The sequence below is a fragment of the Panicum virgatum genome, chromosome 7K (genome assembly GCF_016808335.1).
Source record: "Panicum virgatum strain AP13 chromosome 7K, P.virgatum_v5, whole genome shotgun sequence".
Taxonomy (NCBI): Eukaryota; Viridiplantae; Streptophyta; class Magnoliopsida; order Poales; family Poaceae; genus Panicum; species Panicum virgatum.
In genome coordinates, this window is record NC_053142.1 from 51831096 (window position 1) to 52103200 (window position 272105).

At 45.5% G+C, this 272105-nt stretch overlaps 26 protein-coding genes, 3 long non-coding RNA genes and 2 pseudogenes across 58 annotated transcripts; 11 read left to right on the forward strand and 20 right to left on the reverse strand.

Moving 5' to 3' along the window:
• Nucleotides 1-24797: 24797 nt before the first annotated feature.
• Nucleotides 24798-27587, forward strand: LOC120642133 (E3 ubiquitin-protein ligase AIRP2-like). Its single transcript, XM_039918546.1, has 6 exons — nt 24798-25185; nt 25534-25684; nt 25794-25860; nt 25958-26195; nt 27005-27206; nt 27290-27587. The coding sequence occupies exons 1-6, from the start codon at nt 25103-25105 to the stop codon at nt 27317-27319; spliced, it is 771 nt and encodes a 256-aa protein (XP_039774480.1). The 5' UTR covers nt 24798-25102; the 3' UTR covers nt 27320-27587.
• Nucleotides 27588-28103: 516 nt separating this feature from the next.
• On the reverse strand, nt 28104-31472 carry LOC120642134 (tetraspanin-19-like). The gene is made up of 6 exons (XM_039918547.1): nt 31029-31472; nt 29923-30022; nt 29409-29489; nt 29217-29321; nt 28551-28745; nt 28104-28456 (listed from the first exon to the last, which is right to left on the reverse strand). The coding sequence occupies exons 1-6, from the start codon at nt 31187-31189 to the stop codon at nt 28445-28447; spliced, it is 654 nt and encodes a 217-aa protein (XP_039774481.1). The 5' UTR covers nt 31190-31472; the 3' UTR covers nt 28104-28444.
• A 552-nt stretch (nt 31473-32024) lies between these two features.
• Nucleotides 32025-36504, reverse strand: LOC120642136 (atherin-like). 18 transcript variants are annotated; one of them, XR_005662512.1, is made up of 7 exons: nt 35973-36476; nt 35738-35814; nt 33538-35651; nt 33249-33302; nt 33066-33165; nt 32413-32513; nt 32025-32315 (listed from the first exon to the last, which is right to left on the reverse strand). XR_005662512.1 is itself a non-coding variant. In XM_039918548.1 (2 exons), exons 1-2 carry the CDS (start codon nt 36487-36489, stop codon nt 35741-35743), a joined length of 591 nt encoding a protein of 196 aa, XP_039774482.1. In that variant the 5' UTR covers nt 36490-36504; the 3' UTR covers nt 33355-35740. The 18 variants fall into 18 exon arrangements, 1 of the variants encoding a protein (XP_039774482.1); XR_005662510.1 differs by having other exon boundaries at nt 33066-33162; nt 35973-36475; XR_005662503.1 differs by having other exon boundaries at nt 33066-33302.
• A 14146-nt stretch (nt 36505-50650) lies between these two features.
• LOC120642138 (general transcription and DNA repair factor IIH subunit TFB2-like) lies at nt 50651-57848 on the forward strand. Of its 2 annotated transcripts, XR_005662518.1 has the most exons (17): nt 51015-51071; nt 51573-51696; nt 51773-51940; nt 52895-52963; nt 53411-53504; nt 53854-53954; nt 54448-54493; nt 54577-54636; nt 54731-54799; nt 55151-55234; nt 55309-55392; nt 55540-55625; nt 56489-56579; nt 56697-56730; nt 56974-57054; nt 57146-57220; nt 57329-57848. XR_005662518.1 is itself a non-coding variant. In XM_039918552.1 (16 exons), the coding sequence occupies exons 2-16, from the start codon at nt 51584-51586 to the stop codon at nt 57461-57463; spliced, it is 1356 nt and encodes a 451-aa protein (XP_039774486.1). In that variant the 5' UTR covers nt 50651-51071; nt 51573-51583; the 3' UTR covers nt 57464-57848. The 2 variants fall into 2 exon arrangements, 1 of the variants encoding a protein (XP_039774486.1); XM_039918552.1 differs by lacking the exon at nt 56697-56730 and having other exon boundaries at nt 50651-51071.
• Nucleotides 57849-58116: 268 nt separating this feature from the next.
• Nucleotides 58117-61897, forward strand: LOC120642137 (bystin-like). 2 transcript variants are annotated; one of them, XM_039918551.1, is made up of 10 exons: nt 58117-58600; nt 58698-58824; nt 59016-59067; nt 59149-59476; nt 59851-59930; nt 60023-60070; nt 60666-60812; nt 61233-61305; nt 61402-61474; nt 61659-61897. In XM_039918551.1, exons 1-10 carry the CDS (start codon nt 58223-58225, stop codon nt 61736-61738), a joined length of 1386 nt encoding a protein of 461 aa, XP_039774485.1. In that variant the 5' UTR covers nt 58117-58222; the 3' UTR covers nt 61739-61897. The 2 variants fall into 2 exon arrangements, with proteins under 2 accessions (XP_039774485.1, XP_039774484.1); XM_039918550.1 differs by having other exon boundaries at nt 58130-58600; nt 59016-59476.
• A 5621-nt stretch (nt 61898-67518) lies between these two features.
• On the reverse strand, nt 67519-69673 carry LOC120642141. Its single transcript, XM_039918554.1, has 5 exons — nt 69378-69673; nt 69192-69245; nt 68344-68447; nt 68033-68071; nt 67519-67901 (listed from the first exon to the last, which is right to left on the reverse strand). The coding sequence occupies exons 1-5, from the start codon at nt 69451-69453 to the stop codon at nt 67764-67766; spliced, it is 411 nt and encodes a 136-aa protein (XP_039774488.1). The 5' UTR covers nt 69454-69673; the 3' UTR covers nt 67519-67763.
• Nucleotides 69674-79418: 9745 nt separating this feature from the next.
• LOC120640392 (endonuclease MutS2-like) lies at nt 79419-87961 on the forward strand. Its single transcript, XM_039916221.1, has 20 exons — nt 79419-79578; nt 79686-79782; nt 79968-80085; nt 80264-80337; nt 80504-80580; nt 80692-80728; nt 80907-80992; nt 81270-81329; nt 81430-81575; nt 81697-81823; nt 82057-82212; nt 82297-82407; nt 82615-82725; nt 82888-82986; nt 83082-83207; nt 83719-84392; nt 84568-85450; nt 85534-86058; nt 86171-86629; nt 87266-87961. The coding sequence occupies exons 1-20, from the start codon at nt 79486-79488 to the stop codon at nt 87581-87583; spliced, it is 4377 nt and encodes a 1458-aa protein (XP_039772155.1). The 5' UTR covers nt 79419-79485; the 3' UTR covers nt 87584-87961.
• Nucleotides 87962-88975: 1014 nt separating this feature from the next.
• LOC120642143 (MLO-like protein 14) lies at nt 88976-94517 on the forward strand. The gene is made up of 15 exons (XM_039918556.1): nt 88976-89853; nt 90640-90697; nt 90792-91039; nt 91156-91272; nt 91588-91648; nt 92003-92097; nt 92222-92296; nt 92518-92603; nt 92725-92774; nt 92856-92896; nt 92988-93152; nt 93237-93272; nt 93376-93443; nt 93566-93626; nt 93797-94517. The coding sequence occupies exons 1-15, from the start codon at nt 89698-89700 to the stop codon at nt 94304-94306; spliced, it is 1827 nt and encodes a 608-aa protein (XP_039774490.1). The 5' UTR covers nt 88976-89697; the 3' UTR covers nt 94307-94517.
• A 287-nt stretch (nt 94518-94804) lies between these two features.
• On the reverse strand, nt 94805-99620 carry LOC120642142 (choline transporter protein 1-like). The gene is made up of 10 exons (XM_039918555.1): nt 99275-99620; nt 97951-98309; nt 97676-97821; nt 97166-97349; nt 96970-97043; nt 96780-96893; nt 96335-96691; nt 95944-96204; nt 95378-95605; nt 94805-95260 (listed from the first exon to the last, which is right to left on the reverse strand). Exons 1-10 carry the CDS (start codon nt 99484-99486, stop codon nt 95063-95065), a joined length of 2133 nt encoding a protein of 710 aa, XP_039774489.1. The 5' UTR covers nt 99487-99620; the 3' UTR covers nt 94805-95062.
• Nucleotides 99621-105998: 6378 nt separating this feature from the next.
• On the reverse strand, nt 105999-108756 carry LOC120642144 (acyl-CoA-binding domain-containing protein 4-like). The gene is made up of 6 exons (XM_039918558.1): nt 108190-108756; nt 107633-107738; nt 107436-107539; nt 107219-107310; nt 107028-107125; nt 105999-106554 (listed from the first exon to the last, which is right to left on the reverse strand). The coding sequence occupies exons 1-6, from the start codon at nt 108636-108638 to the stop codon at nt 106387-106389; spliced, it is 1017 nt and encodes a 338-aa protein (XP_039774492.1). The 5' UTR covers nt 108639-108756; the 3' UTR covers nt 105999-106386.
• A 936-nt stretch (nt 108757-109692) lies between these two features.
• LOC120642146 (glucan endo-1,3-beta-glucosidase-like) lies at nt 109693-112021 on the reverse strand. Its single transcript, XM_039918560.1, has 4 exons — nt 111579-112021; nt 110486-111468; nt 110108-110393; nt 109693-109915 (listed from the first exon to the last, which is right to left on the reverse strand). The coding sequence occupies exons 1-4, from the start codon at nt 111646-111648 to the stop codon at nt 109890-109892; spliced, it is 1365 nt and encodes a 454-aa protein (XP_039774494.1). The 5' UTR covers nt 111649-112021; the 3' UTR covers nt 109693-109889.
• A 273-nt stretch (nt 112022-112294) lies between these two features.
• On the reverse strand, nt 112295-116451 carry LOC120642145 (cysteine protease ATG4B-like). Its single transcript, XM_039918559.1, has 9 exons — nt 116244-116451; nt 115313-115797; nt 115143-115228; nt 114986-115036; nt 114442-114827; nt 113924-114062; nt 113000-113055; nt 112819-112889; nt 112295-112742 (listed from the first exon to the last, which is right to left on the reverse strand). Exons 2-9 carry the CDS (start codon nt 115764-115766, stop codon nt 112537-112539), a joined length of 1449 nt encoding a protein of 482 aa, XP_039774493.1. The 5' UTR covers nt 115767-115797; nt 116244-116451; the 3' UTR covers nt 112295-112536.
• A 1191-nt stretch (nt 116452-117642) lies between these two features.
• Nucleotides 117643-119248, forward strand: LOC120642147 (16 kDa phloem protein 2-like). Its single transcript, XM_039918561.1, has 5 exons — nt 117643-117819; nt 118290-118355; nt 118503-118626; nt 118818-118935; nt 119050-119248. The coding sequence occupies exons 1-5, from the start codon at nt 117753-117755 to the stop codon at nt 119098-119100; spliced, it is 426 nt and encodes a 141-aa protein (XP_039774495.1). The 5' UTR covers nt 117643-117752; the 3' UTR covers nt 119101-119248.
• Nucleotides 119249-126666: 7418 nt separating this feature from the next.
• Nucleotides 126667-128104, reverse strand: LOC120640393. Its single transcript, XM_039916222.1, has 4 exons — nt 128063-128104; nt 127615-127743; nt 127418-127501; nt 126667-126822 (listed from the first exon to the last, which is right to left on the reverse strand). The coding sequence occupies exons 1-4, from the start codon at nt 128102-128104 to the stop codon at nt 126667-126669; spliced, it is 411 nt and encodes a 136-aa protein (XP_039772156.1).
• Nucleotides 128105-133763: 5659 nt separating this feature from the next.
• On the forward strand, nt 133764-136638 carry LOC120642148 (phosphomannomutase-like). The gene is made up of 11 exons (XM_039918562.1): nt 133764-134173; nt 134277-134321; nt 134410-134476; nt 134593-134669; nt 134867-134902; nt 134986-135041; nt 135151-135250; nt 135344-135439; nt 135524-135613; nt 135859-135910; nt 136340-136638. The coding sequence occupies exons 1-11, from the start codon at nt 134099-134101 to the stop codon at nt 136393-136395; spliced, it is 750 nt and encodes a 249-aa protein (XP_039774496.1). The 5' UTR covers nt 133764-134098; the 3' UTR covers nt 136396-136638.
• Nucleotides 136639-137265: 627 nt separating this feature from the next.
• Nucleotides 137266-141633, reverse strand: LOC120642149 (polyadenylate-binding protein 4-like). Of its 2 annotated transcripts, none has more exons than XM_039918563.1 (2): nt 141371-141633; nt 137266-140481 (listed from the first exon to the last, which is right to left on the reverse strand). In XM_039918563.1, exon 2 carries the CDS (start codon nt 140472-140474, stop codon nt 137571-137573), a length of 2904 nt encoding a protein of 967 aa, XP_039774497.1. In that variant the 5' UTR covers nt 140475-140481; nt 141371-141633; the 3' UTR covers nt 137266-137570. The 2 variants fall into 2 exon arrangements, with proteins under 2 accessions (XP_039774497.1, XP_039774498.1); XM_039918564.1 differs by having other exon boundaries at nt 137266-140516.
• A 2010-nt stretch (nt 141634-143643) lies between these two features.
• LOC120642151 (putative threonine aspartase) lies at nt 143644-146924 on the forward strand. 2 transcript variants are annotated; one of them, XR_005662519.1, is made up of 8 exons: nt 143644-143907; nt 144328-144378; nt 144637-144757; nt 144890-144974; nt 145365-145446; nt 145525-146107; nt 146380-146534; nt 146758-146924. XR_005662519.1 is itself a non-coding variant. In XM_039918566.1 (8 exons), the coding sequence occupies exons 1-8, from the start codon at nt 143710-143712 to the stop codon at nt 146878-146880; spliced, it is 945 nt and encodes a 314-aa protein (XP_039774500.1). In that variant the 5' UTR covers nt 143646-143709; the 3' UTR covers nt 146881-146924. The 2 variants fall into 2 exon arrangements, 1 of the variants encoding a protein (XP_039774500.1); XM_039918566.1 differs by having other exon boundaries at nt 143646-143907; nt 145525-145654.
• Nucleotides 146925-147466: 542 nt separating this feature from the next.
• LOC120642150 lies at nt 147467-150110 on the reverse strand (annotated as a pseudogene).
• A 6419-nt stretch (nt 150111-156529) lies between these two features.
• Nucleotides 156530-166944, reverse strand: LOC120642152 (K(+) efflux antiporter 2, chloroplastic-like). Its single transcript, XM_039918567.1, has 22 exons — nt 166712-166944; nt 165146-166606; nt 164781-164943; nt 164561-164651; nt 164223-164359; nt 164091-164150; nt 163895-164014; nt 163185-163253; nt 162822-162887; nt 162221-162310; nt 161870-161974; nt 161664-161792; nt 160794-161003; nt 160429-160578; nt 159426-159453; nt 159158-159183; nt 159013-159071; nt 158462-158528; nt 158211-158387; nt 157642-157698; nt 157488-157562; nt 156530-156918 (listed from the first exon to the last, which is right to left on the reverse strand). Exons 2-22 carry the CDS (start codon nt 166597-166599, stop codon nt 156796-156798), a joined length of 3456 nt encoding a protein of 1151 aa, XP_039774501.1. The 5' UTR covers nt 166600-166606; nt 166712-166944; the 3' UTR covers nt 156530-156795.
• Nucleotides 166945-167693: 749 nt separating this feature from the next.
• Nucleotides 167694-175756, reverse strand: LOC120642153 (DNA mismatch repair protein MSH3-like). Of its 3 annotated transcripts, none has more exons than XR_005662520.1 (13): nt 174770-175756; nt 173701-173895; nt 173395-173559; nt 173079-173177; nt 172693-172941; nt 172290-172541; nt 172045-172176; nt 171668-171928; nt 171510-171581; nt 170285-170434; nt 169325-169819; nt 168538-168902; nt 167694-167977 (listed from the first exon to the last, which is right to left on the reverse strand). XR_005662520.1 is itself a non-coding variant. In XM_039918568.1 (12 exons), the coding sequence occupies exons 1-12, from the start codon at nt 175709-175711 to the stop codon at nt 168597-168599; spliced, it is 3318 nt and encodes a 1105-aa protein (XP_039774502.1). In that variant the 5' UTR covers nt 175712-175756; the 3' UTR covers nt 168291-168596. The 3 variants fall into 3 exon arrangements, 1 of the variants encoding a protein (XP_039774502.1); XR_005662521.1 differs by having other exon boundaries at nt 167694-168082; XM_039918568.1 differs by lacking the exon at nt 167694-167977 and having other exon boundaries at nt 168291-168902.
• Nucleotides 175757-176773: 1017 nt separating this feature from the next.
• LOC120642154 (pre-mRNA cleavage factor Im 25 kDa subunit 2) lies at nt 176774-180622 on the reverse strand. The gene is made up of 7 exons (XM_039918569.1): nt 180274-180622; nt 179208-179253; nt 178951-179044; nt 178781-178854; nt 177993-178079; nt 177804-177914; nt 176774-177363 (listed from the first exon to the last, which is right to left on the reverse strand). The coding sequence occupies exons 1-7, from the start codon at nt 180396-180398 to the stop codon at nt 177292-177294; spliced, it is 609 nt and encodes a 202-aa protein (XP_039774503.1). The 5' UTR covers nt 180399-180622; the 3' UTR covers nt 176774-177291.
• Nucleotides 180623-181709: 1087 nt separating this feature from the next.
• On the reverse strand, nt 181710-183017 carry LOC120640394 (pentatricopeptide repeat-containing protein At3g29230-like). The gene has a single exon (XM_039916223.1). The coding sequence runs from the start codon at nt 183015-183017 to the stop codon at nt 181710-181712; it is 1308 nt and encodes a 435-aa protein (XP_039772157.1).
• Nucleotides 183018-183923: 906 nt separating this feature from the next.
• Nucleotides 183924-184701, reverse strand: LOC120643163 (nuclear transcription factor Y subunit C-2-like). The gene has a single exon (XM_039919681.1). The coding sequence runs from the start codon at nt 184529-184531 to the stop codon at nt 184145-184147; it is 387 nt and encodes a 128-aa protein (XP_039775615.1). The 5' UTR covers nt 184532-184701; the 3' UTR covers nt 183924-184144.
• Nucleotides 184702-197768: 13067 nt separating this feature from the next.
• LOC120642155 (probable LRR receptor-like serine/threonine-protein kinase At1g63430) lies at nt 197769-203253 on the forward strand. 3 transcript variants are annotated; one of them, XR_005662522.1, is made up of 14 exons: nt 197770-198324; nt 198788-198926; nt 199344-199415; nt 199502-199645; nt 199744-199893; nt 200181-200285; nt 200364-200434; nt 200811-201050; nt 201134-201339; nt 201407-201539; nt 201636-201793; nt 201998-202213; nt 202509-203002; nt 203064-203253. XR_005662522.1 is itself a non-coding variant. In XM_039918572.1 (13 exons), the coding sequence occupies exons 1-13, from the start codon at nt 198201-198203 to the stop codon at nt 202752-202754; spliced, it is 1998 nt and encodes a 665-aa protein (XP_039774506.1). In that variant the 5' UTR covers nt 197769-198200; the 3' UTR covers nt 202755-203253. The 3 variants fall into 3 exon arrangements, 2 of the variants coding, with proteins under 2 accessions (XP_039774506.1, XP_039774504.1); XM_039918572.1 differs by having other exon boundaries at nt 197769-198324; nt 200364-200428; nt 202509-203253; XM_039918570.1 differs by having other exon boundaries at nt 202509-203253.
• A 2968-nt stretch (nt 203254-206221) lies between these two features.
• Nucleotides 206222-208179, reverse strand: LOC120642156 (oxalate--CoA ligase-like). The gene is made up of 2 exons (XM_039918573.1): nt 207828-208179; nt 206222-207728 (listed from the first exon to the last, which is right to left on the reverse strand). Exons 1-2 carry the CDS (start codon nt 208044-208046, stop codon nt 206352-206354), a joined length of 1596 nt encoding a protein of 531 aa, XP_039774507.1. The 5' UTR covers nt 208047-208179; the 3' UTR covers nt 206222-206351.
• A 10634-nt stretch (nt 208180-218813) lies between these two features.
• LOC120642157 (FT-interacting protein 3-like) lies at nt 218814-223829 on the forward strand. 2 transcript variants are annotated; one of them, XM_039918574.1, is made up of 4 exons: nt 218814-219043; nt 219334-219425; nt 219957-220103; nt 220583-223829. In XM_039918574.1, the coding sequence occupies exon 4, from the start codon at nt 220617-220619 to the stop codon at nt 223653-223655; it is 3039 nt and encodes a 1012-aa protein (XP_039774508.1). In that variant the 5' UTR covers nt 218814-219043; nt 219334-219425; nt 219957-220103; nt 220583-220616; the 3' UTR covers nt 223656-223829. The 2 variants fall into 2 exon arrangements, with proteins under 2 accessions (XP_039774508.1, XP_039774509.1); XM_039918575.1 differs by having other exon boundaries at nt 220588-223829.
• A 515-nt stretch (nt 223830-224344) lies between these two features.
• LOC120642159 lies at nt 224345-226230 on the forward strand (annotated as a pseudogene).
• Nucleotides 226231-226365: 135 nt separating this feature from the next.
• Nucleotides 226366-229191, reverse strand: LOC120642158 (AT-hook motif nuclear-localized protein 9-like). The gene is made up of 5 exons (XM_039918576.1): nt 228189-229191; nt 227608-227675; nt 227312-227479; nt 226984-227148; nt 226366-226797 (listed from the first exon to the last, which is right to left on the reverse strand). Exons 1-5 carry the CDS (start codon nt 228751-228753, stop codon nt 226561-226563), a joined length of 1203 nt encoding a protein of 400 aa, XP_039774510.1. The 5' UTR covers nt 228754-229191; the 3' UTR covers nt 226366-226560.
• A 7004-nt stretch (nt 229192-236195) lies between these two features.
• Nucleotides 236196-238189, reverse strand: LOC120642160. The gene is made up of 2 exons (XR_005662523.1): nt 237593-238189; nt 236196-236407 (listed from the first exon to the last, which is right to left on the reverse strand). It is a non-coding gene; the product is annotated as an uncharacterized LOC120642160 (long non-coding RNA).
• A 5270-nt stretch (nt 238190-243459) lies between these two features.
• On the reverse strand, nt 243460-245448 carry LOC120642161. The gene is made up of 2 exons (XR_005662524.1): nt 244857-245448; nt 243460-243671 (listed from the first exon to the last, which is right to left on the reverse strand). It is a non-coding gene; the product is annotated as an uncharacterized LOC120642161 (long non-coding RNA).
• Nucleotides 245449-264824: 19376 nt separating this feature from the next.
• Nucleotides 264825-268619, reverse strand: LOC120642163. 4 transcript variants are annotated; one of them, XR_005662525.1, is made up of 6 exons: nt 268293-268619; nt 267838-268207; nt 267637-267701; nt 266442-266683; nt 266232-266361; nt 264825-265322 (listed from the first exon to the last, which is right to left on the reverse strand). It is a non-coding gene; the product is annotated as an uncharacterized LOC120642163 (long non-coding RNA). The 4 variants fall into 4 exon arrangements; XR_005662528.1 differs by having other exon boundaries at nt 264826-265319; XR_005662526.1 differs by lacking the exon at nt 267637-267701 and having other exon boundaries at nt 266442-266741.
• Between the last annotated feature and the right edge of the window lie 3486 nt (nt 268620-272105).

Here is a 272105-nt window from a genome sequence, read left to right on the forward strand (position 1 = left end):
AACTGGGGTTTTCTTCGTTGCCAGCTTGTAATTTTTGGTAAGTGCCGCAATGGCCATGGCAGACCTTGACAGTCGCTGAATAGTCTCTCCATGAACCAATTGTCGACGTTCCCACCATATGTACCAAGCAGCTGTAATAACAAGCTCAACAAAGCCCACATCTAGATTCTGAATTTGCTCCTCCCTTGTAATAATTTCCTCAAGAATCACTAAGCCCGATCTATCAGTCAACGTTAGGCTCTGTATCTTCTCTTCAATTCCCAACGATCGCCACACTTTCTTTGCTCGTTCACATGTAAAAATCATATGTGTAATATCCTCGGCTCCACTCTGACAAACTGGGCAGCCACCAGAATCGCCAACATGCCTGTTTGCAAGGATAGCACAACATGGAAGGAGGCCTTTGAGTGCCCGTCAACCAAATATCTTAATCTTTGCAGGGACCTTCAATTTCCATAAACTCTTCCAAAGCCGACTTCTTGATGCAGTACTCGGCTGCACTTGAATACTTCTTACCCCATATTTGTATTCCCATTGGCAGTGATATGCAAATTTGACTAAAAAAATACCACTTCTATTATACTGCCAGGCCACCAAGTCTTCCCTACCCGAGCGGATAGGGATTTGCATAATTCGGTAGACATCAGTCGGCCAAAATATAGTCTTCAGCAACTCTTCATCCCAAGTAGAATTTATAGGATTGATCAATTCATCAACAGTAGTCACCAAATTATTCCCCCTAACTGTTTGTATTTTCAGGTTATGACTTCCCGGGATCCAATTATCTTCCCAAATCTTTATCTGTGTCCCATCACCTACTCTCCAAATATATCCTTGCTTGAAACATTGCAACCCTGCTAAGATACTCTGCCAGGTATATGAGCTCCCACTCTTTACTCTGGCATTTAACAATTTACCATCCGGATAGTACCGAGCTCGGAGCACTCTAGCACATAAAGAATCTGGATCACATAACAACCTCCAAACCTGCTTTGCAAGCAAAGCCAGGTTGAAAGACTGTAAATCCCTGAAGCCCATGCCACCCTTATCCTTTGGCATACACATCTTCCACCATTCTTGCCAATGGATTCTCTTATGATCATTATCATCCCCCCACCAGTACTGCGAGATGGCACTTGTAATTCCTTTGCAGATTTTCCCGGAATTTTAAACACCATCATGGCATATACTGGGATGGCCTGAGCTATAGATTTAATAAGAGTCTCCTTCCCTCCCATGCTGAGGGTTTTTTCCTTCCAACCATCTATTCGGGTCACCACCCTATCCACCAAATGACGGAAACAATCACTACGGTCAGCTCCTACCAGAGCAGGAAGACCAAGATATTTGTCACTTAGTGATTCTGTCATAATGTCGGTACCCCAGAACCGGGGTACCCCCTCTCTTGCTGCGTCTAGGCAAGAGTCTCGTAGTTATCCTTAACTACGCCCTGACGGCCGAGCAGCCGGACCCCGCTTGGGAGGGTCCGGTGAGGCCACGTGTCCCGAAGGAGGTAGCCCTCAGCCAAAACAGTTGGGGGGCCCAGACCTCCCGCGGAGTCCCGGACCCCCATATACTATCCTGACCCCTCAGCGGGGTGGAACCGACACCCCGCCTGGGGCTGGTCCGGAGCCGCCACGTGTCCGTGGGTGCGGGCACGCGTGCGGGGCCGCGTGGCTTCCACTGGAAGACTCGCCTACCTACCTGTAACACCCCTGTGTTAATTTTACGCTAATCCCGTGTTTAATTGCTAATCGTGCTCTAACCGCGTCATTAGTGTTAATCGTGTTCGCAAAGTAATCATTGTTTTAGCCGTGTTCGTCTACGTTTTTCTCCTTGATCCGAGCTTCGAATCAGTTTTCGCCCAAAACAAAAGTTGTAGATCTTCTTTTCCTCTACAACTTTTATTTTAGTCAAATTCGAGTCAAAATCGTTCAAACGAAGAAACAGTGGTTCTCCTGTGCTCAACACGGTGTAGCTCGCCGGCCATACCGGTGACTGTGATCGTCGGCGCCTCCTCCACGCGTCGGCCATCGACGATCCTCGCACGCTGCGCTGCACGTCCTTATCCGGTCGCGGTGCCGTCTCCGTTTTCCCCCCTTCCATCGTCTTCTCCTTCCTCGGAGCACGTCGTGCCGACGCGAGCAGAGCTCGTCGCGCCAGCCACTCCTCGCCGCCACAGCTCGATTCATCGCGCCCTAACCTACCTAGCCTCGCCCCGGACCTCCTCCACCCCTCCACGAGCTCGGCCAAGCCCCAACCCCGGTCGAATCGGCCCTACGTCGCCCCGGCCGCCATTGCCGTTCACCGGAGCTCCGCCCCGCTCGACGACCTCCTACCTCCGGCCCTTCTTCGCGCAAAACAAGCCCTCGGTGAGCTTCCCCATGCCACGCTCCTACTTTCCGACCACTTCCCCACTCGATTCCGTGGCCACCTTCGCCGATTTGCCGCCGTGCCGCCGTGACTACGTGCCGCCCCACTACGCGCGCCGCGGGCCGCCCTGCGCGGGGCTCGCCAGCCGCTGCCGCGCGCCTAGCAGTCGCCGGCCTCTGCAGCTCGCGCTCCCGCCGCCTGGCTCGCGCCTCCACCACCGGCCTGGCCGGAACGCCGCCGCCGACACGTGCGCCGCCGCCGACGCCGCGCGCCCCGGCACCCCGGCCGCCCTGGGCCGCGGCTCGGCCCAGCCGCGCCGCCGGCCGGCCACCGCCGGCGGGGAGCGCCGCCTCGGGCTGCGCCGGCCGCGCTTGCGGGCGCAAAGCAGAGGAGGGGGCGGGCTGGGCTCCCTGGCGGGTGGGGCCCGGCTGTCAGCCCCCCTTTTATCTTTTGTGATTTTATTTCTTTAATTCGGCTGATAATTCATAATTGCATAGTAAATCGCAGGAAAATCCTAAAAATACAAACCCAATTTTGTTAGGTTTCTAAAATCAAAAGCTTTTGAGGAAAAATACTTGTGCCTGTGAATTGTCACTTTTGCCCCTGATGAAAATTCAGTTTGTGTTTAAGCTAGTTTAATTATTACCGGTTGTTCTATTGCTCTAAAAATTATGAAAAATTTGCAGTGGCTTAACTCTTGCATGTGTAGTTCACTGAAAAAGTTTCAGGTGCATGGTCTATGTGCAAGTGTGTGGATCTATTGTTGTTTAATTTCTTTTCTAGGATTAAAATGAATACTCTCGATCGTTGATAAATGTTGGAAAAATTTGGGTGGCATGCTTTACTGCTTTCACGTTGAGCTGATTAATTTTGTTGCTAGATCATGTATGCAAGTTAGGGTTTTGCTTATAATTTTATCCCTAGCTATGCTCTTTTCTTTATTTATTGTTGTTAGTTATTTTGTTTCATACCTGTGTAACCTCAACAAAACAAGCGTCTGTCTTAATCCATGCTACCCTAAGCTAGTTTAGTAGTTGTTGTTTTGAAGGAAACACTTCAGGCTAAAACAAGTTGAACTTCTGAACCGTATTGCATTACATCGTTTTGAAATGCATTGCATCATAAGCACTCATGTGTCGCACTGTGTCCTAACGGTTGCATGGCATTCTTTTTCATACGTGTAGACACCGCAAACGAAGCTGTCTACGAGCTAGTTGCTGAGCCGGTCCAGGAGCCACGAGCAGAAGAGCAGCAGGAGGACGCCGTTGAGCACGCTCCAGAAGACCTCGTTAACCCCGCTGACCTGCAAGGCAAGCCCCGGAGCATAACCATAATTTAATTATTCAATGTCTATTTAAGTATTTGTGCATTTAAGTTTTAGGAGTTGTATGAAACCCTAGTATGCATGTTCTCCCTAGGTACCTGTGAGTCCATACTAGTGTGCAGGTATCATTAGCAATGCTTTGCTAAGTAGGATCTCGGTAAAAGTCGAGTGATTACTGTCACTCGCGAGTTTTAGGATCTTGATTCCTTAGCTATGGCTTTGAAGTGAGTTGTTGAGTAAAGAGAAATGGAGACCGGGCGGAAATGAGTTGGATTATTGGTATGGAATGGATGAAAGGAAATCTCCGCCTGTGTCGATTGAGGACCGTGCCGTTGTTGGCAGTGTTGATCGAGGTTTGAACAGTACTAACCACATACCGGAAGTAGGAGGTAGTCGAAACCGGTAAGCTGTGTACCGCTTTACAACGGTAATTTGAATTCCGTCCTTCTACGCTGGGCGCGGAAGTTGGCGGGTGTTGGATAGGATGCCGCCTCCGGGTTCTCCGGGAGTTCGCCGCGAGGGGCCCATCACCTGGGTTTTAGCAGGCGTGGTTCAGATGTCGTGGTAATGATGGAAACAGTTGACGCGCGTGGCCCGACGGGGCTTACATGCGTCGTGTGAGTTAGGTCCACCTTGCAAGGTTAAATCGGATCGATTCGCCGTGACTCGCGGATATGAGAGCCTTGGTCACTTTGTCACATCGTAGTAAGAAAGTGGAATGAAAACGGATTGGAAAAGGTTGGTTTGTGAGTTACTGAAGAATAATCTGCTCCACCATGTGTGCTCTAGATGTTTAGGCGAATTTAGTTAATACTCGCTGTACTAAACGGAGCTAAAATATTGAAAGTAAGGATTTACTTCTAGCAGCCTTTTAGCAAAAGAACTCCAGAGCCAAAAAGCTTTGCATGTCTAGATAATGGGCTAAGTATACCCAAAGTCGGGTAAGCCTTGCTGAGTATTAGTATACTCAGGGTTGTTGTTGAACCCTTCTGAGCAGGTTGTGTTCCCGCTGACTTCGAGGAGGTCTGCGCGTCCTGGATTGGACAGCCGCTTCCTCCTGGGTGGACCGTCGAGTGGGCCCCGTCTTCCCCGTGAAGATCGGGCAGGTTGGCGTCACATCGGTGGGCAGGATGTGGAGCTCACCTTATATCATCGTCGTTGTTACCGTATTGTATTTCGAACTCGATTTTTAAACTTCCGCTGTGCTTTTGAACTCTGTCGTTTGTACTTAAAGCTTTTATGTAAAACCTGTGTTTTAAATTAATTTGAAGATTTCCGTATGCTTGTATCACCTGTGCACGTCTTCGTACGGGTCTACTAGTGCAATTGTGATCATCGAGTACAGTAGTTTAATCGGGATTTACCCGACAGCCTGTCAGATTACACTGTTTTAAGTGCACAGTAACTTGATTAAGTATTAAGATGATGGTTAGTGCATTTAAGCCAGTTTAATTTGGGCGGTGCTGCTACACTACCGCATTCAATGCGGTAGGCGAAAGTGCGCTCTGCCACAGCAGAGCCCAAAGCGGCTTTTGCCAGGTTGCACTGATTAGTCGCGTGTTACCAAGGTGCACAGTGCAGTCGCTGGCGCCGCCCATGCCGCATAGGTCAGTCCACTATGCCAGTTGGACACGACGGCTCGGCTTCGCCCATTATGACGCCTACACGGTAGCCTCGATAGACTACGCCGCAAGCTACATTGCCCCAATGGGCGCCTCGCCGATGGGACAAATAAAGACTTCCCTCGGTCAGAGAGTCTACAGGGCGATGAAGCGTATCCGAGAAGAGATTCTCAACCGCTGTAGCTCCATAAAAGCTTTCTGCGCAGTATACTATACGTCCACGTTAGACCCACCTTTCGGGGTCTGAACGCCTGTGTACGCGTCCCCTTGGTCTATAAAAGGGAGACGCTCGCTAGAGGAAGGGGAGGCCCCGGCTGGGCAGAGGATAGACTCATTCATACGAAGAGCAATACATCTCACAGTGGACGTAGGGTATTATGCTTCGACGGCCCGAACCACTCTAAACCCGAGTGTTCTTGCGTTCATGTTCCCAAGCTAGATCAGCCTAGTCGCTTAGCACCTTCCCGAGTACTCCCCCTCTGGGATTAGGCGGGTGCGTTCCGCCACCCGGCTGTGGGTACCCTAAAAAGCCCACGACACATAATATTCAAAGTTTGGAATACTTCAGTCTTTATCTCAACCTCTGTATTGCTGGAAAAATAAATACTTGATTTAGCTTCGCTTAACTTTTGTCCAGAATTAGCACAATAGCTATTTAATATATTAGCTAAACAATCTGCATTCTTCTTATCAGCTGCATTAAGATGAGTGAGTCATCTGCAAAGAGGAGATGAGAAACTGTCGGTGCTCCTCTGCAAACTTTCACTCCATCCAATTCTCCTCTTCCTTCTGCTTTCTTTATCATACACGACAAGCCTTCAACTACCATCAGAAACAAATAAGGGGATAGCGAATCCCCTTGACGCAGCCCTCTAGTAGGTGTAAAGATATCTGTTTCAAAATTATTGAAACGAGCATTATATCTGACCGAAGTAACACATGCCATCACAAGCTTAATCCACCGTTGGTCAAAACCAATTTTAGCCATAATCTTTTCCAGAAACCCCCACTCAACTCTATCATAAGCTTTATGCATATCCAGCTTGATTGCACATAAGCCCTTACTTCCTTTCTTCCTCTTCATTGTGTGTATGCACTCATAAGCTAATAATATATTATCTGTTATCAATCTCCCCGTAACAAAAGCACTCTGATGGTCACTGATAATCTCGGGTAATATTGCTTTCAGTCTAAAGGATAACATCTTGGATATAATCTTATACACAACATTGCATAAAGATATAGGACGAAATTGAGTCACCTTGTCAGGACTGCCGATCTTAGGAATCATGACAATGGTTGTATCATTCCATCCCGTCGGTATACTGTTGCATTCTGGATTGCTCCTAGCACCTCCCCCACAAGCTCATCCTCCAGCAGATTGTAGAATCTTTTGAAAAATATTGCATGAAGACCATCCGGCCCCGGAGCTTTCAAATCACCAATGCTAAATAGAGCTCTTTTCACCTCCTCTCTGGTAAACGGTGCCAGGAGGAGTTGGTTCATCTCAGCTGATACTTTCCTATCCACATCAGCTAAGATTCCTTCATCAATTTCCACTACTTCCCTTGTAAATAAATTTTCAAAATATTCCTTCACCATTGCACCCATGGTTTGCATATCTTCGTGGCGTACCCCTTGTTCATCCACCAACCCCTTCACTAGTTTTTTTTTTCTTACGGCTGGATGCAAAATTATGAAAAAAAACTAGTATTTCTATCACCGTGCTTAAGCCACTTAGCACGTGCTCGTTGTACCCAAAAAAACTCCTCTTGTTCTAACAGCAGCTCTAGTTGGAGAAGAATTTCCTTTTGAGCTGCTATTGACTCATCCGTCATCGGACCTCTTTTTAATTTTTCCAATTCCTTTCTCAACTTCTTTATACGATGGACAGGTTTCTTTAAAACTTCCTTGTCCCACACATGCAGGTCTGAATGGAGTTGATTGACCCGCATCATCAATGGCGTTCCCTGTCCTTGGGCCAAGGCCCTCTTCCAGGCTGTCTGCACCACCTCCTGAACTGTATCTTCTTTTAGCCATCTAGCTTCAAAATGCCTCGGTATGCAATCAGCATTAACCTGTTGTGCACCAGTCGGTTCGGTAATAACACATATAGGCCTATGATCTGATTTCAAAAATTCGCCGTTTACCAATTCAGCATCAGGAAACAAATTCCTCCGTTGGGCATTAGCAACACCTCTGTCCAGTCGTTCACGAATTTTCCCTCTATGCCAGGTGTAGATGTCACCTATATAGCCAATATCAGTTAGCTCACAATCATCTAAAGCGTCATGAAAAGCTTGGAGATGCCTCTGTAATCTTGCCCTTCGTCCTTCCTTCTCATGGTGATACAAAATCTCATTAAAATCCCCTACTGCCAACCAGGGTAAAGAATTTGTATCCCTAGACAAGATAAGCACGCGACTGAATTTCTTCTTTTCGTTTTAGCAGCGCGATTGAATTTCTTTTGTTCGAGGACGACAGCAAAACGGTCACTGCTAGTTTCGACGCACTTATAAATTGGGCTGCACGAGTTAGATGAGCTGCAAGCCGCGTGTCGGCCGAAAATACGAATTGTATGTGCTTCTGCTGGGTGTAGCTTGGTTTCCTCCATTTTATAATTAAGCCCAGCCAAACAGATGCTCTGGCTGGCCCGCGAGAATTTAGGTTGGGTGCTGGGAATTTTTTCTTTTTTATATTTAAAAAAAATTAAAATTTCAAAAATATATGTCCGTTTTGGAAAATTTCAAAAATATACCCCGGTCGCCCTATGGGGGGCGACAGGGATCAAATGTAATTTTTTTTCTTCAAATTTGCAAAGAAGTCCCTGGAGAAAAAAAAAGAGAGGGGCCTGTCGCCCCCCCAACAGGCGACAGGCCCCTGTCGCCCACCCCAAGGGCGACCAGCCGGTGGGCCTAGCGTACAGGCGCCAGGGGGGCCGGTCGCCCCTCCTGCGGGCGACAGGGGGGCCTGTGCCCCCCCCCCACGGGCAACCGGGTCAGGCCGCCTATATAAGGCCTCCCCCTCATTCTCTCCTCTCATTTGACCTCAAAAAATCCAAAAAAATCCAGAAAAAAGAGAGGGGTGAGAAGAAGGGAAGCGGCGAAGCTCTGCCGAATTCCGCACTTGTGATCTACCGGTAACTTCCGTATAAATTCGTTGATATTGTATAACAATTTAATTTAATTAGCAGATTAGCTGAATTAGATTTGGTGCTTTAGAACACTGGTTTAGTATTACAATTTGAGTACTATTACAGACTTTTTCAAAAAAAATAATTATACATTAGAATAGAATTATTATAGTATCTTATTAATATTGCAGTATAAGACAATAGAATTATAACAGTACCTATATTTTCACGCATCGATTTGGTATACGATATGTGCATTGCTTAAATTATTGTTTGTTATTTGGCGCACCACACTATAGCGCCAATGTCTTCGTCAGGATCAACCTACATTCCGTGGAGCAAGTGTAAAGCCACCGTACCCAAAGGAATTGATGTGCCAATGTGCTTCTGCGGTTCGTTATGCAAGTTCATGCAATCTGAGGTTTTATGAGATGACTACGGCATGAGGTTCTTTATGTGTGAGAACTATGAATATGATCCACCTAAACGATATGGCAAAGACCGGGCCAAGGTAGCAGGACAACATACGCTATTTTTCTATATGACCTAACATTGAGTTATGATTCTAACTTGTGTTGGACAAAGTCTCCTCCGCCTCTTTGTGATTTTATGCAGTGGTTCGACACCGTGCAGTCGCAGCAGGCAAAGGACATTGTAGAACAAAAAGCAAGATGGACTGCAGAACGTTGGCGCCGAATGAAGCACGAGGAACAGCAAGAGGAGAAGCACAACAAAGAGCAAGAAGAGATCCGCAAGAGGATGGAGGAGGTGGATCGTAAGGCGGCGGCCGAACGTGAAGCTGGCAGGGAGAGAAAGCGAGAGAGGGCACGCCGTGCTAAGGAAGCCGGGCCCGATGCAATTAGGAAGGGCAAATATCCTAGGTGCACTCAGTAGAGTAGTACCATACAATCCCGGCATTTTACATTCCATAAGACATGGTAGGTTTAGATGCAACAAGAAATTATCTTGTCGCGTGCACATGCCACTGCAATTAGTTGTTTATGTTTTAAGTTGAGAGCTTAACTCTGTGTGTTGTAGCCTTTACCATTAATTTGCAGTTGTAGCCGGGAGTCTATGAAATCTTTGAACTTTTTCTTAATATTTTCGGAGCTTTTCATGTCACTAGAATACTAAAAAACACACATTAATATAACGATAAGAATTAAGAACTAAGAAATACATCAGGGTCTGCTGCTAAAAAGCTCGAATAGCTCAAAATAGGAACCATAGTGTATCTAGCTGCGAGTACGAGATCACAGGTTGCCACTGCTCAGCACGGTGATCACGAGTTTCCCAAATGTCGCATTATTTGCCCAGACATACGTGACAAAAAATGACAACCCAATAGCAGTGCTCTTCCAACATTTCAAAAAGATGTGACAAGACGGCAACCACAGCAGCTCACCTTCAAAACAGTCTCTCTGGCGAGGACGACGGACCTGTCATTCTACAGCGAAGGTCTGTGGCGTGTAGTGGGGAAGGCGGCATCTTGGCGCGATTGACCGAGCGGCAGTAATGCAGTGCTGTGAGTCTGCATGCACAGAGATGCATCGAGTAGTCATTTCGAGAATCGAATCTAGCCTTTTCAGTGTTAGGTCAGCTAGCCTCTTCACTGTGTTGTCATATAGGTTTTTTAGGTGCATTTACACTCCACACTCCGGGTATCAGACCTTTGTATGCCTATATATACTCCCAAGTTTGTGAACTCCCAGCACAACTCAAACATCAAACCTCATTGTATACCCAATGTCTGGAGATGGGTCTAGCGGGAAGAATTACTATGGTTTTGGGAAAGGAAAAGGGGGAAGAAAAGGAGACCCCATAATATGGGAGGGGCCCCTTGGACCTGATTCCTTTCCGGAACCAGTGTTTGAGTTTCGGCCACAGCACAAGAGTGAATTTACCAATGAAACCCCTCTTCGACAATACGATAACCGTAGAGAACCGTGGCCAAAATGCAGACATGGTGAGGACTGCTTAGTGCAGATGTGCACCGACGGGATGGATGGCGGTCGGCGTTTCTTTAAATGTCCACACGCATGGGTAATACTCGGTTGTTTCATTTCTTTATCTTCAATGAGACACCTTACATGGAATTTGTTTTGCAGTCTTCCGATGCTCCAGAAAACTGTGGTTTTACTAGGTGGGTAGATCCTGCACCAATTGATTCTGTTCAGGAGTTCATCGAGTACCTCCAGATAAAGATCTTTGATCTGGAATGTAAGGTGAACCATTATGAGGAAGTGAGCGAGGGTAACAAAGACGACGAAGTTGATGATACCAGCAATGCAGCCGGTTCACAGGATGAACCATGCACTATTCCTTACTGTAATTGCCCTTGTCACAAGAAGAAGGGCCATGCGCCTCCGGCACCACCGCGTGCACCACCTGCAATGGGTGGATACTGCGGAGAAGGCTCAACGCAGTTTGCTACGTGGGGGTACGGCTACTAGGACTACCCTAGTGCTAGTGACATGCTGCATCATTGTGTTTGTTCTGTTTTTTTTTAAATTACCTAAGGCATGTTAGGTTAGTCCGGAATCTGTTTACCGTAGTTTGCAACGGGTTCTGACATGCCACTGCATGTGTGATGTGTGTTTCATTATCATTGTATTATGATGTAAAATTTGGTGGTTCACATTACGTAATGCATTTCTTAGTTCTTATTTCTTATCGTTATATTAATTACATGTGTGCTTTTTAATATTCTAGTGACATTAAAAGCTCCGAGGGCCATGTCCGTGCCCAGCAGAGGCCTAAGAGGGTCCGACGCCATAGGGGTGGTTAGACATATCTGATGTTTGTATCTCTGATGTTTATTTGTAATGAGATAGCTGTAGACCGCTTATTTATACACTTCAACGTTCGCCTCTGATCACTCTCGTATTTTCCATTACAATCAATAGATGGTATGTTTATACTTCGATGCTCCATTACGACTAAGTACGATTCAAACTCGACATTATGTACATGTCCAGTGAATGCAAGTTTGGTACGAGACATACATACAAGCATAATACAACATTAACAATACTAAATGCGAATACATCTTAAACCGATGAACATCATATGTTATAGATCATGGCATGAAATCATTTAGGTCGTCATCCCAGTTGACAGATGGTGGTGCTTCAGATGGTGTAGTATGGCTCGACGAACCTCTTGGCTTTCCCTTTCTCTCTTTTCTGATTCTAGGTTCATGTACAGGGGGATGAACATCATGTGTTGGAGGCCATGGTTTGGGGGGCATGAAGTCATCCATGTCATCATCCCAGTTAACACAAGTTTGTGCTGCAAGTGGTGCAACATAACTTGACCAACCTCTTGCCTTTCCCTTTGTCTCCTTTCTGATTCTAGGTTCATGTACAGGGGGAGGAACATCATGTGTTGGAGGCCATGGTTTGGGGGGCATGAAGTCATCCATGTTATCATCCCAGTTAACACAAGTTTGTGCTGCAGGTGATGCAACATGACTTGACGAACTTCCGGGCATCTGTTCTTGCGCAGGCCAAGTACTATCACCCGAAGATCTTATCTGCCTCCTTCGTCTAGTTTGCGGCATAAGTCCACCACCGAAGATACATACCAATTTATGGAAATTTGGTATCGTTTTGTTAATCAACTCCGTATCCTCGGGGTAATCCTAGCATATAATTAAAAAACAATGTTACTATTTCATAAATATGGATTCGAAATGACGGACGGGATTACAACTGAATGAGAGTTACCTTAATATGCATCTCATACACCTCTGGCCGCATCCATATCATACAAGAACTTTGTAAGAATCCAATGATATTAGGATGATTCGCTAGTTCACATACTCTCATGTATATCTTTCGACGTTCTATCAGGTGTCCCTTTACATCTTGCGTCGTAATACCTCGAAATAATGTGAAATCTTTAAACTCTACTACTTTGGACAACACTATCTCTATCGTACCATCCGCTAACGGATCCAACTTCTTACTGATAACAAGATGGGTCATGATATCAAGTATTATACAAGATTTTTCTTCGGTCCATGAAAATCCTCCACAATTTGAGGCAGCCATTGCCTTATGCTGCAATATCAATAAGGCACTTTCATAATTCTATTCTAATTCATAATTAATTTTTTAAAAAAAGTCTGTAATAGTACTGAAATTGTAATACTAAACGAGTGTTCTAAAGCACCAAATCTAATACAGCTAATCCACTAATTAAATTAACTTGTTATATAATATCAATGGATTCATACGGAAGTTACCTGTAGATCAGGAGTACGCAATTCGGCAGAGCTTCGCCGCTTTTCTTCTCCTCACCCCTCTCTTTTTTCTGAATTTTTAGGCTCAAATGACAAAGGGAATGGCGGCGAATGGTGGCCAGGGGGTTAAAATAGGGGAGAGGGAGCCTGTCGCCCCCCCCCAACGGGCGACAGGCCCCTGTCACCCCCCCAACGGGCGACAGGCCCCTGTCGCCCATTGGGGGGGGGGGGGGCGACAGCCCCCCCCTCTTTTTTTTCTCCAAGGACTTCTTTGCAAATTTGAAGAAAAAAAATTACATTTGAGCCCTGTCGCCCCCCATAGGGCGACCGGGGTATATTTTTGAAATTTTCTAAAACAGACATATATTTTTGAAATTTTAATTTTTTTTAAAATATAAAAAAGAAAAAATCGCTGGGTGCTGGGTCACGCGTGTAGTATTACTTCTCCACGAGAGAATAAGCAGAGCATTCACAAAAGCCAACAAGCCCAGCCAAACTTGCCAGCAAGACGAACGAGAAGAGACGGACCAGGCTGGAGTGTTTGGGCCTCTGTGGTCTCTGAATCGGAATGGTTAAAATCTACTGCTCTGCGCTGTGCTCCCCGCAACCCCCGTGCGGAATGGGACGCGTGTCGTGCAGCGCTTCAACCTTACCCCCGCTCCGCGAGCGCCCATCCAGCGCTGGCTCTCTGCCCGGTGGGACTGCATCTGTCGTGGGCCCGTGGTGTCAGCAAGAGGAGGAGATTCTCTCTCCCTCCCCGCCCCCAAACCCGAACCCTCCTCGTCCCCGCCGCCACCTCCCCTCCCCATGTCCCGCCCCTCCGGCTCTCTCTCTTTCGTAGATCCCGGTTGTGGGCAGAGGCGACGGCGGGCCAAGAAACAGCCGGCCCCGGTGCTAGGGCGGCACGGCAGCCCAGCCACGGCGCGGCACTAGCCAAGCGCAGGCCGCTGTGGCCTCAACGGCGGCCGACCCAGCGCGTCGTGATGGACGTCCCGGCTGGTGGCTAGGGGGCGGTGCGACAAGGCGCACCCGCCCGGCCACGGAGTGACGACTCCAACGCAGGGAACAGCCCGCTCCCGCAGGATACAAATGGTCCGACGCGGGGCGCCGAGGAGGGAGAAGAGGCATTTTTTTGCGAGACCCGCGATGGCTCAGAAGACGTGCGCCGTCTACGAGCTCGAGGACGGCGGCCTCGTGCTGGAGCTCGATGAGATGCGGTTCGACTTCGGGACCTGCTACGAGCTCCGCGGGGACGACCGCGCTAACACCGGCGCCGCCGAGATCTTCGCGGGCACCGCGCCACAGGCCGAGCGTTGCCTCCAGGCCCGCGCCGCCAACGCCGGGGACGAGGCCGCCTCCCTCCGCGCGCACCTCACCGACACCACTCCTAGCACCATCTGCATATGCTTCCCGACTTTCTTTGGCTAGCGCTCGGTCGCTGCCCTGGATTCGATATCGAGATAAGTGCCCTCTCCTAGCACCATCTGCATATGCTTCCCCACTTTCTTCTTCCTCTTGTCCCGGTTATGAACCCTTTTGATTCCCCATCTCCCTTCCTCCTCCCGTTTCCCTGTGGCAAACCCCTTTCGTGCAGATCTGTGAGCTCCAGCTCTTTGCACACTCCTCTTCAGACCTGATCCGCCAGCTGTTGCTCTTCCGGTGTAGGTGCAAAGGTAGCCATCGATTCGGTGACCTATGTCTACGAACGCCCATTGTAGTAAGGTAGCCCAACTAATTTTGATTTGGATCCTTCCTTTGCTTCATCTCATGCCGTGGATATTGAGTGCACATCTAATTCTCTTATCTGTGCCTGCAGTGAGTTTGTTGAATTGCGTCAGCAGGAACTCAGGGTGAGTTTCAGCCTTCTCTAGGCCTTTTCGATTGCTTATGTTCACTGTATGTTGTGCTTTGCATCAGTAGAAAGGCATAGTGATTACATCTTGTGTTTTTTCTTATGCCTGCAGCATCCTTCTTGGGTTTGAGCAACAGCATAACAGGATGAGCTGGTCCCTCCTCTTTTTCTTGCCATGTGTTATTGTACATCTGATGAGAGAACAAATTTCATTCAAGTTCTTGCTTTAGTATCCAGTAAGTAGGGATTGTATTGCTCATTTAGTCTGTAGCAAAGATTGCATAGAATTCTAACCAGTTGCTGATATTGTGTAGTGTGTAGAGATGTAGGTAAGTAGTTCAGAGCATGGCATCAAACTAATTTAGATTTTTTTTCTCAGTTTCTAAAAGCTTTATAGGTGCAAATTTCTGCTGTAGATTAGCAACATCTATGCATATATTATGAATAGGCAAGCCTGAAATTGATATACTCCCATTGTACCAAGTTGGTCAATATACACTGCTTAAAAATATCAAGTTCGTGAAAAATGTCAAATCCCATGAAATTAGCTAGATTGGATAGATAAATCTGAAATTCTGTAGCATTGAATCAGAGGTACCTTTCTTATGCATTGAAGCTAATAACAGTTTCAGAGATGAAAGAGTAACTATTTTCCCAAAGATATGTCAAAATAGCCCACAGGTTGTTGGTTTAGTCTTTGGCTAAATTAACTGATCCATACTACATGTTTGCTTAGGAATATAATTATGTACTCCTGGTTTGCTCAGCATGTTTGTTTTCCTGGCATGGCCATCTAAATGACCTCGCTATGAGAAACTAAGAAAGAACTTTCCTTTTTGATTGCCTTTGAAGAGGTTTGATCCATGTGATGTTTTTGAGTAAAGGCATATGATTTACTTTTCAGAGATTGGTGAATAGCAAGAGAAAATGTTATCTTATCTGATTCATGTCAATTTGTGGCTGTGATTTATATCTTTAGGACCATTTCAATATTGAGTAGAATACATAGCTGCATTGTATTTTTTTCCTTTCCTATTTAGCATGGTCAGAATTAAGTATCTGTACTTATGCAGAAGCAAACAATCTAACAAATGCAGACTTGTATATTTTACAGTGCTAATTGACTAAAAGAGATAATTTTGTTTCAAGATAGAATAATTTTGTATTGAAAGCTTCATCTTTGATTGCTGAATCATGGAAGTTTTTTTGCAGTGATTTGTATCTTTAGGACCATTTAATATTGAGTAAAACACAAAACTGCACTGTGTTATCCCCTTTCCTGTTTAGCTTAACCAGAATTAAGTATCTGTACTTATGCAGAGGCAAACAAACTAGAAAATGCAGGCTTGTATATTTAGAGTGCTTATACACTTTTTGAGCTTTTCTTGTGAATGCCATCAGTTGCCTATTCGGTGTGTCTTACATCTTGTGCTTTTTCTTGTGCCTGGAGCAATCTTCCCTCTGTTTGAGCAGCAGGTTCTTAGGGTAAGCTTGCCCCTTTACTGGTTTTTTCTATGTTTGCACGGCTTCTTTCTGTTTGCCGACTGCATTTGCTTTCGAGCATGATAATCAAGTTTGTTGTTTGTTGCTGGATCGTCTCCTGCCGAAAAGACGAAGGTTCGTGCACGGTTGCTGCTGCTTTCAGCTGTGTGTGCTCCAAGGACTTGCAGAGGTCAGTTTGCTCTTGCTGCTTGTTTCCTTTCCATGCATTGATTTTCCTCTGATTTGGTGTCCAATGTCTGATCTGCATAGAAAGGGTCTTGGCTGCTCCACGGGCACGGTTGCTCCTGGCGCAGGAAGGCGAGAGGCGTGTGGCGCGGATGACGCCACACCCTCCGTCATCTCCACGTCATCGTCGTGGTGGGAGTGCTCAACCACCCGAACCATGGAGATGGGCAAGAGATGAGCTAAAACTAGCTAAAGCGACCCCTACCTGGCGCGCCAAATGTCGTGGTGTGCTGACCCACAGCCGGGTGGCGTAGTGCACCCGCTTAAACCTAGAGGGCGAGTACTCGGGGGTAGCTAGGATTAGCCCAATCTAGATGCAAGAACACGATGAACACGGCATGTTTAGAGTGGTTCGGGCCGCCGGAGCGTAATACCCTACGTTCACTGTGTGTTGTATTGCTCGTGCTCTCAAGAGGTTGAGAACGTGATTGTTCGGAGTGAATCCGAGCTTGTGTTTTGAGAGTGTCGAGAGAGTCTCCAGAGAGACTTCTGTGTGCAGCGAGCGCCTCCCCTTTATATCTCAAGGTAGCCGCGTACATGGTCGTTGAGTCCCGGACAGGTGGGCCCAACGATGTTGTATTTAATACGAATGGCCTAGCGCTATTATGGTGCTACGCTTGGGAAAGATCTTATTCCGGGATTTCCTTGCTTTTCCCGTGGGAATCTTCTGTCCGGCATAGCCATGCCCTGTCTTGTCGAAACGGCGCCAGGGCGTAGCTTGCGGCGTAGCCTGCCGCGTAGCTGAACATGCCGTGTAGCTTGCGGCGTAGGCGGTATGATGAAAGGGTGTCGTGCTGTCGTATCCATTTAATGCGGCAGACGGGCTCTGCGCGGATGCGGCGCATGCGGCTGCACTGTGTACCTCGGTAATATGCGTCTACAGTGAGGCCTGACAGAAGCTGCCCCGCGTACCGCGGCGGCAGAGCACGCCTCAACCACCCGCATTGAATGCGGTGGGTGGGCGAGTCTTCCAGCGGAAGACTTGCGCCCGCGCCTGCGCCTGCGGGACACATGGTGCTCCCGGACCCCGCTTCGGCGGTATATTGGTTCTACGCGCGTGGGAGGTCCAGGCGGACGCGGGGAGGTCCAGGGCCCATATGACAGGTCCGGGCCCTCGGCTTTTTTCGTGGAGTTTCCCCTCCTCAGGGACACGTGGCGCCACCGGACCCGTCCCAGAGCCCGGTGAGGTAAGAGCCTGACCCCTGGGGCCCGGCTGCTCCGCCCCTTAGTGCGTAGTTATGGATGACCACGCGAGTCCTGCCTTGCTGCAGTAGGAGTAGGTATCCCTGTTACAGGGTACCGACAGGGACAAAAGCCTCCATTGGTCCCGGGTCTAACGGCGGCCAGGACAAATGTGGGGATGAAAGGCTTGTTCTGTAGTAGTGAGAGTGGCCGGCGGGGAGGTCACCTCCACTGACTTGGAGGGGGCAGTGGTCCTCAGCGCGGTACGCTTCGCATCGCCACTCTTGGAAACCGGCCCGCCACCACTCATGGCGCATCGGCGAAGGGGAGGAGAGCTCGATGCGGAGAGGGGCAGAGGGGATCGGGAGAGGAAGAGGCGACGGGACGGTGAGCGGTAAGTGCAGTAGATAGGGTTCTGAGGAAGAGGCGCACGGTGCCTTTTAATTGGGCCGAATGGGTAACCATACCGGAACAGGCGCACGATGCTCACACCAGGCCCAATTCATACAACCAAACAGGCCCAGGTTGCACTAAGCAATGCAGGCCACCTCAACATGCAGGTATCCAAACAAAAACTTAGCCGGGCCAAATGTTCTAATGCACACCCAACCAAACGCAGGGACAAATGCTTGCAATAGTCTGGTTTGGGGTGGCCATGCTTACAACTTGCGTCTTTGTTATTTTTGCATTTTTCAAAAAAAATTTTACAGAAATATATTTTTGGTTTTAGGTTTTACAGTTCTACACCCCTACCGCCTGGCAGGGGGGCGGCAGGGGGCCTACCGCCCTGCAGGTGGGCGGTAGGGACCTATATGTAAATAATTTTTTTTTGCGTAGAGGTCTGTGGAGGGAGCCTGCTGCCCCCCTGCCGGGCGGCAGGCCCCCTGCCGCCAACTGGTGGGGCGGCAGGGGGCCTGCCGCCCGGCAGGGGGGCGGCAGGCTCCCTCCACTAATATAAAACTCCGCCTCTTCCCCCTGCGCCCTCATTTTCTGCCCACGAGATCCAGAGAGGGGAGAGGGAGGGTGAGTGAGATAATTCCACCGGCGAAGCCCTGCCGGATTTTGGATCCGAACCGCAGGTAACCAATATTTCTCAACTTTGTCATTCCAGATATTTTTTATATTTAATTTTATGATTAGTATTTTTTATTATTGTAAGCACTTAGGGTTCGGATTAGTGGTTATAATTGAAGGCATAGTATTTTTGTAGATATTAGATTAATTAAAATTAAGTCTTTGCATGGCCAGATATGTCGAGCAAAGTGGCATTTCAAGTTCATTACGGTGACTTCTATAGAATTACTCATAATTCCTATGGAGTAAATCTATCAGCATTGGAAAGAAGACAGTGCAGTCTAGAGAAACCCCTAGAGAGGAGTTTTGAGTCCATACGGAAATGTCTTCACAAGATGTTCAATGTGAATTCAAAGACCCATTTGCTTACGGTTCATACCTTGACTTCCTGGGAAGCTAATGGGGATTTCTGGGAGTTGACGCATATAAGTAGTACGGAAGAATGACAACATTACATGCACGCAGCTCTTGAAAGTGGTTGGCCTCTCGCAATGGTAATTCAGATTCACCAGAAGACCGGTGATTTAGGTGAAGGGTCAACACACACAACATCTGACTGCAATGATGAGATGGAAGAGGATAAAGAAGAAGAGAACGTGCAAGCTCCAGAACCAGAACCAGAACCACAAGGTTTAGTAGATGAAGGCGAGCGGATACCTGGAATTGTGGAGGACATGGAGAAAGAAGACCAGGATGCACAAATAATAGAGCAATGTGGGGACTCATCGGACGATGAGGATGATGAGCGCTTCCCAGTGCTAGGTGAATGGCGTAAAGAGGGTTTTGGTAATCCAGTGGTACAAGATATTAGATGTCCGGAGTTTGAATACAGAGTGAATGAGGTCATACAAGGGGCAAAGTATCGTACCATTGAGGATGTGAAGGATGTTGTGAAGCTCTGGGCTGTATCTCTGAGGAAGGAATTCAGAGTACTGAAGTCTAGCAGCAAAGAATACGAGGTGAGGTGTGCAGATAGAGACTGTACATGGCGAGTGCATGCATACAAGGGAAAGTTCAAGACACACTGGGAATGTTCAATTGTTACACCACATACTTGTAGATTGACAGGTGTAGTGGGACATCATCGTAATATCACATCAACTTTCGTGGCTAAGAAGATGTATGGGGTGATTCTTGACAAAATGGATTATGAGCCTGCATTGATAATTAGGGACATTGAACAGAATTTCCAGTATGTGATCAGCTATGCAAAGGCTTGGAGGGCTAAACAAAAAGTATTTGAGATGAGGTTTGGCACTTATGAAGCATCATATGACAACCTACCTCGTATGCTTGAAGCAATTGTGCAAAGAAATCCTGGAAGTGCTTTTGATACATACAGTGTACCGAGCTTGTCAGGGGGGCCAAGCATTCTGCTGCGAGCTTTCTTCTGCATTGGAGCATGTGTGAGGGCATTCATTTACTGCCTTCCTGTTCTGTGTATTGATGGCACTTTCCTGACAGGGAAATATAAGGGAACAATATTGACGGCAATCGGAATTGATTGTAACAAGCAGATAGTTCCGATCGGCTTTGCCTTTGTTGAGAATGAGAACACAGAAAGCTGGTACTGGTTTTTTGAACGTCTGAAGATTCACATTGTTGCTGGAAGGCCTAATGTTTGCCTTATCAATGATAGTCATGCAGGTCTACTTGCAGCTATAAGGCAACTCCAAGAAGGTAGTCAATTTTCACCTCCTATATGGCCAGATGTTGTCAATAGGTGGTGTGTGATGCATATGGCTGCTAACTTTTATGAGCGGTTCAAGAATAAGGATCTGATGAATCTATTCAAGCGATTGTGCACTCAGAATCAGCAGAGCAAGTTTGATACTTTGTGGGGTATAATTGATGACATGAGTGCTGAATTGCTTAAGAGCCAGGCCTCATCATCCAGCAGGAGACGTTCTACAGATTCATTAGTTGGACATGCTAAGCCATTTTCACAGTGGATTGATGGTGCGCCTAAAGAGAAGTGGTCACTTCTGTATGACACAGATGGGAGACGTTATGGGATCGAGACGACCAACCATGCTGAATGTTACAATATGGTAATGCGTCGTGTTCGTGGATTTCCTCTTGTTGGCATTGTTGAGTTCATCATGTATGGATGCATAAGGTATTTTCGGGAGCGATACGCATCAGCCGCTCTCTTACTTAATGATCCAGGAGTGCATTTTTGCAGAAGGGTCAATGAGTACATGGAGAAAAAAATTGAAAAGGCTAAATTTCACTCAGTCATATCGATGGGCACAAAGGAGCAAAGATTTGAGGTATCATGCAGGGACAGGACCGGACAGGGTGTCCGCAGACAAAGGGTAATTCAAGAAGTTTTGATAACCATTGACGGGAGGGTGTTCTGCCGATGTCAGAAGCCAAAGGTGCATCACTTACCATGCTCCCATGTCATCGCGGCTTGTTCTGTATCTAGGTTAGATGCTGCGTCATATGTTTCTCAATATTTCACAAAAGAAGCCGCAGCACAGACTTGGTGTCATGAGATATACGGCATCGGTATTCTAGGCCCATTCACTCAAAAAAATCCCCATCCAATTCTCATCCCTGATGCAGCTACGAAGCGGGGCATAGGCCGACGGCAGACACGTCGTATCCGGAACGGAATGGACGAGGCCGAGGCTGGAAAGAAGAAAAAACATTGCAACTTGTGTGGAGCGGACGGTCACACTTACAAGAAGTGCCCACAGCTTTCAGTACCCAATGCTGCTGCCGAGGCTGGACCTTCCGGGAATCCGACAGATGGATCGGCTCCACCTACAAGAATTCGCCGCATCTAGTTGTGCATTTATTTGTGTGTACGAAATTAAGTATATTGTGTATGTACTATGCCTAAATGTCTTGTTTAACTAGTTGGCAGTGCGTATTTCTATAGAATTTGGTTGTAATGAACGTAACCTTTAATGTAATATCTTATGTGGTATCTTGTTTAACGTTATATTTATATTTTGTTCATTGTATCAAATTGGTTAGCCCCAAATGCTTGGACACATGGTTTGTCGCCACCTATAGCACAAGCCACCACATAATGTGACACATAGAAGATAGCTAAATGAGTACACATCCATGATACTGAAGAATCCAAATTATTTCAGTACAATTTGCTTCACAATCTAGACCGATGAACAATATATGTTACACATTATTTCATGAAATCATCTAGGTAGTCACGCACAGGGGGAGGAACATCATCTCTTGGAGGCCATGGTTTGGGGGGCATGAAGTCATGTAAGTTGTGACCCCAGTTAACAGAACTTGGTGCTGGAGGTGGTGCAGTTTGACTTGACGAACCTCTTGACTTTCCCTCTCTCTTTTATGGTTCTACTTTCATGTACAGGGGGAGGAACATCAGGTGTTCGAGGCCATGATTTGGGGGGCATGAAGTCATCCATATCGTCATCCCAGTTAACACAACTAGGTGCTCGAGGTGGTGCAGCACGACTTGACGAACCTCCGGTCACGTGTTCTTGCGGAGGCCGAGAACTATGACCCGAAGATCTTTTCCACCTCCTTCGTCTAGTTTGCGGCATAACTCCACCGAAGATACATACCAATTTTTTGAAATTTGGTATCGATTTGTTAATCAACTCTGTGTCCTCGGGGTAATCCTACCATATAATTACACAATAATTTTACTATTTCATAAATATGGATTACAAATAACGGACGTGATTAGAACTGAATAAGAGTTACCTTAATGTGCATCTCATACATCTCTGGCCGCATCCATATCTTACAAGTAGTTTGTAAGAATCCAATAACATGTTGATGATTCGCTAGTTCACATACCCTCATGTATATCTTCCTACGTTCTAGCAGGTATTCCTTTAAATCTTGCATTGTAATACCTCGAAACAATGTCAAATATTTAAACTCAACTAATTTGGACAACACCATCTCTATCGTACCATCCGCTAATGGATCCAACTTCTTACTGATTACAAGACGTGTCATGATCTCAAGAAATATACTGGATTTTTCTTCGGTCCATGAAAATCCAACAGAATTGGAGGCAGACATTGCCTTATGCTGCAATAACAGTAAGGTACTGTCATTCTAAGTTTACTATTCTATATTTCACTATCCAAAAACTAAATCTATTCTAATTCATGATTATTTTAGAAACAAGTCTATAATAGTTGAGAAATATTGGTTACCTGCGGTTCGGATCCAAAATCCGGCAGGGCTTCGCCGGTGGAATTACCTCACTCACCCTCCCTCTCCCCTCTCTGGATCTCGTGGGCAGAAAATGAGGGCGCAGGGGGAAGAGGCGGAGTTTTATATTAGTGGTGGGATCCTGCCGCCCCTTGCCGCCAACTGGTGGGGCGGCAGGCTCCCTCCACGGACCTCTACGCAAATTTTTTTTATTTACATATAGGTCCCTACCGCCCACCTGCAGGGCGGTAGGGGTGTAGAACTGTAAAACCTAAAACCAAAAATATATTTCTGTAAATTTTTTTTTTGAAAAATGCAAAAATAAAAAAGACGCCTTACAACTTGGCCAGGCTTGGACTAGTCCAATCAACCAATCACCCCCTATGTAAACAATAATTTGCTACACAACAATCCTAGCTATCTGCTTTAGTAAAAAACATTGCGCAAGTAGCAATTGCTGAAAAGGGAACACCATGCTTAAGTAAGTTGCACTTGCACATTATTACACGCTAATTAGATGATGGCAGGACCATGGACATGGGATGGGACTACCTAATAAAATATTCCTCGCTCAAAGGGGAAAAAAGGAGAAGGGAGGAAAACGAAAGCAAAATCTAGCTAATGTATCAAACATTCAAACAGACCGCGCCTGGATGGTTCCAGGAACAGCAAAGAATACGACAGCCAGTTTAAGTTTCTAGTAGTATTGTTAGATGCATGATGGCATGCAGCAGGTACACAATACACCCCCGGCCCTTCATAATTTTTTTTTAACTCTGGATGTTCTCTCACAGCCTCAAGAGGTGCCCAATTAACCCTGAAAATTGAAGGACAGTCAGGCCTGGGCGGGGCGACCATACTGATTGAGAGCCAGCGGCTAGCTAGTTCTCTTCTTTAGCAGGCAAAAAGGTGGCTGCTAAAGAAGAGAACAGGTACGTACGTACGTGTAATCCTTGAGAGAGGCACTTGCTTGTTTCTATTATGATGGCATGCCGATTCGTGCATATCCAATCTGCTCTAGTGGCAAGAGATTCGATAGCCATACGTCAGGACCTGTTTGGGACCGCGTACCAAAAAAGCGTGGCGCGCATAAACGTTAAGCGGCACGGAGCTTGTTTCTCGTGATTTTGAGGCTGGACGTTGTAACTCTCGTTTATTCGGTTGCCGGCGGCTGAGCAACACGCGACAAACGCAAGCAGTTTGGCGGGATTAAACTGCTTATTTGGCTCAGAATCCAAGCAAACGCAGAAACAAACAGGCCCTCTGTCTGGTACAAGTCTCCCAACAGATGCTGGGCATTGCAAGCACGGTAGCGAAACGCTAAGCAAAGGAGAAATGTAAGCAAGCAGACGTGAGTACGTGAGCCGGTAATAACGGAAACGGAGCAGCGGCGTATGGGCCTCTGCTGGCCCGAGAAGCCCAGCGATCTAAGCCCACCAAGGCTGCACAAGATTAGAGCAACGGGAAGCTGCACAAGAAATAGTCCTTATTTGCAATTACACGAGACTAACCAAGTGTTTTTCATCAGCAAAGAAAAAGACTAATCACCCCAAGAACAAACAGGCCCTTAACTACCGTAGCGCAACGCGTGCGTGACGGCAGCACCGCACCAAACCCATTCGGCGCCTATTCTCGTGCGCCCGGTCCAGGAGGATGCCAGGGCCCAGGAGCCCACTACTGACTGCACACTGGAGTACTCCTATTTAGTGGATTATTATTACTCCAGGATGGCATTTTATTAGTGGCAGCGCCGGCTTTACTGTATTTTGAAAAGGATTTATGTCCGCCCGCCGCCCTTTGAAATTCATTCAAAAGCCGGCGTGGACGCTGCCTGGGCGGGTGGGCCCTGGCCGGCGACCGATGACTCCGCCGCTCGCGGTGCATGGACCAGGCCTACAGTACGGGAGCGCCGCCCGCCTCGAGCGTCCGCCTCCTGCCGCGAGGCCCACATGTCCACCTCCACCGACGCCCCGCATCCTGCTGTCCCACATGTCATCCTGTCTTCTTGTGGGCCCCGCGTATCAGTCGGAGCTCCCGCCCGTGGCGGCTCTGGCTCTCTCGCAGCGGGCCGGGGAGAGACGCGTAACCGTGTTCTGCTCGAAAAAGCTCCACGCAACGAATAGAAACAGAAGCAAGCGAGCGGAAAGCCGAGGCGAGAGTGGAGCCAAAAAGCGGGCGGCACCGCCCGCCACCACCGCAGGAGGAGCCGAGCCTTTCGGTGTGGGGGTGGGGGTGGGGGTGGTGGAGCCTTGTCGCGGTCCAGCGGCTAGCCGGCTAGGGGTGGGGTTCCTCCGCGCCTGCTCGCTACTACTTCATTCCATGGCGGCCGGGCCGGCTGAACCCTGACAGCGGCGGCGGGCGGTGTGGAGGCGCGAGAACAAGCCACGGCGAGGCGGAGATGGTGGTGTGCTCCATGCGCAAGTCGTCGTTCAAGGACTCGCTCAAGGTGCTCGAGGCCGACATCCACCACGCCAACACCCTGTGAGTTTTTTTTTTTTTTTTGATACTTACACCCTGTGAGTTTAGTACCAACATGTCATCACCCCTCGATTTCACGCTTCCGGTTGCTGCTTCGCGCCGCGCTTCACAATGGCCCCGATTTCTGGGTGAAATTGGGGTGAATACGAGTTCTGTTTGTTCGGTGGATGCATGCTTGCTACAGTGCTGGCGGTTGATTGATTTTCTTTTTTTAAGAAGCAAGTTCAATAGTTCATGCTGCGCGCATGACTGAGTGCCGGTGGTTGCCGACGTGTGTCATGGGAATGGGATGGGACTGACCGACTGCTGACGCGCGCGTGCCATTGGGTTGTGTTTGCCTCAATTCCACAGGGCAGCTGATTTCTCCAGGGACTACGATGGGGCCTGCCTCCAGATGCGGATGTCCTACAGCCCCGCCGCGCACTTCTTCCTCTTCCTCGTGCAGTGGACCGATTGCAGCCTCGCCGGCGCGCTCGGGCTGCTCAGGATCCTAATCTACAAGGTTTCTTTCTGACTTTCTCTTTCTGCGGGGTGTGCTGTCAGGATTTGATGCCATGAATGACATGGTGGTTTCGTTTTAATTCACTGTGCCTCAAGGATCTGCTGTGCAGGTTTATGTGGATGGGAGTACCACTATGTCCACACATGAGAGGAAAGCAAGCATCAGAGAATTTTATGGCAAGTGCTCTATGCTACAACTAACAAGACCATCGTCGGTGAAGCATCTGTTCTCACTTAGCTTCCAATATATATTGACACACATTGCTTCTTGCAGCTGTTATATTTCCATCCCTCATGCAACTGCCCAAGGGGATCAGCGACCTCGATGACCGGAGGCAGAAGGCGGTCTGCACAGAGAGATACAGGAGGAGAGACCAGGACGAGAGCAAGAGGCCAGTTTCTGAGATTGATGTCGAGAGGGAGGAGGAATGTGGCATTTGCATGGAGATGAACAGCAAGGTGGTGCTGCCCACCTGCAGCCATGCTATGTGCATCAAGTGCTACCGCCAATGGTGAGAACCCGGAACTGAACCCTGTCATATTCAATCCGCTTTTGCTGTTATGTTGAAAGATGGTGGCTTGTGCATCTCTTTGATCAAGATGACGTATGTGTTGCTAACACGTTCGGTTGACAAAAGTGCTGCATTTTTGCTTTCTTAACTGTCACCATTGGGCCTTTGTGCTCAAATGTCGATTTCCTGTAATAAAAAAAACGCTAGCATACAACCTCGCTTGTACTTCGTACCTGATGTTTACATCAGTGCACATTAACTTGCAACAGCCCCTGCATTTGGCCTGATCATTCAGATACTTGTCTGGCGTTTCATATAGTTATCTTTGTGTGATGTTGTGCTAGCTGTCAATTCGATCCATTTATTTCTGCTAGATCTGGCATTACATAGGAGAGTGGTCCCTAATCCTGATGAGAGAAGCAGGACATGCATAGCATTTGGTTATCTCAATGGTAGCCATCTAGTTTCCTTAACAAAAAAAGATGGCAGCCATCTAAAAGCTGTGCTGTCAAGCATATGCACCTTAATCGTGCAGTACTCCTGCCTTTCTTTTGAGGAAGAATGGCCAAGTACCTTGCATGAAATTAACAAGGAAGAAATTACTGTCTACTTTCAATTGCATGTTCCTACCCAGTAAGGCCCTAAACAGCCAATTATTGAGCAGCCTCATTGCTTGAGCTTTAAGACACCTTTCTCTGCTGAATGCTGTATGATATGAAGTGTGAATACATGCATTCACTGAACTATCTGCTGCAAAGATATAGTAGCTGTATTGATTGAATCATGTGCTATTTATCCTGGTTTTGCAGGCGCTCCAGATCCCAGTCCTGCCCCTTCTGTCGTGACAGCCTCAAGCGAGTAAATTCCGGTGACCTGTGGATGTTCACTGACTGCCGAGACGTAGTTGACATGGCTACGGTGAGCAGAGAGAACATCAGGCGCCTGTTTATGTACATCGAGAAGCTGCCTCTGGTCATGCCGGAAAACATCTTCTACGCCTATGATTCTCATGTAAAATAGCTCGAGCTGCACATGATGACTTGCTCACCATTGTTTTCTGAGAGTGATGACGCATGGCTTATTGATTCATGCAGAGGATGTTCCTCGTCCTAGGATGTGGCTAATCTTGGAGCAGCCTGTGGACTCTGACAAGAGACCTTGAGAGCTCTGACTGGGTGTAGAGTCTTGTTCAGGTTTTTGTAAATGTGCTGTACATATTTATGGTGCAATGAAAAATCTTTAGGGAAAAAGCGTTGTGTTCCAAGTAGGGAAGCTCTGGCTGAGATACACTTGGTGCATGTATTGGGTTCGATTTTAAGCTTGAAATGCTCTGTAGTTTAAACTGGATATATTTGTGTTTCGACCCTTTTGCTTGCTGTCGGTGCAAAGCTATGATGCTGAAATCTTTTTGTTTAGAATGGTTAGTTTCGGTGATAGAATTCCCTACCGGTCTGGCTTAAAATTCACTGCAAGGGCTACAGGCAAGGGCTCAACGGTGTCGGTTGAGACATCATGTACAGCGAGGCTGCCTACAAGCCTACAACTACTCCATGAAGGAATACTCCGTACACGACATAAGAACAGGCCATTAAATGATTAAATAGCATGGAGGCCAACACACTCTACCGTGTGGAGCTCCCGGAATATTTATGGACCAAGCATCGCGGCAGGCGATAGCAACCGCTGGCTATAAATTAGGCGCACCGTACATGCCATACCATAACAACCAAACAACTGGACGCTGATTCTCTTTCATTTTGAATTTTCAGGGGAAAAACTTTCATTTTTTCCCTGTAAAAAATGTCGGTATATGCAGGCTGTATTATGTGCAAAATAGGCAAACCTCGTATTTCATCTTTTGGCATCGAGTGGCGATGCAAACTAGTATACCAAGAACAGACAATCAGATAGAAATAAGTGGATGAACCAGCTGATGGAAAATGAAAAACAAATCAAATATTTCTGTGTTTGGTCAGTGAAGGCACCAGTCATGCCCTCATCTCTTTCTGAAATATTTCAGTGCAACATTCTTCCCCGGGTTTATATGGGTCAGTCACATGCTACTCAAATATCTGTGCAAGTTGAAAGGCATTTAAAAGTAGCCATTCAAAACTATTCTACCACTGCTGCTGCTACTCCATCATAAGGATCATCTCTCCAGAAGAAAAAAGGTATAATCTTATCATCCTTCCAATACCCTTGGATCAAAATTCTGTCCTAAGGGTTCGTCATATGAGATCAGTAAAATCTTAGTTGTTGACCTGAAATGAAAAAGGTTGCAAGGCTTTACTAATGGTGAACACACTCAGAACATTGGAAGCTGCAAATGAAAGCACTTGTCTAGAAACATCTCACCTTGTCTAAAATCCGCAGTTTCCATGAATCACTCCTACGAGATGTGTTAGGTTCAGCATAGTCTGGACCATGTTGGGACTGGTTTCTTAGTAGAGGCAGCCTTGCAGGCACGGTGGTGTCATCATCACTGTCATAGTCAGCCTCTCGGTCAGGCCCAAGGGTCCTAAGTACCATCCCAAGAATGATTGATAACACCTGAAAGTTAACTAAATGTGTTAACAGGGGATCACTAATGCTCAAAAGCTTGGTTTCTCTTCAGAAGGTACAATTGCAGATGCAGTAACTCTAATAAAAAAGAGGCAGAGGTCAAACAAAGTTTTCTTTCTCCCAAAACAAGACAGCCCCTGATGTCACTTAAAAATCAATTACTAACAATGTTAGACAAATGAATGTAAGATCACTGTACCAGTTGTGTTTGGTTGCTTCTCAAGCACTTGTAACAGAGAATGTGCCCGAGGTCAGATTTGTTTCTAAGCATTCTACAAAGCCAGATTGTTAAAACCTACTACACAGTGCCACCATACTTAAACTAAGCATACTAGTGTCTTCTATGTTCGTTCACAAGAACTTCCACATCATGTATTGCTCATAGGCCAGGTAGAACTACACAACGATGAAGATTGCATTATTAATTTATTATGCAGTCGGGGTGCAGAAGAACCTCACCTGAGCAGCTACCACTGAGAGGCCTACCCATTCGCATATCTCAAAATTTGACCTCACGAAGTCCTTGAATTCATCAAACTTGCCTGATGGGTCAGGGGGGAAATCCTGAAGGTTTGAAAATTATCAAATAGAAGATATAAGGAAAATAGCAGAAAGTATCATCCATAGTCTGACAGCTGAGGAGCTCTTTACCTCTTCCCAGTTGGTATTCAGAAATACATCCACAGTAATTGCACCTTCCAGTATAATAAGCACAAATACAATGATCATGTACTACATGTAACATTAAGGAAAAAGAGACGTAATATAATTGTCAGATCACACTGCAGTTAACGTTACAGAACTCAAACAATATAACTGCAATTTGGAGGCTTCTGTGAACTAGTGGCCTGCGCACTCAATTCAGTTATACCATATATCTTTGTTGCATCTCATAGGTAAAGATTATATAATCCAGAAGAAAATATAGCTTTCGCTCTAATTGAAAACCTTGGATAAATCAGCAGCAGCTACTAAAAACTAATTCATTGTAGGTAGTCAGAAAGCAAAACGTAATGGATGGAAGCTGGTATATCAGACAACATGTAATTCCATGTATCTAGCAATTCACTATAGGTAGCCAGCAAGTAAAATACAAGTACCAGAAGCTGGTATATCAAACAACATGTTTCCACGTAGTATAGGGGTAGAGCAATTCAAAGGATACACAAGAGAGGCAGTGACCATTTGCAGTTTCCGCAGCAATATGCCCAGAGCAAGTCAGCAGGCACAGAAAGATCCCAAGGCCAAGAAATGTGTAGATGAACCTGCATGACCCGTATTTTTTTCTCAGTAAATCAACCACCAAAGAATATAAATGCAAGTCGCGGTTTTTCGACATGGTGGCAAAATATTGCTCAACAAGTACATCTAACTACTTATTCTTAGATTATCAAGTGCACGCAGCCCTGACATCATAGTAGGTTCGTAACAGCAGCAAAAACATGGGTGATTGGCCCATTCGATTGTCTGTTTGATACTACAGTGTTAAGATGACGAAAGCAATTGTTAAATCGTGGCCGCTATTTGGTTGTTTAACACCAGCATCATCATTCTTTCCATATTCTTCATCAGTGCGTTTTTTTTTTGTGAATATTCTTCATCAGTGCTCTTGCCCCCACCAATCAACTAACCGTGGATCTCCTTTTGAGTTAGGCCGTCCCTTGCATTGCATCACATCATGCGCTCCAATCTGACGCCACATTGCAGCCGCCACCTAAATCTCTAGAGTACAAGTCCACAACAGCGACACGAAAGCAGATCACCCTGTCCACCGAATAGCACTAGCATCCACTAGACGGATACTATTTCTTTTTCTTATGCGTCACTAACTGTAACCAAATCTGCAGCGATAGTGGTATGCTGAGCTGAGGCCCTGCCCATCCCCCATCCAAAAAGAGTAGCCTTTAACTGCCACAAAAGAAAAAAAAAAGCGCTTTCGGTGGTGTCCGAGTGGGTTCGTTTTGTACGCCATTCCTTGATCTCTTATTTCTGCACGGCATCCTCAATTGGTTGGTACGGCTATGGGGAAAAAATGATCCAATAAAACAGTAGAGTAAAACAATTTGTTGCGAATTTAGCTTGAAACCAAACGCATTTCTCCAAGCGACGGGCGGATTGGGGGAAGAAACCAAGAACAGCGAAGGGGGCGAGCAAGCTGCAAATCTAGGAACTCAGCTCCTCCTAGCGCGCGCAGAAGTGGTAAGAACGGAGAGCTAGCGAGATCTGCTGAAGCAGGATGAGGAGGATTGGGAGGGAGAAGCGGTTGCTGACCAGGGGACGGGGAAGCGTTGGTCGAGGTCAGCGACCTCCCTGTACCAGGCGCGGAGCATCCAGAGCGCGTAGAGGATGACGGCCATGCCGGCGAGCCCCACGACGGAGTTCACCGCCTTGAGCGCCGTCTGCACGCAGCTCCGCACTATCCGCCCCGCCATGCCGCCGCCGTGACAAACCCGAGCAAGAAGAGCCAAGACCAGCTCCGGCCGCCCTTCTTCCTCCTAGCCCTTCGCTCCCTGGGGCCTCGGCGAGGTCGGCGGCTCGGTATGGTTTTACTTTTTGTCGAGCGCCGAAGCAAGCGGTGGTCGCAGGCAGGCAGCAACTCGTGTCGTGTGGGAGAATGCGGAGACCGTGTGTGCGGGTCGAGCTTCTTCAGCGGCCGTGGGGTTTGACGTGGCGTGGGGTTCTGGTTCTGGGGAAACGAAACGGAGAGCGGGGGACGAGCGGCGCCGCGGGCGCGGGGGAGGAAAAGAAAACGCGGCCGCGATCGCTCCGGACGGCGACGGGTACGGGTGTAAATGCTTGCACACTTCAATTGGGTAGTCGCCGGCAGACGGACGGGGACTTCGCCGTCACGTCCCGCGCCGTATGTCTCTACTTGATTTTGTGGATGCGAAATTTGATTCGTGGTACAGCACGACATTAACGTGCCAAATGATGTGCAATGATGACACCAACTGCACGAGTCGATCCGAGTAATCGAGTTTAGCACCGCCCATGCGAGGTCTTCGTTTTCGCTCCAGCTAGCCTGCGTGTAGAGCTATCTTCTTCTTGGAACATTCAAATTTGCTCCAGACTAGTGGTTATGCACGTGCCCAGGAACGTGTTTATTCAGTGGTTTTGCACGTTTCCAGTCACATGTTTAAAACTAATTTTATATCAACTATACGGAGCTATATAATATACTCCATGGTGTAAGAGTTTCGACAAGTATACAAATCATGAATATATAAATCACAAAATTCAACAAAATAAAATTAATAACAATAATAATGGTGCATAAGAACTTGTCTCAATCCATTATTGTTGATTATTGATTGATATGAGAATTTAAAATATGACCAACACCAGCATGCAAGACTTAAAAAATGTACAAATCCATCCATATTTCTTGCCCAGATCAGCCATGGAATGCGATTAATTTATCTAGATATATTTCTCCACGCGGGTGTTACATATAGTCTTTAGAGCTCCAGCTATATCTTCAGAAATGTTATCATTGCTCTCATTCCATAACCACTTCAGTAGATCTATGACCAACCACTTTCTGGGAACTCTCGCGTCCTGGTATACAAGACATCACCACAACAAAAATGTTAGTTAGATGGCTAATGTCACATCATAGCAAGAGCATTTAACTTTGACGAAGAGTATTACTAACCACCCATAGTAGTTGATGAAATAGTTTACCATCCCACATGTCCATGAGAATGACAGAAATAAACCCCATCAAATTACTGCAGAAGATGGCTAGTCGAGATGCTATTTAAAAATAGTTGAATTGCATCAAACGACAGCTAAAAATTAATTTTTTTATTTATATCATAGCAAAAATGTCTAGTTGATCATGTGGCTCACTCTATTAACCATACATGCAGCAGGGGAACATTGTTAATACTGTGCAGGCAAGCTGTAATAACAACTTTTACTATCCTACCATGCTTCAAAATAACTCCAGTTATTTAAGGCCAAATAAACTAACTACTATTGTTTCAAGAAATGGAGACTCTATATAGTTATGATAAGGGAAAATAAACAGCTCTGTTTCCATTCAATGCAGAGTGATCGAGGCCCTGAAACAGAGGCAACAATGCCATCTTCAGTAGCTTAAATGGAAAAAGGAAGCATATAGCATTGTGTTATTGAATCAAGTAGTAGTAGCTGCATGTCACAAGCTCCTTGGACAAGCAACAAGCTGACATACACATGAAGTTATTTTCAATTCGACATTACAGAAGAAGTGGAATTTATCCATGAAAAATGAGCAGTATTTCTAAGAATAAGCACACAGGCAAAGATAACCTATTTTAAGACCTTTTAAATAGGCAATCCTTGTGTAGATAACTAATTAATATGACATCATCTTGTGATTCTTCTATCTTACAGTTTGCCGTCGATCTTGATCTTCATGCTGCTACAAGACAATGGTCGAAATAGAAAAGAAGAAAACAAAGAAGAGCACCAGAAAATCACAGTTAGCTTGATTATGTGATTTACCTTGCCCCCAATGTTTCTTTCTTTTTTCAATCACCTCAGTGGTGCTCTACAAATCTGATTGAAACAGGAGGAAAAGACATACAGTGAACGCCATATGCGGAACCAATTCTCTAATTATTAAATTACTTACCATAGCATTATCCAAGAAAAACTGCAATTCGTCACACATAAGAATTTCTTCAAAACAAATATTTCTAAAGGGGCCAACAAATATTTGACGCATTGTGCGCCATGAGCTGCTAAAGCTAAGAACCCTTGCAGTGCAATCTAGGTCGCACAAGTTACTTACCTTGGCGATATCCAAACTCTAGGTGTTGAAGGCACCACATTAATAGGATTCTTCTCAGCATGGTCTAGCAGTTAGGCATTTGAAAGTAACTGCTATCTTCTCGATATAATTGAGACAAGTCTTGGGCCACGGTCGTCTCCAACTCAGCCCCCCTCTAAAAATACATCCACTGTTGCTATCTGCAAAAGTTTAATAAAAATATAAGGTCTTAAGACTTGTAGCACTAAGCATTGGGGCCATGCATACAGGCGGATACTGCCAATACAACAAAGTATAGCATATATATAATAAACACCAAAAATGATTGCAAATAAATTAAGCACCATGGTCAATTACAGCCACTACTAAAGGAGATGTGAAGCGGATACGAATAAGCCAATTAGGCATATATGCAATAGATATTGATCATGAGATATTAAAAATTATAGATTATTCGATTAAGTTACAAAAACTGAAACCATTTTCATGCACCTACTTCTAATGTGGAAACATAGAAAGAACAGCTGACTTAGGGTGCGCAAGACCATGGTGGTCGCCGCATTCAACTTGATCGCTGGTCACGTGGTTTCAGCATCCTCCTGCCAATCTAGGCAATGGTGGTGGTGAATGCAGATATATCTGCCTACAAAGAATATGGCCAAGTTAGCTATGCAATCTACAGAAAGTGGTAAAGCTAGGACAACAATGTACCGTGTAGATTCTGAAAATATGGCGAATAGTTGCAACAATACGTGGCACAAGAAAGATGTGAACTATATACGCTTAGCTATGCAACATACCTTAAATATGCCTTTTTAAGCTTTGAATGGCAAGATGTCATGATAGTGCTAAAAGTTTTAATGTTAAAAGTATTATACTTGTACATGCAAAATTTTTGAAGGTGGTCTTGGAAATATAGTATAGACAGATATGAGACCAGAAATCCTTCAACGCAGAAAACTTTGCTATGGGCAACAAAAATCATAAATTACATAAGTTTGTTTTCATGAAAATTTGCACAGCTAGTTGAAACTTTTATCCATAGTCATAGGTAGGTGATATCTGATACTATGCTGGAACCTGGAAGGTTGAATCAATGAGGAAAATGCAAAGGTAACAGGCTCTAATATGATCACTAAAGCTGGAAGCAAAAGCCAGAAAAATTGATCACTCCATAAGACATCTAGTGTTCTGCTAGGTTCAGGGATTCACATTTACTGCAAAATCTGATCTTGTTCTCTTCTAGGTTCAGAGATTAGAAATTTCAGAGCTTTACACGTGAGGTAATTAAGTTATTAGGAACTATAAACCACTATATGAGATAATTAAATTATTAGAAGGTATAACCACTACAAACATGCTTACATGTTATCATCATCTTGTGACATTAGGCTGACATCAATATAGAACATTATGTTGCAACATGCGGCAGTTCAGATATCATGAATAACTCTAAAAGGTTATCATGACCATGCCAGATTCCTGGTGTAGACTTACACACTATATCCTTGGAGTACAGCGGCATAGAGCAACCATCTCACTCGCCAATATCTCATCCCAGCGTAAGAGGTTAGTATGGTCGCCTAGAGATGTGCCCAATTATTATCTGACTACTCGAGTAGTCATAAATCTAGCAAGGATGTTAATGATATCTACCGACCATCCGAAAGTTTGATATCAGAAATAATCAAGCCAAATAAAAAGTCCACTCCTGAACACATGCACCATGGAAGTTTCACACAAAGGGATAAATTAGGCAGCGCAAAATAATTGAGAAAGAAAAAAGCATCAAATAGGTGTAGTATCTGACGGTGCAGATCCTTGCAGGTTTTATGATGGTACAAATTAGTACAATTGATATTATCTAATCATCTGTAAAATCATCCATGTCAGCATTGATATTCAATCATAAGAGAATTGAACTTTTACAATTCACAATTTGAGTGATATATTTTCAAGATTAAAAGAGTGAGTATAGCTGTGAATTATGAAATAATTACCTGACGGGTTGGAGATAAAAAACGGAAGGGGCGGACTGGTGGAGGCTTGTAGGATGATTGGGTAACGAATGCCATGTTATACTCATGATCTATACTCACAGACTGAAAGACTGAAACAAATGCCAAAAGATCGAACTGAAGAAACACAAAAATTCAGAAACTTGAGTCAGTATGTAATTACAATCGATATGTAGAGTACGGGTCGGCCGCCAACCACATACATGCTAAGCTGCTAGAGAAGCACCTCCCTGATCTGTGCATCCCACGCAAGCAAAGAATTGAGTGAACTTCCTGTGTCCTATCAGCAACGATTTGAGAGCCACAATCTGTTAAGCTTTTGCACAAATCCAACCGCACAGCAGGCAAAAAGTGGTCATCCAGAACAAGCGAGAGCGCAACGAATCGGATTGGAGGCGGCGAGAGATCTGCGGCGGGGAGATCGGAACGTACACCCACCTTGATGATCAGGCGCGGGAGGTTGCTGTTGGCCATCAAATCGGGGCTGGGGCACAGGCTTCCTCCTTTGCGAAGTTGCGGCGCCGCTGGTGCCTTGAGGATGGCGCGGAGGAGGAAGCGACGACGCCGACGCCGGGGACGAAGCGGCGGCGCGGACGGCGCGGAACAGTGATGCCGAGGACGGCGCAGTGGCGGTGAGCGGACGTCGCGGCGTCGCGGACGGCGGCCGGGGATGGGGGCCGGCGGCACGTGGACGGCGCGGCGACTGGAGACCGCGCCGCGGCCGGCGCGGGTGAGCAGCGCCGCCGCGGGCGAGCTCCGGCCTCCCCTGCTCTCGAGGACAGGCGGCGAAGGCCCGCGCGGGGCGCGGGCGGCAGATCCGCGACGACGAGGCGTCCCCGAGCGAGCGGCAGCGGGACCCGGCCTCCCGAGCAAGGAGCAAGAGGAGGGGAGGCTGCTGAGAGGTGGCGGCGGGAGGGATGGGCTCTGCGGGGACGGAGATCGCCTGCAGTCGCATTAGCGACTGCAAGATAGCGACTGCACTGAGCCATCCATTCCCCCAGTCAACGGACCAGATGGATCGCTACAGTGATGCTACGGTTGAATAACATAAGCACACAGGATATGTATATACGCTTATACACCAAGCTCGGCAGTTCGCAACATAGGCACGCATGTACTCAACTAGTGATCAACTCACGTATATATCTCCCGAACATATGTACACGAGCGTTCCAGAATATTCCGGACCATATATCGAGTCATATACGTCGCGCCGAGTCGACCCGACCAGCTGATATATATATATATATATATATATATATATATATATATATATATATATATATATATATATATATATATATATATATATATATATATATATATATATACGAGAGAAATACGTGATATAAATCGGCGTATATACAAGTTCATCTACGCCCAATTCTATTTGTATATGCACATACATCTGGTAACTTTACTTGCTAGCTTGTTTATTGCTTGCTTGGATATTCAGGTGCGTGTGTGTGCGCATGGCCCTGTGCACAGGCACCGTATACGCATATACGGCTGCAGCAGGTAGAAGCCTTAGTTTCTTAGCTTGCTTGCATTCCTTGTTGTATGGAACGAACGCACACACATATAATTTAATTTTAGCTTGCCTTCCTTGCCTTGCGCGGGACGTCTGCGGTGGACGTGCCACGTCGTCGGCAAAACCAGCCTGGTTTTGGTATTTGGATCTAGAGTAAATGGGTTCGCAAGTTTGAGGGGCCAGATGCCTGGTTTGATAGTTGATGAACCTATTTTAACACAGTCGTGCAAATTTATGGGCCTACGGTGCATTTAACTCTATTATTTATACCAGTGAAGCAAACATATATAGCAAAGTTGGTCAGCATACAGCAGGAAACGAAAATATGATAATGTTTCACATTAGTAGTGATACCAAACATGATTTACAAATATCTTGACTATTTTAACAAAAAAATGACCAAGCAACTGAACTGCTAGGATCATCAGTTCATCAGCTTTTACAACCAGGAAATAGAACAGTAAACCTGTGCAGTTTGTTGTTAGCTCACATCAACTTTAATTTACTACTTACTATTTTCTGTTTAGTGTACTGCTATCTAGAATGGTAGAGAATGGCACCGGACATATTATCCAATTGTACTGCAAGAAATAAAAGTTGTGGTAATTTGCCAACTTCTTATTGTTCAGAAAACAAAATTTGAATGCCAGTAATTTAAAAGAAATTAACCTACTTCCTCCATTCCAAATTATAGATCGTTTTGGATTTTTTAGATACATGGCATTTGTTATGCACCTAGATATACGCTATATCTAGATACATAGGAAAAACCATGCATATAGAAAAGCCAAAACGACATACAATTTGGAACGGACAAAGTAACTGTCAAGGCAAGGTAGCTAGATGGAACCTTGAACTCAGAAGACCACACTGAAATGTCTTCATCATGGAGGAGCTGAAACTTGTCCCTTTTTCGACTGGAGATGAACTGATCAATTGCAACAGGAAGCGCTGCTTTCCACAGAAATCAGAAAATAGGCACTAGGAAATAAACACTTCCAGGTGGTCTAACTCTAAAAGCCAGATTTAGTGAAGGAAATGAAGAGATGATATAAAGAAGAGTGAAATAGGCATGGTAAAACATTCTGAATTAAGCTTTGTCATCCTATCCTCCCATTGATCAAGATCATAGGCTTCCAGATCTGCTGATGCAGTCAATTGACCAGTGACACTTAAAGGTTATTGGTTCCCTCAGTAAACGTCCACTGCAACAAAAGTTCAGAAAAAGTAGAAGTGGTATGATCAACTAGTTAATACGCTCCACAAATAGAACTCATAAAACAAAAGGCTTAAACATCACCAGCTCCAGGTATATCATGCTATATCATTTTAAATAAACAAAACCTGTACAGAATACTATACAACAATCATTTTTTTCATTTAAACAGTGGTAGTGCAATCATCTGTACTTGAGTGAGTACTTCCTCACAAAACAGAAAACACAATATGGATATAGTTTCCCATGAGGTAATATGATATTAGCAGGGGCACAGGGTAATTTCATAAGGAAGAATAATTACTACTCTTATAACTTGGTAATATATGAGCATTATGGAGTTCACATGCAGTAATGCTCTCAGCTCCAAGTTTGAGAAAGGATCACCCATGTTGTTTCAAACAAAGAAAAGATTAGTTGCTAAAACCATACCTGTCAATCAAATACTTCTGCATGTTACCCTAGTACTTTTGCTTCACCTCCTTCCGTCTATATACAGAGCAAAACCTTGTGAGTTAGAAACTGCTTAAGCCCAGCAGTCACCGTAGCAGTAAGTAGTTAATAATGAGCTAGCAATATTCCCAGGAGTAAATAGTCAGTTTCTGTGATTAATCAATCTCCAACTTAAATAAAATAGAATGAATGTCTTAAAAAAATAAGCAATCATACCAAGCCATCATTGTACATGCAAAAAGGATGTCATATAAATTTGGTAAGACAATCTTTTCTCTCTTTTTTCGAGGAATACGATCTAATTAAGCGAAATTAAAGAAACACGCGAATCTACAAGTGTGATTGCTCAACCAATCAGGGTCCATATGTAAATTTTAGCATCCAGAGGCATGCCCATGATCATAATTTAACAAATAACAACATAGGGATCATAAGCTCAAGCATCAAGGTGAGTGCTATGAATGATAATACTGACCATACCTCATGTGATTACTGCTTATTTCATCATGAACATGTAAGTTGGCCGACTAAATGAAGGATCTGCCACAAATATATTTATTACCTTGCTACAACCATACATGCAACACTGAGTATTATGTACAGAGGAAGGCACTTAGTTACCATAGGAAGCATGGAATGCACGGCTGACTTGCAAATTATTGCTTGCTTTGAACAATGAATTGCAGAAAGCGCGAAATTTTGGACCTGAGTACAGCCTCACCGATAAAGGCCGAGTCATAGAGCATATCAAGATTGGAGGCAGGCAGTGCACAGTGCAGCCACCATATCCATGAAGTTCCGCGCCACAACCATTTGATTACCTGCGGCATCTTCAGAGCACAGGTGGAATAACAGAGGGCGTGGGTTTTAAATCCGGCCGGATGCTGTATCTTGCTCGCCGTCAGGCTCTCTCCGCTCAACATCGCGACAGTTTCTGCAGCGATGCGCCCTCCAGCATCCGCTCCGGCCATGCACACCACCGGTCCCGGCAGCGGTTCTTGCCGCCCCAACGCGCGACGCAGCCGTCGCACCGCGATGCAGCGTCTGCTTTTTTTTTTTTTTTTTTTTTTGAGGGACCGATGCAGCGTCTGCTGGGATGGGCAACTGCCAACTGGGGAATTGGGTGGGGGTTTCTTAGCAGGAGGTTCCCTACTACAATGGGCCTTGCTCTACGGTCTGGGCCGTTGGGCTGGCGGCTTTCCCTCGGCCCGGAGCCGGAAGGCCCCGAGCCCACCGGCGGCGGCGGACCGACGGAGATCCCTTCCCTGCCGTTGGTGAAGGCAAGGCAGCATCGCGAAAATCACCACACCTCACCTGCTGAATATTATTATATTATTACTACTACTATTTTCGTTCTGTCTTGATCCCTCAAAGCAAAACAGAGCAAAACGAGAACCGATTCTTGTCATCTCGATCTTCTTGCAAAACGGAAAACAAATATCGCAAACAACCGGCACGGTCCTGCAGCTATTTCTTCTAAGCAAAATAGAAAACAGATCCAACTCCACCAAAACGAGAACCGATCGATTGCATGAAAACTAAAGATGGGATCAACTAGAACATAGTACCATGGCACGCGTCTTGAGGGGCATGCATCTTACTACTGCTAGTAGTGTAGTACTAGATCCGGCGGCGCGGCGATACAATTGATAGATTTACTTCCGACTCCGATGATCCGTAACACCCACCAATACTACTAGAAGTACTACTAGTATATGTACATATAGCAGCGACTCAAACTATACTACTAGACGAAGACGAGCGATACTAGTACTCGGACCGATTGGTTGCGTGGTTGTCGGGGCAGCAGCAGGTCGCGTCCCCCCGGCCCGCTGCCGCGCCGACGCCTGCTTCAAGCGGCGGCGGCCTCCTCCGCAGCACCAGCCGCTGCCGCACCGCCGGCGGCCTCCTCCGCAGCACCAGCAGCCGCTTGGGCATCCTCCGCCGCCGCCCCCGCACCCTCGGCGTCGGCGATGGGCGCGAACGCCTTCACGGGCGAGGAGAGCACGCCCTCGGGTAGCGCCTTGGAGAGCCTGGCGGCGTCGCTGCCGCCATCTTCCTTGAGCAGCACGATCATCTTAACGGGCTTCGGCATAGCATTGACAACTCGCGCGGTCTCCGCCGCCGCCTTGCCGCGCGCCCCGCTGGTGCGGCGGCGGGGCAGCGCGCAGCGCACGTTGGCTCCTCCCTTTCCCATCCTAGTCGGTGATTGGGCTACTTGCGGCGAAAGTAAATCTAGGGTTCGTGGAGGAGCGGGGGAGAGGGGCTTGAGGTACTGGCAATGGCGAAGAGGCAGCAGGTGATGAGATCGATGAGAGAGCCGGTGGGATGTGGCATCTTTTATAGAGACTTCTCTCGAGAGCCTGTGGTATGTATTTTATAAATTGGTCCTTTCTTTTTTTTGCTTTTCGTTTTGATCCTCTCCGGCATGAGGCTTGTGTATCGACGGCCGGGCTGGATACTTTAGGGTGTTCTGCATCGCAAATATAGTCATCCACTGGAGTTTTATGTAAAAGGATCGCTCATCCTCGTGCTTCTGATGATACGTACTACATGGGGGCCCGGGCGGAGGATTATTTGTACCATACTATGGAAAATGTAGCACATCATTATTAACAAAGTTTTATCGTAATATTTCTCTAATTTCACTGCAAAAAAACATTACTGCAAAAAAACATTACGTTTAATTTGGAGAGGGGACGACGGGCGGTATGCGTGGTGAAACGAAATCGGAAAGGCTGCACGTACAGCTACAACTACAAGCCTGCCCCCACGTATACAAGGCCGCGCCGCAAGAAATGTAGCATTGCTACAATAATGTAGCAAGGAGGAGACATCATCTCCTACGTAACACAGAAGCCAGCAGATCCCTCACGTTCTGAACATCTATCTGATACGATACATTCAAAATCTGATAAAACTAATAAAACAGTTGCTAGCTGCGCGTGGTACAGTCGGCCAAGAACGCCGCCGCCGCCTTGCGGGGAGGTGGAGCGCGGCCGGCGGTGGTCGAGATGATATCGCCGGGGGTACGGCTGGGTAAAAGGAAGGAAGAAAGAGAGAGAGGGGGAAGGAAAAAGTGGAGCAGTTTTGGATCGTGTGGTACTGCCAGCCACTGCAGGCAGGAAGGTGCAGGTTCTGAGTTCTGACCTTGCTGTTCCTTGTCTCCTCCTTCCCACGCAAAGACTCCTGTAGTACAGGGTGGATAGCCTCCGCTTGACTTTCAAAATACTTTTTGACGTCTTGTTTAGATCCAAAACTTTTTAAATAAAAACGCCAAATTGAATATTTGGACACATGCATGGAGTGTTAAGTGTGGATGAAAAAAATCAATTGCACAATTCGCGTGTAAATTGCGAGACGAATCTTTTGAGCCTAATTGCGCCATGATTTGACAATGTGGTGTTACAGTAAATATTTGTTAATGATAGATTAATTAGCTAATGACAATGTGGTGCTAATGATAGATTGATTAGACTTAATGAGTCTGTCTCGCTCGCAGTTTACACGCTGAATCTATGATTTGTTTTGTTATTAGTCTACGTTTAATATTTCAAATGTGTGTCCGTATACTTTAAAAATTTTACACCAAAAGAACTAAACACACCTTGCATTAATTTCTCCAACAGAATGTTTGTCCATGTTATTTCAAAAAAAGGAGAAAAGAATGTTTGTCCATCACTAGTAAATAGTAATGGAGAGAATATTTATTTCACCAACAGAGCTTAAAAATACCAATAAGGGGCCGTTTAGTTCCCAAAAATTTTCACCTTCCCTTTGAACACATGTATGAAGCACTAAATATAATTAAATAATAAAACTAATTACACAGTTAGGATGTACACGACGAGACGAATCTTTCGAGCATAATTAGTGCATGATTAGACATAAGTGCTACAGTAACCCCACATGTGCTAATGATGCGGTCAAAGGCCTCAAAAGATTCGTCTCGCGGTTTCCAAGTGAGTTCTGAAATTAGTTTTTTAATTAGTGTCCGAAAAATCCTCCCGACATCTGGTCAAAGTGTCGATTTGACATCCAAAAATTTTTGTTTTTGGAACTAAACGGACCCTAAGTAAGAGCATGGGTTATAGTAGTAATTAACACAAGCCGCAAAAAGACAAAAATTGCGTTCGTGAGCCCCAAGGAAGGCATTCGCTCTGCACAACAACAGCCACACCTGACCCACGCCTCCTCTCCTGCCCATCCATCGGCGCGTCGACCGTGGGGCCCGTCGGGTCCTTTTTTTTGTGTGTGCAACGAGAGCACCGGTGGCGCCGGGGAGGTTCGCGTTTTTTGGTTTTACGGCTGGTTGCATGTTGCCTCTGCAAGCGAGGGGGGGAGAGAGAGAGAGCACGTCGGACACGCCCCCCTCTGCTAGAGTAATTCCTTGCTTCAACACCCGCTGGCCGTTGCTCTCTGCTTGTACTCCCTCTATATCTTAATAGATGACGTTTCAGACCAAAAAATTGCACTAAAATGAACTAACATTTCTTGTCTTAACGACAAGTAAAAAGATATGGAGGGAGTATCTTTTTTCCGTCTTCCTAACTCTCTATCTGTAATAGAAATTGTAATAAAGTGGCTAATACTTTAGCTGTTTTTGGAATGAGAGTGTTAAACTGTGGCTCTTATATGTTGATAAGCCAAGTGCCTGCCTTTGTAAGAGAACTGGTCTCCGACGATTTGCCTGGAAATGAAGTTTAATGCGAGCGTGCATTTAAAAAAAAATACTCCAACTCTAACCATATCGGCAGGCAGTTCTGATCACATCGGAGTAATTGTTGTTGTATCGTGAGCTTTTTGCTTTTTACCCTGGCTGAGCTACACAACGGTGGCAAAAAAAAAAAAACACACAAGCTGGTTGGGGGTTTAGGGCTTGGAGCCTTGGACGGATGAGTGAAAAGTAATTGCTTGCTCCCTGAAGTACGGGTCAGATTGTTTCTTTTTTTCCTTTTTTTTGGGACAATACTAGCTGTACAACGAATTGCAGTTGCAGGCCAGTTCGGTTGTCTAAAACATTGAGCTGCCAAATTGTTTAAGGGTGAGACCATTGACGATGGTGACTATCAGGAAGCGTGAACATCCTAGATTCATGTAGGGTTTAGGGTTTTTGCGGTTACCTAAATTCATGTTACATGTCCTTTTCCCCTTCCTCCCGGCTGCATTTCATCCGGGTAAAATTTTGCTCGAACATAAATCATCCCGTAAGTTATTTGGAGTTTGAAATTCACCCCCATGAGCCATTTTGTTGCAAATCCCCACCCACCTACTCAGTTCTGTTGCGAAAACCACCCCAGTGCAGATGTATTTAACCGAATCAACTCGTTTTCGCCGATGTAGAGCAACCAGAGGACAATCTGGCCAAGACACGTCTTGCCCAAGTACTTGGATTAAAATTATTCACATGTTGCGTTGAGATTTTCTATAAAAATAACGAAACTTAGTGCAACAATGTTTAAGCTCTCGTTATCAAATTTATTTGTGCAATCTACAATTTTATTTGTGAAATCTACAAAGAGTGTCGACAATATAGTCCTATAAGTATAATATCACTAAATACCACATTGACGACTCATGGTGTATAAAAACATGCTGAATCACATAAGTATGTGTGAACTGGCGAGCACCAGAGGGAGGCGGGTAAGAAAGGATGATCGGATGTTGAAGAAGAAACTGACTTCTGAGGCCCACATGTCAGCGAGTGGAGGAAGATAGAAGCAGCATGTGTACTTTGGTCCATACGAAAGATACGTACGCGTACAGTGGTCTAATAGTGGGCCTGGCCACCCAAAAGATGTAGAAAATGACATGGATTAGGTAGGCGAAGAATTATAAACACATTTTAAAATAGGTGAATTGTACTGGCAGATCAGAGAATTTGAAAAATTATAATGATATGAATCTAATTAACTCGATAATTTGAGAACAATGTTGGATTGCGAAGAGACCACGACTATGGTCCCTTTAGTTGTAGGCTCCTAACACTAGCATCCAAAAAGCCACAGCAGCTGATGCCAAAACGGGCCTCTAGTTCCAGAGTGATTAGTTGGTTGGCGTAGGCGTTTGGGCCAACCTTGTCACCAGAGCCCGGCCGAGCAGAACCGGGTAAAAAAATGGCGCGCGGGCCAGCCTCCTTACAGCTACTGATTCGGTTGGCGGTGTTGTGGGCTGGATTTCATGGGGAAACAAAATCCAGCCAGGCCCAGCTCGGTGTCCAGGAAACCCCCCTCCTGCTGGCTGATGCTGCTGAATGCTCTGTTGGTTCAAGAGCTGATCAACCCGCTAACTATGGGGTGGAATCACGAGAAGTTGCAACAATTTCTTACACCGATGGATGCAGATACAGTCAGGTCTGTCCCCTTGTCTACAAGGAGGTATGATGACTTCTGGGCTTGGCATCATGATAGGACAGGCCTATTCAGTATTCACAGTATGTTCGGCATACCGCATGCTTGTCCAGAAAAAGGAGAATGCTATAGCTTGGCTGAAAAATAGACCAGTGAGATCGAATGTTCATGCAGAGGAGAAAGAGTGGTCAATTGTTTGGCTACTTAAAGTTCCCTCAAAGATCAAAGTCTTCCTGTGGAGATTGGCGAGGCACTCCCGACTGCAGATGTTCTTCATAGGCGACATATGGCAAAGCAAGCTGCATGTTTGATCTGCGGTGCACCGGATTCTTGGAAGCATTCACTTCTAGACTGCAGCATGGCCAAATGTGTGTGGGCCTTGGCGAGGGAGGAGACAGTGGAGCATATTTGTAACATCCAAGAGCAGAGCGCTAAGGCATGGTTAGCAACAGTTATCTCCTCTCTATCGATGGAGGAGTCACGATGTACGATGGTGACCTTATGGGCATTGTGGCATGCAAAGAGAAAGGTTGTCTATGAGAATATATTTCAAAGCTCTCTATCGACGCACAGCTTCGTGGAGAGGTTCATTGCTGATTTGGACCTTACAGTCTATAAGCCGGAGGCAAGACCAAAAACGGCTACTAGCTTCCCGCGATGGATTCCTCCTCCGCGCGGTGTATCAAAGATTAATGTGGATGATGTTTTATCCAAAAACTCGAGGAGGGCTTCAACTGCTGCGGTCTCGAGGGATGAAGCTGGAAATTTTCTGGGAGCATCGGCAGTGACAATGCTGGGAATTACTGAGCCAGATATCATGGAAGCTTTGGCACTCAGAGAATGCATGGCACTGGCGAAGGACCTCTCCCTCTGCTGGGTTGGTATGGCCAGCGACTACACAAACACTGTGAGGAGCATGAAGGGCCCACGATGGGTGTATATGGTCAGATTATCAGGGGGCTCAAAGAAGAGGCCGCGACTTTCCAGTTGATGGAGATCGTCCATGAGAAGAGGGAAGCAAGTCGCGATGCTCATTCTTCGGCGAGAAGCACACTCTTCATGGAGGTGGGGCGTTATGTCTGGTTTTTTGATCCGCCTGACGGCGTCTGTATTTCCTTTGTGAACTCTTAGTCTTGGGGTTCTTCAACCCCCCCTAAAAAAATCCAAAATTAAATGTACTAGTATTAACTGGTGGTGCATAGACATAGCATTCTAGCCGCCATGACCATACATCGCCCGTGCTACAATTCACGGATCCATCACCTAAAGGTAATGTTAGGCTATTTTCTCCTCCTTCCACGGCCTCTCACGGTCCACAACGGCCCAACCACTCGCCTTCTTCTCCCTCGAGCTGCCCTCAATGATTTTGAGTAAGTTTTTCATTTTTTCTTTGTTATCTTGCTAGTTTTACTTTTTGCCTTAATTAGTTGTTTAGTTGTTTTTTTATCTGCAGGATCCTGAGCTTGTGTAAATAGCAAGTTCTACCTATTAAAGATTACTTTCTACCTAAATACACGGTAGGAATAAGTAGCTCGATAGCTATAGGCATGGTGCCTTGGCTTGATTAGCTATCTCATGTTGTGTTCCACCCACCGTATCGCAGTGGTAGGCGGCAGGTGATGACAACCATGTTCATTCTTTGTAGTCCACCATGCTCGAGTGCTTTCATAGCAGTAGTTATCGATTGACGTCAGACTCCCTTCTCATCCCAGTTTGAGTCCTTCTTTGAGGCCGCTGAAGTAAATCAAGCTAGTGAGTAGCAAGTTATTTTGGTAAATTAGTAGGATATCCGAAGTTAGACCCTCTTTTCTCTTACCTCTTCTTTCCTGGTGGGTCCGGTTGAATAGTTCTAGGCCTAGTCGAGTCTTACCATTCCTTGAATTCGATATCTCAAGTATACTCCCTGGTGAAAGTTACAATCGGTCTCTGTGCGCTTACAGAGTAATTCATTTAGGCTAAGGAGTGCCAACACCCGCCATGACTAGGGTTTGCTTTGGGTTGCCGGGATTGCTTCTCACCACCGGCCATAGAGGGAGGGATCGGTGGCGGGGGAGGATGGATGATGATTTCATCACCTGAAGCGATGCCTAGACGCGCCCCATTCTAGCAAGGTGAGGAGAGGGAGGATCATTTATGGAGAAGGAGGCCTAATGCATGCTAAGTTCATTCTCATCGATTGCCGATGCTCGGGCTTGGCAAATTTAATCAAGATTCGAACTGGAAAAACTAAGAACTGGAACCAAAAGAATTGGAACCGAGGAAATTTAGTTACTGTTCGGTTTCTATTTCTCAAGAACTGAATTTACTCGGTTAGTTCAGTTTGGTTCCTGATTAACCGAGAGAACCGAAACAAACAAACACTCAGCCTAATAGCCCATTAACAAACTAGCTCAAGAGCCCATTAATCAACTCTAAGATGATTCCAACCCACACCCCGCCCCCTCCTCCCAGGACCACGTGGGCCCCACACATCAGTGACTCAATGTCACGAAAACGTCACCGTGCAAATCCCCTCCCAGGTCCCAGTCGCCACCATCCCCAACTCTATGCCGCTCGCGGCTCTTGGCTCGCCTGCTCCGCTTGCCAACTGGCAACCGCGCGTGCCCGGGACGGCCACTGGCTTGACGGGCCTCTGCCGCTGCGAACGCCGCCCACCCTGCCGCCCGTCGAGCGCCCGCCATCGCTCCCCGGCAGCGCCCTCCTCCCCTCCATGGCACGCGCCACCGCTCCATCTTCCACTCTCTGCCGCCGGAGGTGCGGGCGCGAGCGGCTTGCATGGTGGCGATCGAGGCTCCAAGCCTCCAACCATAGCATCCAGCAGGCGGCGGCGGCACGTCTCTGCACGCGGATCCAGCGTATGCGGCAGGCGGCGGCCATCTCGGTGCGAGGCGAACAACAGCATTGGTAGGCGATGGGATCGATTTTTTTTTTATTTTGCGAACCTGCCGTTGATGTGTTGAGATAGATTCGGTTAATTCGGTTATAAACAGACGAACCGAAATAACCGAAATTGAATTTTGGAACTGAACCAATCGGTACGCGAGTGATGCAAGCTGACGCGGACAAGCTAGACGCCTAGAAGGCCGCCGTGCCGCATGACACAGCGCAAATATGCAGGTGCCGCGATCTGGCCTCCCTACTGCTACTCGCCATGATCGTCGACTACTCAACTCCACCGTCGGCTTCAATCAGGTAAACCCGCCTAGGTGACGCCCCAGCTTTGGCCTTCTAAGGTTCGAACTCTCTCCTTGTCCACTCTCTTACGATTTAGTATATATGCTGCTTAATTTTGATGATTGGTTTAGCTTTGCTCCGTTCCTCGCAAAGCCGATGATTGTTGCACAGGATCTCATTAATTGGTAATCGGGATCGTATTTATTGGGCTGAACCTTGACAACACTGAGGGCTGATTCAGGCAGACGTTGGGAAATAATCCTGGTCTGTGTTAGTCACTTAATTAGTCATAACTCATTGCTGTCATGACATGGATAAATGTGGTCCCCTTCAATGCCCTTGTTGTATCTGTAGCAATGTTTTGTTACATTATATTGAAGGTATGATTCACTGTTGCAGGTATCTATGAACAAAGAAAGATCCATGTTATGCTGTTGACACAGTGTACATATCTGATTTATATATGTTCACTCATAACTGTATTCAGCTGCCTAGATAGTCAGTGATGAACCCTCCAAATAAATCAGTATTACTATATATGTTTTTTCAATAAACTGCAATTCAAAGACGAAACCTCTTCTATGGAATCAATATAATTACAAAACCTATAAATACTGAACCTATTGTGCACAACAGTAGGCTCTTCGCACACACCTTCCGCAATGTCGTCTTCAGGAGGACACTAACATGTACCGAAGTGCTGGATGCATTCCCCTTTTTGTTGTACGCAGTTAGAATCTTCCTCTCCCTTTTGATATCTAGTCTTCGCCTCTTCAATGCTTCCTTCAAGGGCATGCGATACAAAGGGCTACGAAGCAAGATGTGGCCAGACTTATTTGGAGGCGGGCACAGATAAAAGAGTCTTGTTCTCAGTCGACGATGTTTGTGAACGTCGATCTGGCGATAGATAATCTGAAGTAGACGGTTAATAGCTGCCTCTTCCTCCTTGTAAGATGGCCATTGTAGCATCCCTATTGACTTGAGATGGTTGTATTCAGCTTTAATAGAGTACATGGCAATACGCAAAAGAATTTCTTTCATGAACAATGACGTTTTGATCAACTCGTCAGGATTCCAGAACGCACGTGTGCCGTATATGTCCTTGATGTATAGGAAGGACCTTTTTGCCCTTAACTTTTTTGAGAGGAACCTCCCCCCTAACTTCACCAGAGTCCGGTGGAATAGCGGCCTGCAAACCATATGTGATTCACTCAGTATTAATATCTCTTGGAAGTTAGATAGCCCAGTGATTTTAATCCGCCTATTCATCGGATAGAGATTTATCAAGCATTGCATTTTTTTTTCTGATATAGGAGGTAAAACAGTCCCACCAGCGGTATCAAACCATGGATGCTCAAAGGAATCCATTATTACAACTTATTAAGACCTACTTCAAAGGTTAGAGATAGTTGCTAGGTCATACAATAGTGTAAGAGATATGTCCTCCAATAATAGCTAGAGTCCGATACTAGCTTATACATCTAGAGATATGATGCCCTCCAATAGTTAGAGTCAAACACTAGCTTATACATCTAGATAGATCCACATATCAATCTCATCAACTTATTATTGATGATGTGTGCACGAGACTATCTCTTGAACAAGATTAAAAAAAACCTAATGTCTGATGTGGTATAATTATGAGCTAACTGACTCATCTGTTTTCGAGGAATCCTGGCTAAGTGAAATATAAAAAGATGAAACACACCACGGTTGTGTTTTAACATATATATGCTAATACAAATTGCAAAAGAGAGGAGCAGTTTCCCAAAGGCTAAGTGAAAACTCATCTGTTTTCGAGCATAATGCATGTGTGTTGCTACGGGTAATATAATAAATCTATGTAATACCACCAACTTTATGTTCATTCACTTCATGTGCATGCTATGTCGTGGTTGTGCGAGATATTGATTGTCCGTGTTACGATTGGAATTTCGATTGATTTATTCGGGTTCCGGTTAGAATTTGGATTGATTTTTTCAGACTCCGATTAGAATTTCGATTGGCGGATTAAGCAAACATTGATTTGCTTGCTTTAGAAATAGTAGAGAAGAGATAGAGATATATATACGAGCCAAAGTATGTCCCCAAAAAAAAAAGTAAGTACCTGTCTCTTTTCTTGTCCTGATCCATCAGCTCCGGAGCTCGTTGATATGCGACTTGGCCTGAAGCAATGCAATGCAGCAAGCAATCGTGGAGAGCGAGCCTATTTTGAAAAAGAGAATCTACGCGGAACCACACCAGTATATATGACGACGAGGACGACTTGGGACGCGACTTGTGTTGGTTTCTGACTGTAACTCGTAATAGTACGGCCTAGTATTTATGATAATGCTGCAGGCCCATGTATTTCTGATATGTGCAGCTCGCCTATCGGGCCTGAACTGCAGGCCTTTTTTTTTTCTTTCTTTTTGCCCCTCTATTGGTATTGAGCTTCATCTCTTGGAGCTCCGACCTCCTCCTTGCACCCGACCGCCCGCGCCCCGCCTGCCGCCTCCAACCCTATATCCCTGCGCCTCCGTCGGCCGCTGCCCGCCTGAGCCTCCGCCCCACGCCGTGCCGTCGCCTGCCCCTTGACTCCCCCGGACCCCTGCGGGGAGCTGGCCTGCTGGGGACGACTCCGCAGCCCCGCACCCAGCGGTCACCGTCCTGCTCCCACCGCCTCCCGCCCGCCGCCCCGAGCGCGCGCACCTCGAGCGGCAGGGGGCACGAGCACTAGCCGCAGCAGGCCAGCAGCCATTCCGGGTTCCGGCATCTAGCATCCCCAGTTCTCGAATCTCCACTGCCCAATTGCAATCCCCTCCCCCTCACTGGTGTGTACTGCTCTCCCTCCCTCCCTCTCTTCTGAATTCAGACATTGAGTGATTCATTGAATAATTGGTTGTATTGCTGCTGTGTGTTATCAGGATGTTTAGCTATGAAGAATGGAAACGTTGTTGAATTCAGCATATTATGGGACCTTTGTAGTAGCTATGTTCTTGTAAATTTAGTTACCAGTGATTGTGAATGTTTCTTGTGGTACTTCTGCTCTGGTTTTTTTTTTTGATTACGAATGGGAATACCAAACTTTGAAATCCTGGCTCCACCAGTCTTAGATATTGGCCCTAGGCTTGTGGATTCACCAACCTTGCGTGTGCACTGATCCCAGTCCTCCACAAGTTTAAATGGAAGTTATCTGGTAAAAAAAAGTATCTCTAGGTGTTAAAGAACTGGAGATTTAATATTGTAACTCAGGTCGATCAGATGACTGTAATTTCAAACTAGCCAATTTTGGAGCAAAGAAGGATTTAGAACCCACCCTCTGTTCTCCACAGGTGCATCAAAGATGCCGCAGGTAATGGTGGTGGCGCGGAACTTCATGGATATGGTGGCTGCGCTGCCTGCCTCCAAGCTTGATATGCTCTATGACTCGGCCTTCATCTGTGAGGCTGTACTCAGGTCCAAAATCCACATATTCTGCAGTGTGTTATTCATTCTCAGTGCTTTCAAGATCTTGATCCAGTTAAGTTTGCAGGTCACTCCCACCATTGGCAAAGAAATATGCACTGCAGATGCTGTACGTGTTGGCACCGGTGACCGCTGCAGCTATGGAAGAGTGGGTGCTCAATGAATATGCTGCCAAGCATAGGGTTGCCATTGATAAGCTGCTCCAACTCAGGGTCTTCGTTGAAGTGCGCGATAGGTAAGACACCATCTATCTCCATGAGATACTGGGCATTTTTTTTACTTGAACTATGAGCAGACCATAGCTCACCTGGCATAGATAAGTTATGAGTGGCCTCAAGTGGTGATACGCTGATATGCATCTCACCTTTGTTCTACTGTTTTGATTTCATTTATTACCTTTTTTCTGCATTCACGGGAGATTAGATTTTCACAGATAGCAAGTTGCTAATTTTTCGCAAAAACTGTTTTGCCCCATGACAACCAATAATGCATGTTTTGTTCAAAGCAAGCAATAATTTGCACTTCAGCCACAAATTTGCATGCTTCCTATCGCAACCAAGTGGCTTTCTCTGTACGGTATATTCAATTATTCATGTATGGAAACATGTGTTGTTGTAACAATGTATTAAGTCGTGATACATCCTTCATTTAAATATTTAATCATGATGACGTATCAGTAATGCAGGAAATATGATCAGTATTTACATGCTTGTGATAGATATGTAGTTAAATTAGCATCATGAGATGGCCGTGTCTTTAGAGGCAAAAATTTACACATGGTTACTGATTGGTTGAGCAATGACATTATAGATTCTTATGTTTCTTCACTTCGGCTTAAGAGATTATCATATATTTATAAAAGAGGTTATCTTATGAAATATGCTTCAGACATGATGAGGCAATGTTTTGTTTGAATATATGTACGGAATCCTTATGTACATTGATGGCTTGGCACGATTCCTTATTTCTGACGACATTCACACTATTTTATTTAAGGTAGAGAAATGAGGATTGTAATGATTTGATTAATCATAGTGACTGACTCTTTACTGTAGACTTCTCTGGAATGCTGCTAACTTATTACTAGCTATTTACTGCTACATTGACTGCTGTGCTTAGCACTGCAAAGCATGCTGGTGCATGGTATATAGGCCATTCCTAACTCTCATGGGTTTTTCTCTGTATATAGACGAAAGGAGGTGAGCTACAAGATGAATCAAAAGTTCCAGAGTAACATGCAGAAGTATTTGGTTGACGGGTATGGTTTTCTCAACTTCTGTTCTTTGTTTGATATCACATGGGTGATCCTTTCTCAGACTTGGACCTGCTATGATGGTGTCAGCAATACAGCTTTCCTGCATGTGTTCTCCATAATGTATATAAACACCAAGTTAAGACTTAGTAGTGATTATTCTGCCTTATGAAATTACCCTGTGCACTGCTAATATCACCACAACATGGAAAAAAAATTGAACTCTTTCCGCATGGTGTTTTGCGAGCAAGCAAGTAATTCACTCTACCACTGTTTATATGAAAAGAAGATTGTTGTATAGTGATCTGTACATCTTCATTTTTTAAGAAAAAAAAATCTAAAATGATATACCTTGAGCTGGTGACGTTTGAGCCTTTTGTTCTACGACTAATATTTGTGGAGCATATTAACTATTTATCATACCACTCTTACTTCTTTTAACTTTTATTGCAGTGGAAGTTTACCAAGGGAACCGATACCATTAAGTGTTACTGGTAGATTGCCTGCATCAGCAGATCTGGAAGCCTATGCTCTTGATCAATGGGAGGTTAGGATGACAAAGCTTAACTCAGAGTGTTTTTACCACGCCTCCTTTCCACCTTTTTTTTTATATCGTCATTTCGCTTCCCTTCAAATCCATTAGAGTGGCTATTTTTTTATGTTGGTTTGCCAAAACCTAACGCAACCCTCCTCCTTTACCCGGGCCAAGGGAACTTATTTCTTTCGGGTTTCATCTCTAGCCTACCCCAACTTGCTTGGGAAAAAAGGCTATGTTGTTGTTGTTGTATTTCGCTTCCCTTGTCGAAACCGATTCTTAGAGTAACACTCAGAAGGCTTCCAGTGTTTATTTCCCTTAGTGAAGGCTTATATATATATTCTATTTTCTCTTGTAATAGTGCTTCTTGTTGCAATTGATCAATTCATCTCAAGTTGAAAAAGGGACGAGTTTCAGCTCCTCCATGATGAAGACATTTCAGCGTGGCCTTCTGAGTTCAAGGTTCCGTCTGGTCACCTTGTCTTGACAGTTAGGTTAATTTCTTCTAAACTAGCGACTGTCAAATGTGTTTTTTTATGAATAAGTGATTGACAAATTGTCGTAACTCTTTATTTCTTCTAGTACAATCGAATAATAATATCCGATGCCATTCTCTACAATTTTATATAGCAAATCAGCAATACGCTAAACACATAATAGTAACTAGTAAATTATAGTTGATGTGGTCTGACAACAAATTGCTGTCGGTTTACTATTCTATTTCCTGGATGTAAAACTTGATTAACTGATGATCCTAGCAGATGATTAGGTTCATTAGCTTGGTCTTCTTTGGTTAAAATAGTCAAGATATTTCTTAGTCATGTTTAATGTCCATTATTCATGTTAATCATTTAAATCTCATATTTCATCTGCTGTTGCATGTTGTCCAGCTTTGTCTTCATTGATATATACAATAATTTCAGCGACGTGGTTTCCTGATTTGGCATGTTCGCAGGGATGGTGAAGCTCCAAAGTTGACTGAGAATGGCTTCCAATTTCTTGTGAGTTTTCAGCTTTCAGCTCTCATCTAATCCGATAATTGTCATCTTCCATATTTGGTTCTTATTATTTTCTATTATACTAGCTGATGGAAACAAATGCACAACTTTGGTACATAATGAGAGAATACATTTCCTCTGCAGAGGTATTGGTGGCATATTCTTTTTATATTTATTTTAGTTCACCTTGGTGACTTTTATGTTGAATTCGTTGTTGATTATTCATGTTATTGAATATAGGAACGTGGAGTGGATCCTACGGAGCTGATATCATTTCTCTTGGAACTTAGTTTTCATAAATTGGGAGCGGTAAAGTGAACTTTCTTTCTAAAGATCATGTTAGCACATGTAGCATTTTGTCCTTGGAAAAAATTCTATGTCCAGAGCACCTTGTCTTGTGGTGATACGGTACATGAATAGGAAATTAAGTGCTCATAAATGAAATATACTAGAAGAGCATCTTCAAGAAGTTGTAACTGTTCCACTTCATCTAACATGACAGGAAAATCAAGCTTGCCTGCTTAAGAATGTTTGAAAAGAAGTTAGTCATTATAGTTTTGAGTCTAATAAAATGAAATCTACCAGCTTCTTATTCAAAGTCTGCTGTCTGAGTTTGAAAATTCACGGCCATACTTTCTGTTTGCCTTGTTCATGTTTCAGGCTTATAGTTTGAACACTCTGACTGATGTCCAAAGAATTGCCATCAGGGATCTTGCAGAGTTGGGATTAGTCAAGCTGCAGCAGGTAGAAATTCTATTTTTGTCCCCCCCCCCCCCCCCCCGATCATCGTGACGATAATGATGAGTACTGAATTTCAGGGTCGAAAGGATAGCTGGTTCATTCCCACCCAATTGGCAACAAATCTCTCAGCAAGCTTGTCAGATTCATCGTCTAGCAAAGAGGTTGCATAAAATATCTTTCCCTACTACAGCTATTTATGTTTTCCAAATCTTCTCTGTAACCTCCACCTACTTGTCCCCTAATCAATGATCAGGATGAAGATATGTATTACATTTCATCTAAGAGTTGATATTGGTAATGTGTTGCAGGGCTTTGTGGTTGTGGAGACAAACTTTAGAATGTATGCATACTCTACTTCCAAATTGCACTGTGAGATTCTGCGCCTTTTCTCAAGGTACATGAGGGTCCATATGAGTGACATAATCTATCTCTTCAATCTACCACTTTTTCATTAAAGCTACAGCATGGTAGTTCACTACCTCCTGTTCGGGAATTACTGCTTTTGTCATGTTGCATGCAAAGAGAGCAACTGATCTGTCATAACTGCATGGGCTCTGTACTGTTTCTTAAAGCTTATTTACCTGATGCACTTGAGTATAGGCCAATTCAGTTGTTCTGCCATTCCCAGTAGACTGGTCAGCAGTTACTGTTGTGAATTCTATGCAGCTACTTGTTTATTTGTGCTCTTGACCTTTACAAATTAGACTGCATATGTTAAGTTTCTAGTGTAGTCCAGTGCTGACTGGTCAGCAGTTACTGTTGTGAATTCTATGCAGCTACTTGTTTATTTGTGCTCTTGACCTTTACAAATTAGACTGCATAAGTTAAGTTTCTAGTGTAGTCCAGTGCTATATCTGGTAAAAAAGTTTAACTTAATAAAGCCATCTATAGACATCTCTTGGAGGTGCTAAGCCCTTCAGAATTATGGTGCCGTAGCCCCTAGGCGGCTTGTAAATCTAGCTGTTTGAACCACCTGCATCTGAAAATAATAGTTGTCCCCTTTGCACTGCTGGGTGTAGTGCATTATTGCACTTTGCTGCCTTGCGCTATTGCCTTGTTCTATAGATGGCAAGGAGGAATTATTTTTAGCATCCTACTCTGATTTATTTGAGGTTCCAAGAACAGAAAATTTGTTTCGAATGAGTCCAGCTGGCAGGTTTTGTACTCTTGTTCTAAAGGCTTGATTATAATGGCATGGTTAGTTGTTTGTGCACTCATTTTGAAACGAAGTTATTGACCCCATCCTTCTCTTTTTAGGGTGGAATATCAACTTCCAAACCTCATCGTGGGAGCTATTACAAAAGAAAGTATTTATGGTGCTTTTGAGAATGGAATAACTGCTGAACAGGTAATGTCTAGAATCTAGATTATACTATTTCTGTGCTGTTTTACTTTTAGCCTTAAAATGCATGCAGTCGAGTATTCTTATATAACTAAAAATGTAATGGTCATAGGTGTGTTTCAGATTATATTTACCAAAATGCCAAGGGACAGTGGAGGTATTATTGCTACAAAATACATTGCATACATACACATGACGTTTTTTAGGACACTTTAATTTGAAGTTTGTGCCCACTAACAGACCCAAACTTAATTATGGTTATTTCTTGGGCACTCTGTAAATTTTGGTAACATTTTTGTCCACCAGCTTTCTGTTCTCTTTCTTGTCTTGTATAAAAGCTGCTACATTCAAAATCTAGCTTGCATCTTGTTTCAAGATTGATTGTCTTCTTGTTTTTCAGATAATTTCATTTCTCAAGCAAAACGCTCACCCTCGTGTTGCCGACAAGATACCTGCTGTCCCGGAGAATGTCACAGATCAGGTAAGAAGCGAGAGTTCCACTCTTTTGACAGCTATCACTTACTTTGCAGAAACAGTACAGTGGAAAAGTAATTCAATTGTCATCTATGCAGATTAGGCTGTGGGAAACTGATCTCAACAGGGTTGAGATGATTCCATCACATTTATATGAAGATTTTCCTAGCAAGGTGAACACAGTATTATCTGTACCCTGCATCTTTGTCCAAGGGTGCTTGCTGTACTCAGCGATTTTTCTCGTGAACTGACAGTTTACCTAACTCTGCTCCCTTATGCAGGAATGGTTTGAACAATGCTGTGATCATGCAAGGGATCATGGATACTTGCTCTGGGAGGACTCGAAGAGGATGAGGCTAATTGTGCGAGGGGAGTTCCACCCTGAAATGAGGGAGTTCCTCCGCAGGCAAAGATGAAAAGGGACCATGCGTTTGTTCTGGTACACTCCTTTATGATTGAAGGGAAGGGCCATTTTGGATAGAACAAACAATCTGTGTGCATAAAGCTCCTCTATGCAAATGCCTTCCATTTATACTAGTCTGCCAGCAATTGTTCCATTTGTTCCAGCAATTGCGTCAACAGATGGTTAGTTTAGATTACTGAAAGTTCCATTTGTAGTGATGTGATCAACGCGACATTGTGAGTGGGTTGTGGTGATACCGAGGGGCGGTCTCTATTTTTTTTCTTCTTTGGTGTCTCTGATGATCCAGGGTGAGTATCCTCAGCTGGTGGCTGCTGCTGTAAAATCTCAAATGACTCTGAACGATAAATATTCATTTTTTCGGTTTTCATTTCTGTAGACGATATTGACTCACTGTACCGGATATGTAGAGATCCATTGTTTTCTTTTTTGAGGGAGGAAAAAAAAAGAAACAGCAGAGCTCCGCAGTCCGTATGCGGCCACTGCGGAAGCAGGAGCAGCTGGGAAAGGCCAAATATTGGGCTTAAACTAGAAGTCGGCCCGGTAAAATCAGGCCCAGCCCGTGTGGCGTGTTGGCTTGGCCCGGCCATTTCCCGTCCCGTCCCATCCCCTCCCAAACCCAGAGGAACAACAAAAATCCGCCACGTCGCTTGATTCCGCTACTCCTACTAGGGTTTTAACTCTCCCGCCACTACCGCCGCCGCCGCCGCCGCCAATCCCTGAATCCCAGCGAGAGCCCCGAGTCCACGAAGCTATGGCGGGGAAGAAGCGCAAGTCCGGCTCCGAGAAGCAGCCGAAGCATCGCCTGCCGCTCGGCGCGGATGCCGACGCGGTCGCCGCCGCTTCTAAGCGCCGCCGCTCGGGCGCCGCCAAGCAGCACCAGGCGGATGAGGAGGCGTCCATCCCGTCCTCCCTCAGCGCCAAGATCCTCCGCGAGGCGCGCAAGCAGCAGCAGGAGGAGATGATCGCCGACTCCGGCGACGAGGGGGCCCCAGCCGCCGCCGCCTCCGGGGCGGCCGCGGGGCCGTCCGCGTCGTCCTCGTTCCCAGTCCCCGCCGCGGATGACGAGGAGGACGACGACGTCGACGAATTCGACGGGTTTGACGCGCTGAGCGAGTACGACGGTGGCGACGTGGGTGGCTTGCAAGAGTAAAAATGAGCAACTAACTGTGCACAGTGACTGAGCTTGTGTCTGAGATTCGAATTTGCTGGCTTTCTGGTGTTGGCAGGTGGAGATCAACGAGGAGGATGAGAAGGCCCTTGCTGCCTTCATGTCAAAGGACAAAGCTGCCGAGCGCACACTTGGTGATATCATTCTCCAGAAGATCAGAGAGAAGGACGCCGAGGTCTCAGCTGGTGCGTATGCATTTTGAACTTGTTACTTCTCTCATACTTGGAATTGTAGCCCGTTCAGCAAATTGTGAGATATTGTTATGTAGCTTTAACTGCATTTTTTTGTATCAAATAGAGTTAAATGTGTCGGTAATTGCCAACAAACAGTAATTTGTTGATTATACAATTCTTCATGTTTGTATTTCTTTGCACAGAAGGGCGGCCTCGTGTAAAATTGGACAACAGCATCATTGAGCTTTATAAAGAGTATGTGTCTGCCTTTTTGTTTACAGTGAAAGAAATATTGCATGTCTTTGACCCAGTGCTGATTTTTGTATATGTCTGTAGGGTTGGGAAGTTCTTAAGCCGATACACAAGTGGGAAGATTCCAAAAGCATTCAAGCGCATACCATCATTGGAGTGCTGGGCAGAGGTGCTGCAGCTAACTGAGCCAGAGAATTGGTCCCCTAATGCAGTATATCAAGCAACACGCCTCTTCTCTTCGAACATGAATACGAAGAATGCTGAACGGTTCTATGAAGCCATTTTGCTCCCTCGTGTTCGCAATGACATAAGGCAGAACAAGAGGCTTCATTTTGCGCTCTACCAATCGCTCAAAAAGTCCCTGTATAAGCCTGCAGCATTTAACAAGGGAATTCTACTGCCACTCTGTCGGGTAATTGTTCTCTTCAGAGATCAGCATTGTATAAAACATAGGGCCTATTAGTTTCCTTTATAGTAACTTGCTGAATTAATATCTCAAACGTTCATTTGGATGGTGAAGGATTGCATCTCTTATTTGGTTACACAGCATTGTTAAATTTCTGGTAAACAGCATTTCCCCATGATAGGTGATTGAAAGTAGTTATATTGTACAACACAATATGAGAAATTGTATGATAGCTGGTTCTTCTTCCATCTTTATTATGTTTATTACTGTCAGGCATCTATTTTGTCTATTACTCCCTTGTTCTTAATTTAGTCCAGCAGCACAAAAAGGTTATTGTTTCACCCTTTACTTGTCCATTTCATAAGCTCTCCTAACTGCAGGAAAGGAATTGCACTCTCCGTGAAGCAGTAATTATTGGGAGTATTATCCAGAAAGTTTCCATTCCATTTCTTCATGCAAGGTCAGCTGAATCAGTGAATTGTGTATATCATTCATGCCCAAGATGATTTGAGTTAGTGTCTCATTTTCAATTGGTTTTTGGATTGGATGCAGTGTAGCTCTAGTGAAACTAGCTGAGATGGAGTATTGTGGCACTACCAGGTAAGTGAGTCACGTCAGCATATTTTGTATTGTTTCATCGTTTATTAGTATTTTTTGCATCTTTTTTCAAGAGCTCACTTTGATAAATGCTCAATCTTTTTTTCATCGGAAATCATTTGTTGATGAATGAACTTCCTGTGTATTTATTCATAATAATATGTCGACATAGCATCTACATTCTTTATTAAAGCTGTCAAATGTACGTGATGCAGAAAGTTCACCATAGCCTTTCCTTTATTTATCATTTTTGCCTGTACTTTCTTCTACATTCTATGGAACCTTAGTTTGCTAAATGATTCCTATCATTCTGCACAGGCCAACAATCCACCAGCATAATCCCATCTTATATGTCGACTGTATAGAAGTTTCTGGCAGTTCTGCATATGATCTCCATTTGTCTATCACATAAAATAACATGGACCAAATGTATGCAATGCAATGCTGTTGTTTCCATGAACAGTGTGCTCCCTTGTTTGACAAAAGGGTGCATGATGTTTACTTGCTAAATGTAGCGCATCTCTTCTTATTACCTTGAAGATGCTGTAATCTAAGCTGTCTTTTTTGAAGAGATGCTGTAATCTAAGCTGTCTTGCAGTTACTTCATCAAGCTATTTCTAGACAAGAAATATGCTTTGCCATACCGGGCGCTTGATGCAGTGCTTGCTCATTTCATGCGGTTTCTTGATGACGAGAGAATCATGCCTGTTATATGGCATCAATCACTGCTTGCATTTGTGGAAAGGTTAGTGATGGATGTGTAGAATTGAAAGCATGTTTTTGCTATTCCGAAACTGTTCATCCTTTTTTTCATGGTATGGAGCACTATAATTTTCATGCTTCAAATATGAGAAGTTCCATTTACGTTCTCTGTTCCATTAGTTTATGCATGTCTTTGTTTGCTGGGACAAAGTGGTTACCTAGAAATTTTTCATTTGGAACTGAGCCTGTGTGGTTATATAGTCTGAACTCTTTAGTTTATGTGGTTCCAGACTAAAAAATTCAGAAGTGTGCCTGTGTGGCTTTATAGTCTGAACGCGCGCTTTGGTTTATGTGGCTCCAGCCTCTAAGTTCCAATGATGAATGTGACTGTAAATTGATTATTGGTTTCCAAGTGTCCTTGCTAACTGGTTTACTCATACTTTCACTAAAATTTTTGTGACAGATACAAGAATGAATTGGAGAAAAAGGATAAGGAGAAACTTGTACGCTTGTTGGATCGCCAGAAACACTATTTGGTACTTTGGTCCTATCATTTTATAAATATGCATTGGCATCAAAGGCTGTTTACAGAATTTTATGAGTTAACTGATATGTGATAATCCTTGAAATAGGTTACTCCAGAAATTCGAAGGGAACTTCGGGGCAGCTGCAACAGGGGTGAAAAGGATAATAATATGGAGACTTATATCCTTGCAGTGCATGCCTTGTTTTACATGCATTCTATATTCAGTTGAATAGAAAAAACATTTAAATTTTGTGAAATTGGAAATTTCTGCTGCTCAGTTCTTTTTTATTTAAACGAAATGCTGCTCAGTTATCTTATTGATGATATCTGTTCCTGATTATTTCCTTAACGTTTTGTTCTTACCCTCGCCTATCTCTGTCATCACAAAACCTATTGAGGAAGACAAATGGGACGTACCACAAGTGCCAATGGAGGAGGATTAGTCTGTTTGAATATTTATCCACTGTTGAGTGTCATTCCCCATTGTCAATTTTTGCACAACTTTATTGAGTGAAATACAGAGAGATGCTGTAATGAACATTTACATGTTTGAAATGAACTTGCCATTTGTTGTGGTGGGGCCGACCTGGAAGGCACATGTAGTTAGCTGGCGACATCCTTTATTCTTGAGATGCATGGCCATGTGATAAGTACCCCATTAGGCTTTGGGATGAAATTAAGCTGAAAGTTACAAAGACTATATGGTCCATCAATCACTGATGGCCCCTTTTGCTTCTGCCCTGGTAATGGCAGTTGAATATTTGGCAGGAATCATTACGGCAGTGATTCTGCACGTTTCTTAGGGAAAAAAATGGAAACATGGCAAAAACACGAGTTGACACATTTATGCTACAATATACTGGAATTATCAACCGTGTTTCATGATACAGCCGGTGTGTGGAATAATGAGAATCGGTTTTAACTCTAATAGCATTTGGAATTTGCCACGACCAGCTTAATTTCCCAATTTGCAACACTTTGCAATGTTTTAATTTAGAGAGAGAAATCGCAGCTGGTGTGTGGAATAATGAGAATCGGTTTCAACTCTAATTGCATTTGGAATTTGCCATAACCAGCTCAATTTCACAATTTGCAACACCATGCAATGCCTTTAATTCAGAGAAAAAAAATCGCGCACAATTGTGGGAATATATTTTCTTGAAACATGAATTGTAAAATCAAGGGGAATTCCAAATGGCGTGATGACAAGCCGTGGAGGATGTCGACAAGGAGAGGGAGGAAGCTAGCCAGCAGTGACCGCGTTGCCTCGGATGCGAACAGATCCTTGTCACCAGCCATTCTTGTCTTCGGTCGGGCTTCCGCCATCAAACTTCGGCGGCGGTAGGTCCGCGGAGGGCAGTCGGAGGCACCCAATAGCACCGCCAGGGCAAGATCCACCTTTTCTGGGTCGAGAAGATATTCATACAAAATATATGATTATGATGAATTCTTGTCTTGCCATGAAGCATGTCAACTCCTCTTTGTTGCTATTTTTAATTTTTTAGAACATTTTCAAACATGCATTATTATTTTTAACACATTGTTTCGTTAGCACTTGTGCGTGTGTGGTAATGTTAGGAGGATGAACTGAGTGTAGCTCAGCTGATATGATTCTTTGTAGTGGAACTGTCCACCTCGGTTCGAGTTCTCAACTAGACGTGGGTGCTCACATTTTTTGGATTATTTTAGAATTTATCATTTCTATTCTTTTAATGGTAGCAGACGTGTTCATCGATAACAAGATGCTTGTGGTAACTTCTTCAATCTCGAGGATCAGACGGTCTCCATTTTTTTAAGATGTGCATGCATGTATTTGAAAGTCTACACCTGCACCATATTTTAAAAATGTTAGAATTGTTTGCTCTTTTTTAGCAAAGTTAGAATCGTTTGCTACATATTATCTATCACTCGCTTAACATTTACGGACAGCATCGCGAAGCAGGGTTCTTTCATCACACGGCTCGCGGGCTACATAGGAGCCGCGGCCTAGGTGTCCATCCTCTCCATCTGCAGATTTTGGTACTGGACCTGGACTGCCGCTAGAAGACTAGAGGCAGGTGAGATCAAAGTTCTAAATAGCTGGGTATAGCCACCGCTATAGCCTGCTATAGCCTTTGGAAGAGGAGAAAATTAGAATATCCATCTTTTATTTTTAAAAAGCTAAATCCGCTAATAGACAGCTATATCCCGCTATAGCCACTAATTAAAGTTTATTTAACTAGCTAAACCATATAATTAATCTTTATTTATTGTTAGTTTAGTATTGAACTTTGTTATTTACAAATTTTAGTATTTCATCAATGATGTAACAAGAGAATGAAGGCTCTGTCTGAAATATGTCATGCCCTTCATCAAGTAAAACTATCGTTACTTGTGCACAGTCATGATTGCACTCCCCTCATCATCTCTTACTGCCATAGCTACAAATTCTTCACTCTAAATTTGTGATCACCACTGACTATAATAAAAAAAAACTTTCCATATGCTTTCCAGAAAGAGAGGGGGGACGAGTAAGGAGAACATAACAAATAGAAACACATCCAAGATTTGAAATTAGAGGCAACTATGCCGACGTGCATGGCACGTCTTCTGGAGAGTTGGGAAAGTAACTGCTACTGTGAGCCACCGCCCGGTCCGTCTGCCTTGATCACGTTGAGCTCTCGATCACTCTATTACTAGCTACTACCTTCGTTCCAAATTGTAGTTTGTTTGACTATTTTGACCATAAATTTGACCACTTGTCTTATTCAAAAAATTTGTGCAAATATTGCCAAATTTAAGTTATTCTTGAAGATCTTGTATTGATAAAGCAACTCACAACAAAAAAAATGATATTTTGCACAAATTTTTTAATAAGACGAGTGGTCAAACTTGAGGTCAAAAAAGTCAAACGATCTATAATTTGAAATAGAGAGGGTACGTACATGCTACTGCTTGCTCTCGATCGTTCAGCACCTGGGAAACATATATCTATATCTACTTGTGATAACTAATAAAAAATAGGTCATCAAATACCCAAACTACAATAATGCAATATATATAAAAATATAGCACAATAATGCAACCTAAAAGCATAAGCTATTTTGTATATCGATCAGGAGTCTCGTGGTTGTTTTACGAGCGGGCATTTAATTTGAGACAACTGTGTCGTTGTTCCAGGAAGAAGCTAGAATCCCTGTCCTCTTGTTGATCTCTTTCCTCCTGTTGATCTCTTCCCTGTGTTTTTTCAAGGCTTCCTTCAAGGGCATGCGCACGAGATCGCTCTCAATCTTAAATCCGTAAGGATAATCTGGACACCGCCTGAACTGAAAGAACCCTGCTTCCAGGCGGCGCTGTTTGTAAATGCAATGCGAGCGATAGATAATAAGTAGCAAACGATTCATGTTAGCCCGTTCCTCCTTATAAGCTGGCCAATGAAGCATCCCTATAGACCTCCAAGGCTTCATCAACACAAGAAGAAAGTAGAAGAAACCCTCTCGCCCCCCGTCGTCCCAGGGGCGACTCGGGCGGCGCCGCCCCTCTCGCCCAGGCGCCTGCCCCATCCTCCCCAGCTCGCCGCCGCCGGAGCTCGCCGGTGGAAGCCCTCTCGGCCGCAATGAGGGCGGCGGCGGGCGCACTGCACCCCTCCCTTGCCTCTCCCAAGAACTCCTCCGCCCCTCCTCTCCTTTTTCCCCTGCCGGAGTTGCGCTCGATGCTGGTGGCTGCCGCCGTTCCCCTACACTGGCGTCCAGATCCGCCCCCGGCAAGCCCGGATCCAACGCTTCCTGGTCCGGTGAGGCCTGCCCTTTGTGGATCCGCTTGGGGGGCGGTGCCTGTCCTACGGCGGTGCCGCGCTCGGGTACGCTCGGGCTCGGGCGCTTGAGGGCCTGTGCGGGCGCGGGGGGCGCTGCTGCGCCGCGCCGCTCGGCCGCGTGCAGGAGCACCTGGTGCCCACTCCTCCACGGCAACTTCGGTGAGCGGTGGACCTCCCATTCGTGCTTGACCCCTATGGCCGGATCCGGCCTCTCGGGGGTCTGATCTGCCATCAACGGGGAGGTCCAGGCCTGCGTGTGCTCCGGGGCTCGGGAGCTGCTGATGATCCGGCACCTCCAGGGCCGTCCTGGCCTGCCCCCCCCCCCAGATCTGCCGGGGCACGATGGACAGCGCGGCTCGCGGCGAGGTGTCCCCGGACCTGCGTGCGCCGGGGCTGGGGGCGCGATGGCCGGCGCGGCTCAGGGGCTCGTCCGGGCTGTGTATCCGCCGCCGGCGGCGTGCTGGCATGGATCCGTCGCCCCTAGTGGCATCTGTCGCGCCGGTGCGGATAGGCAACGGCTGCTGCCGGTTGGTCGCGGCCGGTGCCAGTGCCGGCGGCGACGCCCTGGTCGGAGGGGGTGCTCGACGCAGCTGTGCGGCTGCCGCATGCAGCCGGCGCGTCGATGCCCTCTTCTGCGGTGTGCCTTGCTGCAACGCGCGCACACATGAGGAATTCTGGGTGAAAATCCATTCCGATCTTCCTGTCTTGCGGTGGCGGCGTCGGTTCGACGTCGTTCCCTTGGTGAAGGCATCGCTTTGGAAGATCCCCTCATGCCGCCGTTCACGATGCCGCTCGCACATTCTTTTGGGACTGCCGGTTTAGGTGCCGCTTCTTCGAAGGTCTATGCTCTATCTCCTCCTGACTCTTCATTGACGAGGCGTGCACTCGCTGCTGTCTGCCATCGTGGTCCGGTGAATGTCCTCCTCTGGCGCCTCTGCTTCGTCGGCGTTCTTCTTGGTGGTGCCAGTAAATCAATTGCCGGGTGGTGTTTCCACCGCTACTGTCATTCCCCTCATGGGTTCCTCCCCTTGGATGGCGTCGGATGGCTGTACGTGGAGCCTGGATGTGCTGTAGGTGTCGCCATCAACTTCAAAGGAGACCGTCGTGTCCGGTAAAACTGTGGTTTGCGTGTCCTTCACCTCTCTTAGTCCCCATTCCATTGGGTGGTCCCTCAGATGGAGGGCGGCAGTGGAGCGGCGTAGCTACGAGGAGCGGTGTGGGGATGCATTGGTCATAGTGTAGCCGGCAAGTATGTTGTTCGGTGGTGGCGTAAAATCGGCGATCGGTGGAAATCGGCTTGTGTCATGACTCTTCTGTGGTTAGTTAGCGAGTTGCGTATCTCTTTTCGTTGTATCTTGGTGTTGGTGTTCTCTTCTCCCCCTGGTTTTTCCCCCAATATGCTGAAATTGTAATGTGTGATTTTGGCTGCCAAAAGCCCTATCAATGAAATTATTCAGGTGGGGATTCTCTCTCCCCCCCGGTGACCGTCAAAAAAAAAAGCATCCCTATAGACCTGAGATGGCAATAGTCATCCAATGACCATGAATTTTTTACTGAAGCTTAATAATATAATTATTAGCTCACTATAAAAATTTCACCATAATTTGACAAAGGAAGATGTATATATGAATTAATTACAGAAAATTATATCTTTAAAATTAAAAATACAATTTTTACTAAGTTATATTTATAATATGTTAAATGCATAGATCTAATTTTGTGGAGTCCAACAAAATTTAGTTTTTCATTTTATGATTTTCTTGTGATTTATTATAATTTTTCAAAGATTGATCCAAAATAAATATAAAAGAAAAAGAGGAAAACCACTTAGAGAGGTCTTATTTCCGGTTTTGCAAGTTCGAGGAGGCAAAATATCCGGTTTTCGAGTTCAATGTGGAAATGTAAACTAGCCTATAGTTCAGGGAGGTAAATAGGACTTTTTCCAATTTGGAGGGGTCAGCTGGGCTCCCACTCGGATCTGATCCATCGAAATTTTTCTTGGAAATTTTGCTTTCGCTGTGATCCATCGGCTTCCAATTTTGACTCTCGTTCTGATCCAGCTAGCTTGTCCCTCCCTTATGTATGTATTGCCGCTGAACGTCGTCGAGACTGGATCAAATACGTAGAGGCCGCCAATAATAGATGTACGTAGCTTGCGTTTAAAGGGAGGCCCCGGGTATATATACTTATTGCTACTGACGTGCCGTGTTGTACTACAATATAATTCTTATCTTCTCTCATACTGATTTACTATTTCTTATTTTGGTTTCGATCACGGCATGCAGGCAGGCAGTGGACACGGCCCACGGGCTAAATAGGAGCCACAGGCCCGCGGCTTAAGGTGTCAGGCCGCTACAAGACTGCTTGCTAGCAGTGGCACCTAACACATGACTGATACAGTTTGAACGGAACGATGATGCTTCACGCTCGTGAAGCTCTGAAACATGTCATGTCATTTATCAAGTAAAACTCCTGTTACTTGTGTACAATACATCGCTGCACTCTCCTCGCCATCTCTTACTGCCAGTGCTACAAATTCTTCACTCTAAATTTCGCGAGTACCACTAGCTATGATAACAAAGAAAACTTCCCGTACGTTTTCCAGAAAGAGAAGGGGGAGGACGAGTGAGGAGAACAGAGCAATTAGAACATCAAAGATTTGGAGTTGGAGGCAACTAGGCCGATGTGCATGGCACGTCTTCACGGCTCCCAGCAGCAGAGGCTGGACCCGTAGTTGGCTTCACTTCAGGAGGTGGCGGCTTGGACGGCCTGTTGGGCTTGATCTCTTCAACCTTCTCTGTTGGGATCTCGAACTGCAATGCGATGACACGAAATGACTGTTATGTTTCTGATGGACAGGTTAAACATACATGATACATTACAGCTATCTATACAGAAACCAAGAAGCAGCAAACATAAGAGATACAGTGCTGTATGTATGTACCCTGAATCCACAACCAGACACACAAGCATTGAAGCACTCCTGCAGGCAAAATTGAATTTGTCAGAAAGCACAACTATAGATACAAACATATTGGTCCTGGTGCTTGTATCTGTCTAGCATAACACGGTTATAGGCTTTTGTCTGAACTTTTTTCTTTAATTGCTAGATAAAGAGAACAAATAGAAAATTAGAAATGTAGTGGAAGGGTGAGAATAACTAGAATAGATGGTAAATAAATGTTTGACCTTATATACTTATACATGCTGTAGTAACCAGATCAAACCAGTAAGGCGGTAAAATGAAGTTCTCACCAAAGAGTAACTATCCTGCCCTGGAGATCGATCAATGTAAGCACTCCACTGGCGATCTTCCAACACTGGATCTTTGTAGCAGATTTCAGTACATTTTCCTATGCCTGAAGATTTCACAGCGAGTAAGTTATCTTGCACGCTGCAAATATGGTATTGAGAAGACACAACAATAGGCTACTTTATGAGTTGATACAGGAAGAATTTTGCTGTCCTGAACCACAACACCTTGATTTGGTGACAGAAATCAAACTCTTTAATACACCAAAAACATGGAGAACAAACAAAGTAAGTTATCTTGCACGCTGCAAACATGTGTTGAGAAGAAACAGCAATATCCTACGTTATAGTCCTATATGAGCCGACACAGGAAGAATTTTGCTGTCCTGAATCTCATCTTGATTTGGTGACAGAAACCAAACTGTTTAGAACAGTAAATTCGTTGAACAGATTAGGCAATATGACAGCAAAATAATCCACTGCACATCCACTAAGTACCAGTATCACCAACATGAAAGCCCCATTATACTGCACAGATGGTATCGTTCATCAGTTCATTTACCATTGTGACTGTCATATGCGCATAATGAGGGTACCGACTACCATGTCGCGGTAGATGCTGAGCCAATTTTCACGAATATGAGCAATACACGCCTAATCTTAATTAGCCACCTCTATTTATCCTAATAACAGAGGCATACGGACAGGACACAAAACCAACGCGTACCTAACCTAAAGCAATGCTCAGAGTTCAATTGAACCTGAACAAGCAAGTCTGAAACCAAACAATTCAGCTCTCAAACCAGTTGATCCCACAACAGCAATATGCATTCCACTGTAAGCATACTCACATTCTTCCCAGGTGTCTCCGTCCGCGTTGCACCCCTTCTTGCAGAACACCCTCCCTGCAAAGGCAACGCCCAATTGCGTCAAATACCAAATGGCAGAAAGGAAAAAAGGAAGGGAAAAAACCGCTAGTTTCGCATAAACGAGCCAAATCAATTCTTTTGCGCGAGAGGATGGACCAAGACACTGACATGGGATCTGCACGAGGCTCGCGTACTTCTTGGTGCAGCAGCTGCCGCACGGCGGCGTCCAGTCGCCGGAGAACATCCCGTCCCGTCCGCCCTGGCCTGCCTCCGGATTGGTCGGCGAAGCGAGCGGCAACGAGACTGCAGCGGCTGCCCAGGACGCTGGTTGTGTCTCCGGTAGGGGGGGAAGGCGAAGAGAAAGGGGGAGGAAATGGAGGTGGAGAGGGAGCGACGGCGGCGGCGCGCTGTTCGGTTCGTGGTCGGTGCGGAGCAAATTGGGGAGGAGGTGGCTAAGGAAATTCTCCGACAGGTCCCTCGACAACCGTTTTATATGTAGGACACCCCTTGCTTCAAGGCAATTTTGCATCAGGAATCAAATCGGTCTTGTAGGTCTTTTTGTTAGGCATGGTCTTTCTATTTTTCAAATTCTAATTCTAAAAGATGGTATAGTATTTTTTGGAGACAGCTGGGATTTTGATCTTGGGGATTAGGGATGGTCCGCTTGTCCGCTTGTCTCCCTTCTGGAGCCCGGCGACCGGTGTGGCGACCACGCCGTCGACGCGCCGCCGGAGCGACTCCTCTCAGGCTTCGTTCTCCTCTCCACATCCGTCTGAGGGCTCCCTTCCGCTTCGGGTTCCAGTTCGGGCACGGGTTGGCGATCCAAACCCGCTTCCATCATCAGGTAACCATCTGGCTCCTGGGCCATGGCGGTCAGAGAGCTGCCCGAGTCCTGAACGGGGGGTCGACCAGGGGTTTCGCCTCCTGTCTCTGCTTCGGCAAAGGGGCATCCCTCTTTCTTCCCTGCGCCGCCTCCCATCTCTAGGGTTGGGGATCCGGTGAACCCTCCGTGTTCATCGGGGAAGATCCAGGAGGGGGCTCCTTCCTCTCGGAACCCTCGGTGTTCTAGAGACTGGGAGGAGAATCCGGTGCTGGCGGACCGACTAGAGCACCTCTAGAAACGCAGCGAGTCCGTGGGGTCTGCTCTTCAATTCCGATAAGTTTTCCCCAAGTTGTCGCTTCTCTGAAGCCTGCATCCCTCCGTGATGCTAGGTCTGTGAGTTTCTCCACCATTGGGGGAGATACCCGTTCTTTCGCGCAAGTTCTTAAATCAAATATTTCTCATACATGAGGGATGAGGGACTCTAGAAATTTCGGTACTCGCAAACCCCAGCACCCTAACGAGAGAGAAAACTTTGGGGGTGGAAGAGGTAGGAGAGAAGACTTTCAATATGAGGGGAGTTTCAATCAAGGGCACTGGGATGATAGAAGAGGAGATTTCAGATGTGGTAGATTCCCTAACTTTCAATGGAGGCAGAGAGCCCCTGGTAGGGGGGATTTCCATCAGCAGAACGTTGACCCGCAATTTGATCTGAGAAACAATCTTAATCATGGTCGTGACAGGGAAAGGGATAATAGATTCCAGGACGAGCTGAGAAGGAAAGGAGATGAGAAATTGCAGGACACTACTCACTCTGAAACTAAGGAAAATGAAGATGCTGAGTTGAAGGAGACTTCTGGGAAAAAAGAAAATTCCATGAATAGACAAGGGGAAGGAAAATCTGGAGAGTTGGGTAGCTGCACTAGATGTGGGAGATTTGGTCACAAACCTGAAGATTGTCTAAAACCAGTGGTCTATAACAGATGCAGTAAGGAATGTCATCTTCAAAGGGTTTGTTCAGAAACTATGCCTTGGGAGTTTATTGCTCCTTTTTGTGGTTTTGCTGCACATGGACAGGGTTTCCACATCATTCAGGAAGATGATTGTGGAGACAGAGAAAGATATGACAAATTGTGCCTTGATCACAATTACCAAAGGAGAAGTTAACTCCAAATAGATTGAAAATGAATTTAAGGCTCAAGCTGGTCCTCAATCCACCTGGAGGTGGTTTGCTAAGAAAATTGCTGAAAATGTGTACCAACTCAGATTTCCTACTGCAAAAAAGTTGAGGAATTCTCCTTTTTCTCTGGTATGCAAGTGAGAACAGTGCCTGAGGTGTTTTTCAAAGTTGAAAAGTGGAATTCCAATGCTGGGGCTAAATCTAAAATCGACTCAGCTTGGTTCAGAATCTTTGGGATTCCTATGGAGAGAAGATCTGTTAAAAGAGTGAGTTTAATTGGCTCTCTGGTGGGAATTCCTTTGGAGGTAGACACAATCAATCTCAAGAGGTGGGAATTTGTCAGAGTCAAGATAGGATGCAAAGATGTGACTAAAGTACCAGCAGTTGTAGAAGGATTAATGGATTTTCATTTCTATGACTTCACTTTCCAAAGAGAGGTTCCAGTGGAGGGCATTACTAATTCTGCTGGCACACAATGGACAAGGAAATCTGATAGGGCTAATGATGACAATCCCTCTCCCAAAAAACCAAGATGGGGTGATGGTGGTGCTAGGCAAGATAACTTAAGTGGTAAAAGTGATGCTGGTGCTGGTCCTCCAGATTATCACCAAGGAAGGCAACATAAATCTCAAGCTGTAAATGGTGAGCCAAAAACTGATGAAGAACCAAGAGAGCGACCTACTCAGAAAAGGGATAGAAATGAAGGGAAAAAGTCAGCAAACTCTCTCCCGTTTCATCAACAAAACAATCTGGGTAACATTGGGGAAAATGCCTACCCATCTGAAGAAAATCTTTCCCAAAAAGAAAACTACAAGCAATCTGTTGATACAAACAAAGGAAAAACACAAGAGGTGGGTGAGGAGGAAAGTGAGGATCAGGGGCTAAGTTTCGACAACATCATTTCTCCTGGTGGACAACATTTGAATTTTGGGACCTTTGAAAACATGGAGATCAAGAATATTTGTCACATGCAACTTGCTGACAACTCTATAGTACCTATCAATGAGTATGGGACAAACTTGTTTGGCTCCAAATTTGACCCTCTAGCTGCCATTGAAGCTAAATTTGCTTTGAAAACTGGTAAACTCCCTGAGCCTATGGAGGCTGGGATGACAAAAGGGGATGACAAAATCACAGAAATTGAGGGCTGTTTCAGCCAACAATTACAGGAAAATGCAGTCTGTCCTAGCCCTCCTACTGGGACACAAGAGCCTCCTACGTTGGGTGTGTCTAGCCAAGAAGAACAAGAAATTCAAGAATCCACCATTCATAAGGAACCTGCTGCATATGTGACTGAAAAAGAAGTTACTGTGACTGAAGAGGTAATTCATGGTGAACCATCCCTCCCTATTGAGCGAGACATCAACTCTGAGCTGGTTGAGAAGGTTGTGGTTAATCTGGTGGCAGTTGTAACAAATGTTGTTCACACAATAGACCCAAATGCAGCTAGTATTGGTCATATTTCAAATGCTTCTGAGTCTGGACAGACCCATATTGATGTGGTCAACTCTGTGACACCTGATATGAAACAAAACTACATGCGACAAAGTGAGAGATTGAAGAAACAAGGACCGGGGGATATCAAAATTGCTGATAAAGCAGAGACTGCCATGATTAAAAAGAATCTAGAAGGTACTAAACTCAACTCTAAAAACTCTTTTTCTGTTCTCAGTAATTTAGATTTAATGCTTAGATCTAATAAGATGGATGTTGATACTAAAGAGTTGGCTTTAGAACAATTCGATATTATCAAAGATTTAGAACATGTTAGAATGTCTGGAAAATAAGGATAGAAATGATGAGGCTGTTACAGAGGTAAACCAAGAGGAAAATCTTCCCCTAGGAGAAATTAAACTTTTAGATTGGGAATCAGATTGCTCTGATCAGGAAGGCTTCACTTTAGTTGAGAATAAAAAATCAAAGAGAAAACTTGGGAAAAGGAAAGTTACGAAAGCCAGGAATGGGAAAGCCAATCCTCCTGATGGTGATCTCCATCCTGAAGAAGGAATAGCCATGACTATCTCTGGCTATAAACTTAGGCAAGGAGTAGCTCGAAAAAAAAAAACCAATTATCCAAAATGATAGGCATTACGTGGAATTGTAGGGGGGTGGCAAAAAAAAGGTATGCGGACTTTTGTGAAAGATTTACTATAGGAATACCAGGCTGATTTTGTAGGCTTCCAGGAGACCATCAAAAAAAGATACCCTCTGAGCTTTTTTAGAAAAATTGATCCTCAACAAAAATATGTCTGGCACTGGATTCCATCTAGAGCTAATCTGGAGGAATCTTAAGTGGAATAAAAACAGAAAGATTTGATATTCTCTCCTCTAAAACAGGCACTTATTTTATAATGGTGAAAGTTTTTGACAAAAAAATGAGGAAAAACCTTTGCCTGGTAAATGTCTATGGACCAGCTCAAGATGAAGGAAAGTAAGTTTTTTTTGACTGAATTGGCTCAAATTTGTTATGAAAACAAAGACCCTATGTTGCTAGGGGGAGACTTTAACATTTTAAGGTTTAGTGATGAGAAAAATAAAAACTTTCGACCCAACAGGTACTCTGACATGTTTAATTTAATTATCAACTCCTATGTTTTAAGGGACTTGACTTTGAATGGTGGGTTATATACTTGGAACAACAATCATGAGGATCCTACTCTGGAAAAACTTGATAGATGTTTGATGAGCGAGAACTGGGAATCTATCTTCCCTCTGTCCAATCTGAGAAAGATCCCAGGATACCTTTCTGATCACAACCCTCTGTTGTTGTGTACAGATCAAGACAAAATCAAGAAGAACAAAACCTTCAGTTTTGAGAATTCCTAGTTTAAACAGGAGGACTTTCTACAAAAAATACAGGAAATTTGAGAGAGAAAAGTCACAGCTAGCTCTGCAGTAGAGAGATGGTACATAAAAATAAATAGAGTTAAAAAATTCCTCAAAGGGTGGGGACTAAATTTGAAAGGACAAGTCCGACGATACAAACATCTCTTACAAGATGAATTAACCAAACTAGAGAAGAGGGAGGAAAGTTCCAGTTTACCTGCAGATTTATTAGACAAGAAAACTTTTATTCAAACGTTGCAAAAATTATTGGAAGAAGAGGAAGAATACTAGCATAAAAGATCCAATCTGAATTGGCTGCTTCAAGGTGATAACAATACAGCCTTCTTTCAGAAAGTGGCTAATGGAAAAAAGAGAAAAAATACAATTTTTTGCTTACAAAAAGATGAGAAATCCATAGTGAAAGATGAAAAGATTTTGGAACATGCTACTATGTACTATAAAGATCTCTTTGGTCCCTCAGAAAATCCTACCTTTAAGCTAGACTCATCATGTTGGGATGAACAAGATAAAGTGATATAGGAAGAGAATGATCTCCTCTGTAGACCTTTCACTTTAGATGAGATACAAACAGTCATTTTCTCTTTGGAAAAAAATTCTGCACCTGGACCAGATCATATTCCAGTGGAGTTTTATCAAAACTGCTGGGAGATTATCAAAGAGGATATTATGGATATGTTCTTGGAGTTTGAAATTCACAATTTAGATTTGGGGAGACTCAATTATGGAGTTATCACCCTCATACCCAAGCTGAAAGAAGCAACCAAAATTCAACATTATAGACCCATTTGCTTACTAAATGTGAGTTTCGAGATCTTACCAAAGCCTTGATGCTTCGGTTTGAAAATTGTATGAGCAGAATTACAAACATCTGCCAATCAGCGTTTATTAAAGGAAGAAACATTATGGATGGAGTAATGGCACTTCATGAGGTGTTGCATGATACCAAAATTAAAAAGAAAGATGGGCTTATTTTGAAGTTAGACTTCGAGAAAGCTTATGATAAATTAAATTGGGACTTCCTGTTTAGCTGCCTACGGCAGAGAGGTTTTTGTGAAAAGTGGTGTCGTTGGATTAAGCTGGTGGTTACTGGGGGTACTCTGAGTGTAAAAGCAAATGATCTTATGGGAAGTTACTTTCAAAGTGGCAAAGGTGTGAGACAAGGGGATCCTCTGTCTCCCTTACTGTTTAACCTTGTAGCTGATGCATTAGCAAAGATGATACAACAGGCCCAAAAAAACGATCTAATCCAAGGCCTGGTACCTGATTACGTTGATAAAGGCATTGCAATTCTCCAATATGCGGACGATACAATTCTATGTCTGCAAGATGAGGACGACACAGCTCAAAATATGAAACTTTTGCTTTATTTCTATGAACAGTTGTCTGGTCTTAAGATCAACTTTGAAAAAAGTGAAGTGCTTATGATATTGCAAGATGAAGGAAAATCCTTGAGATATGCAGAACTATTCAACTGTGCAGTTGGACAGTGGCCTATGAAATACCTGGGGGTTCCGGTGTGTGGTTCTCGCCTTCACATTAAGGATTGGCTGCCTCTTGATGAAAAACTTACTAAAAGATTGGGAGGTTGGTAGGGGATTTCACTGTCCTTTGGGGGGAGGTTAACCCTACTGAATTCTTGTCTTAGCAGTATACCAATTTATAGTATGTCCTTGTATATGCTACCAAAAACAATTCACAAGAGGTTAGACAAAACAAAAAAACATTTCTTTTGGCAGGGAGGTGGAATAAAAAAGAAATACTATCTAGTGAAATGGACAAAAGCAGCCCGACCAAAAAATAAAGGCGGGTTGGGCATCCAAGATCTCTGGAAATTGAATATCAGCCTTCTATGTAAGTGGTGGTGGAAGTTGGAGGCTTGCCAGGGAATTTGGCAGACAATTGTTATGAAAAAATATGTGAAGGATAAAAATATAGCACAGCTGAAAGAAAAACCAGTGAACTCGCCAGTCTGGAACGATCTGTTGAAAATAAAAGACATTTATCTGAAAGGAAGAGTAATGTGTGTGGGAAATGGACAGTTTACTGATTTTTGGAGGGATTCTTGGTGTGGCATGATCTCTCTCAAAGAGAAATTCCCAGATTTATTTGACATATGTAATGAGACTACAGGATCAGTAGCCCTTTTTGCTAATAGAGGTTGGAACCTGTCATTTAGAAGATGGCTAGATGAGAGACAACAAGAGAGCGTGAGAAAGCTGAGGGCAGATGGTAGCTCCCTGTGCGTTGTCAAGTGAAAGAGACTATCCCAAGTGGCTGGGTGAAAGAGATGGTAAATTCTCAGTCAAATCCCAATATGCTTCTCTATGGGCAGCTGATACTGAAGATAGAAATAAAAATCTTTGGAAGGCAAAAATCCCTCTGAAAATAAAAGTATTTATGTGGCTAGTGAAGTCTAATGCTATTCTCACTAAGGACAATTTGTCCAAAAAAGGGTGGTAGGGAGATCAAACTTGCTCCTTTTGCAGTACTCCAGAAACTATTGAGCATCTTTTCTTTGGTTGTGCAATGGCCAGATACTGTTGGAGTCTAGTTTCTATTGTAATTGGAGCTGACTGTAGACCATCCTCCTTCTCACAATTTTGGGTGTGGGCTGCTAAATACATGCCTCGTCATAAAAAGATTTTCATGGTCGGTCTGGCAGCCATTTGTTGGGCTTTATGGAGAACAAGAAACTCTATTTGTTTTGAAGATAAGAAATGTCGATTTCCTACTGAGATCATCTGCTTGGCATCATCTTTTCTCTCTTATTGGGCAGGATTGCAAAAGCCCCAAGGCAAGTTGGAGCTGATGATGGGTGCTGAAGCTCTAAAGAACACTGCTCTGTCCTTCCACCCACAGGAAGCTCCCCCTGAAGACGTGGGCTTGGTTCTTCTTCGGTAGACGCGAGCTGGCTTCCCTCTTTCTGCAGGAGATAGTTTCAGTACTTTTTGCCCTCTGCATTCCCGGCTGGTGGTAGTCTTTGTTGGCTTAGTTTTCGGTCTTGTTTCGGTTTGGGTGGTTGTGTCCCCCGCTTGGTAGACTCTGGCTCCTTAGCCTTTTGGTCGGGCCAGCAATTTGCTGGTTACTCCATTCTTTTTTTTTTGCAGAACCTATAAACTGGTACTTCTGTAATTTCGTTACTTCTTGAAGTAATGAAGTTCGGGCGCGGCCCTTGGTGGAAAAAATTTTTGGAGACAGCTTGTCCGCATCATTGCTGCTCCTTTGTTTTGTTGCTCCTTTCAAATCCAAAAAAGATATCGCGTCCATATGGTGTTTCAACTAATACGGTGTACGGAGTATTCACATGGACATGGTGTTCCAACACATTGAAATTTAGTGCTAGAGATGAATTTTGAAATAAACTCTTACATTTATAAATTTAGTGTCGCTATTTGAAAAGATACCAACCAAAACGTAGCTTGATTATAGACATATAAAAACTGGTGAAATCCTTTCAAGGAAACATCATTATGCTATGAGCCATTTATAGAAGTTTCTCTTTAATTGAGTTTACATTTAACCCTGAAAATTTGATACGGTATACTAGACTAAGAACTTGTCACGTTTCCAAGAGGTTTCCTCTTTACCCGAGCTAGGTCAAATTCAGAAGTACTCCCTCCATCCTCAAATGTAAGGTATTCTGGGATTCAAAATTTGTCCTCAAATATAAGTCATTCTAGATTGAGAGTGGTCCCAAACATCTTAATTGCACATCGTTTTCGGGTCTTTCCCAATAGAAAAATGTGCATGCAATGATGTAGGGGAGGTGCATGTGGGGGAGTTGCACGGAAAAAAGCATACTAGTTTAATTAGCATATTTCCAATGCTTAATAATTACGGATAGGAGAGTTTTTTATACACAACTATAATTTGTCCTAAAAACTCTAGAATGACTTACATTTGAGGACGGAGGGAGCAGTATGTTTTATCTCTGTGTTTGGGTGGCGGTATTTCCTAATTTGATTTTAGTATTGAATTATTTCTCCTTTCACAAAAAGTATTGAATTATTTCTGGAGTAACTCAATGCTAAACTAATTTCCAATGAACACGGATGATGGCCTATTTCCATACAAAATACTACTAGGTGGCATGATGCACAAGTTTTGCAGGAACACATGCAGCTAGCCATCTCTTATGTTTCTTTTTGTTTCATAAATTGCAAAGCGGTCAGACAAAAGAAAGTTACTACCTCGAACACGTGCATCCATCTCTTGGGCAAAGAGTAAAACTGCAAAGAGTAGAAGTTTCTACTTTAAAGAAACTAAGAGTGGTAATGGCCCATGGCTCTAGTGACCTCTTCACGGCCCAACAAGACCTTTAAATATTTTAGCTTAAAATTATATAAGATTAGAGCCCAGTTTCTTTAGAGTCCAGTCCTTATATTTTTTATTTCAAAATTTTGGATCATTTACCACCCAAAAGAAACAGCATGTGCTTTCACATAACACCATACCAGGTTTGCTGATAGTATCTTTAAATTTACACTAGCCCCTCTACAATTTTTAAAGCGAAAATTGGCTCTCTCTTTTTTTGGTTTATGCGACGAAAGAAAGTGCATTCCGAAAGCTCTTTTTTCTTCAGTATACTTGGCTGGGAGCATAGATAATCTTAAATTACTCTTTTTTTTACAATCACTCTATTGTGTTGTACAATTTTTTTTTCTTAGACCCGTAAGGGTAGGCAAATTTGGTGTGATGCGCGCGTAAAGTGAAGGTGGAATCTGCGGGGAAACTAGTGGTGCGGCAGACGTAATCCACCGAGAAAGCGACCGGCAGGAATCGCAATTTTTTTTTCCTCGCGCGTCCACGTCACAATTTTGCCTGACGAACAGACGGAGTGTTTCGGTTTGGCGGTAAATTCTCTGTGTAACAATTTGTCTCACTCAGGTAAAAATAAAAAGAGAGCCGTGCCTGCAATATTCTTCTTCTTCTTCCATCGAGTGGCGTTTGGGAGCCGGAGCAGCCAATCGTGACCCTCCAAAATCGAAATCCGCGTCACAATCGCAATCGCAAGCACGGACTAAACAAAGATTCTCGAATTTATTGGTCGCCCTTGCCCTAATAAATAAATGAAAAGAATCTCGAAATTTTCTAGCACTCCCAAAAGGCTAGAGATTCCCTAAGGTTCAAGCCACTTGGATCGCGACCCATAACGAGACAAACCCAACTTGGCCCACGGTATCGTGCCCCCGCGCCCGGTCCAGTAGGCCGCCCCACGGAATGATTTCGCCGACAACCCGGCCCCACACGAATCTCCTTCCTCACGGGCTGGGTGCTCCGCGCCCACGGATCCTCGCCCGCCTTCAACTGCATCCACCTCAGCCGCGCAGGAGCCGCCAGGCCACTAGCAGTAGAGGCACGGGGGAGGCGCTCGGCGACGCGGAGGCGCAGCAGAAAACGACGGGACTCGAGGAGGCGGAGCAGGAGCCATGGCGGCGTCGGCCAAGGGACGGCTCGTGCCGGTGCTCGCGGTGGCGGCGGCCCTCGCGGCCGTGCTCCTCTACCGCGCGCCCTTTTCCAAGGTCCTCGGGATTCCCGACAGCGATGGGTGTATCTTCCTTCCTTCTCTCTCCGCGTTGTCGAATCTGTGCTGGAAACTGAGGCGGTGTTCTCCCTCTCTCGGTTGCAGAGTTTGGGCGGCGAAGGGTGCAGCCTCCTCCCGCACGACCACTTCTGGATCGCCAGCGAGCGCGTCGTCACGCTCGGCCGCGTCGGACCCGCCGCAGGTGACATGTTCATTCCGTGCCATCTCGCGCGTTGACCGCCATCTCCTTCCTCACCATCGATCCACGCTCTCATCCGCGGCGAAACTGTAACCGAGAGAAATGGAGATGAGAAGCGGATTGCTTCAGAAGTTGGGCCTCTCAGACAGATTTCTGACGCTCTCTGTGATGATTGGTGCTGCGTGCAGTGGAGGTCAAAGGGGGCCTGATCAACGCGATCGCCGTCGGGGACTACCGCAACTTCGTGCTCCGCCGGCCACTCCTGGATTACGGAGACGCTGTCATCATGCCCGGACTCATCGACGTGTAAGCATCTGCTACTTAGTTAGCCTCCCTCACTGAACACTGAATATATGGGGGAGGATTAGAGGCGTGGCCCAAATGGTGGTGCAAACAGTGACTCTTGCTCTGACTCTGCGGATGCGTAACTGTCCCAGTTTTCCTTTTCCCCTCAGTCCCTGATGGCCTCTGATCATTCTCTCAGGCATGCCCATCTCGATGAGCCTGGACGCGAGGAGTGGGAGGGCTTCTCCACTGGTACAAGGGCCGCTGCTGCAGGTGCAAATTCATTTCACTCATACAGCAAACTAGTTAATTACTAGTTATGGCGTGGTTTTGGTGTGTAGACTTGACATGCCCGTATGCTTATGGAGCATGGCCTGAATCTCTGTCAGTGAAGAGCAAAGCACAACAATACATAATCGTGCAAATCCTTTTGCTTCAGGTGGGATAACAACGCTAGTGGACATGCCACTCAACAGCTTTCCATCAACAGTTTCTGAAGAAACTCTCAAGCTGAAGGTCAGGTTTCTCTGTAAGCTGCAGTATGACTGCACAGAAACATAATGCAGATATAGTGGCTAGCTGCCTTTTTCCCGTGATTAACACTGGTTTCGCGTGCCTTACTTTCAGCTGGAAGCAGCTCGGGATAAGCTATTTGTTGATGTAGGTAAGTTGGCTGACTGAAACGCTGAAACCAACTGTACCTTTTCTTTCAGATGTTTTCCAAACTCAAGTACTGTATCTCAAACTCTTTCCTGACACGTACTCGGAAGGGAACAGAAGAAACTCTTGCATTATAAGGTTTGCATATCCTCAAATCTGACTCCTACATTACTCTCATTCAGGGTTCTGGGGTGGCCTCGTGCCAGAGAATGCCTTCAATCCAAGTGCTTTGGAGAGCCTCCTAAATGCAGGAGTTTTAGGACTAAAGGTTTGTTTCTCAGCTAGCAGTTAGCACTGAAATTCGTAGTCGCTAGGTTTTGGACATCATTTTCAGTTTCTGTTCCATGTTCCTTGTTTTGCACAAGGAAGCTTTTCTTGCCGTCAAGCACAGTAGCAAACGTTATAATGATAGAATCAGACAGCAAAAGATTCCAATGCGTAGAGGTTCTTGCTAAGAATTTAAGTAGCAGGTCCCTACTTCTTTTCCTCTTTTTAGCCAGCAGATGTATACACAAACTGACTGCTCTCACTTTTTATGGTTCTAGTCTTTTATGTGCCCCTCAGGCATCGACGACTTTCCCATGACAAATTCAACCCATATCGAGGTATATCTCTCATTATTTTCCTTATTCTAGATTCACATGGTTTTCCAAATTTTTCCTATGGAATCTCTGACATGCTTCTCTCTGTGTTGTGACACTATAGGAAGGATTGGTTACACTGGCAAAATACCAGAGACCTTTACTTATCCATGCTGAACGTATTCCTGATGTTGAGGATGATGATGGACTCGATGGTGAACTAGATCCTCGATCCTATGCGACGTATCTGAAGTCTAGACCACCAGCATGGTAATTATATCATTATGTTAGTCTGTGCATCTCGGGTGAAACAATTAGTCTCTTTGGAGTCAAGTGTCAACTATGTTCATAAGTGACCTCACTTTATAAATTTGCGATCGCTTAAACCTAGGGAGGAATCAGCTATCAGAGACTTGCAACGTGCAATGAAGGACACGGAGGCAGGGGGTCAATCAGAAGGAGCTCATATTCACATCGTTCATTTATCAGATGCAAAAGCTTCCCTTGAACTTATGAAGGTATAAAAATATAAATAAAAAAAACTGCACAACATTGCCACGATTTATATGAACTTCTGGTTTCAACTAAGTTTAGAAATAAGCTGCACATGAACAAAATGAATGCCAGATTCTGCTCCTCTAAAATGCGAAACTATTGTTGTTGAAAAAACTATGCATATTACTGTATTGATGACTTCTTTTCATGCTGTTGTCATGCTGTGATTTCGTACTGTAAATTCCTCTGCTTGTAGGATGCTAAAAGCACTGGTGCAAGCGTGACTGTAGAAACATGTCCTCATTACCTGGCATTTTCAGCTGACGAAATTCCAGATGGGGATACTCGCTTCAAATGTGCCCCTCCTATACGTGATGGCATGAACAGAGAAAATCTTTGGAAAGCCCTGCTTGTATGCTACTTCTTCACACTGGTTCTGACTTCTTGACAGCTTCTAGCAAACTGATTGAGTTAAATTTCGCATGATTAATATTAGGACGGACACATAGACATGTTAAGCTCAGACCACTCACCATCAGCTCCTGATCTCAAACTAATGGAAGAAGGCAACTTTTTAAAGGCATGGGGAGGTATATCATCATTGCAGGTTAGTTTCTCATAGTTTCAGTATTTTGGGACACTAGTACATGTCAATTCACATTAGTTCAGTGCCCATTGACTTCAAAACTGCCAATGCAAACGTTTCTGCAAATTCAATCATATTTCAAGCAAAGCGGAACACTAATACTGAAAAATCAATGTCCATGAATTAATTCTGCACACTCCGTAACCAGTTTGGCATAAATATCTGCAGTTTGTTCTCCCTGTGACATGGTCGTATGGGAAAAAGTACGGCATTACTTTTAATCAACTAGCCGCATGGTGGAGTGAAAATCCGGCTAAGCTTGCAGGGCAAAAGAACAAGGTACTGAAAATGTTGTGCCATCTCATATAGGCAGCTAAAGTTCAGTTTAATTTTATTTTGCTTTCACTTTTCTAGACAAATTGATACCATGAAGCACATATTCGCAAAGAAATGCTGATTATACACAATAAAGGATCTCAAGTGTAGCGCTGATTTGTGTAGGGAGCTATTCTGCCGGGATACCATGCTGACATTGTAGTATGGAAACCTGAGGCGCAGTTCGAACTTGATGAGAGCCATTCTGTGTACCATAAACACCGGGTTTGCTCCCTGCCTCAAATGATCTTATATATTTCAATTGCTATATATTATTGCAAAACTGGACCATTGACATGAAATTCATACAAATTTCGCAGAACATTTCTGCATATTTAGGGAAAGAATTTTCTGGTAAGGTCCTGTCTACTTTTGTGAGAGGAAATCTTGTATTTGCTGAAGACAAGCATGCAAAGGCCGCCTGTGGTGTTACAATCCTCGCGAAGTAAGATTGCAGGTTCAAAGGTATGGTATCTTGGATTATTAGCTTAATCACTACATGCATGCTATGAGAATAAAAACGTATCTGGCATAAGAATTGATAAGATAATGATTTACGTTTTTTCGGTACTAACTTTGTGTTTTCTTCTTGTGTGCCAGGTGGATGCAGAGCTGCTCCAGTGCTGCCCTTGCTGATCCATAGTGTATATGCTCGTATGCGCTGTGTATCTGTAGGTTACCCCTGTGTATAGTATAATTGAAGCCATTTATGCCATTGTTGTAGTGTAGTAGAGAACCCGCAACTGGATTGGCTTTAAGTTTGCCCCAGTTGCCAATTGGTCTGTTGGACCTTCTGTATTATAATTTCTTTTTCCTATTGATATGGAAAAACAACTTGTCCAAATTTATTTTCTCCATATATATGTTCTGTTGATACGATGAAAATTTCTTCCAGATTTATGCTGGCAAATGAAATGAACGGAGACGGATCGTGCGTGCATTAGCTCATGGTAGCAGAAAACGTATTCTACCTTTACGTTAAAGAGGATTGGAAACGGGAAATATGCGGAACTGTCTCCAAGCGATAAGGCGAAGCCTGCTAGTCTGCGCGCCTCGTCAAGCGTGGAGCTCTCCCGCCATCCATCATCCATGGCCATGGCAGCCACCGCGAAGCTTACCCTTCTCCTCCCAACCACCCTCACCTCTACTGTCTCCTTCCCCACCCGCGTCGTACTGAAGCCATTCCCTCCGCTGCAACGCCTCGTAGTTGCCGCTGCCGCCGCCTCCTCGTCCTCCCAAACCTTGTCATCGTCCCACTCGTTTGAAACACCGGAGGCCAGGCAGATACGTCTAGAGACGGAGTCCGCCCTGGAATGGGGCAGCGTATGCGCGCGGCTGGCCGACTTCGCCGCCACCGCCGCCTGCTGCGCCGCATGCGTGGAAGGTCGGGTCGCCGTCGGGCGGAGCCGGGAGGAGAGCGAGAGGCTGATCGAGCAGACGGCCGCGGCGGTGCTTTTGTCGGCGCCACTGGACTTCGGTGGCGTGGAGGACGTGTCCGCGGTAGTCGCCGCGGCGACCGGTGGGCGGTTGCTCGCCGTGCGAGAGATTTGTGGAGTCGGGCGCAGCATCCGGGCCGCCCGCGGAGTGTTCGATCAATTGCAGAGCCTCGCCCAGGAAACGCAAGACGGGAGGTGAGGAATTGTTTAGTCCCATACTGATGGCAATGTCGTTGATCAATGGCAGATGACTACAACAGTTGCTTGCGGTGGCCAGAGACTATTTGCTAGTCACATCCGTTTGCAGATTAAAAATGTTGTTCGATTCATGTTTCTGGAAGGAAACAAGTGTTGATTCATCTTCCTGCAGGTTCTCTCCTCTTCTGGATGTACTGCAAGGTTGTGATTTCTTGACGGAACTTGTGCAACGGATAGAGTTTTGCCTTGATTCCACTCTTTCTCTGGTCCTGGATCGCGCCAGTAAGAAGCTAGAAACAATTCGCAGAGAAAGGAGGAGGAACATCGAGATGTTAGAATCTCTGTTGAAAGATACAGCTTCAAAGATTTTCCAAGCTGGTGGGATTGATAGTCCTGTGGTCACTAAGCGCCGTTCTAGGATGTGTGTTGGTGTGAAAGCTTCACAGAAGAATTTGGTGCCTGGTGGAATCATTCTAAGTTCCAGTGGCTCTGGTGCAACGTACTTTATGGAGCCAAGGGAAGCTGTTGAGCTTAACAACAGGGAAGTTAAACTCTCAGGTGATGAGAGAGCAGAGGAATTAGTAATATTGGGCTTGCTAACTTCAAGTATCGCAGACTCCCAACTGAAGATCAGAAATTTGATGGACAAGATTTTGGAGTTGGACCTTGCATGTGCTAGAGGGTCGTATGCACTATGGACAAATGGTGTCAAACCAAGCTTCAGTGACAGTTATAGCAGCAGCCAGTCGGATCAGAGCAGCGACTATTCAGTTTATATTGAGGGCATTCGGCATCCTTTGCTACTTGAACAGTCTCTTATGGCAGAAGATTCAAATATAGAAGCATCTGAAATGCCTGTTCCATTGGACATGTGGGTGAAAAAGGATGCAAGGATTGTTGTGATCTCTGGACCCAACACTGGAGGAAAAACTGCCACTATGAAGACCTTGGGGCTGTCCTCACTTATGTCAAAAGCTGGAATTTTCTTCCCAGCCAAAGGAAGGCCTAGGATTCCATGGTTCGATCAGGTTCTTGCAGACATTGGTGATCACCAGGTAGTCTCTGTCCTTTGATGCGAATTTCTCTAATCATTTGCGGGGCAGTAATCTTATTGACAAAAATATTTTTTGTGTTGAAGTCACTGGAGCACAGCCTCTCTACATTCAGTGGGCACATATCACGCCTGCGCAGGATTGTAGAAGTTGTATCAAAAGATTCTCTAGTTTTAATTGATGAGATTGGCAGTGGCACTGATCCATCAGAAGGTGTAGCTCTTTCAACCAGCATTTTAAAGTTTCTTGCAAGTAAAGTGAATTTGGCCATTGTGACAACTCATTATGCTGATCTAAGTCGTCTCCAGTCAGTTGATAGCAGATTTGAGAATGCTGCAATGGAATTTTGTTTAGAAACTCTGCAACCAACATATCGAATCTTATGGGACAGTACTGGTAAATCCAACGCACTTAGTATTGCAAAATCAATTGGTTTTGATCAAAAAGTGCTTGATCGCGCACAAGAGTGGGTTGAGAAGCTATTGCCTGATAAGCAAAAGGAACGCCAAGGTTTACTTTATGATTCTCTCCTTAATGAAAGAAACCTTTTGGAGTCTCAGGCAAATGAAGCTGCATCTGTTCTTTCACAAGTTGAAGGGTTGTACAGTGAGGTAGCTTTACTATAATGATTTGTTCTGACATTTTTTTATTTTTCATGGTAGTGATGTACAAAGATTCTCATCACTCACTTGAAATCCTACTTTGTATATTCTGACTTTGAAGATTCGCTTGGAAGCTGATGATCTTGAAAGTCGAGTTGCTGCTTTGAGGACAAGAGGGACCCAAAAGGTTCAACAAGAACTAAAGGTTGTGAAGTCTCAGATGGACACAATAATCAAGAACTTCGAAGTTCAACTGAAGAATTCAAAACTTGAACAATACAATTCACTATTGAGGAAAGCAGAAGCTGCTACTGCTTCAGTCGTTGCTGCTCATCAGCCAAATGAAATAACTTTCAGTGATGATGAAAGCCAGAGTTTGTTTGTTCCGCAAATTGGAGACAAAGTGTATATCCAGGGATTGGGAGGAGGAACTGTGGCTACTGTTATTGAAACTCTTGGAGAAGATGGGAGCTGCATCGTTCAATATGGAAAGATAAAGGTTCAAGTCAAGAGAAGTAAGATGAAATTGGTTCAACGAGGTATAAATGAAACAGCAACTTCCTCTTCTGTAAAACCAAAGGTATGCTAAATCTTCTCTGCATCACAGCATGCTATCTATTCACATCAATTCTAGTTTCAGTAGTTTTTTGAAAGCACTGCATAAGACTACAAGAACAAAATATCTCAGAATGATAGAGATTTCTTAACTAAACCATGGCATTACTTATATGATAAAAACCTGTTTCAATTTAGCAGCGACTGAAAACAATTCCCCCAAGGTTCTAAGTTCTAACCTAAGCTAGCTATAGTTGCTCTGTAGCTCCATATGTGGGATATCCAGCAACCAATTTAATCGATTTTGTCGGTATTCTCTTCATCTAACGCGTGGCATATTGCAACAGCAAGTCAGGGAAACCAAGTTAGCTTGAGCACTGCAGGATGCATTGATTCGGGCCTGTCAATTCCTGGCATTGATGGTCTCCGCTTTAGTTTGGGTAGATGCAGCACACCAGCAGTATGGAAGAACAGGCTGGACCTAGATTGGTCCATGCCATCCAATGCTGGTGCATGCATGAACCTTCGTTAACTCTGCATGCTGTCGTACCAATGAAGATATTAGGCACGTCGGGACCAATGAAGATCAGCATATGGTGGGCAATCGTTGATCGTCGTGGCTTGCTTCAACCGTGTTCTGACAGTTTTTGGTTTCTGGCAGGGCCGAACGCCGAAGCAGCGATCTGCAGCAGCGGAGACGAACCAGAGCCAAGATGGGAGCGTCTCTTTCGGCCCCGTTGTGCAGACGTCCAAGAACACGGTGGATCTGCGCGGGAAGCGGGTGAGCGAGGCGTCCTATGAGCTCCAGATGGCCATCGACGCGTGCAGGCCTTACCAGGTACTCTTCGTGGTCCATGGCATGGGCACCGGAGCCGTGAAGGACTGCGCCATTGATGTTCTCCGGAACCACCCTCGAGTGGCCAAGTTCGAAGACGAGAGCCCCCTCAACTACGGCTGCACTGTCGCCTATATTCAGTAAACAGACATTCTTACAAGCAGCACTCGCCTATATATACAGCCTGTATGACAGGGTTTCCTTGGAACTCTGAAGCCATGGCCTGGTCTGATTTGTGAACAAGCGCCACCATGCCAGACTGCCAGGACGAAACATGGCCCAGGAAAAGGATTTGATCGTGACGCCTGCAGTGATACCATTGCTGCATTCAAGTGTGCCTGCTGGCAGCAGTGAGCACAAGTTCATTGCCTGGCCCTTGTAGGTCACTTGAAAGGAGAGTTGACGAATAGTATAGCTACAGGCTTTGACCTTTTGCGAGCATAACGTAGGCGCCTTTTCTACTGATTATACTCCGTATTCCGATTGTGCAATTCAAATTGGCAGTACGGATCTTTCTTTGTCCGGATCACATGCGTGGAATGTGGAATGGCGTTCGGCGGGTTCTTCATAATGATTCTGCTAGCTGATTGCTGGGTGGATTGGGATCGGATAAATGACCTTGGCAACTGTGATCGAGCAAAATCCTGAACGGAAGCAAGGTGCATGCACATGTGGCACCTTTTGGAACTGTGGCGCCGGATTTTATGTGGTGAGGCCTGTTGTGGCAGCTGCCATATCATACAAGAGATGAAATGCCATAAAAATACACAAGGGATAAGATAAGTGGTGGAAAGCTTTAGAAGTTCTGATCCACAATTTTTTTTTTTTTTGAGATTCAGAATCAACTATTGCATCAGTACTAGTAGGTCTCATGTAGCATGTCCACCAACTGAATTGGGGTGATGCCAGAGTTGCGGTTGCGGACCACATCAAATCCCGGCCAAATTGCAGGATCACACGAACAACGAGGTGATTTGTGGTGGGGGACGGGATGCAGCTCGCTGCAGGATCAAGGCAAGAGTGAGCGAGCGAGGCTGATTAATGCGAGAGGCATCAGCCACCCCCATCCATGCCTGCCCCCATCCAACGGCCGCACCGTACGCTCCACTTGACGCATTCCACGTACTACGCGCCGCGCACATGCAGACGATGAGCCGAAGCTGACAGAGAGGGCCCACACCACCTGGGACCCACCTGTCAGTCCAAGGAATGTCAGCCCCTATCTAGCTAGCTCATGTGCAGCGGATGCGCCCGGGCCCACCACCTCGTGCCCGTGTCAGATCGCTGTACTTGCAGAGCAGTCAGGGCGAGCGGAGGGAGCCACCCTCGAAACTTCTTGCTGCGCGGCCGCGCCATTTGTTTAAGCAAAGTCATGGGGTACTGGAGGGCGAAATCAAATATAAATCCCAATTCTGCATAGCTACAGCTAGTGGTTTGTCGTTCCGAGATCCAATTTTTGGCTGGCAATTTGTCCTAATCTCCCGTGATCTTCATTCTTCCGCTCTGCAACCTCCCCGCTGCCACTGTAATGCAGGCAGGTGCAACAGATTACCAGTACTGTCCTACGTCCTTCTCCTAGCTGCTTGCCTTGATCTTGGAGGCCGCCGCAAGCTCCCAAAAGGAAGCTTCCATTTTTTTGCTCTTCCTTCCTGCCCCGTCCCCAACTTGTTTCTTGCTCCTCCCTCTTCCATTTATCGATCTCTTCTGAAACTGCTGCCCCTGGTTCACTACTCCATGCCATTGCTTCCAGTAGCGAAGCGAGTACTGTGAGTACGTGGTTGGAGTTGTGGAGGATTCAGGAGAGGTCCGCGACCAGGTTTTGCCTGCACCGCATCGTCCTCTCCCCGCAACCTCCAAAAGCCAGGCACTAATTATAGCATCATACAAGACTCATCCAACGCAAGGAAGGAGATACGAACCTTTGTACTACTCCTTGCTGCTCCAAGATCCCCATTTTCTTTCCCATTTCCAGCGTTTCCTCCCTGGCCAGTGTCAATGGCGATGTGATGGAGCTGTTTTCCACGAGGCCAAGAAACTCCTCCGCCTTTCCACAGCTTCTTGCCGGTCTGTCTCTTGATCCTTCAGCTGAGCTTGGCCTACGCCGCCTCCACTCTCCCATGGCACCACTGGTTGCAATGTGATGCGGAGGGGCGGTTGTTCCTGAGGAGGAGTAGGAGGAGGGCGCTCAGGGAGAAGAAGAGCGAGCGCCCGGCTCCTTTGGGAGGCGCTGGTTCTGCGCCTGCTGGATAGAATCGAGGATGGCGGGCGGCGAGGGGGCCGCCGCGGCCGCGGTCACCGGCGAGGGAGAGATGCGGTCGCTGGCGCTCACGCCGACGTGGTCGGTCGCCACCGTGCTCACTATCCTCGTCGCGGGCTCGCTCATAATCGAGCGCTCCATCCACCGACTCAGCAATGTAAGTGCTAATTCCTACACACACAGAAAGATGCTTAGTACTTTTGTGTTATCCATGCTCTGCTCTTTTATTTGCACTTCTTGAATTTGGTAAAGGGAACATATCTAGTGCAAATCAAGGATCTCGCGCAAACCCGTGCAAACTTACTAAACAAAGTTTCAAAAAATTCTGAAAAAATCATGAATGTGCTTCTCAGATTACATCATCTATATATAAAATTTCATGGTCAAATTCGTCTTACTCTAGAAGTTACAAAAAAGACAAATTTGAGATGCATTTGAACCATTATTGTTGTCAGAAAATTTGTCTTTTTTGTAACTTCTAGAGTAAGACGAATTTGACCATGAAATTTTATATATATATGAGGTAAGCTGAGAAGCACATTCATGATTTTTTTCAGAATTTTTTGAAACTTTGTTTAATAGGTTTGCACGGGTTTACACGAAGTCCTTGGTTTGCACTAGATACGTTGCCTTTGGTAAAATAGTTAGTTTTCGATTCAAGAGTTGCACTGTCATAAGTTGTGATAAGGTACTCCTATTTGGACCAATTACCCTTTTTTTCCCAGGAGCTTTTGAGCAAAACATGGGTGGCAACATCTGTTGGTAGCTATTCTTTCCAAAACAAAATTCTTTTTCCATCAGCAGTTCAGCTAAACAGCCGAGGGCTCTGCTGAAAACTTAATCTGATGTTCCTTTCTCATTTACTTCATTAGGCGTGGCATTATCAGCATCATCAGTTTTCCTTTCCCCCTTACTAACTCAAGATAATCTCGTACTTTTTCAGTGGTTGAAGAAGACCCACCGGAATCCACTTTACAAAGCAATGGAGAAGATGAAAGAAGGTATCCACGCGTTCTTTGTTGTATTTTTCTACTAGCTTATTTTATTGGGTTTGTTGCAAAGCGTGAACTAACATTATGCTACCTTTTGCTATAGAAATGATGTTGCTTGGTTTCATATCTCTGCTTCTGGCTGCTACATCAAGAATTATCTCAGGAATCTGCATCGATTCCAAGTATTACAGCAGCAGATTCTCTCCCTGCACCAAAGAAGAGGTCGAGGAATCTATAAATGCAGAGCACACCGTTTCTCACGCACGCAAGCATCTAATTGAGGTCATTCTGCACCATTCGCTTAGAAGAAATCTAAAAGTTGGTTACCATAACCATCAAAGCTGCCCTGAGGTGTGTAATTGTTTTAATTTCCAAAGTGCCTTGAAGAATTTGAGCATATCCAATATTTACTAGAATTTACATTACTTTTGCCTCTTCCTTTTTTACAAAGATCATTTGATGTGCAGGGACGCGAGTCTTTTGTTTCGCATGAAGGTCTGGAGCAGCTGCACCGGTTTATATTTGTGATGGCTGTAACTCATGTGACATATAGCTGTTTGACAATGTTACTAGCAATACTCAAGGTGCTTACTCTATTATACTTCTATATTAAGCACAAACTAATCCTTTCTATCGAAATACATTCAACTGTACATACTTACTTGGAGAATTGACAATGATGAAGCTTGTGTGTTCTTATCTACCAAACAGTGTGTCAGTCGTGATTACAAGTTGCAGGACCCATGAAGAAACACTAAGCATTTTGAATATGCTAGACAGACATCTGATAATATATACATATGAACAGACATAACACTTATTCATGCATTTTGTTAGTTCTTACAAATATTATAATTGGCATTAATATCATCCCAATCCTAATCTTTGCATGCTGGTAGATCCACAAGTGGAGAAAATGGGAGGATGAAGCATTCAGGGATAACCACGAATCATTTTCTCGTAAGTGTACCCTTTTTTGACCCTTTAAGAAATTATAGGATTCAGATCAGAAATTCATTTGATTTAATGATGTGAAATAGATGCAAAGCATACATCATTTCTTGAATCATTATTGTTGCTTTAGCAGTTCATCTTAATGAATCTTGCAGGCTTTTTATACTGCAATAATTTTAATCCTGCCTTCCTAAGAAGTGCTTTTACAACCCTAATAAGAGGCCTCTGATTCAACAAAGCTTCTCTTCACTTACCTTTGTAGTTGGGGAATTTTCCTGTGTCATTGGTGAACTGTATATATTTAACTATATTCTAGCCAAACTGCATCTAACTATTCCTCTTCTTATTTGCATCTGACAGAGATCGCATATGAGTCAGCGACTAGAAGGCAACCAGCACTCACCAAATCCTATTCGTTCCGCTCGTGGAGCCAAAATAGTGTGGTCATGTGGCTTGTAAGTTGAGGCCAATAGTTTCTATAGCTCATTTGAGGCATAAAATTCTATTTCCATGCAAATATTACTATTGCGATTTCATCGTTGCAACCGCACTTACGACTTCGATTATGTTACCATGCAGGTTTGCTTTATCGCACAATTTGGTCAGTCTGTTGTTCGAGCAGACTACCTTATCCTCCGCAAGGGTTTCATAATGGTATATATATACCATTTGTTTCTTCTTCCACCCTAAGTAGAATTCTTATTTGATTGCCTTCAGTATGTTTATTCACATAAATGGAGCTGGGCCTTACCCGATACCCTTTATATTGGTTTATTGACTATTTCTATTTATAACCAAGACACGCTATAGGTCTATTGATATGCTATTAAGACCCTTGTAGTCTTTTTTGAGTTTTTGACTCACTGATATTGCAGACACACAAACTTCCACAAACGTACGACTTCCACACTTACATGATACGCTCAATGGAAGAGGAGTTTGAGAGGATTGTCGGAGTGAGGTTGGTGTAATTGTAAGCCCTGATTAGTGTCAGCGAGCTTGGCTGCGTATGGACCTTTACTATGTTTTATTTTTTTTAGCACTGGAGATATATGATCAGCTAACCTACTCCTTTTATGCAGTGGAGTGCTGTGGGGTTTCGTTGTTGCTTTTATGCTATTCAATGTTGATGGTAACTTTAATCCATTTTCATTCTATTGAGATATTCTTGCTTCCTCACTGTCCAGAATCATATATGGTGATTTTATTTTAGGATCCAACCTGTACTTTTGGATAGCAATTCTTCCTGTAACTGTAAGTTGTAGCCTGCTTCTGGAACATCCTACGACCTAGGTATTTCCTCATCAACATTTTTGGCCTCAACTGTAATGCGAATGTTGTGCAGCTTGTTCTACTAGTAGGTGCAAAGCTGCAGCATGTCATTGCAACTCTGACAGCAGAGGGTGCCAAGATGACTACCTACGGGCCAAGGATACAGCCAAGGGATGATCTCTTCTGGTTCAAGAAACCAGAGTTTCTCCTTTGGTTAATACATTTCGTTCTCTTTCAGGTTCATATATATATACCACTAGAATTTGGAAACAGTTAAGAGATGAGCTAAGCTTACTCATGCTTCAATTTGATAATTGTGCAGAATGCTTTTGAGTTGGCTTCTTTCTTCTGGTTCTGGGTATCACTTCTGTTCATCTTAAGTTCAAAAATGAATTATGTGATCATGGTAAAGACTTCTGTTCATTAAAATATTTATAACATATCTGTTGGTTTTGCTGCAGTGGCAATTCGGTTATGATTCATGCTTTATCAAAAACCACCTTTTGGTATATTGCCGACTTATACTGGGGTATGCATTTCAGAACACCACTTAGTATCTAGTCCTATGAAGCATCAATTTGGTTAACACATTTCATTATTTCTCTTCATATATGTATATGTATGATAAACCATGCCAATAAAAAATTTCAGGTTTGCCGGACAGTTCTTGTGCAGTTACAGCACATTGCCTGTTTATGCGCTGGTGACTCAGGTAACACATTTATATGCCAAAATTAAGCTTCAGACTATATGAACTTTCTGATGAACACATGACGATGACTTAGCAAATCAGCGAGAATCAACAATCTTGTTAAAGTTCAGATGTCATTTTCAGCAAAGAAGATTGCATTTACTAACGACAATGCTTGTACGACAACACAGATGGGGTCCAAATACAAGGCAGCCTTGATCCCGCGGAGGATCAGAGAAACCATCCACGGGTGGGGAAAGGCCACGAGGAAGAAGCGGCGTCGTCGGCGCAGCACCTGGGACGACTCGACGGTCCGCACGGAGACGAGCACCGTGTGCTCCCTCACTGACGACGACGAGGATGACTTGGACGACCACCACGGGCCGTTCGAGGAGACCCCGAGAGCCGCCAGGCCGCCGCCGTTCCTGAAGATCGAGCTGCAGCCGCAGCACGGCAGCGGGCGCAGCCCCAGGCCCGGCACGCCGTGCTTCCACGCCGTGGCCATGCCGGGCAGCAGCTCGACCCACGGCGGCGGCAGCGGGCACCCAATGCTCCTCGGGCAATCGTCCTCGGCCTCGGCGCCGTCGTCCCCGTCGCACCGCGGCGGCAACGTGACGAGGTCGGCGTCCATGCCCGGGTTTGCCTCGCTGAGGACGGGCACGGGCACGCCGACGCGCATGAGCCATGATGAGTCCACGTGATCGATGCGTACATGATAAACACGCAGATGACAGTACTAGTGCTCTAGGACACGGTTGTTGTGGGGTTGCAAGATCGCACGTACAGATGACAGTACATGATAAACACTAGACTTTGTGGTAGGATTCTGATGATATACACGTCTGAATGGAACTGAACATTGTCTGAAAACTCCAAACAGATGACTGAGAAATCTACTGAGACTCCGCTGGATCCTTGGCATGCCGTGTTGCCTGCCGCTCTGCTTGATCATAAATCAACAGTCTACCTTCTTGATCGACTTCATTGTTTTCTGGTCATTGTTGTGCATTCGCATTAATACAGTCAATACAGTTTCACGAGCATTTTCATCAATTTGAGAAAAGGTTGACCCTAGAGTATTACCCCGGCACTGCTCTACTGCTCACTTGGCTTGGAAACTGTCTCACTCCACCCACAGGACGAAATGAAATAATTCAGACTTGTGATGCCAGAGAGGACAAATAGATGAACTCACATACTGATCACAGATTTCAAACCTCCTTCACTAACAGCTAATACTGTATCAGCAATGGTAGGTACATATATTAGATAAGGTTCCTACAGTTGCCAATTAGGCCACGACAACTTGTCAGGCTCAGACTTGTAGAAGAAAGCAGAGTGCAAAACGGCGAACCTCTCCCCACAAGCCAAGAGAACTGGAAAATAAATCATTACATTAGGCTGCTACCAAGTTTCCATTTTTAAGGTCTAGTACCAAGGACAAACCCTAGAGGAAATCATGGTCCTTGATCCAAAGTTAGTCTTTGCAGATCACTCTGTTCATCCAGAGTTTCCATCAGAAGAGGGGGCGCGTACTGCGCATTCCCTTGGTGCTCTTCAGCGTCCTGGCAGAAGGAGAGGATTATGGTGTCGATTGACATCTCAACCACTGCAAAGAAGAGCTTGGCAACTATGTAACCAAGGGCCCATGTTACCTGCAGTATCAGTGTATCATCAGAATGCAGTTAGCTTCAGATTTTAGCAATGGAAATGAAATCGGACAGTCCGAGAAGCGAGAACTTGAATCAACAAAATAAGGTTGAAATTCTCACCAGTACAGGGATCAGTGGAGATGATATCTTGTTGTGCGCAGATTTGTACTTGTGAGTGTCCAACATCAGAAAGGCAAAAAGTGCACAAAAAAGGCTCACACACAGTTTTCCTAGGAAGAGGATCACATCTCCTATGACATTGACTTTTCCAATACGCAGTATATTCTTCATTATCAATCCAGTTGCGAGAACAGAAGCTTTGTGGAAACCCTTCCCAGTAATGGCAATCTGCAGCAGAAAATGAAATGCACAAGCTTTGTCAGTCTTATACAAGAATAATTCAACATGTGCAGCATATGCTTTCACATACAATACAAGCATTGGTGCTGTGAAGTCAAAACTTATAGATGATACAGCATTGGCATAATGGGTTTGAACAACTGCATTGAAACAAATTTTGAGCTATAAATCAAGCACATCTATGGGCAATTTGCATTAAGAGCTTTTAGTCTGTGAAGGGACTGAACTGAACAAGCCCCACAAAGTTAGCAAAATGATAAGTTGATAGCCGAATTCGGGAGGGGGGGGGGGGGCTATTGCAATCCACAAGAAAGCTCTATACTCACCATTATGTAGGCATTCCGATTTACTGACTTGAGGGTCCAGTCTATGCAGCCTAGGCAGCATTCAGAAGACGAAGATGTCGCTTTCCCAAAGCAGCTTTCCCGAGCAGAACCAACAAACTTCAACTTGCGACGAAGACATTCTAGTATAAAACGGACCCACTCAACAACTGATACAACAAGTGAACCCAGAGCAACAGATCCAAGGCTGTAGCGCATCAGCCGCTTCAGTGAAGAGACTACAGTGAGAAATGGTATATCATGCTGCATCGAAGTCGCTTGAATGGTCAGTAAGGGAGAATACACCAACTAAGACGGAGAAAAGAAAACCCTGAATGCAGAGAAGTTTTTATGCGAGCCAATCCAGCTAAACTATGGACTTCAAAACACTTACCGATATTTCACCACGCGCCCAGTAGTAAGAAGCAACTGATCCCGCGATCACAGTTGAAGAGCATGCGAGAAAGAATTGAGTCGCCCAGTAGCAGCCAAATAAGTGGAATAGAATGGCAATGCTAATATGAGGGGTGTAATGGATGCTATAACCACAACAGTTGTCACAATTTACTTTGCCCAACTTCAGATCATATGAACAGCAATCAATATTGCAATCGTTGCGTATGACTTGACCTGAGCTGAAGAGGTGGAGAGTTGCAGCAAACCAGAACATATAAAATATAGCAAGGATAAAGAATGGCACAAGCGGAAAAACTATGAGTGCCTGAACTTCACCAATGACCTTTGCAGCAACCTGAAACCATGTATCATGGTTAGTGTTTAAGAGATATTAGCTAGTACCGCATTCACAACAGAGGTGGCATTCACAGCTATTGACTTACCTTTAACACAGGCGTTGCTATCAGTATACGGCGGACAATAGCTATTGAGGACAGGAAAGCAATGATCATCACTGCTGTCATGAAAATTGTAACAGTATGAAGGTGGCTTATTTCCTGGAAAGAACAGGACTATCAGGTTTCAAGGAGAATATTTAACTTGTAATAGATTTATTCGAATGGATTTACTTACCCGCCCACTTATGTGAACATATGGATCGCTTTCACCAATGACAACAGTTAAAGGGTCATTGCCTATCCAGCCAGCTGAATGTGTGTGCAGCCAGTTAGAAGTAGTGATCCATAAATCAGACATGTGCAATGTGAAATATGAAACTTCCTTTGTGCAAAGGTACCTACTAACTAGGAACTGGAATAATGAATTGTACCTTTAATGTAGCAAAACATTGTTACAGATATAACAAGGCCATTGAAGAGGACTACTGTTACCCAAGTCATGGCAGCAACGAAATAACGAATCATAAGCAACCAGATCACTGACAAGAAAACAGGGAGGATTCCACCACAAACAATAAATACGGGCCACGATTTCCCAATGTCTGCAATGTATCTCTGCAGTCAGAAGATAAAAGAATTAAAGACAGTAATATGCTATATACATTAGGTTGCAACAGGAATTTCTTTAAATACAACAAACTAACTATCAATTGTTAGCAGGTCCATCCTAAAGATGGTCCCAAGTACCAATTACTTTTTGCAATAATCATTGATGACTTGGTCTCATAATAATCTTTCTTTCAAGGAAGAACATTATGTGCATAGTTTAACGAAAATTCAGGATAAAGCAATGCCACTTACTTCCATTACGATTCAGGAAATTTTTGTGAACATAAAATAGACTAGGGCACCAACAAAATGATGCCAGGAAGTCTACAAACCTTTAATACAGCAGACCTTGAATCGATGGCCTTGTGGACTGTTTTATCAATGAGAATATTTTCATCAATGCTGACACCACCCATCTGCTGCCAGTGCTTCAAAGAGACATTGGATGCCCGTGCAATAAATTGGCAGCTCCAATAGACTGAAGGATAAGAAGAATTTGAATGACTTATTATCTCAAATTTTGAGTTTATTGAATGATAACCCAAGCCACACTGATTAGTCGTTGTGTTCAAAAGGCAGCACAAAATGACAGCAGAATAAATATTACCATTTACAGTTGGAAATATGACTGGGTAGCATGGACCTTGGAGCTGAAGTGAGCTATTTCTCATGTCTGGTGTGAGAAACTCAAAATAGTCGTAGTCCCTATTGATCCAATCATCAACAGAGAGACGAATATCCCCTTCTGGGTAATCACAAATAAAGTTCAATCCATCTACTGCTGGATTTGGGCACTCCATCAGGCAGATTGCTTTGGCATCAGCCAGGTTAACCTTGCTGTTCTTGAGTCCACTTTGGTAGACCTGGTTCGGATTCATCCAATATCTAACATCCAGCTCGTGCAAATTTGGGTCACCGTGCTTGTCGCCACAAATGTTCCCTTTGTAGTCCAGTTCATAAGTCAGCCTGCGTAATTAAAGCACAAGATGTCATCTTTGCTCAACCGATGCAGATGCAGAGCATAATAATATTGATCAATCCTTGTTAGGGCAGTCAACCAAACTCATTTGATAGGGCATGGAGCTGCTTTCAGCTAAATATGACCAAGTCTTAGCTAATGTAGTGGGAGCTCCAGCAACCAAACAGATATCAGCAAGAGTTGGCTCCACAGATAAAGACGACCAGTACAAAATATAGTTTCTGCATCTGCACCTAAAATATCAAAATAGGATGGCGGTAGTCAAATGGTAGCAATCTGAAGGATGCACGTACACTCATAAATCAACAGACCTGATTTTTTTTTTACCCTGAAAAGTGTATTTATGAGGAGGGAGGATTCGCTTTCGTCTACTTTTAGCCTATAAGAGCACAATCCTTTTAAACTGTTCTGCTAGGGTTTCGGTAGGGAATGCAATTCCGAGGACCACCAGACAGCTCTTTTATAAGCACTACATACAGGCTCACTTTTTTTTTTACTCTTCAAAGCTAAAGATGCGTCATTCTTTACCCAACCGGTTGGAATACTGCAGCAAAACAAGATTCGCTACGCATTGGCATATCGTATTCCATTAGCAAGCAAGATCCGTTTGGTAAAATCATGAGCAAGCCAACCTCTTTCCGAAAATTAAAAAAGAATCATCAGCAGTCATTAACAGAAGCTCGCTTGTTGTGCTCCCATGGAGTAACAAAAAAAAATAGTAAGTAACTAACTTTTTCTTCTTGCAGTCATTTTCGTCCAAAAAAAATATTTCCTTGTGGAGACCGAAATTTTCGTTTAATCCCACCGAAATTGGTCCTGACGCACTTGAAAAAAGCAGGCATCTGACACATCGGGCGGCCTAACCCAGCAAAGGAAGGCGGAATGAAGAAGCTAGAAGAGCGGGCGAGAAGAGATCCTGAGAGGAATGAAGAGGGAGGAGGCGAATCGGTACCTGAGTGGGTTGCCCTGGTTGAATCCGAAGCTGGAGTTGACGATCATGGCAACCCAGAAGGCAGCAAAGATGACGAGGAAGGCGATGTCGCGGCACCTGCGGTTGTGGCGTATAATGCCGGCGCCGGGGCCGCCGCCGCCTCCCAGCTCGTCGTCCCCGCCGGCGGCCGCCGAAGGGTACCGGCCGATGATCGCGCCGAGGGGCCCTCCCATTCCGCCGCCTCCCGTTGTCGCTCTCCTCGCTTGCTCGCTGCTGGCTCCTCGGTTGCTCGATTGGATTTGGATTGGGCGCTGTGGATTTGGCGTGAGCGAGTGTGGGGAGCGGAGGCCGAGAGCAGCAGCTGCCGCCTCAGCAGGGAAGTGGTGTGAAGAGAGAGAGATTTTGGCTCTTTCCTGCTTGCCCTTGTGAAAAGTGAAGAGAGAGAGAGGTGGCCACTTTTTGGTCTGCTTCTGCTCTCTGTCAGGACTCCTGACTGCCGCTGAGAGAGGAAAATGTACTGTACAGCGTTCACATGCTCAGCACCCACTTTTTCAAGGACGGTGTAACTTTTCGCGATGAATCTAACGACGATAATTAATTGATGATTTGCTACAGTGATGCTACAGTAATCATCCTCTAATCACGCGATCAAAGACCTCATTAAATTCGTCTCGCGATTTACACGGAGAGTTGTGGAGATGGTTTTATAATTAGACTTTATTTAATACTCGTAATAGTGGTCAAAGTAGGGTGAAAATTTTTTGACCCTGCAACCAAACACGGCCGCAGTCGTTTTTACTTGAGCTAAGCCATGCTTTGTATCATGGCAACTTTGACGGGATCGGACAAAGTGTGCCTGAGATCCTGAGCCCACCACGCAGGTACGCACAGCTTGAGCTAGCTGCTCCATGTGAGGCCGACAGGGCAGGACCAGCGCTGGCAGCGTCCTTCTCATTTCCTCTATTTTTTTTCTTTCTTTTGGGCGGACTTCCACCATCTTCAATTTGTCAAGAAATTGCTTTTTTTTAGCAAAATTTGTCAAGAAATTGCTGCCTTCTCTATCACATGAAGCACTTGGTTTGATTGGGGGAAATAGTCAGGCCCAACAGCCCACGCATTAGCCCAACAACACAAAGCGCCGACGGGCCTAGCCTTGCACTTGCTGCAGGCCACACCCAAAGAAAGAAAGAAAAATGGGGCCACATCCATGGCCGTTTTTTTATTTTTATATTTTTTATTTCCGTTTTTTACAAAAATATATTTTCGATTTGGAAATTTACAGAAATATACCCCGGCCGCCCCGCTGCCGAGCGGCCGGGACCTGGGCGCCCGGTTGCCGGGCGGCAGGGACTTGAACGCAAAAAAAAGAAGAAAAAATTGCAGACAGGTCCTTGGGGCCGGTCGCCCGGCAGCGGGGCGGCCGGCCCCCCTGGCCACCCGGCAGCTGGGCGGCCGGCTCTACCACCCCTATATAAAGGTTGGCTGGTCCCCCCACCCCTCATTTGCATCACTACAATTCCAGAAACAAAGAAAAAAGAGAGAGGGAGGGAGAGAGGCGAAGCCCTGCCGGATTTTCGAGCCGGCGACTGCAGGTAACCAAAATTCTTCTAGCTTTACAAATAGCATGATTGTGTGTCCAGATATGTCGAGTAATTATTTTTGTTGTAATTATTTTTGTTGAAACAGTAGATTAGCAATCAATTTAATATCATGATTCTGTGTCCAGATATGTCGAGCAAGTTTCGTTTTCAAGTTCATTATGGTGACGGATATATTTCTCATGATGCGTATGGAGTAGATCTATCAGCTTTTGAACGAAGAGAGTGCGGAATAGATAAACCCTTAGAGAGGAGTTTTGGTTCCATACGCAAATGGTTTCACGAGATATTCAATGTGAATCCAAAGACTCATTTCCTAACCGTTCAGACTATGACAAATTGGGGAACTGAAGGGGATTTCTGGGAGTTGATGCTTATAGCAAACACCGAAGAATGGCGGACTTACATGCAAGCAGCTCTTGACCGCGGGTGGCCTCTTGCAATACTAATTCAGATTCACCAGAAAGCAGGCCATTTCGGTGAAGGATCAACAAGTACATCATCTCATATGAACCAAGCAGTAAAACAAGAAAATGAAGATCAGAACATGCATGTCACAGAACTTGAGCCGCAAGGTATAGCTGATCAGGTAGGAGAAAAAAAAGATCAGAACGTGCATGCCATTCAACCTGAGCTGCAAGGTTTAGCTGATGAGGGTGAGCGGATACCTGAAATTGTGGAAACTGTACAAAATGAAGACCAAGAGGCTCGAATGATGGAAGAATGTGGGGACTCATCAGACGATGAGGACTACCCGTTGCTATGTGAATGGAGAGGCAAGGGTTTTGGAAATCCAGTGATACAGGATATTAGGAGTAATGAGTACGAATACAGAGAGAATGAGGTCGTGCAGGGGGCAAAATATCCTAGCATTGAAGCTGTGAAAGATACTGTGAAGCTTTGGGCTATATCGTTGAGGAAGAAATTCAGAGTTGTCAAGTCTAGCAGCAAAGAATATGAGGTGAAGTGTGTCAATGACGATTGTACATGGCGATTGTACATGGCGAGTACATGCCTACAAGGGCAAGTACAAGACACACTGGGAGTGTTCAATTGTTACATCACATACATGTAGATTAACTGTTGCCCAAACTCACCGTAACATCACATCCACTTTTGTTGCTAAGAAGATATATGGGGTGATTCTGGACAAAATTGATTATAAGCCAAAATTGATAATGAGGGACATCGACGACCGTTTTCAATACAAAATCAGCTATGCAAAGGCTTGGCGGGCAAAACAAAAGGTGTTTGAGATGAGATTTGGCACATATGAGGCATCATATGATAACTTGCCTCACATGCTGTCAATAATTGTGCAGAGAAATCCTGGAAGCGCGGCTGATACCTACATTGTACCGAGTTTAGATGGGAGACCTGGGTTTCTGCTTCGTGCTTTCTTCTGCCTTGGTGCATGTGTGAGGGCATTCATGTATTATCTTCTTGTTCTATGTATTGACGCCACATTCTTGACAGAAAGATATAAGGGGACAATACTGACAGCAATTGGAGTTGATTGCAACAAGCAGGTGGTTCCCATCGCCTTTGCTTTTGTTGAGAATGAGAACACAGAGAGCTGGTACTGGTTCCTTGAACGTGTGAAGATTCACGTTGTTGCTGGAAGGCCTGATGTTTGCCTCATCAGTGACAGACATGCTGGTCTTCTAGCAGCAATAAGGCAACTACATGAAGGAAGTCGAGGACAGCCTCCTCTATGGCCAGATGTTGTGAGTAGGTGGTGCATAAGGCATATGGGTGCAAATTTTTTTGAGCGCTTCAAGAATAAGGAACTTATGAATTTGTTCAAGAGATTGTGCACTCAGAATCAGCAGCGGAAGTTTGATGCATTGTGGCAGATACTAGATAACATGTGCGCCGAGCTGCTAAAGGAACAGACCTCAACCTCCAGCAGGAGACGTTCCGGCGGCGGACCTTTCACACAGTGGATTAAGGATGCACCTAAGGAGAAGTGGTCAATTCTATACGGCACTGGTGGTCGTCGATATGGTATCGAGACAACCAACCACGCAGAGTGTTACAATATGGTAATGCGTCGTGTTCGTGGATTTCCTCTTGTTGGCATAGTTGAATTCATCATATACGGATGCACAAGATATTTCAGAGAGCGGTACCAGGCAACTATTGTCTTACTTGATGATCCAGGTGTGACTTTTTGTAATAGGGTCACTAACTACATGAAAGAAAAGATTGAAAAGGCTCAATATCACAGAGTGGTCTCTATGGGCACAAAGGATCAAAGGTTTGAGGTTTCGTGCAAGGACAGGACAGGGCAGGGTGTCCGCAGACAAAGGGTCGTTCAGGATTGCTTGATAACGCCAGAAGGCAAGGTTTTTTGCAGATGCAAGAAGCCACAACTTCTTCACTTCCCATGCTCCCATGTCATTGCGGCATGTTCAGAATCTGGGTTGGATCCTGGGGTTTTTGTTTCACAATATTACAGAAAAGAAACCGCTGTGCACAATTGGGGCCATGAGATATATGGTATAGGCAGTCTGGGATCATTCACTACACCAAATATCTCTCCAATGTACATTTCCAATCCAGATGCTAGGAGAGGGGTAGGTCGACGGCATACACTTCGTATCCGTAACGGAATGGATGAGTCTGAGGCAGGAAAGAAGAAAAAAAGATGCAACCTGTGTGGAGCAGATGGTCACACTTACAAGAAGTGCCCTAAAATGCAAGAAGATAATGCTGGTGCTGAAGTTGGACCTTCTGGAAATCCCACCTATGGATTGCCTCCGGAGTTTGGAGCCCGTCGCGTCTAGATTTCGTTATGTGTGCATATGTATTTGAACTAGATGTATGGATATGTATTCCGACCTGTATGTGATAATTACATTTCATTATGTATGGATATGTATTTGCACCAGATTGTAGCATGTAATATTACGAAGGTATTGTTGTGTTTGAATTGTTCTGTGTTTTGCTTGATTTGAATTGTTCTGTGTTTTGCTTTATTTGAATTGTTATGTGTTTTGTTTTATTTGAGTTGTTCTGTACTTTTCAACTCTCCTTGACGAATTATGAAAAGAAAAATCAAAGACTCCGCTTTTACAAGATGAGAAGTGTTCATGCATTTAATAGAGTTTCCACTGTACGCTCCCTGATTATATATATATGATGGTTGGAAGAACAATCCAAGAACACAGAAGAGAATGGTAACTCAAAATTCATATCTCACTGGAAAAATTGGAAATTGTCCTGAAAATAGAAGGGTAGTTACGAATCATAAATTTTCGGTTTGCAATACAGTTTTGTAAACAATACTACGATTACAAAGTAGAGGCCTAAGGCGTTCGTACTACTAGATACTTGAACAATGAAAACCATGGCATGTGCAACACGATAACCTCGTGTTGTGAGTAAACCAAACATGCCTTAGGAAATTTAAAATGCCGGGATTACATGGTGGTACTTTACTGAGTGCACCGGGGATATTTTCCCTTCCTAATAGCTTCAGACCCTGCTTCCTTAGCACAGCGGGCCCTCTCTCGCTTCCTCTCCCTGTCAGCTTCACGTTCCTCTGCTTTCTGACGTTCCACTTCTGCAATCCTCTTCTGAATGTCTTCCTGGTTTTTCTTGCACTTCTCCTCCATCTGTTCTTCATGCAGCATTCGTTGCCACCTTTGTGCAGCCCACCTTGCTTGACGCTCCACGTGGTCCTTATCCTGCTGAGAGTGATCGGTGTCTAACCACTGCACGAAATCACATAGAGGCGGTGGAGTCTTTCCCCAAATCATGTTAGAAGTCATTACTAGATCAGAAAGTGACAAACTCTGATAGTGTTTTGTAGTACCTTTGCTCGGTTCTTGCCGTAATGCTTGGGCGGGTCGTACTCGTAATTCTCGCACATGAAGAATCTCTTGCCAAAGTCGTCCCCCAAAACCCTTGATTTCATTAGTTTGCACAAGGATCCTCAAAAACACATAGGCACCTGGACTCCTTGGGGGACTGTTTCCGTCACCTTATTCCATGGAATTTACGTGGATCCTGAGGATGCCATGGTGTTGAGCCTGGCAATCACAAGTGAGCAATCAGATTGCTAATATACTATATCAACACTAATCAGTATCAGTAACTACACCTAAATGTACCACTAATCACTCCTAATAATAATTAATTTGATTGCTAAACTATTTTCTAACATTTTCTAAAAATGTTTCTAACATTTTCTATAATTTTCTACAATTTTCTAACATTTTCTACAATTTTCTAATATTATCTTACATTTTTTTATTTTCTAATACTTCTCTAACAATTTTTTAGTATTTTCTAATACTAAATCTAACACTAAATGTACTATATCAACGCTAATCACTATAAGTAACTGCATCTAAATGTACCACTAATCACTCCTAACAATAATTGAACTGATTGCTAATCTACTGTTTCAAAAAAAATTACAACATAATCTACTTATAAAATGTAGAAAATTTTAGTTACCTAAAGTCGCCGCCTTGAAAATCCGACAGGGCTTCGCCGCTTTGCCTCTCCCTCACCCCTCCTCTCCCTCCCTCCCTCTCTCTTCTTTTTTTCTGGATTTTTAGTAAGCCAAATGGGGGTGACGGGGCAAACACGGCTGGGGGGCCGGCCGCCCAGCTGCCGGGCGGCTAGGGGGGCCGGCCGCCCCGCTGCCGGGCGACCGGCCTCAGGGACCTGTCTGTAATTTTTTTCTTCTTTTTTTTTGCATTCAAGTCCTGGCCGCCCGGCAGCGGGCGGCCGGGGTATATTTCTGTAAATTTCCAAATCGAAAATATATTTTTGTAAAAAACGGAAATAAAAAATATAAAAATAAAAAAACCGCCACATCCATGTGCCGTCGTCGTCCAGCGACCCCTCCGGCCCGGATTACTACAATGTCCAATAGCTGAGTAATGGGCTGTGGGCGTCCATGTGATGAGCTTTAGGATTTGATTTTTTTTTCTTTTGTTCTTACTTAGTATAGTACCACTTTAGACGAGCCATAAATTGTTTATGTCGTGTTTCTTCTTGCTTTAAATGCACTTAGTCTGACTGACGTTCAGAATTATACAATGTCAGATTTGTGCTCTATCATGTTCAGTGCAGTACATTGTCTCATTTGTGCTCGTCAACCCAATACAAAAGTAAGCATACATTGCATGTAAGCGCCAAAAACACATGTATCATTGGAATTTCTTTCACTAACAGACCACTGGTGTTCAGCACAAATCCATCAGTACAATTCTTCTGTGTAAAGCAATACATGTATCATCCAGTATTTGATACTGCATTAACTTTAGTTTTAACAACCGAATTGATGAGGTCGACAAAACAACTCATCTGATTTCCCAAGCTTCATAGAGGACACCACGTAGACTATCTAGTCCACAACTCGTCTGATTTTCCCAAGCTTTATACAGGATAGAAGATACACCAGATGTCCCACAAAAAAACACGCAACCAAGTGTTCTAGGAGCTTAGGTTACAGCTAATATAGGGCAGCGTGTTTCTTGGCAGGAGACGTCAACGTATCCAGTTCACTCGGTGTTGTCAGTTTGCCTGGTTCATAAACGACCAGCTTGAAGGGCACAAGTCACGTGCAGTGTTCCCATCCTCGTCCTTGATCTCAAGATCAGCGTGATGCTTGACGAGCAATTCTGCAATGTCTTCTCTTTCACAAACAACAGCATAGTGAAGTGCCGTTTGTCCTTCATTATCCTGAACAAAGCACAAAAGGTTTGTTAAGTTCAGTTCATTAGGCGCATACACCAAAATGACTCAAAAGAGGCTTGTGCCTCAACTTTGCAGCTTTACGATGCACGACAGGCTAAACTACTGACGGCAATCAAGGGTTAAAGTGAACATAGCCAACAGGTTTTCTATTTACTGTAGTTTAGTAAGTAAATAAAATCAATCAATTTCATTCAACTATAAAACCAATGGTGAAGACAGACCCTGGGCTCCCAAGGCTGCAGCACGGACCCAAAAATCAGTGCGCAGATACTAAAAAATGAAGGGGGGAACAAGATTATGACAGGATTAGGACTGTTTTAGCCATGTTAGCCCTGGCCTTTGCCAATCTCTGGGTCCACCTCTGTACATGACTAGCTCCTATTGCTCCACCCTTACTCATCAAATCAATCAGCGATGAATTAAAGAATGCAATAAGTATACAAATAATTCCAATATACCTTAGCATTCAGATCTGCATTTGCTTTTGCAAGAACTTCAACAGCACTTAGATGGCCACGGTCAACAGCCCAGTGCAATGGAGTTCTACCTTCAGTATCTAAAATCATCATAATAACAAACCATGTTTGCGTGAGCTATGGTCATAAAGAGAACAGAAGCATCAGATTGTTCATAGTTTACAAACACAAACCTCTCGCGTTGACATCCACACCAGCAGTCAGATGCTTCAGTATGTCATCAGTTGCTCCTTCCCTCGCGGAAACATGGATGTCACCGAGTTCTCTGCATATACAGGTAGTATAAAAGAAGGAGCATGTCATTTTACTTCATATGACTTGTCGCATCCACAAAGGTAGAATTAACAATAAACTGCTGCAGAAGACATACATGAGGTAAATAACACTTACGCTTCGTTTCCTTCGTCTTCCTCATACATCAAACTGCTAAACACAGGTCCCATGGGCCCCTTCGAACCTGATGCATAAGCCATGCTATCTTCGTCTTTCCTTTTCTAAAATCATGTCACGAATAAGACAACACTGTCATGAGGATTACCGTACAGATTGCGGCAAGAGTGTGGATGATAAGGACATATATAATTTACCGTGCTCGATCCGGCAGCCCAGTTAGGGAATAGCTCATCAACTATTGTGATGTACTCCTGCATAGCTTCTTCTGTAGGCATAGCACCCAGCTTGTGCCAAGCATTCCTGGCATATTGAGATCACAAATGGATACATGTTAAACTGAACTGACTATTCAAAATCAACAACCACTGGTAAACATGAGTTGAGGTAATAGCTAATAATCCGAAACATAATGCACAAAGGAACGTCTTCATATACTGATATATTTGAGAACTGCAGAGGTATGCAGCATGATGATCATGACGACACACCTCTGGACACAAATCACAACAGAGCAAGGGTACTCAATCTAAGTAAATTTTGCTAATAAGCGCATAAATAAGCTTGATCCATAACAATTACGGCTACTGAATTATGCAGAGATAGAAGTTTCATTTTACGTTTGCTTCCTATCCAGCATGTCAATGAATCCCCAACTAAATCTAAAGCTGAACAAGTGAACAGAGAGACAAATATACAGGGAATCCGAAGAGGAATTCAGCAAGGGGAGACAGGGGATGAGATTGGAATCTACCACTTGGCACGGGCCTTGAGCTTGAGCGCGGACGGCTGCGGCGCGGTGCAGGGCCCCTCGGTGGCGATCTTGTAGAGCCCGTAGAGCCGCAGCTGAGCCTCCTCGGGGACGCTGGTGCCTGACGCAGCGGAGGCCGCGACGAAGGCTGAGGCGGCGCTGAAGTCCTCGTCGAGCTCGGTGCTCTCCACGCCCTCCCAGTCGCTGTCGCTGCCGCCGTCGCTGGAGACGTGGCCTCCGTGGGAGGGCTTCGGGGGCTCCTCGGGCCCCGGGGTGTCCGGGCGCGCCGTGGAGCGGGAGGCGGCGGCGGTGGGGGAGGCCGGAGGAGAGCGCGTGATGCGGAGGTTGTCCTCCTTGAAGGCGATGACGGTGGAGATGAGCTTGGCGACGAGGAAGGCGAAGAGGAGGCCGATGGCGGCCGCCTGGCCCAGCTCCTGCCAGTCCCCGGCCATGGTCGGCGCCGGCGAGGTGGTGACCTAGATGCGGCGGGGCGGGGCGGTGCGATGACTTGGAGTTGGAATTGTGGGGTGTGGGGGAGACTGGTGGGAAACTCCGAAACGGCGGACGGGGTGGGTGGGGCCCGAGGAACAAGGACGAGCAAGTAAAAGAGGAAACCAGCAAGGTCCAAAACGTTAAATGGCTCGTACCCGGGACGTAACGTGTGGTGTGGTGTGCCGTGTCGTGTGCAGTGCAGGCACTCCCGAAAATCTCAAGAAATACACAAAGGAAACAAATTTTACCATCAAAACATGTTGAAATATGTTTACAGCCATTTGAGAATTTTCTCGAACATTCCTTTCAAAAGCATTTCTCAAACATGGCATTTGTTGCGCGACCCTCCCGGCCCAACGTGTACTACAACTTGACTTGATGGTGACTTTATAGTGAGCTAATGACCTCAATCCAACTTGTAGCCTCTTGGAGATGCACGCAGGAGTATGGAGTGCGTACATGTATTCGTACATACTTTGCATTCTGTTTGTGTACTTATGTTTGGTAAAAGGAGATATTATCATGACACAACAGATATGGCATTAAGAACGTATGTATATAGGTCAACAAAGAACACTCCCAGCGACCAAGCTCAACTCCAAATCGATAACATTCACTTCGGTCGATCGATCCAAGAGCTGTTCAGCGAGAAGGAAAACGATGCGAAAGAATAGCAGCTAGCCCAAGTGCTCGTAGCACCGGGACTTTGACTTCACTTACCTTTTTCTATATTAATCGAGGCGGTTTTGTTAGGGTGCCTGTTTCGGTTAATGTATTAACCAAGGCGGCTGCGAGGTCGGCAGCCCTACCATCGTTAACGGAGGTGGACTGCTAGCCTGCCCGCCTCCGAGGTGCTTTCAAAGCGCCTCGTAAAATTCCTTTTTGTAGTAGTGTTCTAGCCCATCATATCTACGTCAGTTTGTTTTTTTCTCTTTTTTTCCTTTTATTATCCAATGGATTAACTCCTCTGTCATTTACTAGCGAAATGGGCCCACAATTGATTGTGTCCTCGGGTTATACATCAAAAGAAATACGAAGCGGTTTCATTCGATTTGTTGTGGATTGGATGATGGAAAAACCAGCAAGCACCAAGAAGTTGCGCATGGCTTCCAGAGCATATATTGTGACTACTTTATACTAAACTTTTGTGCATGTGAATACTAACATTGAACACAAAAACACAAGATATCTTCTTATGTGACGGATCCTCTTCACATGAATTTGCATCCTCCATAACCTGCCATGAAAGATTTCGATCACGTGTTAAATCAAAGACATAATAATTTCACAAAGATAATTATGTGCCATTCACTTCAGAGCTGGAGATGACACGGACATGATTTTTTTTTTGAGCATGCATCAACAGACATGAATAGATATGCCACTCATCTAACAATAATCTTAAAAGAGGGTCAAAATATAATCTTACTGGGGTCAGCAGAAGTAAGAACGGCGGTCTGGCCAAAGTCGCAGTCAAACACGTGCTGGCCATTGGACTGGAAATAGAGGTTCATAGCGTACGCCGCGTGGCCCTGCAGTGTGTCCGGCTCGTAGCAGACGCCGCCCGGCCGGATCGCCGCGCAGTCGACGCCCTCTTGCCCGCACGCGAAGTCGATGTTCTCCTGCAACATCATCTCGTCCGCGCCCGGCTTGGGCACGCACCATTGCCGCCGGCCAGCCGCCGGTGTCACTTTCGTGCTCACCGGCACCACGGTCTGCATGTGTATATGAGCAATAATTATTGTTAATTAGAACTGCTGAAGAACGAATCATATATAATTAATCTAGTGATCGATGATACTCCTACCTCCGGAGCAGTAAAGATGCCGGCGTCGTAGACCGGCGTCATGTCGCCGCGGAAGAGGCCGAAGTTCCTCTCGGACACAGGGCCGGGCTTGAGGTTCTCGTCGAAGAGGGAGAAGATGGAGACCTCGAAGGTGCGGTTGGGCATGAGCGGGGTGCCGACGCCGGACCCGAGGTGCCGGATGGCGTTCTTGTTGTAGTCCCGGGCGAGGTCCGCGCCCACGCCCACCTCCCAGTCCTCCCCGGCCGACGGCCACCCGGTCTCCGACACGGCGATGTCCACGTCGCCGAAGCCCAGGCGCCTGATCGCCGAGTGCACGGCGTCCAGCTGCGCGTCGAGCATGTTGGTGTACACGAGGCCGGAGCCCTGGTCCACGACGCCGGCGTTCACCCGGAACAGCGCGAAATCCAGCGTGTCGCCGGTGAGCCCGTAGAACGGGTACGCGTTCACCAGGAAGGGCGCGCCCGTGGCGCGGAGGAACCGGAGGAGCGGCTTCACGATGGCCGCGTCGTAGCCGTCGCGGAACCGGGCGGCGGACGGCTGCTCCGTGGTGGTCAGGACCCCGAGCGAGTGCGTGGTGGAGACCTTGATCCGGGCGTGCAGGGACGCGGCCGCCAGCGCCGTGTGCAGGTTCTGCATGGCCGGCGCGAGGGCCAGCAGCAGCGTCCGGTTGGCCTCGGTGGTCACCTCGTTGCCGACGAGGAGCCGCGAGATGTTGGTGGCGCGCGCGTAGGGCGCCACGTTCTCGCGCACCCACCGCCGGGCGAAGGCGAGGCTGACGAGGCGCGGGACCACGCCGTTGGGCACCGTCACGTCCACGGCGAGGCCGGTGCCGGCCAAGGCCTGCAACAGCATCGGGTCGGCGTCCAGGAGCCTGACGCGGTCGACGAGGGTTTCGCGGGCCAGGAACCGCGCCACGTCGGCTGGCGGCGGGAGGGTCGTCCCCCGCCTGCCGTAGGTGACGCCGATGCCGCCGCCGTCGGCGCCTGCATGCCGATGCGCACAAGAACAATTACAAATTGTCAATACGAGCCCGCGCCATGCGTGATGCCGGAACTCGACAAGCAGCAAGAGGATAGCTAGTAACATGATTTACCTTGGATAGCAGAAAACGCGAGCAGCACTGGGAGGAGGATCTGGACCAAGACGACGGTGGGGAGCGCCATCGTAGTGGCTATAGAGCTGCGTTGAGTTAGTTACTACTTAATTACTAGCACCAGTAGAGTGATACTTGTTCACTTCTCATCAGGTGCCGAGAGAATGGCTTGCAGCTTGCAATTTTTAAAGAGGGAGGGAGACAGGGAGTTGGGCTTCGTCAGAGGAACGACGCCACGGCCACCCATATCAGGCCACAGGCCATTGCGTGATGCCGGAGCAATATGACTGTTCCCTTGCAGCTTCACTCTGACATGGATGCCTTTCTTTGGCTCTGGGTTACAGCCTCGTGCTCGACCATGCCATGAACTTGGTTCTTTTCTTGACCCTCTTACGTTCTCGCTTGCCAGCTTTGTGCCTTTCTTCGCAGTGACTTCTGGGACATACTGGTGACCCTTAAAGATTCACCAACTGTTGGCATTCTTGAGTATATATATATAAAGAACTTTTGCTATTGATGCAAATGTATAGTATTCACACAGCACACACATTGTTTGCATATGTAACTCTCCAGCAACCAGTTCAGAAGATCAAATTGTTCGTCCTGAGTTTGAATGGCGAGCTGTTGGCAGCAGCTGGCATTGCATATGTAGCATGCCAAAGCCGCACACAGTTTGACTGGTGCAGCTCTAGAAACCAGTTCAAGCGAACACAGCGTGGTGAAATGGTTATTAGAATATGGAATAGAAACATTTAGTCATGATAAACCCAGTGTATGTACGATACAAAGGGATTTTGCATCCGCCCGCGTTTTGAACATTTCCTATGGGACACTGGCGTCCCACGACACCCTGAGATCACAAATAATCTCCTGTATTCACACACAAACAAGGGCATTCCAACAACGTGTTCGGTGTAAGTTTTTTTTTCACTCAATATGTCAATGGTTTTCCTCCCGTTCAGAGGATCTGCCACTCTTCTTCTCCTTCACCAGAGCCATCAAGGTCATCGTCGTTGGCCATGCTACTGCCTGAACAACCCAGCCCACCATCTTGGTTATAAATCTGTTTCGATGGCTCGATTGACTGCACAACAGTAAAGAGTGGCGCTCCATTGGCCTTCTCTACCAACTCAGAGGCCCGAGAACAGAAGTCATCAAAGTCATCTACATAAAGACGTGTAATCAGATTAGAGAAACTCAAACATGTCCTAACAGTCGTCTGAGAGGAACAGAAGTTCACCTTTGTCACGGCAGTAAAAACCAATAGCCAGGGATGGATCTATTTGGTCTAGAGCCAAATCTCGGACAACACTTCACAAAGTGCAGACACATGAATTAGACATCATTTGGGCATGCAAAGGAGGAACCAAGGAAGAGCACGCAGTTCCATTCATCAGACTTCATTCACAAAGTGCACGTACCTGCAGTGGTATGAGGAAGTGTCTGCCTCCAAATTATCCAGTGAAATGTTAACTGCCTGACAAGTAGAGAGCATTCCACTATTAGTACAACTGCTATCGCCAAAAAAGCATGCTTCCTGGTCAATGCATTGGTCCATTATGTATGTATTTTTTCAGAGCAGTGATAAAAAATGGCGCTCCAAGCAAGCAAGACAATGCAGAAATAGGAGTATAATTGAACTGGTTGCTTCGGGATCACAAGGGACACAAATAACTCATAGGCGAATTTAGGACTCACAACACACTTGTCTCCAATAGAAATGACCAGATTCTAATGGTCCACGAAATATGAATGGCTGCATAATAGACATGCCACTATTGTCTTTGAATGAGATGGAACTCAGTTGAAACTTGAAAGGTGCCAATTATACCCGTGATTTTAGATATCAACTAATGCCATTCACATACATTATAGATCGTACTGTGTTAGCATGTGATACTTCTATACCAACTCAGAGGCCCAGTACTTTGTTCTTTAATGATAATTGCAGAGTTAAATAACAATTTACAGTGAGCTAAAATGCCATGTCACCTGAACCTGAAGTTGTCAAGTTCAGGGATTCAATTGCACAAACTTACAAATTCAGGGACAAACAGTGCAGTTTATGCCACCAATAGAAATAAACAAATGATGCTGTCCTATGAAGTATGAATGGGCATAATAGAAATGTCACTATTGTCTTCCAGTGCGAGCATGAAACTCAGTTGAATCTTGAAAGGTGCTGATTATCTCTGTGACTTTTAGAAATCTATTCGCATCCACATACAAGAAAGGTCATATTTTGCTTCTGTTTCATACTTGATTTGGAGTATATTACTTACTGAAGTACAAAACTACAAATGCTCCTTCATGCTAAATAAATATAAATAAGGATGCAGTTTTACCATCTGAACTTCATGGGGATCTAGGTAGAGTGCCCTCTCATCCTGTACCCCAGCAATGTAAGTTGATGTTCCTGGTCTTCCACCTAAAATGCCCAAGCTTTGAGGAAATGTAAATGTCTCCTTTAGTAATGGGATGTACCTGGTAGAAAGTTCAATGCCACGAAACAGTTAGAACAGTAGTAGATTACGTATCAATCCATCAAAAGAAATATCAACTATTATTCACAGGCATCTTTATTCATCACCAAGTCTAATTGATGGCTCGATGGTTGTAACATTGGTTCATCTCTTTAGAATAATCATCTAAACAACAACCCAGCATGTTGGATTATGATATCACAATATTTGTCATATTTACAAAAGTAGGTCCCAGCCCACTTCGCTGTCCTCAGGTTTTGTAGCGCAGAAGTTAAGTGAGTACAGGCAAGCTTAACTTAGGATGACTCCTAAATTCAGATAACCTAGCATGGATCCATATGCAGGCCCCAAAAGCATGGAATTAGTAGCTTGCTGATTACCTTGGATTAATTTTGTCAAGGCCAAGAACCAGAGGAACTAGCAAAAGTATAGGTGACCATGTTGATTGTCCTTTGTTGAAATCAGAGCAAAGCTGAGCAGCAACATCAATGCACACGACTGGAGCTCCACCTCTTTCACCATCTTCATCACCCGAAACCACATAAAGAGCCATAGGGAAATTTTCCTTCCCATCAACAGCATCAGCCTGCTCTCTATTTGTGCGGATAAGGGTCTGCCATGCCCGGCACATAGCATATGGCCCCACCCATGATCCAGCAGCCAGACCATAACTCTTTCCAGCTTGAAGTAAATTGTGAATAGAGAAAGCACAAGCTTCAGAATCACCAAATAGGTGTAAGACCCCTATATATTCTGGGTTGTATGGCTGCATATGAACATTTGGTCATTATAAGCAACCCTACATTAAGAATTAAAAGAGCTCCATCACCTACTATACCTGAGTAGCATTTATTCATTTTTCTTTGAATTGGTAAACCTCTAACAGATCAGAAATTCAGAATACTCAAGTCATATATCTCTCACCTTCTCTGGGGGCTTTCTCCAAGACCTTCCAAGATGGTGAAAAATCAGCGCCTGCAAAATTTTGCCCAAAGGCCAATACAGCTTGTCTGTTACAACTTACAACTGCAGTGGTCATCCCTGGTCAATAAAAGGACACTTTCAAAGAAATAAAGTTTACCTGAGCAACCAGCATCTGACTGCTTCTAACCATGCAGCCCCAGTTCACATCACTAGTTAGCTTGGAATCAGATATTGCGTCAAAGCCTGTGATAAGAACATGTCAAATATCTAGCCACCTGGGTACACGAAATAAGCTTTCACCACAAACGAAGTCCTGAAGAGCCCAACCTTTTCGGTAAGTGATCCATATCCTGGAAGAGAAATCTTCTAGAAACGCAGCATGCCCACTTTCGGAATCCGAGTCGCTGGACGACTCCTCAGGTGACACCTTGTAGCATTTGCCAAGGAACCACACATCACTGGAGGTCAGAACCTTGGTGCATCCCAGAAGACGCCACATCGAGCTGCTGCCCACAAATCTCCTCAAAATCCTGGACCAACCATAGGATCCTGAGGAGGACTTTGGTGACTTCTTCTCGCACGCCGGCAACGAGTCCTGCTGGCCCTCAAAGATGGTAAATGGGGGAGTGAAGACCCCAGATAGGATGGAGGACTTTGACTGCTTGGAGCTGCTATCTTCCTTGTGCTGGGAGCTAGAAGAAGAGGCAACTGCAGCTGCGGTGTCTTCCTCGCACAAAGAATCGGATGGCGGTGCTTCTCCCCTCTCAGGCAAGCTCGTCATCACCTATGGCCGCATGTGTGCCCACAGTAACCTAGCAATGCAACGAATCAGCTCTGAAAATTGTACTCTTGAGAGTTCACACTGAATTCATACAGAGCCAATGTTTTGTTTTGAAAAGGGAACTACAAAGAGCAGCATATCAACAGGAGCACGAAATAATAATATGCTGAGAAGCTGGGGACACGGAAAACTGGCAGCACAAGTCATAATTGATCTACACGTTAGCAGTCTAGCAGATGCGTAACTTAACAATTGGGGCAAGGCAACGCAGATTACAAGCAACCCCGTGGTAAGCGACGTGGTCGACTAGATTAGCAGACAGAACGGAATCGAAGCAATCCAGATTCTACAAGGACTCTGCGATTGCACAGCACGGAGTTGAGGTGGGCAATTCTAGTAGAGGAGGAGAAGACTGGAGACGACAAGCACATGCCCAAGGGAAGAAAGGGAGGGAGAGAGGGAGAGGGGTCGGCTTACCCGCCGGCGATCCGGGAGACGGGGAGAGGAGGTCGCGGAGGCTGACGGCGCGGGGAGCGCAAGCGGCGAGGGATCGGCCGCACGGCGGAGGCGGCGAGGGAGATGGGAGAGGTGGCGTGGCGGAGGCGAAGGGGAAGAGGAGGAAGAGAGGGATGGAGACGTACGGGCGGACCGAGCTGGGCTCTCCCCCCTCTCCCTAGTCCCCTGGTGGGCTTGGCGTATGGCATTGGGGACTATGGGCCCCTTCGGGCCCACGTGTCATGGCCTCATCCAAGTCCAGCAACGTGCCGGTTTGGTGGTCTGGTTTTGCCGGAATTTGCACGGGCACGTCGACGAGAACCCACCGGGACGGCGACAGCGACCGTGGTTTATAGAAACGTGGAAATCCCACTCAAAAAAAAAATATAGAAACGTGGAAATCGTAGTAGCCAGAGGAATCTTGAGTTCAAAATCCCTGTCGTTGATGTATTGTATTTTTCAAATGATTTTTAGATGAACTACTCTAATATGTAGTATTCAAATTCAAATGGGCCGTTGGGTTGCTTAGAGCCGTGGCTTCCACGCACAAGCAAAAGCGAGAGGTGGAAATAACTCCTCCTGCGTGTGCAATGCACCAAGACTACCCACTCCGTTTTTTTGCATTATTATTGGCGTAATCCTCGCCCTCCTTTTTCTGGTTATCTTCCTTTTTTTTTTGAGATTAGAGGAAAAGGCAACAGAAGAATCGTATGTGGCCCATCGGATACTTTTACACTATGGGCCTGGCCCGTTCCAGTGGTTGGTGAAGCCCAAAACCTGACTATCAAAAAAAAAAAAAGCCCAAAACCTGTGCCGTGTGCCGGTGCTTTCCTGACTTTCCTCTCTCTCTCTCTCTCTCACACACACAAACACACACACACACACAAAAATTAAATAAGACAAAAGATGTCATGTCAATTGTTCTAAATAATAATTCGTATTGAAATAAAAACAGGTAAAAATCGTTAAAAAGAACAAGCAATGCAACCAATCAAACCCTGCGTTATTCCCGCGATCCCAAGGAACTTGCATGGCAGTTAGGTGCGAGCATCCGGGCATGTTGTCATGTGCCCATCCAGCTCAAACCTAGCTGTTGAGTATTTTCTTTTCTTTTTCTTACAGCAGAGAACAAGAGAAGAAGGTCATCATAGGAGTATCGGTCAGTTGTACAACTAGACGGACGTGCAAGTCGCAACCAATAATCCTTCTTTCTTTTCCATCCTAATATAATAGGTAATAATTTTCACTAATTACCTACCAGGGCTGTTACATCGTCAGAAGTGCGATGCAGACTGGCAACTGGCATAATTGATTGAAAGCTGCCAAGCTGGGACCGGCCGGCCGTGGACAACATGGCCCTGAAAGACTTTCTTTATATGTGCCATGACTTGCTGTATTGCCAAGGGGAAAGTGTCATCGTCCTTCAGTTCTTCCAACCTCTGAATCTCTCTGCATCTGTGTGATCGAGGAAGAAAGGAGGAGCCAACAAACATGGTGCACGGGAAGCTGGAGGTTCTCCTTGTCTCCGCCAAGGGCCTTGAGGACACCGATTTCCTCAGTAAACCTCTCCCTCTCTCCTTCATTTTCTTCTTCTCCAGATCGCGAAACTTTCTCTCCCTCTTGGTTGCTTGACGCTGCGTGAGTCGTACGCGTGTGGTATCTTCTTCATTTCTGCTGCATCATGCATGTTTCATCATCGGTTAAGGTAGATCTGCGAGCCACACGGTGGCAGGTGCCATGATTAATCGTGATGTTCACTGTTAAGTGATCAAGGGTGCATCTGGCTGCTACTTACAGCATGTTGAGCTCTCTGCTTGTGTTTTACATTCAGTCATTGTGACCACATTGGTCTGTCCATTCCCATGCCCATGAGCAAAAAAGAAAAAAAGCAACAATTTCAGAGTTCCCAAAAGCATGTGGATCGATCTGTCCCATAGTTTTACGCCTCGTCTTCTGATGCTAATGTAGTATATGCTACTAAACCGTGTATCTTTTTTGTGCCCTTCTTTCTGTGCAAATGCTCACCAGATAACATGGACCCCTACGTGATCCTTACATGCCGCACCCAGGAGCAGAAAAGCAGCGTTGCAAATGGTACTTGCCTTTTATCATTCACGAGAATACCCCCGCCTCTCCATTGTGTATCTGCTACTGCTAGAGGGCATCACTTGATGTATATGCAGTGATGCGGAAGTGAACTCGATGCCAATCTGATCGCCAATCTTACTCTCGCTCATTCAGGAGAAGGAAGTGAACCTGAATGGAACGAAACCTTCATCTTCACGGTCTCTGACGATACCCCGCAGCTTAATCTCAAGATCATGGACAGCGACGTCACCAACGATGATTTCGTTGGTGAAGCAAGGTAAGTATCCAAGATATCCAGACTATGCAGTTTCGAGTTTACTCCTGTACAGAATTGCGATACAGTTTTCGGAATCTATGTACTTTCTGCAAAAAGTTCAGTTCAGAGACCATGCCTCTGAACTTTCAGGTGTTGATTGTCGCCTGAAGCCTGACTAGCCTTTTTGTTTACCTGTACTTCTGAACTTTCAGCATCCCCCTGGAGGCTGTGTTTCAGGAAGGCAGCCTTCCCCCGACAGTTCACCCAGTCGTCAAGGAGGAGAAATACTGCGGAGAGATCAAGCTTGCACTCACCTTCACTCCAGCAGTGGTATGCTCCTTGCAAATACCCTTGCGGCTGCAACAGTCAGGCCATGTTATCAGCCTTGACTATATGTCTAGTATATCACAATCCAATGCTAATCTGACGAGCATTCCTCTCCAGGAAACTCGCCGCCCCGACAACGAGGAGGGTACTTACAGCAGCTGGAATTGATCTGCCCGATGTGTGCACTGAGCAATAACATAATTTACTGAAGAATTACTGCTGTTATACAACACTATTTTGCTTTGTCATGAACTGAATATTTGCATGTAACTTCCAGCATTGTGATAACTATTCAGAATTGTTGCTTTGCGCACCTCACGCGGCGTCGCCTGCAGAATTACCATCTTTCCAGAGAAAAAAAAAAGATTTAACCCTGAAAGGATGCACAATACTAAATTTTAATACAGCAACATAGTTGCAGTCTTATCAGTTCAGTAGCATGGGGGCGCCTAAATGTTCAACTGCCACCAAGCTAACATGTCCGTAAGATGAGGACAACAAAAACCAAACGCTACGAGTCCAAAGATTGCAATAAGAGAACCAAAAGACTTTGGGAAATACAGGGCAAGCAATATGCCCACAAGATACTTCAGCTCTCCTCCTCGGACTGATCAACTTTTAGCAAGCACACGGATGAAGTACTGAAGATCAAGCTGATGATGATCTGTTTTCCTTAAGGCCTCCCTCTTGGTTTTGGTGTCTTGCTGGAGCCTGGGGTCCCTGCTGTTGCTTTGCCTTTTGCCCTCCCAGCTTTAGCCTTCTTACCTTGTGATTGACATGAAACAATAAACAAATTAGCAAGACTCGAGTGCAAAATATTATTCCTATTACTAAAGCCGACTACAAAATCTTAGACTAGAGTTCCACATCAATTGTTTGAAAATCTGGCTGCCTTACAATAAAATATAAACTCGAGCAACCTAGAAGAAAACAGGAGGCTTCTAATTTAAAATAGAAGGGCATTCAAATTCGACTCGACTAGGACTTAACTTGGAAGAAATACTGAAATGGGCACCCGAATTTTTCTCGGCGAGGACTTCAACTTGGATGGTGTACGTGTACATTTACGTTCTCTTCTACTTGAGATTACACTCGGTGTATTACAGAATACAGATGGACAACATATGCAAACTAAAGGCATACTAGGCAGGAGGTTTTTTCTTTTTTACTTTCTTGATGTACTATAGATACGAGACAATACAGGACTTAACTGCAAGTCCACTGTAGTATAATAATTTTTCACGTAAACCATATCTCGTGCATTACTCCAAGGTGGCCCTCTACAATTATCACGGGCCCATGAGTCATGGTGTTGCATGTTGTACTAATTTTCAGACACATAAGCATTAATATGATATAAGTGAGCATGTAGCCAGGTGATTTGGTCCTATATATGGGAGTTAGTAACCAATACTCCCTCCGTACTCGTAAAGGAAGTCGTTTTGGGCAGTGGCACGGTCTTCAAAACATAATTTTGACTTTTTATTTCTATAAAAATATTTATCAAAAAGTGATATATGTATACTTTATGAAAATATTTTCCAAGACAAATCTATTCATATAATTTTCATATTTTCAAACTTAATAGCTTGAGAGTTATGCATGATTTATATTTCCAAAGTTTGACTCAAATCTTGTCCTAAACGACTTCCTAGTACGGAGGGAGAATATAGCTAGGTTTGTTGAAAACATTAAGCCAATGTATGGAGAATGGTAGCCAATCAACTTATACTTCGACAACTCTCTATCTCTCGCTCTTATCTTCCTCTCACTCACACCACACTCCATCGAGTAACAGCTCCATACGGTAGGTGTCCGAACTAAAAAGAAATTTAAAGGGGTCCAAAAAGACTCCGATAATATTTGTAGGCCGAGAATTTTGCAATTTCCACTAATTTTTTATTAGCCGTGCTATATGCACTAACTATTTAATTATGTAATGATAATTCACAAAGAAAAATGAGAGCGAGAGTCAATATATCTTATTCATTTTAGTTTTGCCTTGGTTTCCTACAAAGATTAGGTATGATTTAAAAAAATGTATTCTACTATGCAATACAAAATTAACAATGTTTACATAGCACATCGTCTCAGCAATAATATATTTATATATGTTGAAGTATAGACAGAAGCTATAGTTGTGATGGCTAATGCGATCGAATTAATGGAGCGGCAGGTTTGCTATTGCCGTCAATTTAGTTGTGGCTACCTGCCTACTTGCCATCGACGGCTTGTTGTGTGTTCTCGGGATGCCGATCGCGAGTCGTTAGTCCGCTTGGCACCCGAGCAACCGAATGATATTTTGGACTTTTGTTGTGTGTTCAAGTGGGTTACAATTAAGAGATACTTAAGCTAAGATTAAGCTGAGTTTAGAGGGTACTTAAAGAACATCATGTCATTAGGAGGGGGCATGGCCCCTGCCAGCCCCCCCTCCCTCCAGTTCCGCCACTGCATACGGTGGGAGGATGCCAATTTTTGGCATCTTGTCGATTGCTATTTTGAGCTCATTGACAGAGAGGCTGATTTGGAAAATAACATCAGTTTGAGATGTGATGATCTCGAGTTCAAACATGTTACATACAAGATAATCGGACGTTCCAACAATCAATTCAAGATGTTGCCTATTGTATTTTTTTGTTTGTTTCACATCCCTCTTCTCTTGTTGAGGATTTTTTTCCATCCCTTTTCATATAAGTTCAAAAGATGTTGCAACCATTATTGTTCAATCTGGTATATTTTTATCGTAATGTTGTAATGAAAATTATTGGATGTAACAGTGGCTTTAGTTTATTTTTGCGACTGTGAATTTTTCCATATAAATTGTTACATCGTAGACATGGGGATAGAGTTGTTGAATGTTTTACTAATATATTTTGGATGGAGCAATAGCATTTATTTTAAATATTTCAATTGATTGGGTGGTCTGCATTGTGTTTAGGATTAGAAAACCCAATTTTGAAGGATCAAAAACATTTTTGTGCCACTTTATGCCGAGACTGGTCATGGAGATGAACTCCATTAGTATGATGTGATGTTACGGTGGGAATTTTCATTCTTGAAATTGGGGGTTAGGTGGGATCAGGCTGGGACAAAAAAAAAAAGCAAACTTTTGGCCTTAAAAATCGCACGCAGTATGTTCCATAGGCAACTTCGGGCTGAATTTTCGAACCTAGATCTGGCTGGCCTAGATTTAGTTCGGGCTTTCCACTCTATTTAATAAAAAAATAATTTAATTAAATAGTCGGTCCAGGCTCAAACTAGCTCTGGTTTCCTTTAACCTTGACTGGCCCTATAGTTGGTGCATAGTTGGGCTAAAATGTATTGGGTCGGGCCTAAAATGCTAGATATACTTGGAATTAGATACATATAATAAACTATTTTTGTGCATCTTGTTTGACCTTGCGAATCTTTTTTTTTAAGAAGGAAAACTACGGAGGAGTTCCCCACAGCTTCGATTTATATTTAAATGAAAGGAGAATAGAGTCGTACTTACAAGTATGGAAACAAGAAAAGAGAGAGGGAAGTGTCATGAAGGGAGTACAAAAAAGTATCTAGCCATTGAATAATAGAGATCTACAATCTTCTCTAAAGCGCAAGATTTGAAGAAGACACTGCTATCTAAACTTAACTGCCCAGACTCTGGTGTCAGACCTGGCGTGGTAAAAAATCACTGCATTTGGCATCTTCCATAATCCCATGATGCAATTATGAAGACTTCCATAAAGAAATTTTGTTGAGTTGTGATCTCTCTTGTGGTCGACAACCTATATATCATGTATGTTTGCTTCATCAGCCCAAACAATTTGTAGCTTATGCTAGCAACTCGTGGAGAAGGGAGCATTTGAAGAAGAGGTGGCCACAGTCTTCTTCTATGTTTTTGTTGCAAAGGACACAGGTTAAACCTTATTGGATATTAAAATTTATGCACTTAAGGATATTCCTTGTGTTTAGTCGATCCACCAGCAAAAGCTAGGCAAAGAATTTCAGTCTAGGCGTGCAACTTGACTTCCAAATCCAACGAAAACTTGCATGTGCTTGTAGCCCATAATAAGCAAACCTATAGAATTTGCTCGATGAATATGAATTGTTCCCTCAGATGAAGGTCCACTGATCTTTAGAGAGGGCATCATATGGAACATCAGAGATATAGGTCCGGAGCTCCTACAACTCCTAATAGGCTTCCTGTGATAGTGGCAAAGTGAAAAGGGAGTTTAGATCCACAGCTTATTTCCTTCACGGCTAGACCTTGTGAACCTTGACTTTTGATGTACATAATGTTTTTCCATTTCGTGACGAATTGTTGGAGCGTCATGTGGAAAGTTTCCCATAAATGCTTGGGTGCTCGCAGTGCTATTGATTAAATTATTTGCATGTGTTGAAGTTTATTTCCTTTTTAATTGAAATGTGCATATGAAGTCCATCATCTTTTGACTACGACACGGATAATTTTAGAGTGCCTCCTCGGTTACTTGGTAGCACTTGGTGTACTTGTAATCTTTACCATTTGAAGGTTGTTTTAGTTTGATTGAAAAGATGTGCCACCCTATTTTTCATAGTTGATATGGCAATTAATAAGAACTATGAAAAAACGACCACGGAAACATGGGTTGATACTTGATCAAACTTTTAACTTGAGAGAAATACAAGAATAAGAGAAAATGTCCACATTAATTCTCGAGTTGCCACGAGAGAATTATGTGCAACTAAAATCAATCCCTTATCCTCTCATCTCCAGTTGTACTCTCGGCTATTCTTCGGTACTTGTCAAGCTACATTCTGTAACTTGTGTTGTTACTTCATAGAGTTCTGTAATTGAACGGTAGCGATTAGTCCCCTGCTCTTCATTGTCCTCATTGTTATCACTATGGAGTGCCTCTTGTTCATCCTCTTCCTCCACACCATCACCATAGAGTGCATCTTCATTGCCTTCCTCCTCTTTGCCATCACCATAGTGTACCTCATCCTTCTCATCATCACCATGCCACTCTTCTCCATCATGTTCCTTGTTGACATCACCACATAACATTCCTTTCACATTCTCTTCACCATCTAGCCAGTGTCAAACCCCATAGGTCATTCACTTAGCATAAGAATGTGGCAAGAGGCATAATAGGGCACCCACCAATGACATTTACAATAGCAAGTTTTACCATTATATAGCGATTCCAATAACAATATAGTAAAACATGTTAGGACGATGGAGGTTGGGATGTTTAGTAAAAGGGGAAATGTTATGAAGGCCGTAATTTTTTTTCTCGAACGGCGCAGAAGGACTGCGCTTCAATGAAGGCCATAAAATGAGTGGTAGAAAAACACCTAGTTGCTAGTTATTGATGTGTGAGGTTGCTTTGTCACTGACCAACACAAGACATTGGGATGAGGAGTTAGATCAGTGCCTCATCACTCATCAATCACTAGTGCGTAAAAGTTGTAAACCAAGCCTTGTTGCTAACCAAACATAAGACGGTAAGATAAGATGCAAGATCCCATACCTCACGCCAGTCATAGCTGCATGATCCTAACCTCATTGGATGTTAAAAATGGCTGGTAATCTAAACCCAATATGACTTAGGAGTGGATGATTTTAAACCCTTTCTAGCTCCATGCCCTTCAATCAGTGCGAGGGTGTTTAGGGTTTGGCACAGAGGATTGAAGAGTAGGAATCACTAGAGGTAACTTAGGGCAAAGAGCTTTTTTTACCTTGGTTTAGGCCTTCTTTTGGGATAAAAGCCCTAGTCCCGCTTCAGTGATATGTATATAAAAAGAGTCCACCCTACTCGGCCAAACCTAGAGCTTCCCCTTATATATCCTATATATCTTGGAGAGATATTTGGGCCTACTTTGAATACAACTCTTTAATACTACTACTAATGTACTACTCCACCTACCTCTCACCTGACAATTGGTCTAGGCCACACCCTATGATGTGACATGACATTGTTGCATACCTTGAGATTCTCTTGAACAAGCCGAGGCCTCTATGCCTAGCCTGACGGCGGGAGGGAGTACCATGTGATGAGTATTGTGTGCATTGCTCGCATTTAATGCACACGACAAGAACATAAGCATCTACCATAGACCAATGTCGGAGCCACCTATATGGCGAGCCATGGCGGCCGCCATACCTAGGGGCCGACAAATCCCCAGCGCCACCTCTCAACCACCATGGAAATAGAGGTCTGTTCGGCTGGAAATTGAAGGAAGATAAAGATAAAATGTTCAGACTTCAGACTTTTGGACCATCAGCCCATGACCAGCCCATTTCCCTGAAGCCGAATCGCCAAAAATTGACGTAGATGGCGCTATCACCCGCCAGTTTGTCTCCCTCAGCTGCCTTCGCGGTTCGCCGCCCTCCGCTGCCCCGCGGTTCCTCCATAGGAAGATTTTAATTCTGGCTCCGCCACTGCTATCGGTCGTGCCCTCCCATTATAGGTTTGGGGCCAACCTACATGCTATGGGGAAGGGTGTCATACTGTCGTTTGGTTTTGCTCGCAAGGGCCTTGAATGGTAGGGTGGGCCCTTTTGAGAGTGCTTGGGAGTAGGCTATCTTGCTCGTGGTCGGGTGATGGCCATCTTGAGGCTGCTCTGGAGCGGGGCACTCGCCACCCTAGTCGTAGTTGGATGTGTGCCATCTTAAGATTGAATACTCTGGAATGATCCTCCATTCCTCCTTAGTCATGCATGGTTGGATGTGTCCCATCATAAGGGTCCTTGGAATGGCCCACTATGGTCATATTCGGAATAGTATCATGCTCATCACAATGTCTACTATCATGCGGTTTTCCACGTATATAAGTACACGACTAAGACACTCTATTCCATTACACTGGCACCCTCACAGTTAGAGGTGAATGCAAAAAATATAATTGCGTGTATGGAGTGGGGTAGGGGTGCGTGTGTACTGGGGAGGGGAAATCTCTACCAGTCTGGTCGTTGGCCTGTATAGGTGTTTGAGGCCCTCATCCCCCCTCCCCCCTCTTGCATGTAATATCCACCCCTGCTCCTACTTATGGAAAGGCGACTGGAGATGCGCCATGATTTAGGTGATTATATTTTTCGCATACAAAAATCCAGGCTAATTGCCAAACCTATTTAAAGTTCCATATATGCATTTAGCAAATAGATGCAAATACTTACGGCGTGAAGTCTGGCCCTCTTCCTCCTCGCATTTTTGGTCTCCCGTCCCTTCCATTTTCAATCTTCTTGCTAAGCATGGAAGCTGTGGTGGGTAATAATATATTGTTACTATGCATGTCAACACATAAGTAGAATTTCGGGACTCACAAAATATCTAAGACCCCAAAAATATACATTGCAAGAATTCAATTGCAAATATAGTGGGAGATAATTACCATATCTGTGCACCTATCAAAATAATACATGTCAGTGACGCTCATGATTGGTACATGAGCGCCCATAGGTTTTCCAGAAATGAAGTATTGTTCCGCAGATTTCAACGAGCGGAACACATTTTTAGTAATTGGATCAGTATAAAACTGCAAAAATCAAACGATGTGATGAGAGAAATAAAACCAACCTAATATTTTTCAATGAATAAGCTCTATATTATGCTCCATCTATCAAAATATACCGTATCCTTTCTAATGCCGTCACTGCATTTCCTGAATGCAGTTTCCTTGACCCATCCAGGTGGAAGAGAATTGACGTTGAACTCAAGTTGTGCAATGATCTGTATGTAACGATGAATGTTAGTTCTTGATAGCGTTGAAGCATTTAATAGAATAGTTTAAGCATGCTGATCCTTACATTATCTTCGTTGCCTATGTCACAATCTTCAAAATCGCATTCAGAGAGCTCGGCCTCATCTATGTAGCGCAGTACGTCATTTTTATATACGAGTCGCACCCCGACAGATAGGTTAGCGTAAAACTGCAAAAAAAATAGTATGTTGAAGATTACAAATAATATCATATATATTAAATAAAAAGCATTGCTCTTTCAAGGATTTAAACTCCAGTCCATGCAACCGCAGCTAATCTTTACGCTGTTATAAATAAAAATGTCCATGCTGAAACTCTTACCCACCCACAATCATATCCCTGCTGTAACTTTAATAGCTATTGTAAAATCATATATATACACCATGCTTATTAATTACCTAGGAACACAACACGCAAATAAAACCGATTGTGGCGGAGAGTAGCCAGGATACATCTCTCCACCTCATAATTAGCTAGATAGCTTGGGATGCAACAGCTAACGCAAATCGTTGTAGCTAGAGATCTCAAATAATCTGGGGAGATATGCAGCTAACTCTCCCCACCCACTAACGGCCGTAACTTTAATAACGGCCGCAAAACACCATGCTTAGCTAGGGACATATATAATAATTACTACTAAGATGAGATATTCCAACTAATAAGCATGCATGACCAACGCACACATATAAATAATACAGCCAACAACCTTATTTACAGTATTGTAAAAAAAAAGTAATTGCAGAATTTTTTTCCTTTATTTTTACCTTGAACATTTTGCTGAAGTTCTCACCCCCGGCCCTGATCTCGAGCACCCACCCGTGCTTCTGCCTGAGCCACGCGTACTTTCCCTATGCAAGATGCATTTGGCAACGGTGAGATTCGCAGACCGTACGTATCCACGTCTGAATCGATCCCAAAAGTCCAAAAATCTCAGCAAGCAGGACACATCTACACAGCGTACCTGCAGGGTGGTCTTGTCCTGGAGCGTCTCTTTTGCGGCGATGGCACGCTCCATCCCGTCGGAGAAGCAGTAGTCCAGCACCTCCTTCATCGTCTTGAACTTGACGCCGCTCGCCGGGCAGATGTAGGCCTGCATATCATACGCGTTCACGCGATCGAACGAACTAACACGGAAGATATATATAATCGTAATAAACCCCTAACGCGCGCAACCAGTCTACCAGGCCATTTGGATCGGAGGTATGCAAGCAGCATGCTGGCGGCGGGCGTCTAGCTAGCACATGATGAGGCGGCCGGGGGGACACGCAGGGCTGGCCGCGCGGCCGCCATGAACGCGCGCAAGATCGACGACACATGGGCGAGGCGCCGGCCGGAGCTAGCACACGCACGCCACTAGCTACAAGACCAATAAGACCGGCGAGTAAGGGAAGGGGCGGACTAGGACGTACCGTCGTCTTCAAGGTGCCGTCGCGCTCGTAGTACCCCTCCATCTCGAATCCGTCGGGGAGCCAGCCCGGCGCCTCGATCCCGTCGCCGTCGTCGTTGGAACACCCCTCCGCCGCCGCCACCGGCGTCTGCTCGTCCTTTGCACCCGGGACGACAGCGGCAACCGGCGCCGCGGCCGGCTCCTTCTCGTCGTCGGAGATCAGGATCGGCGACGATGGGCGGCTCATGTCTGTCGATGGCAGCCGGGCCTCTCTCAACGCGGAACACGAGCAGAGAGAGAGAGAGAGGGCCGGGGAAAGAAGCAGGGTGCGAAATGGAAACTGCTCGATGGTTGTTTGCTTGTTAAAAAGGCTGGCGAGAGCGAGAACCCTTTCAAAGAAAAGGCTGGCGAGAGCAAGAACCCTTTCGAAGAAAAGGCTGGCGAGACGTTAGCTACATGCAGCAGTTTCAATTTTCTAATTATTTTTCTTCCTATTATAAATAATAAATAGTCATTAATATGTACCATATTTATATTTATCTATCTATATTTATATTTATATATTATAAAGAATGAGAATTTTGAAAAAAAACATTTCTTATCTAAATATATTTCCTTATACCCCTCGTGTTGAATCCATTGACACAGGTTGAAGTTTTTAGGAGGAAAAGAAATAAATATTTTCAAAATTGCATGTGTCGTATTCCCTCTATATTTTTTACGGTGAATTTACGTGTACCGGCCCACACCCACATTCCGATCCATCCCTACTCCTGACAAAAATAGTTGAAACAAATTCCTCGTAATAGGTAATTATGTTTGCTGCTTTTCTCATGTTATATAGGCAACACTTTTGGTAAAAGACTTGGCAAAGACCCTTTCAGAAAAAAGGGGCTGACGTGACGTTAGCTCCATGCAGCAGTTTCAGTTTTCTAATTATTTTTCTCTTCCTATTATAAAAAATAAATAATAAACAGCTCTTTGGCGTCACTTCGGTTGTCGTGTCAGGTTTGCCGAGGGCAGTACACAGCAAACATTTTACCTAGTGTAATACGTTGTATCCCGTAGTGTCTGCACCATATCTATCTATCTATCTATCTATATTTATATATTATAAAGAACGAAAACTTTTAAAATATTTCTTACATAAATATATTTCCTTATACCCTTCACGTTGAATCCATGGACACGGTAAAGGAGGCTTGAAGTTTTTGGAGAGGACAAGAAACCACTATTTTCAAAATGCTTATGCCGCATTCCCTCTATATTTTTTGCTGAATTTTTCACATACTGGCTCACACCCACACTCCCCATCCATCCCCACTCCCCACAAAAACAGCTACAACAAAATCCTCGTGATTGGTAATTACTTTAGATGCTTTTCTCCCACACACGTTATGGGTAACGCGATTGGTGAAAGGCTGGCGAGACGTTAGCTCCATGCAGCAGTTTCAGTTTTCTAATTATTTTTCTTCCTATTATAAATAAAAAATAATGGTAATTAATATGTACCATATTTATATTTATACATTATAAAGAATGAAGATTTTAAAAATTTCTTACCTAAAATATATTTCCTTATACCCCTCACAATGAATCCATTGACACGTTAAAGAGGGTTGAAGTTTTTGGGGACAAAAAGAAATAAATATTTTCAAAATTGCTTGAGCCGTATTCCCTCTATATTTTTTTTACCGTTAGTGTTTCATGTACCGGCCCACACCCACACTCCTGATCCATCCCTACTCCCGACAAAAATAGTTGCAACAAAATTCTCGTGATTGGTAATTGCGTTTGCTGCTTTTCTCCCACACTTGTTATAGGCAACAGATTGAAAAAAAGGCTGGCAAAGACCCTTTCAAAAAAAACAAGGCTGGCGAGACGTTAGCTCCATGCAGCAGTTTGAGTTTTCTAATTATTTTTTTCCTATAATAAATAATAAATAGTCATTAATACATACCATATTTATATCTATCTATCTATCTATCTATCTATCTATCTATATATATATATATATTATAAAGAATGAGAATTTTGAAAAAAAACATTTTTTATCTAAATATATTTCCTTATACCCCTCACGTTGAATCCAATGACACATTAAAGAGGGTTGAAGTTTTTGAGGAGGAAAAGAAATAAATATTTTCAAAATTGCATGTGCCGTATTCCCTCTATATTTTTTACTGTGAATTTTACGTGTACCGGCCCACACCCACATTCCGATCCATCCCTACTCCCGACAAAAATAGTTGCAACAAAATCCTCATAATTGGTAATTATGTTTGCGGCTTTTCTCATGTTATATAGGCAACACTTTTGGTAAAAGAATTGCCAAAGACTCTTTCAAAAAAAGGGACTGGCGAGACGTTAGCTCCATGCAGCAGTCTCAGTTTTCTAATTATTTTTCTCTTCCTATTATAAATAATAGATAATAAACATCTCTTTGACATCTCTTTGGTTGCTGTGTTAGGTTTGCGGAGGACGGCACACGGCAAACACTTTGTCGAGTGTAATACGCTACATCCTGTAGTGTCTGCGCCCTATCTATCTATCTATCTATCTATCTATCTATCTATCTTATAAAGAATAGAAACGTTTAAAATATTTCTTCCATAAAAATATTTCCTTATACCCTTCATGTTGAATCCATGGACACGGTAAAGGAGGCTTGAAGTTTCTTTTTTCTTTTTTTTTTGGACGAGGCTTGAAGTTTTTGGAGAGGACAAGAAACAACTATTCTCAAAATGCTTATGCCGCATTCTCTCTATATTTTTTGCGGTGAATTCACATACCGGCCCCGCCCACACTCTCCCCATCCACCCCCACTCCCCACAAAAAACAGCTGCTGTAACAAAATCCTCATGATTGGTAATTACTTTAAATGCTTTTCTCCCACACACGTTATAGGTAACGCGATTGGTGAAAGGCTGGCGAGACGTTAGCTCCATGCAACAGTTTTAATGTTCTAATTATTTTTTCCTATTATAAATAAAAAATAATGGTCATTAATATGTACCATATTTATATATATCTATCTATATTTATACATTATAAAGAATGAAGATTTTGAAAAATTTCTTACCTAAATATATATTTCCTTATATCCCTCACAATGAATCCATTGACATGTTAATTAAAGAGGGTTGAAGCTTTTGAGGAGGAAAAGAAATACATATTTTCAAAATTGGTTGAGCCATATTCCCTCTATATTTTTTACCGAATTTTTTTTGCGTAACAGCTCACACCTAGTGGTGGTAATGGGCCATGGCCCTAATGGCCTCTTCACAGCCCAATAAAGCCCTTAAAATTTTTAGTTCAAAAATACATATGTTTAGAGCTCGGTCCTTTTAGGGCCAGATCCTTAGATTTTCTAGTTCAAAATGTTGGGCCCTTTACCACCCCTACTCACACCCACACTCCCGATGCATCCCTACTCCCCACAAAAATAGTTGCAATAAAATCCTCGTGATTGGTAATTATTATGTTTGCTGCTTTTCTCCCACACATGTTATAGGCAACACGATTGGTAAAAGGCTGGCAAAGACCCTTTCAAAAAAAAGGGCTGGCGAGACTTAGCTCCATGTAGCAGTTGTAGTTTTCCAATTATTTTTTCTCTTCCTATTATAAATAATAGTCATTAGTCTGCACCATATCTGCCTATCTATATTTATATATTATAAAGGATGAAATTTTTTAAAATATTTAATTTCTTACCTAAATATATTTGCTTATACCCCTCGCGTTGAATCCATGGACACGGTAAAAGAGGGTTGAAGTTTTTTTGAGAGAAGAAACATCTATAGTTTCCTAATTATTTTTTTCTATCATAAATAATAAAAAATAGCCATTAATCTGTACCATATTTATATCTATCTATATTTATATATTAATATAAAAAGAAAACTTCTAAAAATATTGCTTACCTAAATATAACTCCTTATACACCTCACGTTGAATCCATTGACATGTTAAAAGAGGATTGAAGTTTTTGATTGATGAGGAGGAAAAGAAACAAATGTTTTCAAAATACTTGTGATGTATTTACTCTATATTTTTCATCGTGAATTTTTCACGTACCGGCCCACACCCACACTCCCGATCAGCCGGCAGATGAAGCCACCAAGGTCATCTCTCCTTAAATCTGACAATGGGCAGGCATTCGCACCAAACCCGCTCCAAACCAGACGTGCATGTGCTCATTAATTAACCCACTCCGGTCCACTCGTTCATTTATAGAAGCCAAACCAGTCCAAACTATAACTTTCGTCGCACCGAACCGAACCAAACCAAATAAAATATCTGCAGGCTCAACCCATTAAAACCCATTTCCCAACCCACCAGCCCATCCGGAACAACTCAGAAAGGAGTTAGGATCCATGAGAAGTCACTGGGGAACACTGAATACTCTGTCTGCAGGTCGTTCTGTTGCTGGGGAGTCCACACGACATGAACACCCTGCAACGCTGCAACACAGCCCCAGATTAGGAACTGGATAAACAGAGAGGTTTGATGCTGCATTGAAATACTCTCTGTCTGTTCGTACCTGAATTTCTCCTGCGGGAATGGAGTAGAGCTTTCCCAGGTACTGCTTCAAGATATGCGGGAATGGAGCCCTCACCCTCCTCGACCCCGCACTGGCCCGCGAGACACAGCAAGCAATTCCACTCCCGCGCTCCCCCATCCCCGCCGCACCAACCGCCGAAGATCACCCCGCGAGCCTCCGACCCCCATCCCCCCACCCCGAACCGACGCGGGAGGCGGGAGACGAAATCCTCGCCTGCGGGCGCCGCACGGAGGGACTGATTGACGGGGCGGAGTCAGCCGCAGGAGGTACGCGGCCACGCGGGGGGCGGCAGCGGCGGAGCCTGGTCGCCGCCGCGCGCCGGGCCGGGTGGAGAGGAGGGGCCGGGTCGGACCTGGACTCGGGAGGAGGCGCAGGTGGGATTTGGTCGATGGAAGCAGCCAGCAGCCTGAACCGTGGCTTTGGGACTCTAGGTTGCAACTGTGGGGTTCAGCCCATTAGCAAACCGAAACAAGCAGCCTAAAATCAAACCAAATTGAACTATTCCAAATAATAGCTTGAACCAAACCAGCCAACAAGCTTGCTCAGCCTGTTTTCACCCAAATTAAATTGGCCCAACAAGAAAACCAAACCATGCAAACTGCTTCCACCCAAACCATTGTCAGCTTTATCTCTCCTTCACAGCGTTGTTAGCTCCTTAAATGAATAGTACAAAACATGATCGATCACTCACTCATTTTGCACAAAGTCATCGATGTCATATGACATCAATCAGTACATGTAGATCCGGTCCTACCCAACCCCCCCACCCCCCCAACACACACACACACACACACACAAATAGCCGCAAAAATCCCGTGATTGATAATTGGTAATTACGTTTGCTGCTTTTTTTTCCCACACATTACAAGCAACATGACTGGTAAAAGGTTGGCGAGATCCTTTCAAACAAAAAAAGGCGTGAGAGACCGTTTCAAAAAAAAGGCTGGCGAGACGTTAGCAGCAGTTTCATTTTGCCAAATTTTTTTTTGTCTTCCTACTGTATTATAAATATATAAATAGTACTCCTTTGTATATTGTGAGCGTGATTGTGGGTGGTGGCGTCAGACGACTAAGCATGGCGCATCTTCAAAGTACGCTTCTACGCACCGAAGACGCTTTCCAGGCAGCATCTGGTTCAAGCCCCAGCCCCAGCCCCACCATGGCACACAGTCATCTGACGTGGCGCGCAGTCGTCGGCACGACCGCCGCCTCTCCATCCATCCATCCGGCTCGAGGAGAGTGACGACGACCTGTGGCTGTGGCCGTGGGCAGGGGCAGATCCCGAAGCCGACGCCTTGCCCGCGACGCCGACGACTCCACAGTCCACATCCACACGCCAAGCGGCCCAGCGGGGCGGGGCGCATGCGCATCTAGATCCGCGCCGCCAAGCTGACCATTCAAACCAACGCCATCTTCTACCCGGGGTTCGGTCGCCGTTGTTATTACTACGCTGCTTCGTCCTCTGCTGCTTGCAGTCGTTGCGGACGGGTGGCGATGGCTGCGGCGGCGAGGAATGCGGGCGTCCTCGCGCTCTTCGACGTCGACGGCACCCTCACGGCGCCGCGCAAGGTACCCTTTCCTGGATCTGTTTTGCTTTTTTGTTGGGGTGTTAAGTCGTTGCCAGCCCCGCGCTGTTTCTCTGAAATAATAATCTCGTGCTTCTCTGGGACAGGCGGTGACGCCTGAGATGCTTGAGTTCATGAAGCAGCTGCGCCAGGTGAGAATTGAGATCGCACATCCTCCTACTCCTTGACGCTATTCTGGTCTCAAGGAGAATTACAGTGTCGTTTTCATCTTGGGAGCAGCATGTCACCGTGGGCGTGGTGGGCGGATCCGATCTGGTGAAGATTACCGAGCAGCTCGGCAGGACAGGTCTGGGATGTGCACACTCAACTTTGGCCACGATCTGTTGTTGACCGGAATTGCACATTGTTGCTAAACCTTGCAAGGAGATGTTGAATTGGTCTAGTCCTTTTCCCTTTTTGCAGTTATTACTGACTACGATTACGTCTTCTCCGAAAATGGCCTCGTTGCACACAAGAACGGAGAGCTAATTGGAACTCAAGTAAGTCTTTGGGTACTGCAAGCATACTCTGTCTTGTATCCAGTGACGGGCTGAATCTGATATCAACAAATTTAGTTGCAAGGAAATGTTACTAAAGAAAGCAAAATCAAGTTACTGACTGGGCCTGCTACTCTACTAGAATATCTGACTTCTCTAGGTTCTTGTATATGCTGATGCTGAACTTTTGCTTTCTGCAGAGTTTGAAATCATTTCTTGGAGAAGACAAGCTGAAGGTGAGCATGTGTGTATTCACTTTCTTTCACTGGTTCCATTGATCCAATATCAGGCTTGCTAAAGTTTTGCATATGTTTCTCAGGAATTTATTAACTTCACCCTTCATTACATTGCTGACTTGGATATCCCAATTAAAAGGTCGGTGAAGAACCTTATTAAATAACTCTGTTCTGCACAACCTTATTAAATAACTCTGTTCTGCACTAGCTCAGTGATGATTACTGACCACTACTGAATGTTTGCTCAGGGGTACCTTCATAGAGTTCCGAAGTGGAATGATTAATGTTTCTCCGATAGGGAGAAACTGTAGTCAAGAAGAACGTGAAGAATTTGAGAAGTACGATAAGGTATGAATCCTTTACTAGAAATCAATAATCTTTCTTAGTCGGAGGTGGAAAGTTATCGAAGATACATGAACGGAAACAATGGATTTCCTGCAGGTGCATAACATTCGACCTAAAATGGTATCTGTGCTTCGTGAAAAGTTTGCTCACTTCAACTTGACATTTTCTATTGGAGGGCAGATTAGTTTTGATGTGAGTATCCTAGACTTGTATGCATATTTCTTTTTTGAAAATAATTGGAATAATGGTATTTACTACTGTGCACTAAAATTACAGGTATTTCCCCAAGGTTGGGACAAAACGTACTGCTTGAGATATCTTGAGGAATTTCAAGAAATTCATTTCTTTGGGGATAAGACCTACAAGGTGATAATATCGGTCTAATTAGTATCTTATCATATAAAAGTATTTAATTTGTTTGTGTGGATATGTAGCTTCTTGTTAGGACCCCAAAATACTAAAATAGCGTGTTTCGATATATGTTTCCTTTTGCAAGCCACTGATATATATTTTTATGTTATCGTTTCATTTTCTGGCTAGTGACCAGCAGCTTCATAACATGGCCTGCGTTGGATAATTTCTTTGACAAATTCTTCTCTTCCATTGAATAGGGTGGCAATGATTACGAGATATTTGAATCTGAAAGAACAGTTGGTCATACAGGTATGCTGATTGTATTCCCATGCTTATTAATCTGCAATGTCACCTAACAGAAATGGAGATATTTTTTACTTCTTAGTTAATAAAAAGAAATAGGAAACCAGCACATCAGTGGAAAATGAAAATCACATGTCAGGACCCAAGAGGATAGGTATCAGCGTAACAATGAAGTATACAAAGATGCAACTAGCACAAAACGATTAGTTGCAGGTCAACTGTTATTAATACCAGTTAATAATAGCGAATCAGTGATCTGATCAAACTTACTGGGGATTTTTCCATTGTTAATATCTTGCATGAAATTTTGGCTCCAGAGCTTAATTTTACTGTGAGAAATGATAACTTTTTGACCATCATAGCAGCTGTATCACAATTGATTCACCCACCTTTGCTGTTGTTCACGTGCTGATTCAATGTCATTTTGATTTGCAGTTACCAGCCCTGATGACACAGCACAGCAGTGCAGATCTCTGTTCATGGCAAAGTGATCTCCAGCTTATTTACAACACATTAATTTACTCCAAATTTTATCATGTGCCTAAGTATAATATAAATGGCCTAGCAGATCTTTCATTGAAAGCATCTTTTTGCATTTTTCTTGATGGCCACATCACATGCCACCATTTTTTTTTGCTTCCAAGTCCAAACAGATTGTACTGCTTCACGCTCACAGATGTTCAGACTGCATGTGTACACTTCGCGCAAATAAATGAAAATTACCTTTTACTGTACCTTGTGCTTGAGTGCATCCTGATACTGGGTGATGTAAGACGATAATGATGCATTGCCTTTGTTGGCTATTGTTTGCTACAATCACAAAATCTTAGCGCAAGGCATCGAAAGCAACCACCAGAAATGCCTTTCAGCTGCTTAAAATGCTTTGGAGTATGGAAGCATACTGATTTTTTTTACCATCTCGAAACAAAATCGGTTTGCAGTTTTTGACTGAACTATGATACTTCGCATAGGCCCTTTGTAATCGTGTGAAGCGGACGGGAGCTTTTGACAGCTAAGTAGAGCTGGGTAACAGTCACGGAACTCTGAAGCAGCATTCCCTGCTGAAAGAACCGTTAAAATATGCTGTTTGCTGGGAAGGAAAGTCACTGCCAAATTATCATGGACTAATATATATGTTTTTAAAAAAAAGGATACTCATCACGAGAACATATTGATTAGGTGAACCCAACAACATTTAAGAAGCACACGCATGCACTCATTTCTTGAACACATTGGACAAACGTTGTACTGAATTTCCCAGAAAACCCAAAGATGCTTAACTGAACAAATAAGCATCTCCAATACACCAACAAGCAACGCGCATGGCACATCCATTGCGTACCAATAACAGCACATCGAGATAACATTTAACTTCATTCAAGAATCTAAATTATAAACTCGATTGGTCATCACTTGGCAGTTGGCACCATAAGCAAGTAAGCAACCATGCAAAGATGCCATTCTCTGTAAAAACCCCAAACTCCACTAACATTGTTTTCCAACAACCATAATCTAAGTACTTAAGTAAGCTACTAAGGTTAGGATACAGTTTCTTCCATGAGGGAGAACTGTAGTCTAATTGAAGTGCTGCAAACCACATTTATCTGAAGAGCAACCTGCTAATTTATATCAAACTACAGGTAGCCTGATGAAGATGATTGTTAAGTTAGACAACCGAACCTCCTTTCTTGCTCCCACCTGAATGTGCCAAATGAACCTTTGAGCAAGCTTGAGAAGGATTCATCACAGGGGCATCTTTCTTGGGAATAGCATGAGGCTCAAAGCCAGGTGGACCACTCCACACAGTTGCATCTTTCTTGGCTACAGCAGGAGGCTCAAAGCCAGGTGGACCAGTCCACACAGGCGCATCTTTCGTCGCAACAGCATGGGGCTCAATGCCAGGTGGACACGTCCAACCTTCCAACTGAGAAGGATCAGAAGCAACAGAGTGTGACACAGAAGATGAACGGACCGGTTCAGATCCAGGCGGGCCTTCCGGCTGAGATGTTTGATCAGCAGCAGTTCCAGATTCACTGCCTTGTCCCTGGTACACGGTTGGCGTGTTGTACGAGGATCCATAATAGTATGGGGTGTATGCGGATTCACCATAATAGTATGGCCAGTGTGATGTTGGGATCCCAACAGCCATACTCGAGGGATCAGGGGAAGTGAAGTAGGAGTAGAAATGTGCCATGTAGCTGACCATATCACTCGGCTGAACACCTGCAATTCTAACCGACAACACATGCCCCTCCAATGGGTAACCATTCATGTGAGTAATCGCAACAGCAGCAGAGTAAGCATCGGCAAATTTGACAAATCCAAATCCCTTGCTGACACCAGTGAACTTATCCACAACTACTTTCGCTTGAGTGATTTGACCACACGGCAGGAAAAGTTCCATCAGCTTCTCAGTAGTGACATATGGTGGGAGGTGGCACACGTATAGGTTAGTCATGTCAATTTGTTTGTGCACATTTGTGGCTGCATCAGATTCTGCAGGAAGCCTGGCTACTCTCACAGCTAGGGTGCTTCCTCCAATCTGGTAACCATCCAAATGTTGGAGTGCAGCAGCAGCAGAAGAAGCATTAGCATACCTAATCATGCCATACCCAGGTTCATCAAACTTCTTAGCTTGAACAATTTCTCCATATGGGCAAAAAAGCTGCACCAGTTGATCACAGGTCACAGCTGATGGAACTCTGCCAACATACAGATTGGCCATGTCTATTTCTTTTACGAACTTGCTACCTGACTGCGAACAACCAGAGTCTACTGCATTGACTGGACAAGGCTCTGATCCCTTGACTACTAGCCTCTTTCCTTCAATCAGATACCCATCCATGTGCTTTACAGCCTTGGTTGCTGAGTTTGTATCTGCATATATCACAAGACTATACTCCACATTCATCACCACTCTGTCAATCTGACCAAAGGGTATGAAAAGACTAACAAGCTTGTCAGCAGTAATGGACTGCGGAAGGTTGGTGACGTAAAGTCTACACTTTTTGATTTCTGGAGAGATATTTGTTACCAAGTGTCGTGGATGCTGCGAAACTGAGCTGGACTCTGATGGAGAAAGACCAGCAACTCTGACCAAGATGGCTTCCCCTTCAATCAGTGCTCCATTCATCAATGCAATTGCCTCGGCAGCACAATGGGAATCAGCAAATTTGACAAATCCGTATCCTCTACTTGAGTTATTGGTTTGTTCCGCCACTCGCGCATGGGTGATCTTACCAAATGGCAGGAAAAGCTCCACCAACTTGGCAGTGCTCATGGATGAGGGGATGTTACAGACATATAGATTAGACATGTCAATGTCTCTGAGGGTCCTATTTTCAGCATGTGATTCCACAGGTGAGCTTGATGGTCTAGGAGGCATACCAGATACTAGAACCTCTATCTTCCTCCCCTCAATCAGATGTCCGTTCAACTGCATAACAGCAAGTGCTGCATCGTGGGCATCAGAGAACTTCACAAAGCCATATCCTTTACTTAATCCTGTCGTGTAATCCATGGCTACCTTTGCACTAGTGACTTGCCCATAAGGTACAAAAAGATCGAGCAATTTGTCCTTATTCATGAGCAAGGGAAGGTTGCGGACAAACAGGTTACTTGTGTCCATTTCTTTTGTTGGCGGATGAGCAGTCTCTGATAAAGCATGAACAGATGGATTGGATCCTGATGATGAAGCATTAGCCACTCTGACCACTAGCATTTTCCCCTCGATCATGCGTCCATTCATGCATTTAATAGCTTCAGCAGCACAACGGGGATCAGCATACTTCACAAAGCCATATCCCTTGCTCACACCAGTGAAACAATCATCCACAACTCTTGATCTAACAATTCTTCCAAATGGTAGAAATAGTCCGATGAGCTTGTGAGAAGCCACGGAAGGTGGTAGGTTACCTACAAACAAATTAGTGTCATCCCATTCTTTCAGCTTTTCCCCATCATGGGGTGAGGAAAATGAGTGTTCTTGTCTCTTACACAGGTGCTTGTCCTGGTCATCAGATTGAGCTTTCCTTTTCTCTAAGGTAGCAGCGGCAAAACTTTCAGTACTGTATGTATAACAAGATACATCAGCAGCAAACTTGACAGATAACCGTTTTTTGAACGGCACTATTTCCTTTTCTTTGGGCACTGATACCTCCTTCTGCACAGAGTTGCTGTGCCTTAGCACTTGTTTCAGCTCTTTCTTACTTTGTCCCTGTTCCAAAGGTTGCAAATAGTTGGACTTCTTCTCAACAAATTCATCTTCGTCAGCCATCAGACCATGACATGGCTTAGCCTCATACAGCTGCTTCCTGCCAACTGGATGAGATGAGCCACACTTGCCGCCGCCTTCATCACTGCAAAGCTCTAGTTTGAAATCACTAGAACCCTCATCTTCAGGCAGAGCAGTACCATCACAGTGCTCCACATCCTGTGGCTCATCATCATCGTCACCATAGAATTCATATTCATATGGTTCTTCTTCCTCACTGCCTTCTTCATAACCAGCAGCAGCACTCATGCTATCACTCTCCTGCAGCCGACCAATCAAGCCACTTTCGCCGCCCATTGTTGTGCTGACAATTGGTTCATAAAGGAGAAGATTAGCTAGCTGAAAAAAATGGAGGAAATGTATACCTCTGAAGCACAAAAAAGAACAAGTATAAAGCAAATAGTGGACAGCTAAACATGCAGCATCTTATTAAAAGAAAAACATTGAATTTCAAATGAAAACTTTGCGACCAACTTCTGCACAACTTGGATTATGAGTTGCATGGTGTGTTACTGACAAACTAAACACGATCCGCATAACTGATTGATCATGTAAACTTCAAGTATTTGGACAGAAAGAGATAGCAACCAGCTCCTTATGTTTTTGCACAGTTTGCCTTGTTACCAGGTACATAATCGGCTAGGTTGATACTGCAATATGCGCTATCACTCTATCAGCACAATAGTCTAACGCAATCTGCAGAACTGTTAAATCTTCGAGCAAATAATCAAGCTACTAGTGTATACAGCAGTTAATCCCACTCCTCTAGTTCAATCCAACTTAATTTTTTTTATATACAAAATTAATCCATGGCATATGCCTGTGTGCTAATTTTTCCCAGAGGATTTTCGTACTCTTTATCCAACACGAATGCTAACTACAGCCATTTTCCTTCCTATCCCCTATTAGTTTTGAGCGTGCAGCGCTCCTACCTTCAATTTTCTTTTTTCTTTCCTTCTTCTTTGGTTATAAAACATGATGCTAATCCAAAACCCTACCAAGGATAATAACCAAAAAAATCAGAGGCGTGTACGTACGACGGTGAGACGGAAAACCCCATGCCATGGAACACGGCAACGAAAGCAACGCAGGGAGGGAGGATCAACCACCCGATTCCTCCGCAATGAGAAAGCAAGCAACGAAGGCAAGAGCAATGGGGGGTTTAGGGGACGAGGTAGCGCGGGGAAATGTACCTCCGATCGGAAATGCGAAGTTGCGGAAGCGACGGCGCGAGCGATGCAACCGAGAAGGCAGTTTGGTTTGGTTGGAACCCAAGTTGTGTGCAGTACGGCTGTGGAGTAGCAGCTGCGAAGGACTAGGAAGAGTGGACGCGCGGGCCGAGCAGCAAAAGTATCCGAAGGAGGCGGCGCGGAGGTGGTGGAAGTGGTGGGTGGTTGGGTGGTGGAGTTGGGGTTTTCCCCTCCTCTGCAATGGAGGGGAGAGGAAGTGGAGAGCAGCAGGAGAAGGGGAGGCGACGCGCTAGTTCACAGGGACGGGAATTGCGTGCAGGCCCTTGGGTTGGGCTCCGTACGAAGCAGGCAGGCAGGCAGGGAGAGTGGAGAAGCGAAGATGCCCCTGTACCAGGGGCTGAATCGCAAAACATACATCAATCGGTCATCTTTTCTTCCCGGGAAATACGGGGTGCAGCCAGAGGCCAGGGCAGTACAGTAGCTAGCGTGATGGAAGTGTGGTAGGACAGATGCACACGCCATTGCAATCGATTGCTGTTATCTTGATTTGTGTAACGGTGTGTCACCCCAGGGTTAATCATTTTGTTTTCCGGTGAAATCCCGGTGATCGGCAGGAACGGAATTCCGGTGAATTTCGGCAAATTTCGGTGAATTTCGGACGATGTTTTTTTGAATTTTAAATTTTCAAAACGAAATTTTTCGAAAATACCGAAATATTTTTCCCCGATACCGAGCGGAAACGAAAAATTTCGCCGAAATTCGGCGAAATTTCGCCGAAATTTCAAACCCTGGTCACCCCACACCAATCAGTTTAACCAAGCAAGGTATTTCTGCTAGATGTGCTATAAAAAGTGAGCAATCCACCACTACATTCATTTTAGTTGTTGTTCCATGGACTGTCATGTGTGCTATACATTTTGTTGCAAAGTTTGAGCACTGCTATATTTACTATTTGTTGCAAAGTGGAAACCACAGCACACATGTGCCCATCTGCTCACACGTGTTAGGAAATGACAACATCATTTTTTAACAGTGTCTCATTGTTCTTAAATTGATTGGTTATACGGTCTACAAGTCCCTAAAATTTGTATCCTACCTCAAATATCCACTCGTTTTGCTGGCAATTGGCGATATTATTTGGTCTCACATCAAATCAGCACCAGCCACCAGCCAACCAATAATATTTTTCTTTCATAGCAAATCAGCACAAGCCACCAGCCACAGCTAGCCGAGCAAAATGGTGCTCTTCTATATGCCGCAGCAGATACAATAGTGCTCAGCGTAGGGTGAACTTTTTGCAATTTAGATTTTTTTTAAAAAAATATTCACGTTTGGAGTCCAGGATGAACTAACTCCATCCTTGAATCCTATGGGTCGGCGCCATGAGTAGCTGTCAAGATGGTGCCTATGTTACCTCGGCGCTGAGATCTATAGCGTCGATCGACACCGAGGTAGCTGCCATTTACCTTGCGTACCCGCCCCTCCTCTTCCGCGCTTTCATCAAATATGTCGATTGATGAGGTTCAACAAGTGGAGAGAAAGATGGGGGAGGAGACGAGGCAAACAAGGATGAAGGCTCAATCAGAAGATGAGAAACTGTTGCGATTTTGAGAGAAGAAGCAGGCAGCTCGGTGACGCAAGCTATGCCGTCGAACTGCTTGCCATGTCGGTGCCACCTTAGCAGTTTAAAATAGATGGTAGGAATACCGGCATCATGATTCATTACGTTAAGACGTGTTATCTCACGGCGCCGACCGCCAGGGACGAAAGATGGATTTAGTTGGCTCAGAAATCCAAATATGAATTCATTTAAAAAAAGAGGCTAAATTGTAAAAAGTTAGGTAGATTGACATACTGAACAGTCAAATCACCAAAGAATTTTACCTTACATAAATGAGCACATCGGTCTTGTCTCACTTTTCAAATGTTATTTATTAGTATGAGCTTATACAAAATACTCTAAATAGATAGCCCGCATCCTACATTTCTCATGCTATTGCATCTATTGCAAAAGACAATATTAGCTATCCATTCACTTTATGTATTGCCAACCTCGGTAAGCAGTTGGCTGCAGTGTCTAGAGAACACGATAGAGGAAAATCCGAGTCTCTCTTCAGAAATAAAAAAAGGAGAAAATCTCACCAACGAGGAAAGCTCATCATCTGTACATGCAGAGATACGGAGATATCCTTTCTACTTTTAAGACAAAAGCCCCAAATTACTAATAAGACTTTATTAAAGGGCCAATATGAAAGAACACATGCCTTTACCTTTGAAACATGAAAAGTGTAAAATCCTACCTCCACAAGGGTCCCAACTGATAACTCCTCGTGCTCGTCGGGATGGCCACCGGCGGCGGCGGCGCGAGTGAGATGGCCGTCGGCGTCGGGGAGGAAAACCCGAGCGCTTCGACTATCCCCAGCCGCAGATTCTTCATGGCGCTGCACGTTGGCGCCGGCTTCCACGCGCCGGCCAACGAGAAGGCGTACCGCCGGGCCATGAAGCGCGCCTGCCTCGCCGCCGCGGCCGTCCTCCGCGAGGTTCTATCCTTTGAGCTCTAACCCTTTAACGCCCCACTCTCTCCTTCTCGTTGCTTATTGCCATGGTTTGGTATGGCGTGGCGCCTGGATTTTAGCCGCTGACTGGGGTTGTCGAATACGTAGGGTTAATTTAATTGGAACACACTGACCAATTTCGTTCAGGGAGACCTGGCGCATTATGAACTGAGCCAACCGTAGCTTACCAGCTTTCAGCTCTATGAATGTTGAGGTTTATGGGTGACTCGTTTGATTACTGTAGCTTCAAGTAATGCTGGACAATTGTCGTTTGCATCTGGGCGTTGTGCACAGTATGATCTACTATGCAACATTCATATTATGATCATGTGGGAATGCAATCTTCAGATCCCTCCTAGTGGATTTTCAGTACTGGATTCCTAATGATGTTTTGTACACTTTCAGGGCAGTGGCACAAGCCTTGATGCAGTTGCAGCTGCCATTCAGGTTTTGGAGGTCTGTATTGTTACATCTATGATATTGACTGGCTATACTCTTGCGCCGCCTATATGTGATTGATCTTGTTAACATTTGGAGTAGGATGTATGAAAATGAATGAACAATTATGTGATTTGTTACCAATTTCCAAATGTTTTTGCTTATCTCTGCATGTTGTAGTTTAGTAGCTATATTAGAGGTTTACTGGCATATTATGTTCGCTTGTTTATTCTAGCAAAAGGTGTCTGAATCTGATTATTCTTATCTGACGATTAGGATGATCCCATCACAAATGCTGGTCGGGGTTCAAATTTGACTGAGAGTGGTCATGTGGAATGTGATGCAAGCATCATGGATGGAAGTACTGGTTCTTTTGGAGCTGTTGGAGCTATTCGAGGTACTTGTAATAATTTGGAACATTGAAGCTGATAAATAGGCATGGAATTAGAGTTAGTGCTAAATGCTAACATGTTTGTCCTTTGAACTTTGACCTCAGTTCTGACCATAATTTCCGTTTCTTGTAGATCAGGTGTAAAGAATCCAATCCAAGTCGCTTTGCACTTGGCAAAGGAACAGATTACAGGATCATCATTGCTTGGTCGGATACCCCCCATGTAATCATGAAAACCATGGTTCATTTTTTGCCTGCTTTAAAATGTTTTATTTTCTATAAGTTCTTGCCCATCTATTTTGTTCACTTGTGCCACTCAAATAATTGTATAGTGTCATGTCCTTTAGAGTTGTATGACCTGGCAGACCTGCATCTCATCTTGTAATTGAAGCTATTGCTTTTATGCATTGAAGCAATTACATACAAAGTTCCCTTAAAATTTCATCTCATGCTGTAAGCTAATCAGTGGCTGATGCACCACTGCCCCTCTTTCTCCATATTCTATGTGTGCTGATTTATTCAGCACTCATTTATGTTGATTTTTATTTGTTTGCTCCTAACTTTTCACACATATTAGCTCAATTTCTGAATACTGAATTATTCCTTGTTTTAGGTTTTTGGTTGGTGAAGGAGCATATAAATGGGCAAAATCTAAAGGAATGGACCTACTTGAATCTATGTCAGAGGCTAATAGTGTGAGTCCCTTCTTGTTTTATGTTGTCTAATCCAATCGATCATTTCTGATTGACTGGAACATTTATGTTTTCAAACAGTGGTTGGTGACTGAGATTGCAAGAGCGCAGTGGGTAAAATACATGTCATTGCTTGTTAATTCCAAGAAATTATTAGAGCTTAACACTGGTTCTGGTTCAGAACATGATACAGTACAGTTGGAAGTACCAGGTTACCTCCATGTTTACTTGCTACCGATCTTATTCGAGTTGCATTTTGAACTTTTACTAATCTGTTCAATTATCTTTTGGAACTCAACTGAACTTGAATGCTTCACTTTGTTACCTTAGCATAATGATATTGAGTAGTTTGAAAACTTGCCCCTACACTGTACTTCTATTTTATTACTACCAAATGCTATTCTAATAGGTATTTTATTTTATTCATTTTCTCATAATTACATTTTTGCCTCCAGCATTATTCGATAAGTTCCACCTGAAATATAAATTTGACTGGTTTGTTGTGAAGCAGCCATGCAACACAGTTTTACTGCTATCCACAAGGTCTATTGAAAGATTTTATACTGCATATGTAATTGTCACAATATCCAACAGATACCATCACAGCAAACCTTCTTGTATTGTGTGGCTGAAGGAGGCAAGGAACATATAGGCAAATGCAGTGGTTGGTCTGAGTTCTATTGGACATTTGTTAATTATCCCTAATATGTTCTGCACTACTTCCATTTGGACTTGTCCCTTTTGAATATATTTATTTCAAGACTCAATTTTTTAGTTATGCTACTTAGAGTCTAAGGAATGTGGCACTTATGTTACATTCTTGCACGTGTTTTGTGCAATGAAAATGATAGACGATTGTGGTTTTGGACTATGTTTTCCTCAAATAAAGCCTCTATGCTCCACCTGTTCACCTGACCTGTGTCCATTTCATTGTAGGCACTGAATCTGAGAATATTGCTGATGTAAAGATGTTCACACAGACACTCATGGAAGACAATCAAGACTGTGTAATGGATACAGTTGGTGTTATTTGTGTAGATAGCTATGGAAATGTAGCATCAGGTGCATCTAGTGGTGGTATTGCCCTGAAGGTCAGTTTGGTCATCAATTTCATCAGTTACTCGCTCAAAGTTTACTTTCCAATATAACACTTGAATTAGTTGTTCCTTGGTAGTCCTTTTCATTTTTAATTTGTTTTGTATTATTCTGGATGAGTGAGCGCAATTTCTTATTGAACTTCATGTTACTCTGCCAGCAGCATATAACTCTGATTGGTTCGCAGGTACTAAGAAAAGCACACTGATGTCTTGACAGGTAGATGGCCGGGTTGGGCTTGCAGCTATGTATGGCTCTGGGTGCTGGGCTTCTTCCAGGACCCTTTGGTACACAATTCATAGTTGCCTGTTGTGCCACTGGAGCTGGAGAACATTTGATTAGAGGATTTGCTGCCCGTGAATGTTGCATCTCATCATCATTGTATTCTCATTTCTTCGAGTGTTTTTTCTTTTCTTTTTACATCTGTTCAGTATGCCAGTAGGGCTAAACAGCTAGTACACTAACTTTTTTTTGGGGGGGGGGGGGGGGGGGGGGGGGCAAATATCGCGAGGGGATTTGTCTGAACTGGAAGCTGCCGAGCTGATTGCTGCCTACTCGTCCCCATCGTTTGGTGTTGGTTATTTCGGAAGCAATATGAATAATCCAAAGGTAATAGTAGTACTTGATGCTTGTCATTATTATTTGACTATCTGTTCCATGGTTGCATGCGACAAATCTTTATATGCTTGTTTTTGTAGATTTCGATGCTTAGAGCATCAGAAGGCGCGTCTGGTATTGTCAACCACTTTGCGACTAGGATCAAGATTGATGCAGGATCATCTGAATATTGACAGCGGGCCTGTCTCTGTTGGCAATCGCATTTGCTGTGAAACAGCTGCAAAAGCACTTGTTTTTTTTTTGGGCACTCATTCATTCTGAATTATTTGAACAGTATTTGATGAATCATTCGAACATCATGTGACCTTAGTTGTCTCGTTAACCTCTCCCCCGAATACAGATGAGACGAGAGCTCACTTTATTTTATCATTGCGTGTACAATTCGTGTATGTAGTTCATTGATCCCGTATATATGCATACGGGTATAAATGGTGGTATCCCAATCGTATATGTCCCTGCGTGTTCGTGTAGCAGAGAAACAAATCCTATTACGCACGAGCACTTGAGAATTATGCTCGGGCTGTGTTTGGTTGCGCTCTGTAAAGTTTTTGAAAAGACATCTTTCTATATTTGAAGTACTAAACATAGACTAATCACAAAAATAATTACAGAACTCGTCTGTAAATCGCGAGACGAATCTAATGAGCCTAATTAATCCGTCATTAGATGTATTTATTGTAGCATTACTGTAGCAATTTAGCATCTAATTACAACCTAATTAGGTTCATTAGATTCGTCTCGCTATTTACAGACAGCAGTCGCAATGTGTTTTTTATTTCGTCTAGATTTAAGTCTCTATGCAGGTGCCGGGAAATTTTTTTGGAATTTTGGTTTTTTCAACTAAACACGGCCTCGGTTGGTTTATTCTTTCTGCCAGACGGCATAGTCGTTGCCGTGGGCAGCTACCTGGAACCCTGCCGGGATGAGGTGCCCGACGTCGTACCTAGACCCTATCTTGACGATGACCTTGCCGTCGATCTCCGCCACGTAGGCATCAGCGTCGTGCTCGAGGATCGTCAGCTCGCTGGTCGGCGTGATTCCGTTGCGCTTGCGCACCGCCACCAGCGCTGCGATCTCGTCCTTGAAACCCCAGTCGAAGAAATGGTCGTAGAACTGTAAGCAATTCATCAGAGCATTATTGAATTGAGAAGCTAGCTAGGGATCGAACATGACGATGCAAGTAGCTACTCACGATGCACGGATTGCCGGGGTGCGTGAGGATGTAGGCGTATCCCTGCATGACCTTGTCGGAGGGGAAGGGCCACATGGCCTGCGTGGAGCCGGTGTCGTGGTTGTCGACGAAAGTGACGGCCTTGGCCGGCCACCACCCGATGACGCCTGGCGCCTTGCCCTGCGCGTCGATGAGCCACCACAGCTCGCCCTCCACGGCGGCGTTCAGGATCCCCTTGGTGGTGAAGTCGAACACCGTGGCCGGCGACGCCGCCCCGCCCACCTCGTTCACCCAGTCCACAAGGGCCTGCCGGTGCGGGTCCTGGTCGTAGGCGGGCTTCCCGTCGTCGCCGGGCACCATGCCGTTCCATATCTCGGCGACGGCCAAGCTCGGCGCCGTGCCGTCGACGTACGCCTTGGCGACCTCGGCCGAGTAGCCCCTGGCGAAGTCGAGGCGCCAGGCGTCGAAGCCGATGTCGGACTTGAGCCAGAGCAGCCACTCGGTGAGCTCGCGCCGGACGCGGTCGTCGAGGTGGTCGATGTCCGGCGCCGCGGCGAAGTCGGCGCCGGTGTCGAGGTTGCCCGTGCCGTCCGAGTACTGGGTGTCGTCGCGGCAGATCATGTGGGGCCCCCAGTCGAGGCGGCCGTCGGGCGTGCCGCCCTCGTAGATGCCGCGGGAATCCTTGTAGTCGGCGCACCGTGGTTGATGACGATGTCCGCCACCGCCTGCACGCCCTTGTCGTGGAGCGCGCCGATCAGGGACTTGAGCTCCACCGCCGTCCCGTACTTGGACGCGTCCAGGTCGTAAAGCCGACCAGGCATGTAACCTGTATGCATGCACACAACAATTATTGCGCGTGTAGTACGGTGTCATACTGTTTTTTTTTTGCCAATTCTGATTTGGCATGCTTCACAACTACTAGTAGTATAATACATGTATCTTTAATTATGCGTCATGCGTGTATATTGTATTTCATTTTTTTTTACCAAACATTAGTCAATGAACTCAATCAATTAGACCAGCAGAATGAGCAAGGTTGGCATCGCAATCAGAGCATAGCTGCGTGTTGTCCACTCCACGTGGACTTTCTGGATTCTGCTTCATTTTGCTGTAGCTATCTGATTGCCCCTTCCCTCACCCCTAGACATGTTCAGACAAGAATTGGACCGGGGAAGAAGAAGATGAAGGACCCGTTCAGACGGACCTTGGGTGGAGACGGAGTGCGACGGCGGCGGGAGCCAGACGTGCGTGACGCCGGCGGCGGCGATGTCGTCGACCTTCCCCATCAGGAGGTTGTACCACCCGCCGCTCTGCTTCCACGACTCCCAGTTGAACCCCTGCACTAGCTCTCAATTTTTCAGGGACTGCAAATCAACGAGGAATCCGAACGTTCTGTTCGCTACGAGATGATCTCATGATCAGTCAGCATCAGCCATGGCGGAATGGGACGGTTACCTGGAACAGGACCTGGCCGGACGCCAGCGCCAGGAGGAGGAGCAGGGTCGTCAGGCAGCACAGGTCCCTGCTTCTCATTGCTGCCGCGCGCTCTGCTTTCTCTGTCTCAACTCAACTGAGTGGTGATCAACAAGAAGCTGAGTGCAATGAGGTTGCAGCAGGAACCCGATGGATATTTATAGGCATGAGAGGATTTAATAGCTGTAGCTATCAAGGGAGTTGCTTGGAGGCAACGGATTTGTACCCAACTCCGTTACGAGTTGTTTCTTTTCTTCCTCATCCAACTCAAGACCACACATCTGAATAAGAAGATGAACTTATGGTGGTCAAGTCGATGGGGATGGCATTGGCATGGCACAAACTTCCTGGACAAAAGAGGATGTTGGAACTGAAACCAAGAAGAGCCTTTTTCTCAAGGGGGATATAGCTCGTTTGGTTTTAAAGGCCGTGTTTAGTTGTTTACGTGTAAAAATTTTGTAAAGAAATCTTGCTAATTTGAAATACTAAATGAAGTCTATTTACAAAACTTTTTGCATAGATGGGTTGTAAATCGCGAGACGAATCTAATGATACTAATTAATCCATAATTAGCGGATGGTTACTGTAGCATCACTGTTGCAAATCATAGATTAAGTAGGCTCATTAGATTCGTCTCGCGATTTACAGACCATCCATGAAAAAAGTTTTGTAAATAGACTTCATTTACTACTCCATGCATGTGTCAAAACATTCGATGTAATGTTTTTTTTTGCGTTTACGGGGTTTACAGGTAAAGATCTAAACAGAGCCTAAGTAGCTATCACATCGAATGTTCGGATGTCAATTTGAATATTTGGATGCCAATTTAATATAAAACTAATTGCATAAGTTGCAATTAGGACTCTGAACGAATCTATTAAATATAATTAATGCACAATTAGCGAATGGTTACTAGTGGTCAAATTATGAACTAATTAGGCTTAATAGATTCGTCTCGTGATTAAATCGCGATATATGAAATTGTTTTTGTAATAAGTCTATGTTTATTATTCTTAATTGCTGTTTAAACATAGATGTGATGGGGTGTATGACTTAAACTGAAAAAACCAAACGAGGCCTAAGCATGGATCACACTGCAGCAGACAAGCAGATATACACACGTTTAATTTTGTCAGATTGACAGATACCGTAAAATATAAAACCATATCCATTGTGGTTGCTTTGCTTAAGACGGGGCGCTATGTCCCTAAAAGTCTAAAAAATATCCATTGTGGTGGCGAGAAACCAGTGATACCTTTTTTAGATAGATGTACATTTCATCAAATCCATTCCAACCGAAACATGCATACTTGTGTAAGGATAAAGTTAGAATAGAACTGAATTGGTACTAGATATTCTTTCATTGGCAGATGTAAGGAATGATTACTTCGCATCACACAAAATTGTAATTTTGTTAGTTGTGTTGATGGCCTTCTCGTTAGGCTGGAGATTGTACGTGACGCGATTGGGGTGAGTCTCTCGAGGCAGGCAGTTGAGACATTGTTCATGGAGCTTGAGAACCACACGTCGCAAAGCATGCATTGCCAATTGGACGAAGCAACCTCAGCCAACGGACTTGGTCAAAAAGTTTTGATGGCGTTGGACAGGAAGGCAAGCATTCATCTATCTTCAATTTTGGTTGAGAGTTCGAGGGGGAGCAAAGCTCTTCCTTTTCCTTGCACGGTGGCTGAAATATCAAGAGCACAAGAACTCCGAGGAAATTCTTCAAGGTGCAGAATAAGAATTGAGATGAGAAGAAACTACTACTGAAGCATCTGATGTTCATGTCAAAGAAAAAAAAGAACAAGAATGCTCAGTGCTCAATGGATATTTTTTTAGAGTTCATTCATCCTGCGGCTTGAGGATGCAACTTTACAAAGATGAACAGTAGTGCAAGCCATGGGCAATCATATGTAAGCTTATAAATAATAAAATACTAAAGTATGAGTTTTCTAGCAAAATATAATCATTCAACATAAAAACAAGGAGAAAATTGAGTACATCACGAATTTAGTAGTTATGGGTGAAAGAGAAGCTGAAGCATCGGACTGCTGACAAGCGTTGTATTTCTCAAGGATCTAGTCGCGATCTTCTCCGTGCTTCCTTGAGCGGCATGTGCTTTAGATGGCTGCGGACTATATAGTCATCATTCTGGGTGTAGGCCTGCTAATGGGTTGAGTTGAAATGAGTTTTATGGGATGTGTTTTGAAATGGAGTGTGTTTGGATGAGTTAAAATGGGTTGTATTAGTTAATGGGGTGGGTCGGGGTGGGTTCTATATAAATGTGGGTCCCACGTGAGAGCTGGACTCTTAAATTAAAACCACGTGTTTATATCAGAAAATTTTATCGAAATTGACTGAATTTTGTTGGAAATGACTCAGTACGACTGGCAGCTATTTTGTGCAAAGCAGTGTGGTTAGAACTACCTATGGGCCCCACATAAAGAGCCGGACCCTGAAATTAAAACCTCGCGTTCACACTATAAAATTTTATCGAAATTGACTGAAATTTGTTGGAGATGACTCAGTACGACTGGCAGCTACTCTGTGCAAAGCAGCATGGCTAGAACTACACGTGGGCTCCACATCAAGAGCCGGACCCTAGAATTAAAATCTCGCGTTCGCACTATAAAATTTTATCGAAATTGACTGAAATTTTTAGAGATGAGTCAATATGACTGACAGATACTCTGTGCAAAGTAGCGTGGCTAGACATATATGTGGTCTCCACATTAAGTGTAGAACCACTTAATTCCTATGCATAGTAGAACACATGAGTTTTTATGGGTTACCCGCTTATAATGGGGCGGGTTGGTTAGAGTTGAGAAATTAACTAATTGGGTTGGGTGGGGTTGGATATCTAAATATGTTAATTTTGGGTGGGGTTGGGTATGGTGCGGGTTCCAACCCATTAGCAGGGCTATCTGGGTGTGGCACCAAGAAGAATAGGCCAAACTTTAGTCGACACTCTTTATATCTTGCTAATCGCTGCACAAGAGACATTATCGTGTTATTTATACTCTCTCCGTTCTCTTTAAAAACCTCCCACTCGAGCAAGCCCATGCCTTCTAGTCTCTTAATAAACTCTGTCTTTCTTGTAGCTTCTATTTTCAGTGATAGCTCGCGTTCCAGTGATGTGGTTTTGAGCATGATGCCCATTCAACCCCATGTTACATAATCTTGTCGTCTACCCTTCTTTAAATCAAAAACTCTTTCCGAGCTCGTTACATACACCAAGTCTGCATTTCTTTGTCCCAACCTTAAAACAAGCATTATTCCTGTGTCCTTTGCTACAAGGCACAATTATAACACAATGAATTGATTTATGCACGGGAAAATAGATGGGAAGGAGGGGATCATGAGAGAAAAATTGATAGAAATATTATGGCCTTTTTTGCCAAAACACACTGCACATATTTTAAAAAGTTGGGATATGTGCAGTCTTGTTGATAATATAATTATTTCACGTATTACCCTAGAGGGTCTTTTTTTTACGATTCGTGAAAACTAAAAAGTATACACCAAGATGCTCCAAAGTTAAACTGTGAATTAAATCGGTGCCTAATGTTTAAAATTTTAGTACGACCTAGATAAGAAATCCCTATTTTCTTCAAATTAATAGTGAATGTGGGAAAAATGTGACATGCATGACATATGGCACTGCAGTGTACAACATGAGATGTAAATTAAATGGTATATATGATCGATGCTCTTTTGAGTTGAAATATGAGATGACAGATATATGTGAATAATAAATCGAAACAATCAGACGGTGTCAGCAGTCGATGATAACAAAACTGGAAGAGGTAGAGATATTGCACACACGCACCTACCACCCGCGACTGACATGTTCTCCATAGCCATGGCTTTTGGCTCTAGAGTTGTGAGTTTTATCGCCTATTCCTTGAATGCTGGAACTATATATAAAACAGACACTGTATCTAATGTACACATGACGTGAGAGAGATATAGTACATGAGGTGGATAAATACGATTAGTAGAGTTGGAGTTGGACGAGAAACAGTATTGGCTGGAAACGGGAACAGAATTGGACGTGGACGGTCGGCCCATGAGGAAGGCCCGCCACTGGCTGGGGAAGGCTTGCACATTGGCTCTCTCTCTCCCACAGACCGTCAGGCAAGAGGAATACACACATTTTCCAAAAAAAAAAGGCAAGAGGAACACAGGCACAGCCACCCTGTTAGCACCCCTAGGGACACGCGACCGGCGGCTTCCGCTGCGTTGCAGGATGCAGCTTGCCACACGTCGGTGCCTGCTTCGGGAGGAGTGGATTTGGAATTTGGATGGGGTTTGGGGTTTTGGTTGCGCAGCAGAGGCTTCATGAAAGGAGAGAAGTCGACCACGACGCTCATGTTCTGCAAAGGACACATTGTTCGATCAGCTCGATCGAGCGGCAGGTTTGGGTTTTTATCCACTTAATGGCATTCGTACCTCTCATTCTATCACTTAATAGAGGTTCTAAATAGTCGGCTATAGCCACTGCTATAGCCTGCTATAGTCTTTGGGAGAGAAGAAAGTTAGATATTCATCTCTTAGCTCTAAAAGACTAAATCCGCTAATAGCCGGCTATATCCTGCTATAGCCACTAGATAAAGGGTTATTTATCCAACTAAATCATATAATTCGTCTTTATTATTGTTAGTTTAGTATTGAACTTTATCATTTACAAAATTTAGTATTTCGTCAATGATGTAACGAGGGAATGAAGCCCAAGACATAATTCAGTACATCAAATTTTCTTGCTTTCATGTTTATATGCAAAATTACTCATAGATTTATGCATGGTGTTGAAGTAGAAATGCATAATTGCGAGAACCTTCTATAAGATTAGAGAGTATGCATGAACCATGGTTATCATAATATGGAATACTCTAGAAATTAGATATTTGTATAGTTAGATAAGTATGAGAAAAATTCTAGAGTTAGATATTTAGTAAAGAAGTATGTAAAAGATGGACATATGACAAAACCATATGATGGAGTCCTATACATATGGGTATTCTCCACCCATCTTGTCATACCATGGCATAAGATGTCTCAAATAGGATATGGTAAGACTACTATGTAGTGTAATAGTGTCATAGTAGAGTAGCCACATATAAAGAGTGCAAAAGTCTTGTGTTGTATTAAGTTATGGTGAACAAAGAGTTGAGTTCCCATATAGAGTTAGTCTCTCATATTACTGTCCAGGTGAAGGTCTTCTTGGTGTAGTGTGGGCATAGAATCGACCAAAGAAATGATATCATAACACTACGATGGAGAGATAGGGTCGCCCGTGCCACCGGAGTGTTCGCCGGGCACACTGAAATGATTAAACAATTTCATTCGAAGTAGTTCAAACATGAGATATACATAAACCTAATAACATGTCGCATTCCATACATGGCTGATAAACGGATGATCTAATAGAGAAATAAGAATAAGGTGTTAGCCTAGAGTCAGGACTCCTCGCTTGAGCGGTCTGACTGCGTCCACGGCACGTGACTCCAGGCTCTCGATCACCTGCCTGCGGACGGGGGGTCATGTCGTCGTAGCCCCGGCGCAGAATAGCGGAATGGTGGCGCTCATGCGGTAGGAGTAAATCGGTGGCAACGCCATCTCGGGGCGCTTACATAAAGCAGTAGAAGAAACACTTTCTTCCACCTTTATTACACGATGTTGCTTAGTTAGCTTCACTGACATCTAGGACCCACAACATTTGGGTCCCGCCACTCGGTGATTGTGGCTACATACGGACGACTGTGAAGATGTTGGCAGCACCCCGCCCACGTCTTCTGTAGCGGCACCATACGACTTGTACCGCGAATTCCCACAAATGCCCCCGCGGCCCAGCATGGTGCGCAAGAAGCTCACCAACACCGGAAGTGGTATCCGCGATGTTCGCATGCATCCGGGCCTGTACCACGGCATTTCCCTGTCGGCTCGTGTGACATCCACTAGTTGTACCACACGTATAAATATTTCTAAAATAATATAATCACGCAAGTTAAAATCATGGATAATAGTGTATACTAAGTCTGCTTGATTAGAGGGGGGAGAGAAGTAGAAACATGTGGCCCCCTAGAAGTAGAAACTTGAACTTGAAAAAAAATACCAAATGCAGCACTACTTTTAACCAATACACATGAACTTGAACTTCATTATACCATTTCTTCAAAAAAAAACCTTCATCATACCATTGCTCAACATTACTCAAGAAGAGGCACAAAGATACAAAGTGCATGAGTACGCAGCCGCGTGCACTATTATTGGCCGGACCCGGCTTTTACTAGCTCGTCGGGCCAGACGAGGTACGCAGCAGGAGATTAATCAAGGGTGGCGAGTGAGTAGCACGGACACCCACTCGGCTCGTTGGTAGTGAGGATGACAACGGTGGGGGGTGAAGGTTAGGGACGGGGAGGACGGCTATGGCGAGGACGAGTGCCGCCCGCCGGCCAGGTTGGGGGGAGCGGCGGGATGAAGGGCGAAGACGGGCGGCGGCCACGGCCAGAGACGGGCGGCGCGGGGAATAGAGCCATTAGAGGTGGCGTGGCACGGCGGAAAGGAGATCGGTGGGTGGTGCTAGCCTGCAGGTGGGCAGGGAGGAGGTCTGGAGTGAGATTGAGGGGGCAGCTCACCGTTATTTCCCGAAAATGTGCATGGGCAAAATGGTAATTTCTCAATGCAGCTTTCATGATTTTGCGAATCTGAAATTTTCGGCTTCTACAATCATCTCCAAAATTCACCCTGCTTGGAAGCTGAATAGCTTCTAGATTTTGGATTTAGAATCCGTCCCAATCCAAACGGGGCCTTCGTAGGGTTTTTACGTTTCCAACCACAATGTGCCACCGAATGTTTTATACATTCTACCATACAAAATTGCAAGCTAACTTCAATGACAGCTGCTGCATGAATTATTTCGCTATCTTTCTATATAACTACTGTGGAGTACAATCAATCTGGTATTATTAAGGAAGCCATTTTATATAACTAGTTCAGATTGCTAGTGCACCATCAACAGTTTCACTCTCGTCATCAGAGGCGTAGGACTTCGATTTGGACATTGACATGACTCTTGAAAATCCATAGCCCAGAGAACTTCCTGTCGTAGCACACAGCTGTAACGGGAAGGAGACGACGACATCAAATAGAAAAAAAAATGATATTAGCCAATATAAATTGCATGAACACAACATAAATTATATAAACTTGACACAAGCTATTCTTAACACGTTGTGATATTCCAACATGGACATCAGAAAACCACCCAACTCAAGAACATTTAAGAAAGTCATCTAAAATTTACTTGCACTACATGAATCATAAGTGACAAATTGAAGAAATTCATCCATTTGCATGATTTGGTATATGATATATTACTGGTTCAATTTTCTAGGTTTTTGACTTCATGAGCTAAAAGTCAGAAGAATCATGTCAGATTCATAGCATCACTCTTCCAGACAGCAAACGGTAATACCAATGGTGTTTAATCATGTAATAATGTAACTAGTTACTACCGTGTGACTTCCATTACAAGCTTAATTCAACACATATCAACACAAGCAATCCTTGATTCACTACCATTCAGAAATTCGGTTTGCCATATTTCACTTGCTAGAATATTCTTTATCTTTTCGGTTCGTAAAATGCTTTTAAGAGGCCACTGAATGATGTCACAATTACACACCTCTGTGAGCTCCGACAGATGACGATTCCTGAACTCGTTGATGGTTTCTTGAATCTCTGACATTGGAAGTTTGGCCTAAAATAAAGCATATGCATTAAAGTGCATACATCAATAATACACACAATGGATGATAATCAAATATGTAAGAGCTCACTTGTGCAAGAACAGCTGCAGCCAACTGAAGACTCGGTTCCAAGGTCTCAGGGACAACCTTCAAATTTTGTCACACAGATTCATCAGCATGTTAAAAGTACCACGTGTGAAATAAAATATCTGATAAGAAAAACTACCAGTGGTGCATAATAGCAATGACATTGTACAAGTTACACAGTACAGAAACATGCTTGGTCCCACGCAATGGTGGTATTATTTAATAAGCACAAGAAGAGTTGCAAATGAGCATTTAGTAACTTTTCATGTTCAAATTTTAATATATCAGTGACCAAAGGAGTAAAACATGATGACCCGCAAAAATATGTTACCAATAACTGAATGTAGAAACTAATCACAGGATTTGGAAACACAAGCTCTGGATCTTTATCATATAGATTTGAATAATTAATTAAATCTACTTGCCGCAAATCATTTCACATAGCTTGCAGTTTGTTATGATAAAAATAATACAACTCCCTCTTTGCAAATAAAAATTGTGAGTATACATGGCCAATCCAAGTTGCACCAATAGCCCATTATGGCCAATAATGCTCTGTAACATCCACTTACCGCTGTTGCACCTGCTTTCTCCAAATTAACGCCATGATCAACATCATGTGCTCGAACAAATGTCTTCACATTTGGGAAATATTTGTTCAATGCCCAGACAGCTCTATAGTTTGCACCAGGAGTATCCAAAGTAATTGCAGCAGCGCAAGCTCTCTCTGCTCCAACTTTGTGCAGTACCTGTTAAAATTCAATTCAGAACAGTACTTTTACCAAGCTATATGAATATTAAAATTCAATCAAACTCATCCTACCTCTCTGCTTCCAGCATCCCCAAAATATACTGGAAGGTCAAGCGCACGCCCAACTGCTACCCGGTCGCTGGAAAAGAATACATGCATCAGGAAAGTTATTCTTAACATGCAGCCACTGGATGCAAAGGTCACGTATACACCCAAACTGTCCTTGTTCAACTTGACCACTAAGGTGTATAAATTGAGCAAGGATGGTTTGGTTTCAAATTAAAGTTATTCTTGACATGCAACTACCAGATTGCTGGGTATTGCCAGCATTTCCTGATTTCTTGAAAACGTCCGCCTGAACATTTGTTTTATTTATTAGTGGATTTACTACATTTCATTTGCAGTCCCACATTAGTCTAAACATGATATCAATGAACATCAGAGGTAAACTCTACAAACTTACAAACCCATATCTACGTAGGTTTATGTAGTCATACTTCTTCATGGTTAAACATTAATTCAATAGTGTTCGAGAAAATCATTCATTCATTAGGGACACAGAGGTTCTGAATCACTATCCATACTTTTTTTAAAAGTTCAGGTTGTTGCAAAAAACACCATACCTTCTAACATCAAGGGCAACGAAAGGAATTAATCGCTCTGACAGGAGTTGGGCAATGATCTAGTATAAGGAAAAAGAAAAAAAGCTTTATTAGGATCTATCAAACATGGGAAAAAGTTAGTACTGTGTGAGGATTGCAATACAACCTGCCCAACACGTCCAAAGCCTAGTACTCCCTCTATTCACTTTTGATGGATATATTTTAAAAACTCAAATGTTCACAAATGATAGCTATATTTGCTAATGTCATGGGCTGTGGCAATAAATAGCACTGGTAACGAGGAGTTTCCAGTTAAAGCATTGGAGGACCAACAAAAAAGTCCGTGTTGTATTTATTATATGATAAGTAAAGTTGTTTTCCTTGGTCATTGTGTCAAGATGAAATATAGCTATCAAAAGTGAATGGAGGGAGTATAATAATATGATCTTGCAAATCATCAGTCTACATAAACAGAAACACAGAAGATAGCAACATTAGATAAAAAATGACATGTTAAAGGATATTTGAGAGCTTACGTACTATTGGCTGCAAACTTGGGAGATTATAGTAACAAGAAGCAACACTATCCCATTAACAATATACCATGTGTTTTTTGTGCCTTGCAATTAGCATAAACCCCTTGGTTAATTGTCATCTACAATGGCTACAGCACTAGCTGGTACTGAGTTCCATTGTACTGGGAGATATATGACAATACCTGACCTGATTTGACTTTTGGGGGTTTTTTTTCTCTCTCTTGTCTCTTTGGTTGTTTCTGGGGTAGGAAGACAAATGTCTTAGCCAGAATTAAGACTACCAAAATGTTATAGTCAAAGTTCAGCACTGTTTCTGCACCTATACACAATATCCATATTATTCTTGTACAAACAAGAAACTATGTAACTCATCAATTTACTGCCAGTTCTCAGGTGGATTACAGTTGCCAAAAGCAAAGCAGAATTCTCCACTATGCTTATCAATTTCCCTTCGAAACTGATGCGAAGAAAGATAAGGTTGCCTAGTTTTAAAGTTTTAGCGAGTTTCTTATTAGAATCTTCCACTGGATATTGCAATCGTTGACCAGCAAGAAATAATTTTAGAGCTGGCCATGAGAAAACGCTTTTGTCCAGAATACTGAAACACACACACACACACACACGGAAAAACATAGTAACAAGGCTACTGAGTTGTAGCTTGATTCCTTACTTGTCAGGGCTGCTTAATATGACACAAATATGAAAACGGCAAATGAGTCTAGCTACATTTAACACAGGGAATGCACGTGGCTACACAAGTAGGTATTTGATGAAAAATTGTATTCTACAAGGTAGGTTTGTAATAAATTAGAAAGGGTGAGAGTATGGCAGACTGGCAGTGCTTTTAAGCGGCCAAAATTACAGAAATGTAACTGAAGCAAAAGTGGGATTAAACTAATACCTCACTTTCCACTGGCAATAAACTCCTCACGTCATGTTGCTCAAATTTTGATGCCAGAAACTGCCCTCCAGCAGCTAACCATGGTGTCAGGGCCATTGAAATGCCAACAACTAAAAATAGCAATGATGATAATTGAGGGGATAGAAGACCCTGCAAAACAGCGTTCAATAGTTTTCCCGCTGCTCTAATCTATCCATAGCACAGCAATCATGATTTGTGGCATACAGAAACTATAGATGTTCCTACAATTAACTATGGTGTACATGAGAAGTAGGTCTAGAGTACTAGAAACCTATAACATAGAAAGAGAACCTAAGGAAAACACAAAACACCAGATCTGTTCACAAAAAGATGGCACATATTACCTGGTTGACAGCCTCTCCAAAGGCAACAAAAGCAAACTCACCACCAGGTGCAAGCATGAGGCCAACCCGAATGGCAGCTATAGTAGAAACCCCAAATAGTCTACCAACAAATGTAACCAACAATGTCTTTCCAAATATCAAGAGACCTAATATCACAGAGATTGCTGGGAAGTTTGACAGAAGTAGCTTTGGGTCAATAGACATTCCAACCTGGAAATCCAATCCTAATGTTAGAATTAAGCAAGGAATTCTAATAATCCTAAAGGAAGTAATAAAAATACTTTGATGTTGGATGAGCAAAATGGACAGATAAGTAAAGTAAGTGCTATAGCACTGATTAGTAGCGTATGTTTGATTCTACCCAACAGATGATCATATAAATAAATAAATAAATAAATAATAATGCATTTATTTGACAAGTTGATGAAAGAAGATACTATGCTACTTTTTTCGGGTAGGGTAACATAGGAATGGTACAAAATGCATATTACTGTCCAGGTTACAATGCAAAATGCTACAGTGATTTCATTTACAGGCAGATAGTATAAATTGATCACTCGCATGATTATTCCAATAAGAAAAAGTAGTCGTGGTCTGAGAAACTCGTGAAAGTGGTACCATCTCCATTGAAGATGGCGAGTGTTATACTGATTATCAAGTTTTCTATTGACAAGGGATTCATGTGGTTCTTCTAAACATAATGATGCCACCATGACTAACAAACTAACAAGTGTGTGGCAACATAATTCAGTGCCCACAGAGTTGTATTTCATATTTGCATCACTGGATGATGCTATAAGGTTAGAAGCCCTTGCAATTATGTATCAGTGTTAGAAAAGAAGTCTTGATGCAATGTGTTCACGGACTCACCGTCATAAAGAAAAGTCCTAACAGAAGCCCACGGTATGGAGCTATATCTGACTCAACCTGCAAGGAGAACTCTGTTTCTGCTAGTAACAGACCAGCCAAAAAAGCTCCAAGTGCCATTGATAACCCAGCCTGTGGAGAGTAGTGCCATAAATAAAAATTAGTTTAAGCAATGCAGAGGTTAGAATATAAACAGATAAACTACACACCCGGGCTGTAAGAAGACTTGTGCCAAAGATAACAAGGAGTGTATTTGCCGAAAATATTTCAGCATTCCGATTTTCAGCAATTTGTTTGTAAATAGGCCGAAGCAACTGTTCAACAGAAATGGAAATTGCACGTCAAATAGGTGCAGACAAATTCAGAGAAATGCAGCTGCAAGGATAAAAGACTAAAAAAATGCATGCATGCAAGGAAACAAATTACATAGTCCTAGAAAGGACGATGCAAGGATAAAAGCCCATGTCCAGCTGAGCTCAGAGTCTAGATTTAGGCTTTAGCATATGCATAGTCCTAGAAAGGAGTTACAGCAAAATAATGCAAATGAACAGTCAACTCACCAGACGACCTCCAGCAATTATGGCAGTTATAGCAGCTATTGCTTTCACTGCCGCCATCCCCATGGCTTCTGCTATTGCTTGGAAACCAACCTATAAAAAATCAGAAATTCAACCAAGGCCTCAAGGGTCAAACAGTTCAAACAGATATGTGTAAATTGGGAAAGGTACCCATTGTCACTCGCACATGCCCCCAGGCCCCACATGTCATCCTAAAGTTGGATGTTATTTCCAAATTTAGATATCCTATCATTACTGAACAAATTTACTCTTGCATAGACAACATGTGCAAAGCACATAATAAGTTACTGAAGCAACAAATTTGCATTTCACCTATGCCGCCTGAAATATAGAGATGTCTATCGCTACACTCGTAGTATAATTGTCTCAAATATCTCCGTGAGTTAAATATAGAACCTTTGTTTGAAAACGAGTTTTGAATTGCTGCTTGGCACTAAAAATCATACTATCGTTGCAGACTAGTTTCTCATGCTACACTACTTAACTCATGATCTCATTGGGCTACCATGAACATCAATTATTTGTATCAATAAGCAAAAGGTCCTATACCACAAATAAGAATAAGAGCATAAGATCTGATTACCCCTCCTTTTGAAGAATTAGGTGATATGAGAGGTATTAATATCAACAAGACCACCACAGCCAAATCCTGGGGACAACACAAGAGACATATATTAAAAGGTAGGCTCAATTAACATTAGTAAGAGATTGATGGCTGTCTAAGCGTCAGAATGAGTATGCCGTGCAAGTTGATACTTGCATGCATGCGTCACAATTAAAACAACAAAATATGCATAAAGATAGCAACTGTGAGGTGTGATCTAAAGCTTTGAACAACAGTGATATGCAGAAGTACATTAGCAAGAAAATGAACAAATGGAAAGCTGAAACTAAGAGGCATTATTAAAAAAAGCAGGGCATGTATCTAAGCATGGTGAAGTTATACCTGGAACAATAACACAGAAAATGTAGCACGTCCATGACGTGATGTGCTCTCGCCACGCTCTTGCAGTACCTAGGAAAGAAGAACGTGACTGCTTAAAAGCAACAAACGTGTTACAGAACCTAAAACCTAAAAATAAACATATACTTCCCCAGTCACGAGAACATGACAAATCAGACATGGTTCCTGTCAAACATTTGAAATTTTGAAAATCAATATATTCTAAAACATTTGGATTGAAAACATCAAAACCATGTTTTGGAAAGCACTTCAGTAATATATCAACTTGATTGCATTAAAATAGAAAATAGTGGTCAAAGCTTCAGATTGGAGACCTTGCCTTGTTCAACATGTTCTTTGACCAGAGGTAGAAGTTTGCATTTCACATTACTCATGTTATACTTGTCTGAGCGAAACCTAGTTTATGCCTGAACGAAGCATCAAGCATGGCAGGAAAATAAAATTTCCTAGCTTACTAAATCGTAATTGGCAACTCAAATTAGCTGAGAATATTAAACAGGGGCATATGTTTCTGCTCATATCTGAACAATGCTTTCAACAAGTTAACTTCATTCAGTATAAAAAAACAAGTACCTTCATTTAGCTTACGATGTGATTGTGATGGATAAAGAGAAATTTGCTAACAAAAAGACTTCTGATCAGTGACAAAGCAACAAAAATTTGATAAATAAGATGAGTGCTAAAGGAAGTACTTGCAAGACAACAGCTGTTGATGACAAAGCTAAACCACTCCCAATAACTATTGCTGCTGGTCCTGGTAGTGCAGCAAAACGATGAGCTATCACACCAACAGCTGCAGTAGTAGCCAGCACCTGCCAATTGTTCCAATTTATCAAGGAGCAACTGAGAAAAAATAATTATTTGACGGTTGCATAGCATGAATAGAACCTGAGCAGAGCCCAAGCCGAAGACATACTTCTTCATTGAGCTTAGCCTTTCCACGGAAAGCTGCAGATAGAGGATATTAAGCCAGTATATGCTGAAAGAAGAAACAGCATCCAGAGGCACTGAGTTGTGTACCTCAAGTCCAATGTTAAAAAGCAAGAATACGACTCCGAATTCAGCGATGGCCTTTGTTCCATGCACATTACGAATGATGGAGAGCCCATATGGACCAATGAGGACACCAGCAGCAAGATACCCAAGAACAGGACTGCCTAAGATATCAAGGTAAAAATTATTTCTGCAGGAAATCATAGTGAAGCAGGGTGCATGACTAAAACAGTAAAATCTAACTAGACCAAGAGTTGAACTTGGCTAATCAATTGTAAACTTTCTAAGAGACCAGAAGATTAGAGAAAGTTACAAATACTATAGAATCATAGTGTGCACAAAATCTATTAGCCCATGTATCTCACCTCCAGGTATTTTCTGAAATAGCGGTACAAAAATAACACTGGCCAGAAGCAAATACAGAACGTCAAAAAGTGAAGCTTCTTCCTCATTTACCTGAATAGGGAAATGAAGAGCATAAGGAATTTACGTGCAACCTAAGCTTCACTATAACTGTTGCATTTCATACCCACACACAAAATGAAATCAGCCCATGTGCAGGTTCGGATGAAAAAGAAACCGTACCTCTTGATGAGGTAAGAGCTCTATTAGCTTCTTCATTCTTTGTGGGATTTGCCGTATCTCACGAACTATGGGCTTCGTTGTCGAAGTTACTTCTCCAATGCTTGTGGTAATGCCTTGCTGCTGAAATAGTTGACTCTTCTCAGCTCTATTTAAGAAGAACGCCCTACAGGACACATGAAACAAAAACAGCTGAAATAGTTGACTAATCTACGTGCATAAAAATGATGCTGCCAGTTAGTTTCCTAAATTTCAGTGGAAAAACAGGCGACTGTACAGATAACAGAATAATAACAGTTTCCTAAATCAAATCCTTACTGAAAAAGTGCAAAACCTAGAAAACACACAACTTTTGTCATACGACTCACCCTGCGCCAAGAAGCAAGATCCCAAGAACAAGCTTTGGTGCCTGTTTTTGCACTGATGTCATTAACCCCCGAAAGACAGATGTTGGTGTAAATTTTCCATCAACTTTGGAGGAGAAGAAAGACGCTGAGAAGAAGCGGGATGATCTCTTCAGCAATGCTTTTGGAGCACTCAATGGTTCCTTGGTGTACTCCTTTCGTTCCGTTTCCTGCTTCTTCCCTTGTTTTGACTTATCTGCATCAGGCTCAGCTTCTTTCTGAGGCTCAACAAGCATCTTATCACTGCTTGCTTCATCAGATACCTCACAGGATGGTTCAAGCTGCTCAATGCCCTCAACAGCTAAGTCACCAACCATTAGACGCTCGATGTTTGACACCTCATCCCTTACCGAAACATCTTCCGTACCATCACTGCTATACTCGTACCCTTCAGAAACACTATCTTCTTCAGCGCTTTTCTGCTCTTCAGCAGGTGATGGTAGCTCCACCACAGTATCAACCGAGGAGATGGCTTTCTCAGCCTTGTTCAGCGCTAGTTCCGCATCATTGGCACGCTGCGCGGCTTCCATCTCAAGAGCCACTGCCTGTTCAGCCAACACCATTATATTGGCAACATCTTCTTCAGCCTTCGACGCGTCCAAGAGAGCCTTCTCGGCAAGCTCCGTCAGTCTATCAACTTCCTTCTGCAACTCCATTTTCTTCTCCTGGATGCGTCTCAGCTCCTCCTCGCACTTCCACAGAACCGCTTGGCAATCCTTAATTTCCTCCTGTGCAGATGCAAGGGATTCCTCCTCCATGCCTTCGAAACTAAGTTCCATTGGCCCGACAGACCCCCTCTTCGCCTCCAGCGCTTCCGCTGCCAGCTGCAACCTTGCCTCAGCCATGGACAGCACCATGGTAGACTTCTGGACAGCTTCCTTGGCGTCTGCCTCCTTGCTGATGATCTCCTGCACCATTGCGACGGCCGCAGACACATCCCGCTGAGCGCTGTCAGCACGGTCCTTGAGGGCGATGGCCGACTCGGATATCCGCTGCGCCTTCTCCTCAAACATGGTGCTGTTGAGCCTGGCCACCTCCAGCTCCTTCCTCGACCTCTGCAGCATCTCCCTCAGACCATCCAGGTCGACTTCCCTCCCGCTGCTGGTGTCCTCGTCGTCGTTAACCTCGGCGGAGCCCTTTGTGCCTTCCAAGGGGCCGTCCACGTAGGCCAACGAGTCGTTGCCCTGGCACCGCGGCCGCCTTCTGATGCGGAAAACGAGGGGGCAACCGTGCTTGGGAGGCAAGTAGAAGAGGCCGCCGCCACGGAGGGCGGAGGCGACCATGAGGTTTCCGTTTCCCCCGCCGCTGCGATGCCGCGCTCGGCGCAGGGAGCAGTTCCGGAAGGCATTCCCGGCGGCGCCGATCTGCAGGCCCGGCCGGCTGGGCCCGACGCCGGAGGCGAGCCTGGACAAATCCATCCCCCCTCTGTGGGAGCACGGGGGCAATCGGAAACGTATATCAAACCCCCAAGAAAATGGTGGGGAGAAAAAACCAAAAACCGAGAAAGAGAGACAGGGAAGTGCTCCTCACGGATCGGATGCGGATTGGGAGGGAGGGAGGCGACCGGACGGAGAAAGAGGAAAGGTTTGTCACGGGAGAGGCGCCGGCGAGAAGGGGCTCTGCCTCATTCCATTCCAGCAAGGGGAGGCGCGGGGCGGGCGAGGCGAGCTCACTCTCGCTGGGAGGTCTCAGAGGTGTGAAGGGCAAGGGGCTGATTTTGTTTTGCGTGTCGCCTCACTCCTCTTGTTTCGGCGGCGGAGGAGACGAGGCAAAGCAAATCCAAACCAAAACAGGTGCCAGTTCGTTGAAGACCAGTTTTAATGATTTTAATATAATAGTAAAAAGGAGAGAAGGAGATAGTTTTATGAGATGATAGAGGAGTTTCATTTTTCATAAAATTCAACCAGCACATATTCAATTCTCGATACCTAAAATTCAACTAGCACATATTCAATTTTCGGTACCTATATGCCATAAAACTATGCATCGAGATTGGTCTGAACCGAGCGACCTGAATCTCTTGAATTTCAACTGCAAGGAAAAATGAAGTTTTATTACGAGCTGATCTGACGATACATGACAAGACGTACTCTGCTTGCTGCTTGCAACATGGATTTCTCTTTTTTTTCGAGAGGTTGATTCCTCTTTTATATTTTTGATAGGTGGATTTTCTCTATTCGGCACCTCGGATAATGGAATGTTCCGCACGAGTGATACGCCCACCTGGATTCGATTCGCCCGCCACACGACGGACGATGCACCTCCGGCCCTCCCCCTCTCCTCCTCCCATTCTGCCTGGGCTGGGCTTAGGGTAGCACCTGCAGACCAACGGCCCAGCACCACAGATTGCCTCTCGTGCAGCCGTAGCCGTTTCAAATCTCTGGAGATGTACTCTCTACTCTCAAAAAAATCTCTGGAGATGCTAGCTCAAAGCCTCAGACCTCCCATGCATATATTGTACAGAATACTAGCAGGGAATCTATCAAGCACCAAAACGGGTAGAGAATACAACTATACAAGACAGGTAAAGAAATGCATTACTTTTCTGCACTTTACATCACCAAAAGGAGTTCCAGATACAGAGACAGAGTATACAGTAACATACAGTATCACAAGTATTATGGCTGCTTTAAACTCGAAGTTCTTCGTCTACCATCGCTAAGCCACCAGCACTGCCATTAAGCCTCGTGGCCAAAATGGTTAGCACGCTAACCTGACAAAGCAGCAGTTCCAAAAACCGCTCCAGCAAAATGCTTCTTCGGCGTTATGGATCCTAAGTAGGAAGGTACACGCTACCTGCATCTTCAGATAGTTAGATCCAGAGAAAATTCTGTGTGAACTGTACATCAGGTGCTCTATTGTACAAATTGTCAACGTAATATTGCTCCACAGGGTATGTCCCTGCAAAGAATCCAGAATTCCATTTGTATTGCTCAGTTGTGTCATATCATGTCCTCCAATATGGCCATAAACTTACAGCACTCTGCACGACTGCTCTTTTTCCCATGTAAAATACTGGATTTGTTGGGGGGGCAGACCAGTCAAACCATGGTGGCATCAAATCGTCTCACATACCAACAAATAAAGTGGAAATGGAAAGAAAGAGAGGGGAAGAAAATGTGGGAACCATAAATCATGATGGCGTGCCACACCATTTGGTGCTACCTAGTTGACTGCCATGTTGGCTAGTTCAGTTAAACAGCAATATGGAGAAGGTTACAGGTTTTATGAAGCCGGGAAAGTACAATGTCACTTAAGGGAGCTAAGTGTCACAAGAGTGCAAGCTTAGGAACTATAAACTATACTGGATGCTAGCTAGATCTAAACCAAGTGAACAGAGTGGGGGAGACAATTACCTGATAAGTTCCCTTCACATTTAGGAAGAATAACTCAAATTCTCAAACGAGCCACTGCTTCACATGAGGAAGCCTTCTATCGTCTTCTTTGCAATTTCCCGTGCATTCTTCAAAGAAGTTAGCGTGTTTGTTACATCATTATAGCTTTGAGCCAAAGTCATGTTCAGCAGTACCCTGCGACATGCTTCTGCTAATCCTTGGTAAGGCTGTGCACAAAGCAAACCAACTTTTGTGGAACTTTCAGATGGTCCATCCACCATTGCTGCATCCGCTGTCCTCCAAAGTTTGACCTCCTCACGCATGCTTAACTCTTCTTGTAGTTTGGCGGCCATGACCGATGCCCTCTTAATACACCTAGATGGAAGCTGAAAGGAGGATCGACCTCAGTAACCAAGGAATTGACATTTATGGGGGCTCATTACTTGTGTCTAACTTAAACAGTTACTCTTGCAAAACAGTACGTGAAAAGGACCCACTTCAAAAAATTAGCCGGTACATGCTATTGCAGAAGTTAGAGGGTTCATCCCTGCTACTGGAACAATGAACACAAGAGACTTTAGCTACAACGCACGCAACTGCAATGAGGCAGTGACAACAAAATTGAACCATATCTATAATCAGAAACCAGCAATCGCAATGACAATCAAAACACATGCATGAAAAAGTTACTGAAGAAGACAAAATAAAGAACTAGAAGACCATTTGACCCAACACCATGACAATTAAAGATTAGACCATACTTAGATGAACCGCAGCACATGAAACATTGAATATAAGCATGACTAACCTGTGCAAGCAGGGCAACGTTAAGACCAAAGCTTCTATCTGAAGCTCCAGCAACAAGTTTGTACAGGAAAGTAATTTCTCCAAGATCCTTTGACTCTGGACTAGTCTCCAATGGTTTATCAGTAACTTCCAAAAGCTTCTTTGTTACCAGATATGAAACATGGTATGCCCCAACAGAACCTACAAATTCTCTCTGAATGTCGAGAGTCCTTGGATAGTGAGTGACAAAAATGGAAATACATTTTTTCTCTTTGAGAAGATAGTGTAAAGTAGCATAAGCAATAGCAACGCCATCATGTGTGCTTGTGCCACGACCAAGCTCATCGATGATCACTAGAGATCGAGATGAGCAGTTATGCAATATGTTGGAAGTTTCATTCATCTCTTCATGGAAGGTACTTGTTCCTTGTTGAATACTGTCAGACGCACCCATCCGGGTATAAATTCCATCAACAACATGTAACATAGCTGATGAAGCTGGTACAAAGGAACCAACCTACAGAAGCCATGGCAATGTTTTTCAGGAATCATCTCAGGATCAAGATGAGTTTGAGTGTTTGATACAGCTGCTACTAAAAGAAATGACTCCTTTTACAAGAATTGTAGTGGAAGGCCTACTGGAATTAAAAAAAAAGATCTATTCATCCAGGGGTGGATCTAGGGCCCAGACTTCTCTCATCCCAAGACAAAATGGCCCACAAGGCCAGCACTAGCCCAGTTCGCAAAAAGGCCTAACTCATATCAAGGCTAATGTCTGCAGCTGAGTGGCTCATTTACTTAGGTTCTCATCTCCATGTGAGCACAACATAGCAAACACGGTTCAGCCCCATGTCCCAGACCAATTCTGGGTCCGACCCTGTATTCATCAATGCTTTTTCAACCTTTGACAAGGTCATACCTTATATACTAATCATGATATACACTGACAATGTGTTCCATTAAAGGATGTGATAAAATTTACCTGGGCTATCATGGTAATTAGTGCAACTTGGCGAATATAGCAACTCTTTCCTCCCATGTTTGGTCCTGTAACGATCTGGCAGTACTCACCATCTGCGTGAAGCTCTGTGTCATTTGGAACAAAGTTGTCCCCAAGCAAAGACTCCAGAACCTAGATCCCAACAGCAAAACTGTCACCTCATTGACAATAAACCTACAACGGCACCAGACTGGGAAAGGAAAAAAGAGACCATGTTCCACCTAGAGTAGCAAAGAAAAGATTGGAAGCTTGACAGCTCTTGAAATGTAGAAACAGTTGGATTTAAAGATCTGGAAGTTTCTAAAAAGCAATAAAAGGTTTTTATTGTCACAAATCTTTTTAGCAGTGATATATGGCCTAAGCCAGGCAATACAGTGGACAGGAAGGGGCAACCCATGTATGCACCCTAGTACAAGACCCACTGGATATTTTTAACATGGTCTGGAAGCATGATCCTAACCAGGTAAAAGTATCATTGTAACTCCTCTTTTAAATGTTCATAGTAAAGCACATTGTAATCTGAGATGTGAAGAAAGGTGGGCAATTTAACAATTGACATGACAGTGTGCAATTTGTCAGTAGTTGTAGCAATAGCATCTAGGTTATACAGTGAAGGAAAGAGAATAATTCCAGAATGAATTGTATTGGAGCCTTTGCCATGCTTAAATAGCACATGGCAAGACAAGATCAATCAGGCATTTACAAGGCCATTTACTTCTATTCAAGTGCTATTACCACGGAGCTAATTTGGGTAATTAAGGCTATAGCCAAAGCTATAATCAGTTTTGAAGACCTGTCTGATTGTGATCTTTACAAGGCTTTAACCCGAATATGAATAATCCAACAAACAGTATATGAATATCTGTCTTATATAGTGAACTATAAGGTATAATACAACCTTTTAAGCACACGTGCAGTTTTCACGCAACTAAACAAGAACTGAACCCCCAACAATTTAGTAGACTCTCATATTTCAAGGTTTTCTGTTTGTTTTCTTCTTAACTTTGAGATGCAGGAAAAGAAACTTGGCAGTGAAATACATACATAACTAAAAATGAAAGAAATATACTTCAATGATACCAGAATCCACCAGAAAGTTTACATGCAAAAGTACATTATACTGTTTGTGCTTTGCTGATCAAATTATGTGATCTTGTTACTATATTGCCAATGGTATGGAAAGTGAGTTACAATTACTAGAACTAACCGGATGGCGTCCATTTTTTATGTGAATCTGACTTGGTGCACTCTCATGGACAAAAATAGGTCGCACATAATTCTGCAACATGGAACAAAGGTTGGTGAACAATTTCTCAAGAGAACAGTGTCATGCATAAGGAGAGATGAATAATCATTAATCATTACATTCTGCTTTGCAAGAACAGTGAGTGAGTATAGGCAGTCCAGAGCTGCAAGAGACTCAACAGCTGCTTGAAACTGCACACAATACTTGCCGAAATCTTCGAGGAATTTATGCCACGAAGACCTGCAGATAACTGCTAGTTCCTCCTTAGCCAGCAATAGGTTATCCAGGTTCTTCAATATTTCAGGGGTGTGGTATCTGATGGTCTTTTTTGTGCTATTTATTTTTATCCAATTTGAAGGCACCCTTCTATCCACTGGTAGCTGCAGGCATACAACAGATAGTATTAATAATCTAATGAAGAAGACAGCCTTTTTTGTAGCTACTTGAGAATCCAGTTAACAATATTTGACGGTAGCTGAACTCAAAGCCACTTAACTTCGATCAAATTAGTCGATCCAGCTACAGTTTTAAACTCCAAGTTGCGAATACCAAGTTGCTTTCGGTACTCAACAATCAATAAGTCCAGTTTATGTTGGGCCATTTCTACATTTACATGACCTTCTGCAACCTATAAACAGATATGCAAGTATCAAGCATCAGAATGATAAGGGACGGTGTCAAAGAAAAAAAAACAGATAAACAACAAAAACAAGTTCAATTCACTAGAAGGGAGGGATTTGCCTCTGGGAAGTGATCTACAGATGCAACGAATAGGTTTAGCATATCTCCTTGATCAGCCGCATCTTTGTTAAGACAAGACAGAAGTTTCACTGCAGTATTTAGTACGGTGGATGACGAAGCTGTACTTATTAGCCTTCTCAGCAAAGAGGAGTGCACAGGTTTATGATGAGAGGAGACACTGTCAATATCCTCAAGAAAAAGCTTCTGCAGCTGCTTTCCAGCTGTGAGGATAGACTGGATAACACCAACAAACTGAAATGCAAACAATAGGCATAAGTGAACTAATGGTGTAATTACCAAGTCACCAGAATGTTATTTAGCAGGGAAGGATACACGAAATGATGAGAACAAAAATATTTGGATTGCAATCAACCAGAACAAAAAAGAAGAGCACATATTTCACCTCTTTAGCTGTGGCTTTGCAATGAAAAATCCTTGTTATTCCTCTTTGAATGTCAAGTGATTTTCCCAGCATTTCTAAAACGGATGAAAGGATAGTACTCAAATCGCTACGCGCCAAAGCTGTGCAACACCCATCCCCTCCGTCCTGTAGATTGTTAATTGAGTGCCGTGATCCCATTGACTCAGAAATCTCAGATACCGCATCATGACGAGCACAGATTAGATGTCGATCGCATAAAGGGTGTGTCAACTGCAAGAACATCGCATGATCAAAGAACAACAAAAGAACAGTTGAGATATTTTGAAATGTTATGCAATATATTTTGTTTAAGTGGAATGATACATCATGCAAGCATCCGTTTCATGTTGAGGCATAGACAACCTTACCCAGTTTCTAAACAATCTAGACCCAAAAGCTGTGCATGTATTGTTCATAGTTTGGAACAGAGACCCTTCTATTGTGCCATCTGAGTTGTTTTTCAACACCTGAAAGCACATTAGGTTTTACTTCATCAATTGAACAGAAGAGAAGCAGCTGTTCATAAAAGACCAACTCTAGGCCTCCTGTTCACTGTATGGGAGAAAGAATTTATTGTCCACTAAATTATCCACAAAGCTAAAAGACAAACACAGACTTGGAAAGTAAAAATCAGAAATATCCAAACAGAAACTTTTACTCTGAAAGTATCGTAAAAGATTCTACCTCAAGTTGTTGAAGAGTATTTGCTGATAAGGACATTTCAGTATCTGCAGAAAATGGCCGGAATGAAGAACCAAAGCATATTATCCTTTCCATGCCGAAAACCTTGAGATACCGAACTGATAGTGCTAATGCTTGAACGACTAGCTCTGGCATAGCCATGACACCCTAATTTCAATCAATGGTAATTATTATTATAAACACCATAAACTACATTATGAAAAATTGATGATAGGCACATGGTGAGGTCAGGATAATAGTGAATACACGACAACACCACTAAAAATAGAATTAAAAGGATAACGGTACCTCAATCCCACAAAGATTGGTGTCATCATCATTTGTTTCCATCGGTTGGCTGTCATCTTCAACCCTAGAAGTATTGTCCACAGACTTCTCAAATAAAGTCATCAGTTCAGCCAAAGCGCCACTCTCGCCAAAACAAAAACATGATGCACGCTCAACCCGCACATTAGAGGCCGTTCCCACATATGCTGTCATCACCTACACAACAAGAACAGGCAGAGGATATTGATATCCAGATAAATCTGGAAGAGTTCTACTCAAATTGGCAAGAACTTCAAACGAAGTAGATCGAGTAGCATATTGGGGGGGAAAACACCATCAGGAGAATAGTTTACTTAGAGCAAATCTGGCATCAAGAAAAAGCAATGACAATTTATAGTGGATATGAACTTGGCATCAATTCGAAACAGAGAAAAATGATTATTCGATTAGTGGAGACAGAAAACTGTGCCATGAATACTACCAAAATACACTAACATTGAATTGTTTGTAGTTCTTGCCATTTTGCAAGCAACCGTAACGTCAAATTGAACCTGTGGTGTCCCACGGACACATGCAATTTTTCTAGATTAAGAATCCATACAGCATGTCCAACACAACTATTTAGCTAGCGATCTGAATGACCAATTAGTTAGTGTTGTATTATACATGGTAGCAGTGAATTGTCTGTGCTCAGACCGTTTTGGTAGCAACAATATTGTCAAATTGAGCAATATGTTGTCTCAGGGACACACGCAGCATTCCAAAACCATGTGGCATGACGACACAACAATTCAGCAAACAATCAGAAATTGACATGTCATTGTGAAATTAGCTAAAACTCTGATTAGTTGCCTAGATAACTACAAGCTTCCATTAACAAACCACACTAACCATGAAAAATAAGCGAAGCATTGAGAGGAAGAACGTACAGAATCTAGGATCAATTAGTTAGTGTTATATATTATACATGGTAAAGATAGGATAAGCTATCATGTGAAGAGGGGAAAAAACATCTCAAAAACTTACAACTTGAACATCAGCACATTAATGACTAAAATCAATGGACTGATAATTCTTGTCAGTTACCTACCTTCTCTGTGGCGAACGTAAGTGGCGTTCCGAGGATGACCTCGACGGGCGCCAATCCAAGCAGCACAGCTTCGAGCCCACTCCTGGAGGCGGTGTCCATGAATTCCCCGTGCACGACCTCGCCGGTGGACACCTCGATCGCCACAACCCCAACCTTCACATCGAACCCCTCCCTCCCCGTCGCCTCCACCTCCTTATCCACCACGCAGACGAGGTACCTGCTCCCCTCCTCAGGCGCGGCGCCACCACCCTCCAGCTCGCCTGCCGCGGCCTCGATCGTGGCGCGCGTGTACACCGCGGACAGCTCGCGCGCGAACGGCGCGGCCGCTGCGCCCCCACCCTTCTGCGCGGCCGCGGCAGCCTTGATGGCGGCGGTCTCGGTCTGGCGCACGACCCCGACCTTGTGGCCCGCGGCGACGAGGCGGCGGACGTGGAAGCCGAGACGGAAGGTGGGGACGCTGGCGGTGAGGAAGCTGCGGTCGGGGTGGGCGACGATGCCGAGCACCGCGGCGGCGACGGCGGCGTCCTCGCCGAAGAAGCGGAAGCGGTATCCGACCTCGACCATGAGGAGGACGTCGGGGTGGCGGGCCTTGAGGTCGACGACCTGCTGCTCCAGCGGCGTGTAGCCCTTGCCGCCGCCGCTGCCACCGGTAGGGTTGAGGGGGTGCGGCGGCGGCGCCTGGTGGAGCGGCTCGAGGAGCCTGCGGCGGACGGCGTCACGGGAGGGAGGGGTGGGATTGGGCCGCTTGGCGGCGGGGGATTTGGGGGAGAGGGAGAGAGCCCGCGCGCGCTTGGCTGGGGAGAAGGAGGCGACGGTGGAGACGGGCGGATTCGCTGCGGAGGGTTTGGGGTTGGGCGGCGGCGGCGGGTCGGGGGTGGCGGAGGAGGGCGCGGGCTTGGGGGAGAAGAAACGGGAGAGGACTTGCTGCTTCGGCTTGCCCATGGCGCGGCGGCGATGGCGGTCTTGCCGCTGGTGAGCGCGGGAAATGAGGGGAGGCGCGGGCGGCAGCGAGCAACGCAAAGTGTTTTTGAGGGGTTCAGGGCAGGCTTCAGGGACAGCGGACTGCACCCGGAAGCCGCCGCGGATTCAGGAACCCGATTCAAAAAAAAAAATTCAGGAACCGGCGCTGTTGGCGCCGTTTAGTTGCAAAACTCAAAATTCAAAAAAAAAAATTCCGGCACCTGCAAGAGACTTAAATCTAGACGAAATAAAAAACGCATTGCGACTGCTGCCTGTAAATCGCGAGCCGAATCTAATGAACCTAATTAGACCGTAATCAGACACTAAATTGCTACAGTAATGCTACAATAACATCCTCTAATGCCGGATTAATTAGGCTCATTACATTCGTCTCGCGATTTACAGACGAGTTCTGTAAATTATTTTGTGATTAATTTATGTTTAATACTTCAAACATAAAAAGATGTCTTTTCAAAAACTTCACGGAGCGCAACTAAACAAGGCCTAGCCATGGATTGCGACAACTCGTAGATTCCGCTGACAGTCCAAAAGCTGATGGTTGTTTATTAGTGACATTTTTTTTCGAGTAGATGTTTAGTGGCATTGATTTCAGTAGAAGAGAGACTATTTAGGCATCACTTCTCATATTGCAACAGACAATGCCCGCGTCAGGAATTTAATGAGCAATGCAAGTTCGTGCGCGGTGCGCCGATACTAGAAGGATAAACAAGAGCTCTCATCTCCAAATCACCGGTCTATACGAGATGGCAGGCATATGCCCCAGTTTTGAATGCATCTGGTCATATACTCCGTATATGCCCACAACCTCTTCCAGAGTTCCAGCGTCCCCGTCCCCGTACCTGTAGCTGCTTGTCCATGTCTGTGATGGGTTCTTACGCTTGCGCTTCCTAGTATGCTCTGTTGTCGACTGGGTCTCCGGTGGTAAGTGTTAGCTTCGCCTGACAAGCTAAAACCAAAGGGCTCAAAATCACATTATGTTCGTACCCAGTAATAAAACCATTTGCACTCATCATTACACAAGGATTAGTGAATCATGATGATAACGATGGAACGAGATGTTTTCAAATATCCAATCATGTGTACTCTTATCATCTATCCTAACTTCCCAAGACAAGATGTGCCAATGTGCATGTTTACAGCTTACACGGGACACGGGTTGCTCCGTGCAGATAAACATTACAAGCTCCAAGACCAAAAAAAAAAAACATGGCATCCCGAAGAGCTGGTGAAGTTACAACATAATCCAATGCGGCAGAACAAGCATACAGACGAACATCTACACAACCAGTTAGCATGACAGAACAAGCAACAACAATCTAACATACAGTACATCACGCACCAGCTTGTAACAGAATATGCCAACAAAATACAGTCAGAAATGCATGTCTAGATTGTTGTAGTCTAGATAAAATTCCGGCATGGTGAAATAAAATCAGTCATAATACGTCGATCCGCTGGCTCAGCACATGTCAAAGATCCATCTCAACATAAGTCTGACAAAAGAGCAGCCTCCGCCAAACTAATCTTCCTGTCTTGCTGCCCTAAGAACTAACCATGTTGAACTGGAACCTAGAAAGCTGCTGGGGGATGGTGGAGATGACAGGCCCGTACCGCTGGATCAATGTATACAAAACAAGGTTAAGATACATAAATTTGTAACAAGTTCTAAAAAGTACGATGCAATAACAAAATTAACACTGCAGGCGATGATAAGGCTCACTAGAATCTGAATAAGAATCTCAAGAACTGAAAGTTCAACTAGTATCCTATTAACATGTTTTCTTATAGATAAATTTGGTGAAGAAGCAAGTAAACTTCTGCTGCTGGCACCACAGAGCAATGCATTGATTAAAGAAGTAAGAAATAAAGCAAAGAGATACAAAAAGAACGAGGTAAATCAGAACAACATATGTAATATTAATATTAATACTCTATCTTGACTACAGAAATATATGCAGACATATTCCGCATTACATTCAAATGGGCAAGTAAAGGTTACAAACTTTTTTGTGTAGGGCCATGGCGACAATGGAACTGAACTCTATTACATTACCTGAACATTGTCGTAGAGTTCAAACAGTGGAACAGCCAGCAGCTTCAAATTCCTTGGAACAGCGAAATACTCTCTTTCAGAAAGGTGAACAATGAAAAGCTTCTTGCACTCCTGCTCAACAAATAATTCGTTTCCATAATGATCCCAACAATAGAAGGTCCGAAAAATGCTCCTAAAGCAAGAATGTACCTTGGGTTTGGTGATATGCGGAGGGCAGTAAGGATACATCACAGTCTCAAAGTTTGGCCTCCACCACACAGCAACACACTCTCCGACCTGAAAGTAGCAAGCATGTTATACCTTTTAATGGGAGGAGAATTATGCTGCACTAGCTCTACTTTTTGAACACTCCGCATATTCTTAAAGACATGTAGAAAAAAGAACAGTACCCCAAATTTTGCTTTTGGCAGATACTGAGCAATGAGCATATATACGCTAAAGTACATGCTGAATACTTGATTTCCATCTTATGATGAAAGATCACCATCAACCAAAACACATCTAACATACATCTACATGAATATTTCAATGTGAAGTACATGGGGAAAGATAGCTGCACAATAAGCAAAGAGAGTATGCCAGTTTGTATATCACATCTTCAAACCTGTGACAGTATTAATGTGCAAATAATCAACCATGCCACTGTTTCAACAGGGCTATGTTTAAAATACAGATTTGCTATTATATGCCTTAAATAACAAAAAGGCAACAGCAAGCATGATAAATAGCGAGTTTAGGGAGGCAGAAAGTCTGGACCTACAGTTCGTTTTTCTCCTTCTCTAGATTAACATGGAATCAACCTATATGAATGTTGGGATGCACATGTTCAGGAGCATTCAAGGCTACCATGCAGATAATTATTACTCAACATAATAGAAACAAGAGAACAGTCAGATACAACTAATTTCTGACTATTTGAAGTATGCCATAAGCCCATAACTAATTCATAACAGCTAATAATCTGTTCAACAAACTACCTGCCAGTTAGGTGGAAAGGAAGGTGAGTTCACTGCAAGTTTGCTGCACAGCTTTCTTTTGAGACCCTCAATTTCTGCAAATTCCATTCACAAATGTCAGTAAACAAATACATAACTACATAAAACTAGCATTAGAATGGATCATACAGAAGCTGGGCACAAATACTCACCATTTTCTCCAGGCTTCAACCGTCCACCAGGAAGTTTGCAAAATGTATTTCCGATTTGCAGGAGCAGTATGTGGGGGTGGTTGTGCTCTTGCACCTATATAGGCAAGTTTTAAGTGAAGATTTAGTTTGTTTTTTCAAGCTACAAAGATCATAGGCTAATTATCAAAAGTTACTAGAAGTTTGCCAACACTTTGATATTCAAGCACAAAAAGAAGCCTTATCGAGGAAATACTCGTAAAACGAAAAGAGATACATACCAATAGGATTGCTTCAACACTTGTGCGCATTCCTTCTTTCATGTAGCTGTCATTCACAGGAGTGAGTACCAATTAGCTTATAGTGCATTGGATGGAACCAGTTTACAAGAAGATAACTAGCAAGGTAGCCTGACTTTTGGAAGATTCTTATAAAGACAAATAAAATATAGACGACATAATCACTGCTGTTAAGACAAACAAGCATTGACATCTTATAATATAATAACTTTGAATTAAAATAGGATATATATATATACAATGAACAGAATGAGACATTATTCATTTCCATCCTGGTTGGCAATCTGCTTCTGCACCACTGTCTCACAAACACAATTGCATGGTAAAACTAGTTGCGGCGTGCTCGAGTAAATAAAGTGGTGGCTCGTGGTAATAGAATGATTCAACCAGCACCACTTAAAACCCTGGAACTATTTACCAGGTTTTAGCAATTTTTTTCAGCATGGTTTCTCTTTCTTCCCCACTGCTGACTATCAAAATACCCACCCAATACTGCCACAACTCAAGAGTAGGCAATTGAAATAACCTAAAGCAGGATGGGACAATGTCCTAACTTGCAAGCAAAAGCATTCTAACTTCTCTTATTCTGCTGTTACTGAAAAACTGCAGTCCAACATCCTTCTACCCACCTCCCAAATCCACTCAACTGAAACTTGACCGCAAAAATAACAATCAACAGAATCCAAACTGAACACAATATTTCCATAAATAGTCACGACCCATTTTTTCTCCCTTCGAGGAGCCATGACGCATAGTGCATATTAGGCTAGAACACCCAGCAAAAATCATATGCTTATCGAGGTGATTTCCAGAAATTGCCAGTTAAGTTGCAGCAATGTCGGTGCATGCAGAGGATTCAACAAGTTGCCTAGTAGTTTCCAGTTCAAGCACCTCGCTTCGCTAACTAGAAAACTTAGAGTTCTGTGATCTGGGCGCTAAAGCGCTAGGGTTTAGGGTTCCCGACGAGAACAGGAAATCTAGGGTTTGGGTCAGGTCGGCGGAGCCGGGGGCCAAACCGAAGACGGGCGCGGCGGAGACAAACACTTACTTGACCTTCATGCGGGCGAGGCGGTCGGCGACGGAGGTGTCCTTCTCCATCTTGGGCTCCTTGGTGCCGAACGTGTAGTTGGCGAGCGGGTACACGTTCACCACAGGCGACGAAGAGCTCACCATCTTCTCCCCCTCTCCCTGCTCCTCCGCTCCAAAGAGATCTCCTCTTGCTGCGGGGCTCCGGCGGTCGCCGGAGGCGACGGGGTGGCGGCGGGCAGAGGCTGGTGGGCTTTGGTCGGATCGACTCGGGTTGGGGAAGCGCAGTGAAGGGTCTCGGGCTCGATCACAACTATAAGGACTCTGGAGTCTGGACAGGCTGGTGGTGGGCTTTGGTCGAATCGACTCGTGTTTGGGATCGGGCGGTTCAGTGTTTTACTAAGGATGGACGGACGGGATGGTGCGGGACACCGAAACTTGCTAGTGTGGGCCGTCCGATCTGATCCATCTCGAAGCTACAGGTGCCTCCTAGTTAGTCACACCGTTTCATGATGCACGATTATGAAAGAGGGTCAAATCGAGCATCTCCATCCAGCAGACCACATATCCCTTTCTCCAATACCCAAAATCTGCTCTTAAAATAATGAAAGATGCTCTAGCAAATTACCAATTCCATCACCCATATAAAAAATTGGCAATTGCCAAAACACACCTCCCTCTCCCTCAAATGTAAGGAGTTTCTCCCTCCACCCTATTCAGTTGCTACAAAAAAATATAAAAAATATTATTGATAATGAAGAGAGAAAATATATAGGGTATGAGAGTTTGCTGGAGATGCTCTAACAGCATCTCCAGCAAATTGCTTATCTCTCATACTCTATATATTTTTTATATTTTTAGTAGCAAGTGTTTTAGCAAATTTCCTCAAAAGATAGTGTGGAGGGAGGAATCCTTGCATTTGAGCGGGAGGGAGGTGTGTTTTGGCGATCCCCAATTTTTTTTGCATTGGCAATGAGATTGATAGTCTGCTGATGCATTCCTCATTACTCAAAGGATAAGTTTTTGGTATTAAAAAGAGGAATAGATAATCTGCTGGAGATGCTCTATCTTAAAAAAATGACCTTAAAATTAAAATTTAAATCCAGATACTTGCCATCCCTCTCTCTCTCTCTGAACAAATATCCAAAGGAACCATGGAGTCACGGTACAGCACACTGCTCTGCAACAATGGACGAACATCTCAAAGCAGTGATGCTGGTAGTGACTGGAGTAGAATGTTGAAACGAAACTTCGATGCTCACAATTCACAAAGCCATCAAAACTAATTTACAAGGTGCAATCTGCTACTCTTGCTGAATAATGTTTTCCCAGCACGAACAATAGCCCAAATTGCCACTGCAAGTTCAGGAATGAACCCTATAAACTTTGTATAGTTTCAGATTTCAGCTAAATGTATTCAGCAACAAAATCAGTACTACCATATATAACCAACTCTGTTCATGTCGATGCCACACACATCTCATCACCGCTTGACTGAACTAGACCACCCATTGTCGCTTCCTCGGCTGATCCGAGGCCAGCTTCAATCCTACACCAGCCAAGCAGTGCCCTCCAGACTTCAGAATCAGGTCGGCAAGGCATGCCCTGGAGCACGGCCACTGCTTCGTCGACATGGCCGTTGCAGGAGAGCAGATCGATCAAGCACCCATAGTGCTGCAATGACGGCGGAATGCCGTAGTCCTTGTGCATCATGTCAAACAACCTGCGGCCTTGGTCAACGAGATAGCTATACCTGCATGCCAGCAGGACGCCCATGAAGGTGAAATGGTTGGGCTGGAAACCTTGTTTCCGCATGAGATCAAACAGCTTCAAGGCATCGTCAGCTTGTCTGTGCACGGCGAGGGCTCTGATCGTAACGTTCCAGGAGAAGACATCCTTCCTGTCCATCTTGAAGAAGACAACCAGTGCACGGGCTATGTCACCGCACATGGCGTACATTTCGATCAAGGCCGTCCCAACCTCAGCGTGAACCTGGAGCGCCATAGTCACCAGGTTGGCATGGATCCATCTGCCCATCCTCAGTTTCCTCAAGTTCTCGCAAGAGAAGAGAACCGAGACAACAGTGAAGCTGTCAGGGAGGAGACCTTCAAGCAGCATCCGAGGGAACATCTGGATCGCCTGCCGGAACCTTCCATGCTTGGTGTAACTCGAGAGGATGCAGTTCCAGGACACCAGGTTCCTTGCAGGCATCCGGTTGAACAGACTCCTCATGCCGACGAAATCCCCTGCATCAGATAGCGCCCTGATCATCGTCGTCCACGATATGATGTTCTTCACAGGCATTCTCGCAAACAGCTCCTTTGCTGCCACGAGGTCCGCCGCCTTGACGTATGCGGTGAGCATCGCGTTCCAGGACACGACGTCCCTCTCCGCCATGGCATCAAACAGCTCCCGCGCCGACTTGATATCTCGAGCCTTGGCGTACTCCGACACCATCCTGTTTGACAGGCCGACGGACTTGATAGCGAAGCCGTCCAACACCCTCCTCGCGTCGCCCAGCGAGCCACTGGCGACGTAGAACGCGAGCAGCGAGCTGCCGACGGCCGGCACGGCGTCCAGCCCCTCCTTGAGCGCCCGGCAGTGCACCGCCTCGGCGCCCCGCCACATCTTGAGCCTCGCGCACGCGTCCACGACGTACGGGTAGGTGAAGCTGTCGGGGACGAGGCCATCCCCACGGCGCGTCATTTCGGCGAACAGATCGAGGGCGCGGTCGTGGGGGCCGTGGTAGGCGCAGCCCCGGATCATGGCGTTGTAGAGCGCGACCGCGTCAGGTCCCCCGGAACGAGGAGAAGAGCAGGTCCGCGTGCGCCATGTCGCCGAGCTCGGTGGCGCGGCGGACGAGGAGGGCCCGCAGGCCCGGGAGGGAGGCGGTGGAGGCAGGAGGTGAGGAGCAGGCCATGGATCTGGTCGAGCTGCCGCTTGCTGGCGCAGTCCTTGAGGAGGATCGGGACGCGGTGGGAGAGCTGGAGGCTCATGGCCTCATATAAGCAGGCGGCGGCGGAGATGGACGGGGTGAGGACTATCGGGTGTGAGGGTGCGGTGGCCGGAGTCACCGGCGTCTGTGATTTCATCGGGCGATCCTATCCCCATGTGCCTCTAGATTCGCTCTGGTGGCTGCATGTGTATGCGTCTATCTTATTCTTTGGTAGAAACTGAAATGGATGTGCCTTGAACCAATTCATGTCAATTTCTCAACATTTTTCAGACGATGTCGTACTGACGTGCTCCTTTCCTTTGATGCGGGCTTGCAACAGTCTTGCACAGCAACGTGACCTCAACGCGTGCCCACGGTGACCTCATCAACGACAATGGATCCGACCAAAAAGGATCGGAACCAGGATCCGCCATCCAAAAGCAGACACCCAAAAATTGATCTGTGGAAACCGACGGAATTTGTGAACCTTTTGCCCAAGGAACAGCGTGAGAAGAAAGTGACAGATTGTCACACCCCTCACTGCCAAGATATGGGATACACGTACGTACGTGACTCTAGCAATGCCAAATTCAGGGCTTGTTTGTTTGGTGCCCTGGCAAAGCTGCCTGGCCCAGGCAGTGAGCTCAGGCGTCCGATTGTGGTGGCCTGGGGTCAGGATCGCTGCCTGGGCGGCCTGCTGCATCCAAACAAGCCCTCATTCATTCAGTTGTAACATGTTAACATTATGATGTTGCATAAGTATAGGATTGCATGAAAAAAGTTACTAGTTACTGCACCATCGTTCTTGCTGCATAGGTATTAGGTAGTAGCTGCAACAAGAGGAACCAGTAAATTAAGGTACACTGACGAAGTAGCACGCCCTTACTCGGGTGAATTCAGTACTCTTCAACCAAACGCAGCAAGGAGCAGGCTGCAATTTCACTCTCAGCCTTTGTTATTACTCCAGCGCGCCGTCGTCGTCGTCGTACTGGCCGGCCGCCGCGTGCCCGCCGCCACCGGCGTCCGCCATGACGACGTCGACGAGGAAGTCGAACAGGTCGGTTTTCTGCACGGCCGTGGCGACGTCCTCCTTGTGCACGGTGCGGCGCTTGCCCTCGAGCGTGGCCGCCCAGGCGCGGCGCGTGAGCTCGGCGATGAAGAGCTCGCACGCCTTGGAGAACACCACGGGCGCCTCGCCGGAGATCATCCTGGCGCCGCCGTCCGCGGTCTCCCCCGCCGAGCGCTTCATGATCTTCTTGATGCGCGCCAGCGGGAGCGCGTGCGGCCCCGTCCGCGCCGACACCCCGCCGCAGAAGATCCCCGAGTACGGCCTCGCCTGCCTCATGCTGGTGGTGGAGGTGATCGCGCTCGCCGTCGCCGCCGGTGCAACGATCGCCGGGATGAAGAGAAGAGCAATAAGAGATGGATGTTATATATACGCATGTGGGGTTTGACCCTGCAAGGAGTGAGGTGAAGGGAAGCGCGTCGCTGCCCAAGGCCGGCAATGGAGGCGGCCGGCCGGCTGCTTCGACAAGGACCGGCAGTAGAGTAGAGAGACGCGGATAAACAAAACAAAGAGATTATTTATGCGATGGAGAGTACGTAGGGGGAGTAGCTAGAGAATTGATTTGGACGTAGCTTTCGCCTGTACTGTGCGGTCAGATTTGGACGCTGCTGCTTGCATCCTTGCGCGCTGCTGCCCTCTTGCACTCTTGCTTGCATCACAGCACTTGTCACCCAGACTGCGATTGCGATGGCGAGAGAGCTTGCAGGAAGCACAGAAACGGTCAGGGCTCACGAGCTGCTTCGTCAAATATCAAGTAGAGGGTGTCACTAGGATATTATTTGGGCAACAATTCAACGCTATTCATGACTGAAAACTGTTCAGATCTTCAGTTCTCTATTGCAATTGCAAATGTGCAACGCCAAATTGCTTTCTTTCAGTTCACTACTTCACTTACGAAAGGGGCTAAACCAGCAACAAAAACACACACGGATACGGATTGATTTGATGAGAGCCTGAGGTCAGGCGAAGATGGGATCAGGAAGAAGATGCCCTTCCCGGGCTGATTCTACCCGGCGGAGTTCATCGATCGGAGCCCTGCTTAATTGCCGAGCTCCAGCGAGCCTCACTACTTTCTTTTTTTTTTTTTGAATAACAGGCGGGAGCACTGTCAAATCGTATAAGAAGGAGAAGCAGAAGTTCATAGCACTGCCAAAACAGGCAGGAGCACTGCCAAAGCAATGGGTACAGTATTGTAGTCTCAAGCTCTGAGGTGGCAATTTTCATGTACAGTAGCCTGTTAGTTCTGATATGGCTTGGTGCATGGTCTTGTACAAATGTTACCTAAAAAACAATTTGTTTGAGAATTCTTTAGTGTTGCTACTTAGATGGGTCTTAGTTATGAGCATTTCATGAATCAACTTTTTCCTGCCTGTATCAGGAAAAAAAAAATAGTGTCATAGAAGTCTGTAACTCCTAGCTACTCGACGTTAGTGACCACAGTGTTGAGCTTTGTTTATGACGGTCCTGCCAACCGGTATCTAATTCATTGTATTGTGGCAATGTTACAAAACAATGTTTCCTGTTATTAATTTATTACATGTTTCTAACAAATATGCTGTTTTTGTTATACTATCAGACATTGGCTTTGTTCAAAGGAAGCGTGGCCGTGGTGATACAACATTGTCCATGAGCTGCTTTGACAAAATCACTCGCTGGAGTGCTGTTGGAATTCAAGGTTTGCTGCCCAAGATCATCCCTTTTAACATCCTGCGTGTGAACCAGTCCAAGGATCCCAGATTTGGTTGTGAAAAGCGTGTTGGGTTTCTGTTGCAGGATGAGGCTCATGAGTACAGCATACGCTTGAGCTTCTAAGAAAGGCCCCGGCCCATTCTTCAGCTTCTGCCGTGGCAAGCCTGCATGGCTTGACTCGTTTGCAGTTTCAGAGGTCAACCGGTGCAGCTCGCTGGGATCAAACTACATTTTGCACGGTTGCTTCAGTCTTTAACTAGGCTTAGAACTTGAGCACGTATGATTTCAAAGTATAGCTAGCTAGGAACCATGGCTGCAAAACCATGTAATGTTTTTGTAGCGTTGGGGCCTGGTCTAATTTTGTCCCGGTATACTAGTTTTGATTTATTTTTTTTGAAAAGCTACTAGTTTTGATTCTCATTTGGCATTCAAGAGATGATAAGAGTATCCTGAAATAGGCTAATAAAGGCTTTGCTAGTATAGAATAGGGAATCTCCGTGACCGGCTCCAACTGCACGCTGGACACCGATTCCTGCACGGTTCAGGAGGGGCCTGCCTTCTTTTTTTTTCACGAAACAGCAGAAGCCATCGCAAGTAATTCTTCTTCACCTCAACCTATAATCCGATCGGTCGCTAGAGAGTACCAAGAAACAAACATGCCGCCGCCGAGCCGCGTTCGTCTGCCGTGCCTCGCCTTCAACAACGGCAAGTACTCCGATGCCGCGATGCGCCGATCCTGTTCAGCCTCTCGGAGAGGAAGTCCGTGCTCTCCAACATGGACGAGCTGACGGGCAACACCACCACCTGGGCGACCCCGCACGGCTGGTTCTTGGTGGTTCGCCGCCAAACCCCGGCAGCCAGCACCTTCCTCTGGAACCCCAGCAACGGCGACAAGATCCAGCTGCCGCCTCTGCACGAGGACGTGCCTGCCGACTGCACTTGCCTGCTCTCCGACGAGCCCACCGCCGTCTCCGGTGGCGGCTGCGTCGTGCTGCTCCTCGAGAAGATGGGCCCTGTCCTGTGGTACTGCCGCGTCGCAGATGGTGCTGCTGCTGGCGGGTGGGCGAGGCACGAGTACGACATCGGCACGGTGATCCTCTACCCCGACGAGACCCTGCAGGCCTGCACGAGAAGCTGGTCATCACCCCTGTCGCGTCCTGCCGCGGCAAGGTCTACTTCAGCACGGGGTTCGAAGAGCTGGGCGTGATCGAGTTCCGGCCGACGCCGGCGTTCAGCTCCGTGGCCATGCGCGAGGTGGTCACCGGGGGCTACGGCGTCGCGCACTCCGCCCTGGTGTTCATGGTCGAGTCCAAGGGGCACCTGCACATGGTGAACCTGCTCTTCGATGGGAGCTTCTCCAAAGTGGTCTACGAGATCGCCGTCTACAGGATGGACTTCACCAGGCAGGAATGGCGCCGGGTGCACGACCTGGAGGGCCAGGCGTTCCTCATCTCGCCCGCCAATTTTGCCGCCGCGCGTCGGGCCGACGAGTGCGGGCTGGAGGAGGCGTACCCGTGGGACAAAGGCCTCATGATCTACAACATAAGAGAGGGAACCATGAAGGTGGAGGACCTCAACGAGGCTCCAGAGTCAGCAGGGAGACCGCTCTGGATGCTGCCTGCCTGCTCATCTATTATCTATCTATTATCTTATTATTTGGCCAACAAACGGAGCTTTCACGTTCGCTCTTAAAGCCTAGAAATTCCCACGTTAATCGAAGAAAAATAAAAAATAAAAATTACCCACCACTGCCATTATGATAAAAATTAGCTTAAAATACTCTTGTGCCTAATTAAAAATCACCGACCAATGCCATTATAAAAAATTAAATATAAAATACCATTTAGCTATGTATCAGTTACAAATATATACTATTAATAAAAACTAAAGCTAACAACAACCAATCAAAATAAAATAAAAATAAGAATAATTATTTGCATAATATTATTAAAGCTCAACAAATCAAATTGTTATTATAGGTAGATCATAGTTGAATTGTTTTAATCAACAATAAGACATAATTTATGATAATGAACAGGATGATGTATGGTAAAAAAATAGTATAACTTTTAAGTAAAGATACAACGACATGCAAATTTTTGAATTTTCAATACTAGCCGCGCAAATGCGGGCTATACGCCTAGTTATCTTATTATTTGGCCAACAAACGGAGCCTCCACGTTCGCTCTCAAGGCCTACAAATTCTCACATTAATCAGAGAAAAAATAGAAAAATAAAAATTACCACCACTGCCATTACGATAAAAATTAGCCTAAAATACCCCTGTGCCTAATTAAAAATCACCCACCAATGCCATTATGAAAAAATAAATATAAAATACCATTTAGCTATGTATCAGTTACAAATATATACTATTAATAAAAACTAAAGCTAACAATAATCAATCAAAATAAAATAAAAATAAGAATAATTATCTGCATAATATTATTAAAGCTCAACAAATCAAATTGTTATTATAGGTAGATCATAGTTGAATTTTATCCTTTAATCAACAATAAGACATAATTTACGATAATAAACATGATGATGTATGGTAAAAAAATAGTATAACCTTTAAGTAACGATACAACGACATGCAAATTTTTAAATTTTCAATACTAGCCGCGCAAATGCGCGGGTTATACGCCTAGTCCTCCATAATGTAATAATAAGTCCAATCTTAATTAATACAACTTCTTTTTATAGGAAAAAAAGAGAGAGGCTTCTTATTTGTTCATCATTTTTTTGCTGAGCCACTAGTAGTGAGTAGAAGTTTAAATTTAAGCATTTATATGTAGTTGTGCTACCTCCCTAATTATAACACCATCCAGGACCAGGATGGTAAAAAAACCTCGTATTGACGCTGATGTGACTTGTTTCATGGATCAACTAGCTACAACTTGTCCATGATTGTTGATTTTCATCCTTAAGTATGTTGGGGCCATGGGCCTCAGCGACTCTCAGCAATGGCGGGCATTTCGCCAAAGACCCACAGAGTACAGAAACTGCAGGCCTGCAGCAACACACCGTAGCCAAAGAAGCCTCTCTCAGTCTCAGGAAACTGTTCTTCCTCCTCCTCGCTACTGCTTCCTCTCATGTGTACCTATGGACCTGTGGCGTGTTTGTAGTTGTAGCGTGTTGCGTGCAGGCCTTATGCATGTCAAGTGTGTAGGGTCTCATCCACCTTAAATCTTTAACTCTGTTTATTCTTCTGAACCAAATTTCCACGGAGTCGCAGTGTCAGATCAGATTTAGGCCGGCTCAGGCCTGACTTTGCTGCTCCCAGTCCCAAGTCTGCCCTGACCTGGAGCATCTATGCAACGAACAATCCATGGCGACCTGAAGCCTCTCTGTCTTTCTCCAAATTAAAGGGCAAAAGCAACGGTGGTCACAACACAACACACCCTCCTCCCATGCTTCACGGCACCCGGGGGTTCAGCAAAACGCGTGGCAGCGTCACCTGCCGTTCCTGCTCCCAGAATCCTCTTCCATCCGGCCGGGGAAGCCATGCATCAAAAGCAGAGGCTGGCATCGTCTCTTCTTGTTTCTGCCTTTTGACTGCTCCTGTCAACTGAGGAGCACCAATTATTTCTTAATTCTTCAGAGCTGACAAGCTAATTGATCTGCATGCATCCACTTAGACTGAGCACTCTCGACCATTCTTTACCGTCCAGTACTGACTGTTCTGGACGACAAACTGCGAGAGCAAAGAAGGACCGAAAGCAGCAGTCAGTGGCAGAGGACTACTCTGACTTCGAGTTCAAGTCCAGGTTCTCACCACTGGAATGAATTAGCTAGCATGAATTCCAGCTACTGAATTGGTCTACACTTGTTTACTTTCTCTACTAGTACTTGGACTCCGCAGTAGCCTTCCTTTCAATTGCAAGAGAGGGGAGAAACTATGCGTGGTATGGTATTCTTTGAGTTGAAATCCTTCACTTGTACGGGAAGGGAAGGGGGCAATCGGAACGACGGAAGTGGCGGTGCCCAATGCAAGGTACGGTGGTGGTGGGGGTGTGCGTTGAAGTGCAGAGTTTGGTCTTGCAACGCAGTTCCTGAAACTGAAAGAAATATACTCGGCTTGCTTAACAAGGGGATTCCTCGAAACATGCATGTCATGCAAGTATGCTTGCTTAGGCTTCACACAACCACACTACTACTGGCCTCTAGTAATAAACTAACAAACTGGAGAAAGAAAGATACATGGTGGGTTATTTAGTTGTGTGCCAGTCTGGTTTCCTTTCAGCGGTGAACTGTGTCTACTTTACATGTGTCACCCAAAAGAAAGAAAAAAAAACATTGAATGTACTGAAAAAGACTAACAAAAAACAAGCTTGCCTTGATTTCAGATGACGGTTCTAAGAAGTGCAGAATCTACTATGTAAGATTTCCTGCTATATATATAGTACTTATTAAAACATGAAGCAATAGCTCGCAGTTTGCTAGCAGTACAAATATAATATAAGACGAAGCATCCAGCTTCTTTTCCCTCTTTGTCTACCACCTCATGGCCTTTCCTTTTCTCCATTATAAACTACCAGCAGAACGGGCTGCTTTCCAAAAGCAACGACGCTTGAAAGACCATCAGGCCACCAGCATCTGTTTCCTCCACAGACGATCATGTTGGAAATAAATATTTCAGTTAAGATATTGTGATCTTCACTATTAAGAAAGTGTTTAAACCATCTAAATGCGATTAAGGAAATCTAATGATAAAACTTTAATGGGCTGTGATCAGCAGGCCCATTAGACCCGTTTCCAGAGGCTGGCCCCCAGCCCCACAGTGCCTATAAATATAAGGTCGTGGTTAGCACCTTAAACACACATTCACGTCATTCTAAAATCCTAGCCACCGCTAGTCTGATCGCTAAAGGCACTGGAGGGGTTTGGAAGGCCAAGCACTCCCGTTTGGCGCCCAAAGGACGCCGATTCGCTGCTGCATCTTCTACACCGACAAGAACGCCTACTTCTTCTACGGATCAGGCGTAAATGGCCGCTGCTACTGCTAACGCTGGTATAATGATTAAGAATTTATTCTGCATTAGATTGATTTGTCATGAACTAGGTTATGTTAAGATCCTGAAGTAATGTGTCACTGATTTAAGTTTTTGGCAATTCTAACAGATCATTGCTAAGTACACTTGCTCTTCAATTAACAAAACCACGGTGCTGTGGTCAGTGCAGTCTAATCATATACTCCTTGCAACATGCATATAGACTGATCCAGCCTTATCAGCACGCATGACTGCATCGTTCGCGGAAAAGCATGCATGATGACTGCATCCCAGCCTCTGAATTTTTTACAATCTGGGGTGACACCACTAAGCTCAGATTTTGTGAGCGTGGAAAAAGAGGAGAGGTGATCGATCGGCTGGAGAGAAGAGAGAGATGTGAGGTGGGTGACGGACCATTTTTGCAATTGCTGCAGGATCTAGGCCAGGTCCCAAGGCTAATTTGCTGATGCTCACTAGCTCCGCTCCATGTATATCCATGGATGAGATGAGCAGGTGCAGGTATTAAAAGAGGCCAACATCAGAGACCGAAAGGAAGATGATTGGGAGCGATGAGGTTGGACCAAACGGAGCTGGACCAAAGGGATCGACCACATGCCTGCTTTCAATACATGCATCAACACTTGTACACAAGCAACAGCGTGAGTGCTCCCTTTTGCACGGAAAACATAATGTTTAGTACTTACAATTATTGCATTGTTTCCTTAAGAGAAAATCAAATGGTTCCTTAATTGTTACTTTTATTTTTTCCCCTTAGAGAAACGATTTTTTAATAGGAGAATCGAATCTACAAATAAACCTTTGAATGTCTAGATGTTCTTGTTCTAACCTTTGGTGATGACTAAGAACCTCACATTACATCACAACTTACCGCTAGCTTAAACCAAATGATGTTGTCCTGGAATAAAACATGCGGCCAAACTTGAATTCCTCGTGTTACCACCCTTATAGATTAGTAGAATCCAATAGTTTTATGTTTATTCTAAGTAAAACTTGTTTAGGCTTTGCCGTCAATAACTAAAGCTATATATATATATATATATATATATATATATATATATATATATATATATATAGTTCGGCGATGTTAGCTACTAAATACATTATGAAAAATAATTCCATAATTTATATTTTTTTGATTTAATGTTTTTCTGAATTAATTGGTGGGCAAAGTCGTACCTCACAGAGGCCATGTTTGGATGCAAAATTCCAAATTCCAAATTTTTTTTCCGGCACCTGTATGGAGACTTAAATCTAGACGAAATAAAAAACGCATTACGACTGTTGTCTGTAAATGGCGAGACGAATCTAATGAACTTAATTAGGCTGTAATTAGATGCTAAATTACTACAGTAATGCTACAGTAAACAACCTCTAATGACGGATTAATTAGGCTCATTAGATTCGTCTCGCAATTTACAGACGAGTTCTGTAATTATTTTTGTGATTAGTCTATATTTAGTACTTCAAATATAAAAAGATGCCTTTTCAAAAATTTTACAGCCTGCAACCAAACACGGCCAGAATTAATATATCATAACAGCTACTTTTTTTTTGGGATAAGCTGACAGCTACTATTTGTGATTGGATGAGTATACATACAGTACAAAATAAAGACACGGTTGGTCATGTTCCCTGCTGGGGCCTTGCAGTACTGCGACTACCGCATGCCTTGCGCCATCATAGATTCATAGGAGGTGGAGACACAGCCATGAGATCTTTAGGTGGTGTGCCGTCCTATTCGGCTATTCCTACTCCATAGTCCATAGACAAGGGCCCCAGCCTAGACCTGGGCATCCTCCGGGCCGGGTCGGGTTCGGGCCGGGCCAAAAAAAGCCCAGTGTTTTTTCTAGCGGCCCGTGCCCGACCCGACCCGGTGGCCGGGCCGTAAAATTGAGCCCGCACCCGACCCGACAGCCAGTCGGGTCGGGTCGGGTTCGGGTCGGGTCGGGCCGGGCCTATGTAAAATGTCGGGTTCTTTCGGGTTTTTCGAGTTTCGGGTCACAATTTTTAGCCCGTGCCCGGCCCGTCAGTCATACCGGGTTAAAAATTTTGACCCGAGCCCGCCCATCAAACTCTTCGGGTCGGGTCGGGTCGGGCTATTTTCGGGCGGGTTGGGTCGGGTCCGTCGGGTCGGGCAGCCCATGCCCAGGTCTACCCCAGCCAGAAAATGTGCCGTCTCAGAGATCAAGGACAAAGCCTGATCCTCCTCACCATCCTCTTGCAATAGCTAGTTTACTGCTGCATCCTTTTGCCAAAAGCCGCAGAGGGCCTGATTTTTCTTCTTTTTCTTCATCTTCCGGCTTGGTTGAAGCCTTGAACTATGAGTCCAACAAGGTGGTAGCTAGGCAGAGGCACAACACTTGGTGCTCACTGGCTCACTGCAATAAAAGTTGCATCCATGACAGCATGAGCTGCCTTGCCTGCATTTACGTACATATACCACCAGTACCCACCATGCATCTGAAGGAAATAAAATGTTTTCTATATTCATATGGCTTTAATTAAGCAAGCACATGAGCAAAAACAAAAAAGGGAAGTATTGTGGTGTCAGAAAGGAGACAGCCATATGGGAGTGGGAGTCTTGCGTTTGTGTGCCCGCTTCAAGGCCGGTCGCTTCCAACGGCCAGGACCCGGATTTGTATACGACATGTACTAGCAGGTAGTGGGATCCGAGGTCATTCCTGCCCTGCACATATCCAATCCAAGTACAAAGTGGCAATCGCTGATGGCATTGGCATTTCTAATTCAGTAAATTCCACCCAAGGGATCATGCATACGGAGTGCAGGGTGTTGCCTTTTTTATGCCATTATATTAGTCTTCCCCATGCATCTTGAGACGCACAGAGGAATTCAGACAAATATCTGCACCTCATCCATGCATAGCCATGGTAGAGTTGCAAAGGCTGGTTGGAGCACATCTGGGTTTTGACTGTAGGACTCTACTGGGTATTTCTCTGAGGGGAATTAAAGAAAGAGAAATCCTCTCCTGTCACTCTGTTTGCTGGGCTAGAGTTGGAGCTGGTGGCTGGAGTGGTGTGAGAGAAAAATACTATTGGCTGGCTGGTGGTTGGAAGCTGGTGTTGGAGCGGTGTGAGAGAAAAATACTGTTGGGCTAGAGGCTGCTGGAGCTGCCGAACAGAGTGTATGCAGCTAGTAGTGTATTATGCACTAGAGGATGATCCGAGTGAAAGAGACAGTGTACTTGCTGTCCAGTCCCGACGGTGGCAGCTAAATGCATACTGTATACACTGTATACAAGGGAAGGGAAAAAAACTGTAGTAGTAGCATTGGATTAGTCCAGCGGACGACGGCCTTGAGGCGGTTCCAAATTTTTTCCAGAAGTCTCTATCACATCAAAAGGAATCTTACTATTTTATAGTATTAAATAAAATCTGTTTATAAATGTTTTTTGACAGCTGAGTGCTTTTTCGCGAGACGAATCTAATGAGCCTAATTAATTCATAATTTGCTACAGTAACCATTCGCTAACTATAGATTACGATACCTCATTAGATTCGTCTCGCAGTTTAGCCCCAGGATTCTACAGTTATTTTTATAATTAACATTTATTTAATACTTCTAAATACTAAAAAGTCCCTGAGATTTTTTTTAAAATCCCTATTCCAAAACATCCCCTGAATGCTTGGTGCTCTTTTCTTGGTCCTTCCCTTGCGGTGGGACGGACGGTGTGGGTGGTCGATCCGATCCGACCCGGGCCAGCAGGCAGCAGCGGTTGCCGGTTGGTATGGTGCGTTTGCGAATTGCGATGGCGCCGGTGGCCTGGCCGCAACGGCAACGGCAACGGCAACAACAACAACAACACGGTTAGGTTCCTTGGTTGCCGCCATGGCCACTGTCCCACAAACAATGCTACTACCAGCCAAACTCTCAATCTGCCATGGCCGATCGATCGTCGACTGGTGGCGATGCATGATTGCTGATGGGACGCCGTCGTTTGTTCTACTTGTACGGGCCGTCAGTCAGATGAGTGTGTCTCTGGGATCGGGTCCCGCGGCGTCCGCCTGCTTTTTCGCCCTGCCGCAGCTGCCATCTATCTATCCTCTGCTTCGTTTCTCTTCTTCTTCTTCCTCCTCCTCCCTCCTCGGCTCCTCGGCTGTTGCGTGTCCTGACCTCCGTGTTTGCGCTCGGTCGTCCGTCGATCCCCCCATGCAAGTTACCTGCTATCAAAAATCAAACGATACAGTAGCTGAAAAGGCACTGTCGACTCATCTTTCTTTGGAGGGACACCTGTATAGTATAATCCAGCAGGAAACCAAGCTGTGACCGGACTTTGGAGCAACGTAACCGCTGCAGGGATACAATACAGCTAACAGCTTGGTGGGATGCTGCATATGCATGCAACCGTCAGCGCTGGAGGCCGGGGGCAACGGGCAAACTCAAATCCTAGCACCAAACGGGAGCAGGAAAAGATTCTTGTTAACGAAATCGCGGGAGGTTAAGCAGTAAGCCAACAGAACCCAACGCCTGTATCTGTATCTTCCCAGGATTTGAACTACTGTAATCATTTAAGGCCATGTTTAGATCTTTACCCGTAAATCCCGTAAACACAAAAAACATCACATCGAATGTTGAGACAGATACATGGAGTACTAAATGAATTCTATTTATAAATTTTTTTGCATGAATGAGCTGTAAATCGCGAGACGAATCTAATAAGCCCACTTAATCTATGATTTGCAACAGTTATGCTACAGTAACCATCCGCTAATTATTGATTAATCATAGATTAATTAACATCATTAGATTCGTCTCGCGATTTACAACCCATCTATACAAAAAGTTTTGTAAATAGACTTCATTTAGTACTTCAAATTAGCAAAATTCAAATACAAAATTTTTATATGTAAAGAACTAAATACGGCCAAAGAATTAGTAGTAGCCTCCCTGTGACTGTGACGTCCAAGTGCAAGACAAGGGTCGAGACAAACTGCCGTGCTGTCCTGGACAGCCTTTCACTCCCCTCCCCTTCCCTTCACTTCACTGCGACCACCCCATTCGCATTCCTGTCCACGATTGACACAGCCATGTACTGTACGTACGTGCCCAACAACATCGCTGTTACCAAAACACATCCGATCGAAACCTACATACTCTCAGCTGTCAGCTAATGATCCCTTCATCAAATCCTCGAAAAACCTTTTTTTTTGTGTGTGTGTGACTGGGGTACATCTTCTTCTTCTTTTCCGAACAATGGCTAGCATACATTTTCATGGTCCAGTCCATGTCGAGGCAAGAAGAAGATTCAAAAATTGGAGGACCACAGGTGGTGCAAGAAAAAGAACAAGGCTCTGTTTGGATGTAGATATTGAGCAGCTGAAATTGAATTGGGTACCAATACCAAAACAGAGTAGTATTGGAAATGGGTTATGATATCAAATCTGCTGTTTAGATGTAGATGGAATTGGCGGATGGAATCCAATTAAGTGGCAAATGCCAATTCATGTTTGGATGAGCATATCAAGAAATTGGGAGGAGCTCACCCCGCTGCCCTCGCCTCGCCGTCGCCTCGCCGGAGCAGGCCCCGCTGGTCCGGGCCTCCAGGCTGCCGCCATCGTCGCGCTAGTCCGTGACATTCCCTTCTCACGCGGAGGTCGAGCCCACAAGCGGATGGGCCTCTCGGTGGCAGAGCTCGGGAAAGCGAAGGGGCGCAGGGGTGTCGGAGCTCGCGGCGGAGGAGCGCAGGGGCGTAGGGGCAGACAGAGAGGCGAAGCGGAGGAGGAAGACGAGGAGGCCCGCCGGCCGCGAGGAAGGGGAGGGCCGCCGGCCGCGAGGAAGAAGAGGAGGGGACGCCGACCGTGAGGAAGGGAGGGCCGCCGGCCGCGAGGAAGAGGAGGAGATCCGCCGGCCACGAGGAAGAGGAGTTTGCGGCGGTGAGGAAGTGGAGGAGCCGAGGAGGAGGCCGTGTCGGCGAGGAAGTGGAGGAGGTTGCGACCGCGGGGAAGGAGAGGATGGATGCAGGGGAGGGGCGCCGCGGCTCGCCGGCGGATGGCGCGAGGCTTGCCGCGGAGGGAGGTAGGGGAGGGGCGGCACGGCTCCTCGTTCGCCCTGCAGCCTTCATCTCCTCCCACACCGGCGTGTCGGAGAGCCGCCGGGGAGGAAGATGGAGGAGCCGCGCGGCTCGCCGATGGAGGGAGGCAGGGGAGGGGCGGTGCAGACCTGGGATGCCAGAGTGGGAGGCCGGGGAGGGCGCCGGCGGCCTGGCACAGGAGCTCAGGGGAGAGGAGCGCGCGCGGAGGGAGCAAGTGGCCGGGTCGCTCAATGCAGCGCAATACGGAGGCCAAGAGGTCCGAATTGCGGGAGGTGGTGGAGCGGTACCCAGAATACCGCTTGGCATTGGGTTCAGTTTCCAAATCCAATTTCGAAATCATCCAAACAGCTGGCATTGAGTGTATTCAATGCCAATTCCGAATTCCAGGCTTCAATGCATACATCCAAACGGGGCCCAAGAGAGAAGTCACCAAGACGTACTAGCAGCAGTCAAAACCACACATTTCGGACGAATCAAGCCAGAGATCAAATGGAACAAAATTTTAAAAAGGAAAAGATCTCCTCCTACTCTTCAAAAAAAAAAAATCTCCTCCTAGGCGAAGAGGCAGGAGTCCCCCCCAATGGCAGCAGGGAGATTAAATTAGTGCTAATACTTCCATGCCATTAGCAGTCTTATGAAAAGAGAGATGCCGATGCCCCCATTATAACATAACATAATCCCTGATTATGCTCGCTGCTGCCAACATTACATTACATTTTAGAAATTAGACTAGTGCGCGCAATAACTAGACCGCCACCTTCCTCCTCTGATCCTCTCTCTCACCGAGCCGCCATTTAATTCCTCCACCTCCTCCTTCCTCGCGCTAGATCCTCCTCACACGACATTCTCTCTCTACATCCTCTGCTTCCCTCTCGCTCTTCCTCCTCTGCCGCTGCCTCTGGCCCCGGCGGAGTCTGCTGCTTCCCTTGCTCGCCTCGCCTCGGCTTCCTCCTCCTCCTCTCTTTACTCCAACTGCTCCCACTCCTCAACCAACTCCACTCCCTCACTCTCATTTCCGCCCTTCATCCCCATGTGCCCGTGCTGAGCGGCAGCGGCGGTGCCCAGCAGCGGCGCGCCACCCATGGCTCCGTGAACCACTTCGCGCGCCGCTCTCCAGGACTCTTCACTCGTCGTGATCAAGCTGGGGGTTAGCGATTTAGCACCACTAGCTTAGTGTCGCCGCTTAGTCTTGGACATGACTTGGCGCGGGGCTGCGGCGGCGCCGGTGCCGGTGCCGAGCCTCCTGCAGGTCCTCCTCGCCTTGCACTGCGGGGTCGTGTTCCTGCAATGCTCCGCGGCCTCTGCCATGAGCGGCGACGGTGAGTGCTGTTTCCTTCTCCGTTTCCGTTCTTCATTTTCCACTGGGAATTTGTGCGGTTTCTTTTCGAATTCTTACCGACTCAATTTGCTCCCTGTTGCCTCCATTTCTGGAATTCCAGTTTCTTTCCTTTTCTGCTGTCTCTCCTGATTTCTTCAGATTTTCCGTCCTGATCTGTTCGCTTCAGAAATCCGTCCTAGCCAAATACAACCGCTTTGCCGCCTGCGACAATTAATTCCAGTTCACTACACGAGCTTCAATTTGCAAAAACGAAAAATACTTCTTCATTTTGCACATACATTTTGTGATCTGCGAGCTCGTGGCACTGTTGTAACATTTGATATGCCAACTGTTGCTGCTAACTGCTAAGCAAATCAGGATTTGAATTTTCCCCGTTCTGTTCTCCTTATGCTCCTGTGAAATTCCAATCTTTTCTCTCTGACGTGTGGATTTCATTGTGCCAGTGTCGGCGCTCATGGCATTCAAACGCGCAATCATCGAGGATCCTCACTCCGTGCTATCAGACTGGACTGATGCGGACGGCAACGCCTGCGACTGGCACGGCGTGATCTGCTCCGCGCCGCAGGGCTCCGTCATCTCGCTGTAAGGAACTCCCACGCTCCCCTACTCCTAGATCTCACTCACGGTCTCTTTGCTTCGTGCTCGGCACCCAGTTAGCAGCTGGCCAGTACCAACAACCTGCTTTTTTTTTGCTGGGTACTTAAGTCGACAGGAGAAAAGGAGATTTATTTGCTTAAGCTTCGAATCAGTAAGATTAGGTGTTCAAGTGAATTCTTGCTTGGTACTTAATCACCACCGCTGGCCCGTCAGTGCATGTGCAAACAGCTCAAAAGATGTAGTGTGGGATTTGCCAGTTAGATGTTACTCGGTATTCAGTAGGTTCGGTTCACACTTCACAGGCACAGCCCAACAACATTTTGTACTTGCTTATCAGGTCAAAATCTTTTTCTAATGGATTTGCTGTCATTGGCTTAGTGATGTGGACTTTTCATCTTTCAGGAAGCTATCAAACTCATCTCTCAAGGGATTCATTGCACCTGAACTTGGACGGCTTAATTTCTTGCAAGAGCTGTATGTTCCTTTTCTATGTCACTTCAACTAGTTTTTATGAAGTTAGCTATACGGTTTCTCTAAAGTTGTCTCATTTTTATAAACAGGTATTTGGATCATAACCTGTTCTTTGGTACAATTCCGAAACTAATTGGCTCACTGAGGAACTTGAGGGTTCTGGATTTGAGTGTTAATCGGCTCACTGGCCCTATCCCATCCAAGTTAGGCGGGTTGAGCAGCGTGAGCGTAATGTAAGGCATATCTGTCTTGTTTTCGCATTTGTTACTTTCTAGTTGGCTTCACCCTTGATATCAGAACTAAAGGCTGCTGCTTCATTCATCTCATGTAGAAATTTCCATTCAAATGGGTTGAGTGGGAAAATACCATCGGAGTTGGGAAAACTACAGAACCTCGTTGAGTTGAGGTTGGACAGGAATAGATTGAAGGGATCAATTCCGGGAAGCAAAACTGGCAGTTTTTCTCCTACTTCAAGTATCGGGTTGGTGACTTCTCCTAATTCCTCCTGTGCCTGGTGCTCCACACTGTAACAGAGATATCTATATTAAATTTTAGAGAATTGCCAGAATAACAAATGCAGCTAGTTACAGTGCTGTTATTATACTCTGTATTCATGGAATGCATACATGTATAGCCAAATTGAATTTTAATTTGCGTCATCAAAATATTCATGATTCATGGGAAAAAAATATATTAACTTCAGAGCAAATGAGCATTGTCCTGATATTGTGTTACTTTATCTGAATTAGTACTTGTTTGCTCTATTAGATCCACAGCTCACAATGGACTATGCCCTTCTCGATTATATGTTGGGGATTTCTCTTACAACTTTCTTGTTGGAAAAATTCCATCCTGCTTGAAATATCTACCAAGGTACTGTTACGTGATATACTTGCTACAGTACTATTTTGTATATCATTAAGTTTGCCCATTTACAAGGCCTTTCTGCAGGTCAAGTTTCCAAGGGAACTGCTTCCAGGATGAGTACTCTACCCAACAGCGAGCTTTGCAAATTTGTATGAGTATGTTTTTTGTTTTCTACGACCTAGACGAATCACTATAAATTGATACATTTCCGCTACTTTTGTATGTTGTACCTGAGTAGAATGATTTAATCACTGAAATACCAAACATCTGTTGACACTACATGCTGTACCTTTAGATGTTTTCTGTTAGGGTTTTCTATCACTTTGTCATGCTAGGCACCAATTATATTTTCCATGCACTTACACCAGAGTCTTTTACTTTTTGCTGCCTGAGCAAGTGCAGCATGACCTATCAAATTGAAATTCAAGCAGCGAATGTGGATTGCAGCTTATACTTTATAATTAACACTTTGTCGTTTCCCAAGATCAATTTTCAACTCCCACTGAACATGAATATACTCTTTTGGTTTAGGTGGTTCTACTGGCCAGCGAGGTGGCATAAATGGATCCAAACATCCTGTACATAAGCATGAAAGAATGCAGCAACCAACTTGGCTTCTTGTTTTAGAAATTGCAACTGGCGTTCTTCTGGTTGTCTTTGTGATTACCGGTATTGTTACTGCTTCCAGAAGCTGCAAGCTGAAGCCTTCTATAAGAATATCCTCATGGAATCGATCAAAGAGTTGGAGCGATGAGATAACAGTGTTGATTGGTTAGTATTAAGTTTATTGCCCAAAAGAACAGTTAATGAATAAGTTAATGTGTATTTGGTTGATGTATCCATGTTCTCTTCAGATTCTGATATGCTGAAAAGTTTACCAAAACTAAGTCGCCAGGAGCTTGAAGTAGCTTGTGAGGATTTTAGCAACATTATTGGCTCGTCTCCTGAGACAGTAGTCTACAAAGGAACCATGAAGGATGGGCCTGAAGTTTCTGTCATATCATTATGCGCCTTTGAAGGTCATTGGACTAGCCACCATGAACTCTTTTACCAAAATAAGGTAAGTTATGAACATTATGGGATACAACAACTTCCCTTCATGGAAATTAAACGGGATGATTTTTCAGGTTATTGATCTGTCAAGATTGAATCATGAGAACATAGCAAAGTTTCTAGGCTACTGCAGAGAGAGTGATCCATTCTCAAGGATGCTAGTCTTTGAGTATGCATCAAATGGGACCTTATTTGAACATCTACATTGTAAGCCATTCGCTCTGTTGTTTTGGTAGTTACCTGCAGCCTAAGCAATGCCTATTTGATATTTAATAGATTTTTATTGGGGACGTTTTTCTTTAGATGGAGATGGAGCCCAGTTATCTTGGCTCAGGCGGATGAAAATAGCCATTGGAATCGCCCAGGGTCTAAGATACTTGCATACCGAGTTGCAGCCCCCATTTGCTATATCTGAGCTGAATTCGAATTCCGTATATGTTACAGAAGATTTTACACCAAAGGTATATTCTGCACATAAGCTAGTACATACGCATTAATTGATTCAGCCACCAAAGACTACTTTCCTTTCTGTTCTTCAGAAATAACATGATATCATCTTCTGCATGTTTTTTCTTGTCTTACATTATTTTTTAGTTATCCTACGTGTAAATACTCATCATCAACTTGGCGAAACAATCATTTTCCTGCTCTGTGTCTCTTTGCAGCTGGTTGATTTCGAGTGCTGGAAAATGATGTTTTCGAAACATGAGAAGGCTCCGAGCCACTTCAATAGTAAAGGTTCTTTCCCTGGTCATGGGGATTCTGCGGAGGATAAACATGCAGATATCCAAGGCAACACGTATGCTTTCGGGGTGATTTTACTGGAGATTATCAGTGGACGGCTCCCGTACTGCAAGGATAAAGGATATTTGGTTGATTGGGTGAGCCAATCTATCTCCTTCATCTATTTCCTGCGCTGCTGATTTACATAGAAAGCTAAGCAAGCCTGCTCCACAATCCTAATTTCATACCACCATGAAGTAGACTGCAAAAGAAAATTCAGAAGTAGAAATGGGGGACTGCAGGTTGGAAAAACCATGGGTTCAGAAGCATTACGCTCAGTACTAACATATGTGAAGGCAGTCTATTGTTTTGGCTAACTGAAAGAGGCCATTTCGAGGCAAAAAATAAAAAAAAATGCTCACATCTCACTGCTGATTCTGATTATTCACGCAGGCTACCAAGTTCCTCCAGCAGCCTGAGGAGATCGGGAAGCTAGTCGACCCCGAGCTGAGCAACGTGAGGACAGAGGACCTCGCGGTCCTATGCAGCGTGGTGAGTCGGTGCATCGACCCTGACCCTTCCAAGAGACCGTCGATGCAGATCATCACGGGCGTGCTGGAGAACGGGATCGACCTGTCGGCGGCCGCCATCCTCAAGGAGTCGTTGCTGGCATGGGCCGAGCTCGCCCTGGCGTTGTGACATGCCCTGCCTTTCCGTCAGTCACCATGTAAATCCATCGTCACGCACACTAATATTAGCCGTGGTTGTCTGCTTGACGTATAGAGAGAGAGAGGGCCTTTGGCTGCGGCCAACAAGCAGGAGCTAGCTGCTCAGGTTGGCGCACGACACTGATTTGTTTCGACTGATGTAATACGATTTGATATAGCTGATGGTGTGTCGGGGAGGCATTGCGCTGATGATGTGTCGGGGGCGCATTGCTAGTGTATGTGCGATGCTATCGCCCGTCATGTCTGAATGAGAAGTTGTGTGGCATCAGGTATTCAGGTAGTGCTGCTGCTAGCCTGCCCAGACCTGTGTGTTTGTGTTGCATTGGGTATTTGGGTGGAACGTCCGTTGCGTAACTGTAGGAAGAATGCCGGCCTTGTTTGTGAATGGCAGTAGTGTGTAGAGATTCTGCATAACTGAAGGAAGAATGTTAGTCTCGCCTTATGAATGGCATTATGGTGTGTTTTCTGTATGTCTGGTCTCTGAATTGAGCAGAGCAGACTTTATTTGTGTATCAGCAGCTGCTTTCTTTTTTCTTGTTGCGTGGAGCATGAGTAGTATAGCCCATGGAATTGGATCTTCACGCATCGAGAATTGAAGGCAAGAGAGGGATTTTTTTTTTGAGTGGAAAAGTGTTTTCCATCATTAACTTAGAGGCTCAGCTAGATCGCTGGTCACCAGGTTCTCCACGCCGTCAGGCGTACAATCCCACAGAATGGGAATGTTTGGAGCACACTTACAACCTTTTGCCGCTAGGGCATGAGCTACTCGATTACAAGCCCGGGGGGCATAAACAAGAGGAAAAACACGAGCTAATAAGTTGCTTCAGCACGTAGACCAGCCCTCCCGAAACGGCAAGACGGTAGTCGTTAGATGACAGAGCTTGCCTCAGCATCGTAGAGTCTGAGAGCAGGAGCAGCATGTTTAGAAGGAGTTCAAATGGCTGCTGAATGTGGTATGGGACAACATGCTGCTCCTGCTCTCAGCACGTCCCCAGACGCGTCCCTGATCACAAATCCCCAGCCACCATACCACTGGTGAAAAGCTCCATCAGTGTTGATTTTCATCTGGTCACCTGTCGGCCTTTCCCAGCGTTTCTCTCCTGGTTCACCGCGCACCCTCTCTGATGACTGATGCTGCGCAACTTGCATGAAAGGCAAGAGAGTGCGGGACAGAAGAGCGGAAGAAATCTGACTCCCTGACTGAAATCGACGGATGCTGGAGCTAGTAGGAATGTGTTTGGTTCCGAGACTTGGTGGGATGGGTTGAACCCGTCCTACTTTTTTTTGGGTCAGGTTGAACCCGTGTAATGTTTGGTTAGAGGGTTGGGCTGATCCCAATTTTGTGTTTGGTTCCAAGTCTACATACGTGGGTTGAGGTCGCCGTTTCTAACATCGTTAGCAACTATTTTTGCGGGGCTCACATGTCAAACTCACTGCTCATCTTCTTCCTCCTCCCTTTCCTTCTTCCTCTCCCACCTTTCTTCCTCCTACTAGCTTCCGTTCGGTCCCCTGTGCGCCTCCCCGCCGACCACCGCACCCCCGCCCCCACACGCCTCCCCCACCAGCCGTTGCGTGCCTCCCCCTGCGCGCCGAGGCTCAGCGTCGCCCGCCACGGCATGACGCCTTCCTCCTGCCCCTACTCCTTCCCGGCCGCGGCAGGCTCGGCGGCGCCGCCCCTTCCGCCACCGCAGGCTCGGTGGCGCCGTCCCTTGCCCGCGCGCCGCGCCTTCTCGGCCCGGCTACAGCAGGCTCGGCGGCGCCCCTGCCCTGGCTAAGCCGCGCGCCTAGCTCCCCGCCGGTCTGATTGCGGCTCGCTTCCGCCCAGCACCCCTCCCGCGCCGCCGAGAGCCTAGCCTCGCTCCGCCCCCAGCCGCAGCCTTGCCTTGCCTCCCCTCGTGCTGACGGGGCGGACGGCGTCGAAGTGGGTCGGGATGGTCCGCTCGATTTGGGCAGACCATCTCGACCCGCATCTGAGAGGCATATTCCCTGCAAGGATGAACCTAACCCACCTCTTGTTGCAACCAAACGCGGGTCGAAGTAGGTCGGACCCATTCTCAACCCAATTGGACCCACCAACCAAACACACCCTAGTATTCTAGCGCTTGTACGGATCGTGACCCGCGGAGAGAAATGTTGGTGGCAGGATGCAGACGGCGGGTTGCTGGGGTCGCGCACGTGCTGCTTGCTAGAGATGAGGAGCCATCCGTGCCTCTAGTTTCGGGCGGATGCAGGGCAATGGACGACGCGAGTAGCCGGCCTCTAGAGGCAGCGCCACGTTCTCGACAGGCCAGCAAAAACGTACCATGCAAGCAACGTTTGTAGCTGAACAAACATACTACAAATTAAATCAGGGGTTATGGTAACATCTCTTTCAAACGGGGGGCCATGGTAACATAATAAGCAAATATTGTTTTCTTCAAACAAAGACACATGCACTCATCGTACGCGCGCTCACTTATTCCTACAAAGCCGTGCACGTACACTCTATCGACGTTTCAAAAGACCGAGGTGCTATTTGAATCCAGATGCTAATAGGTGAAAGTGCTAAATTTTAGCAATAACTTATAGGATGGACTAAACTTTAGCCAAGATTAAAAAACTTTAGTATATGTAGGAGTGCTAATATGTACGTACTATAGTTTAGCACTTAACTTTAAATCATCCAGCTTCTTAGGATGAAGATGCCTTTCAATCGTTATTTGATTAAATCTAAAAAGGTAAGGAGACCGACCCGTATCAAATATACATGATTCGAAAGTCAAAATAAAAAAGAATATGTTTAACCGAGAAATGCTCCATTTTCTTTAAAAAAAGGAATAAAACTGAGCTCTGCTTTATTCGCAAGCCAAGATGGTTGTACAGGTTAATCAAAGACAAAGCAGAAAAGGGACGGGCGGAGAGAAAGTGTCGTCGCAGTCGCATTTGTGACCAGAAACTTTGATCAAGACAGACAGCATCCGTCGGTATTCGTTCGAGAAGGGGCATTCTGCCCGCCCAATTTTTTTTTATTCTCTTTGAAAGGCTGTCCGTCCATTTTCTTTGGCAACAAGGCAGGAGCGGTCGCCATTTGTTTTATTTTAATCCGATGCCGGGCACATCATCATCTTGCATTCCGATTCCATCCCATGGGCAGGCTAGCTCCATCGAATATTCGCGCACGATTGCTTTTGTTTGCACACGTTTAGCCCAAGTCGCTGTCTGAGGTGTTGGGGAGCGATCGGGGCCGGTAACGACCGCACCTAGTTGCCTGACACGTCCGCCCGCCCAAACACAGAGGCAGAGGCAGAGGCAGGCACAGAGAGATTCCATGACCCGATGCCGATGCAATGCCTCTCTCGCCGCCATCGCAGGCAATGCGGGCCACGCAGCAGCGTTCCGGAATCTACCGCGGGACGACGACGACAACAACAAGAATGAGATGATGATCAAGATCAAGAATTGATGAATCGCACAAACCAAACCGCGACAAAATCTTCTTCTTGTTTATTCCTTGTCAATGCAAAGCGGCAATGGCAGCAGCTACTAAAATATATGGCCGCACTACTCGAGGACACGGGCACCAGCACATTCAGGCGGCGGCGGCCTTGGGCGGCTGCACGACGAAGTGCTGCGCGACGATGCGGCGCTGGATCTTGCCGGTGGCCGTCTTGGGGAGGTCGCCGGCGATGAACACCTTCTTGGGCACCTTGAAGGACGCCAGGTTCCTGCGGCAGTGCGCCAGCACGTCGTCCTCCCCCAGCGGCGACCCCTCGCGGGGGATGACCGCGCAGTTGATCTCCTCGCCGTACTTGTCGTCGGGCACGCCGAAGGACACCGCCTGCGCGACGGCGGGGTGGCCCAGCAGCACGGCGTCCACCTCGATGGGCGAGATCTTCTCGCCGCCGCGGTTGATGAGCTCCTTGATGCGCCCCACCAGGTGCAGGTACCCCTCCTCGTCCACCACGCCGATGTCGCCCGTGTGGAACCACCCGAACCGGAACGCCGCCTCGTTCGCCCCCGGGTCGCCGCCCTTGTAGCCCGCCGTCATGTTGGCGCCGCGGATGCACACCTCGCCGGGCTGCCCCGCCGCCACCCGCGCGCCCTCCTCGTCCAGGATGGCCAGCTCCTGCCCCACGGGGCGCCCCACCGAGCCGGGCTTCCGCGGCCCGTCCTCCGGCAGCGGGTTGGACGTCATCAGGTGCGACGCCTCCGTCATGGCGTACGCCTCCAGCACCGGCGCCCCGAACGCCGCCTCCAGCTTCTCCAGGATCGCCGGCGCCAGCGACGCGCTGCAGCTGCGGACGAAGCGGAGCGCCGGGTAGGACGCCTCGGGCTTGGAGGCGTGGCGGTCCAGGATGATCTGGTGGATGGTGGGCACGGCGGTGTACCAGGTGGCGCCCGCCGCGCGCATGTCGGCCCAGAAGGTGGACGCGGAGAAGCGGCCGGCGGCCGGGAGCGCCACGGAGGCGCCGGAGGCCAGCGAGCTGAGGAGGCCGCAGAGGAGGCCGTGCACGTGGAAGAGCGGCAGCACCACCACGGTGGCGTCCGCCTCGGTGAGGCGGTACACGGAGCGGATGTTGCGGACGGAGGCCGCCAGGTTGGCCTGCGTGAGCGGCACCCCCTTGGGCCGGCTCGTCGTGCCGGAGGTGTGCAGGAACAGGGCAACGTCGGACGGCTCGTTCTTGTCTTGTTTGTGGGAGCCGTTGGCGTTCCCGTTGGCGGCAGCCGCACAGCCGAGGCCGGCGAGGTGGACGGGTCCGGCGGCGTCCTTGAGGGTTGCGGCGGCGTGGGCGAGGCCGAGCTTGGCGGCGGCGGCCTCCGCGGCGGGGTTGCCCTCGGCGTTGGTGATGAGGAGGCGGGACTGGGAGTCGGAGAGGTAGAACTCGAACTCGTCCTGGGTGTAGGCCGGGTTGAGCGGCGCCGCCACGGCGCGGGCGCGGATCACCGCCAGGAACATGATCACCAGCTGCTTTGTTATTTTTTTTTTCTTTGTTAGGGAATCATCACTCAATCAATCAATCAGAAAATGTTTGTTTTTTTGAATCATCATCAAAGTAAGGCAAACCTCGATGGTGTTGGGGAAGGAGAGCGCGACGACGTGTCCCTGGCGGACCCCGGCGTCGGCGGCGAGGCGCGCGGCCGCGGCGTCGACGAGCGCGTCGAGGGCGGCGTGGGTGAGTTGGATCTTGCCCGGGACGGAGACGGCGCGGCGGGCCGGGAAGGCGGCGGCCGCCTTCTTGAGCAGCGCCGTGAGGGTACCGGAGGCGGGAGCGTCCGCCGCCATTGGATTGGAGAAGACAAGAGGAGCAGCCTATAGGGGAGAGGCACGAGAGCAGAAGCGCAGCAGAGCAGAGGTGTGGCGTGGTGCGGCGGGCGAGTTTGTTGTGCTGCTTGCTTGGCCTTGGCCCTTTTATCGCGGACAGTAGGCGAGAAAATTTAGTCACCTCCTCATTTTAGTCACCCAAATAGAGACCTTACTTAAATGGCTCTAAGGCCGCTTTTCAGCAGCACGATTGACATGTTCGTGCTTAAGGTATGACTAAGATGGCTGTCGATGAGATCACGAGAACAAAAGAAGAGGAAATTAGACCATATCAGCCAGCCCTATTTATTTCAGTCGATTTTGAAGACTCGATTATGAGAAACTCCAAAAGTCGGATGATTCCAAAAATTCAGAATCTATAATCAGCTAAATTATCGTTTTGGGAGTTAGTCATAAGCTGACACATATGGCCTCATGGAGTTGGATCCAGCTTCCTATCTTGACGTGTCCGTATTACCTGGTGAGTGTGCTTAAGCCTTAAGCTATGATGACTACTGTATAGTAGTAGATGGTTAGTATCATTCAATTAAAGTGGTATAAGCAGCAGAGTCACGAGAGAAGACGGCGAAGACGATTGGTGTGCTTTCTTCCCCATTTCCAGGAAACGACGAGGAAGAGCCGGCCAGCCCAAGACCCACCCGACCGACCCCAGACGAGCGAGATCCATCCATGGACTCGTGATGGCGGCTTTTTTATTTTTATATTTTTTAAAAATGATTTTTATAGAAATATATTTTCGGTTTCATATTTTACAGTTCTATATCCCTCCCGCCTGGCAGGGGGCCTACCGCCCGGTAGGGGGCGGCAGGGATCTACATGTAAAAAAATATAAATTTTTTTTGTGCGGAGGCCCTGTTGTCGCCATAAATTAACAGAGTTAATTAATGGGCCACGAGCAAGTTGGGTTTAAAGTAGGAATTAAAGAAGACTTGTGAATCGGCTCCTGCGTGAGTGTTTGGGCCATGTGGGCCATGTATCTTTAGATTTAGTTCAGTTTGGGTTAGAGATAGAGTCCGATTTGGACACGTTGGTTTAGATTGTTTTCCAAGTCTCCAGACTATAAATATGTACCCTTTGATATTCGTAAAGGAAAAAAAGTCATCACGTCTCGCAACAACAATTCTCGGCGCACCGCCACCCCTAATCCTAGGGTTTCATCTAAGTAAGCGCCATGCTGCCCTGATCACTTCTTGTGATCAGGGCAGCATTATTCTTACTTTTACCTTGGTATTACTCGTACTGAAGCGTTTTTTATGGCGAGTAGTGCTAGTTATCCTGGTATTTGTAGCATGACATTTAGTAGATCTATCATACTCTTGTTGTTTATCATCTACGAATATCATGTTATCTCTGCGTGATCATGTATTAATCTCATACTAATTCTCGTTGCATAGAGTTAGTCGCGTAGAGATAACGCCCTGCTTCTTTTCTATCTAGTAGATCTAATCTGTTATGATTTGTTCTTATACGTAAGAATCGGCTTAATATCTGCTAGTTTAGGCCTTGCAAACGGGTTGGACGATCCGGCGATGTATTAGATGTTTTGCCTTGATCTTAACAGGGATTGATCCGGGAATCGGCTTTTGCTTATTCTTAGGCCTCTATTCTGGTTAAAGTTTGGTTATCTATTATGCTCGTTTGGCCTAACTACGTGTAGGATGTTTCGATCTAGCAGTGAAGCTTTTACCGTCATGGATTAGATTAACTAGATCTAATTGAAGTAGTTTTTGCAGTTATTTGCTTTATCTATTAATATCCAGATATGCAGATCTGATCTGACACCGGGACTCGATCGGCTCTTTAAAGCCGATGCAAGAGTCGTCTCGGGGAGCCGACCACGGCTCGGATTAATGTTTACACGTATTTGTGCATGTAGGCAAATCGTCGAAAGCACGTTTGCACCTTCCTGATCGGGTATAGGTCAGGTGGCACGCCCTGCATCTCCGGAAGCATCGGCGTGTGCCAGGATCTGGGCCGTTGACCGAGGGGCCGGTGCCAGCCAGCGCCCCGGCAGCCTCTCGGCTCTTCGTGTTGCCTGTCGCTACTCGCCGGTGGGCCTCCTCTCTCCCTCACTCCTCCTCTCTCCCTCTCCCCTCTCTAGATCTCGTGGACAGGAAATGAGGGTGCGAGGGAAGGGGCTCAGCTTTTATATTTGGGGGGGAGCCTGCCGCCCCCCTGCCGGGCGGGCGGGCTGCCTGCCCCCCCACCGGGTGGCAGGGGGGCGGTAGGCTCCCGCCTGTGGCCTCCGCGCAAAAAAATTTATATTTTTCTACATGTAGGTCCCTGCCGCCCCCTGCCGGGCGGTAGGGGTATAAAACTGTAAAATGTGAAACAAAAATATATTTCTATAAAAAACGTTTTTAAAAATATAAAAATAAAAAAGCCACCTCCCTGATGGCCCGCCCGCCGCCCATGGGCCACGGAGAAGCAAGCGTCACAACGCCGCCAGGGCTCTCGACTCTTCCTCTCCTCTATAGTAAAACAGGCGGAAAAGTTGAGCGAGCTAGTTTTCAGCGCCGCCCGGCCAATTCCTCCTCCCCAGTGTCGTCTCTGGCGTCGGGTGGGGAGGAAAAGGTTCGGCGGCGGCCGATCTGTGGTCAGCTTCGGCTGATTTGTAGATACTATCTAGTATAAGTGTTATTAGGGTAGTTAAGGTTTGGGTATCCGGTGGCCATGTCGCTGCCGGATTTGTGCCTGCTCTGCTTCGTCCCCGGCGACGGCGTAGAGCCTGTCTTTCCTGGCGGCGTGTGAGTGGTGGAGGCACTGCTGCTTTTATGGAATAAGCTTTCCTGATCCGTTCTTCACTTCGCTGGTGCGTACTCCGATGCCGGCGGCGGCGCGCGGGATGGTTCTGCTTCGGAGTCCGAGGTTGGTATGTCTCCCTCTCCGGCTGGTGGGGTGGTTGCTGGCCTTCTTTTGCTTCAAGGGCGCAGAGATGGTTGCGGGTGATGTGGTTGTTTGACGGTTGGATCCGGCTCGGCTTTCCCTCGATGGTGGCAGTCGTCGTCGACGAGGTCGGATCCAAAGAGCTGGAGAAGTCGGGGCGGGGCCCTAGTCGATGGGCGACCGCCGATGGCCTTTTCTAATGCGACTTCGACCAAAGCCTGAGTGTGATGGAGCTTCTCCGGTTCATGGTGGTGCTCGTCTTCCTCTCTGGCGGCGATGTCCGGCGGCGACAAGTTCGAGCGCTGACGGTTCGTGAAGGATCTAGGGATCTCTTTGTAATATTTTTTTGTTCAGAGTCCTTTGTGTAGTTTGGTGGAAACAGCTATCCCTGTATCCTCTTCGTATGTTTCTGTTTTGGTACGGGTACTTGTATGTTTTCCTTATCTAAGAAATACAGAAGGGTATTATCAAAAAAAAAAGAAGCAAGCGTCACAGGAGCGCAGTGGCAGGCAGGCAGCTTTTGAAGTCCTGTTCTTACAAGTGGGTCCCCGCCCTAGGTAGACCGGACCGGTACCATGTTCTGATGAAAAAGGTCCGGTCAGTTGAGAGCGGGCCAACAAGAGGCCGGCCACGTGCACAGGCACCATAGCTTGCGCGCAGCCTCTTTTGGACCTCTACTCTGCCCGCTCATTGTCATTCACCAAACCCGGTCAAATTTTTTTAGAGCGCTTTTCAAATAAAATACTGTATCTGGTTTAGAAACATATGTACGTACGCAAAAAATGGCATTTGTAATTAATTGATCTTTAAAAGTACTGTACTTATTGTGCTTGCAGAATGTTACGAAAATTTTCCGATGAAAAATAGTGATCAGAATTAAGAGGGACTCCGAGACCTTAGAAAATATATTTTCTTTAACCAGACCTTAGTGCCGCTGAACTGGAATATATTTGGAGAGGTTAAAATTGAGTGCTAAAATTTAGTATCTATTTATATTTATATATTTTTTTTAGAGAACGCGCATGTTTCATTAAGAGGAAAACAGCAGTTTGTCGTACAAAGAAAAAAAGAAAAGAAACTAGCTGGGTAACCAAGGCAGGTACCCAAGCAGGGAGCAACAAGAGAGAGTGGCTAAGTTACAGACTCAATAGCGCGACCTAGGGGACGACCTAGAGCTGTAGCAAGGGCAGCAACTTGCTTAAAACCTGCAAGGGACCACTGAAAGGCCTCATCGGCAATGAGGTTGAGCAACTGCTGCGCCGATCTGGACTGTCTGTCAAAAACTCTCCTATTTCGTTCCAGCCATAGCAGCCAAGAGACCAGAAGTACCATGGAGTCGAAATCCCTGCGTTCCGACTTCGGGAGTTTTTTTTCCGAGACGACGCCCACCAATCGGCCAAGCTGAAAGAGTTGCTGCACGGTGTCAGGCTGTGCCAGGCAAGAGTCGAAATTTCCCTGACGAAGGGGCAGCTGACGAGGTGTGTGACGGTTTCAGAATTCTGGCAGCACAGAGCGCAGTTGTCATCATTTTGGAGGCCGTGTCGCTTCCTCCTGGCAGCTGTACAACACCGATCATGGATTGCCAACCAACCAAAGAATTTGCATTTGCCGGGAGCCCGTGTTTTTGCCAGAATCTTTGCACCCGGGATAGAATATTGCCCGATGAAAAAAGATCTATACGCCAAGGCCGTTGAAAAGGTTTGGTCACTAGTCCACTTCCAGAGAAGACGATCAGTGACCCCAGGGCGTAGGGTAACGTCCCTGGTGAGGTCCCAGATGAGGAGGTAATCGAGCAGAACCTGGACGGTGAGTGCACCAGATATATCACGTATCCAGCGGTCGTTTTGAAGACCATCAGCTACTGTTCTTGCCTTCTGAATACGAGGACCCACTGCATCACAAAGACAGGGTGCAATGTCTCTAACTGATTGCCCATGAAGCCATCTATCTGTCTAGAAAAATGAACGAGAGCCATCACCCAACTCAATAGAAGTGGAAGCTTGAAACATTGAGAGCACAATGCTGTCATGTTTATCAGGGAGTTGCGACCATGGCCTGTTTTCATCAGTCCTCTTTATCCACAGCCATCTCATACGCAGGGCGTACCCAAATAATTGGAGGTTTAAGAAATCAAGGCCACCAAGCTGTTTCTCGTGCTGCTTTTCCCACTTGCTTTCGCGATCGTTCTCTCGTGTCTCTAGGGTTGTTTTGTGTTACGGTAGCTCCTCTATAGCTACTCAACACTTCACCTAGGACTCTAGGGTTGGGTGTGTTACTTTGGGACTAAGCCGAAGTTTCAATTTGTAAGAATTTTTAATCGGCTCCCATTCAACCCCCCTCTAGTCGCCCTTTTGGTCCCTCATCTGACAATGACCTCATCACAATCATCGAGCTTCGTTTCCTGAAGCGACACCAAAGAGATGCGTTCTTGGCCGACCAGTTCCCTTACCACATTACGACGGGCTCATGAGTTCAACCCACGAACATTCCATATAAGAAAGTTTTCACATAACATCTGAAAAACATTTAGAGCGACCAGGGGCAAGGGCCCAATTACAGCAGCTGATCCGTCTCGGACACCTCAAAAGAGGTTAGTCCCGACGGCAACAAAGCGTCCATAGCCTCACATTGGGGGTTAGTCCCGACGGCAACAAAGCGTCCATAGCCTCACATTGGGGGGTGGTGATGGTGGAGGAGAACGTAGCCGTAAATTGCTTGAAAGACGAAGCATCCGGCGGGAGGCTTGGAGAGGTCAACCCCAAACGCTTCATCAAGACGTTTTGCGCTTGTAATGCCGGCTTCGTTGCGCGGTGGCGGGATTTTTTTGCCAAGCGCTCGCTGCGTCTGATCACTAGGGGAAGCTGCGGCGTCCTTGCCCTGCGTCGTGGCGGAGTGGCGGCGAGGGCAGCCGGAGAGGCCGCCCTACATACAGTTTCGGCAAAATTAGAGACGACCTTCTTGATAGGGTTGCTGGTACAAGGGGACAGCGACAAAGGTGGAGCCAAGTGGGATCCACGAAAGAGAGGGACATTCCTCCTAGAATCAGGGGAGGGAGGAGACGACCGCTCGCCATGGGCAACATCGAAGCGTACCGATTCATGAGCGACCCTATCATATTTTTTAAAAAAATTTGAATCTTAGCTAAACTTTAGTACATCGTGTTAGCACTACTTCTGTTTGAATACACTCTTGCAAGATTTTGACGTACCGGAGGCAGAGCCACTAGTAAATTCTAAATTTTTAACATATTTGGTAACTATCAGAAATATATTATAAAGTGTCACACCTCTATATTCTTGTCTAGCTCCGCTCGTGCTTGGACCCATTAGCACTTGCATCCAACAAGGCGAGCACGCACACGCAGTGTGTGTGTTGGGGTAAAGTAGAATAGAAGGCGACGGGGCTGACGGACGCGGCGAGGGCGAGGCGTATTCGGACAGGCGGGAACCGGGGGCGACCTACCTAGCCTAGGAGGTAGGAGCTCTAGTATGTGCCTAGTCCAAGTCGCCGTGGCTAGTTGCTGCTGATGGATCGAATCGGATGGCCGCGCGTCGTCGTCCATCAGATCGTTGCCAACCAAATCAACGACGGTGCATGCAGACGCAGGCTGCTGCCGTTTGTTAATTTGGAACGTTGCGGGGGCGGTTGGTATATACGCAAATAGCTAACAGCTAGCTGCATCGTCGCCCTATCTCTGATCAATGATCATTCATGCGTCCATCCTTCCGGTGGAAGTAGTCCAAAGAGAGCAACCAACCCCACCTGGCTAGCCTCTAGTACTAGGTCATGCATGTGCCATTAAGGATGGCAACGGGTCGGATTCAGTTCGGATAGAGTGTCTGGACACCCAAAACCAAAACATGAACTTAAAACTCGAACCCGTCCCGAACTCTGATTCGGGTGCGAATCCATCCCCAAAATCGAAATCCACGGGTACCCGAAACCCAACATATAACTCGAAACTGTGCTACCCGTGCCCCTCCCCGCCCGCCCGAGCCGCGCGGCCCCACGCCCGGTCTGGCTGCCGACGCGCTGCGCCCTCGCCTGCCACCGCTGCACACGCCTGCCTCCGCCGCACACGCCCGCCGCACCCACCAAACCCGCCCGCGCACAGGCCAAGCTCCCTGCGTCGCATGCTCGCCCCTCTCCCTGCCGCGGCCTCCGTGCGACCATGCGGCATGGGGCATGCGGGGCGCCGGCGGCCTCCGGCCCTCCGCCGTGCCGTGCGGTCGTGGGTGCGAGGCGGGCGGGTGAGCGTGGCAGGTGCGCAGGGGGCCTGCGCGTCCGGACGTGGCAGGTGCGCACGGCGGCTGCGGGTCGGCGATGTGGGCCTTTGGGCACCGAGCGGCCTCTGCCAGGTGCCAGCGCCTAGTCGCTGTCCGCCGTGCTCCTCCCTCCTGCGTGCGGGACTGGCGGCCTCGTAGTGCGGGGGCGCTGGACGCGGGATTGGGGTGCGGCGGCGGGCTGTGTGGACAGGAGGCAGCAGTGAGGATGGGTGAGGATAAGATTCCAGGTTTTATAATTAGGGTTGCTAGATGAGTTTTTTATAATTAGGGTTGCTAGATGGGTTTTTATTGGGCTGAATATTTCGGGGCCCAATGGAGCTCCGCGGGTTAATTTAGGATCTGCTCCAAACCCGTAGGATTTCGAGTACCGAACCCGCAAATCTGTGGGTCTAAACTAGGAACCAAACCCGAAACCCGCAAACCCGAAATCCGTGGGTTAATTAACAAGCAAGTCACACGCACTCACGTCAGAATGGGCGGAAAACCACCTGCGCACGCGAATGCATCTTTCAAGTGTGTTGCCCCGAAAGAGAACTATGTGCATTAATTTTTTTGTTTGTATTCGCGTGCATCTTGTATTGAAAAGTGCTTTTTTGTATTGACCACGAATAATACAACGAGATCGACCTCCATTATTGTTACAGTAGCTAACTAGTTAATTAGATGAGACATGAAAGCAAGCAATGCAATATCGTCTTTGACATGCTTCATATTTATTTGGCGCTAATTGTATTTTAGTCATCAAGTTAACATGCATTAAGAAAATGAAGCCCAACGAAATCTGAATGAAAGGTCAGCTGCACGCGTGGTGGCTTCATGATAATGATATATGGTTTCTGGAATTGGATAACCGGCCTTGCTAGGATATGGCTGATGCTGTTATATATGCCTTTTGCATACGGAAATGATATGACCCTACCTTAGCGTGATGAACCACTTTAATAAAGATTCTTCTTTTTGTCTATAACGGAATTGAACCGGAAACTGATGATCAGATAGATAGATAGATAGATAGATAGATAGATAGATAGATAGATAGATAGACTACTAGCTAGCTCCTTGCGAAAAGATAATGGAGAATGGAATAAGGTGGCTTGGTTCTATGAATAAGAAGATAGTACGTGAATGAAGGAAGCAAGCAGGAAAAACAAAGTGTCGGTCGCATGGCATGGCGATAATTAAGGCTGGTAGCAAGATGCCACACGCGGGCCTACTCCACATGGGCTTCTTGCGAGGAGGCGGGCCTAGTCCAATGGACAACTGACTACAACAAAGACGGGCGGTTGAAAAGAGGCCCACTATTACCTTCCCCATCGCGGCCGGTTATTAGTTTCGTGGGCCCGCGGTCCATTCTGTCCCGCACCGGGCAAGAAAAGCGATGCAGCTTGTTGGGGGCCCGGCTGGCAAGCAACACCAACGTGAACTCGTCCATGGTCGTCGGCGCAGGCCTCTAGAGAAGGGTAGAGGCTCACGCACACGGCACACCCATGACGGCAATAAAAACAAACGCGTTTACCGGTACGCAAGCCACCAGAGGCCAGTACTCTTGTGCGTCGTCCAAGGAAAGAAAAGGAAAGGAAAGGAAGCGTAGAGATGGATGCAGATGGATAGATACGGTCGCCCATCCCCTGACGGCCAGACCATCTTCAAGAGTCAACCGTGTGGTTGCGGCTGCTCATGCTCATGCTCTTGCTCATGCTTGACAGTAGTAGTACAATATAGATGGATGATGGATATGCTCAGGTTTACTACTGCCAGTGATTAGTGATGTTGCAAAAGGATTTAGTCCCGTACAAGTGATCCCATATGTCTGATCTCTATATGTATTCTCTCTGTTGGAATATAAGTGAATTACTCGTTTTTTACCATCAATTTAAGTTTTTTATTGAATTGATTGGTGTAAGCAACTCAATACTCAGAAGATAAAATCAAACATACATGCCAGTCTCAGTGTATAGTTTCATTACACAGTTACTTAGAGAAAAAAAACTAGATAATCGTGCCAGATGAGTTTCATATGAATGAAACTCCTCTCACTTTCTTCTCACTCTTCATAAATATATTGACACATCAACAAAATTAAATACTCATGAAACTCCAGTGAGGCCTAACGCTGTTGTCATCCTGATGGGCGCGGTGTAAGGAGACGGAGAGGATTTCTGGAAACTTCCTCTGCATGTCTGAATCTGCTATACTCCAAGTACGAGTACACAGCATCCGCCTCCAAGTCCGAAACCAACCAACCAACCACTCCGACCCTAGTTTACGATGATGGATGGATGTGCGTGCAGGCGCAGCAGTGCAGCATCATGGGTTGGTTGTTCTTGTTCAAGTCATATTTGACCTCTTTTTCGTTCAAAAATATTTGACCTCTTTTCAAAAAAAAAGAGAGTCATATTTGACCGTTGGCGCAGCGCCTGCGCGTGGTGAATGTGAATCCCCACAACGCCAGGCGCCAGGCGGAGGCGGCCAGTCAAAACCTGCGGGCGGGGCGGGCGGGGCGTCATCCTTCTCCCTCCCCTCATACCCACCCCCACAGCTGTATAGGGGTGGGCATTCGGTTCTTCGGTTCGGTTCAGTTCGGTTCCTCGGTTTTCGAAGAAATTCGGTTCCTAGAAAATAGGAACTGATCGGTTCCAAGAAATTTCAGGAACCGAGTATTTCGGTTCTCGGTTATTTCGGTTCGGTTTCGGTTCTAACCGAACTAACCGAATTTTTTTACCGAAAACTAAGATAACAAGAAAAATATACATGTTCTATAGCAAATTTAGACAATACTTCCTCTACTTTAGAGAATAATAATTGAGAAGAGAATAATAACAATATAGTAAGAGAAATACATGGCAATTGAAGTATGATACATCACATATAAACTAAATATACTCTTACAAAATGCAAAGTTTATATAATTCGGTTCTTTCGGTTAATTCGGTTACCCGAGGGTAGGAACCGAATTTTTTTCGGTTATTTCGGTTCTTCAATATCTGGAACCGAACAAGGAACCGAATTTTTCGGTTCCGGTTATTTCGGTTTCGGTTCCAGTTCTTTCGGTTCGGTTCTTCGATTTCGGTTAAATTTGCCCACCCCTACAGCTGTAGCACAGCGTGACAGCAAGCACTGCACTGCACTGGTAAGGCTAATTAGAGTGGAAGGTTTCATATTGATGTTTTCAAAGTAGCCACATAAACAAAAAAACTATAAAACAATAGTTGAAATCACCTCTCATAATGCATAGTTTCATGTTGTGGTTTGATAGTATCTATGTTGTATTTAATTTTAAGACTCATAGAGTGTTGGTATTTGTGTAGAGAGAGTTTTATCTAGATGAAACTGATTTTTTCTCTTTTTTCTTAAATTTTATGCTATGTCATCATATAATTTTACATGACATGCTAATTAATGTACATAAAACTTCACCGAAACTCCTATTGGGACTGGAGTGGCCTAACGGAAACGGACAACAAGCCAAGCCAAGAAACACGCACGCGCACGCAAAGAGCACGCCGCCCGCTTCGCCTTGGCTTCCCTCCCCTTCCGGCCTTTCCCAGAGCAGCTCCTACGCATTGCATTCCAAAACCCCTCAAAAACAAAAAGCCTCTCCGTCTCCGTCTCTCCCCCCCCCCCCCCCCATCCCCCGCTCCATGACCATGATGTCCAGGCCTCCATCCATCCCCGCCGCCGCCTGAGGGCCATCGCCTCGGTGCTCTGCTTCCCGCGCCTGCCAGAGCCTCGGATTCGCAAGGCATTACGCTGGGGCAGCCGGATCTGGGACCGCCGCGCTCACAGGTGACCGGATCTGGACATCCTTTCTTCTTCTTCTTCTTTTTTGTGTGTATCTGTTCGATTCAGCGTCCTGCGGTGCCTCCCGTGTCCAACTCTAGGATTTTGTTTCTTTTGTTTTCTTCTCTACGTCGAATTCTAGCTTCTTCATGTTTGTTTGTGTGTCCAATTCCTTCTATTATTTCCCCCCTCTCTGCGTTTCTGGAATCGCAGGTCTTTTTATGCGTCTGTTTGGAAAGTCTAGTTTCACTTGCATGTTTATCTTAGTTCCTTCCTTTTTCCTTTTCTTTATCCAGGTCATCAGTTGCGTCGCTTTCCAACGTCCGACTTCAGCGCTGCGGGGCGACGACGCGACGTCCAAAAGCTCCTCCTCCATCTTTTTGCACCGGTATATACAACTTTTTTTTGATATATATATATACTTCCTGATTTAACTAATCGCGCCAACGTGCGTGCTCAGATTCAATAGATTATACGCGTCAGTCTCAGTCCTATGATTCCTGCGCTCTATCTGTAAAGTCTGATGTGCTTGGGCCTCAGATAAGTCCAGGAAGCCAAATATTAATAATCCGTAGCCTGTTTTTTTCTTCTTCTTTTGGGTTTGTCGACATCAGCTCTCAACTAACAGCTATCGGTGTCACCGACCAGTGCTTAGCGAATCGCCTCAGATACTTATGTATGGTCCCAGAATCAGGTGTCAAAGGGATTTTTAGTCTTCGCTTGATTGATGTTGACTCATACAGGTTTTAGGACATGATACATCAACCTTTTTTCTCTCTCTTTTTTTAAAACAAAAGTGGATTCCATCATTTCTTTTGATTACTGATGATAGTCTGTTTCATAAATCCTCCTGCTCAAGTAGCCACTCCATGGACTCATTTGCAGGCATTGCTAACAGTGCACTATTTTCTCTCTGCAGTGCAACATAGTGAGCTACTACAGCATCAGCTGCAACACTCCTCGATCTTGATCCAGTCACCCTTCCAACGCAACTGTGCCTCTCTTCCTTCAACGTACGCGTGGAGTGGAGATCCAGCCAGCCTTGAGTTGACTTCTTCTTTTGTTGGTAAGGACACTTGCTTGCTTTTGCTTGGGAAGATTGTTCATCTTGCTGGCACAGAATAGTTTCTTTCACTGCCAGTCCTCAAATCCAAATATTTGATCTTGGCACACACCTGTTCCACTCAGATTGTTTCTGGTATGTTTGCTGCATTACGTAGTGGTAATATCGTTTTGTTTTCCAAAAAAAAAATGTTGGGGAGTTGAACACTCCTAGAGATTTAGTTTTTCAATATACGTCCACTGTTTACAAGTTTGACGACATGATCGAAAAATTGATGTATGAGTTACTATATGGAAGTATAATTCTCATTTAATCTGTATCTTTAAATACAATTATACTTTTAAGTTATTCAGTTTGCACGTCCTGTTTGTTTTTCTGTTGCAGTTTGTGTTAGCCTGTTACTTTTTTTTTTTTGCTTAAGTAGCTACTTCTTGGATTCCTATTTCTAAGGCAATTCCAACAATTTAATCTTTCTTGTGCAGTGCAGTATTGTGAACTACAACATTAGCAGAGGCAATGGCTGCATATAAGCTGGGTGTGGAGGTCATAAGTGCTCATGATCTGATGCCCAAGGACGGGCAAGGTTCTGCCAGTGCCTGCGTCGAGCTCACCTTTGATGAGCAGCGGTTCCGCACTGCCGTCAAGGAGAAGGACCTGAACCCGGTGTGGAATGAGCGCTTCTACTTCAATATATCAGATCCTTCTAATCTTCCTGAGCTCGCCCTTGAAGCATATGTATACAATGTCAACAAAACCATGGAAAGTTCCAGGTCCTTCCTTGGGAAGGTTAGGATTGCTGGAACCTCATTTGTGCCCTTTCCTGATGCGGTGGTCATGCATTATCCATTGGAGAAGCGCGGGATGTTCTCGCGCGTCAAAGGAGAACTGGGTCTGAAAGTATACATCACCAATGACCCTGCCATCAAAGCTTCAAACCCTCTTCCTGCAATGGACCCTGTTTCGAATAATCCTCCTCCAGCTCCAAGTGCAGCAGAACAAATTGCAGCTGATATAACTGGTACTAACCTGCACCGATCTCAGGAGCATAGGTCTGAGGCGAGAACCTTACACACCATTGCTCAGGAGGCACAGCATCATCATAACCATGGCCATCTTCCAGCTAGTTTTGGTGAGCAGCCTTCCAAGTACTCTGTAGACCAGATGAAACCTGAACCTCAACAACCCAGGATCGTGAGAATGTATTCAGCGGCCTCTCAGCAGCCCATGGACTATGCACTCAAAGAGACCAGTCCATTTCTTGGTGGTGGGCAGGTTGTCGGTGGCCGGGTTATACGTGGTGAAAAGCATGCTAGCACTTATGACCTTGTGGAGCGAATGCAGTATCTGTTTGTTCGTGTGGTCAGGGCTCGGGACTTGCCTGACATGGATGTCACTGGAAGCTTGGATCCTTTTGTTGAAGTGAGAGTTGGCAACTATAGAGGGATAACTAAGCACTTTGAGAAGCAGAGGAATCCTGAGTGGAATGCAGTCTTTGCCTTTTCCAGGGACCGTATGCAGGCATCTGTCCTTGAAGTTGTGGTCAAAGACAAAGATTTGCTTAAGGATGACTTTGTTGGCTTGGTGCGATTTGATTTAAATGATGTTCCAATCCGTGTGCCCCCTGACAGCGCACTGGCTCCAGAATGGTACCGGCTTGTTGGAAAGAGCGGGGATAAGTCCATGGGTGAGCTCATGCTTGCAGTTTGGATTGGCACACAAGCTGATGAAGCATTTCCTGATGCCTGGCATTCGGATGCTGCAACACTTGAAGATCCATCCGCTGTAACACACATGAAGTCTAAAGTATATCATGCTCCCAGATTGTGGTACCTGCGAGTTAATATAGTTGAGGCCCAAGATGTTGCTATATTCGATAAGACCCGCTATCCAGACGTATTTGTGAGAGCTCAGGTGGGGCATCAACTAGGGAGGACGAAACCTGTGCAGGCTAGAAATTTCAACCCATTTTGGAATGAAGACCTTTTGTTTGTGGCTGCTGAACCATTTGAGGATAACCTTATTCTGACTCTTGAGGATCGTGTGGCTCCTAATAAAGATGAAATGCTTGGCCGAGTAATTATACCATTGACAATGATTGATAGACGTGCTGATGACCGTATTGTCCATGGAAAGTGGTTCAATCTCGAGAAGCCCGTACTTGTTGATGTGGACCAACTGAAGAAGGAAAAGTTCTCTACTCGGCTTCATCTCCGTCTCTGTCTTGATGGAGGTTACCATGTTCTTGATGAGTCGACAAACTACAGCAGTGACCTTAGACCAACAGCCAAGCAACTCTGGAAGCCATCCATTGGTTTGCTTGAACTTGGTATCCTTGGTGCTCAAGGGATTGTTCCTATGAAAACACGAGACGGAAAAGGTTCATCAGATACCTATTGTGTTGCTAAGTACGGGTCTAAGTGGGTAAGGACACGTACCATCATGAACAATCCAAACCCCAGATTCAACGAACAGTACACCTGGGAAGTCTATGATCCTGCAACTGTCCTGACTATTGGTGTTTTTGACAATGGCCAACTTGGAGAGAAGAGTGGGGAGAAGACATCCATTGGCAAAGATGGGAAGATAGGCAAGGTTCGAATACGCCTTTCCACACTTGAAACTGGGCGTGTGTACACCCACTCGTATCCTCTCCTTGTTCTCCACTCATCGGGGGTCAAAAAGATGGGTGAACTGCACCTAGCGATTCGATTTTCCTCAACATCACTGGTAAACATGTTGTATCTGTACTCTCGTCCTTTGCTTCCAAAAATGCACTATGTGCGCCCAATACCTGTGCTTCAGGTTGATATGCTGCGCCACCAAGCTGTCCAGATTGTGGCTGCTCGACTTAGCCGGATGGAGCCACCTTTGAGAAAGGAAGTTGTTGAATACATGACAGATTTCGATTCTCACTTGTGGAGCATGAGGAAAAGCAAAGCAAACTTCTTCAGACTCATGACAGTTTTCTCAGGCTTGTTTGCTGTTAGCAAGTGGTTCAGTGGTGTCTGTGCATGGAAGAATCCTATTACCACTGTGCTAGTTCACATTCTCTATATAATGCTGGTGTGCTTTCCGGAGCTCATACTCCCAACAGTGTTCTTGTACATGTTTCTTATTGGGATTTGGAACTTCCGTTACCGACCCCGCTATCCTCCACACATGAATACCAAGATCTCTCATGCAGAAGCTGTTCATCCCGATGAACTTGATGAAGAGTTTGATACGTTCCCTACCAGCCGCAATCCTGAGATTGTAAGGATGAGGTATGACAGACTGAGGAGTGTTGCTGGAAGGATTCAAACAGTGGTTGGCGATGTAGCAACACAAGGGGAGAGGGTTCAAGCATTGCTTAGCTGGAGGGACCCTCGGGCCACAGCAGTCTTTGTCCTGTTTTGTTTGATAGCAGCAGTAGTACTGTATGTTACACCACTTCAAGTTCTTGCTGCACTAGGAGGGTTCTATGTCATGAGGCACCCAAGGTTCAGACATAGGTTACCATCAGTACCAGTGAACTTCTTCAGGCGGTTGCCAGCTAGGACCGACAGTATGCTATAAATAAGCTGCCGTTTGGTGGTCTTAAGTTGTAATACCTAGAGATGCATTCTGTGTTACTGTAGTCTGGATGACTTTGTTGCTATTTATAATTATGTTCAGGACTTGAGAGCCTGTAAATCCGTATCAGTTGCTGAATTCTGGGAATAATTGCCAAAATCTTGTTTAGACCTAATAGTTTTTGGTTTTGTGTTGATCCTTTCTGAATTTCTACTTCGCCACTGTTTAGTAGCTCGCTTTGGTCTGTGCTCTGTCCCCCATCTGCAGTCCTAAAATTGCATTTAGCTATGGATCTGCTAGCTTATACTCAAAACCTTAATCTTGATCAACTACTGATTGTTGTGCTTGTGCAGCCCATTTTTCTGCAGTTAATTTCTATTTTTTAAACTAGTTCTGGTGTGTGCATGCGAGTTTTACTTGTAATTCAGCTTCATGCAAGGATAGGAGGAAGGCTATCTTTTGTTGCTGTTGTGTGGTCCAACATTCTATAATATCCTGACTTGTTTCAGTGTATCATTATCTGCCATTGAAATATTTGTGATTCAGAACTAGCCCAGTCAAGTATCACTTCGTTCTTTTATTTGTTTGTGGCTGGCATTAGCATCTAGGGAAAGCATCTGGTCAGCAAAAAGGGAGAATTCTTAAAGGGAATGTTTTCTGAAATGCAGAACAAAATTCCATGATAAGTACTCGTCAGTTGCCATAATTTTGTTCCTCTCGTTCCAAGTATTATCACTTTACTTTCTTCTTCTACAAACAATCCTTTCTCCAGCGCCTTGTCCAAGAAAACATTTGAACATTGCTTGAACCAAAGATGGGTGCGGCGGAGTCTTCGTCCAAGCTCGCTAGCTCTGTCCATGACTTCGTCGTGAAGGTCTTGACTCTAGTCTCCGTCCTTCCCTTGATCTCTCTCTGGCATCCATTTCTCTTATCGAACATGTCCTGGTTTGTATGTGAAACTTTGACAGACTGCATTGATTTTCTTTAATGAATGCATTGTACTATTTATGAAGAAGAGAACAAAATCCAAATTCTTGGTTTTCTTTTAACATTTATGGTATTTGAAACCTTGAATTCCACAATTTATTTCGCAGGACTCGAGGGGAAGTGATGTGGAGCTTAGCAGATAGGGAATGTTCTGCTTATCGTGAATGTGGCTTCCCAATGGTTAGATTTTTATAATTTCATTGAGATGGTTTATCGAGTTTTTCGTTCTTTTTGTCTATGTGTTTTTCTACCTGACTTTGATACCCTTGTAGTGGTCTGACGAATTCAAACTATACTGAGTTGGGATCACTCCATCAGAAATATGGGGACAAAGGTAAGTTGCTTTTGTCCATTGCATGTATTTTTCTAGTTCCCTCAAGGCTCAAAGTAATGGCAAACAAGCAGTGTTCTCCTGATTTTACCATTAACTTTCTTGTAGTATGAACAAATCCTGATTCAGTTGTTTGGAGAACAGTTTAAACCAGAACCTGATAGCTATTATTCCTTGATTGAGCATGCTGCGACTAGTGTCAAAACCAAGCTAGTTCTATTGTAACTGTAGGGAATATATGGTATTTTTCCTACCAGATCTTTTGGGCTTCCCCATTTTCTTTGGGGATTGGGGAACTCAATTAAACTATTTCTTGATTACTTTTATACAAAATGTAAATTCCAGTGTCCCTTGTACTTCTATCCAAATTTTCATTGCATGGATTATTTCATTTTCCTCGTGCTATTGTGGACGCTCAGGTCACTAGAGCTGTCATTTATCTGGAAATGGAGGCTGCTGCATCCTTTTTTCTTGTTATATCCTATCATTATTTTTAAACAAGTTTGTAGTTCTAATGTTGGCATAACTTGCTCTCAACAGGAGAGCCAATAACCCAAAACTTTGTTTTCTCTGCACGTTCCATTTATGTTTGCCGTTTTCTGCTCTGGTTGGTTAGGATTGGAGATATTGGCTTTCCCATGCAATCAGTTTGGTGGACAAGAGCCAGGTACCAATGAGCAGATTGCTGAGCTTGCTTGCACCCGTTTCAAAGCTGAGTATCCTATTTTTGGCAAGGTATATCCAATGAAGAACCTTCCTTGTTTTCTTCTGTTTGTTAGCATGGAACCAGATAGGCATCGTTTCAGTCTAAATAGACCCAGAGTTGTCAAGCAGGTTGATGTGAACGGCAGCAATGCCGCTCCATTGTACAAGTTTCTGAAGTCAGAGAAAGGCGGTCTGTTTGGAGAGTGCATAAAATGGAACTTCACCAAGTTTTTAGTTGACAAAGATGGGCACGTCGTGGGCAGATTTGCACCGATCAGCTCCCCGTCGAGCATTGAGGTGATGGTTTAAGACATAATAGTCTGCTCTCTGCACGAACATGGTGATTCACCTGGTTGACGTCGTTTCTGCAGAATGACATCGAGAAGGTTTTGGAAGCCTAGAGCTCTGTGTGGACTGGAAGACCATCATGCAGATGCGGTTCTGTTATATGCTGCCTGCCTGCTTTTTTTCGCCACTGGTTATTTTATTTTATTCATCTGTATGCATACCGTTCTGGCTTCTGAGCAATTCTTGCCCCCTTTTTATCCCAGTGTATGCTACCAACATGTTACGGTGTTCGCTGCATTTCTTCTTTTTTTATCTTGGCGATGGAATAAGCAATTATCACGGCCTCTACAGCAATGATGCATTTGCCCTCAGCAATCAGCATGCATGACTGGGAATGGCACATCATACAAGGAAGAAGGGGATCTTCGGATTCGAATAAGCAAGAACATTTGAGCGACGCCTAGTGAATTGAATTCTATAACACTTTAAAAAACCGAACAAGCTATTTCGAAGTATGGTTTGGGTATTCTTGTGCAAACAGAAAATTCTGGCGAGACGAGACGAGACGAGAGGGAACTGGAATTATCGACAAATGAGCTAGCCTCTAGATGAGTTGATATCAATGCTGGAACTTCTGGTGTCAAATATCCCGGAGGTGGGCCACCCTCCTGTTCCTGTTACGGAGGAGGGTGGCGTTAGATTTTGTTGGTTGTGGCCGGAGCTGGGGGACGCCTCTTGCCCGCCGGTGAGCGAGTCCGGGCTGAAGGCCGCCTGCTTCGCCGCTTTCTTCGACTTGGATCTCGACCCTCCCTGGTGAAAGCTCCCCAATACAACCTGCACATATATATAGGCCAGCCAAAATTATAGTATTTGTAAACTCCATACATGTCTGAACATTCATTCAGTAACCAACTAACCAACCAGTCTGAACTATAACATTTACAAACTCCATTCATTCAGTTGAATACTTGAACTAGAGACAGTCAGACAGATAGAGAGGATGTTCTTTTGGAACGGTACCTGCACGGTACTTGCAGCTACCAGTTGTCCACCCAAAACACCTCCAATCACATTCCTCTCCGGACTGCAGAGCGTGACGCTGAGGCCACCACTTTGCTGCTGGCCCTGCTGTGAGCCCTCGGCCAGGTTGTAAGAGCCGGTTAGGCTTAGGATCTCATAGAAACCCTGCAATCATGCACAACGTGCAAAGAGTTATTATAAGTTGAAAAGCATCGGGCTCCATTTGCCAGGGACGATTTCCCCTGGAAATTTCACTGAATTCCACAGGTTGATGTGGAATCCGTCGTCCCAGACAGGCCTTTATAGCCGCATTGCGTTGTGCGCGTACCTCGTAGATGGCCGGGTTCTTGTAAGGCGGCGACGAGTGAACCCTTGTCATGGGGGAGGCGTCGCCCGGGTGGCGCAGCACGACCCTGGACACGGACCCCGTCGCCGAGAGGACGCACACCGCCCTTGAAGACTGGTTCGCAAAGGCAGCGATCTTCGCCGCCACGTCCTGGTCAAAGTACCAATGGCGACTGTCAGAAAGAACAGCTAACGGGAAGGGAATGCTAGCTGCATTTTCTTGAAACATCAAGAGCACAGCAAAGATGAGCGAAACAGCAGTATGCATTGCCAGCGCACCTCTGAAGGAGATACCGTGATGATGTGCGGAGTGAAGCTCGTTCCAGCTGAACCAGCGAACGCATTCCCTGAAACACGAGATGGCGTCAGGCGACAGAATAGAAATCGTTGGCTTCAGTTTGATTTCTGAGTTGTCTGACAAAACGTGTTTTTCAGTTGCCTGCAATTCTCGGGGTAGGCCGAATTTAACATGTTCTTCATCTCCAGACAATGAATGGACATTATTGGTCTGTAGCTGACTTTGACATAGTTTTTTCGAGTTCAGAGGACATGGATAGGTGGCAGAAGGAAAAAGGGAGAAAGCAAAACCTACAATTTCTGAGACCACAGAATGATTCTCCAACTCGTTAAAGAAAGGTGCAATTGACATCGCAAAATCTGACATGTTTATCATACTTTCTTTAGCGAGAAGATTTGGCTTACATGTACTATACGTATCAATCGAAAAGGTAAAAAAAAAACACATCTACCAGTTTTAAAAGTCGTTTGGAATCCTATTTCAGATTTGTTTGGAAAAAAAACAGAATCATCTAGAGTATATTTGGTGGTAACTAAAAGATCAGAGACGAGGGCGCACTTACCTACGGAGGGCGACGTGTGCTGCTTCTTCCCGGTGCCCGGCGGCCTCCCACGGCGCTTCTTGTGCGCCGGGTCGTCCATCACGCCCTGCAGCATGTCGGGTCCTGACATGGACGAGCCCATCCTCGGCGGCGCGCTGACGAGTTGGTGGTGCTGCTGCTGCGCCGCGGAGGCAGCCGCCTTGATGGTGCCGTCGGGCCCGTACTTGCGCGGCCTCCCTCTCTTGCGCTTGACGGGCTCGGCGGGGGCCGGGGCGGGCGGGACGGTGCCTGAGGCGGAGGCGGAGACGGAGGCCATGGTTGTGCTGTTGTGCATCAATGGCGGCGGCGCGGTGTCCATCTGGAACTGCATGCCGGCGAGGGAGCCCCCGCCGATGGAGTTGAGGATAGCGGTGGCGCTCATGTTCATGTTGGGCATGGGGCGGATGACGGAGTGCATCCCGGCCAGCGAGGACGGGCTATGAGCGCCGCCGCCGGCGGCGAGCGCGGCCCTGTGCTGCTGCTGCTGCTGCTGGTGCTGGTAGAATGACTGCAGGTCGGACGGTGAGATGAGTTCCTTGCCGTCCATGCATGGAAGTCGCCCCCAAGGACGAAGCTTTATTTGGAATCGGCGCTCTGTTTCTCCGATCAGGACCGATCACCGGAACGCTCTGTCGCCGTTCTTCCTCCTCCGGCGGAAGAGGTGCAGTCGCCTTGGCCTCGGCCTTGGTGGAGAATCGTGCGAGAAGGCAGGAGCACGGGCATGGGCAGGCGGAGCGGAGGATGGGGGAGAGAGAAGGGAAAGGGGATAGGAGATGAGACGATGGATCAGATGAAATGATGGGAGAGAGAGAGAGATAAGATGACGCGACGCGGTTGGCTTGGCCGAGGGAGACGATGGGCGGCTGGGGACCTGACGAGACGAGACGAGAGCGGCAGGGGCAGCGGCGCTGTGTCTTTCAGGATGGGCAGGGCACCAGCAAGCAAGCAGAGGCGATAAGATAGATTTTCCGTGCACCCGACGAAAAAGATAGCAACTGCGGGCGCCCTCCCCGCCCCCGATTTGCGCCGCTCTCCTCTCCATCCGTTGCGTTGCGTTGCGCGCCGCCGTCGTTTCCGTCCGCCGCGGGCGGTGGGCTCTCGCTACCCGGCTGCCCCCACGCCACAGTTCCTTCCGACCCACCACGCGCCCTTCAGCTTCGCTCGACTTTTCCACACTTCCAGTTCCACGACCCTTCTTCCTTTTTGCTTCGACTTTTGGAGCTGGAGCATGCAAAAATGAATATCAAGTACAGTTAAAGAAAAAATCGGAACATAAGGTCATGTTTAATTCAAAAAAAAATCTACACTATATACTCCCTCCTTCCCCGTTTATAAGGCATGGTGGAACATGACACGGTCTTCTAAACAACACTTTGACCATTTATTTATCATATATTATATCACTTTTGATTATAAACTTATAATCATTGTAAACTATGTTTGATTATGAATCCAATCATATGAAATTTGCATTATAAAAATAAAAATTTAATAGTCAAATTATTGGTCAAAGATGAGAAGATTTGAATCTTGATATACGTGTATGCCTTATAAATGGGGAAGGAGGGAGTAGTTAGTAATTGTGAAAAAAATCCAAGTATTGCATCCTTCTCGAGGCATTTAATTTTGGCTAAATTCTTACTCCTTTTTTATCGTGCATCTGAATTGATTGTACTATCACAGTCAAGTTGCTGTTGCTCTTATTCATATACTACTAAGTGTATGCTACTAAGAGATCAAAAATCACAAATTAATTCCGAGTAAAAACTCTCAATAATACAAGTTAATTACAATATTACATATGAACCCGGCCCCATCCACGAAACAACATCTCGATCATGTACCGACCAATCCGTGATGCCCTTGAATATGAGGCGAGCTAGCATATGGCCCATCCCTTTCGTCCCCCACAAACCTGCTGCCATGATTATGACCTCACTCATCGCTCCTCCTTTTCATTCTGCTGGCTGCTTCCAGCTCTCAACTGCCAGCAGCAACTAGGTAGCCTAGCTCGAGCTCCCGGTCTCCCGCCTCAAGTCAGATTGGGCAGCTTGCTTTTTGCTTACCCCAAAACTGGCGAGGGTGCATGATTAATAAGGCCTTGTTTGGTTCAAGGACTTTTTTTCAGAAGTCCCTATCACATCAAAAAAAATCTTATTATTTTATAGTATTAAATAAAATCTGTTTATAAATGTTTTTTGACAGCTGAGTGTTTTTTCGCGAGACGAATCTAATGAGCCTAATTAATTCATAATTTGCTACAGTGATGCTACAGTAACCATTCGCTAATCATAGATTAAGATACCTCATTAGATTCGTCTCGCAGTTTAGCCACAGGGTTCTGCAGTTAGTTTTATAATTAATATTTATTTAATACTTCTAAATACTAAAAAGTCCCTAGGACTTTTTTGAAGTCCCTGTTTCTAAACACCCCCTAAGTCTACACTTTGGAATTTGCATGCATGTGCTGTGTTTAGTTGCAAAAAAGATGCGAAAAGTGTTTGCGAAAAATACTGTAGTATTTTTTGTTTGTATGTGGTAAATATTGTCCAATTATAAGCTAATTAGGCTCAAAAGATTCGTCTTGCAACGTACATCAAAACTATGCAATTAGTTTTTTATTTACCTACATTTAGTACTCCATATTATTTGTTATATTTAATATTTCGACGTGCTTTCGATGGTTAGTTTCTACCTGCGTACGTACTCTTCTGAACAGTCCGGTAGTTGTACGTGTTTCTTTCTTGGGATGATTATATACAATTTCGTTCCGTTTGAGAGTGAAAGGGCCGGCAGGCGGCAGCTGGGGTCAGGTTGTGTTCGTTTTCGCAGAGCTAAACTTTATGAATTTTGCGGGTGAATCTAATTAACAAGTCTAATTAATTCTTAATTTGCTACGGTGATATTACAATAAATATCCGCTAATTATAAATTAAATATTTTTATTAGATTCTGCTTGTGTCTAAGAGTTCTGCAATTAGTTTTACAATATAATATTTCTAAATAATAATCTTTTTTTTAGCTCTGTTACAATGATGGTAAGCAATGGGTACTTTTAGGTACTTTTGAATGAATTTTTATTCTAGATCTTGATCTCTGGAAGGTATTTATAAAAATTAAATTAAATTAATATTCGATCCCACATTTTTGTACCACCAGGTACTGTAGTCTAAGTACTTCCATATATTTCCTTTCTTAACCATTGTACAATTTCATCAGATGGACAGCTCTTTTTTTTCAATTATTGTAAAAGTTCTTTATTTTTTTTATGTAAACAATGCTCGAGCACGCTTGCAATCCCATCAGGCGAGCACACGTACACGCGCGACGTCGCAATTGCGTTGCGTTGTGTTGTGTTGGGACCCATCAAAGCTAAGGCGAGAGCAAAGGATGGCATCCGATTAGCCAGGGCAGCAGGCCACTGGCTACTAGCTAGCAAGCCTCAACTCATCGCTGCAGGCGGCTGCAGCAACAAAATATCTACTAGGCGATCGAGCGGGCCCTGGTCAGTGACCCAAGTGGCGTCCCTTTCCAATCCGCTCGCAACGGCAGCCAGATAGACGATAGATCATCTAGCCGGTCGATCCTCGCCGGCCAGTTGCCCAGTCGTGCTCATGCCGATCGGGTCGCCTTGCTCGGCTCGGAACACGCGCGCTAGTGCAAGGCAGCATCCAGCAGCCGCCCTGCGTGCCAAGGAACTAACTAACACGACGCGCGTCGCATGCATACTTGCTTTAACAAGGACGGACCGACGACGTACACCCATTGGCTTGTACTCCCTCCATTCTAAATTATAGGTTGTTTTGGCAAATCTAGATGTATATTATTTGTCATATATCTAGACATAGTGTTTATCTAGGTGCATAGCAAAATCTATGTATCTAGATTTGCCAAAATGATATACAATTTGGAACGGAGGAAGTACTATAGTAATTAAAAGCCTGATTTGGAGCTTTTCATGCATCACGACTTGCAGCCCAATATTACGGGTTGTTTCGGAGAGCTCCACCTAAAAAAACAGTTTTGCTCCATAAACTTCACTCCACCTTTAACTTCTACTCTTGCAATTTCACTCCATCATGTTTGGGAAAGGTCCACCTCACAAATTCCAGAGGTCCACTTCCCTCCACCTCGACAACCCAGTGTGCAAGTAGCACCCCAGCTCAGCCCATCTAAACTCCACCCCCCCCCACACACACTTCCACACGGGTCATGCCTGTCAGGTTGTCTTCTACCTCAATCCATCTCTTCTAGTGTGCAAGCCATGGCCGACGCCAGGCTGAGGAAGCGATGGGCGGCGGCGAGCCCCAGCGGCGGCGGCAGGGAGCACTGCTCGGCAGGGTTGGGATCACCTGTTGTTGACTTTTTCTATTTTTTATGTGAAAGGGTATGGAAAAGATGTGTAACCAGTGGCGGGTGGATAATTATCTCCAACTCCACCGGGTCCCAAAATTGGTGGAACACCTCTTGAAGAGCTCCCAAAAAACCTTGAGTTGAGCTAATTTTTCCTGTAGTGGAGTGGAGCTGGTTGACCTGTTTGAGTATTTTTTTTAATGGAGCGGAGCTGTTTTTGGTGTAGCAGAGCTCTCTCAGACCTCCCCCCCTAAAATTCAGTAGCTTCATGGTTTGGTGCTATTTAACACACAAGGCGCTGGATAATACCCCACCCCTACCCAAGCTGAAACAGGAAAAACCATCCCAAAACTGAAAAATGGTTCTTACTGAAAAATAACACCCAACGAGCCCCAAACAGGAAAACAACGATACAGAAACCAGACAATTACACCCCGGACTGGAACCACCTCGAAACTGAAAAACAACGATTCCGAAACTAGAAAATAATTCCTGTAACTCGAAAATTATCCCACTGCGTGGAATAGGTTGAAACAGTGAAATAATGATTCTGAAACCATAAACTTGTTATCGTAATTGCCCCACGACGTGGAACAAGGCGAAATTGGAAAACAATGAACCAGGCCCAAATAGGAAAAGAACGATTCTAAAATTAGAAATGTGGTATTGTAACTGGGAGAAAAAAAATAGTTCCCTGCTTGCCTTGCAACATAATCAGGTCATGAAAAAAATCATGTGGCAACAAAAATATCTTTGTTTTAACTGAAAATCCGTGGCGGATAATGCGGGAGCAAGAACTGCTTCGCCGGCTGGGACCACAAAAACCTTCGCTCTGGCGTGATTTCTTATTTTTCAATCTCCAAAATCGAACGTGCAAAAAAGACTAACATAATTGCGGTCTCATGGTGGAAATTCACGGCAAACCAAAAAAACTAACATAATTCTAGTATAACATTTTTTTGTCACAAGGTACAAATTTCGATTTAGAGCTATTTTTCCCATCTAATACAAATTTCCCTATCACATTTTCTGATTTTCGGTTAAGATCTTCATTTTCTTCCGGTGGTTTCTAGCTATTTTTTCTCGCCTAATATAAATTTTCGGTCACGTTGGCTGATTTGTGGTTAGGATTTTCATTTTTCCGGTTGCGGTATGGATGATCAGTCAAATTTTCCGTTTTCCGATCACATTGGCAGATTTTCGGTGATGACATTCATTTTTTTTCCGGTTGCGGTATAGATGTTGGCTGACTCGATCGGATGGGGTGTTGGCTAGTGTGTTAAATAGTGAGGAATGTTGAGTACTCTATCCTGCTTGTGATGAGTGAATTGTCAACCGTGCGGTGTGATCGTGCGCTTGGTCTTTGGATTGCAGGTACACGGGCGTCGAGTGTCGACGGGGAACTGCCGTGGAGGTGCTGTGGCCGATGGACCGTGCGGTGGACGGCGGTGAAGGGCAGCCGGGACCGGAGCTCGGACCGGGCGGCAGTTGTGGCGTCCACTCCTGGATCAAGGGCGCAAGCGGCGACGGAAGGCGGGTTTCTTGGTTTGCGCCACAAAACCAAGGAGGCGGACGGCGGTTGAAGACGCCAAGTCGTGGAGGCACGGGCGTCGGTCTCGGGACTGACGGAGGCGACGGGCGTCGACGGCGTCTAGGGCCTCGCTGCGAGCGAGGAGGTGACGGGCGTCGGGCGGCGTCTAGGGCCGTCAGAAGGCCGAGGCGGGAACGGCGTCTAGGGCCACGGCGTGAAGGCGGGAATCTTCCCGCGCGTGAGGTTTTGACAGTTTTTTCAAAACCGGCCACCTACCCGGGTTTCGCGGACCCTCCAAAACCGCGGACTGGATCTTCATCAAGACGGCGGCATCGCGGAGAAGACTTCGTTTCGAAGAAAGAACCTCGGCCGTCGGATGAGATCGTTGTACAGGGGGTGCTGCAGGCCAACCGGTCTGACCGGTCCCTGGCACCGGTCTGACCGGTCCCGCAGGTATAAATACCCCTTCACTTGTGTTAGGTTAAGAGCGGCTTTTGTAATCTGTTCGTGGACTCTCTGTTTCCCCAGGCCGCCGCTCCTGTGTTCCTCTTCCTCAGTTCATCTCTTTAGGGTAGATTTGAATGTTGTTTGTGTGAGAACTCTTGTGGATTTGATTGGGAAAGGAGGCCCTAACCTCCTCGTGCCCTCTGGGCGATTTGAATCAATCCATCTCCTCGTTTTGTGCCTTGTTTGATGAAATTTCGATTTCGTTTTTGGTGCACTTGATTGCGAGGAGTCCATGAGTTCTTTGCTGTGATTCCCGTTGTAACAGGACCGCCCAAATTAAACCGGCTTAAGTGCGCTAACTATCATCTTAATGTTTAATCAAGTTACTGTGCACTTAAAACGGTGTAATCCGGACGTCTGTCGGTTTAAGGATCGAAAAAACACTGGAAGTCTCGCACGAAGACGAGCACAGATGATTACAAGCAGACAAAATTTCTCAAAGTTAATTTACAAAGTGGATTTTTACACACAAGTTTACGTAAAATATCAGAGTTCAAAATGCAGCGGAAACTAATTAGAAGTTGAGTTTAGAAAAAAGAACGATTACTACGATGACGTGAGGACGTCACATCGAGCCCACCGATGTGAATCCTGGTTAGCTCCAGCCAGCAGCAGTTACCTGAAAACAGGGTGACAACAAACCCTGAGTATACTAATACTCAGCAAGGCTTACCCGACGTTGGGTATACTTAGCCCATTATCTAGACATGCCAGGCTTTTTGGCTCTGGAGTTCTTTTGCTGAAATGCTGCTAGGAGTGAATCCTTACTTTCAATATTTTAGCTCCATTTAGTACAGCGAGTATTAACTAAATTCGCCTAAACATCTAGAGCACACATGGTGGAGCAGATTATTCTTCAGTAACTCACAAACCAATCTTTTCCATTCCTCTTTCATTCCATTTTCTTACTACGATGTGACAAAGAGATCAAGGCTCTCATAACCGCGAGTCACGGCGAATCGATCCGATTTAACCTTGCAAGGTGGACCTAACTCACACGACACATGCAAGCCCTGTCGGGCCACGCGCGTCAACTGTTTCCACATTACCACGGCATCTGAACTACGCCTGCTAAAACCCAGGTGATGGGCCCCTCGCAGTGAACTCCCGGAGAACCCGGAGGCGGCATCCTATCCAACACCCGCCAACTCCCACGCCCAGCGTAGCATGGCGGAATTCAAATCACCGCTGTAAGGTGGTACACAGCTTACCGGTTTCGACTACCTCCTACTTCCGGTATGTGGTTAGTACTGTTCAATCCTCGATCAGCACTGCCAACAACGGAACGGTCCTCAATCGACACAGGCGGAGGTCCACTTTCCAAACATTCCATATCCATAATCCAATTCCTCTCCGCCCGGTCTCCATTTTTCTTTCCTCACAGATTCATTCTCAAACCACTTTTCCGTAAGTAACCAGGACCTATAGCTCGCGAGTGACAGGAATCACTCGACTTCTACCGAGCCCTAATTAAGCATTGCAATACTAACGACCTGCACACTAGTGGAGTAACTAAGGAAACCTAGGGATCATGCATCTACGGTTCCAATCAACTCCTAGAACGTAAATGCACAATAATTATATAAATAAACATTAAATACTAAAGTTAAGGGTTATGCTCCGGGGCTTGCCTGGGATTAACACTGAATTAGTTAGTGTTGGTTAGATGACACTCGCTTGACGAGCACCTGCCTTCGGTCGTGCACATCGGGATCCATCCATCCATCTTCTGGATATGTCAACCAAACATCATCTTCGGGTTCGGCTCCGACTTTATCCTTTAGCTCCACGCGTCGTACATCTAGCGTACCTATATGATATGCAACGATGCAAATGCATGAACGTAAAGAAAACAACACACGAGGCATTTAAAAGGCATACAAGATAAACCGAGTCACACCACACCGATTTAAGCACCAAAAGGTGTTTAATTAGATACTACTCAAATCTTCCATAGAAAGATAGCAAGGAACATCAAGTATGGTAAGCAAAGCACGAGAGAGCAACTAAAGACTTTATTTAGCTAACAAGCCAACATAAGCAAGTTTTATAAAAACCACCAACATACTAGTTCTAAATGATTTCACAAGGTTAGCACATGAACAAAACAAGTTGCCGCAATTATCTATGCAGGAAGACATTTCTTAGCAATAACAAAAGAAAAACTATATCTAGGAACCATATAAATGTAAAAACTTGTCATGCAGCAAGAACCTGATAGCACAACTTAATTAGCATGACAAGATACTGATAAAGAGTGTAAAAATAAATTACCAACATTTATTTCTAACATAAAGCATTTATTTTAGCCTAAACAAGACAAGCTGAACAAAAATAGATTTACACACATGTGCATAGGTTTTGGACATGACTTTTTTACAGTGAACTAAACATGCAAAGAGTAAGCTATTGCATAAATTTCATAATTTTTCAACTTCCAAAACTGCAGATATTAAATAAACAAGCTAAAACAAGCATTATTCATGATTAAATCAAAATATCACAGAAACATTAAACAACCAGCAGCTTAAATATTTTTCCTAAGTTATACATGTCAAAACAAAGCTATCCCAACTGGTTTTACCTTTTTACCATTTTTCTACTATTTACTATGCATTTTCAAAGCTTGCAACCACTTAAACTAACATTTAAACTAGAGCAAAAACTATTTAGAAACTTAAGATCAACCTGCAAGGAAAGTTGTAGATCTTAGAACAAGGAATCCAACAAATTTTAGTTTGCATTTTTCTGATTTTTCTATGATTTACTACGATTTTTCAAAGTTTCAGCCAATGTATTACAAAGGAACCCTTCGCAGCACTATTCATATGAGTCATAGACTTCGCAGAAAACCCCCTGGACTTGTTCCAATTCTTGTGTGGAGCCCCTGGTCGCGATTTTTGGAACAGAGAGGCTCGGGGAGCTTTGTACCAGCAAGAGGAGGCCATCCCGGCGGCCGGGGAGGGGTGGGGAGCATGAGGGACACGAGAGCTACCTCTGGGTGGTCTCGTTGAGGGTTGGGGGCGACCGGAGAGGCGCCGGCGGCGGGAGCAGTGAGCGGCAGTGGTGGCGGCGCCATGAACGAGCATGGAAACTTGTGGAACGCGATGGAACGTGGAGAGCACGAGCTTCAGCGAGTCGAGAGGAGTCGATTCTAGCCGTTGGTTGGTGGAAACTGTGGCCGAGAGATGGAGTTCGGCGACGGCCTGAGTTTCGACGAAACTTTAATGGAGACCGGTGGGCGGGGGTGTCGATTCCAACTGGGGAGAGCTTGTCCGGGAGCTGAGGTTGCGGGAGGAGGTGCGGGTGGATGTGGTGCGGCTCCTCGCGGAGTGAATCGAGGCGCGGTGGCCCAGGATGGCCGGAGCGGCGGCGATAGCGGCTCTGCTCGGCTCGACCAAGCTAGAGGAGGGAGGAACTGGAAGGGGGAGAGGGAGTGGATAGAGATGCCGAGAGAGGATAAGGCCGGGGAGGTCGCGAAGGCTCGTGCCCAGGCTGCCACGGGAGCCGGCGCGTGGCGCGCACAGCACGTCGGCGAGCAGGTGCTCGCCGCGCGTCACGTGGCCATGGGTGGCGGAAGGGAGCAGATAAACGCCGGGAGAAAATGGTTCAACGAAACTTAGCTCGATTTTGACCGTCCAAAACTCAAAACTTCATATAGAAACTCAAAAAATTCCAAGAATGAAAGTTGTTCAAAATTTGATTTCCTCCAACTTTTGTTTTAGGCAAAACTTTATTTGAAGATCAAATCATGGTTCAAAATTTGAAATGTTAAAACCAAAGCATTAATGTCCTATTCAAAGCAAAATTAAAAGTTTTCATCAAATTTTTGTACTGAAACTTGAAAAACCATAAACACGAAAGTTTTTCGCCATTCCAAACTCTACAACTTTGTTTTTAGGCAAAAGTTTATTTGAGCAAGAATTTAAAAATTATTTTTAAAGCATGTTTCATTGGATTTGAAAATTAGTCATCATTTCATGTGTTAACAAGCTAGCAAAAAATGTAATTAAAAGATTTTATGCATGCAAGGTTAGTGCTAACAACGATATCAAATACACGATTAACCATAACTACAGGTGATTAACACCTGGGGTGTTACAACCCTACCCCTTAAAAGAATCTCGTCCCGAGATTCAGAAGAAAGACTTTCAAGGAGAGAGGAATAGATCAACCACCAAAAGCGGCAGGAAACAGTCACATCAGAGAAGATCGATGTTGATTGTAGGGGTCATTGCAGATAAGGATTGAGAACTTAAAGAAAGTGTAAGAAGCAAAGTGTAAGAAACTCGATATCTCCCACAATTTTGTCCGACTGGTAACTTCTCCAACTTTACGCGTTGTATGCCCTCTTGCTCCCACGGTGATGGCATATGTTGCCTGATCATTTTGGCAGATTAACTAGGATCCCTTGTCTACCACCTCTTGCAGTCTTCTAACATGGTCGTCCAGTAGCAGTTCTTTCGAATTAACTTCAGTAGAAAGGATCACTAGATTTAGATCCAGTATAGAGATCTCTAGGCAGAACAGCGAAGGATAGATGTGGGGAATGCCCACGAGGAGATAGCACACCGACACAGTGGTATAAGGGATCATAATTAGCAATCTCCATACCAGCGTGTGTCGAGTAGTACAAGCATGTGTTGATTGCTCAGAGTAGGCTCTTGGTTTCATTGCGGCGCCGTCAGGCATACTTCCAACGAGAATCTCTTGTAGCACATATAGATCGTGCATGTATAAGCATTACAAGACGGAGGGATAGCAAGGAGGTGATCTAAAACGGGGCATAACATGAGAGCAACAGGGATTAGCTGCCACAGATTGCAGGAAATAAGATTTTTGCTTAAGCTTCACATACAGCTTCCGTCCACCGATGAGATTACCTGATTACCGATCAACAGGGGATTCGGTCCGGTTGGACAGTAACATGAGATCAAGTCCGCTAACCATTCAGGAACCTACGGGAGCTATAAACGAAACCAGCAGACACCTGGAACAAAACTGATGTACCTTCCAGAGACTTACCTGATAAAGCAATGGCGTGATTTACAACGGAACGATTTTGACGCTAAAGGAGAAAAAGAGATTAGCATTACACAAAATCATTCTTTACATGCAGTCAGGGACGCCTCCGGATGATGACGATGATTTTAAGAAACATCCGGACTCAATTCTTGCGAGACTCTTCGAGTAGAATAGATAATTGAGTGAGGTAAGATTTTCTGTTCAAGAAGAAAAGGTCAAACAAAGCAAGGAATGATGCTGAGACAAGGTAATCAAGCCCTCGCAGCGCAGAGATCGCAACACGAGGAGAGCAAATGTCATTGAGATTCATCACAAGGCTCATGAATAACAAGTGAGGGTAAAACGGAAGGATGGTTTAGGAGGTGTTTTCGGAATATCCTTGCTCAGGATTATATTATCTGATGAATTACACAAAACATGCTTCTTTATGCCAGTACAATGCCACCATACCAAGGAATAAAGATAAAATGTTTCACCCATAGTGCAATGCTTGATGGCTCGGATAATGATGCACTCCTGGAATGCATGATTGCAATGCTGGTGCAACACGATGATAAAATGTTCCATGCACAATGGAATGGTGCATATGAATTGATGCATTAGCTATGATGCTGGCCCAATGATGCATACACCATGGTGCAAAGATGATGATGCTCGTGTTTTATGCATATAGAAGGTGCATAAAATATGATGCATACACGCATGAGTTTGCGATGTACACAATACAACACGCATCTTAGGACCGTTCTCTTGCGCGAGACTAACCTCTCGTTAACCCTATACCCTTGAGAGGGATTAGAAGTTAGGACACTAATAAGGTTGCATAAAAGGAGATTGCAGTGAGTTATGTCACATATACCTTGGCACCAGCGCGCTCCTAGTGGCTCAATCATGTGGCTGCAGCACACATGAGACCCTAGGTTCCGTCGCGGCATCAGGGTTATGTAGCTAAACACAACTACAAGAGAAATCGATAGTAGCAACCCAACAGTGCCAACAGCAAGATAAAATAACGAAACCGAAAACAACCTAAGTCTACTCGGACGCATACCCGTTAGTCAGCCTATGCATTCCTGATCATGATGCGACACAATGCACTGACCAATAAGGTGATGCAGGATGTTACAATGACTCTACTCAAAAGCTATTATTATCGTAAATCTTTTTAATTTCTCCAAAATTAACTGAGTAAGAACGAAGGTACACGATTTCAAATGTTGGAATCGAAATGCCCAACATTGAGAGATACTAGAAGATTCATTGGACCATGGATCGAAAGGTTTTGTTGACCGACATCAAAGTTTAGACAGCCAAAAGAGAAAGCAACAATACTTTTGCTGGAATAGATTCGAGGTATAGATCAAGAGTTTGGATTTGAATGACAAGCTAGACTATCACAAAACTCAAATCCCCTAACTTATAAAAAAAACTTTCCCAACTCAAGATCAAACTAGCAGATTACGTTGGCCTACTACCACAACACAAACCTAGGAAGACATTCGGGTAAAAACAACACATTTTAGTAAAACAAAGTAACAAGCAAGGTGATCAACCAACCAAAGATGAGGTGATGCATGCACGTTCTATCGTTTCTCACCCAAGCAAGTACCAATTATGGTATACGAATACGACTAGTGGCACAAATACGTACTCTCCCTATATATACTAGTCGTTCCTACGATCAAGGATTTCATAACGCGCTTAATGAAGTTAGTGTTCCTGCAGACAAACCAAAACAACAAGAGAGAGATATAAATATCCATTTCTGGACCCTTCGTGCCAGCACACACGAACGGCCCCCATGTGTCCTACGCCACACGGGTAACGCATATGCAGTTTCCCACATATTCACCCATACATTACCGTCCACTATAGAGACGGCACCCAAACGTTTGACGCTGAATGGGCAGCGCTGCATACGTCATAACAACATATTCACTTCCCGTACACTCGCCTTACGGGACATCCAAGGGTAGACGTGTCCCAAGGGTCATGGTCATGGCCAACCGCATGACAGGTTTACATCTCGTAACATTGCCTTACGAGATGGCCGTGATCACAATCACACGGTAAGAAATCCGCGCTCCATATCAGGCGGCAGATAGCGACAGGCTCGTTTGAATTGAGCCTTATCACCTCCTCGTATGCTCATCATACGGGACCCGCGCACGTATGAAACACGTGGGCTATTCTAAGAACTATCAGAACACTCACCTTGCTTACCTCAGCGTAGGTGCGTCGTTACAGAATAACAGTTGTGCACCAAAGTAAGGTTTAACGGAAAGTAAATACTGGAAGTGCTGGAATAAAATAGATACATAAATGCCACCATAACTAATAAAACCTAGATAGGGCATACGAGCTATCTATCTTATTCCTTAGCGCAACTAGCGTCAAACTTTCGAAACCGAACATTTTGCAAGCCAAAAAGTTAGTTTTAAACTTAATTAAGCATAAAAGTAATCATCCCCAGTGCGTTTCGGCTCTGATACCAGCTGTAACAGGACCGCCCAAATTAAACCGGCTTAAGTGCGCTAACTATCATCTTAATGTTTAATCAAGTTATTGTGCACTTAAAACGGTGTAATCCGGACGTCTGTCGGTTTAAGGATCGAAAAAACACTGGAAGTCTCGCACGAAGACGAGCACAGATGATTACAAGCAGACAAAATTTCTCAAAGTTAATTTACAAAGTGGAGTTTTACACACAAGTTTACGTAAAATATCAGAGTTCAAAATGCAGCGGAAACTAATTAGAAGTTGAGTTTAGAAAAAAGAACGATTACTACGATGACGTGAGGACGTCACATCGAGCCCACCGATGTGAATCCTGGTTAGCTCCAGCCAGCAGCATTTACCTGAAAACAGGGTGACAACAAACCCTGAGTATACTAATACTCAGCAAGGCTTACCCGACGTTGGGTATACTTAGCCCATTATCTAGACATGCCAGGCTTTTTGGCTCTGGAGTTCTTTTGCTGAAATGCTGCTAGGAGTGAATCCTTACTTTCAATATTTTAGCTCCATTTAGTACAACGAGTATTAACTAAATTCGCCTAAACATCTAGAGCACACATGGTGGAGCAGATTATTCTTCAGTAACTCACAAACCAATCTTTTCCATTCCTCTTTCATTCCATTTTCTTACTACGATGTGACAAAGAGATCAAGGCTCTCATAACCGCGAGTCACGGCGAATCGATCCAATTTAACCTTGCAAGGTGGACCTAACTCACACGACACATGCAAGCCCTGTCGGGCCACGCGTGTCAACTGTTTCCACATTACCACGGCATCTGAACTACGCCTGCTAAAACCCAGGTGATGGGCCCCTCACAGTGAACTCCCGGAGAACCCGGAGGCGGCATCCTATCCAACACCCGCCAACTCCCACGCCCAGCGTAGCATGGCGGAATTCAAATCACCGCTGTAAGGTGGTACACCGCTTACCGGTTTCGACTACCTCCTACTTCCGGTATGTGGTTAGTACTGTTCAATCCTCGATCAGCACTGCCAACAACGGAACGGTCCTCAATCGACACAGGCGGAGGTCCACTTTCCAAACATTCCATATCCATAATCCAATTCCTCTCCGCCCGGTCTCCATTTTTCTTTCCTCACAGATTCATTCTCAAACCACTTTTCCGTAAGTAACCAGGACCTATAGCTCGCGAGTGACAGGAATCACTCGACTTCTACCGAGCCCTAATTAAGCATTGCAATACTAACGACCTGCACACTAGTGGAGTAACTGAGGAAACCTAGGGATCATGCATCTACGGTTCCAATCAACTCCTAGAACGTAAATGCACAATAATTATATAAATAAACATTAAATACTAAAGTTAAGGGTTATGCTCCGGGGCTTGCCTGGGATTAACACTGAATTAGTTAGTGTTGGTTAGATGACACTCGCTTGACGAGCACCTGCCTTCGGTCGTGCACATCGGGATCCATCCATCCATCTTCTGGATATGTCAACCAAACATCATCTTCGGGTTCGGCTCCGACTTTATCCTTTAGCTCCACGCGTCGTACATCTAGCGTACCTATATGATATGCAACGATGCAAATGCATGAACGTAAAGAAAACAACACACGAGGCATTTAAAAGGCATACAAGATAAACCGAGTCACACCACACCGATTTAAGCACCAAAAGGTGTTTAATTAAATACTACTCAAATCTTCCATAGAAAGATAGCAAGGAACATCAAGTATGGTAAGCAAAGCACGAGAGAGCAACTAAAGACTTTATTTAGCTAACAAGCCAACATAAGCAAGTTTTATAAAAACCACCAACATACTAGTTCTAAATGATTTCACAAGGTTAGCACATGAACAAAACAAGTTGCCGCAATTATCTATGCAGGAAGACATTTCTTAGCAATAACAAAAGAAAAACTATATCTAGGAACCATATAAATGTAAAAACTTGTCATGCAGCAAGAACCTGATAGTACAACTTAATTAGCATGACAAGATACTGATAAAGAGTGTAAAAACAAATTACCAACATTTATTTCTAACATAAAGCATTTATTTTAGCCTAAACAAGACAAGCTGAACAAAAATAGATTTACACACATGTGCATAGGTTTTGGACATGAAATTTTTACAGTGAACTAAACATGCAAAGAGTAAGCTATTTCATAAATTTCATAATTTTTCAACTTCCAAAACTGCAGATATTAAATAAACAAGCTAAAACAAGCATTATTCATGATTAAATCAAAATATCACAGAAACATTAAACAACCAGCAGCTTAAATATTTTTCCTAAGTTATACATGTCAAAACAAAGCTATCCCAACTGGTTTTACCTTTTTACCATTTTTCTACTATTTACTATGCATTTTCAAAGCTTGCAACCACTTAAACTAACATTTAAACTAGAGCAAAAACTATTTAGAAACTTAAGATCAACCTGCAAGGAAAGTTGTAGATCTTAGAACAAGGAATCCAACAAATTTTAGTTTGCATTTTTCTGATTTTTCTATGATTTACTACGATTTTTCAAAGTTTCAGCCAATGTATTACAAAGGAACCCTTCGCAGCACTATTCATATGAGTCATAGACTTCGCAGAAAACCCCCTGGACTTGTTCCAATTCTTGTGTGGAGCCCCTGGTCGCGATTTTTGGAACAGAGAGGCTCGGGGAGCTTTGTACCAGCAAGAGGAGGCCATCCCGGCGGCCGGGGAGGGGTGGGGAGCATGAGGGACACGAGAGCTACCTCTGGGTGGTCTCGTTGAGGGTTGGGGGCGACCGGAGAGGCGCCGGCGGCGGGAGCAGTGAGCGGCAGTGGTGGCGGCGCCATGAACGAGCATGGAAACTTGTGGAACGCGATGGAACGTGGAGAGCACGAGCTTCAGCGAGTCGAGAGGAGTCGATTCTAGCCGTTGGTTGGTGGAAACTGTGGCCGAGAGATGGAGTTCGGCGACGGCCTGAGTTTCGACGAAACTTTAATGGAGACCGGTGGGCGGGGGTGTCGATTCCAACTGGGGAGAGCTTGTCCGGGAGCTGAGGTTGCGGGAGGAGGTGCGGGTGGATGTGGTGCGGCTCCTCGCGGAGTGAATCGAGGCGCGGTGGCCCAGGATGGCCGGAGCGGCGGCGATAGCGGCTCTGCTCGGCTCGACCAAGCTAGAGGAGGGAGGAACTGGAAGGGGGAGAGGGAGTGGATAGAGATGCCGAGAGAGGATAAGGCCGGGGAGGTCGCGAAGGCTCGTGCCCAGGCTGCCACGGGAGCCGGCGCGTGGCGCGCACAGCACGTCGGCGAGCAGGTGCTCGCCGCGCGTCACGTGGCCATGGGTGGCGGAAGGGAGCAGATAAACGCCGGGAGAAAATGGTTCAACGAAACTTAGCTCGATTTTGACCGTCCAAACTCAAAACTTCATATAGAAACTCAAAAAATTCCAAGAATGAAAGTTGTTCAAAATTTGATTTCCTCCAACTTTTGTTTTAGGCAAAACTTTATTTGAAGATCAAATCATGGTTCAAAATTTGAAATGTTAAAACCAAAGCATTAATGTCCTATTCAAAGCAAAATTAAAAGTTTTCATCAAATTTTTGTACTGAAACTTGAAAAACCATAAACACGAAAGTTTTTCGCCATTCCAAACTCTACAACTTTGTTTTTAGGCAAAAGTTTATTTGAGCAAGAATTTAAAAATTATTTTTAAAGCATGTTTCATTGGATTTGAAAATTAGTCATCATTTCATGTGTTAACAAGCTAGCAAAAAATGTAATTAAAAGATTTTATGCATGCAAGGTTAGTGCTAACAACGATATCAAATACACGATTAACCATAACTACAGGTGATTAACACCTGGGGTGTTACACCCGTGCTCCCAACTCTGACCTAAACCCTCTGGAATCATTGGCGTGTTCGATTTCGAGTTCTTGAGTGTTTGAGAAAACCCCAATCCCTTTTGATCTCCCCCATAATTCTCACGATTCGTTGATCTTTGGGACGAGATCTTTTGGGGATATGTTCACGGGGTAGGGGCGAAGCAATCCCCCAAGTTTCATCAGTTTTCGTGATCATTTGCTCGGGATTCACCGTTTGAATCCAATTTCTCGGGGGTTTTCTGGGTGCAACCGGTCAGACCGGTAGGCACGACCGGTCAGACCGGTCCTGGCAGATCAGTTCTGCAGTTTTCCCGTTTCGCTTCCGAATTTGCTTCGTGGCTTCGCTCGCTCGTTCGTGGCCTATTGTGTTGGTTTAGCTTTTCCATAGCTATTCCAGACTGTGGCCAGAACGCTTGAGAGCTCGGGTGATTTTCGGGATATAGGCCGACGGTTTGAATTTCGGAAGAAATTTTGATCGGCTCCCATTCACCCTCCTCTGGTCGCCGGCTTCGGTCCCACAATTGGTATCAGAGCTCGGTTGAGGTTTTCAGTACCTTAACCGGTTCGAAAACCACTCGGCGACCATGGCGAGTCTTGGTATGATCCCGGTGTTTTCCGGCGAGGACTATGCCTACTGGAAGGTTCGCATGAGAGCCTTCCTACAGAGCATGGGAGCCGATGTCTGGGAGATTACCACGAACCAGCTTTACGAGGTGCTGGCTATTCGGACCACGCCTCTTCAGGTGACCCAGCACGAGGCTAACGCCAAGGCCGTCAATGCCTTGTTCGCTGGCGTTTCTCGTGCGGAGTTCTCACGCGTCCAGGGTTTTCAGGAAGCCCACAAAATTTGGACGTGCCTTGAGAACTACCATGAGGGTACACCTCAGGTGAAGGCCAGACTGTTCGAGACTCACCGGCGTGAGTACGAGAACTTCACACAGGAGCCGGGTGAGAGCATTGACCTGATGTTCAGTCGTTTTCAGTCGATTGTGAACAAAGTCAATGCGAACAGATCTGCTGGTGCCTTTGAGTACATAGAGCACGAGAAGGCTCTCAAGTTGCTCTACGCACTTGACCGCTCTGTGTGGGATCTCAAGGTGAACACGATCATTGAGTCTGCAGGCTATGAGACTCTGACCGTGAACGAGCTTTTCAGCAAGCTCAAGGCCACGGAGGTGGATAACCAGACACGAGCCAAGCTCAATGGTGCCCCTCCTTCCAAGAGCGTCGCTCTTGTGACTGCCCCAGGTGGATCGAGCTCTAACGCTAACTCTGCTCTTGGCTTTTCTCTTGCCTCTTTGCCTTCTGTTTCAGATGAGCAGCTGGAGACGCTGGGCGACGACGACTTGTGCCTCCTCATCAGCAAGTTCCAGCGCGTCTACCATAACAGGCAGAGGAAGAAGAACCCCGGGTGCTACAACTGCGGCGATCTGAACCACTTTGTCGCCGATTGCCCCAAGAAGTCCAGCGGTGGCCAGAACAACTCCTTCGACTACTACCGCCACCGCGATCGCGACGAGGGAGGCTCCAACAAGGAGCGTCGGCGCCACAAGCACCGCAGTCGTGACCGGGGAGGACGCTTCGACAAGGAGTCGCTCAAGAAGCGCTTCCAGTACAAGGCCAAGAAGCGGGAGAAGGCCTTCCTGGCGCAGCTCAGCGACCTCGACAAGAGCTCCGACACCGACCGCTCTTCTTCACCGACCTCCGACGACGACGACAAGAAGAAGAAGAAGCGGGACAAGGAGGCCACCGGCTTCATCGGCCTTTGCTTGGCGGCCGGTCGGCGCAAGAGCTTCTGCACCATGGCGGGCGAAGCCAATGGTGCTCGTGCGTCTTCGGGTGGACACGCTACACCGACGCACTCCGGCTCTTCTCCTGGATCCGAGAGCGATTCAGAGGTAAACTCCACGATCGACCTGCTTGATACAGAGGTTAGGGAGTTGTACGCCGCTCTCGACAACCAAAAGAGGCTACTTAAGGAAGCAGCTAGAGAGCGTAGAAAGATTAGGGCTGAGCTGGCTTGTGCTAGGGAGAAGTCTAGTGAGGATGAGTGCGCTGGCTGCATATCTCACATGAACGATCTTGTTGCTCTCCGTGCCAAGCATGATGAGAACGTCGCGAACTTAGATGTTGCTAAGATTTCGCTTGCTGACGTGTCTCATGAGCTCGCTAAGGCCAAGCATGAACTAGAACTGGTTAAGGATGCTCCTATTGTTAGCGATGTGCTTGAATGCGAGGAGTGTCCTATCTTTAAGTCTGATCTAGCTTCGTTGCAGTCTAAGTTTGCTACTGTTGTGTGCGAGCTAGAGGAGATGAAGTCTAGGCCAGTTTTACTTGGCGCTTGTAAGCTTTGTCCCACGCTTAGGTTGGAGCTAGAGGAGAAGAACGCTTTGATCAAGTCTTTTGGAAAGACTAAGGTCATAGAGTCTAGCCCACCTATTGACTGCTCTGTTTGCCCTGATTTGATCTCTGATTTGGATAATCTTGCGGTAGAGAAAGCCAACCTGAAGAATGAGAATACCTATCTTTGGGCGATTCTTAGTTGGGTTTCTGCTAGTGAGCCGCAGTTGGACATGATGATCAAGCAGTTCAAGCGTGGTGATGGGTTTGGGGTTGGTTACACATACACGAAGTCAGACTTTGACAGGTTTTATGGTAAGATTGGCAAGGCTGCTGGAAACACTGCTAGCACAAGCACACAGCCTTCGCTTGTTGACCCCGCGGACGGTGTGCTTAAAGAACCACCTAAAGCACCTCCGCAGAAGCAGGTTTGGGTTCCAAAGCCCAATGTGCTAAGGAACCCCCTCGACACGCTCACTGCTGCCACAGCCCAGGTTGCCCAGAAGAAGAGGGCTGCTCCTCCCCGTCCGCAGGCTAGGCCTCCACCTCCCAAGCGTGAGGTGAGGTACCACTGCAAGTTCTGTGACAGGGAAGGTCACCTGGAGGAGTTTTGCTTCAGGAGGAAGCGGGCTGTGAGGAGAGAGCAGGAGAGATGGAACGCAGACATGTACTCTGCTCGGGTGCATGGTCCTTCTCGGCGTGGTGATAGGCGAGATGCTAGGGCACGCCGTATAGGAGGAGGTCAGGGGGACGGTGGTGGTTACCGTGCTCCAGCGGGTGGTCGCTTTGCCGGTCGTGCTCCTGGTCGTTTTCAGTACGGCTATGGACCACGGGACCGAGGCTTTGGAGGAGGTTTTGAGGCTCCACGCCTTCCTCGCAGTAGTGCTCGTCAGTCACGCGGTAGACGAGATAGGGGATACGCTTTACCTGACTTTGCTTACCCTTCTGTAGAGCAAATGGCTCGTCACTGGTTTGCTTCTCACTTTGCTAACCCTAGTGTCGAGACGTTTGCTCCTCCTATGTCTCGATGGTGATGCAGGTTGGAGGCCTGGAGAATAAGTGCTCCATGGATCTTGGTCTTATGCAGGTTTGATCAAGACTTAATGGTTCTCCAAGGCTGATGGATAGTCCTTGGTGGCTGTTGTATCCTATGTACATTTGAGTTTTTCTTTTGAGTTCTTTGTACATTGTCTGCTTGTGACATGTTGTGGATTCTTTATCTCTACTTGTTTTGATTGCTAGGTTTGTGCTTTGGTGGAGTAGCCACTCTGTATGCTAGCTTTTGTGGTTTCCATATTGTCATGACTCTTGCTAGCTCAGGGTGTGTGCTTTGTCCAGTCCCCTCATGCTTGTGTAGCTTTTGCTCCTTAGTTCTGGCTGCTAGCTCAAGTATCTTCTTCATATAGTCTTACTGCATTGGTTCTTGTTATTGAGTGCCTTTAGACTTTTCTAGGAATATCTTCTGTCTTGATATGTTTTAGACTGTCTTTTGGTATACTTTTGCATGTAGCTTGACTAACACCTAACCGTTTGCTTGAGTGTTGCTCTGGATCTTTGGTGTTTGCAATTTTCTTGTGTCCTAGCTTATCTTGTGATAGGTATCACTTGTTGAGGGGGAGCTCTACCTCAGGTGCCGATGATGATCCGGAGTTACTGCGCCGGCTGCAGGCTCCAGCCCATTTCTGCTTTGACTACCTCAGCTCAGGAGGACGATCCAGTACCACTACTTCCACTTCGATCGTTCACCTCTACAAGAACCTGGTCGAGCAGGAGGTGGACTCGCTGAGGACGCAGGGGAGGTGACCTCGAGCTTGCTATGCTCTAGGTCCAGCGGGATCTTCATCAAGGTATGAGAGCGTTCGGCTTGTACGTTTTCCTCTCAGGATGGACTGGTGGTTTTCTGATTGTTGCCTTTTCCATGGTACTCAGTTGGATTCATTGGTCTAGTTGTAACACCCCTGTGTTAATCGTCTCGCTAATCACGAGTTAACTCGCTAATCGTGGACTCAAATTTGTCGTTAGCGTTAACCGAGTCCGCGATTTAATCTTTGTCTTAGCCGTTTTCGATCTTATTTTTGTCATCGATCCGAGCTCCAAATCGACTTTCGCCCAAAACGAAAGTTGTAGATCTCATTTTCCTCTACAACTTTTATTTTGGCCAAATTTTGTGTTCCCATATCAAATTTTGAGTTTTGGCCGGTCAAAAACTGGTCAAAATCATTCAAAATGAATCTCTGGGCATCACTGTGCTTCTCCTGTTCGTCTACTATGCTCGTCCGACGCCATACCGCCGCTGTGGCCGCCGGCGAGCGACGCCACGCGTCGGCAATCGCGCCCCGGCGCCGCTCTTCTCCTCGCGGACGCCCTGGAAGCTTCCCTGCCAGTCTCCTTTCCTCTTCGTTCGAGCTCGCGTGCACGACGAGCCGAGCAGAGCGAGCAGAGCTCGTTGCACCGGCCGTTCCTCGCCGTCCCGCCGCGAACCCTTCGCGCCCGAGCTCCCTAGCCTCACCCCGCACCTCTGCAGCACCTTCCCGGCCTCGTTTGAGCCGTTGCCCGGCCGGAATCGAAGCCACCGCCGCAGACCACCGCGAGCCGACCGCCGGAGTTCGCCCTCTCGCCGACGAACCACCTCCGCCGCTCCTCGAGCCGATTGAAGGTAGCTACAAGCTTCCCTGTTCCCTACTCATCCTCTCCGACCGTCTTCCCGGGCGAATCCACCGCCCCCGTCGCCGCAGCGCCGCCGCGCCGCCATGGCAGCGCCGCCGCCACCGCGCGCACGCCGCGGGGCCGCTCCGGTGCGTGCCCGCCCGCGCCGCCGCGAGCCCTAGGGCTGCCTGGGGCCACTGGCCCTCACCCGCACCACCGCGCCGCCAGTTCGACCCGCCGCCGGCGGGGAACGCCTGCGTCGCCGTGCGCCCCGGCTTGCGCCACCACGGGCCGCCGCGCGCACGCGCCCCCTCCCTCTGCGCCTTCCCACGCACGCCCCTGGCCCCGCCCGTTCCGGCCGTGGGGTCCCGCCGCAGTGCCGCCGGTCGGCCCCCCCCCCCCCTCCGCCGGCGGGGAGCGCCGCCGCAGGCCGCCTGGGCCGCGCGCTGGCCCGCGCGGGGCAGAGCAGAGGAAGAGGGGAAGCGGGGCTGGGCCGGCGCCCACAGCCATGTGGGGCCCGGCTGTCAGCCTCCTCCCACTTTTTATTGTTTTTTTTAGTTATTTAGTTAAATTTAGCTGAAACCTTCCAAAATTTGTAGAAATTCACAGAAAAATGCGAAAAATGTCAAACCAATTTTGTTAGGTTTCTAAAATCTTGATCTTCAGAGGAAAAATGCTTGATCATGCACTTTGTTAATGTTACCCCAGTTAGTATTTGTTTTGTGCTTGAGCTAGTTTATTTAGTACCGCTTTTTCTGTTACTCTAAAAATTATGAAAAATTTGCAGTGGCCTTATCCTTGCATGTGTAATCCACTGTAAAAGTTTCAGATGCATGGCTTATGTGTATGGTTGTGGATCTGTTAGTGTTGTTTTCCTTTTTCTAGGGCTAAAGAGGTGTTTTTCTATATCAGTTAATGCTGGAAACTTTTGGGTGGCATGCTTTACTGCTTCTCGTTAAGTTGTTAAATTTTAGTTGCTAGATCATGTATGCATGTTAGGTTTTTACTTATGAATTATTCCTAGCCATGCTCTTTCCTTTTTAAGTGTTGTTAGTTAAGTGTTGCATACGGGTGTAACTTAGCAAGGCTAGTTTTGTTCACTCCATGCTGCCCTGGTAGTTGTTGTTTGGAAAGAAACACTTCAGGCTAAATGTTTGAACTTTGATTTCGCATCATAAGCTCCCATGCTTTGCGCTGAGTTCTAATTTGTTGCATGGCATATTTTATTCGTGTAGACGCCACGAACGACGCTGTCCACGAGCTAATTGCTGAGCCGGTCCAGGAGCCACGAGCAGGAGAGCAGCAGGAGGTCGCCGTTGAGCACGCTCCAGCAGATTTTGTTAACCCCGCTGACCTGCAAGGCAAGCCCCGGAGCATAACCATAATTTAAAATTATTCAATGTTTATTTAAGTATTGTGCATTTATGTTCTAGGAGTTGAATGGAACCATAGTATGCATGTTTTCCCTAGGTACCGTGGGCCTATACTAGTATGCAGGTGTCGATAGAAATGCTTTGCTAAATAGGATTTCGGTAGAAGTCGAGTGATTACTGTCACTCGCGAGTTTAGGATCTTGATCCCTTAGCTTTGGCTTGAAATGAATTGTTGAGTAAAGATAAATGGAGACCGGGCGGAAATGAGTTGGTTTTGGTATGGAATGGATGGAAAGTAAGCTCCGCCTGTGTCGATTGAGGACCGTACCGTTGTTGGCCCTGATGACCGAGTTTGAACAGTACTAACCACATACCGGAAGTAGGAGGTAGTCGAAACCGGTAAGCTGTGTACCACATTACAGCGGTGATTTGAATGCCGCCATGCTACGCTGGGCGTGGGAGTTGGCGGGTGTTGGATAGGATGCCGCCTCCGGGTTCTCCGGGAGTTCACCGCGAGGGGCCCATCACCTGGGTTTTAGCAGGCGTAGTTCAGATGCCGTGGTAATGTGGGAACAGTTGACGCGCATGGCCCGACGGGGCTTACATGTGTCGTGTGAGTTAGGTCCACCTTGCAAGGTTAAATCGGATCGATTCGCCGTCTCTCTCGGTTAAGAGAACCTTGGTCACTGCGTCACATCGTAGTAAGAAGTGAAATAAGTATTGAAAGGTAGCGATGGAATGTTGTATCTGTTGTTCTAAAAGATAATCTGTTCTATCATGTGTGTTTTATATGAATAGGCAAACTTAGTAATACTTGGTATACTAAACGGAGCTAAAATATTGAAAGTAAGGATTCACTTCTAGCAGCTTTTCAGCAAAAGAACTTCAGAGCCAAAAAGCTTTGCATGTCTAGTTAATGGGCTAAGTATACCCAGAGTCGGGTAAGCCTTGCTGAGTATTAGTATACTCAGGGTTGTTGTTGTAACCCTTCTGAGCAGGTTGTGTCCCTGCGGACTTCGAGGAGATCTGTGCGTCCTGGATTGGACAGCCGCTCCCTCCAGGTTGGACCGTCGAGTGGGCCCCGTCTTCCCCGTGAAGATTGGGCAGGTTGGCGTCACATCGGTGGGCAGGATGTGGAGCTCACCTTTTATCGTCGTCGTAGCTATCGTATTGTATTTCGAACTCAGTTTTAAACTTCCGCTGTGCGTTTGAACTCTGTTGTTTGTATTTAAGACTTTTATGTAAAACCTGTGTTGTAAATTATTTTGAAAATTTCTGTATGCTGGTAACACCTGTGCTCGTCTTCGTATGGGTCTAAGTGCAATTGTGATCCTGGAGTACAGTAGTTTAATCGGGATTTTACCCGACAGCCTGTCAGGTTACACTGTTTTAAGTGCACAGTAACTGGATTAAGTATTAAGATGATGGTTAGTGCATTTAAGCCGGTTTAATTTGGACGGTGCTGCTACACTAGTCCTGTGTGTCTTTGAGCCGTTGTATTTGCTGAATTCTTCAGTTGCTTAGCTTTTGGCTTTTCAGTGTTTTTCTCTTAAGTTTTAGCTAGGTTAGTTGCATTGTGCATGTTTGCATTTTGCATTGTCTCACTTGCACTAGCATTCTTGTATACATTGCTATGATCTTCTAGTGCCTTCTAGTGTGAGTTGATAAACTTGATCATGTATAGCTTGCTCCATTGTGTATATGACATCATCTGAGTTAAGCTATTTTGATTTGAAAATCTGAAAACATGATCACCATGTCTTGGCTACTAGCATGTTAGGGCGTGTTGATGTGCTTTGCTATCTTATTCATGCTAGTGTGGCTTTTCGTTCAGCAATTCATACTTGAAATGATCTAAATCTGATAAAATTGCTTGAACTATTCTTGAAATGGATTGAAAAGATCCAGGTGGGATTGCTTGTCGCACTGATCGAGCTTTCGGGACGGCTCACTTTGCACTTGTGAGAACCCGGGCAAGGCTGTGCATGACTGAAACGAGTGCTTTAAGCTTCTGATTGTCTTTTGACATAGGCTTGGCCTCGTTGCTAAGTAAAGCATGACAAGCTTTCAACCCCTGGCATTAAGAATTGATTGCTACAAATTTGATTGAAAAATGAATGTTGGCAACTTGTTTTGGCTTGTTTGGCTCACCTGTATGAGTTTGAGTAGCACTGCTTTCCTTTTCCTACTTGTTAGTGCTAGATCATGGGTGATGCTTTTATTTCTCCTAAGCTGAACTTGCCTAGCTCTAGACTGATTTGATATACCCTTTTGAGCTAGATGCAGGTCCTGTTTATGGATGCACACGTGCTTGAGACTAGATGTTGCTCATATCTTTGTATCCCTGAATGCTTTCACTTACACCTCCTGCATCGCATTCATTGCATAGCATCTGTTCAGGGGGAGTTTCAGCTTCAGGGGGAGCTTTAGGTCTTTTTAGACTTGATGTGTGCATGTGCCAACAAGGGGGAGAATTTTGAGAGAAGTGATTGAACAAGGGGGAGACTTGTTTGATTTTTGAAAAACTTATTGTGCACAGGGCTTTGAGAGTGCATCATTTTGGGAGAGTTGCACTTGTGAGAGGGAAAAACTTTGCTTGGGGAGTTTCTGCTTTGGTTTTGGCTCCTGGTTTTCTCGTTTTCCCTCTGCTGCTTGCATGACTGCGTCGAGCGTTACCTCTGTCTTTGAGGAGTCATGTTTTGGCTTTTGATCGATTGCGTCGAGCCGTTGCCCTTGTCTTAGGGGATCGATCTTTGCTTGAGTAAGTGACTGTTCTTGCCTTTCTGAGCCTTTTGTCACTTGCTTGTGCTTCTTTGTTCTTTTCTGGTTTCACTTCTCTTGGTTCGTTTGTGGTGTGTTGACAATGCACTCATCAAGGGGGAGATTGAAGAATGTTGAGTACTCTATCCTGCTTGTGATGAGTGAATTGTCAACCGTGCGGTGTGATCGTGCGCTTGGTCTTTGGATTTCAGGTACACGGGCGTCGAGTGTCGATGGGGAGCTGCCGTGGAGGTGCTGTGGCCGATGGACCGTGCGGTGGACGGCGGTGAAGGGCAGCCGGGACCGGAGCTCGGACCGGGCGGCAGCTGTGGCGTCCACTCCTGGATCAAGGGCGCAAGCGGCGACGGAAGGCGGGTTTCTTGGTTTGCGCCACAAAACCAAGGAGGCGGACGGCGGTTGAAGACGCCAAGTCGTGGAGGTACGGGCGTCGGTCTCGGGACTGACGGAGGCGACGGGCGTCGACGGCGTCTAGGGCCTCGCTGCGAGCGAGGAGGTGACGGGCGTCGGGCAGCGTCTAGGGCCGTCAGAAGGCCGAGGCGGGAATGGCGTCTAGGGCCACGGCGTGGAGGCGGGAATCTTCCCGCGCGTGAGGATTTGGCGGTTTTCTCAAAACCGGCCACCTACCCGGGTTTCGCGGACCCTCCAAAACCGCGGACTGGATCTTCATCAAGACGGCGGCATCGCGGAGAAGACTTCGTTTCGAAGAAAGAACCTCGGCCGTCGGATGAGATCGTTGTACAGGGGGTGCTGCAGGCCAACCGGTCTGACCGGTCCCTGGCACCGGTGTGACCGGTCTAACCAACCGGTCTGACCGGTCCAGCGTACCGGTCTGACCAGTCCCGCGGGTATAAATACCCCTTCACTTGTGTTAGGTTAAGAGTGGCTTTTGTAATCTGTTCGTGGACTCTCTATTCCCCAGGCCGCCGCCCCTGTGTTCCTCTTCCTCAGTTCATCTCTTTAGGGTAGATTTGAATGTTGTTTGTGTGAGAACTCTTGTGGATTTGATTGGGAAAGGAGGCCCTAACCTCCTCGTGCCCTCTGGGCGATTTGAATCAATCCATCTCCTCGTTTTGTGCATTATTTGATGAAATTTCGATTTCGTTTTTGGTGCACTTGATTGCGAGGAGTCCATGAGTTCTTTGCTGTGATTCCCGTGCTCCCAACTCTGACCTAAACCCTCTGGAATCACTGGCGTGTTCGATTTCGAGTTCTTGAGTGTTTGAGAAAACCCCAATCCCTTTTGATCTCCCCCATAATTCTCACGATTCGTTGATCTTTGGGACGAGATCTTTTGGGGATATGTTCACGGGGTAGGGGCGAAGCAATCCCCCAAGTTTCATCAGTTTTCGTGATCATTTGCTCGGGATTCACCGTTTGAATCCAATTTCTCGGGGGTTTTCTGGGTGCTACCGGTCAGACCGGTAGGCACGACCGGTCTGCCTACCGGTCTGACCGGTCCAGCGCACCGGTCAGACCGGTCCTGGCAGATCAGTTCTGCAGTTTTCCCGTTTCGCTTCCGAATTTGCTTCGTGGCTTCGCTCGCTCGTTCGTGGCCTTTTGTGTTGGTTTAGCTTTTCCATAGCTATTCCAGACTGTGGCCAGAACGCTTGAGAGCTCGGGTGATTTTCAGGATATAGGCCGACGGTTTGAATTTCGGAAGAAATTTTGATCGGCTCCCATTCACCCCCCTCTGATTGCCGGCTTCGGTCCCACAAATAGTTATTCAGTAACCTGGGTGTTAAATGGAGAACATGTGTGCTTGTGTGTGTGATGCACTTTAAATTCATCCCTTCATACCGTTACAGTACTGTGTTTGAAAATTTCATAGCTTGCCGGAAGGCGGTAGCCTCGTGATCGAATATGCAAACCTGGTGATGGTGGGGACTTGCCGTCCTCGTTGACCATGTATGTTAATCAAATACTAGTGTGCCTAGCAATATCAACGACCTGGTTTGTTGAGCTGCTGCTGTGGTTTGGTTGTGACGAGGGTGTGTGTGGAAGGGATGGATGATGCGGGCCGCACGCAGTCCTGACAGGATAAGGTCGGATAGGAGATACCACCGCAACCAACAGCGACCGCCCCGCCCCATTTGCATTGCATTGCATTGCTTGGCCGCGCACTGCACGGCAGCCGCAGGCCGGAGTCCAGGCCTCTCGTCTCCATCAGCCTCTGGACCCCAATTTGCATTCCCTTTGATGATCTGATCTGATCTGATCTGGTCTGAGCAATCATATCATCATCGTGGGCGGGCGATCGACGATGCCGATGCGCATGCTTATGGTGCCTGCCTTCCTGCTCTGGCTGCGCCGCTCCCTCTCCTCTCCATCTGCTCCGCAACTTGATCCCAACAAAGAAGAAAGCTACGGCTACGGCTACGGCCCGCCCGTCGACTTCACTCTTCGCCTGCGCTGCTGCCTTGGGCGCTGCTGCCTTGAGCGTTTCTGCCCATCGCTTCCGAATCTAAATGTTTATTAGACTTTTTTGAGGGGTAAATTTCAATTTTATTTAGATGGTCCCGACAGATTAGGCCCAAATCTTCAATACGGCCCAGGGCTGCTGCCAGGCCCAACTCTTCAATACGGCCCAAGCAACAAGGCTGCCAGGCCATGCTGTTGCCAATCCTAACCAGTAAAGGAAACAGGCAGACATACTTTGGGCCGCGTTAATGGGCCAGATTGGAATTGCATCAGCAATCAGAATGCATGTACAAAGTGCCAGGCAGACGCAGACGGCCGGGGAAGCCAACAGCTAGCTTCTTCTTCCTCTCCTGGTGTCCTCCTGGCCACACAACTACTACTTTTCGCTTGCCTGCTCATCAATCAATACATTCTGTGTCGACACCATGCACAGCGCTAGCTGTTCACATCTACATAAGTACATATACAACAACAACATAGCCTTTTTTCCCAAGCAAGTTGGGGTAGGCTAGAGATGAAATCCGAAAGAAATAAGTTCAAGGTTCAGGCACATTGATAGCTAGTCTCCAAGCGTTCCTATCCAAAGCTATCTCTTTAGAGATATCTACATAAGTACATATAATGGTAAGATTCTCGTTTGATGCATGTGACAGGGATAAAATTTAGCCCCGTGGAACCAAACACCCTCTTAGTTAGTGTTAAGTTGTATCTGTAGAGTGCACCTGTGAATCAAGTGTTTGCATCATTCATATATATACATCCCGTGGATCGACCAGAAACGTGCAGGCAGCAATAAATTAAAAAAAAAAGCAGCAACAGCAGCATCATATCGTGCGAGAGCGAGACTGCAGTGTCGTCTGAGGAATAACCATGCTAGTATTAGTGCGTGATGCATGCCATATATATGCTATATGATAATGAACAACGTCGAATAATTACGTACTCCAGAATTTTCATCAGAAGGCACACTTTTCATTTCTGAATAATGTAGTGCAGCTAGCTAATAGAAAGCATGCATCCTTCTTTTATACTGTACATCATCTACTACTACTACTACTACTACTTCTTCATGTTGACTCATTTATATATACATAAGGCGTAGGGAGGAAATAAAAAACTGCAGGTCGCAGGCGGGGCCTAAATAAACAATAAACGCGCGCGTTCGATCTGAAAGAGAAAGATAGCGAATTTCAGAGGCACATATAGATAGGCAATCAGTTGCTGGATGCTAAATGAGCGAAAGGGAATGGCAGATGCATGATCGATTAGCTAGCTAGCCCACCGAGAAAAGGGGGGGGGGAATAAATTAAAAGAAGATGCGAATTGGCAACATACATGCTTAAGAATTTTTCGTGCAAATTAAAACCGATCGATTCTCCACGTTTCATCTATCCAAGCTATCGTTTTCTTTCCTTTAAGAAGCACTTGGTTATCTATCATCCGATCCACCACCTGCACCAGCGAGGATCCCAAAATTTTCCCAAACAAAGCAAAATACATACTAGTTCTCTCAAGGCCACACAAGCATGCAGTAGTGATTAGCAAAATTAATTATTTTTTTCCAAGTCCATATATATGGTACGAAAAGCAGAAATGAAGAACACCAAGGGCGAAAACGAACAGACCAAATTGAACACCAAACGCCGTTTAGTAGTTTGCAATGAAATCAGAAATCCACTCTCCATCCCCCTCTGTCGTCTAATCAATGAATCACATATTTGACGATGGAACTAGCTAGTAACCCAAAAATTAATACTCCTACTTACCTCATGCATCACGAGGAAATTAAAGCATCACCATATATACATAGTATCAAGCCCAGCTAGGACGATGGAAGATGAGCGAGAATTGAAGCTTCCATTCGTCGTGTTCTTGCCTGCCTTGCCTTGCCTTGCCTTGGCCCTTGCGTATAGTAGTTGGGTTGCGTCGGAGTATAGGACTATGTACCTGGTGGCTCGGCGACCGAGGAGATTTACGGCGGCGGCGGCGGCGGCGCGGGTACCGAGGGCGTACGTGTGCGTGCGGATCGGAGGCGCAAGTGGAAAATTCCAAAGGGATTGCACTGATCTTGTCCTCGCGCGTGCCGGCGGCGGCGGATGGTGAGATCAATGCGATCCCTTTGGAGTCCTCCACTAGCTTCCTGGAATGAAGAAGAAGATCGATCTGGAGGAGGAAGACAAGCCTGCTGCTGTTATTAGGCAGCCTCTGCATGCTCCCTGCTGATAGAGAATTATCTATCTACTGCTGATGCGGTGATAGCTAGCAGCTAGGGGTGGAGAAGAGGCCGGGGGCCGGCCGGGGTTTATTATAACGCCATGAACTGGCCGATTGGATGGGAAGAGAGATCGCAAGCCCGCAAGAGGTAGCGAGGTAGACGATGGGGAGAGGAGAGGGCGGGTGCGGCAGGCAAGCTACAGCTTGTGGACAGGGGCAGGCAGGCAGGAGTTGGGCGATGGCTGCTGTTGCTTTGCTCGCCATTAGCATGTAGGAGTAGTAGCAAGCAGCAGGCAGCGCCCCTGTCACGCTTTGGACGTGAGATGGGCCTGGGGGACAGGACGGGCCCACCACGGAGACCCCCCCACCCATCCGAGTCCGAGACCGGTCGACCGGGGATGGAAATGACGAGGCTGTCCTCGCGTCCCCGATCCGAGCCAACACGGCCCGAATTATATTGGGTGGCCGTGCATCGAGTCTTCGCCCACAGCAAAATGCCTGTTATAGTTGCATGTTGATTACTGCTAGATACTACTTTGATTATTAGCTAACACTCTCTCTCCGTATATGAAAAGAAAGTCGTTTTGAGTGTTTTAAGTCAAATATTTTAAACTTGACTATAAATAAATTTATTTCTGATGAGTTCAGAAATATGAAAGCGATAAAGCCAGTGTGGGTCCCCCCACCTCGCCCCGCCCCGAGGGGCAACTCGGGCGGGCCGCCCCCTCCGCCACCACCACCGGCCTCTCAGGCCTCCCCTGCCCCTCGCCGCCGCCGGAGCAGCCGGCGGGAAGTCCGTGCTGCTGCTAGGATGGCAGCGGCGGGCCCCTTTCCCTCGCCATCACAGCAGACATCATCCCTCTCGCGGTCGCTTGCACCACGTCTCCTCGCTGTCACTTGCGCCGCCCCTCCTCGCTGCTGCGGTGGTCGTCGCCCCTGTGCTGCCCCCTCCCTTTGCGGATCCAGGCCCTGCGGCGCCGTCGGCCTCCTCCTCCCCCAGATCTGGGCGGGGGGGCCTTCTGTGCCCGCCGTGCCCCCCCTTCTCTGGCACCGCGGTGGCGGTCTCCTCCTTCCCTGATCTGTGCGAGGGGCTCCCTCTCGCAGCCATGGCCACCATCAGGCCCTGTGGTGGCGGTACCAACGCCGGCACCGGGGGCTTGGAGACGGCGGCGGCGGCAAGGGGCTGCAGATCCGGCGCCCCCGGGGCCGGACCTTCGCTATGCGGTGGCCGCGGGGCGCTGCAAGCTCCTGCGGCCTGGCGTCCTCGCGCAGGCGTGGCAGGGGCACCATCTACGGGGTCTGACGGTGTTGGGACCACCCAGTCGCCCCACGTGGATCTGGTGGCTCGAGGCCTGCTTCGCCGGTGGCGGCGGGGCCTTCCTCTCCCCCCAACTCAACGGCAACTTTGGCTCCGGGAGGACTCCGATCCCGACGGCCGTGCAGGGGCTCATGGAGCCCAAGGCGAAAGCCGTGCCCGACAGGGTGTCGGTGCTTTCGACGGCGGCGTCCGAGGACGTCGCACACCTCCTTGGAGGTGTCGACTTAGCTCTCTCCTCCCTGCGGGCTTCGTCGCGGAGGATCTCTGGTGTTGGTTCTGGTGCAAGACTGCTTCAAGCTGTGGTCCTCTTCGTGGATCGAGTGGGTGTCCTCCATTTGGCGCCTCTGCTTCATCGACGCTCTCCCTGCTAGCGGTGCCATCAAATTTTATGCCGGGTGTTTCCACTCTTCCGCCGTCCCCCTGCGAGGTTTCCTCCCCTTGTACGGCGTTGGTCGGTGGTTCGTGGGAGCCAGATGTGCTTTCAGGTGGCTCCGTCAGCATAGAAGGGGGGTCGCCGTTTTCGGTGAGCCTGGGTTTGCGCCCCTCCCGCCACCTTTAGTCCCCGTTTCGTTGGCCTGACCCTTACTGGTGATAACGGAGCGGCGTAGCTACGAGAGGTGGTGTGGAGGTGCAATGACTGCGGGGTCTCCGGCGAGTATGCTGTTTGGTGGTGGCTCCCATCGACGATCGGTGGCCGTCTCTCTTGCTGGAAGGCTGCTATGAATCTCTCTGCTCTGTTATCTTCCATGGTCCTTGGTTGCATCGCCTCATCTAATGCCGGGTTGAGAGACCATGATCCCCTCTCTTGGATGTCCTCGTTTTCCTCTCCTCGGCCCTCCCCCCTTGAGGATTCCTCCCCTTAATTGGCATTGGCGGTTCGTCGATTGGATCCTGGATATGCTTCATAGGTGATGTAACCACGACCGTCGTCTGTTGGACTCAACTCTGAGCTTTACGGTCACCTGTGGAATGGAGATCGCTGGAGTATAGATGTTTGGATGTAGCTTTGTTCAGTATTGAGCGGTTTGCCTTTGTTTTGGTGGACAATTGTTGGTCTTGTACCCCATCTCCTCTTTTATCTTTTCCTTTTTCTTATCTCCTTCTTATGTTGTACAACCCCTGGTATGCCGGGGCGTACCTGTATTAGCGACGCTTTGCCTCTTCGATTAATATAGTAGGTGGGGATTCCCCCCCTAAATTATTCGAAAAAAAAGAAATATGAAAGCGATGTAAGTAGGTTCATTTTCAAATGTAGTTTCGTAAAAATATATATTGTATATTTTGTAATTTTTTATAATAAAAAGATAATGATCAAAGTTGTTTTTTTATACTGTATCGATGTTCGAAACCACTCCCTTTATCCACTTAGAGGGAGTAGCCATCTGCTAGGAGTAACGTACGTACTTGATGAGCAGTGAATCAGCTGCAAGCACAAGTACCAGCAGGAGAGCATGAGCATGCATGCATGCTGGCGCACCGCACTGCTGCACTGGCTAACCCGGCCGCCTACCTACCAACCTACTCCAGACTCCAGAGGCCAGCAGAGCAGGGCAGCAGGCAGCCCATAATTTCTGGATCTATCTCAGGCCTGTTTAGTTCCCACATGTAAACCCCATAAACACAAAAAAAAAACATCAAATCGAATATTTTGACACATGCATAGAATACTAAATAAAATCTATTTATAAAACTTTTTACATGGATGGGCTGTAAATCGCGAGATGAATCTAATGAGCCTACTTAATCCATGATTTGCAACAGTGATGCTACAGTAACCATCTGCTAATTAATGATTAGTCATGGATTAATTAGCATCATTAGATTCGTCTCGCGATTTACAACCCATCTGTGCAAAAAGTTTTTTAAATAGAGTTGATTTAGTACTTCAAATTAGCAAGATTCTATTGCATTTTTTTTTTACAAAACATCAAAACACGGCCTCGACCTGAATCCTGAGGCCCTGTTTAGTTGGAGCGCAAATTTTTTTTTGTGTTGGAATCTTACTAATTTGAAGTACTAAATGAAGTCTATTTACAAATTTTTTTACACAGATGGGTTGTAAATCGCGAGACAAATCTAATGATGCTAATTAATCCATGGTTAATTAATAATTAGCGGATGGTTACTGTAGCATCACCGTTGCAAATCATGAATTAAGTAAGCTCATTAGATTCGTCTCGCGATTTACAGCTCATCTATGAAAAAAAGTTTTGTAAATAGACTTCATTTAGTACTCCATGCATGTGTCGAAATATTTGATGTGACAATTTTTTTTTGCATTTACATGGTTTATGGCGGTGGGAGAGCCCGAATCGGATGGATGGATGGATGGGCTGGACTGCAGTGCAAGATGGGCATGCGTGCAAGTCCACGCGCATCGTCGTGTCGACTCTCTCTCTCTCACACAAATTAAACAAACAGTGGCGTTCCATGCATGCATGCCCGCTCTCAAGTAGTAGTAGAGTAGTCAGCTCTCTTGTGCACACATGCATGCATGCAACTGCTAGGTAGCGCTGCCAGATTAGGCACGCATGCATGCACATGGCCATGGCCATGGATGAAGGCCGCCCCAGATCAGAGAAGGAGAGGCATGCATACTGGCAGTTGCGCCATCGCCGTCCGATCCGTCCAAAGGCTAATAGCAGGCGCACGCGTGCATGCACGCGCCCCGGCCCCATCTAGTCTAGTAGCTTAAACATTCCACCCACCCCCATGCAATCAATATATCACACTCTTTTTATATATATATATATATATACCATGCAAAAACATGGAAATTAAATTAACCCTCCAGGCCGCCGGCCGGCCTAATCATATACTCTCGCTTGGATATATATACTTATGAGATCAACATCCAATGGAAGGGGCTGAGGGGATGGGAGGGGAAATTTGCAAAAGTGTTATTACCCAATTTAAAGACGGACGGTTAATTGTAAAATTATCCAATCCCTCGTGCCCCTAGATTGAAGTTTGCACGAAAAATTAGTTTGCACCTGATATATTCTCATATTTATATGCTTCTGATGATCCTGATCATTAGTTGAATACTCACATCAGAGGGCGGGGGGCACCTTTGTCATTTCAGATCTAATTAAGCTAAGGGACACAAAAATTGGCCCGGCCACGACTGGGCATATATACCCACCTATACAGCCTTAGCTTGTCTTACACAAATTTAGTGTGAATTCATATCTGCTGCTTGCTCAAAACTGTGTCCGGTATGCATCCAACTTTCAAGGGAGGGGCAGCTAGCTAAATCTAGGTGATCTATCCATCTAACCGCAACACGTTAAATTCCTTCACCAACAGCGTCATCTGCTGACCGCTCCTACCACTATATATAGCTAGCGCTGCAAGGGAAAAGACTGTGCAGAGACTTGTGAAACGAGCCACTTGAATGCAAAAAACTCTCACACTACTTAAAAAATGCTTATTAGTCCCGGGACTAAAGGGCTTATGCAAGGTAAAAAAGAAAAAAAAAAGACTCCGCATCAACCAGAAATCTCTTACCTTATGCATAGATTTCTTACCACCCCACCTACTCGGCACATATCAAATTCTAGTGGGCATGCTTTTCTTTTAACTAACAAGTGGAGGACCCTTTAACCAACCAAAAAACATACCCTATAGCAGATTACATTTTTGGTAGTTAGTGCTGTAGCTGATTACTCAAAATATAGGGTGGAGGGAGGAATCATCTCCGTTTGAGCGAGAGAGAGGTGTATTTTGGCGATCACAAAAAAAAATTTAGGCATTGATGAGAGCACTTCTATTACCAAAAAGACATATTTTTGGTATTGGGAAACTAGGGGAGATGGATGAGTAATCTACTGAAGATGCCCTTAGTTATCGTTGATGGAACAGACTTATAAATTTGTGAATATATAAAAAGGGGAAATAATAAAAATTCCACGTACGTATGTGCGATGTTTCCATGTCTTGCGCGTGGCTGGATGGCTGGCCGATACACGCAGACGGGCGGGCGTATGGATAGACAGACGGATGCGTGTGTGCACCCCTGGGGCCCACGTGGCACCACACGAAGCTACCAAGACAATGGTCATGTGAAGTGTCTGAGACGCCGACCCACACGCAAGTAAAAAGCCTGCTTGGCCCACCGCAACAGAAACGGGCCCACATGCTGTAAGCGATGCGTCCTCCTGCCTCCCCCTCTTGTGGCTCACGTGGGTCCACTTGTTCCGCTAGTCCTTCCCGCCATCACGCTGTCTTCCTCTTCACCCTCTTTTACCACTGCTCTACTAAACATTAACAGAGGGTAGGTAAGTTGCTGTCGTTTAAAAAAATGAAAGAAAGAATACAGTAAACCAAGGTGCATGATCAGCTCGATGGAGAAACGTTAAGGAATATTTATATGTTCACAAAAAGTTGTTTTGATTTCTGAACTTTTTTCCAAAGTAAGGAAGAAACCAAAAACAATAGGCGCCTGGGTGCTCCTAACTAGCTTCTGTTAGAATTCTCCCGGAGGAAAATGCTTCAGCAAACATGAATAAGACGCTGAGGGGAGAGTGAGAAAAAAAAAGAAGCAAAATGTCCAGGAAAGCTCCAGATTTGTGCAGCTTCTCCTGAGATATGTATGGTAGATACACAACAGCCTAATGATTCGTGTATTGTATCATGATGATGCTCGAATCTATTGCCCTTTCTCTTTCTTTATCATGTAAATTGCAATGATCTGAGGACATGAGTGTGCCACAGAAGAAAAGGTCTTTTCCATTTAATTGGCTTTTGAGTGTCCTCACTTCTCAAACTACTTCTGGGTTATAAAGATTACAGTGTGAAACCCCTCCACAACTAGCAAGAAAACAACAAGCCTGTTCGGCTGACTGCATGAATAGTGTAGGGCTGGTAGAATGAATAGTATTCTGTGAGAGGAAATAAGCCGAAACAAGCTGAGACAAGACAAGACAAGACAAGACAAGCCGAACAGCCTGAACCTTATGCGGGCCCTCCAAAAATAAAACAGGTCATATGACTTTGCGAAATTTTAAGGGATGATTAAGTATGAATCTGAATTAGCAATATGCTTAGATTGTCTAGACGAGCATTCATATCTGCGTAGTAGTAAAATTGACATGAAAAATTCTTGCAGATCTGAAAGTGAAGCAACAGAGTGTAGACAGCTCATATGATTTGGACAGATCACTTACCTTAAGAAAGACAGTATTGAGGCAATCAAATCCAAAACTTCTAGAACCCCATTCCAGAAATTTTCTTCTCGCCTTTCCCGTTTGCCAACTTTCCACCCCAAGATAGTACCTCCTTTCAATACCCGCGTTGCTACCAAAAGATGAGGCAAACTTTTGATGTCCTTCCTTTTTCTTATGCTTTGAACCGAGTAAGAGAGAGCAAGCTCTTACCGTGCTAGAAAGTTGCCATAGCATAGACCAGCAAAACAGTGACATGATTCTACTTTTGAAAGGACAAGTTCACTGATGGAAATGCTCCACTTTATCACCAATTATATCACCATGTGAGACCAGGAGAAATGCAAAGTTCTTGGAAGTCACTACCACTTTGTGCAGAGCGCACTTGTTGCGAAATAGATCCTCATAGGGGTGCGCAGAAACAGCAGTTAGTCAAGGCAGGTAGATATTGCTGCCTGTCAATGAAAAGCAACTTTCAACCATCTCTCCAAGTGATGGCACACAAGTGAAAAGCTGAAGGGAGAGGAAAGGGCCAAGATAAGATAATTTACTCGCATCATGACGTAAAGTAATTATTGACTCTGGTGTAATTAAGACATAAAATGAATGCTTGTCTTTGGCCTGCAAAGAAAACTTTTATCTGACTTTATTTTTTTCGACATAAAACTTCGTTCTGTTTTGTGTTGATTCCCTTTTGACGATTTGCATTCTTTTTTTGAGAAAACTGTACAGCGGGCTGGGGGAAGCCCCCGCTGTGGTAGGGTATATATATATAGATAAAAGAAAACAGCGATATGATTTCCATTCTTCAGCAGAGCATGGATTCATTGTGAGTTCAATTGGAACATTCTTTTAGAGAAAAAAAAAACTATCTGAGTGAAGCTGAGGAGAACAGACACCGATCCATGCATAGTAAAAGGAAGTAGAACATTTCTCTTTCTGAGAGCAATATTTGATATTTCACCGTGGGAAAAGTGGACTGGCTACTGAACTCCAATTACTGCAAAGACAGCTAGGCAAATGTTGAGAGCTGCCTGCAAGAACTTTGGTGATGCAAAGTCGCTGTTTAACAGCGTCACGTTGCTTTCCCAGCTTCAAGAATGTAGAAAGAAATGGAGACAGGCATGCGTGGTGCGATTTGGACATGTAAAAGGACACTGAGGACGATTGAATTGTCGGGCATTCGATGAAGGGTAACAGGTCGATCCAGGAACAGATTCCTGCATTTTCATGTGTGTGTTTACGAGTCCAGCAGTCTGTTGTTCTGGGTGGAGATGGTGAATAGCTGATGGCGAACTAGCTACAGAGCTAGCTGGTAGCTCTTCAGGAATCCAAGAAAGCACTTGGATTATGAAACTATTGTGGGTGACTCTATAAGCACAAAAGGTGAAGATGCGGTAAAGCTGACCTCCACATGGTTAGTGGCACATATCAGCAGTGGTCAGCATTCTGCCATGTGCCACTGAATAAAACCTAAGCAAGCAGGAGTAGCGCGTCAGTGCATCCAATGTGGAGCATTCAGGAATAAAAAGGGTAAGAAGTATGAGCCCATAGAAGTAGCATTAATATCTTTACAAAAAAAGTAGCATTAATGGGTCTTTTACGGTACCTTGAGCACTCGAAGAACCAAGGCCGGTAAACCAGGTGAGCTGAATTGTGAATTCTGATGTCGAAGAAGATGAGATTCCGGTCGAGATCATCCAGCTCCCCGGATGCTGTGCAATTTATACTCCAGAAAAGGATGTTGTTCGCCACTTGAAAGACAGCCGATTAGATTTATTTGGCATCTCAACGGTGAGGAAGCAGCAGATGATGACAGGCTGATGCCCACGGCACGGACACTGTGCTGGCATAGTGGTGGACATGAAGCCCGGCACGCCAACCAGAAAGATACAGTCATGTCAGATAACACGAAATTAATTGGTCCTAAAGCATTGAGATGCTCGGATCCGAGTGGCCATCCCACTGTAGAGGCACAGCTGCACGGACAAGGTGAAGAGAGGTTAAAGCTGTTGACGACGGGATGAAATATCAACGGGCATTATGGGATGGAATGGAATTCACCAGAACAGCACGGGCAGGCTGGCAGGGCCACCGAAGACATGGTGGCTGATTGGCACTGCCACCGGCCGGAGTTTCGTCGAACACTTGGCGTGCGTGTCTGCGGAGTGCTATAGCATGCCGCACCGGGCAGCTTGGCGCGGTCGTGTCGAGGCATCCACAGTGCAGCTTGCGGCGGGGCGGGATTCTTCTCTGCAGCAGCAGCAACAACAACAGCCGTGGTAGACCCATATGGGCAAGCGCCAGTGCTGTGGTGGTGGCAAGAGAGGGGACGGGATGAGCTGCAACTGCAAGCGCTGATGGGATGGGGCGCGGAGGCGGACGACTGGAAGTGGGCTGCGTATTTCACGACTTGACGTTGTCTTGAGTGGGCCCTTAGTAGTGGAGTGGGCTTCCACATCATCTATTACGTGGGCTTTCGAGTTTTTTAAATTTTTAAATTATTTTTTTCCCGATTTATCAAAAATATATGCCGATTTTTTTTTTTTGCAAAAATGTCATCATGCCGCCAGTTTAATTCAACCGGCGGTTACTGTAGCAAATCACTGTAGCACATTTTCAAAAAAATATAACAGATTCATATGGATTCGGATGGAGATAAAATTTATACGAAAATTATAGATCTCGACGAGATCTACAGCTTTGTAATTCAAACTTTTTTCATTTAGAATCATTCTAGTGTTTAAATAATCGACACAATATTTAGATCTAAAAAATTAGATCTAAACAAGTCGTGCTGGTCATCGGGAGTGCACCGGAAATCGCCGATCTAAACAACTTTGTAATTACAACAAGTCTAGCGTTGTTTAGATGAAAAATTCCCGGTGCACTCACGATGAGCAGCACGACTTGTTTAGATCTGATTTTTTAGATCTAAATGTTGTGTCGATTATTTAAACACCAGAATGATTCTAAATTAAAAAAGTTTGAATTGCAAAGTTGTAGATCTCGTCGAGATCTATAATTTTCATATAAATTTTATCTCCATCCGAATCCATATGAATTTGTTATAATTTTTTTGAAAATTCGCTACAGTGATGAGCTACAGTAACCGCCGGTTGAATTGGCGGTAAGCAACTACAGTGCCGATGGAAGTCGCTACAGTAACCATACCGCCGATTCATCCGGCGGTACCTGCCTTCCGCCGGATGAACTGGCGGCAGGATGACATTTTTGCAAAAAAAAAAAAATTCGGCATATATTTTTGATAAATCGGAAAAAAAAATATAAAAATTTAAAAAATTCTTTCTCATCATCTGTTACGTGGGCTCGATCTCTCTTAATGTTTTGTTTGGATAACTACTTGCTGCTCCCGGAGTGGAGTGGGCTGAAGAAGATCATTATCTTTTGCTTTGCTTCTGTTAGCTTCTGTCTGCTTCCTAAAATAAAAGCAGGGCCAATGTTGTCTTTGGTCTAAAATTCTCTCCATTTCCCCTGCATTTGAAAACGTTTATTTATTTCACTCAGCCTTTTTGGCAACGCGCGCGTGCGCGCGCGCGCGCGCACACACACACACAAAGTAGATAAAGTTTACAAGGATTTATTTATTTAGTACAGGTAATACTAGTAGCTTATGTTTTAGGGAGGAAGAGTGAAGAATGCATGGCTTCCATGTTCGATAATGCAAGGGTGATGATCTGACGAGAATGATTCGATGGTCTGCAGAGCAGCCGACACAGGTAGTAGCAACAAGTAGTAGTACTCCAAGGGGGGAGAGAAGAAGAAGAAGGGAATCCAGGCCGGACGTGCACGTCAGTAACGAATCGCAAGTCCAGAAACACGCGTCGTGTCCGCGTGGCTAGGTCAACGGGACGTCGTCGTCCTTGGACAAAAATCTGGGCGTAACCAGCAGAGTGAGAGGCCCACCACGTAACCAAACCAAAGACCAAACGGGATAACGCCGCACCATCGTCATCGTGCCTAAATTAATTCAGGGTCGGCGGTCGGCGGTGATGGAGGTGAGGTGACAGCCCCCACTGCACGTTTCCTTTCGTTCCCTCACTCCAGTCTCTTCTTCCCGATCCATCTTGTGCGGCTGCACAGGATGCATGCAGGTAGCAAGCAGTACAAGGAGATGCAGCAACGCTAGCTGCAATTAGCTGTAGGCTTGGCAGCGCTCGCTGATAATGCATGACTGATTATTGGAGTGATTCTTTTCTGCAAATTGTTTAGCCGGGCAGCATTATTCGTGTGCAACTAGAGTTGCATTGCATCTAAGAATCACCAATTTGTATGTACCCTATATGCAATGCAACCACCAGAAGATGAAGCAGCAGGAGGATGGTACAATACAATACAATACAATACAATACAATACAATACAATACAATACAATACAATACAATACAATACAATACAATACAATACAATACAATACAATACAATACAATACAATACAAAGAAAGCGGCAGATGCAGCACGATTTGTTGGTGTCTGGCCAGCTTGGATTGTGCTCCCACGCATAATCTAGCCTCACCTGCCGTGTCAACGACGATGACAACAAATCAGCCAGTACTTGCCAGACATGTACAGCCAGAGCCAGGCGATCGCGTACGCGAGCTAAGCTACAGGTCAATCGGCCTGTGCTGTGCCTCTCACCTTACGCCGGCTGGGGCTCTCTGCTCTCTGGCCGCCACTTGCCGCGCCCGCCAGCTCGCATTCCATTCAGGAACAAAGCAAATAAATCCGTAGGAAATCACGCACCGACCCCCTGCTGGAGTGCTGGCTGGCAATGGCCACCAGCCGACGGAGACGATCGAATCGGCCACGGGCAGTTCAATTCAGACAAGCACACAGCTAAAGCGTATCGGATCGGAGTAGCTGTTCTGTTCAGTATCAGCTGCTGCGTATGTACGTGCAGGCATGACTCTGATGATCTATATTACCGGCCGGACACCACCACCACTACCTGTAACAAGCAAGTGCTGCTAGTTTAATCGCGGGTGCGTGTGAACTGTCCGTGAAGCCGTCAGGCCTTTTTCAGGGCCTATGCAAATGCGCCCTTGACCTGATCTGATGATGAGTCGATCGCGTGTTAGGCCGGCAGGACGGACATGACATGGATTATTGTTTCTTGTTTCTAGACCAGTCAGTCATTTTTGGCACATGTCAATGCTGTGGATTCTGTTTGATGCTTCACATTCAGCGGCAACGGTCCACGGTTACAGGTAGGTCCGCTTTTGACGGCCCCGGATCTCTTTTTCATTGTTTTATTATTTTATTTATTTACCATTTGCTCAGCGGCGACCAGGTCAGTGACCTGCTTTCTCCCAGCATCACTTTCAGCATGCCATCGATGGAAAATTGACGCCAAAAGCAGCTTATTAGCACTTTGGATGAAGCTATTTGATGCGGAATGGATCCTACTAGTGCCGTGTCTGTCATGCTGGCGTCATCTTGGGCACCAGCAGAACCGCGCGGGAGCTGGCTAGCACTAGTAGTTCAAGCTGCTAATGGTTTCCTAATTTTGTCAGTGCTGCTAATGTAACGTAGCAGTCGTAGCAATAATCTTTCATACTAAACCCTGAATACCATGTTGACTTTATGCGTAAAGGTCAGAGCAGCGTCGCCTTCTCCTGCAGTCGCGCTGCCTGCTGCAAACACACTGGAGCCATTTGATTTTTGAAACACGGTCAAATTCCTTTAAAAACACACACGGTCAAACAGGAGTAGAGTATTCAAACGGGACGGGTTCGTGCACATGGAAAGCTGCAATGCAAGAGGCCGCAGCCGCCGGCCGAACGGTCGTTCGCCGGAAACGCAAGCGTGCGTCGCTGATTTCCACGCAGATTTTTCTTTGTTTTTTTTTCTGCTTTC

Bases quoted from the DNA above. Each gene is read 5' to 3' on its own strand.
- LOC120642143 (XM_039918556.1), top strand. From the start codon at position 89,698: ATGGCGGGCGGCGAGGGGGCCGCCGCGGCCGCGGTCACCGGCGAGGGA. The intron at 90,698-90,791 runs GTATCCACGCGT...CTTTTGCTATAG, and splicing joins AATGGAGAAGATGAAAGAAG to AAATGATGTTGCTTGGTTTC. The intron at 93,153-93,236 runs GTTCATATATAT...ATAATTGTGCAG, and splicing joins TACATTTCGTTCTCTTTCAG to AATGCTTTTGAGTTGGCTTC.
- LOC120642153 (XM_039918568.1), bottom strand. From the start codon at position 175,711: ATGGGCAAGCCGAAGCAGCAAGTCCTCTCCCGTTTCTTCTCCCCCAAG. The intron at 170,435-171,509 runs GTTAGTTCTAGT...GTTGGGATCTAG, and splicing joins TAAAAAATGGACGCCATCCG to GTTCTGGAGTCTTTGCTTGG. The intron at 168,903-169,324 runs GTTAGTCATGCT...TCCTCCTTTCAG, and splicing joins ACGTTGCCCTGCTTGCACAG to CTTCCATCTAGGTGTATTAA.
- LOC120642155 (XM_039918570.1), top strand. From the start codon at position 198,201: ATGACTTGGCGCGGGGCTGCGGCGGCGCCGGTGCCGGTGCCGAGCCTC. The intron at 198,325-198,787 runs GTGAGTGCTGTT...TCATTGTGCCAG, and splicing joins CTCTGCCATGAGCGGCGACG to TGTCGGCGCTCATGGCATTC. The intron at 202,214-202,508 runs GTGAGCCAATCT...TTATTCACGCAG, and splicing joins AAGGATATTTGGTTGATTGG to GCTACCAAGTTCCTCCAGCA.
- LOC120640392 (XM_039916221.1), top strand. From the start codon at position 79,486: ATGGCGGCGTCGGCCAAGGGACGGCTCGTGCCGGTGCTCGCGGTGGCG. The intron at 80,993-81,269 runs GTTTGTTTCTCA...TTATGGTTCTAG, and splicing joins CAGGAGTTTTAGGACTAAAG to TCTTTTATGTGCCCCTCAGG. The intron at 82,213-82,296 runs GTATGCTACTTC...GATTAATATTAG, and splicing joins ATCTTTGGAAAGCCCTGCTT to GACGGACACATAGACATGTT.
- LOC120642151 (XM_039918566.1), top strand. From the start codon at position 143,710: ATGGCCACCGGCGGCGGCGGCGCGAGTGAGATGGCCGTCGGCGTCGGG. The intron at 143,908-144,327 runs GTTCTATCCTTT...GTACACTTTCAG, and splicing joins CCGCGGCCGTCCTCCGCGAG to GGCAGTGGCACAAGCCTTGA. The intron at 144,758-144,889 runs GTACTTGTAATA...CTTGTAGATCAG, and splicing joins AGCTGTTGGAGCTATTCGAG to GTGTAAAGAATCCAATCCAA.
- LOC120642136 (XM_039918548.1), bottom strand. From the start codon at position 36,489: ATGCGACTGCAGGCGATCTCCGTCCCCGCAGAGCCCATCCCTCCCGCC. The intron at 35,815-35,972 runs GTGGGTGTACGT...CGTTGCTGATAG, and splicing joins TCCCGCGCCTGATCATCAAG to GACACAGGAAGTTCACTCAA.
- LOC120643163 (XM_039919681.1), bottom strand. From the start codon at position 184,531: ATGAGGCAGGCGAGGCCGTACTCGGGGATCTTCTGCGGCGGGGTGTCG.
- LOC120642133 (XM_039918546.1), top strand. From the start codon at position 25,103: ATGGTGGTGTGCTCCATGCGCAAGTCGTCGTTCAAGGACTCGCTCAAG. The intron at 25,186-25,533 runs GTGAGTTTTTTT...TCAATTCCACAG, and splicing joins ATCCACCACGCCAACACCCT to GGCAGCTGATTTCTCCAGGG. The intron at 25,685-25,793 runs GTTTCTTTCTGA...TCTGCTGTGCAG, and splicing joins TCAGGATCCTAATCTACAAG to GTTTATGTGGATGGGAGTAC.
- LOC120642137 (XM_039918550.1), top strand. From the start codon at position 58,223: ATGGCGGGGAAGAAGCGCAAGTCCGGCTCCGAGAAGCAGCCGAAGCAT. The intron at 59,477-59,850 runs GTAATTGTTCTC...TCCTAACTGCAG, and splicing joins TTCTACTGCCACTCTGTCGG to GAAAGGAATTGCACTCTCCG. The intron at 60,071-60,665 runs GTAAGTGAGTCA...GCTGTCTTGCAG, and splicing joins GAGTATTGTGGCACTACCAG to TTACTTCATCAAGCTATTTC.
- LOC120642146 (XM_039918560.1), bottom strand. From the start codon at position 111,648: ATGGCGCTCCCCACCGTCGTCTTGGTCCAGATCCTCCTCCCAGTGCTG. The intron at 111,469-111,578 runs GTAAATCATGTT...ATCGGCATGCAG, and splicing joins CGCGTTTTCTGCTATCCAAG to GCGCCGACGGCGGCGGCATC. The intron at 110,394-110,485 runs GTAGGAGTATCA...ATACACATGCAG, and splicing joins GCATCTTTACTGCTCCGGAG to ACCGTGGTGCCGGTGAGCAC.
- LOC120640394 (XM_039916223.1), bottom strand. From the start codon at position 183,017: ATGATCCGGGGCTGCGCCTACCACGGCCCCCACGACCGCGCCCTCGAT.
- LOC120640393 (XM_039916222.1), bottom strand. From the start codon at position 128,104: ATGGAGGGGTACTACGAGCGCGACGGCACCTTGAAGACGACG. The intron at 127,502-127,614 runs GTACGCTGTGTA...CATCTTGCATAG, and splicing joins AGGACAAGACCACCCTGCAG to GGAAAGTACGCGTGGCTCAG. The intron at 126,823-127,417 runs GTAAAAATAAAG...TTTTTTTTGCAG, and splicing joins ACTTCAGCAAAATGTTCAAG to TTTTACGCTAACCTATCTGT.
- LOC120642144 (XM_039918558.1), bottom strand. From the start codon at position 108,638: ATGGCCGGGGACTGGCAGGAGCTGGGCCAGGCGGCCGCCATCGGCCTC. The intron at 107,739-108,189 runs GTAGATTCCAAT...TCAATATGCCAG, and splicing joins CTCAAGGCCCGTGCCAAGTG to GAATGCTTGGCACAAGCTGG. The intron at 106,555-107,027 runs GTATATTGGAAT...TGCTTTGTTCAG, and splicing joins ATGCAGATCTGAATGCTAAG to GATAATGAAGGACAAACGGC.
- LOC120642141 (XM_039918554.1), bottom strand. From the start codon at position 69,453: ATGTTCTCCGGCGACTGGACGCCGCCGTGCGGCAGCTGCTGCACCAAG. The intron at 69,246-69,377 runs GTCAGTGTCTTG...TTGCCTTTGCAG, and splicing joins GAGCCTCGTGCAGATCCCAT to GGAGGGTGTTCTGCAAGAAG. The intron at 68,072-68,343 runs GTGAGAACTTCA...TTTTGCCTGCAG, and splicing joins GGCAGGATAGTTACTCTTTG to GAGTGCTTCAATGCTTGTGT.
- LOC120642154 (XM_039918569.1), bottom strand. From the start codon at position 180,398: ATGGTGAGCTCTTCGTCGCCTGTGGTGAACGTGTACCCGCTCGCCAAC. The intron at 178,855-178,950 runs GTGAGTATTTGT...TGGAATTTGCAG, and splicing joins GTTGAAGCCTGGAGAAAATG to AAATTGAGGGTCTCAAAAGA. The intron at 178,080-178,780 runs GTAGTTTGTTGA...TGCTACTTTCAG, and splicing joins CCTTTCCACCTAACTGGCAG to GTCGGAGAGTGTGTTGCTGT.
- LOC120642147 (XM_039918561.1), top strand. From the start codon at position 117,753: ATGGTGCACGGGAAGCTGGAGGTTCTCCTTGTCTCCGCCAAGGGCCTT. The intron at 118,627-118,817 runs GTAAGTATCCAA...CTGAACTTTCAG, and splicing joins GATTTCGTTGGTGAAGCAAG to CATCCCCCTGGAGGCTGTGT. The intron at 118,936-119,049 runs GTATGCTCCTTG...ATTCCTCTCCAG, and splicing joins TCACCTTCACTCCAGCAGTG to GAAACTCGCCGCCCCGACAA.
- LOC120642138 (XM_039918552.1), top strand. From the start codon at position 51,584: ATGCCGCAGGTAATGGTGGTGGCGCGGAACTTCATGGATATGGTGGCT. The intron at 53,955-54,447 runs GTTCCGTCTGGT...GCATGTTCGCAG, and splicing joins CGTGGCCTTCTGAGTTCAAG to GGATGGTGAAGCTCCAAAGT. The intron at 56,580-56,973 runs GTAATGTCTAGA...CTTGTTTTTCAG, and splicing joins ATGGAATAACTGCTGAACAG to ATAATTTCATTTCTCAAGCA.
- LOC120642148 (XM_039918562.1), top strand. From the start codon at position 134,099: ATGGCTGCGGCGGCGAGGAATGCGGGCGTCCTCGCGCTCTTCGACGTC. The intron at 134,477-134,592 runs GTCTGGGATGTG...CCCTTTTTGCAG, and splicing joins CGAGCAGCTCGGCAGGACAG to TTATTACTGACTACGATTAC. The intron at 134,903-134,985 runs GTGAGCATGTGT...TATGTTTCTCAG, and splicing joins TTGGAGAAGACAAGCTGAAG to GAATTTATTAACTTCACCCT.
- LOC120642158 (XM_039918576.1), bottom strand. From the start codon at position 228,753: ATGGACGGCAAGGAACTCATCTCACCGTCCGACCTGCAGTCATTCTAC. The intron at 227,480-227,607 runs GTGCGCTGGCAA...TACTTTGACCAG, and splicing joins TCACGGTATCTCCTTCAGAG to GACGTGGCGGCGAAGATCGC. The intron at 227,149-227,311 runs GTACGCGCACAA...GCATGATTGCAG, and splicing joins AGAACCCGGCCATCTACGAG to GGTTTCTATGAGATCCTAAG.
- LOC120642142 (XM_039918555.1), bottom strand. From the start codon at position 99,486: ATGGGAGGGCCCCTCGGCGCGATCATCGGCCGGTACCCTTCGGCGGCC. The intron at 98,310-99,274 runs GTACCGATTCGC...TTAATTACGCAG, and splicing joins AACCAGGGCAACCCACTCAG to GCTGACTTATGAACTGGACT. The intron at 95,606-95,943 runs GTGAGTATAGAG...TTTCTGCTGCAG, and splicing joins ATCGGAATGCCTACATAATG to ATTGCCATTACTGGGAAGGG.
- LOC120642145 (XM_039918559.1), bottom strand. From the start codon at position 115,766: ATGACGAGCTTGCCTGAGAGGGGAGAAGCACCGCCATCCGATTCTTTG. The intron at 114,063-114,441 runs GTAATCAGCAAG...ACTTTCTACCAG, and splicing joins CTTGACAAAATTAATCCAAG to GTACATCCCATTACTAAAGG. The intron at 112,743-112,818 runs GTGAACTTCTGT...GTCTTTATGTAG, and splicing joins TTTTTACTGCCGTGACAAAG to ATGACTTTGATGACTTCTGT.
- LOC120642157 (XM_039918574.1), top strand. From the start codon at position 220,617: ATGGCTGCATATAAGCTGGGTGTGGAGGTCATAAGTGCTCATGATCTG.
- LOC120642134 (XM_039918547.1), bottom strand. From the start codon at position 31,189: ATGGCGGGGCGGATAGTGCGGAGCTGCGTGCAGACGGCGCTCAAGGCG. The intron at 29,322-29,408 runs GTAAAGAGCTCC...TCAAACCTTCAG, and splicing joins TGAATACCAACTGGGAAGAG to GATTTCCCCCCTGACCCATC. The intron at 28,746-29,216 runs GTGAGGTTCTTC...GTTAACTTTCAG, and splicing joins TCTCAGTGGTAGCTGCTCAG to GTGTTATCAATCATTCTTGG.
- LOC120642152 (XM_039918567.1), bottom strand. From the start codon at position 166,599: ATGGATTTGTCCAGGCTCGCCTCCGGCGTCGGGCCCAGCCGGCCGGGC. The intron at 161,004-161,663 runs GTGAGTCCGTGA...TTGGATTTCCAG, and splicing joins TAGGACTTTTCTTTATGACG to GTTGGAATGTCTATTGACCC. The intron at 159,184-159,425 runs TACTCCCTCCAT...GAATAGAGGGAG, and splicing joins TTTGCAAGATCATATTATTA to TACTAGGCTTTGGACGTGTT.
- LOC120642156 (XM_039918573.1), bottom strand. From the start codon at position 208,046: ATGGCGGCGGACGCTCCCGCCTCCGGTACCCTCACGGCGCTGCTCAAG. The intron at 207,729-207,827 runs GTTTGCCTTACT...ATAACAAAGCAG, and splicing joins CCTTCCCCAACACCATCGAG to CTGGTGATCATGTTCCTGGC.
- LOC120642149 (XM_039918563.1), bottom strand. From the start codon at position 140,474: ATGGGCGGCGAAAGTGGCTTGATTGGTCGGCTGCAGGAGAGTGATAGC.